This window comes from Dermacentor andersoni, chromosome 2 (genome assembly GCF_023375885.2).
Source record: "Dermacentor andersoni chromosome 2, qqDerAnde1_hic_scaffold, whole genome shotgun sequence".
In the NCBI taxonomy this organism is placed as follows: domain Eukaryota; kingdom Metazoa; phylum Arthropoda; class Arachnida; order Ixodida; family Ixodidae; genus Dermacentor; species Dermacentor andersoni.
The window spans coordinates 114,372,800-114,661,157 of NC_092815.1; the positions used below are offsets into that span (position 1 = coordinate 114,372,800).

A 288,358-nucleotide genomic window follows, 5' to 3' on the forward strand; every position below is an offset into this window, starting at 1 on the left:
AGTCATCAGGAGCTGAAGGAGCTACTACTGGACGACTGCAAGAAAACCAGAGGGTCACCATTCGTGTGGTGAAAAGGCACCTGAAGTGTTTCAAAAGGAAGCTCGCCGAGAGGTGGCTATTGTAGTGGGTTACAGGTGACCATAAGGAGGGTTGGGCCCCCACGCTGGAACATAAACTGCCATGGTTTGCACAATATAAAATGTGTGGCAGTCTGGGTGAACATTCGACGACCTTGCATAAAATGTGATAACAGCAGATCATACATGAAACTCCGAGACAAAACACGTTTGGCCAATAACTGAAACTCCTAATTAAACTGCATATTTTTGACATATTTTTGTCTGTCTTTCAATTTTATCAGTGGTGCCTTAGTTTCTTCCAGATTCCTCAGTTTGTGGACGTCATCACGAAAACAATATTCGCTGCGATGACGGCTAGGTGAGGCTTCGGTGCCTTTTCAATCAGCCTTCTGAGGTGCAGCGTGATGGTTGTATCTAGCATGTGCAGCTCAATTGAAACGCCAAGTCGGAGCAGGGCACTGAGATCTACTATGTCGTGCAAATGAACGCGCAGGTTTGAGACGCGATGTAGCAACTAGCCATTTGGAATTGTGTTGTGCGTTATGAGATAAACGACAATATTTTGTGGTAGAATTGTCTTTAGAGATTCTGGGTGAGTTAGAAGTATTTTTAAAACGAAAGGAGTTATTTTCCAAGCTCCGGGGTAAATGTCTTCCACGTACAGTGCTCAGCAAATGAAACGCTATGCTCGGACCACGTGGCTGCCGGTACTTCTCGCGCGATTGGTGGGTGCTGATGCATTTTGGTATCACAATGAAAGCGAGAGCCTTCGTGATTCATTCTGGCTCTATTTGGCCTCTTCAGCGATCAACCAACGCTCACCGGTTGCACAAGAAACGCTGGCTGCCACGCGGTCGTAGTATATTCTTTTGATCGCTGAACAGTGTACCTACGTCATGCAATGATAGTCCCACAAATTTCCTGGCCTTGCCGCGACTTCGCGCTTCTTTTCCGTTTTGTAATATTGTGAAATCAGAGTTAACGTTATCAATAAGGACAAATAAATGTGTAAGGAGAAGGCGAGCGAACCACAAAATTAGTCTTGTCAAAGTGGGTGCAGTTGAAACACGACTTATCGAAGTGATGACCACGCTCGAATTATTTCGTTAACTTGGGAAGTTCGGAAAATTGAGTAAGGAATTTTTCGGTCCTTCTATATATGTAAAATTGTAACGTAGCGACATCCAAAAGCTACGGCGGCATTGTATTTGTCGCTAACCCCCGCCTGTGAGTGTAAAGGCACATTCACACCGAAAGCGGAGCGTCCAAGCGGCCAAGCGGATTTTCAACGCGGCGAAGCGGTGAGCGCGCGCGCCTGTTCAGACCGGACGGCTTGCCTGGCGGCCCGCGTCGCAGGAAAGGCGGAGCATCGAGCATGTTCGTGGCACACGTGTCGCCATCTCTTGGCACCGGTCGTCCGTCCTCAATGCGCGCGCGCGAGCATCGTCACCGCGCCACCGTCTTCTGGCCAGCCGCTCTCGCTTGCTAACCACTTGTGAAGAATGATCAGCTCGGACGAAGAAGACGAAATAGTTGGTATACTACTCGCCGCTTCTTTAGCAACTTTTCAAGACGAGAAGCAGAAAGCTCGAAGGAAAACAGCCCGCCAACGCCACTGGTGGGTTCGCCCCGCCTTGCAAGAACGAGAGAGAATGGGTCATGCTAGTGCTTTGATTCTTGTGTTCAGCGTCCTTGTATACGTCGTGTCTCTTGTCATGTAGCATCGGGCAACATTTGATTGTATCGAGCTGTCGAGATTGTGTCGATCCAGCTGTCTCGGTGGATGCCATTTTGAGTCGGCTTGTCTCCTCGAACCCTAGTTGGCTGCGGGAAAGCGGGAAGCTCCGGCGGGGCGGAAAAAATCGGTCCGAGAGCGATCGGGCTGCCCGCCGCGTTTTCCGCCTCTTTTGCCCGCTCGGCGAGGAGGTTTTCGCCGCTTTCCGCTTTCCGCCTGCCCGCTTTGCCCGCCCCGCCTTCGGTGTGAATGCGCCTTAAAGAGTCCGCGAGGGCGGCCCAACTACCACTGCCCCTAGCGCCATCTGGTTCATAAGAACGCTAGCGACTGTTTAGTCGGTTGTTCCATGCATGGGCGCGGCGTGAATCCTCGTCAAAATAAAGCCAGGACCGTGACTAGGATGGCTAGATATTTTAACGCGATAGCGCTATAGCGCACGCTCGAAGAAAAACCAGTCTGCGTCAAAATTAGAAAGGAATCGTGGCTTTTTTTACTAATTTATTTCTGTAGAAGCTTCGTTAAACGGGTTTTAATGCAAGCTAATTTCGTTGATTCGGGTTGCTAACAATATTGAACCTTACGGGTACTTGCCGGGAAATAGAAATTTTTTCGTTTCGTTAGGTTAAGTTTAACTGTGCAAAAACCTATTATATTGGACGAACATGGAGTCAGACCACGAAGACGCTTACATGATAATATTTTTGGGCCGACTGAGTGCACAGAGCTTTCACTAGCTGAGAATACACCTTTATGGATAGGTTTTGTAGTTATAAAGTGAACATTCAACTGCGGTGGCAGGAAGTTCCTAAGGAATATTCTCAAGCACGAGGCCATAAGTACAGGACAACCTTGTGAAACTGCTGAGGGACATATTTATAAATATATATAGGTAAAGACAATCGAGTACAAAGTGTATGGAGCTGTCGGAAATGCAGTTATGTTGTGGAAATTCTCCAAGGACCTCCTCTCTGTTCATTGCTGATGTGTTAAGTTAATGACGGGGAAACACGATTGGAAAACAGTGAACGAGGTTTTGACTCAGCTTATGCGTAGTGGCCAAAGGATGTGAAGGAAAGTCTTTAGCCAGACGACAAAGTGCTACTTGCCGATGATCAAACTTAGAGAGACTTGCTGAAAAGTGGGAAAATTCAGCGACAAATCTAGGCCTCACGCTAAGAACAAGGAGTTTGCGATTAACGCTCTTTCATGAAGCGACGAGTAATTAGGCTGCATCAATTCAACTGATATTCATACCGAGAGCCAACCAATATAAATACCACGTTGCATACATAGACAAAGCTAATACCTACTGAAGCATCCACCAATGCAATATAAGAATAAAAGGGTAACGGAATGCATCTACAACGACATATCGAGATCTTTCAAGCTACAATATATATAAGTTGGTGTGAGGCATCTGGAAAGGAATAATGGTGCCAGGGCTCAGACGGAATCTGTTACAGGCATACGTAACCATAAGAGTTAGATATAAAGTTCTTGAAGAAGAGAGAAAATATTAAGAATGTATCGGCAAAACGTTACACTGAAATTCATACTTAGAAGGCCTGATTAGCTCAACCAGGCTAGGTGACGATTGTGCACCACGTCATGTTGAAGAGGATGCCAAAAAAATATTATCATCATCATCATTACTAGGCAATGGGAGCTGAAAAGGGGCGGTGAAAGAAGGGGTGGACGAAATGAAGGGGACACCCGAGGAAGGCACGGGAGAACTGGATGACATAGCACACTAAACATTTTAACACTCTTAAGGGCGTAAATCCGTTTGTCGCCAGACCAACAACCTAAGGGTGCTGTTGTCTACGCCCTACAGTTATAGGGGTGCAATTATAGCACCCTAGAGGGGTGCACCCTAAAGGGGTGCAATTATAGCACCCTAGAGGAAGGGTGTCCAGCAAAATAAATTTAGGGTGTAAGGGTGCTAGTCCACATTAACACCCATCTATGAGGATGTTGGAAGAGTGTACACCTTTTTATTTCTGCTGTGTATGGAAGGCAGGTTCGGCAGTGCACGCCTTCAATTACTACTATGTACAGCGATCCAGGCGTAACTCTCACGTGTGCCAGAAGGTTCAAGTTCGGCTACCAAACGCATCGTCCATCAGCCGGCCTTGAAACTTCGATGGGCGCACACAACACCTATACGTGTGGATCACATTATATATTAGTCATTCATGGTGTATATTGCAAAACGCGTCTTCACTGCACAAATACAACCTAGCAAATTTGACACTTTTGATCATGTATATCAACACCAACGGTTACCACGATTACCAGATCCACGTAACGTGCAGCACAGACTGGTAAGATATATGCTGCATTTTCAAGAAAAATGTAAATATATTTATTGCAAGCTACAATATATATAGAGAGCACAAGATATACATAAATCACATGAAATCTGAACATGCACAATCACCAAACACAACGGTAAGTAGAAGAATATGTGCATTTCCCACAAAGGTATTTAAAATATATGTATTGATGAAATCTGTTCTTATTAGAGAAGAAACTATGTATAGTGGCACTGAAAGAGCCTGAGTTGACCTCGCAGTGTTTTGGGCCCCATACAGGAATAAATTTTAAGCATTAAGCGCCTATGAACAAAAATTCAAGTTTTTATGCCTTGAAAAAAAAAGGGATATTGCAAAGGTGAATTAGGGAAGTAAATGAAATGCAGAGCAAACGCACAAGAAAGACACCTGTAATTTTGTACACTAATGTAGTCGCAAAGCATTATGAAAAGTTTGGATGTCGATGTAAAGCATAACTGGCCAACATTTTTCAGACTGAAACTGTACTTTCCAAGCATAGACGTGCTTTAAGTTAGGTTTAAGCCAGGAGCATTATTGCTAATCTTCTCTTTCCAACAAGATTACTTGAGCATGAAAAACATGTAGAATTTTTGAGTGCCAACATAGTTTTTCCTCTTTTGTGAAACGAGAGTTCTCTGGGCTAAAGGTGCTGTGTAGCAGATTTTCTAACTACAATGCCAGTTTCTATAAATTTTTGTTTTGTAACCGAAGGCACAGGTCTGTTATAAAATATTGTCACGTGGTTGTGACGTCAAAGAACACAGTAGCAATACTATAGAACACAAAACTAACTTTTATTGGGCGAACCTGTGCCCACAAAAGAGGCTACACTTATAGCACAACGATAGCGGCGAACACGGTCGGCGATCGTCGAAATCTGATCAGCGGGTCAAGCGCGTCGGCTTTTATAGAGCAGTCATCGAATGTTCCAGACTAAACGTTGGGACCCGCATGCCTTCTACAAAGATCTACACCATTCGTGTCAAGCGATGAAATTAGATATCACAAGGTTCGGCAACACAGACAGCGGATAGAAGCATCGATAACTTTCCAGAAACTTCGGATACATGCATGCGCGTCCCGCGCTGTGCGATAACATTTGTTAGGCGGCAAAACGTGTCGCCCGATAAAGACAAGTACACGTGTCAATACCCCCCTCTTAAACAGCATCGACCCGATGCTGCAAACAAACGAAAGTAATAAATAAGCACTCGTAGCAAAGAAAAAAAAACAAAACAAGGAAAGTTCGTTAGCGTCCGTAAAACGGTTTAAGACGCACCACGTGGACCACTTCAGGTCGTGCGCGACGTCGCTGCGAATGCGAAATGCCGTCTGGCACGACCTCATAGTCCAGTGCGCCAATACGTCGGATGATCTTGTAGGGTCCGAAATAGCGTCGCAGTAGTTTCTCACTGAGTCCTCGTCGGCGTATCGGGGTCCATACCCAAGCACGGTCGCCGGGCTGGTACTCGACGAAGCGTCGTCGGAGGTTGTAGTGTCGGCTGTCGGTCCTCTGCTGGTTCTTGATTCGCAGGCGGGCGAGCTGTCGGGCTTCTTCGGCGTGCTGGAGATAGGTAGCGACGTCAAGATTCTCTTCGTCAGTTACGTGCGGCAGCATGGCGTCGAGCGTCGTCGTCGGGTTCCTGCCGTAAACCAACTTGAACGGCGTCATCTGTGTTGTTTCTTGCACCGCCGTGTTGTAAGCGAATGTTACGTACGGCAGGACGGCATCCCAGGTCTTGTGTTCGACGTCGACGTACATTGCTAGCATGTCGGCGAGGGTCTTATTCAGCCGCTCCGCTCCGTAAGACCATTCGTCTGTGGGTGGTAGGCAGTTGTCCTCCTGTGCCTTGTCTGACTGTATTGCAGAATGGCCTGGGTGAGCTCCGCTGTAAAGGCCGTTCCTCTGTCGGTGATGAGGACTTCTGGGGCGCCATGTCGCAGCAGGATATTTTCGACAAAGAATTTCGCTACTTCGGCGGCGCTACCTTTCGGCAGTGCTTTAGTTTCAGCGAAGCGGGTGAGGTAGTCCGTCGCCATGACGATCCACTTATTTCCGGTTGTTGACGTCGGAAAGGGTCCCAAGAGGTCCATCCCGATCTGCTGGAATGGCCGGCAAGGAGGCTCGATTGGCTGTAGTAATCCGGCTGGTCTTGTCGGTGGTGTCTTGCGTCGCTGACAGTCTCGGCATGTTCTGACATAACGGGCGACGTCGGCGGTCAGGCGCGGCCAATAATACCTTTCCTGTATCCTCGACAGCGTCCGGGAGAATCCAAGGTGCCCAGCGGTTGGATCGTCGTGTAGGGCGTGCAATACTTCTGGACGCAGTCCTGACGGGACAACAAGAAGGTAGTTGGCGCGCACTGGTGAGAAGTTATTCTTTACGAGTAGGTTGTTTTGAAGCGAGAAGGAAGATAATCCTCGCTTAAATGCCCTAGGGACAACGTCGGTGTGCCCTTCCAAATACTCGATGAGGTTTTTCAACTCCGGGTCTGCTCGCTGCTGTTCAGCGAAGTCTTCTGCGCTTAAAATGCCGAGGAAGGCGTCGTCATCTTCGTCATCTTGCGGCGGCGAGTCAATGGGGGCGCGTGATAGGCAATCGACATCAGAGTGTTTTCGTCCGGACTTATAGGTTACAGTGATATCATATTCTTGCAGTCTTAGGCTCCACCGCGCCAGGCGTCCTGAAGGATCCTTTAAATTCGCTAGCCAACACAAAGCGTGATGGTCGCTGACGACTTTGAATGGCCTGCCATATAGGTACGGGCGAAATTTCGCTGTAGCCCAAACAATGGCGAGGCATTCCTTTTCGGTTGTAGAATAATTGCCTTCCGCTTTTGACAACGACCGGCTAGCGTAAGCTATCACGTGTTCATGACCATCTTTTCTCTGGACTAGCACGGCACCGAGGCCTAGGCTACTGGCGTCAGTGTGGATTTCGATATCGGCGTGCTCGTCGAAGTGCGCAAGTACGGGCGGCGACTGCATGCGTCGTTTGAGTTCTTGAAATGCGTCGGCCTGCGGCTTTTCCCACTTGAACTCGACGTCACATTTAGTTAGCTGTGTCAGCGGCTCAGCGATACGTGAAAAGTCCTTGACAAATCGCCTGTAGTAGGCACACATGCCAAGAAATCTACGCACTGCCTTCTTGTCGATGGGCTGCGGGAACTTTGCAATGGCAGCTGTCTTCTGCGGGTCGGGGCGAACTCCAGACTTGCTGATGACGTGGCCTAGGAACAGAAGCTCATCGTAAGCGAAGCGGCACTTTTCTGGCTTCAGAGTGAGCCCTGATGACGTGATGGCCTCTAGTACTGTCGCAAGCCGCCTAAGGTGATCGTCGAAATTTTCGGCGAAGACGACGACGTCATCCAAGTAAACAAGACAGGTTTGCCACTTCAATCCTGCTAACACCGTGTCCATGACGCGCTGGAATGTTGCAGGCGCCGAGCAGAGCCCGAATGGCATGACCTTGAACTGGCGTCTGGCGTGATGAAGGCGGTCTTTTCGCGATCTCTCTCGTCGACTTCTATTTGCCAGTAGCCAGACTTGAGATCCATCGACGAGAAGTATTTTGCGTTGCAGAGCCGATCTAATGCGTCGTCTATCCGTGGTAGGGGGTATACATCCTTCTTTGTGATTTTGTTCAGTCGACGATAATCGACGCAGAAACGTAAGGTGCCGTCCTTTTTCTTCACCAAGACAACAGGGGATGCCCACGGGCTTTTCGACGGCTGGATGATGTCGTCGCGCAGCATTTCTTCGACTTGTTGTCTTATAGCTTCACGTTCTCGAGGCGAAAATCGGTAAGGGCTCTGGCGGAGTGGTCGAGCGCTCTCCTCGGTTATTATGCGATGTTTGGCGACTGGTGTTTGTCGAATCCTCGATGACGTCGAAAAGCAGCCTTTGTATCGTTGGAGTAGACTTTTGGGCTGCTGTTGCTTAATCACGGAGAGACTTGGATTAATGTCGTAGTCTGGTTCGGGAACCATGGTCGTCGGGGTAGATGCGGCGGAATCCGAGAGGACAAACGCATTACTGGTTTCCAGAATTTCCTCGATGTACGCGATCGTCGTGCCCTTGTTGATGTGCTTGAACTCCTGGCTGAAGTTTGTCAGCAACACTTCAGTTTTTCCTCCATGCAGTCGAGCGATCCCTCTTGCAACGCAAATTTCACGGTCTAGCAGTAGACGTTGGTCACCCTCGATGACGCCTTCTACGTCGGCAGGCGTTTTGGTGCCTACGGAAATGACAATGCTGGAGCGAGGCGGGATGCTGACTTGACTTTCGAGCACACTTAAGGCACGGTGACTACTAGAGCTCTCCGACGATATCGCTCGATCTTCCGACAGCGTTATGGACTTCGACTTAAGGTCAATGATTGCGCCGTGTTGGTTCAGGAAGTCCATGCCGAGAATGACGTCTCGCGAACACTGTTGGAGGATAACGAAGGTGGCAGGGTAAGTCCGGTCATGAACGGTAATTCTTGCCGTGCAGATTCCAGTTGGCGTAATGAGGTGTCCTCCAGCGGTCCGAATTTGGGGACCCTCCCATGCAGTCTTAACCTTCTTCAACTGGGCGGCGATGTGTCCACTCATTACGGAGTAATCGGCCCCTGTGTCGACTAAGGCGGTGACTGCGTGGCCGTCGAGAAGCACGTCGAGGTCGGTGGTTCTTTGTCTGGCGTTGCAGTTGGGTCTTGGCGTCGGATCACGGCTGCGTCGTGTTGAACTGAAGCTGGAACGTCGCGTCGTCAAGTCGTCGTTCGTCGGTGTAGTCTTGGATTCCCGACTTCTTCGGTACGGCGGCGTGTCGTCATTAGGTCGTCGAGATGGTTTCTTTGTCGTCTTCGTGGGCGGCGGAGGATCTTCGTCAGTTCGACAAACAGCAACCGCACCTCCATCGGTTGCTGCTTTTAGTTTTCCGGATATGGGCTCGCAGAGCGGCCCCGGGCTGGGCCGGTGTATGGTCGGCGCTGCGGCGACAGGTAGCGGCCTGGTGACGGCGAACGGGACGGTCGTCGAGGGCTCCATTGAGTAGCGGCGAGGTAGTCGGCGATGTCACGTGGGCGCTCTCCAAGCTGTGGACGCGGCGCGTTGACGGCGAACCCTCTCAGTCCCAAGTCGCGGTATGGGCATCGGCGATACACATGGCCGGCTTCTCCGCAGTGATAGCAGAGCGGGCGGTGGTCGGGGGCTCGCCAAATGTCTGTCTTTCTCGGGTAGCTGCGCTGGGCGACGGGTGGGCGCGCTGGCGGCGGCGGCGGTGGTCGACGGAATTGCGGCGTTGCAGGGCCCTGCCGCGGTCGTGGAGGGGGACCTTGACGGCGGGCGACAGCGGCGTAGGTCATCGCTTCTGGCTGGGGCTGCGATGATTGTGGTTGTAACTCGGGAACTCCGAGCGATCGCTGAACTTCTTCTTTGACAATTTCGGCGACTGTGGCCACTTGAGGTTGCGATGAAGGGAAGATCTTTTGAAGCTCCTCTCGTACGACTGCCCTGATGGTCTCGCGCAGGTCGTCGGTGGCCAGTGACTGAACTCCGGCGTAGTTTGTCGAGCTCGTGCGGCGGTTGAATTGCCGGTTCCGCATTTCGAGTGTCTTCTCAATGCTCGTGGCCTCGCGAAGGAACTCTTCTACGGTCGTCGGTGGGCTTCGTATCATTGCGCCGAAAAGTTCCTCCTTTACACCACGCATCAGCAGGCGGACTTTCTTCTCCTCGGACATTTCCGGGTCGGCGTGGCGGAACAGACGGTTCATTTCCTCAGTGAAGATCGCGATCGTCTCATTCGCCAGCTGCGCTCTGGTCTCCAGTAGAGATTGGGCTCGCTCTTTTCGCACGACGCTTGTAAATGTTTGCAGAAAGCCGCTTCGGAACAGGTCCCACGTCGTCAGGGTGGCTTCTCGATTCTCGAACCACGTCCTGGCGGCGTCCTCCAATGCGAAATAAACATGTCGCAGCTTGTCCTCATTTGCCCAGCTGTTAAATTTAGCGACCCTCTCATACGTTTCCAGCCAGCTTTCCGGGTCCTCAAATGTGGAACCGCGGAACGTCGGTGTTTCCCTGGGCTGCTGCAGCACGATGGGGGACGCTGGGGCTGCCATTGGAGTTGCCTTGGGCACAATCTTCTTGGTCTCAGGTAACAGTCCGTGCTCCGGGGGCAGCTGTTGAAGGCGGCGGCTTGCTCGATGTTCCGGGACGGCGCTGGTGTTGTCTTTGCGGTCCGGGCTTGAGTTACGGCTTGTCGGGGGCGTCCGGTACATGAAGGTAAAGCACCTCCACCAGATGTCACGTGGTTGTGACGTCAAAGAACACAGTAGCAATACTGTGGAACACAAAACTAACTTTTATTGGGCGAACCTGTGCCCACAAAAGAGGCTACACTTATAGCGCAACGATAGCGGCGAACACGGTCGGCGATCGTCGAAATCTGATCAGCGGGTCAAGCGCGTCGGCTTTTATAGAGCAGTCATCGAATGTTCCAGACTAAACGTTGGGACCCGCATGCCTTCTACAAAGATCTACACCATTCGTGTCAAGCGATGAAATTAGATAACACAAGGTTCGGCGAGAACAGACAGCGGATAGAAGCATCAATAACTTTCCAGAAACTTCGGATACATGCATGCGCGTCCCGCGCTGTGCGATAACATTTGTTAGGCGGCAAAACGTGTCGCCCGATAAAGACAAGTACACGTGTCAATATGTAGTGTGAAAATGGGCTCTTTTCTCGCTATAATTCAGAAGACTGAATGTTCCACTGTTACTACTGTTTGGGTGAAAGTGCAATAGGAGGCCTGGTAAAAACAAACCACTGTTGATTAAACGATTTCGCTGAGCACAAAAGGTGAACAGCGTTTTAAAATACATAGCAAAGTTCAAGATTATTTGCACTTAGATGCGGCAATACAAGATTAGTGCTTGATGTAGCATGTGAGTATGCAAATTAGCAAATATGGTTTAATAAATCAGCCATACTCTCGTTACTAAAAGAACACAGCACAGGCAGTCGTGTATAAGTTCAAGTTAAATATCACACTGTTAACATCTGTCAGTAAGAAATGGTCGTATGAAACATTATAGATATACTGAACTAGGGTGGTTTCTTGGGATAGTTGGCAATTCATGATAAAAAATGGCGTACAGCGAGAAGGACAAGGAATGCGAGAGACGACATACACTGCGCTGACTTCCAACAATATTTTATTGCGTTGCCACATTATGTGTATATATACAAGAGCGGGCATGCGCAGAAAATGGAACAGTCACAAGGGGTGTCTAACAGCAAGTCATTGTACTAAGAACATGGTCACGTGAAAAAAAAAGAAAACGTTATGTTAAACGTTATTAACGTTATGATTTCTATCTGTTGAGATACAAGAGTTCACTAGGGATCAGCGCGATAGGGGGCACTAACGCACACACACTACCCAGTTTTCTGGTGAAATCAGCTTTTATAATTTCCCGGGTGAGCTGTGCCTCGCTAGAACTTCTGTATCTTCAAAGAGGGGAACGTGGCCGCAGTCCGGGTAATGGATGCCCAAGTTGCCTTGAGCAGTGTTACGGACGTTGTTATAGTGCTCTCTTAAACGATCTTTTAAGCCCCTGCCTGTCTGTCCAACAAATTTACTGCCGCAAAACAGGGGAATTTGGTAAACCACATTCATTGCGCATGTCACAAAACGTTTTCTGCGCCTGACAGAGCAACAACTCTGACGCGATTTAGGTGCGTTTACACATTTACAGAGCCTTGCCTGCTTTTCCGTGGGCTTAGAAAACGACCGTGATTCCTGCATGCTGCCCAATATTTTTTAGCCTATGGGAGACATCATGCACATATGATAGCACTGCAAACTTGTGTCTTTCAACTGACTGGTTCCTTGACTGAGCGGGCTCATCACGTTTTGTGCGCCTTAGAAACTGTTCCGCTATGGCTTAAATTAAGGTCAAAGGTTAGCCAGCCCAAGAAAGGCAATCAAACTGTGCAGCAAGACTATGTTGCATCTCGTGTGAGCAAGATTTATTCAGGCTGTTAACGAGGCAACAACTTTAATACCTCGTTTAACGAGCTTTGAGTGTGAGGATTTAAAGGGCAAGAGTGACCTCTTACTTCTCGGTTCGAAGCACCAGCATACGTTTGTTTGCAAGTCACAGCCTGATATCTAGAAAGCGCAAGGAATCATCAATTGGGACCTCATGCGTTAGTTCTAGAGGCTGCAACTGTTTGTTAAAGATCTCCAAGACTCCCGAAGCAGCAGGCTCGAAAGCGTGATCAGTGCAATCAATAAATACCAGGTAGTCGTCCACAAACCTGCACACTTTGACAACAAAAGACGCATCTAGGTGACCTTGAATATCGCGATCATGATGAGCTCGATAAATATCACTTAGAGGAGGCGCCAGGCATGATCCTATACCATTCGATTGTATATTGTATAGGATCATTGCTTGATCGTGCATGTTTTTTTTTTCTCGTTTGTAATGGCTAGGTTCAACAGGGTCAAGTTGTCTGAAAACTCTCAAGCCCCAAACCAATACTTTGTGTCGTTTCAAAATTATGAAACTTCATTTTTCAGGACTTGTCCCAAATTAAGCAACAGACAGATTTTCATGATGCAAATGAGGAAAGGTTGTGCTTAGAGACAATAATAGGCCTGCTATATCCTGCAAAACTGTGTGAAATGAAATATGCTTGCAATTTTCATGACCAGCTAGCTCAGTACAAGAAATAGGCGCGTGGCCTGCGGAAATGTTTCTTTAACGCCCACGGGAGGTCCTGGTTTCTTGTAATTTCTTCAAATTCCATTCAGTTTAGATTGCAATCCTGCGCGTTTTGATATTGTATTGAAAATAAAAACAGCTCAAATTTTAAGGTTTTGAGAATTATATGGGAATAAATTAAAGGTAGAAGAGTGTAATGCAATGAGCAAATAACAAGCTAATTGAAGAGAGTAAACAAATATTTCTTTCCTGCAAATAAATTGGTAGCAGGAAGGTCATACGAAATTAGCACTGAATGCATAATAAAGAATATGATGCTGCAATGCCCCATTCTGTGAAATTCTTGCACAAAGGAAATCCTCATTATGAAAGGCCATCAAGAAAATGCAAGTGCATACTGTGAATCAGCAGTCATACCTGCAGTATGCACTGTATCATCGGCAATATTTAAAACCACACACAACTGCACATGATATCAAGCTTAGGCGGCCAAGTAGCCTCAGAGATTTATATTATAATTTGACTTATTATATTACACTACACACCTATATCTACTTACAATGTTCTCTTCCCAACTGCTTCCAAGAAGACATCAACCATCTGTCTGAAGGCGAACGCAAGTGGCTTGCTCTTGATGGAGGGCACCAAGGCTGGGCATTGTGAAACTGCTGCTATCATCTGCATGACCTGCGAGAAATGACGCTCTAAGTTCAAGATAAACAAATACTATTAGAACAAAAGACAAGGCCACTGGCAATGAGCCTTGTTTGGTTTGCACGAGAAAAGCCAAAAATATGGGCTTTGTGCTGCTTACTGAAAAAGAAGCAAGCCTCCTTCCAGATGTTGCAGTCATGCATTAAGATTGTCACACAGCTGCATGTTTGTATGCTCATATGCTGCTGTCGCTACTGTGCAAGCATGCTTTGCATAGTTACTAATTAAGTTATATTGATTATTGTGCTTTTTCCCAATTCTTGGCACACAGCACCAACAACGAAGTAGCTCGCTGTCACACATACTCCCTTTTGAGGAGCGAATTCACACACACACACGCACGCATGCACGCGCTTACACACACACAAGACTCTACCACATGAGCAGCTTCCCACGCTTGACACACTGCACATTTTATCCTTTGACACTCCTACTGCTAAGGCCTAAAAAAAACATTTGTGTGACCAACCCCACGCTCCTCAACCTGCACTTCCAGCTTAAACACTTTCTCGAGAGAGAGAGAGCAAATGATAAATGAAAGGTAGGGAGGTTAACCAGGACTGAGCCCGGTTGGCTACCCTACACTGGGGAAAGGGAAACGGGGACGGAAAGATTAAAGAAAGAAGAGAAAGTCCACCGGGGATATCGTTCAGTCACTCAGTCCGGATCACAGACGCTGACTCAACCCTGTATCTTTCAAATATCGCAGCACACTTTCTCGAGAGCCAGGACAAGCCTTCTAGCTGCCCCAGTGCTCCAAACTGTAGTTACGAATTTGAATAGGGCTATAGGCGACAGCTCTCGAAGGGCATGGAAACTACCCGGAGAGACCTAAAGCTTGTATATAATACCTCTAAAGCACACCTTAAAATTTTAAAATTAATTAAAGCTCCTGAAGACAATTGCTAAATACGTAAAACGGTCTCGAGTAACCTGCCATTCACAATTTCAGCGGTTGACTGCATCAACGGAAATGTGGGCTAATGGGAAATTCACGTCTTTAATATCAGAATTAGTGTAATGTCAAAACGCACTACCAGATTTCTTAATAATTTATTTATGCTCTGTATGTAACGTTCCCTTCACAATAACAATCAAGGATATCGATTCATCAGGGCATGGGAGGGAAAAAGAAGGAAGCGTATACCTGACGCCTTCCCACTTGTCCTCCCGAGAAACGGCGCCTCATTCAGGAGTTGTCCAGGGTGGGTTCAAACCAAACTCGGCTTTCAGGTGGGAACACTCGCTGCACCAAATCTGAAGAGATTTATTGGGAGTAAAACTCTACCGACCTTACGCAATACATACGCGCGCGCACAAAATGCACTCGCACGCACGCACAAATATATGCACTTTCAAAGCGCACGAGGGTTGCAATGTGGGCTTGTTGGTAATGCATCTTAAAGGGGAGTACGGTAGCGCGATTCAAAGACGGGACAAAAGAAGACACAAAGGGACACACACATTGCTAACACAGCGCTGTGTGTGTCCCTTTGTGTCTTCTTTTGTCCCGTCTTTGAATCGCGCTACCGTACTCCCCTTCAAAGCGCAGACACAAAAGCGCGCACGCGTACATTGATAAACACAAACAAGCACACATACATGCCGCTTGACACGCTAACACGTGGACGCACACACACGACATACGCAGAAACATGCGTGCGTACACAAACACGCTCACAAAACATGTAGTACGCACTAGATACACGCAAACACCCCGGCAGATACAAACCGGCATGTACACGCGCGCGCGCGTGCGCAAGCATGCACGCACGCACGCACGCACACGCACACACACACACACACAGAAAGCGAGCCGAGTGGGCGCACACACAAAGCGAGCCGAAAACCTGCTGAAGGAGTCCGGCAAGCAGCAACAGCAGCGCGCGACCACGTCAGGTAGAACCAATACCGCGCTGGTTCTTTCGAAAGGTGGCAAAGCCAGTTGTCGTTTTTTTAAGCTAAGCAAAAATGGCCGACCACATTTCACTTAAGTTCGAACGACTGTATTACAACAAGCCGCGCTGAACGTGCAAGAGGATCACATCTGTGAACGTTCAAGCACTGAGAAACAAAGCGGGGCTATGCAGGGGCACCACGCCCGATGTAGGTTTGACAAACAGTCACAGGGGGTGCGATCGAGGTAGTTAACTTGCCCTACTACGAGCGCCGCTACTCTTGCCCTTACATGAGTGAATTATGCTGCGGGATCACAGTAAGATACTTCTAGAGCGAACAGAAACACGTAACCCACCAAACAAATACAAAATAAACGGCACTTGCCTGAAAATTTCCATTATGGCAGTACTACCAACAGCTTACAGCGGGCACGTTGCAACTGCTCATTTCAGCCTTCCTGGATCCATCATCCAGTGCGATCGAACGCTTTGCTTTGAAGTGGGGCACGAGTAATACACCAAGCACGGGCCACATATTTTTCTACACCACGCACAAAACTAATCACACGTTTAAAATTATTTCGCACAGCGCGAGACGCGAACACAGGCGAAATCGAGACAATACATTTCATGTAGCAAGAGCAGTGAATGCAATGATGGCGCGGCTTCCACCTTCCCATCCTGCCGCGCGCCCGCACAAATTGCACACCACACTGTTGGCCATTGCTAGCAGGAATGAATAGGAATTTGTAAATGCGACGCCCAACCACATGCGATACAACAAAGTTGTTTCGTGACGGGAGAGTCCAGGTGGCAGGCGAAGTCGCAAGTTTGGGTTGCGATAGTGCAAACGTCAGGTGATGAAACCCGGCGAATTCCATAGTAGAAGTGTGATGTGGCGAGCAAGTGATTAAAGTCGTCGCGCAGCATCAGTTAATAAATGTGGTATAGGAACCCTCTGATATTTTTGGTGAGCCGAACACGCAGCTTCATCTGCGCTGTTGTTGATGTCAATTTCGCAATGGTTTGGCAACCATTGCAATACATTGTCGTGGCCTTTCTGGAGCGCGTGATTATGAGCGTGCCTTATTTCGTACACTAGCTGCTCGTGTAACCCATGATGTAGGGCAAACTGCAGAGTTTGTAGGGCTGTTTTGGAATCGTAGAAAATGGCCTAACGAGTTGGTCGCTGCTGGAACGCGTACTTGAGTGCACCTTGAAGAGGCACAAGTTCTGCTGCTGTCGACGTTGCACTGTGCGGATATTTAAACTGCAGAAAGGCGGCGTCTGATGGAAGTACTGCTCCGGTAGAGGTGCTTGAATTGGTGGAACTCTCCGTGTAAATGTGTATGCGGTCAAAATAAGACTTGTTGAGGAGAAGGAGAGACACTGCTTCAAGACTAGTAGGGACAAGTATGCCTTCTTAGCGATCCCAAGAATTAAATGGCACACGTGAAGTTGCCGGAGGCACCACAATGGCCATGTTGTGCGTTTCGCAGGCTTAAAGCCAGATGGTGTCGATTCATGGTGTCTTGCCGGAATACCACAGAATGTAGCCTGTGGTCTTCGCACTGGCAAATCGGCTAAATGGAGGTATGGTAGCCGAGAAAGATGTCGAATGTGCGCTCTTAGCGTCTCACCGAAAATATGAGTGGTTATTGGGTGCTCCTGTGCAATGACAAGCGTTGGAGCTGTCGAAGAACACCTCGGGACCCCAAGACATGTCCGAAGTGCTTAGGCTTGTACGCTTTGTAGGGCAAGGAGATTAGTCTTGCATGTGTTGGACAAAACAGGAAGACTGTATCGCAAGAATCCGAGAAAAAGTGCCGTGTATAGCGGCAACATGGACAATTTTCCAGTTACCAATTTGAACATATTCTCAATACAGATAAGCTTTTTCTTCATGCATGAGACATGCGGACTCCATGTGAGGTCACGATCCGCCATATCGCCTAAGAACCTGCGAGATTTCTTGTACACGATGGACTAGCCCTCGATACACACCATGTATCGTGAGACGAAACCGTCAGACGTTGTCGGCGAAGGTATGCTTCTATCAGATTGGCCGCTTTCTGTGTTCGGACGCGCACTTGTGGCTTTGTGACGCCGCACGCCCAGGGGCAAATATCGTCAGCGGAAAGCCCGTCAGTGTCAGCGTAGAGCTATCGTAAGCGTACCACATTAGCAGTCTGTGGTAGGGCTTCAGCAAGCCCCACTAGAACGAGAGTGAAGACACTACGCCTTGTGGGACACCACGAATGGAGATATCCACCATGAAGCTGTTTGGTGCTTGGCGGTGGTGGCGGTGGTGGCGGCGTAACGTATCACTCTGGAGGCAAAACAACACTTTTTTCTCGGGGCCATCCTCCGTAACGACAAACACAGATCTCCGTGAGAGATAGCTCCTAATCCACCTACAGACGTGGCCTCCAAGTTTTGCAGCCTCAAGAGCTTGGAGAATGGCTTTATGGGTTACGTTGTCGCAGGCACCTTTTAAATCTAAGAAGAGTGCTACAGAGAGGCGCTTCATAGCTTTTTGTTGCTGCACGGAGGTCACGACATCAATGAAGCTTTCAATGGAAGACCGTCCATGTCGAAAACCAGTCATAGCCTCAGGGTAAATGTTATAGTATTCATGGTACCATTCCATACGTGTCAGCAACTTCCTCTCCATGACCTTACCGATGCAATTCGCAATTGCGATCGGCCTGTAAGATGTCAGGTCCAGCGGAGACTTCCCAGGCTTCAGTAGAGGCCGCAGTCGGCTACACTTCTAACCGTCGGGGACTAGGCCGTCACGCCAAAATTTATTGAATATATCCAGAAGACAACGTTGTGCTGTTGAACCTAGATGCCTTAAGGCAGCGTAGGTCACCCCATCGGGACCGGAATTATGACAATTTCCTGTACGCAGCCGAGGCCACTTGCAGTTCTTCCACAGAGAAAGGCACTTCCATGATTTGATCTCTCGCGATGGAAACGTCATGTAGCGAGAAGTCAGCCAGAAGGACGAAGTCGGCAGTGACTTTCGCACAAGATCCTTCAGCGACCTCAAGCTCTGGACGACTTTGATGTAGAGCCAGCGCTGTGAAGGGACGACGTTGTTGTTGAGGTAAGTGAAGACCCTGAAGAGTTCTCCACACGGGGGATAACGGCTTGCAAGGGTCCAGCAATTCGCAGAAGCTCTTCCATCATTGGTCCTGAAGTTTGTTTATCTGACGCTAGATTTTCTTCTGAATGTGTCGGGCTTCACTCAGGACATAAATGGACTTAGTACGCCTTTGTCGCCTCTCGGCCAGCCGGCGGATCACCCGAAGCGTCTCCAGTTCTTGGTCGAAATCTGTGGTCTTGTAGATGCTGTACACATCTGTTTTACACGTCCGTACACGTTGTGGATGGCAAGCAATCTTGTTACTGTAGACCTGCAAGTACTGGTTGAAGGGAATCCAGGACTTGCAGTGCGCATTTAGCGCATGGCGTTTGCATATTATTGAGGAGTGCTCGGATAACACTCACCAGCGACCTCAGCACAGCAACCACCTGGACATCTTGCGCATGTTGAGTATCTGTTGTTGAAGTAGCGCTTGGCGGTAGTCCATTCCGTCACTCGGCGGCGAAGTTTGTGTGGTAGCGCAGGCCAAGCAACCCTATCTAGTAACGTTGGGCCAAGCAGCGTCAGATTCTTTTTTCTGCGTCTTCGTATTCTTCTAACATGAAGCTGTTTGGTGCTTGGCGGTGGTGGCGGTGGTGGCGGCGTAACATATCACTCTGGAGGCAAAACAACACTTCTTTCTTTCTTGGAAGCGCGCCGTCGACGTGAGCGGCGCCTTTTAACTGTCCTTATCGCTTCCTTCCGTGACAAGCCATCCTTCACTGCTTGTCTCAAAATTACTTTCTCCTTCTTTATTAAGGGGCATTTGTTTGATGAGGCTTAATGACTTCCATTGCAGTTCCTGCATTTCAGGGTAGTCGCCTTGCCAGACTCTGCTGTGTGGGGTTCGATGCAGCGCGGGCAGGCTGGCTTGTTGCACACGCCACTCACGTGGCCCATTCTCGGACACTTGTGGCATTGAAGGGGCCTCGAATATAGGCTCCAACGACATGACGAAAAAAGCCAACTTTTATATGTAATGGAAGGCAGTAGCCCTTGAAGATCATCTTGACACAACGGGAGTTGCTTATTCGCCAAACTTGCAGTATTTCCGTATCGTCAGTAGCTAGTTTGACCAGGACAGGAAGGTCAGCATTCGGTATAGAGACGTCGACATCATATATGACGCCCGTCGCCGCGCCTCGGTCCTTCGGGATGTAAGTGCGGACTCTGATGTCGTGAAGCTCCGTCACAGTCCACAATGTACTTAAAGCAGCCGGGTGCTCGGCGTCTATGGCGAGGACGCTTTTACGTGGGTTAAGTCGAATGTCTTTTATCTCATTCGGCACGAGAGCCTCAAGTCGTGCCGAGATGACTTGCCGATGCATGCTTCTCAGGTTGACCGAAGAATAAACGCGAACAAATAGTTTAGCGTGGCGCGGCGGACAACAGGAAGCCTTCAATACTGACGTACTTCCTGGCGAAGACTTGCCGAGCATCCTCCTCTTCGCCTTGCGCTTCGCCACAGGGACGAAGTCGTCGTCGCTGTCATCACTACTCGCCATGTACAGTTCAGTGCCGTCACTGGTGGTGTCATCTTCCCGGCTGTTCCGCTTCTTTGAGGCCGACGTTGAAAGCAATGCCATGTCGGCACTACGTACAACGGGGTCAGGATCCATTACTACCCGCAGGAGAGTGATGATCCTGGGAATACACAAAAATCACAAAAACTCAGGAGACAGAAAGAGGAGCGTCTTCCACATATATAAAATACGCTCTAAGATGCCTTCCCGCGAAAGTTCCAACTTCGTCAATCACGAAACTAAAAATTATCCCAAATTAGTTAGCTTTATGGCCTTAACTAAAAAGGAGTTATTCCCGGCACTACACCATTAAATCACAATTGTGTGCCATGCTCTATAGAAATTCAGGTACAGACAATCCTGCATCACTATTTCGGTAAGCACCTCCGGTCGCCTGCCTTTGGATTTCAGTTCGTTATTTCGGGCCTTCGGAATTCAAACTATAGGAAGCACGTGGCTGCTTGAACTGCCCAATATTCCGTGCGAGAGCGGTCAACAAACGCTTCCCTAATGAATTCAACTCGCGCATCGTCTGCGACTCTGCCCGAGTTTCTGTTGCGTCACAATCACCGTTTCCAGAAATGTGGCGACAATTGCGCGCCTGAAGTTCAGCGCTACTTTAATTGCTCGTGCTTATCGATCCATGTTACGGGGTTTCCTCGGGTGTTCTCTCTCGGAATTCAAGAGAGGAACGAAAGCGGCGGAAAAGGGGTAGCCTCTATTCACGTGTGCGTAAGGCAGGCTTCGGTAATGAGCACAGTTCGCACTCTCGAACCCCCAAATTCCAGTGACAAATTTGCGAAGGCGATGCGAAAACGACGTTTGGAGCACCATTTCGGAAAGTGCGGCTTCCTCATTACAAAATACGAAGCCTAAAGAGAAAAAGTTGGCTTCGAACTAAGGTCACGTCTCACTAAGAATTATTGGTGGCTGCATTATGTATTGTTCTTTTTCAAAAAGTATTGACATCAAGCCTTCTTCTACCACAATAACTGAAAATAATGGCACCGATAACCGTTTAGATGTTACTGAGGACAAATATTACTATAGCGATAAAAATCCAAGCCGTATGAAATGCATTGTAATTCCGTAGTGGTAGACAGCCGAGGATATTTAAGTAGGTGTGCTGTGCGTTTGTCGGCATACATTTACGCTGAATTCGAGTGAGCTTCTTGATGACATATTGATTTTTTCAGTCTAAGCAGCCGTCCATTGTTTCAGTCATGACGTTCCAAATGTGGTGACAATGTTGGCGTAGTACGTAGTTGTTGCACAATTACTCAAATTCGCAACTTCATATATATGTAGGGGTAAAAAGCTTGTAGCAGGGCTGAATGATTTTTGACCGTAAATAAATACTTGCTATAGCATAGTTCCTTTCCTTCCTTCCTTCCTTCCTTCCTTTCCTTCCTTCTTCTCCGCCCTTAAACTGGCTCTCTTAACTACTACACGCAGAGACAAAGCAACAGCGCGCGCATGCGATCCCATAGATGAGATGAATATATATATATATATATATATAGAAAATTATCAGTCATAGCTCTCGTAGTATAGCCATCTGGACCGTTTCCTTTTTTTTTCTTCTTTCGAAAGTAGTCCTATTAGGGTTATTATAATTACACGCAGGTATTTCGCCCTCGTCAGCAGCAGTCCTTGAGATAGTTATTCTGGCGGCTAGCTTCCCACGCTATGCGTGCCGCCATCGCACCTGGTTAAGCTTTTCCTAGACGCTAGAGTTATACTATGTCCGCGCAACCTTGAGCGATCGGAAAGCGCGTTTTCCCCTCTTGGCCGGCGGAGACGGGAGGCTTTGTTCGGGCCGCAGAGCCGTCCACGTCTCAGTAAGGTGCCTGGTGGTGGTCTCGCAAGGACGATGCCCTCTCGGTGAGCGCATATTCCCCCTCATCTTTTAAGAGGTTCAATACTTACAAGCATTTGTCTCGCAAACCATATTTATTTCAAGGGAATTTTCCACGTCTCAATAATTTCTCTCGTCGTATTCGAGTGCTGATTGCCGTGTTATAGTTTGTTAACGAAGCTTTCCCTCAAGTCTAAATATTTTAAGGCAGTTTGTCGGGTGCGTACCATGGCCACGTACGCTTATATCGCCTTCTGTTTCTCTACCACGGGTGCGCTTTAAAACCACGGCGCTGCAATTTTGTTTCAGAGACTTTCCTTTCCTTCCTTCTTCTCCTCCCTTAAACTGGCTCTCTTAACTACTACACACAGAGACAAAGCAACAGCGCGCGCATTAGATCCCATAGATGAGATGAATATTTACAATTATTATTAGGGTTATAATTATATTCGAGTGCTGATTGCTGTGCTATCGTTTGTTAACGAAGCTTTCCCTCAAGTCTAAATATTTTAAGGCAGTTTGTCGTGTGCGTATCATGGCCACGCACGCTTATATCGCCTTCCGTTTCTCTACCACGGGTGCGCTTTAAAACCACGGCGCTGCAGTTTTGCTTTCCTTTCCTTCTTCTCTGCCCTTAAACTGGCTCTCTTAACTACTACACGCAGAGACAAAGCAGTCCTAGTCTCTAAAGCCGCTCGAGTTCGCTCTTCTCCTCGGGCAGCCATTTTTCCAAAAAAGTATGTCTTCCAACCAGTCGGAGCCGAGTGCCATCCGTGCGGTATAACCGAGCTGAGATTGGTCCACCTTGACTGATCAAATAGGGCACCACTGTAGGTTAAATGAGGCGTACAACTCCTGCGGGAGCCCGCCGTGGTTACTCAGTAGCTATGGTGGTAGACTGCTAAGCACGAGGTCGCGGGATCGGATCCCGGCCACGACGGCCGCATTTCGATGGGGGCGAAATGCGAAAACACCCGTGTACTTAGATTTAGGTGCACGTTAAGGAACCCGAGGTGGTCGAAATTTCCGGAGTCCTCCACTACGGCGTGCCTCATAATCAGAAAGTGGTTTTGTCACGTCAAATCCCATAATTTAATTTTTAATTTAACTCCTGCGGGGACGGTAGACTATCCGCCTCCCGTGCAAGAGGACCGTGATTCAAATCCCGGGCCGCACAATCCTCCACCGGAAAATACCAAAAAAAAAACGTGTGTTGAGAAAATTGCACAAACAGGCCTAGAGTTCAGCCCGATCCCGGTGACCAGAACCGGTAACACACTCTCTCACCAGAGCAGGATTGGCCACCCTGGTGCAGTACTTGGCCACAACCTCCTATGTGAACACAACAATCAAACCCCGGCCCTCAGTCCCCAGCAGCTGCGAAGCAACTGACCACGGCGGCGGTCAGACCTGCGACGCTGCAGAGGGTGCTAAGAATCCCTGGCTCCGGACAGGCCGCCATTGGAATATGAACCTGGCAACGTTTAGTGCTAGAACATTATCTAGTGAGGCGAATCTAGCAGTGCTATTGGAGGAATTAGAGGGCAGTAAATGGGATATAATAGGGCTCAGTGAAGTTAGGAGGTCAACAGAAGCATATACAGTGCTAAAAAGCGGGCACGTCCTGTGCTACCGGGGCTTAGCAGAGAGACGAGAACTAGGAGTCGGATTCCTGATTAATAAGAACATAGCTGGTAACATACAGGAATTCTATAGCATTAACGCGAGGGTGGCATGTCTTGTTGTGAAACATAATAAGAGGTACAAAATGAAGGCTGTACAGGTCTACGCCCCTACATCTAGTCATGATGACCAGGAAGTCGAAAGCTTCTATGAAGACGTGGAATCGGCGATGGGTAAAGTCAAAACAAAATACAGTATACTGATGGGCGATTTCAATGCCAGGGTAGGCAAGAAGCAGGCCGGAGACAAGTCAGTGGGGGAATATGGCATAGGCTCTAGGAATAGCAGAGGAGAGTTATTAGTAGAGTTTGCAGAACAGAATAATATGCGGATAATTAATACCTTTTTCCGCAAGCGGGTTAGCCGAAATTGGACGTGGAGGAGCCCGAATGGTGAGACTAGAAATGAAATCGACTTCATACTCTGCGCGAACCCTGGCATCATACAAGATGTAGACGTGCTCGGCAGGGTGCGCTGCAGTGACCATAGGATGGTAAGAACTCGAATTAGCCTTGACTTGAGGAGGGAACGGAAGAAACTGGTACATAAGAAGCCAATCAATGAGTTAGCGGTAAGAGGGAAACTAGATGAATTCCGGATCAAGCTACAGAACAGGTATTCGGCTTTAACCCAGGAAGAGGACCATAGTGTTGAAGCAATGAACGACAATCTTATGGGCATCATTAAGGAGTGCGCAATAGAAGTCGGTGGTAACGCCGTTAAACAGGAAACCAGTAAGCTATCGCAGGAGACGAAAGATCTGATAAAGAAACGCCAATGTATGAAAGCCTCTAACCCTACAGCTAGAATAGAACTGGCAGAACTTTCTAAGTTAATCAACAAGAGTAAGACAGCGGACATAAGGAACTATAATATGGATAGAATTGAACAGGCTCTCAGGAACGGAGGAAGCCGTTCCTGAGAGCCCAGCGTGACCATATGGTAACGCGCAAGATAACGCGCTCGTTCATGGATAAATCAAACATTAATCTTTCACAAATGGTCATCGAAGGTCACACATTCAAAGAGCAATACGGAGGTAAGGATATCTGAGTATTGCTTAAACAAGTAGTAAAAAAAAAAACACACTTACCGCTTGGAGCGATGCATGGCAACGCTACTCGCAGAGCAACACTTATTCCTGCCTTTGCGAGGGGCTCCCACAAAACGACTGACATCTGCTGCCACTTCGTATCTATAAAGGGAACTCTAATCTGTCAAACGGCACGTCAAAGGCGATTTTGGTGCCGTTTTGTTAATCTTAATTAATTGAAATCCACTGTGCAGACTAACGTGACCATATGGTCACGCTGGTCTTTAATGGGTTAATCAACAAGCGTAAGACAGCGGACATAAGGAACTATAATATGGATAGAATTGAACAGGCTCTCAGGAACGGAGGAAGCCTAAAAGCAGTGAAGAAGAAACTAGGAATAGGCAAGAATCAGATGTGTGCGTTAAGAGACAAAGCCGGCAATATCGTTACTAATATGGATGAGATAGTTCAAGTGACTGAAGAGTTTTATTGAGATTTATACAGTACCAGTAACACCCACGACGATAAGGTGAGAGAGAATAGTCTAGAGGAACTTGAAATCCCACAAGTAACACCGGAAGAGGTAAAGAACGCCTTGGGAGCTATGCAAAGGGGGAAGGCCGCCGGGAAGGATCAGGCAACAGCAGATTTGTTGAAGGATGGTGGGAACACTGTCCTAGAAAGATTGGCCGCCCTATATACACAATGCCTCATGACCTCGAACGTACCGGAATCTTGGAAGAACGCTAACATAATCCTAATCCATAAGAAAGGGGACGCCAAAGACTTGAAAAATTATAGACCGATCAGCTTACTGTCCGTTGCCTACAAAGTATTTACTAAGGTAATCGCAAATAGAATCAGGAATACCTTAGACTTCTGTCAACCAAAGGACCAGGCAGGATTCCGTAAAGGCTACTCAACAATAGACCATATTCACACTATCAATAAGGTGATAGAGAAATGTGCGGAATATAACCAACCCTTATATATAGCCTTCATTGATTACGAAAAAAACATTTGATTCAGTCGAAACCTCAGCAGTCATGAAGGCACTACGGAATCAGGGTGTAGATGAGCCATATGTAAAAATACTTGAAGATATCTATAGCGGTTCCACAGCCACCGTAATCCTCCACAAAGAAAGCAACGAAGTCCCAATAAAGAAAGGCGTCAGACAGGGAGATACGATATCTCCAATGCTATTCACAGCATGTTTACAGGAGGCATTCAGAGACCTGGAGTGGGAAGAATTGGGGATAAAAGTTGATGGAGAATACCTTAGCAACTTGCGATTCGCTGATGATATTGGCTTGCTTAGTAACTCAGGAGACCAATTGCAATGCATGCTCACTGACCTGGAGAGGTAAAGCAGAACGGTGGGTCTGAAAATTAATCTACAAAAAACTAAAGTAATGTTTAACAGTCTCGGAAGAGAACAGCAGTTTACGATAAGTAGCGAGGTACTGGAAGTGGTAAGGGAATACATCTACTTAGGGCAGGTAGTGACCACGGATTCGGATCATGAGACTGAAATAACCAGAAGAATAAGAATGGGCTGGGGTGCGTTTGGCAGGCATTCTCAAATCATGAACAGCAGGCTGCCACTATCCCTCAAGAGGAAAGTGTATAACAGCTGTGCCTTACCAGTACTCACCTACGGGGCAGAAACTTGGAGGCTTACGAAAAGGGTTCTGCTGAAATTGAGGACGACGCAACGAGCTATGGAAAGAAGAATGATAGGTGTAACGTTAAGGGATAAGAAAAGAGCAGATTGGGTGAGGGAACAAACGCGGATAAATGACATCTTAGTTGAAATCAAGAAAAAGAAATGGGCATGGGCCGGACATGTAATAAGGAGGGAAGATAACCGATGGTCATTAAGGGTTACGGACTGGATTCCAAGGGAAGGGAAGCGTAGTAGGGGGCGGCAGAAAGTTAGGTGGGCGGATGACATTAAGACGTTTGCAAGGACAACATGGCCACAATTAGTACATGACCGGGGTAGTTGGAGAAGTATGGGAGAGGCCTTTGCCCTGCAGTGGGCGTAACTAGGCTGATGATGATGATGATAGCATGCTCAAAAGGCACCAAATGTGAGAATGCACTTCCCCTCAGGGATTAAGTGACGCGCTTTGGAATTTACTTACATACTGTGTTAGAAAAACACAGAAAAAAAGTTAAATAAAATGGACATGGAGAGACACAGACAACTCTGCGTTACGATAGAACGTTGCCTCTAAGATTGCTTATAGCACGATTGCGCTCCCTTAATAAATACATTGGCCTATTCATAATTGACCGCCCATGTGATGACCTTTCCATACACCACGCAATGAGACTCCCTTTTTGTTCTTGTCCTTTTAGAAGAAGCAAGCAGTATAAATGAAAGCCTAAAGTAATGGCTCTCTTCCCGAGATTTTCACGCTGTTCATTGCGGTGCGACATTTTTTTTATTATTTCAGTTTAGTACCTTATATAAACTCCGATATGGCATTACGACACAAGGTTTAGTCCTGTATTGACGGTTTGTACTTCAACCGGCTGGAGGCGGAATATATTTAAGAACAATACAAACCTAAATATCTTGAACTTTGTGTCGACGAACATTAAACAGCAAGAACGCTTAGCGATAAGTCTGTAGCCTTTGCGATAAAGGAGGCAAGCAAATTCCATCGTTGAGGTTGATGCTGCGTCTTTGAAATGTGGCGTGTGAACCAGAGCTCATGGGATCACCCACGCAGATGAAGAACATTCAATATTGGAAGCACCTCCACAATTAACCAAAAAAAAAAAAAAAAAAAAATAATAATCCCACACCTCCAGCGTCATGCATTGCGCTACTTCAGCAGTAAACATCATTCTCATTATGGCGCCACGTTACCGTACTCCAGAGCCGAATTCAAACAATAATACCAAAAGGGCAAGTTGCATTGAAGCGCCCTACGTGCGTTTCAGACGCGGGGTGACACAAGAACCTCGAACGTTTGAATGACGACGATAGCTGCGCCGGAAAGGTTATCAGGAAGCAGGTTCTCTCCCTTCTGAAATCTTTAATTGATGAGATAACAAAATCCAGTAGACAGACTGTGCGGTTCATGTGCAAAAACAGTTTGAACATGAAGCGCAGATAATGTCCACTGGATTGCATTGTCTTATCAAGTACTGCGGTAACCAGAAAGGTGTAACTTCAATTTGCTACCTCTGTATTGAGATAGCTGGCTCTGATGTAGATTACCTAATTGCTCGTCAATAATTATATTTAAGGAAGAAGTCGCGCTGTTTTCAGGTATAATCCCGCACGATGGCTATCTGACCCATTGCTAGGTGAGTACGTCGAGACTGTGAAAAACAGTGTACTGTCGGCCAAAAAAGTAAACGGACCATGGCTGAAGTGGCCGGAGCGGCTGCGGGGCCACGCCGGGGCGCTGCTATCGCGCTCCGCGCGCTGACGACGAGAGTGCCCCGAATGACGCCAGACTTGGCCCTCACTCTCATGCGGGGTCTCATCACGCTTGATAAATTTATAGTGCACCGTTTGGTTGCTCTGCTGCTCACGGTCGCGACGAAGGGGACCGCGCGTCGCCGGTAGTCCAGCTCATGGCGCTGTCGTGCAGTAGCGGGCAGCCGCAGCGCATCAAAGCGCGGCACTCAGAAGGAACTAAGCCCCGTTCTGATTGTTTTTTTACTTATAGTCACCTTGTGTTTCATATTAGTGCATGTCGCCGGCGTCTACCGCTGCTCGATTTTAGGCCGCATAACACAAGCACCTGCGACGGCGATTATACTGATGCGTGCTTTTTCCCGCCAGCCCGATAAGTTACAGGCGCAAAAATTTACTGAGGGCACGGCTTTACTGTCAAGATTACTTTTCCGGCAGTTTCTCCAGCAGTGGGTTTACTACTTACATGAGTGAAGCCTCTGAAAACTGCTTTAGTTAGCTACTACAATGCGTAGGCCGTTATGAAACTTTACAAAAGTACAGCCAGGAAGAGACAATTGGGAAGACGAATTGGAGAAACTAGTTAGTCGTGAAAGTTTATTCACGGAAGCATTCCATGGGTTTAAGGGGTCCTCAGTGCGATGAAAAGTGGCCGTCGACCGCGATGACTTGGCTTACTCGCCTTGGCATCGAGTCGTAGAGCGCCGCCGCTATAGCTTCGGGCGTCCGCACAGCGCTTCCCACTATCTTATTGCGCGGACGTGAAAGAGCGCGCGTCGCCGTAGCCGTCGCTGGAGCTACTTGCGTTATGCTGCCTAAAATCGAGCAGCGGTGGAGGCCGGCGACATGCACTAATATGAAACACAATGTGAGTATAAGCAAAACAACAATCACAACGGGTCTTCGTTCCTTCCGAGTGCCGCGCTTTGATGCGCTGCGGCCGCCCGCCACTGCACGACAGCGCCATGTGCTGGACTACCGGCGACTTACGGTCCCCTTCGTCGCGACCGTCTGCAGCAGAGCAACCGAACGGTGCACTAGAAATTTATCAAGCGTGACGAGACCCTACGTGACAGGGAGGGCGAAGTCTGGCGTCACTCGGGGCACTCTCGTCGTCAGCGCGCGTAGCGCGATAGGGGCGCCCCGCTGTGGCCCCACAGCCGCTCCGGCCCCTTGAGCCATGGTCCGTTTACTTTTTTGGCCGACAGTACATGTATAGCATGTTGAATGAGCATGTTGAATAAAGTTGACGTGGAGATCCTGCCCAGCAAGTAATGCTTATTCTTAAGCGACTTACAAACTAACACGAGCGTTTAGAAGTGAGCCAAGAGTTTCATAGCACGCGATAATGCTTCTGAGATAAGTTAGCGCGTACAAAAAATCATGAGTTGAAATAGTGGCTGTTGTATAAGAAACTACGACTGCATGTGTTTATGATGCTTCCTAGTATATTTTTTTCACTGCAGCAGCATGTTGAAGTGCTTGAAACAAGGTTACGTACATGCCTCTTTAACGACCACAGAGTAATGAATAATGACATGGTGTTACTGCGGATGAGTTAAGTCTAAAGTATTCAATTGCACTTAATCCTCAGGTACTCCGCAGCTGCGCGGCGCATATGCAGAGCATGGCCATGAGGCAAGCACCTCTCCGGACACCGACGACCATGACGACGACCGTGAGCTGAGCGCCGAAGACGCACTGCGATGCGGCAAAGTGTTTGTTCGGTGGTATGGGCCAACCGCTGACAACAAATAACTGACGTTTAGCGAGTATGGACTCCGTACGCGGCACTATCATCCAATTTGAACGGAAGTTTTGAAGACTCTTCAAAACCGCGTCGTCCTCTTTAGTGCCTAGGCAAATGCTCACTTTGAGCGCAATTGAGAGACAAGATTGCCCAGCAAAAACCCTGAAGTTTCTCTCAGAATTTTCGCATCAGGCAAACGCCAAAACCACAGCGTGCAGACCCGCCTCCTTTTTTTTTTTTTTTTTTTACGGCATTCCGCATTGCGCATCGAATGATTAGCTATGACGAGTGACGAAACATTCACTATGAAGAAGTAAGTTATTGTGTGACCGTGACTCTTTTGCTGGGAAAGGGGCTGCCTCAAGGGTGAAGGAGCGCGCGGTTTGGTTTGAAATTGCTGCTGTTTTCGGGGGGAGGCAACTTGTTGCCTCCCCCCTTGTTGCTAGTTGCCACCTTGGCAACCGGGTGCTCGGTATGGGTATGGGTCGCTCTTCAATGAACGTCTTTGACGTCAGCTTGGATATCTAGGTATGTGCAACTCTTCAATGAGCCTTTCTGACGCCAACTTGAATTACTCACCATGCGCAGCGAGCATGTGCCGTTTTTCGCTTACAACAACAACAACAAAAAGGCTTCGAAATTTATTCGTTGCAAGGCGGAGCCTAAAATCCTTGGTCATATGTATTGAGACCATTTTCTCTAAATATATCCTCACTCACGCGCCACGCACGTAATTCGTAGCAGTGCCGCATGACGGCACAGCGTGTCAAAAGAGGTGGTGCGAGACAAGAGCTAGGCTGCATACGCGCATAGCGCTTCACGCGTTTCAGCGGGGATACTACGGTGAGTCGCTTCAATGTTCGTCGCATTAACGTCGGCATCCACCGCGAGATGAGTCCTGAGATAATTTTTTGGTGCCAGGCCACCTTGTCGTCCTCAACTTCGGCATTTCCGCAGCGTTGAGAAAAATAAAATTTCTCCACAACAGCCTCCACTGTGTGTTGGTCCCGTTCCAGTGAAGAAATAAGCAATAGGGAAGCAAGCGCGCTGCCCATTGAGCTGTCGAGCAGCAACGGGGCTAGAAAATTAGTGGAAATCTTCGGGCTGCACACAGACTCCGATAGCGGTGGTGTCTGTACATGCGCTTTGAAGGCAAATATGAGCAGTACTCTAAAGGACAAGGGTTACAGTATGATGGCATAAGAATTGTTCTTGACAAGAGGCGTGTATGACAATGATGATGGTACGCCTCATATATGGTACATATCTACAATAGAAGACGGGCCATGAATAAGGTTCCTTCTGGAAAACAACGTAAAATCATTGTCAACGTTAATGCCAACAGTCACGTCGCACCCACAAAAGTAACGCACGTTCCACAATAGCTCATATTATTCACAGGCGCCAAGTGTCTTGCGTATATGGTAATGCTGTAAATGTAGAAATAAAATGAAATCCCTCATATCTCGTAGATGCGTGGCACTGTATCATTTCGTTGGTGACATCAGTTGTAGCAGAAGTACTAGCCTTAATGTCTATTTGAGGGTCTCAGGCGGAACCTTCAAAAGGAATCATCGAACCCTACAAAAATGAAGTTATATCACAGCAACTGCCTCTAAACCTGTGACCTAAATATTGATTTACAGAAAAAAAGTGGCAGTTTAGCCCAAAAGGCGAAGCATCCATGGTGGTAGCAAATTATTAGGCATCTGTACAAAGTAAGACTAGTCTTTCTATAGGCGGTATAAGCTTGTAAACATTCCCTCATTAACTAAATTAACAAGCCTGTTTCCACTTATGCCAAGGTAAATATGAGCACATCTCACTCGTTTAACGTGAACACTTGCTGTCAAAACATTTGCACGAGGGAGCATGGAAACAGCACCGAGCGAATTGACCTTGGTGCTACCTCTCGCTTCAATGCCGCAAAGCAACGAGAACACAGTGCACACGAAGCTAGCAGCCTTCGGGGCGCCTACACTGTCCTCATCGGAGATCTTTTCAAACTTGCACCCGCGTGACAGTGCTCAGCCGCTCCATACGCAGCGCCCGCCCGAGTTCGGGGTGGCGGAGGAGGAACTCCCAGCGGCGCGCAATGGAAGAAGGCGTGCTTACTCCCTGGCTTCTTGCCTTGCGCGCGCAATATCAAGCCATCATCTTCGGCTCACCATCGCACACTTTCACTCGCACACATAGCCTACTGCACGCGGCCATGATGTAATCGCACTTGGACTTTATACGAAACATCACGGCGGACACCGCTTGTGACAGAATGGAATGGAATGGAATGGAATGGGAAAGCTTTATTGCTCTATATCTCAGAGAGATTGGCGGTGGGTCGGTGTCTCCATGTCTTGAGTCCTGGCCGCTTCACAAGGTCGGCGCCCCTATTCCAGGGCACCGCTGAGTCTTGCTGCCTCGCAGGCGTGCTGCACAGTTGCCCGTTGGGCTGCGAGCTCGCTGCTGGTGAGAAGATCCTCCCATTGTTCCGCACCTGGGTCATTTACTTTATGGAATTAGAAATTACGCTTGCCTTCCCACGTGATCTGGTATAACGTGCACATGTGTGGGATGGGTATTACGGGCGCCTTTAGTGCCCGTGCATCTGCTATTGCAATAAAGCTGAATTCATAAACTGGTGCAAGGAGATATCACATCTAAAATGTCATTTCAATTTCACTATAGATACGTCAGCCAGGTAGGTGCTAGTAGGTTGTCCTGCTGAACAATGGGAACAAACAAATGCGACTGTTTTACCACTTTCAAGGTCACTCTCAGCCCAGTCGTCTGAAACGGTAATTCTTGCTGGGGATAGTAACATGCCAGATGTTGAATGGCGTGATCTATGTCCGGTGCAGAATAATAGGTCATTGATTCAGTCTGCATTTTGCGAGCTAATAATGACCTATGGGCTCTTCCAGTTCGTTGATTTTTCTACTTGTTTTGGATGTATGCAGACGGAAATGTGTTAGACTTGGTCTTTAGTAACAAGAGATATATCATAGACTTCATTGCACCAGTACCAGGGATTAGTGATCATGAAGTAGTTGCACGCACTATTCGTTGCAGAAAAATAGAATTGACCAAAATGCGGCCGAGAAAGGTATCTGTTTATGAACGGGGTAATTATGAGGCTATCTCTAATAAGTTAAATGAGTTCCGGCCTATATTTGCGCATTATTTTTCATTTAGTAGCATCGACAGTCTGTGGGTCATATTCAGGGATAAACTGCTTTCATTCACCCCAGATTTTGTTCCGTCTAAAGTGGTTTCGAGTAAGCGCCGCAAAGATAAACCTTGGATTAATAAGGCTTTACGTTCATCAATTCATAAAAAATCCCGAACTTGCAAAATATATTGCAAAAAAGAAACAAGCTTGTGCACAAAGCTAAGGGATATCAGCACAAAACTTACAAGCGAATTGAAGGTTACGAAGAATGCATATCTACAAGCTTTAGCAGATAAACTAAAAACGAATCCCAAAGAGGCCTGGCGGTATATCAAGAGCAGCAAGAAGGATGACACTGGCATCCCGGCCATCGCAAAAGGTGGTAACCTAATTAAAGAAGACAAAAGAAAAACAGAAGTATTTAACAGGTATTTTCATTCAGCTTTTATAAAGCCATGTAGCATTACTATTTCTGACACATCGACACGTTTACCGGAAATGGAAAACATAGCCGTGAGCAAGGAAGGAGTGGAGGCTTTGTTGTTTAATCTGAACCTGCGTTCAGCTCACGGACCCGATAGAACTTTTAATCATGTTTTGAAAGACTGTTCGAGAGAGCTAGCGCCTTTCTTGGTAATATTATTCAACAAGTCACTAGATATTCAAAAGCAGTCCGAAGATTGGAAGACAGCCAACGTGACTCAGATATTTAAAGAGGGTGATCGTACACACGTAGGCAATTACAGGCCGGTATCGTTAACTTCAGTTTGCTGTAAGACACTCGAACAAGTCCTGTACTCTAATCTGATGAAGCATTTTCAAGCAAATAACTTTTTCACCTCGGCTCAGCATGGCTCTGGCTTCTCGTGCGCAACAGAACTAACCAAATTCACGCATGACATTGCACTCGGCCTGGACCATGGTGAACAAATAGATGCCCTCTTCCTTGATCTGCGGAAAGCATTTGATGTCGTCTCGCGCAATCCGCTTTGATTAAAATTATCATTCCTAGGCATTCCTGAACATATTCTCGGCTGAATAAAGGATTATTTACACCTGCAAAAACACCAAGTTGTTCTTAATGGGGTGACATCGGCTCCAAGGCACGTGCTATCGGGAGGGCCTCAAAGCTCTGTGTTTGGGCCACTTTTGTTCCTTGTTTGTATTAATGATTTAGTAGTAGGCCTTAAATCAACGATTAGACTGCATGCCGACGACTGTGTCATGTATCGCACAGTGAAATGCCATGCCGATATGTCTGTCTTACAGGACGACCTTGAAAAAGTGTCTATCTGGTGCAACCGGCGGCAGATGACTCTGAATACCGGTAAATGCTACCACGTGCAGTTTACAAAGAAAAAGAAAAAAAGATTTCCCAGTTCCTAGTGCGTAAATAATATTGCACTCAATACCACTGAGCATGTTAAGTACCTCGGAGTTACGTTTTCTGAAGCGCTTGACTGGGCTAATCATGTTAACTCAATTAGCGCGAAAGCTTACCGCCTTCACTTTTTTCGACGAAATGTTAAGCATTCCCCTTCATCACTGAAGGCAACCTTGTATTTAAACAACGTCACGCCTATTCTAGGATATACATGCGTTACCTGAGATCCGTACACTAAAAACCTCTCAGACAAAATAGAACGCGTCCAGAAGCAAGCAGCACGCTTCGTAAAAGGAAATTATAATTTTAGTATCAGAGGATCCAAAATACTGGAAGGGTTGGGTTGGAAAACTCTTTCGTCACGCAGAAAAAATCCTAAGATTGAAATTCCTTTACAATATATACAAAAGTAAAACTGGTATTGACAAAACACTGTTCATTAAGGAGCCGCGTACGTTTCATCTAGGAGAGACCACGCTAACAAAATAAGAGCTTATCAGTGCCGTACAAACGTGTTTAAGTATTCATTTTTTCCTAACACGATTAACGATTGGAATGAGCTTCCTAATGAAGTGATGGCAGCGTCTAGTATTGAAAATGCTATTGAGAGCCATATTCTTTGATTGTTCTGTTATTCATCTCTGTACATACGCCACTGTTTCTTTTCTTGTTATTAACTTTGTTACTTACTTTATTTGATACTTCGTTAGTTTGTCTTCTGCTTTTGCGAATTTCAGGGCTTGAACAATGTTGCATTTACTGATGTATTCTTTTGATGTTGCTGAATATTTTTCAATTGTGACCACCTGTATTTTAACCCCCCTACGATAATACCGTGCAGGTGATGTAGGTATGCCGAATAAATAAATGAAAATAAATAAACAAGCAAACATAAATGCAGTGCACCAAAATTATCTGAACGAAATGTGGTTATATAGTCAATTCTTTAACGGACACAAATGAAGAAGATAGCGTAACTCTTTGGCTAAACAAATTCAAATAAATAGTTCAATAAAGATGTACAGTTTAACTATAGAGTTATATAGCCTACATAAACAAGGGGAGCCTGAAGGTGGTGAAGTCGATCCATATAAGCAGTTCGAATTCCACAACCTGCATTACTATGTCATACAGAAAGGAAGTTGCGTACATCACGACGAAAAAAAAGGTCAGAACTTGCCTAATCTACACTATTTCTTTTTCTGGACTATCACACAGTTACACTTACCTTTCAAAAAATATAATTATATTTTTATTCCTCTTTTAAACTGTATGTTTTATACGGTCACACCCTTCCCGTCAAAGAAACCGCCCAATAACCACTATGTTCTTGCCTAGCTCCCCATTGTGGGGGAATGCATTTATTTCAGGAAGACACAAGCAACCGAAACAAAAAAAAATGTCAGTCTTCACTCTGAGAGAATGCTACTGTCAAAGTAAATGAGTTCAGAGAGGAAGAAAGTGCAAAAGTCTGCTGTCTGTCTTTTTTTTTTTGTGCTTTGAACTAAAGTCCGTGTTCTTTTGTAAGCCTGCGAAGCACACGGCTATGGCGTAAAAATATTTGTCTCGAATAATGACTTGCTATCTGACCCGCCCAACGCTGTTTCAAGAACGGCCACGTTCGACTATATAATGATGGCAAAAACACAATACCTGTGTTGATACACTTTCCTTTCGAGTATTAAAGTAGCGCCGTCTGCTGCACGAGGCAGTGCACTGAAGTGAATAAGAAAGAGATGCCAAGAAGCTTGCATGCAAAGCATTATGTGCGGCATGCACTTGAGATAGAAAATAAATTTGGCGCTCACGCGCTGTCTCTGTGTTTACAAGGCTGTCCATCACCGACGACGAATCTAGCTCGTTCCGCAAAGGCGCTTGTATTTAGAACGTGCGCGATTCTCTCTTCAGAGGGGCACGAGTCTCAGAAAAGTGAGCATGACATACCAAAAAGAAACTATCATAACGACGGGCCTGAGTGATTGACTGTAGACGCGACGAACAGCCCCATGCGTTGCCATTGCCTACGCTTCCTTCCTTCTCCTTTCTGTTCATTATATAGCCCCCTTCTCCATGCGTAGTGTACAGCAAACAAGACGGGCGTCTGGTTCACCTGCCTTCATTCCCTCCACGTCATCCTCTTCCTTTTTATACCGAATAGCGTTCTTTGGCTCTTTCGCGCCTTTTCATGCACGGTCAGCAGTCGGGATTCCGATGCAACGGCGCCGAGGAAAAGGGCGCATGCTCTCGTGCATCCGACTTGCAGGGTGCAGCGGGAAGGAGGTGGAGCTGGCTCATTTGATCATTGGCTCGCTCATTTGCTCGCTCATTCGTTTGTTCGTTCTTTTATTAGTTCACTGCTTCATTCGCTCGAACGGTCACCGCTCTCATTGACAATTTTCGTCGATACTTTCGCAACATTTTCTTTTTCTTTAGGGGTACCAACTTCTCCTGTCTGTTGTTGTTTCTTATGTATAGATGTCACGCAAGTCAACGCATCAAAATATCTCCACAAATTTTGTTACGCCTTAGAAAAAGACATATGTAAATTGATGCTGTAGTCCCGTACTAAACGGAGCTAATAATTTACGTCTTCATTTTGTTTGTTGAAGTGAATTTGTTTACCTTGCCTATAGGAGTTCTTGAAGGAAACAACGCAATTGTAGTTCATGAAGCAAAGTGGGTGGGTGATCAACCCAACTTTTAATAACAGTAAAACAGCAATCGTGGGCATACCGTTCAATGGCTATTGCCACAGTGGCACTGCAATCATCACTTAATCAACTTAGCGTCTCCACCCAGCGGTCTCTGTGTGAAGCTATCGGTGCTTAGGCAAGCACCACACACCACAGTCAAAACAGAGAGCCAAGTGCATGCCCATAGCGTGTGGCTGCTTTCCGCCAGAAGCGCTTCGTTAGGGTTAGAGTGGCTGCGACCAGACATGCTATTTGCTTTAAGTGCAGATCTAGTGACAAACTGGCATCCCTTAACGACGCAACGCATTCGCAGGCTCACCTTCGTAATCATTGAGAAAGTTTTGTTCAGTGGCCTCCGATTGGGAATCAACTGTGCTGACTTCCGGTCCTTCTTTGCGAAATACTTCCACGCCAAAGACTGCATCTCACAAAAGTTGTACATGTGTTGCATTGATGGTGTAGTCCACTAAGATGCGCTAGTGTCTTGGTATTCTTGCAATGGGCTCGAAGGCACACTTCACAAAAGTGAAAGCTTGCTCAGACAGTGCATGTGCAATACTGATTGGTCTCTTCACAGGTTACGGTGTTGTTGTTGGTAGCAGAATGTACTCTTAAAGAAACAACGTAAGCGCAATATGCCCTCTACCGTAAGGCTATATGATCATATGGGACTCTGTATGAAAACTTCCATGTTCGCATATAGACAGTTTAAATCGTACGCGACTACACCAGGTGGCAGATGGGTAAATTTTAGTAATATGACGTTAATAAAAATGATGCATAGTGACCTAACTATGTCTGATGTCACTTTCATTCAGGCTTAGTAACTAGGAAAGCAAGAGTAAAAATGTAAAAAGGAGTACGAGAGAACATTCTGCAGAACACCTCAATAAGTATTAATTTCAGGAAGGAAAAGAATGTTTGAATATTATGATGCACGTAGTTCAATTTTCGGCATCCAGAATTTCTGAATTTTTAGGTTGTGCCATTCCATTGTTGCCAGTTTTATTTATACAACTTTCACCTGTAGTAGAAAGTTCAAGAGTAGAGAAATGGCTACAATCGTCTAAAAGCAGAATATCTGTGTTCCGCGCATCAATTTAAACGCTGTGAGAATTTCGGCAATGTGGCCCAGCATGCAAAGAAGTTCAAACGCAGGCTCGGATGCTCGAAACCGCTTCCTTCAAGCTGCCGTGCCTTGTGTGATGTAACAGAAGATTATAGTGCTAGGATTCAGTAGCCTTAATTCAGGTCACGAGGTCTCAGGCAGTAAGATCGAAGTAAAAAAAGCTATATCATTCACCGAGAGACTGTACAAAGTCGAAGGTAAACTAAGGCATCGCTCTGATGCGTGAAATGCCTATATAACTGAAGTTTCATTATTCTAAACTGTGATACGAATGACCTCGCTATTTCAATCCCTTGAAGGGCTAGTGTATGACAACTCTTATAAAGCCAGTGCGATTGTAGCCACTGCTTGTCATTTCCCGAATTCACATCGCACATTTCCCGAGGACCAGTTGATCTACAGCAAATAGCTGTCATTCAAACCAAGTTAATAAAACGGGCCATTCTCTGCTGTCTGCCAGCGAATGCCTTCTTATTTATGTTGTTTTCCTTTTTTATCATTTGCAGTGTTACTGGGAGACGCAACTTTCTCAGATAAGTGGTCTCTCACCCCCTTCTCTGACAGCCAGCTTCTTATCTGCCTGCCACGCCGAATCTTGTACGGAAACTGCTCGTTGACTCCACGCACTTCCATCTAGCCACTCACTCGTAGTGAGCAGCGCATATTAATCTCGTCATTATGTTTTCACAATCACTGAAACGCCTGTAACTTGTTCTCCAAGCAATTACAACTTGCTTCTGACGTTGTTTATAGAGAAGAGCTGAATAATACGCCCTCCACTTCGCCAAAAAGTAGATGAGGAACGTGACCATTTAAAGTGACTTCAATGAGGCTTCAACGGAGGTTTTCTATGTGTCTGCAGTGTGCTTGTTCTGCGGCTGAGTTCTGTTCCGAACGGAAGTTCTGTGCACTAAAAGAAGTTCAAAATATGAAGGCTGCAGTATACTTAGTTCAACCACTCGTGAAAGCCGGCGCATAGTCATATAAAGTGGTCGTTTTGCAAGTTTGTATAAATGATGTGCAAAAATGGCCAAAATAGCCTGACGAATGTAAGTGCCAGAAATCATAAAAAGCAACTATTGCCGTTGTCCGCGGTGCGTCTTATTTGACTTGCATTACAAAAAAATGACAAGTTTACTTGGTGGTCTTGAGGTGCGGAAGTTATGCTAGGAGATAACGCGTAAAGTAACATGATGCCAACTGGAGGAAAGTGGTGTGAATGTGGTACCAAGTATGATAAGTTTTGCTATTTAGCTGCTATTTTAATAAAGAAAAAAATTGAGCTGTCAAGACTTCAGTGCATTATTGAATACCCACGCTGAATACTCAGTTAGCTTTCTTCTGATTTATTTATTTTTTCCTCCGTGAAGCATCAGTGTAGGAGTGTGATATCAAGCAAGACAACAGATAATTTTAATATTCACTTCTTTATTAGACCTTGTTTGAGAGAACAACAGTTAAATTTTTCGCCACCTTCTTGCCGGCGACAGAGCATCTTAAACAACTCGCATCACTTGTCAATCACAATAAACAGTCCTGCAGAGCGTCCGGTAACAACATTCGTCATCAAACGTTCACACTGAAGCTCGATTCAAAATAACAACAAAACTAAGCACAAAAGAACAAGCTCTACTGTAATGGGTGGGCACAAAGGACACAAGCAAGTGGGTCTTTAGAAGCACACCAAAAATAACAGGCTATGTTCGCTACAAGACGGAGATGGGCAGTCGCATGCTCGCAGATTCTTTTTTATTCCCACACACACTACATAAACTGAGACATTGTTGGGAAATATTGTGTATACCGTTGTCAAAACAGCTTCATTCCATTGAAGCTGTCCAAAGAGCCATACTGATGAAATAAAAGAAACGTTGTTACTATATTCATGCTCCCTAGACAATTAGCCTTTTTCTGCACATTTAATCGGAATTCGGTAGTAATACTGCGAAGAAGATACTATAATAAAGCAAATATATATAACATAGAAAAGACAGGATTTTGTTATGTTGGTGCTTTGAAGGTAGATTGGTACGAGATTATAATTTCTCATCGAAGAAACAGAGAATTCGTAATAATTTCGCTAGATTTCCTAATGCTTTACTTTTTAAAAACATACAGTTTGGACGGTTTCTTGAGTAAACCTAATTGCTTGTTTGACGTTCTCCGTCTGTCGTCATCACCACGCCTCATGCTCTTCTCCTTTCCCTCTTTTTTTCCCTCTTTGTTGCTGTCCTTTTCCTCTTCCCTTTCGCTCAGCGCAGAATAGGTCGCTAGAAGAATGTACCTTTGATCGATCCCTGTGCATTTCGTATCATTAAACTCCTTTTTTTTCTCTCGCTCTCTCCGACATTTGAAAACAGACTTCGCGGTAAAAATGAAATGTTCTTGTTTAAAGAGTAGTATGAAAACGGTATAGGTATTTTACTGACATATGTATTACTTCAAGAGGTACTGAATTTTACAATGAGAGTAAACAATTTTTGGCGTTATCTTGAAGACCTATCAACCATGTTAATTCATATGCTTTCATGATCACACGGCATTGCTGCACGGTTTTATCAACCGGTCATACTTGCCTTACGAACAGCCAAAAAGCACTTGCAGTATTAAAATACTGCATATTTTTCATGTTCAGGCTTTGAAGTAAGCTTTAGATTGATGGCCTCCTTTCTAAATAACAAAAAATGAAGAAATACATTTTCTCGGCAACGACTACGCCAAATTTTATGACGTTTGTTGTATTTTAAAGAAAATTTTGAAATCCAGTTATTCGCTAAATACATCTTTTATAGAGGTTGACAATAGCTTTAGACAGACTAAATGTTTCAGATTTTTAGGAAATCAAACTATTAAGACTAAGTCAAATTAAGCAGTCAAAAAATGATATCACAATTCCGTAAAATGCCTCTAATAGTACATCTAAGGCTGACAAAATTGATTTATCACACATGGCTCTCAAATACAGAACTAATATGTCAGCATTGGCAAAAGCCTCCAATATGTTATCACAAATTCACGTAAGATATACATATTAACATCGATCATTTTTTTCTTCAGTTGCTCTAACGCATGCCGAATGCAAAACTGCGACATCTGTTTTGATCCAGACTTACGCATTGGTAAATATCGCGCTTCTATTTTTGAAAACTTCTCGATTTCTGGCAATATTTGTAAAAAAAATGCAAGGCCTAAATAAAAATTCTGCTTGCTATGGTCACTAAAATTGATCCCTCTCTCTTTAAAAATTCAACAAATTTCTCCGAAATTGGACCAGACAGTGTCTGATAAAAAGCATTTCTGCGTTCTACATCCATTTCAATAGGTGACATCGCAGCTGCTCCCAAGCTTAAGTTCCCGCTTAAAATTTGTTTCTTTCAACAGCTGGCCCATAACACAGTGTTCACGCCGCCATTGCTTTTGTTATTACCGTGGCACTAACATTGCCTCTAGCTACTTGACCAGCAACAATCCTTGCTTGACACGTATTGATGTGACGTGTCAGTTCTAGCCCATTAAGAAGCACAAACTCTATAAGTGTTTTAGGGAGGACTTAAAGTTTGCAGACGCGAATGCGTTAGTTAACCCATCTTTACTCAAAGGCAGCGTAAAGTATTTCAGACGTTTAGTATTTTACCCTCAACCAAGACAATTGGGTGGGCGGCAATTTTTTATTTTCAATGGCAACATTATGATAAAAGCAGCTTTGTTAAAATATCCAAGAATGTGTCATTTTGCGGATTTGAAGTGATAAAAAGCTGTTTCTCTTTCAATCCTCCTGGGGAAGAACTGAGTAAATATTTGTTGATGCTGAACATTTTCGCAGAAGTAGCCTTACCCTAACCTGTAAATAACTACGGATAAATAATTAATTTACTCGATTATATGGTCACAGCATGGAACCGCATTTGAGTGATAAGCCACAGATTGAAAAGAAGGCGACAGTGCATTCCCTCTAAATAAAGAAAAAAAGATTTGGAAGTTCGCTTCTTTTAAATTATGGCACAAGTAGCGCTATCAATAAAGAGCTCCCATACAAAGAGCAATTCTTCCATTGGGCAGTAATTCAGTTTCTGTGCAACCTATTTATTATTCACTATTTGTGTCAAATTTTCAGCTGTCATCGAGGGGGCCATACGAGAAACAAGCCATACATGGCTGATCCTTTATCTGTTCTAGATTTTTATGGAAGGTGTTACTTCCTACCTCGCAGCAGCTGCCTTGCTTTGTGCGTCTCTAAAGCTGGCCTAATTATAGAAACTTCTCATGTGTCCTTGATTTGACGCCTTTCCGACTGTTCAACTAGTATCATTTTTCCACCACACCGATGATCGCATAAGGAGACGTCTCTCATGTGACACAGGTAAAACATGGCGATAGAACTACGTACTGTTAGAGCAGAGAGTGATCAAATACTTCGCCCTAATTCCTACCGCAGAAACAGCCGAGGATATCGTTTTCTTTTCTCTGGCATTGGAAATGCCTTAAGAACGACTAGTGGACAAAGGCCAAGGGCAATGAAATTTCTCACCCACTAAATTTGTTTTAAATGGCACTATATATACACCCCGGAATGTTTGCCAAAGTCGCAGAGCTGGTAATTGTATATATATATATATATATATATATATATATATGTATGTATACATACATACATATATATATAAGTTACCTCAACCCGCCGTGGTTGTTCAGTGGCTATCGTGCTCGGCTGCTGAGCACGAGGTCGAGGTATCGAATCCCGGCCACGGCGGCCCCATTTAAAAAGGGGCGAAACGCGAAAACACCCGTGCACTTAGATTTAGGTGCACGTTAAAGAACCCCAGGTGGTCGAAATTTCCGGAGTCCTCTACTACGGCGTTCCTCATAATCAGAAAGTGGTTTCGCCACGTAAAGCCCAATAAATTAATTAATAAATTACCTCACTTTAAACAGCACGCACACAGACGATGCGTGTACCTTGTAGTGTCGATGTGACCTGAGACCTAACACACCATGCCCGATATTTCGAAGCTCGCCACGGGGGGCAGTGTGCTCGTGCGGGCTCGCGTAGCAACACTTAGTGAACCACATGGACCAATCAGAGCACGTGGCAGTCTCACGAGCCCTGTCACACGGGGAGAGGGCTCGTCGTTGCACCCCTTCGCGGTGGTGGCGCGTATGCGCAACGCAGCAGCGTGGCCTCCCAGTTTGCGCATGTCACGCCGAGGAGCTGCGCTTTCGGTCATACGCCACTTCCAGCGAGTGGTAAGGATGGAATTTTTGTCAGTTTCAGTATAGAAAACGGCTATGCTTTTGTGTTTTTAGGGCCGGTATCGCTCGTATTTAAAACGCTTTATTCGCAGGCTTCTTCCATATCAACACATTCTTAAACTAGGATTTTTACGCCGCCCCACAATTTGTCGCAGTTTGTCTTGAAGTCCGCGTTTTTACCAAGTGGGCTAAGTGTGTAGATTTAATGGCAGTATCCCTACGTCGCGGTTCCAGTCCAATAGAACAAGAGGCGCTATAGATGTCTTTCCGACGTAGCTGTGATACCTCAGCCACGTTATTTGTTCGAATAGAAAGCTTAAGAAAAGAAGAAAGCATATCTCGCGCACAGAGAAGTAAGGGTATTGAATATTCAATATTCCCCAGCTGAATTATGCACTTCTCTCATACCTTGGTTTACTAGTCACAACAAAAACATCTCGACGTAAAAGATGTACCGTACACAGTGTACTTAATTTTTCTAAAACTCAGTAAGGTGAAAGTTCGCCAAGTTGGTGGCCATTATTTTTGCTATATCTTAACGTGATATATGAGCCAAATGCCTTGAAATAGAAAAAAAATCTCGATATTTGCGAGGGAAGCCTGACAATGAACGTCGTTTATTCCAGTGCATAATTAACAATAGGCGACAACCTTCGACCCATGTTTAACGCTAGACGGCAGACTTGCATAAAACTCTGATATTTCAAGCTATCGCACACATTGGGTAGTGAAATATATCTTGAAACGTTTTGGTAATCGCAAAGGGGAATAATTGTGGGCCTATACCTAAATCCGTCCTACAACGCTTTAGGTTTATCGAACGAGTGCAGCCTCCTTATCCCGTGTGTTCAGATATATCCCTGCACCTATAGGTCACGCTAGTAACGCCTTGCAGAAAGTCGAATACATCTCGCGGCTGGAGACTTCGTTTGAAGCAACTGGGATAGCGTAACCTTTCTATATGCTTACCAGACTATTGCAATCGTGGTGGCCACTGCTCCAGATATTTACAATATTCACTCTATGATATCCTTGCAGAGAAAAAAAAAATGTTAGATCGGCACATTTGGTTTTTCGTTTAAGTCGTATCCTGTATGGTAACATCTTTTGTTAGATGGCTAGTCATCGTCATGTGACGATGACTAGCCATGAGTGCAGAATAAAATTTCACGTAACCGTCACCAACTGTTTTTTTTTTTTCATGTACACTTCACACAATCATATAAAGATGAACGGGACGCGTGGCTCAAGCTTGCGGGCATGTAGCGCTCCTTCCAAATGTAGCATGTGGGTGTTCATTCATCTCGTGCCTTGTGGCCGTGCTCTACTGTCGGCGAGAGCATAGAACACAGTAAAAAGGAGTATTTTGGACACTGATCAAGACACGCGTATACAGTTTTGTATCTTGATACTCCATTGATTACTGGTAAAGAAGCAGAAAATCCTGAAGCTGTGGTCTGACGTGATAACAGAAGATTACGCAAAAATAGTCCGTTTGAACTAGACGACTTGGGTGAACACAGCAGTGCACATGTACTTAACGACATATATAGTGAAATATTTTCCAATATTCTTCGAACTGAAAGTATTCGGCCTTGACTTTCTTCAGCTTCCGATCGTTAAACAATTATTCTACGTTGTACGTTTAAGATTTCCTTTTCTTCCAGCTGCGCCTCAAGATCCTGCGCTTTCTGAGGACGCGTAAGGTTTTCATTCGCTCCTAAAATATCAACAGATTCTTCGTTTAGTTTTCTGCTAACTTGTAAAATGGCATCATGGCAAAGCCTCATGCTGAACAACGATTCTCCATGTGCAAAAAGAGCGGGAAGGTATGGTTGCAACATGGTCATTCTGTTTAGCCCCTATCAGGCGCATACATGCACAATTGCCCATCACCGGCCACGAACCGTCGAGGTAAAACGTAGACACGCTTTTGCTGTATCATGTCAGGCACCAGTGTAAGTAGCGGCGGCTCCGGGAATCCACCTCGGGAGAAGATTCCACGAATGTATCGTCGTCTCAAAATCTGTACATGACATCGAGCTGCCAGAACTTACAGCAGGGGTTAATACAAGGGCACCACAGTAATAAAGTGGAATGCTAACAGTCGAAGCGGAGGCCTAGAATTTATAGCGTAATGGAGCAAGGAAGGGCTAGAGACAACGAGAGGAGGACAAAAGGTCCATGGTGAGAACATCATTCGAGCTGAAGTAGTATTTGTGTGTGTGCCTGTCTGTCTGTGTGTGTAAAATGTGTTATGAAATTTGATATTTATTTTTTATTGATCCCATTATAGGTTGTCCATTGTGTGTAAGAATCATGGGACATGTCGAATTTCACTGTATGAAAGGCACAGACCAAGTGATTGCGCACACAGTTTGAATAGAGTTCAAGTTGGAGTACTAATGGAAACGAAGATTTTGTGCATACAAACATTAACGTATGGTCTATGCTGAAATATTACATGCGGCTCCCAATTCAGTAATACCTAAATGTACATACCTTATCAGCCTACAAGCAAAATTTAGTCATACATAGGTTTATCACTTTACCTTTGACGTTTATTTCTGGTGGACAATACGTGTAATGGGCAGTATGTTTTGTATTTAATGGTCAGCGCAGCTAAACCAAATGGAGAGCCAGTGGTATTAGCAATGCCAAGCTGTTTGAACTTGAAAGCATACCAAGCCTCGGAATGCATTAAAGGAAGAAATGAGCAGTTAATTGGGGAAATAAGACGCCGGAATCCACTACACCTGGCGCGGTACGTTAGGCTAGTCATGTTAGGCGCTTAGAAAAGAAACTTGCAGAGAAATCACGCTTAGGAATGAAGCTCGAGCACAACGCTTTAACTAGAAACATTGCAATGCCTAAATTATATAAACATAGTGCGCTTTAGTGGGAGATAAGAACAACAGAATAAGAAGACGTCTCTTCCTTTCACACACACTCCAACATCGAGGCAGGTCATTTTCGACAAATTTTTTTTCGTTCACTCTGCTTTTCTGACAATAGCACATCTGGGCTTGTGGAGACCTGGAAAGGTAAGATGCCTCTCTCTGTTATGAATGGCTACACCGATACTTTTCCGATCACAACAGTAGAGATCAAATATAGTCCTGCTTTCGATATATCTACAACGGGGTACTTGCAGTGGGCGGCACCCAGCATTACCAACACCATCTGAATTCACAAGAAGGTGGCACACTTGATGCTGCCGAGACGGATTGCTAGTTTACACGCACAAGCTCGGTTTCCGCAACGACGCGCCATGTCGCAAAGGGCGACAGTAGCTAACCGTACGTATATAGAATGTACACACACACACAGATAATTAAGATTTCCATGCACACAAGTCCACACATGCTCAATTTTAGTAGTATAAGAGTAGGCAGACGAAAATTCAAGCAGCCTGTAATAATGCTCGTAAATATAGAAATATTTCATTTTGGAGCGCGAAAAAAAAAGTAAACGAAAAAGGGAAGGAGAAATGGGACGTCTCTCAGCGACGTATTCTGAGAGTATAAACATCCCTTAGAAGTTTGTAATCTTTCTACCTTTGACATATAGAGCAGCACATTTGAAAGAAATATAGTGAAGCAGTGACGCAAGATTCATATTGCATTTCTGCGCCGGGAAAGCGCCCAATGAGAGAACTTCATGAGGAACGCTTACAACCAAGTCGAAAACAATCGGCTAAATCACAGTTGAGGCCTGGCGACATATAGCACTTATGTAACTTTTGTCCGAGAAATTTGAAGACTGCGCTCCTGCGGATGAAGAAGAAACGCCACTGCAATTTAATATAGTTAGCTGTACAAGTGCACAAATGCACATGTGCTCTATTATACATCAATGACTCAGGATCATGAAGTTAAATCATAATTCTGAATTCCAAAATGCCATAAACTTACAACCTAGATGATGTTGCTAGAGAAACAAAGCAGGTGGCGTTGAAGCCATTTATGCGCCACTATAATTAGTTAAACTGGTTTTCTATAGGGCACATGCGCTCTGCTAGTGCTGCGCCATTCATCATTGTGTGCTCATTTCGTGCGTATTACAGAATTTTAAGCATTTTACGTTTTTAGACAGCGGTTTTAGACAGCGGAGTAGCCGTCACCATTTTAATGTGACTTCGTCTCTTTCTTTTATTTTCATTTCAATAAAAAAAGGCAGCGGTTCATTAGCCTAATTCACACTCAGAAATGGCCTACAATATGGTCTGAAGTTACGTAGCCCCTATGGAGCTTCGGTGACTAAAAGTACCATTATCCATCATGATACAGTAGGTGTGCCATCAGTACGAGAACACAGTAGTAAAGGAAAAGCTCGATCATTTGCACCATTCACAAATCCTTTTGGTACAACTACTCTCGACAGTTATATGGTTCAACAACAAACATTTACAGGGCGATAATCAAAATATGACAGAAGTTCACAATCTGGAAGCATGAAGTGGTCAACAGTGGTTGAAGACGAATTGTAACTTTAGCCAGCGTTTTCGCTAAGCGACTGTCTTCGTCAGGCTAAGCTGGCAATGACACACTCGCTCGTTGATACGTTGGAAACAGCGACATTCTTCGTTGAACTGATGTCGATCACGAAATTACGATAAGAAATTTAAGATGCGACAATCATAGCTTTCGCTATTTGCATTTTTTGACGTCTTCACACTGCAACGGATTGCACAGAGGGCCCACAGGACTGCAATGGTGGTTGCACTAGACAAGAACAACGTCTGAAAATAGTCATTTGTCTCATAGGTAAAATAAGTCACAGCATTTCCTTTACGAGTTGTAGGCTCAAAGATGTGGCCTAAGGTTTGTTGAGTCACAAATAGACACAAAGGAAGAAGCCATAAGCCTTATCCACACACCCAAGAAATATAAGCAAGTGATTACTGCCAATACGAAACCCGTGGCAAGTCACAAATGTCACTCTTCCACAACACGCAGACACACTGGGCTTTTCTCGTTTTCTTCGTGGTAAAGTTTGCAGATGGCATGACGGCACATATTCGTCCACTGGCGCCAAGGAGTTTGAAACGTGTTCACCGAGTGCACAAGTAACAGGCGTCAGCACAGAAAAGTATGCATGCACGAGAGCATTCTTTCGCAGGAAGTTGCCAACAGGTGTCTTGGTTTCACGTGGCGCTAGTCTTTCGCTCAGTGCACTAGAAATTGGTGCTCTTAAAACTGCAAGGTTTAATGCGCATACTGCAAGGGATCACGATCCTAGCCTAACGTGACCGCTAATGTAATAACTAAGAGTTGTTTGGTCCTTGTCATAGGCTACACAGCGAATGTCGGTGCTGTCTTTGAGCAGCCTTATCAGTATGTCTCATCGATTCCGCCTAGAGTCCAGAGCAGGTCATCGGCTATCGTTATGTTTTGACTCCAAAGCAATTTAATACGCCCTTGTCATCGTTTACCAGAATATTTGCTTTAGCGTTCTTAATTTAAGTAAGAGCTGCACATGTTGTGGACTTTTCGACGACGATATTAGTCAGAACAATTGTGCAAGGCACGTAACTTGGTGCTTTCAGGATGCTTCAACACTCTGACAGAATTAAAGTATTCGTATGTGCCATTTCAAAAGCACTACTCTTCAAACCTATTTCCTGTTACTAAGCACCAGTTATCTACTTTTTTATAGAATAATAGAGTTCCAACTGTAAACATACACGGTTTTGTTCCTTTGATATAGATGTGCATTACAAAGAAGCAACCTTTGTTACGAAAAGCTGAGGTTCATTTTTATGCTGATAGAAATATCCCAAAACAATATGCTTACATGTTTATTTAGACATTTTTTTTCAAAACTGCCGAATCGACAAACAACAAAAATACATGTGCATTCAACTTGTGAAATCTATAGGTACAGGGCATTGCCGAACATTTCATTAGTGATAATTTATTCTTAGCAAAACAGAAATGTTTTCTCTATGCTGCATAATTTGGAGGTAAGTGACCACCTGAATTTTGGTCGTCATGTAGACGACGGACTGACAGGTGCACAATATAATCAGTTTAGTCACTGCAAGCATATGCGCCCACTTACATTCAGTTATTGTCAATTTATAATAATCGTTTATTCGATGTCACTTTGCATTTGAATTTTAATTTGTAGTCGCTGAAAAGGTAACATGCTGGATTGTAACGAATGTAATAACGTAACAAGGCTATACATTCTTGTCCATTGGCTTTGCATGGAACCGGCTTTTTCTCAACGCTGTCAAGATATAAATATATCCTCAACTGATGAGCAACAAGGTGGACCCAAGCAACTTGAAAGGTCGTGATCTCTTGGTTGTGGAGCGCATGACCCATAAAAACTGAGGCAGGGAGGGGGAAGAACAAAATTAGGCTGATGCATTCTCCAACGATAGCGCCTTAGCCAGTGAATAAACTGAGTGTCAGTAATTTGAACAAAGGGTTTCTCAGTCTCAACAGAAGCTATCGGAGGGGCGCCGATACAACATCCCCATCCCTGCGGTTGACAACGCATCTCGGTCTTCCCATTGCCTCAGCCACAACGATCAACGTTTTGATACTCTAGGCAACGTCGCATCCAGTGCTCTTTAGTCTTTGAAGTCGGATGCACGTTGCCATGTTGCCTGCCTTCTCGTATATTTCTGCAAGCTGACTTTTCACATGACTCACCGCACTACTGGCGGTTACCGCTTGAATTCGTATGTTGGTTTCCTGTTGCACAGAAGCTTTCTGAAGGCGTTTCTGAAATCGGGGCTGAATATGGTGTATATGATCGGGTTGAGCATGGAGTTCACGTAGCCAAGCCACAGAAAGACGCTGAACGCGTAACCGCTGGACGAGCACGACGTGCAGAGAGTCATGAGGAGCACGTTGACGAAGAAGGGCATCCAACAGACGACGAACACGCCCGTGATTATGGCCAGAGTCTTCGCGGCCTTGCGCTCGCGCTTGGACTCAAGCGACTCGCGGGAGAAGTGCGGCTGCTTCTGTTGTTGCTTGCGGTCTTTGTTGGGATGCAGCGCTGGTCGCAGCGGCGCCCCGTCGTTGTTACGTGAGACGTCAGACTCCTGCGTGGTGGTCCCGCCGCTACACGAGTTCGGACTGTGATTTTCCCCGGCCACGATTACAGAGATTTCAACGTTTGATGATGGGCTCTTAGCCATCGCAATCGGAATTTTGCTGCCCGGTTTGTGGCGTATTCTGCGGCGCGCCACCTGGTAGATGCGCCAGTACAACAGCAGAATCAGTATTAGAGGCACGTAGAATGTGGCACACGTGGCAAATATCTGGTAGCCTACGTCCTGGCTTACCAGGCAGATACGGTTGACCTGGACCCTATGCTGAAAATCCGGGTCCTTCCATCCGAATACAGGCGCCACCGACACGGCGACGGCAACAGCCCAGACCAGAAGAATCATGAGCCCGACCTGGCGTGCGTTCCGTTGGCGCACGTAGTCCACCTGAGCCACCGTCCTGTAACGGTCCATGGCTATGGCGAGAAGGTGCAGGATGGACGCTGTGCAGCAGAGGACGTCACAGCAAGTCCACACGTCACACAAAGCGGGCCCAAGCGCCCATTCACGGCTCACTTCCGCTACGGCCGCGAGGGGCATCACAAGGCAAGCAACCATCAGGTCGGCGACACCAAGCGACAGCACCAGATAGTTCCCGACGCTTCGCAGATTTCGCTCCATGAAAATGGCTGCGATGACGAACACATTGCCCACCACGGTGGCGATAATGATGAGGCCCAGAATACACGAGACCAGCACAACTACGACGAGCCGTAGCTCGCGCGGCACAGTGGCCGGTGAAAGCGCATCATCATCCTCGGCAGCTATCGCTGCGGCCGCGTTGTAAGACGACGCGTTTTGACCCGTCATTGACAGGTTCAGCGCTGCCGCGTCGCCGCCGCCGATCGCGCTTTCGAACATTGTGAGCCACGGGCGTGTATCGTTGCTGTCAGTGCCCGTCCTATTCGCAACGTCCGTCGTCCAGTTGCTGCTCAAGTGTGGAGAGATAGTAGCTCTCACTGTGGTTCGAATCGCTGTCTCAAGAAAGATGGTCCCGGTGCGCCAAGCGTTTTCAAGAACGCCCGGCGGTGTTTGGTTCATCTTTGCCTGCAGCCGTGGCACTGCATTCAGGATGAATTGGCGCTTCCCACGTCCAGGGTTAGAGCGCTGGTCACGCGGCGATCGCTACCTGCGCATGGGAACAAAAAGTGAATTTTTTTAGCGCTACAGAGGATGGTAGCATCGAAAATAAATCTTGACACTTAAATTGGGTTGAGTTGTTTACCTCTCTGTAACGAACCCAATGTACGGCGCCCTCTAATATATGCAGGGCGTAAAATGCGCGGTAAGGGAATGCAACAAACTCTGCATTGTTCATTGACCTACTGTGATTGTATTTATTTTGTGGGCTTTCGTGTCCTAAACTGAAAAGTGGGTTATTAGAAACACCATGGCGGGATTAAATAAAATGCAAAAAAATGAAAGTAAAACATAACACGACTCTGATCATAAGGTTATTGTGCTTTTATAAGATTTGAAAACAGGAAGGAAACAAACGCTACAAAAATTGACTCGTCCTACCGGCTCTGTGCAAGCGGATGTCCAGCGAAGCTGTTCCAAAAGCACTACACCTACTGATGAAATGTTTCATTACTTTAGTCTGATGGTAGTGGTAATCGCTTTGTGGTAGCTGTGGTAGACCATGATTGGTTCCGCGACAATTTCAATACATTCTTGGCAAATATCCAAAGACGATCTGTACCACATGGTTGGTTGAGTGGAGTCGTTGTAGCATGCGAGTCCAAAGTTGTCCTTGACAAAAGAGAGTAACCGGTCCTTCTGGTAGGATTTCGCAATGTCAACATTAAAGTCGCCGACGATAACAAATGGTGTGTCTCGCTCTAGTCTCACCCACGCAAAAGTGCTTTCTCATGACGTTCTCAATGCCTGTCTTGAATGTTCCATGGTTTCAGTACTGTTTAATGAATAAAGAAGCATTATTGGAACTGTCTGACGAGCGAGAGAGAGAGACAAAAGAAAAGGAAAGACAGGGAGGTTAGCCAGTGTAAATACCGGCTGGCTACCCTGTGCTGGGAAAAGGGGTAAAGGGAATAAAAGGAGAAGGAAGAGAGCAAAAACAAAAAAGAAGTCAGAAGCGCGATATGGGAACCATTACTCTACGTACGCATGTATGCAGAATCGGGATATAATGTCCTTATATATATTTCATGGCCTAGTCATCAAGTATGTCGTTCGAATGCGTGTTTTGTGCTTATTCAGGAGTGAAACGGGTGCCGCTCTGTATGTCGTGAGCGTGATTCCAAATAAGGCATGCCTGCTTCAGCTCCGCCGCCGGACGGGCCAAGTTTCTGCCCATGGGCGCGGACAAGAAAAATGCCGACCAACAAGAGGCAAACAGCTTCTCTATAAAAGAGAGAACGATCAAGCTAGGAAATAGCAACAAAGAAGAAAGCCACACAGTATTCCCAACGCATTTACATTAGGCTAAACTGCCCAAGTGCTAATCATATGGCGATAAATACTAATGACCCTTGTTTACTTTCTTTGCCTGAAAATATAATCACGTTTTCGCGGTTAATTGCTCAGGCATCTGCGAAGCCTACGTGAATTCGGGGTCTACACCACTGATGTGTAAGCCACTATAAGACCAGTTGCTTGCATAACAAAGACCCATGTCCCTCTGAGCATTTGCCTCCCACGCGCACTTTCTTTCTACCGCACGGCCACCGTCGCGTGACCTCTATTTTGGTGATTACGTAACGAATAAACGGATGCATGCAGTCTTGGCACCTGCGCTCATAGGCAAACAATACTGCATGCAAGGTTCATGGAGTGCCGATGTTTTGTTCAATTGCCACAGAGGAGAAAGAAAGGCGCAAACCGTGGGGCGTCTTGCGGCATAGGATCTGGCATATAAAACTCAACAAAGAGAGGCGTATCCAAACAAAAACGAAACGCGAATGACAATGATTCCCGATATTTATCCGCGATTTGGGAAGTAAGCCCCTGTGCACACCATGGCCTCGCCACTGCAGCTTCCCCGGCGCTCTTGCTTTCGTTCCACTGGGTCTTTTTACCCGATAGATAGGAGGCTCTCAGCATAATCGGCACAAAGAGGCCTGAACATTCACAGCAGCACACACAGTGAAGAAAGCCAAATCCGCTGAGTGTGGCACTTTCTTATTGTGCGCAGTGTGAGAGGCTTGGAAATGGTCATCCTTTCTCTCCTTCCCATACTGCTCTCGCCTGACCTTTAGGGCCTGACTGATGCCTCGTTGGTTCCCCCACGTTCTGGCTGGATGATTACCAGAAATTATGTCTTATAGCTCTATCTGGTGGCAGGAACTCTATATAACTGATACCATGGTACAAGAATAATGTTAAAAAGGAAGCCAGTCGGGGCTCTTTTCCAAGCACCGCCTTCTTTGGCACCATATTAGACGGTTACGCATTCAAAAAATCAAGCGCAGAGAAAAAATAACAAGCTGGCGCTGGAAATTTAACTCAAGTTCCTTATATGAAGTGCCTGAGGCAATATAAGATCCTCCATTTGACGCGCAATTTCTCGGCTGTTCATCATGTGCCATATACTTTGTGCCATGACATGTACGAGCTTATATACATTTATTACTTCCGCAAAGGTATTCGTGAAAAAGGAGGTCTTGTGAAAGAGGTCAAATCAAAGAGGTCAAAATCCTTGTTTTGCGGTGATCTTCTTCATGCACAACACGTGTGGGGCAAGAACTTGGCGCTTTCTTTCCGTGCCTCACATGAGCAGTTATCTATTTCACTCTGCTTACCAAACCTGAATCTAGAAAGAGCCACAGTTACCTTGATGTAATGGGATTACAAAAGTGACATTCCAGCATTTAGCTTACGTTTCTTCATAACAAGAAGTATACGATACGCCTGCACACAATGAATAAAAGATGAAAAAAAGGTTACTAGTGAAGGTTTAAGCAACAAAAATAACAAGCTTTGCTCTTTCTGAAAAGCATCCTGCAACGTATTTTATTCACATGTATTGTTTGAACCTGATTTGCAACGGTAATCAGTATAGTTGATTGTTACAGTGGGCCCAAAGCTTATATTACCAGTTGAATGTGCCAGCTGGCCGTAAGGTTGAAGTTATTGCTCTAACTTTATGTTCACCGCTCCAGATATCACCTTTTTTTATGATACTTTCTTATAATCCTGACGCGTGAATTTCCTGAAGCAGCCATCCTTAGGCAGAAATTCAGCACGCTCGCCTCGCTTCAGCATGTTTAATATAAAGCCGGCTCAACTTTTAGTGCGCACTTGGATTTATTTAACTTCAATTTTCGCCACTTTATTACAGTCAAATCACTTCAAAGCTAATCTGCAGTGCATTTATTAGATGTTGCATAGTTGGTAGAACACCAAGACCATTCTGTTTTTCAGGTACCTCTCTGGCAATGTAGCTGGATCCATTTTCTCTATTGTCGAACTATTTCATCTAAATCTGTCACATTTATGTACATATTGATCTGGACCGTAAAAGTGAAAGGATGTTCTCGTGCGCAAAGGGAGTTTACAAATAAGCCAGTGTTGATCATCAGGGAAGCATTAGCAGAATTAGCAGACTGAGTGACCGACTGATATCTCCAGTGGACTTTCTCTTTTCTTTTAATCTTTCCGTCCCCCTTTCCCTCTCCCCAGTGTAGGGTAGCCAACCGGGCTCAGTCCTGGTTAACCTCCCTACCTTTCATTTATCATTTTCTCTCTCTCTCTCTCCTGATGGAAAATCCAGAAAAAGGGAAACTTTTTAAATTTTAGGAATGGAAGCTGATAGAAAACAACAGAGCAGTCAAATCTGCCTCTCATGTTTTTTTTTCTTTATCTTCGTTTCTTCCCGTCAGGAAAAGCTCACCAATTGCGTACTGAACATCAAAAGCAAGCGAACTATTTGGCCACTCTTTGTTGAGGACCTGCGAAGAAACAGTATTGTTGCACTGCAATTTCGCAGTGTTTTAAGCAGGTAGCATGCACACAAAACCGAAATATGTGAAAACAACAGTTTTGAGCTTTTGACACTGCAATGAACTACTTTATTTTAACCTACTCCATGAAATTGCGGAGCCTTTAAAGTTGCACAGTCGCACTGACTTCCTGTATTCTCTCTTTTCTTTTTTTTTGCTTGGAAAACAAGGCAGAAGAAATATAATGCGCAGTTGCTGCGGCCATCCTAATGCGTCGCAGGAAAAGATACAAAAGAACAAGCCCAAAGTTGTGCAAATAAAAGGCGTTATTTGATCAGCGGCTTCTGCATGCTCTTGTTAAACTCTTCACCCCAGCTTTTGGTTTTGCCTTTGTACAACTCGCTCTATAGTCTGTCTCCCATTTTTTTTCAGGGCATCAGATTTTGAAAACAACGTAAATCTACGCTTCCTCGGGCCTGTCATTTCCCACATTCGAGAAGCGGTTGACTGAATGAAGGCAAACAAAGTTGTTTTTCGATCAATTCGTACCCTCAAGCCACATGTTCAAAGATGTCTCTTTTTTTTTCGGCGGGTTCTCCAGACGTGCCTACCGTGGTGTCTTCCCAAATGGACGTGTTCACCCGCAGCGGTGCCGCTTCTTTTTGCGATCCCGGGGTGACATTGATGTAGAAGGTGGTAGTCAGTGTTTCCTTGCAGCCAGCACTTTAAGAACACTCCTGTCCTGCGGAGGAGACCTAGGAAAAGACTCGAACGCGGATGGCCCGCCTTGCGGGACCGGGCTGCTGTGGCGTGGCCCGGTCTGGAACGTTTTCAAGTCAGCAGCAGGCAGTTGAGTATGACGCGCTCTTGTTGCATGCGCCTCAATCCTTGCTGCTTGAGTGCGCAATTCTGCGAGAGGTAAGAAAAGACCGGTATAGGCGTGAGGTGATTAGATCTATCTATCCTTCCATTTACTAAGTTGCTAGCATTAGGAGCGTCAAATGGAAAAAAATGCATGTTTTTCTAGTCTGGGAAGCCGATAACATCGTACAAATATACATGCAATGAACTAGAAGAAAGGACCCCGAGGGACCCGATATTTATTAGTTAAATCATTAGAAGGCAACAAAGGATAGCAGAAAGGAAACCGTACAGGAAATATTTCGTAGTTTCTAATTGAAACAAAGAAATAAACATAAATGGAGATGAAAGTGTATGAAAAAGCAACTCGTCACTGGTGGGATACAAACCCACGTCTTCGCATTTCTGGTTAACATCTGCTTTCGCTCTTTATTTCCTTCTCTTCCTCCCCGTCTTCGAATTACGCTTGCGACGCTCTTACCAGTTGAGCTACCATGGAACCGTTTTCCCATCCACTTTCTGGGGTATTTCTGTCATTTTACCATGTCATGTTTTCCTATGTTACTATCTGATAACCCTGATAGTGTTAGCCAGCGCCTCTACTGAAGGCTATGGCAGTGGATGTAGAACATGCTACCTACCGCAGGCGTCATGTAGTACGTGAAAAGTTTTGGTTAAGGCAACTGGTCAATAAATCCGCGCATGGTACCTGAACGCATCAAAGCTTCCGGATTCGACGCCATAGCTACGTAATGAACGAGAAGAAAAAAAACTGAGGGCGCCATATTTTATTACTCAAACTGTAAGAAGCCACAAACAATTACACGAAGGACAGCATAGGATAAATTATTTGCAGTTCCTAATTTAGATAAAGAAACGATAAAGATAAATGGAAGTAAATGAAAAACAACTCGCCGCTGGTGGAACTGAGATTCTGTAATCAGATTTAGGTATACATTAAAGAATCCCAAGTGAATGAAACTCAAGCGAAGTCCACCCCTGCGGCGTGCCTCATAATCATATTGTGCGCTTGATAAATAAAGCCCCATATTAGGATATAACCCTTCTGCCAGGATGCGTTGTGCCGCGTGAAGCAATGACAGTGTTGACCTTCTCGGAGGCTATGAACAAATGCGAACAAGAACACCTGAAGCAAACACGTCTCTCTGTGTTCTGTGTACTGCCTAGACAAAAAAGATAGGTTACGCAAGTAACGTTAAATGTAAACTCACCAGTCTAGCGTTGAAATAAGTACTGATAAACTTCATCATTTGAAGTATGCATCACCGCGAATTATCGTCACTCAAAGCATCAACACAAACATCTTCGCTTAAATCGATTGCCAGAGGGCGTGGGATCTGCATAATCTTTTATACATACATACATACATACCTACATACATACATACATACATACATACATACATACATACATACATACATACATACATACATACATACATACATACATACATACATACATACATACATACATACATACATAAATACATACATACATACATACATACATACATACATACATACATACATACTTAAATCTACCTAATGTGTAGACGAAGTGTACTTGGCCTCGGGCGATCGCACAGCGAGCGCAAGAACAAAGACGGAATTAGGGCCTTTACAGTCCCGTTCTTTACAATTGCGCATTCGATAACAACACAGCCCAAAGCTTCCCAGCCTTAAGTACACTCCTTGTGGGGCCACGCCGTCCTGGGTGCCTCCTTTCGGCCACGAGAAGCATACCACGCTTCTCTTTACATTTATCGCTTCCCAAGAAAATCTTCGATTTCTTAGCCGCCAAAGGATGCTGCTTGTGTTCCATTGGCCATTGTTCTCGCTGGCGTGAGTACTGTGGCCACTGCCACAACCTCATTGTGCATGGCTTCCGACACTGGATCAAAGGGCTGCTCAGCCGGCAGATTAACGGACGTCATGCAAGCCATCTCGTTGCTGTCGTATCCACTGGACTACATTGTTTCGGGCACCTCCGGTTTTCCGCTTGCACCCTTAGCGTCACTGGCTGCCTCTGAACTACAGGAGTTCCATGGATTCTAGAATTACTTCATTCTGTGAGCGCAAACAGCAAATACACTTGGCGCTCGCCCTGCCTGGTCAGACAACAAACTATGGCTGGTTGCAGTGGGGACGCTTCGAGCTGGCGCCGAGGCTTCGCACAACTACGAAGGCCACCAGCACCGGTCCTTGGCAGAATTGATAAAGGCTTTGATGGCTGTTTTCTGCCCACCCGCACATGACTGCGACAAGCCCGACCAGCATGACTCCGCAGCAGGAGCTTGTGAGGGACACCACCCTGACCCAGAAGTCGCGCCCAGCAACGCGTCGACAGAGAGTTTCGCAGGCTGCTCCCGCGCAAACGCCGGCTCACAAGATGTTGCCATCGGCTCCGTCCCAGATGGTGGGAAGCCCATGACGACCGTTGCACCCGCGTTGATCCACCACTAGATGCCTCATGACACACCACCACCTCCACTATAACCCCTAAACACGCCGCCGACCACCTCTGCTACTTCTACATGTCAGACTACGCCAGCTCAGCTGATGCGACGAAAACCTTTCGAAGCCCAGGAGCGGCCCACCTGCACCCAGAAAGGTTCTGGCAGGTGGCCTTGCCACATCCTCTTTGTAGACCCCAGATGCAAACAATTTTTTCCCCCACGGGCCCAGCACTATGCATCCGAAATCATCCATCATGTCCACAGACAGAGACCATTTGCCGTCTACAGCAGTCGGCGAAGCGGCTCCCGAGCTTATCAACGCCGCGGCGCATGGAGGCACCAACGCTACGACTCAAGAAAGCCAACTGGTTCACGGATCACAGCAGGGCGGTGCTTCCTGACCTGTCGGAACCACACCCTTGGCTGTCAACGTAGTCGCCGGTTGAATTCGCGGCCGTTCACCCCATGTTTAGGGAAGCCTCGCTGACGGAAGCGAAGGCGTCCAACGCAGCTGAGGTCGTCATCATCATGAGAGACCTGTCCGTGCGCGAAAGACACGCAAGAGACCACCACAAAATGACCAGTATATCGCCGAAAGGACCATCACGAGAGACCTCAAGGGACTGCGAGCCACATAAGGCACGTGAAACGTCACTGAGCTCGACAGATTAAAGCGCATCGGCGAGTCGCCAGCAGTAAGCGGCAACGTTGCAAAGAAGCACGCGAGGGCTGCGCAGAGCGGCTTTTCACAGCACGAAATTTCCTGGTCTACGTCTCCAATGGCGAGGCGTTAACCGGCGGCGAGACCTGCGACCAGTGCGCAACAGCCAGTGCCGCCCGCCAAAAAGGCTGCTTGTGCGTTAGATGGCTCACTATCATCGACCTCACTCCCTGGACAAGCTTCCTCCACACTAAGTTGGGTGGTTGCAAGTTGGGCTGAAATCGCAGCGTGACCGAGTTTGAAGTGAAAGTGCAACTGGCTTCGGGTGCTAGCACCGAGAAGACGAAGAGGAAGTTTGAGTAGTACAAGCGTTCTGATCGACGGCCGGCTGTCTGTTTCTTGGCAAGATATAAATATATATTTATAAATATATATATATATATATATATATATATATATATATATATATATATATATATGTATATATATATATATATATATATATATATATATATGTATATATATATATATATATATATATATGTAAACATAGACAGAGAGAGAGAGAGGACGTGATCACACGACCGAACAAAAACGCAAGTTTCACTTAGCAGCGTTTCGGACAAAGCAAGGCCTTCGTCAGGATATGAACACGCAAGGAATATCCCGCATTTAAGGGACATTAGATCGGCACTATTGAATCGCTATATGGCAATAAAAAACCCTAATTCGGTGCAAGAAATTAGAGATAAATCCTATTTTGAAGCATTTACATTAACCAGCAAGCTCAGAATTGTCAGCAGTGCAATTGAGAATACCTTGCGTGTGCAAAGAAAACGCAATTGATGATGATAAATAGCGTGTCGCAGCGATTTATTCTAGGCACATGTCGTGGACAGAGTAAGATGTCCGAAAAGATGGCGCGAAAGTATCAATCAGTCATTAAGGATGGTAGCCTGAAAATGAAGTTAAAGAATAACAGCAATTTGTGAAAGAACCATGTAAACGCAAAAAAAAAAAACGTTGTGCAGTTAATGTTATTGCACAGAAAAAAAAAACTAACTTTTTCCGCGCTTTTATTTATGGCAGAATAGAAGATGTTGAACTTATTAATCGTAAATGATTCATGAACTTCTCTGTCATGATGTGTTTTAAAGCCACATTGCAGTGTCGTGGCATTTATTATTTCTTTCTTCAGAAGAGTGATCTGTCATACGGCTGTTGAATATCTGTGCACATACGACCAGTTCACAGGCTACCGTCAGTTTTGTGTCGAACATTTCGCTAAGGATCAACAGAGACTTCACTTGCTACAACACAAATGCAATCTGCATGCTTGAGTTCTCAACTTGTCCTAAGCAATGCACTGGTCAAACATAAACATCCCTTAGATTCCGTTTCAACGACGAAAGGGCTCAAGCTTCTAGCCTCCCTCAGCTTCCATTCTCAAAACACGTCCATGTGCCAGGTAAGTTGTTCAAATAAAAAAAAAACAAAGCCACGACACTGTAATATGGCTTTAAAGCTCATCAATAGAGAGAAGTTCGTGAATTATTCCTTATTAATCGGTTCAACGGCCTTTAATCTGCCAAAAACGAAAGCGCAGGAAAATTTACTTTACTTTCTGTGCAGAAACATTAACTGAGTAACATTTTTTTTTAGTTTGCATTTGCATTGTTCCTTCACATATTGCTGTCACTCTACAACTTCGTTTTCTGTATACAGTCCCTAGTGACTTGTTGACGGTTTTACTCAATCTTTTACTCATCTTGCTGTGTGCACGACCTGTACCCGCAGTGTCCGCTGTGATCTGCATTTATCATGATCAGTTTGTTTAATTTGCGTGCGCCACGTGTCCTCAATCAAATAACTGATAATTTTAGCATGCTATCTAATGTAAACGCTTCGAAATGTGTTTTGTCTATCCTCTTGTAAAACGATTTTATGTTTTTATTTGTCATTTAGCGGTTCGATAGTGTAAATATGATGGCTCCTATAGGCGGCCGGCTCCTTGTATGTTCTTTCATTGACGACTGCCGATCCACGGCCGAAACGTTGCGTTGTAAGTGAAAGTTGCGTTTTCGTAAGTGTCACCACTTCTTCCCTTGAATATACACCACGCCCAATAAACTATCCCTTTTGAATGCCAGCTGCCGCTTACAGACGTGGCAGAAGTGTATACTAACAAAGGCCAGATCGTTGAGTGTATGAAGTGCACATAGCCATATGGTTTGGAAACCGAAGAGAATAACTAATAACTTCAAAAAGGAATTACGGATGCACTCCGTGTACAGGCACAACATGAAGTCGAAGTGCTTCTAAATAATATGTGAACAAACCGACAGATGTGTCGTGCAAGGCAAATGTTCGACATTGAAACGCGTCCCAGCGTAGAACACGTAACTTGCTCGTTATCTAATGACCGGTGGAAGGCATCTATTTTTCTTTGGCTGAATATGTTGTTACTGATATTATATCGTTATTTATTAAAATAAAAGGTAGCCCATAATGCTTTTGTAGAGGTTGGAAGAACTGCACCAGTCTGAAATGTGAGTTGTTATTCTGACTGCAGAAGCTACAACTTTTGTATTTTCTTCTCCATCCAATTTACGTTACAATAAGCAAAAAAAAAGGCTGTGAAACAAAAGAGTGTCTTCTTGTAATACCTGTCGTATCACAAGCAGTTTTTGCTATGTCAACTGAGTGCTTTTTAATTACTGACGCTTGGAATATTGCAAGGCGCGTCCGTTAACAACCTAGGCTTTCTGTTTCCTTCCATTTTCTTTGTCTCAGCACAACTATAGCAGGCAGCCTTGCAATTCAGTAACCACTCTGCCAAGGCAGAATCCACAGTGTATAGAGCCCCGGTAGAGTATAGGTAACTTGTTTTATTTTTCTACCCGCCATCTAGGAACTATCATTATGCGCGTCTTTGATGCCTGCACCACGACTGCTAGTTTTATCACCACAGGCACCGCGAAATGGCGCCCTCGTAGGCGTGCTTCGTTCGGAACCAAGAAGCAAGACGGCAACCGCTGTGGCTACGTCAGGATAATGCGCATCGTGCAGCGTCAACATGTGGCACAAGGTCGCGATAGTGTCGGTCGTTTCCTGGCCATATAGCGAAAGAAGCAAACACGGCTTGGCCATTTCTCAGACCATTCTTTCCGAATCTAGAGAGGCAATCCCCAAAGGGAGTGCGTCGATAACACGGAGCTGTCGATGATGGTCATTGGTTCTCGGCATCCCATGGGAGAGCAGCCCTCCTTCTGTGTAAGGGTAAAAACCAAAAGGAACGTAGTGCGCGACGCCACTTTGCGTTGGCTTATAGGCTGGAAACGGCAGTTCCGGAGCGACTGCAACCTTCTCCAAAGAAAATTGCTCCGACAGCACACGGAAGACCGCCCCACTCTTTGTGGGAATGTACTCAAAAACTAGGCAGGCACAGCAGCCACCCACCTTCAAATGGCTACTTTCAAGCGGCAAGAAAAACCTAGTTTTCTAGAATCAAGTATTTATATGCACCTCATGTGTCATATATGTGCCTCACTCTCTATATTAAAGTGGGGTTACGTGAAACAATCTGGTAAAATGTTTGAGAAACATTTCACGAAAAGATGTCCACTAGTAAATTCTGGTTGGGTTGAAGGAAACCGAAGAACTGCTGAAAAGACTAGTGTCTCTTGTGCGAGTCCCTTCTCTGCATGAATGTCCCCCGTACAGCACTTTTACGAACACATAATGACGCAAACCGCGAGTGCTCTTCTGGACATAGAGAAATTCTGCCATATTGTCAAATTCATCATCATCGTCAGCTCTGAATGGTCCAGAACAGGCCCAGAGGGTGGCTTAAGCCTCTCTGTTTCGCTCAAAATTTCGCCATTACCAAATTTGTCAATGTGACCGATTTTCGAAAAGACCAAAACAGCACCCGGGATTTGCTATCGTCTCTGATCGCAACCGCGTTTTATACAAGTAGAGTTCCGCGATCAATATTACCGTGAGGACAGCACGTGGCTTTCCTAGCTCGGCTGACCCACTTGATGTCTTCCGTTATATATGTTTCTGTTCTCGATCATCACAGCTTCAAACAGGAAACTACGATACTTTCAAAAATACGGTATGTGCCTATCTACAACGACCTATGTACAGATTCCTATATTCGTCACAGCAGTCGCCATAGGTGTTATGTAATCAGCATAAATTCTTTGATATAAAAAAAGCTAATTGGATGAAGAACTGTCTACACTGCAGTGAGGCACTGAGGTTTTCTCACGTCACGGGTGGTTTGTGTGTTATTTTTCTCAAGTGACCATGCATGTGCTACTGCGTCATCCAAGCAAGAGCATCTAGGCAACCTCGTCTTGTTGCCCAGCTCCTATTATTGACGCCGACGTTATAACGTTGAGCCGCTAAGAGAAACAACTCCGAATGACCGGCATACACTAGTGCTTCACTCCAACTATACCCAGCTTTTGCCATTAACTTCATAGCGTGCATGTCCGCAGATGTTGCCTAACTAATAGGAAGCAGACGGATTCAGCAAACACGGCACAAAAGAAACGACGACTCTGTTCTGTGCAAACTTGATTACAGACAAAGGAGCAACAGTGTATGGTGACGAGTGACGAATGCAATGTTCCGTTACTCAAACACACGCAGTCTCCTGGGTGCCGAGGAAGTGCTGCTGAGATCTGTCATAATAATGTCAAAGAACAATAAGCGCAAGCATTCTGGACGGAGCCTTGCCTTCTGGAATGTTGCGGACATATCCTGTGGAACATTTTATTCATTGAAGGGCAGTACGTTTTTTACAGTTCAGGTTATTATAAGAATAAGGCGATGTTGTTATGATAAGACTGGCAAAATTTGAGCTGTGTATGAAACTCTATGAAAATCGTGTGCATGCGTAAAGACCGGCACCATAATATAAAGGAATACTGACCGTCAAATCCAACCAAAATAATGTAGTGGGCTGCTCTTACGCATCTTATCAGCGTATTATTTAATTGCACATCTGGTGTGCTGATTACTTTATTGTTCAGTATACGTTTAGTAAGATTTACTACAGGGCACTGTAAAGATGCCTGAAAAATTGTTTTGATTGTAACCAGCGCCCACATCAAGAGAACAGCAAGTGAAGCACACATAAGGCCGAACAACCGTGTAAGTAATATTCGTTTCATTGGGATTATGAATGCGTAGTAAGAAACGAAGTTAAATAATAAAATGTCCATCGGTGCACACTGCTTGTCTTTAACAGACCACCAACATATTTCTTTCGCAGGGATGGTTCGCGGTCATTTATATTAATTTCTTATTTTAGGCTGGCGAGTTAATCATATCAGGCAGTTTCTCTCTCGGACGACGTTCTGTGTAACCATTAAAAATTTCGTATGACTTCATACTTCACTGTTTTGCATTGGGCTTTGAGGTGTAAGGTCAAGTAAGTAATAGGCTAATGTGGCTAAATTAATGCTGCATTAATTAATGTTACTGAGCTAATGTGGCTAAATGTGAGTACATGAGCGTTCTTACATCCCACCCCAATGGGAACGTGGTGGCTGCGGTAAGAAATTGAAAACAAGGGCTTATTTTCCGCACTGGAAAAAAAAAAATGACTTGCCAGTTTATCCTCCTTTTCGTACGGTTTTCTATCCTTTCGGTAGAGCTTCGCGCACTTACTGACTAATTGAATGCGATGTACGATTACGCCTTCTAGCAGATTATGTGATAAACATGGACTGCGCGTGTTAATACAAAATAGATCAAACTACGTGTAAATATTGGTAATTGAGAGGTATATACGAACAGTGAGGAATATTTGTTCCTGCTTATAATGTTCTTATGACTCATACTAACTTGTTAATTCTCCCAGAAACAGTAAATGTCACTTGGGTCTTTTGTGTGACACTTGATATATAAAAGGACTTTCAGAGGGCCTAATTGGTGCATGCTTCGTCGCATGATTTACTGCACCACTGTTTGCTCTACACCACCGGACATCCGTCATCATTTCCCGGCTCCAAAGTAGCAGGCCGGCTTACATTAGCCAGGACCAATAGTGTCTTGATTTCTCTATGCAATATTTCGATGTCTTTAAACAATAGTCGCATATTATTGCTATAATAAAGTTGCTTGTACGATAAAATATTAGTGGCTGCATGTCAGCGCAATATGAGGCGTAATTCTGAAAACGGTGTTGTGCCGCATTTACACGGGGCCGCGATACGTTTTGTAGTCTCTCTCATATTTATAAATGATTTCAGCAAACCTTGTGAAGTCTTGAAGTACAAGGCGATGCTTTCTGGTTTTCCTTGTAGAATATTCTTATAGGCTAAAGTGTTCCCAGGCCAACGGGCACACTTTACTACTATGCAGTTCCAGATCTGAGTTTTTTATTTACTATGGAAGAAAGTGTAGGATGTCTGTGAACGCCAGCATCTCCCGCTGTGTTTTAGAAGGCAGTAAACTTTTGCGAGAAACGAAAACCAATTATGTCGTTATTCACATAGCCCCATAGATGGGCCAAGCCAATCTCGCGGTTTCTTCATTAACCTTCAAACGTCGAGAAACAATGTAAAACCACGGAAACGCGGGATAACTTCGTAGTCAGCACAAATATACCTATTTGACGTTAGCCGCCATTGTATGGATTTCGTCAAGAGGGAGGTTTACATATAGAAGTTGCAAATTACGAGCGGCGTTCGCACTCACTACTTATCTTGAAAGCTGAAGATAGCGTTAAGGTGTGGTGGAACCCTATCAACTATATGGCTGATAAAGTCTGCCTGGGATCGTGTGCTTTTTTTTTTGTTGTTTCACTGATGGTCACGCAGCCCGCTTGCAGCGGGAAGCCATCAGTAAATTATTCGGCTGTTCTCCTCCACGTAGAAACGAGGGGCGAAAAATGCGCGCGCAGCAATATGCGCCTTCTACCAGAGTAAAGAAACCCGTTGCATAAGAAAAAAGTGTGTTCGTATTTAGAATGTTTTTTTTTCTATTGGCAATATGGCTTGCGAGGACAGCAACGAAAGAAATAATAAACAAGAACCTGTCTTGAAGGGATAGGGCAAACAGTTTTCTCGCGGGAACTGCTTGGTACACCGCCAGCTCCTGTGACTGCATACCTGTTGCGATGAAAGCACCAGCGAACAAGTGCCCGCTGGTGCTTAAATTGCTCATTTCGACCTCTGAGTCACCTATTCCGACATTCTGCCACGTGCAGTACGTGCATCGGTAATTAGGCAAAAAGACACAATTAAAATTGGGATTTTTCCCCTTGTATATTTAATGCAAGAAACAGACGTGTTTCGGTGTGTGATGCGCAGTATTTGCGGACATTTCATCAAATTCCGGCCTCTGCTATTTAATATGGAGCATCGCCATGTTCCCTGCAGCAGGAATTGAGACTTTGCGTTCGAGATAAGAAGTGATGGTTCTCTCGGCACCCGCGGTGGTGGCTAACTGATTAAAGCGTTCTGCTCTAAATGGTCGAAATAAATTCTGAGCTCATCTGTGCTCAGTCTGAAAACACCCTACGCCGTCTTAAACGTATCTCTAACCGAAGAGGGGGGCTCAAAGAAGAAAGCCTTCTCCACCTCGTGCAGTCCTTTGTCATATGTCACATTACCTACGTTGCTGCGTACCTCAACTGGTACCGGGCTGAGCAAAACAAGCTCGAAACCCTCATACGAGGGGTCTACAAGCAAGCACTTGGCCACCCGCAATTACCCAGCACTGAACTCTTCAACCAACTGCGGGTTCTCAACACCCTTGCCGAACTCACTGAAGCCCAACAACGCTCTCAGCTTGAACGGCTCACTCTTACTGAAACGGGACGCTTTATTGTATACACGCTTGGCTTCACCTACCATCAGCAACAGGACCCCAAACAACCAATCCCGACTGACATACGTAGCTGGATCTAAATAAACCCTATCCATTGAAACATGCACCCTGACTTTAACAGGGCCCGGCGCCAAGCTCGGGCCGGCGCTATCATAAAAGCCCTTGCTCACGTACCTGGCGTCACATTTGTTGATGCAACCCAATATTGCCATGATACACGATTTGTAGCTGTCGCCACACGCCATGGAGTCCTACAGCACGCCTCCAGCGTCACTACCCCCACTGCCGAAACGGCTGAAGAAGTGGCCATCACTCTGGCTACTCTAGATATCACCTGTCACACCATCGTGTGTGACTCTCACTGAGCCATCACTAACTTCAGCAAAAGCCGTATTTCTCCCCAAGCTCTTCGCCTCCTCTGCCAGGCACCACACTCTAAAGAAAGCATGACCTCCCTGACATAGATCCCGGCCCATGCGAGCCCTGCCCACCCCCACCTCTCCAATCTTAACGAGGTCACCCACTCCATTGCGCGAGCCCTAGTCAACCGCGCCGGAGTCACTGGAGACGAGTTGGACACCAGGGACAATCTGACCACTTATTACGATCTCGTTAAGGCCTTTTACCTCAGTCCGCGGGGCTTCCGCCCACCTCACCACACGTTCAGCCGGGCGCAGGCTACCACCCTGCGTCTGCTACAAACAAACACGTACCCTTTACCCGCCAGCCTCCACCTTGTATTCCCAGACATTTACACTACCCCCTACTGCCGGTGCTGTGGCATTCACCCGGCTACGCTTCCGCATAGGCTGTGGGAGTGCCCAGCACAGTACACACACATTAACACCAAGACCCTCTCGTCGAGGCTGCATGAGGCTCTGCAGAGCTCCGCCCTCGACGACCAAACCTGGGCGACCCAGAACGTCCGTGAGGCGGCGCCGAGGCAAGCCCTCGACGTCCCCTCATGGGAGGCTTAGGCCCGGCCATCATAAAGTGCTGGTTCTACAACAAAAGTTTATCACCCCCCCCCCTATATATACAGCGGCGTCTTTCATCAGACTATGTGAAAACTTAGGACGTTAAACAGCACGATGCGATATTTTTGAAGCTCTCGCTGTTTCATTTTTTATGTAATTAGTGACACCGTGACAAATATAACAAATTTGGAGAGACACCGTTTTAAAGAACTGAAGGCCTAGACTATAACCTATAGGCATAGAGCCACTGGTACATCGACATTCGAACATTCGAACAAAACACCTCCTGATGCAGACAGGAATATACGCGGCAATTTGCAAAGAATTAATTATTTTTAAAAATGGTATGCGATTCACAAATAAAAAAAAGAAGACAGTTGAGTCGGGAAATGCTGCGCAACTTAATGAATGATACAGATGAGGCATGTTCAAAAAATGCGAAAAAAAGTTTTCATCCCTCATTTTCTGAAATTCTTCTACCTATTATTTATCGCCACTACTGGGCCAGCAGTAATTTTATTATACCAGCGCAGATACCGGGGCTTAATCTTAATTTACGTTATTATTTTGCTTAGAAGGCAACCTCTATTCTAGCGCGCAAGCTAATCCAGAGTTTGGTCTAAGCTTTATCCAGTGCACTTTATCGCTCATAAAGGCTCAGCTTACCTGATGCGCTTATTTCTGTGAAATGAAGCAAGCAGAAGCGTAATAAATATTCGAGTTACACTGAGGCTCAGTAGCCTATTTACAGAACAGTTTCTCAACGCTGACAAAAGTCAGTCTGAAGATAAGATAAATGCTTACGCGGAGCAAAGAGGAATTCACATATAGCAATAAAGATCAAAAAGTCAGTGTGCACAATGCCTAGCTTTGTTTCCTGCATGTTGGCGTCTATGCCCGATAGAATACGAAAAGAACGCCCAAAAGCCGCCTCAGTCAAAGCGCGGCAGTGGAATGTAGGGGAATAAGAAATTATTCATTTAATCAACCATTAATTAAATTTCTACAAAGAGGGAACATCAAAACAAATATTGTTGTGGCAGTGCTGGTGAGCTGCAGCACCTCTGAAACTTGAAACTCGAAATGAAACCCTCCGTCTTCCGTGTTACGCCAGCTCATCCATTCCTATTTCGTGGGAAAGCGAAGTAATTGGTTCATACATGTTTCTGTACGTCTACCACCGCCATCAACGACAAGGCACGCCCACACACAAGACGCAAAGTCCCAACTTACTGACCCGCTGAGACAAACGAGGTTGCCGGGTCTCACATTTGCGTTCGCCACGTCCTCAACGTGCACGCGGTTACACACGGGAGAAGCACTGCACAATGCGAGGAACGAAAATGATGCGCAAGCGTGAGCTGGTTTGTGTTCCCGTCATACTAGGAACTCAGATTCATCGCAGAAGTTGGGAACCACCTCCCTCGGAAAGCGAACAGGTTACGGAAGCTGATCATAGCTTTCTTCGCGCCACTCCACAGAGATATTTGCGTTCTCGTGTTCTGCATGTCTATTGTGTTTTATTTTCCTTCGCGACAACCGTCATACTTCCCCAGCGAAGCGGCGCTGTGAAGGCGATAAATAACGGTTAATATCAAAGTATACACATACAAATGAACATAGCGATACTTGGGGAGATGTGTGTTTTACCAGATGTATCTGCTGCACGTGCTATTCACCTTGAATTGTGCAAAGCTTGAGCAGTGCAATAAAAACGGAGACACGAAGGAAACACAGAAACAACATGGACTGACGTTGTTTCCAATTATTTAATTTGAAAAGATGAAGAATGAGAAACATCTTTTATACATGTGAATATGTTATCACAAACGTAAAGTATTATGAGTGACCAAAGAGAAACTACCTTTCCTTATCAGTAACATTCAATCTAGGAGCACTCACACAGGTAACACCAGTTTCCTAATGTATAGGCTGCCACTATTACCTCCCTTTCTGTTTTACTTTGGCAGGCTTAGGGAAAGTCGTCTGATCCAAGTGTGGCGTGCATCTGCACCTGTTGCGCAAGATGCCCGCTGGCTTTGCTGTTATTTTTTCTTTTTTTCTTTTAGGTAATGCTCGCGTGCCCTCATATAGCACCGTTTGTTCGCCTGGCTGATGTACACTCGAACACAACTTAGTGGGACCTTGTGCACCGCTTGCGTTACACAATCAATGTAACGATGTGGATGCTAGGTTGCACACAAACTTTCTCATTTTCTTTGGTCAGAAAAAGGCATGTTTGTGCTCACTCACATGCTATTCGTAATAATCAATCATTTCCGAAAACATTCAGCACAGCTTCGACATCACAGTGTGTAGACCTATCACGTGACGCTCACTACCCGTCCGCACAGTGCCAGGGAGTGGTCCTGATAGTTGCGCCATGCATGCCTCACTTACTACGCTTGAATGCTCAAAAATTCGAGCTGGAAGAGCAGTTCATAAGCATGCGAAAGTACTGAGTAACCTGACATAAAAAAAATCTGACATCACTTTTGGGTTTGACAAGTTCGCTTTACTATGCTGCTTGGTCGTACCTGAAAACGTATAGAAGCATTTCTGGCAACCCCGTCGACTTTTCATGCATGTGCCAAAGCTGTGACAACTTCTAAATGCGAAGCACTCTTTTCCTTAATCGTAGCCAATGTCGAAAGCGATGCCGCCCAAGGCCGCAGAGCTTGTCGCCGTTGCGCGCGCACCTCCGTTTCGCCTGCTTGCTGGCTTTTACTGACTTGGCCCCGCCTTGATCCACGCGCATGCATGTGTGCTTCCTGCTTGGCTTGGTTTTGCTAGGCTTACTGATTGGCTTGCGCCTCTTCTCCTCGCTCCACTCGGTAGTAAAGGTGTGCGTGCCACAACTAGACTTGCATCGGTTGCGCTAGCTGTGCTACGGTGCGCATAGGCCTCCAGTTGCAGATATCTCAATGGGGCCTTGAAAATATCAAGCAGAAAAGGAGTGCAAGAATGCCAAGGCTCCGCAGGGACTTCAGAGGCACGCGATGCGTACCGAACTGGCCAGGTAAAACGCGAATGCGACGGGCAGACGAGATACGCGCGGACGTGCAGGGCGAGCAACAAGAGAAGCGACGCGCGTCCGAAAAACAGCGCCACGCCAAGCGAGAGGCTGGTGAACAGACCGCTGAGGCAAAGCGTCGCTGATTGGAGGACCACTCCTTGCGGGACGCAGACGCGTACTTTGAAAAGAACTTTATGGAAGACGAATTTAGTGTGGCGGGTAGGCTCTGCGGGCCGCCTCAGTTTCCAAACGTACGTCGTGAGAATGTCACAGCCGGTGCATGCTGCCATCTTCGACCGAGCGTTTCCCCTGAAGGAAATCCGTTATTTCGGGCTTTGTGTCACGTACTACAGAGGAGAAATACACCGCACTGACTTAGCTAATTATCGAGGATGGTTCCTGCCGTATTTTTTCCACTTTCTCTTCTAACCTCACTAGTACGATGCTCTTGTCTACAGCTTCGAAGATATAAAGAGATGCATTAGGCTCTTTGTTTCCCTGAAAAAAAAAGGCGTAACGCTGCCCTACGTTGCACGAATAGAGAAATACTACAGCTATCACGCCGTAGAAGATTTAGACGCTCACAAATGTTTTCCAACCACGAAAAACCTCGCCCTATTTAATGCAGCAAAGGAATATAGCTTCGCCTCAAATCAAATGCGGCCAAAGATCTTTACTTTCATGCGCAACTTCCAAGCTTGCTAAAGGAAACCCAGCAAAATTTTGACAGTATGTTTCACCTGCCGTGTTCATCTCATATTCATTTATAAAAGATAAGCAAAGGGTAAGCGACAAAGGAATTTCTAACGCTTTTAATTCGTATATACATTCCATATTCATTACTGACATCGCACCGATAACCTTGTTGGACGCTTTCTCTTGCTATTTTTCCGATATCGCAATCTCAGCAGTAGGTGTACTGAACCTCATCCTTCAATTAGACATCAAGAAATTTCCATTCCCAACTACTCCTTATTGCGATATCCTTTATAAACTACTAAATACCTGTCAATTTCGTTTGCAAAATTATTAAGTGCAGATTCCGTCTTCGTGGAAGCTATCAAAAGTTCTGCCTCTCTATAAATCGGGCGACAAACACGTACTCTGCAACTACAGGCCATATTAGCTAACGTTCCACTCTCCTAAAATGCTTGATCACATTCTCCAGAAGCACATCATTCATTTCTTTTAGGAACTTAGAACCTTCTTAAAAAGGATCAACATGTTTTCCGGCGTGGATTCAGCGCCGTAACTCGACGGTCAAAATTCTCAGACGACATTTATTTTTAACTAGATTTAGGAAAACAGATCGGCTGAATTTTTATAAGTTCTTCTAAGGCTTTTGACGACGTTTCTTTCTAAACTATTGTTTATACTAAGGGCTATCCTAAACAACAAAAAATTATTGACTGGCTAGCCAGCTATATTTCTAATCGCTCAGGATTTGTCAGCTTTATTTCCGCAAGATCTGCAAAAATGTGAGTTTCATCCGGTGTCCCCCAGAGTTCAGTTTTAGGCCCTCTGCTATTCCTCATTTGTATAAATGACTTACCAAATAACTTGTCCTCTAAAATCCGCCTATCCACCAGAAACTGGGTCCTTTACGATGTAATTGAATCTTCCGAGGACCAAGTACGCCTTCACAATTTATTCGCCCTATTTGGCGCATGGTGTGAGTCATGGGAAATAAAGATCAACTTTCCGGAAACCACTGTTAGACTACACCTTCATTTTTTTTAAATATTCACACAATAACGCGCTTTTGCACAGGGTATCAAACTATAAATACCTATAGGTGTCACCTTCACAAGTACTCTATCTTGGTCTAATCATGTTCCGTGTGTAGCTAAAAAAGCACTAAAAAACTAGGATATGGAGCATTCTAGGAGCATTCTATCTGCCTCAAAAGAGACTAAGCTCTTATACTACAAAACGCTAATCAGGCCCCTACTAGAATGTGCCCCGCTTTCGGGTGCCCGTACCGTCTATGTCATATCGAAAGAAGTTGAGGCGGTACCAGAAAATGGCTTTGCACTTTATATACCGCCGATTCAACAGATATTTCTCCCCGTCATCTGCCCTTCCTTCATTGAACTTAGCTCCCGTCTTTATTCGTTGTGAAACCGATTCACTGAAATTAATGTACAATACCATTAACTCTTCTTACCGACTATAAGATTGAAAATACTTGTCTGTTGCTAAATAGTGTTCGACTCGCAGTTCTCATGTACTTCACATGAAACCATTTTTTGCTTGCACTAACTCATTTGAACATTGATTTTTCTCCACGCACCATTGAACAATGAAATTTTTTGCCTGGCAATATCCTTTCCCTTCCATCGAAGAAATTTGTCGCCGGAAGAATCCTTAGAAACGTAGAGTAGTAGAATTTTCTCTATTTTTGCATAATTTCAAATTTGTTGATACAGACTTGCTTGCACTGTACGTTAGACTTGTACCCACCCCTAACAGCCTTTTCAGGGATGCAGTATGTTCAAATAAATAAATAAATAAATAAATAAATAAATAAATAAATAAATAAACTGGGCTCAGCTGGCTCAGAGATAACACTGTGAAGCCTCATTGTTCAAAGCTCCACTCTTCGGGGCACTAAATTTGCACTTCACAGGACCGGAGGACGAATGAGTAGTCATTGCCGACTCCGCCAGAGACTCCGCCAGAGATTCTGAGAAGGTTTTATAGCTGCTGCATGTAATTCTTGTGAACTAGTGGGGAGCATGACCTTGGCGGATGCAGCGGCCACCCTTTTGTCCTCTAACCTCATAAACCTCGTTAGCTTTTCGTTCCCTCCTCTCTCTCCCTGTCATCTTTGTTTTCCCCTTTCCCATTCCCCGGTGTAGTGTAGCCACCCGGACGTTATTCTGGTTAACCTCCCTGCCTTCTGCTTTTCTCTTTCCTTCCTTACATCTAACACTCATCAAGTAATTCGATACGGCGACATTTTCGGGACACTTCATCACAATGGGCAGCGGCTTTTGAATAGAAGGAGTGGAGCTCCCGTAATAAACCATCCCCATCCTTTTTAAATCGGAGGAATGCTCACAATATGCGCACGGTAATAACGGCGCTGAGCAGCCTTCAGAAAGCAACACTGCTCAAAGTGAATGATGAAATATCGTGGCACCGCTCTCCTTCCAGGATTACAATTATGGTTACTTCTCTCTTTAGGTCCCATAAGACTGACGATGGTGCGCAAAGGCACACGAATGGTCCGTGGAAGACAGAGAAAAAGGAGAAGGACAAGGGTAATGGCTGCTGTATTTCTTAGAATGCATTATTATCGCGCTTCTCTGCGTGTGTCATGTATGGAACAATTTACTGAGGTACCAACCATCTAACGTCTCGGGCATTATCTCGGACGCCAGTCATAACATCCAAAGAAACCGCTATGTATCATCTGTCGCGGTAGCGAACATCACATCTTAGATTACGGGACAATTGAGGTCATGAAGTCTTTGTTGTTGAGGCATCACTAAAGTAAAGAAAAGCTTTTGATAGAAAGGAACGTCCCTTACCAAGAAGAGCCTTCGCTTGAAATGGGAGCACTGAACCGTGAAAATGGCAAAGCCCAGCGAGGCAGCTAGTGTAAATGTAGGAGGATTGGATTTTCGCAAAGTGAAAGTCTCGTCTTCCTAATTTCCGTGGATTTGTCAGCAACGAAGGAAAATGCCACATAAGGTCTGAATCTAAGGAATGCACCATGCTGGGACGCTTTTTGAGCGTGCGCTTACGACAGTGGAAACCCGCGAGATAGACCACCGGCACTTTGTCATTCTTTGCTATTGGCCCCGTTATAGCAGAAGTAGAAATGCAAAGACCACGAAGAAAACTTTTCTTTCGAGTGTCACGGGCGTGCATTTTGAGCTATATAGCACACTAGCCAACGGGAGCAATCGTAAGTCGTACGCATTTTGCCGCTATTCGAGCTCATACATTTGCCTCGTTTTCTAAACCTCCGTTCTTATACTATAAGGCACTGAAGTAACTGTGACCTACACTCCTTGCCCAGGAGAGCTCCCGTTAAGCAGGCCTAACTTTCGACTTCGCACGAGATGGCGCACATCCGTGGCCCGGCCGCTAGCATAAAGTCCGTTAGGATGCGTATGTGTTTCTGGTAAAATGCGTCCGTAGGAGGATGTTAAAGACGCAAAGGAGCTATTTCATTCTCGTGGCACACAAACGACAGTCGAGTGACAACCTTCGTCTTGGGCTTTGCTGTGTTCTTGGTGATGTCCTGAGGAAAGCCGACATTGGCGATGGTGCCCAAATTCATTGCACTCGTGATGATGGCTTGGGAGCAGAATTGAAGTGGGCCATGCATATAATTTTCTTTCACTTGTTCCTGCAGCTGTATAGAATTTGAAACACTGAAATAGATTTTTTTTTTCGCGGAACGCTAAAGTAACTCAGACTTTGCAATATTGTTGATGGGTTCGCTATACCCCTGAAGCAATGTATTCACGTATACTGTTGCACATATATCTAGAGCTTGATGGAGTAACCGAATATTTTGATTTCTGCTTGATTATGGAGTCAACCATAATGTATATAAGTAAACTGATAAGGCAAGTAATATCCACAGCGATGTTCATGAGTAGCCGTGTTACTTTTGGCACATACTAGGCTGACGATTTTCGCAAATTCAAATAAAGTGCGAGCTCATGATAAATGCTAATAATCACATCAGCTATTGTTTTTAACTCGAAGCTAGGATAATATTATTATGAAACTGTGTAATGTATGGTTGTTGCCTATTAGGTATTGAGGGCTGCAGTAAAACGAGTTGTTTTTATTGTAAATAAGCTGGTACACTTGAAACGAGCGCCATATTTAGCTAGACATTCTGTACAGATTTTGGCACTTCTGCATGACCTATATAGTGTTTCGAACAAAATCAGGTGCTTGCACGCAAATTAATTGTAGTTACATCAGCTTGTCGCATGCTCACAATTTGTAGATCAATTATTTATGGAAAATAATAAACCTGTCCTGACTGATTTTGATTCTGAGCGTGACTGGTTAAACATAAAAGACGTGCATTCATGGCAGTGATATGCGTAAAGCAGTCGCATGATATTGTAGGAAAAAAATAAAGTGAGCAATGACGTTTGGTATATGAAAGCAAATGAGTTAGGTTAATCGTATTCGCTGAGCGCCTTATCAGCTATGGAAAAACGACGCTTTTGATAAAAGGAGCACGGCCACGTAATAACAGATAATTTTTTTTTTGAATTGATGTGGTAATGAAGGGCTACAGCTCTGATAATGAAGAGGATTAAGGTATCAGTGAACGAATAAAGCTGTGATCCAAAGCATTGGATAGGTTATTTCAGCGATAACTCCATCGCCATTTTTTGATAGCCATCTCAACCTCTCCCTATCCAAGCGAGATTGCGCAAGCCTGAAAAGGAAGTTATTGCTTAGGCTCCACTCACATATGCTTGATTGCATAAGTGCGACACGTAGTAGGGCACTTGATGTTGGAATGTTTCCGTATATATTTTGTGGAGGGAGCCCATCGGTCTGTTTATGCCACGACCAGTATTTGCAGTGATCAATGCAGTGCAATGTGCAGTGATCGTCAACAGTGTCCGGCTGACAAATTTTGTCCGAAGCCGGCTTTTTTTTTAGTCTTACTTGAAGCAGAACGGTTAGCGGACGAGTTAACAACGCGTCTTTACTGATACATTATTAGTTGACGAGCGTATCCGGTTTTCGGCTAAATAGTTTTTTTATTTTTCGAACTTCAAGGTTGCTTGTATGAGCGGTGCAGCAGAGGCACAAACCGAATAAAAGTGTAGTGCTGCCGCTATGGATCGCGTGTGCTCCATAGAATGAGATCAAATGGTAGAAATTTACCAGTACATATATATGTATAGCTTTTCAATCGACGCTCATTTCCAGGCCTCCCGTACTGCGTTTGATGCCGATGTCGAGGAAAACTATGTAGCCGTGAAGCACTTCTGCCTTCAAGTTTTCCTGCTTTCTATTATATTGCGTATTTTCTTCGCCTGTACAATACATGCTTGTCGTGTTGTACCGAGTGTCCTCCAATGACCATTACACTGATCATATATTCAAGCACCAAACGTTAAATACTCTTCATTGCATGCATGTGTACATGTCTTTGTTTCCTAATTTCCATGCCATTTGTCTATCTTCATTTGCCAATCAAATACTGCGGAAAGGCAGGTCGGCGACAAAAACTGCCAAGGAAGGAGGGAGGAGGAAAGAGAAAAGTAGAAGGCAGGGAGGTTAACCAGAATAACGTCCGGTTGGCTACCCTACACCGGGGGAATGGGAAAGGGGAGAACAAAGATCACAAAGAGAGAGAGGAGGGAAGGAAAGGAGGAAATTGCGGCGAGTTCGCTGACGCGTGTGGTCTTACAGAAATCGCGTTAATGGTCACAGATGGTCGCACAAACCCGTCGTCCTTAAGAAACACAAAAGCGCCTTCACCGCTTTATGGGCCGACGGGCGATGGGGGCGGTGTTCTAGCAGCACCTGCACAGAAAGCGGCCGATTGTCCAGTTTTTGGAAAGCTTTGGCAAGTTCTTGTCTCTCTGAGGCATATCTTGGACAGTGGCACAGCAGGTGGTCGATGTTTTCTTCGGTGCCACAGACCTCGCAAGCTGCACTGTCAGTCATTCCAATTAATGTAGAGTATGCCTTTGTGAAGGCCACTCCTAACCAAAGGCGGCAGAGAAGTGCAGCTTCACGTCGAGGAAGTCCGAGTGGAGGTCGGAGTTGCAGGGAGGGGTTTAGTCGATGCAGTCGCGTGAGTCGTAAGTTTGGTGAGTTCCACTCGGTCACTGTGAGACTGCGTGCCAGGTGTCGAAGCTGCTTTGCAGCGTCAGTCCTCGAAAGCGGAATTGAAACCATTTTTATTATAATAATATAGCTGAGGCAATGAGCCATAAAACTATCTGAACCTCTGGTCATCTTCATGGGATTGTATTGTAAGGCTTCAGTAAAATATTCACAAAAGAATTAGTATCGGCATGCTGAGTATTTAACTCAAAGAGCACGTCAGAAATCACGTGCCTCTGTTCTGTTAGCATGGTGGGCATTTGCCTCGTTCGTTGGACATTAATACCCAACAAGCTAAGGCAGAAAGCGCACAAAGGTAGAACGTACTGTGTACGCCCCTGTCCTGTTTTCTTTTTTTTTTTTATTTAAGGTCCTACGCAAATTTTTGCTCATAGAACCTTCGTGCGCTGTTAAGGTAACTCTCTTCAGAGCCTGATATCCTAATCTTGTGCAACTTTTACCTCTTGCTTAACGCGAAAAGTTCATTGAAGGTGTTTAAATGGTTTGAAGTATGCTATATGAAAAGCTTCATAAAAGAGACGCATCAATAGTGGTTGCTAGGCTAGTTGTTGCATCCTATTACGCAAGGAAGGAAGAAAGGAAAAAGTGGAGAAGGAAAGGAAGGGAGGTTAACCAGTTTAGCATAACCGGTTTGCTACCCTACGCAATGTTAACATGCAACCAAGGGTGGAAGAAAGTTCAGGACAGGAAAGAGCGTCACTTGCAATTAAGTTCATTGGAAGCAGACGATATCACATTTATAAGAGAACGTGGCAAGGTGCGCAATGGCGTTCGCGAACGTTAATAAGAAACAAATTTGCATCTATCTCCATTCATACAGTCCAGGAACTGGCGTTCTGTGCGGCGTAAAGCCACAGGCGTATCGCTGACGCAGACGTCGTGTTTCATATCGACAAAACAAGCTGCCATTATTTCCCTTGCGAAGGAACCTTTAAAAAAAAATTATGGGGTTTTACGTGCCAAAACCACTTTCTGATTATGAGGCACGTCGTAGTGGAGGACTCCGGAAATTTCGACCACCTGGGGTTCTTTAACGTGCACCTAAATCTAAGTACACGGGTGTTTTCGCATTTCGCCCCCATCGAAATGCCGCCGCCGTGGCCGCCAAGCAACCTTTGTTTCTACCCAATAGGCGAGTATTTGAAAGATCTGGCCCAGCTATGTACTGCGATTCCTGCATGCGTTGGCCAGATCTTTCCGATATCCGCATACTTGGTTGCAGCAAAGATTCCTTGGCACAGGGAATTATTAGAGGCCTATTTTATCTGTATGGAACGTGACATCTGTGTTAGGGATACGCCTGTGGCTTTACGCCGCACAGAACGCCAGTTTCGGGCAGTATGATTGGATAACGTCGGAAATTCCATTCTGATTACTGTGCCACAACGTACTGGCGCACCTTGCCCCCTTCTCCTGTAAATGTGATAAACGTGATCCCGTCTGCTAACAATAAACTTAGTTGTAATTGGCGCTTTATCCTGTCCAGAACATTTTTCCGCACTTGGTTGTCTCTTGTCGTTGCGCAATAACAGTATAAAAGAAATTACGAGCCTTCACTCTTAAAAGGGGATGGAACGTAAGGCGCGAAAAGTAGAAAACTAATGACACTTTTCGTGACTGATATGCGGCACCCGCTATAGCGGTAACTACCCTAAATTAAGACACCGTTAAATAAACGTATTAATGTCCGACCTCATTTAAACCCTAAGTATACGTACTGAGTAATGTATATCCCGAGTGAACATCGCAAGGAACAAAAGGAAGCAGGTAAAGTGCGCTTTCGCGAGAAGAATCGCGTCAGTAGGAATCAATGCCGAAACTGTTTAGCCAGTCAACTTAAAAATAAATGATGGCGGGTTAAACTTCTACAGTCTGTCGTAATGGCCCTGGTAAAAAAAAAAATCTACGTTGAGATCTGCCGCTCCCTGTCCTCGCCGTTGTCTTGTACGAGTGCGGGCTGATAATTAACTGGGTAAATATTGCTTGGCTTGATAGGGAGAGGATGCGTCATGTGGTGCGGACGTCGCCGGCTTGCCAAACGCTCTGGCGCTCTAATTGATTTCACATTATGCGGATATTGTCTTACGCAAAGAGGGAACAGAGCTCTTTGACCCAGATCGTTAATTTGGCTTTGCCGCCTTTATTTTTTGTTTGGTGTTGGTTAGTGGCACTGCGCATTGAAATCGCGATGCAGAGGTCAATGGAGAACTCGAGAGCGTGGCTCACAATGCGATCGTAATTTGACAGCGCATAATGTTTTAGCAGAGCTCGCAAGTGAGCGTCCACAAGGCCTAACTAGAGATAAAAAAATATAAAGTTGAGCTCGGAATGCCGAACTACAAGCGGACGAAGCGATGTTACACCATTCAGCTAAGCAACATTTATCCAGAAACGTTTTACATTTTCTCATCATTGTTAACACTCTAATAAAAAAACGAAAATGCACTGAAGTGCAAAAATAAAGTGAGCGTACATTTAAAAACTAACCTTTCTATTACAAAAAAAGGCAGTAGAAAGTAGGTAATAGAAAACGGAGGTGTGGTAATCTATAGAATCGACAAAAAGAGCTGAGATATTCGCGGTGGCGTTTTCAACTTCCTGCATCACTTCCCCGTTGCTTCACATTGCTTCACGTTTAATTGGGGCTGGAATCCTAAAATGGTGAAAAGCGAAGAATGCGGGCTACCTTGAAGTGTCCTGTTATGAACATTTACTTGTGATAGTAGAAGAATAGCACTGAAATTTCGCTTTTCGAGAGACTTGGTGAAGAGTTCAAGCAAGTCCGTCACCGTAGAGGATACGTGTACTAATTAAATATATCCTGATGAAATAACAGGCGCTTAGGTAAGAGATGAGCCACCTTTGTCTGCCACAAGAAACCAAACGTCAACTGATGCCGTGCATTTCGCAGTCATTTAACTCGTTTTGTTGACGAGTGATAATTATTTAGTTTATGGCACGAATTGAAATCAATGGGCATTGCCTACTCATTTTCGAGGCGATATGGAACCCTCCCTTCATCCACCAAGTATTCAATGCGAAAGTTTCCATTTACCGAACTATATAATCACATGCGCTGTGATATCAGCAAGGAAACGCAGGCAGAACACCGTTCGGTGAAAAGGATGAAAAGGATGAAAAGGGCGAAAAGGAAAACTATTTTATTAAAATATTTGCATTACGCTGACACAGTTACATTATAAAAAACCTTAACCGCTTGACCTTAACGGGTGCGATGACTGCGCCGGTCAAACTATTGACATATTCGACACAGGTCGTCTTCACGCAGTTCCCGTCGTGCAGTCGTCATCACGCCAAGCCACGCCATTGTAATCATATAGTCGTCGTCATGCAGTCGCCTGCATGCGAATCTCGTTATACTGTCGTCGTCGCACCAATAAACGCCTTCATCGCCATATAAGCATCGTCCGTTCAGCTTCATAATATCAATTTCATGATGCTGTCGTCGTCACAATGGCGTCGTCATGCACTCGTTCTCATCCTATTGTTCTCAGGCCATCATCGTCACGTTGACATCGTTATACCATCGTCATTCTTTCAGAGATATTGCGAATTGTCATTGCACCGTCGTCATGCAGTCGTCACAGTCGTCGTCATGCATTCGCTGTCATACCGTTATTGTGAAGCCGCCGTGGTCGTTCCATCGTCGTCATTGGAGCTTCATCATTTCATTCTCATCCTACGGACATCATCACGCCATCTTCATCATTTCATCGTCGCCATGCACTCGTCCTCAATACATTGTTGTCATGCCACCGCCATCATATTACTTTTGTCGTTCCGTCGACATAATTCCTTCTACATCACTGCATTGTAATCATTCGGTCATTTACCAGTGATTACATCACTGTCACGTCATTGTCATCAGGGCGTAGTCAAACAGCCGTCACCATGCATTCCTTGTGATAACATTGTCGTGGTACAGGCGGTGTCGTACCATCGTAGCCATTCGAGATTCGTCATCCGATTCTGGTTATGTTGTCATCGTCATGCAGTCGTTGTTAGGGACGCCGGAACCGGGGTGCAGAAAGGGGGGGGGGAGGGCATTCCCTCTGTCTTTCATCCCCACTTCCCCTTATCTCTCATAGTCGCGTCTACTGTTTGTTGCCAGCATATCGAAACAGTTGACAGTCACTTTAGCCTGCGCTAAAGAGTATGACGGCGAGAGCCTGCGCACTCACGAGGCATTCATTATTTTACTTAACATTTTTATTCGAATTAGTGGCTCCTTCCTATAACTTGTTTTCTCTCCCCAAAGGTCGAGGGTTCGACTCCTATCAAAGTTCGAAGGTTCGCCTCCCACCATAGATCGTGTGTAAGAGTGACTTAACCCTATTCTAAGTAGCTGTGCCTTAATTAACTTTGCCCTAATTCACAGCAAATTTAGAGTGTTCCACTCTCGACCTTTACGACTCCAATGGGAATCCTGCTTGGAGATATGACAGGTTCGCCCAAATGTCCATGCTGGGTCTACGGTTCGAGCGCCTTCATCATCATCATCATCATCATCATCATCATCATCATCATCATCATCATCGTCATCGTCGTCGTCGTCATCATCATCACCATCATCCTCATCTGCCTATTTTATGTGCACTGCAGGGTGAAGGCCACTTCCTGCGATCTAGAATTACCCCTGTTCTGCGCCAACCGTTTCCAACTAGCACCTGCGAATTTCCTAATTTCATCGCACCACTTAATCTTCTGCCTTCCACTACTGCGTTTCCCCTCTCTTGGTACCCATTCTATAGCCCTAACGGTCCAACGGTTATTTAACCTGCGCATTACATGACCTGCCAAGCTCAATTTCTTTCTCCATGTCAATTAGAATATCGGCTATGCCCATTTGCTCTCTAATCCAAACCGCACTCTTTTTGTCACTTAACCTTCTGCCTAGCATTATTCGTTCCATCGCTCTTTGCGCTGCGCTTAACTTGTCTCAAGCTTCTTTGTGAGTCTCCAAGTGTCTGCCCCATATGTCAGCATCGGTAAAATGCACTGATGGTACACCTTCCTTTTCAATGATAAAGGTAAGCTTTACGTCAGGAGCTGACAATATCTGCCCTATGCGATGCAACCCATTTTTATTCTTTTATGAATTTCCTTCTCATGATTAGGGTTCCCTGTGATTAATTTACCTAGGTAAACGTACTCCTTTACAGACTCTAGAGGCTCACTGGCGATCCTGACCTGTTGTTTCCTTGCCCCGCTGTTCATAATTATCTTTGTCTTTTGCATATTAATATTCAACCTCACTCTTGCGCTTTTTATGTTAAGGTCCTCAATCATTAACTGTTACTCGTCTACAGTGTTGCTGAATAGAACTATGTGATCGGGAAACCGAAGGTTGCTGAGATATTTGCCGTCGATTCTTACTCCTAAGCCTTCTCAGTTTAAGAGTTTGAATACTTCCAAACCCGCAGTTAATTACATTGGAGAGATTGTGTCTCCTTGTCTGACCCCTTTCTTTATAGGTATATTCCTACTTTCCTTGTGTAGAACTAGAGTAGCTGTGGAATGTCCGTAGATATTTTCCAAGATATCTACGTAAGCGGTCTGTACCCCTTGATTACGCAATGCCTCTATGACTGCTGGTATCCTTACTGAATGAAATGCTTTTTCGTAATCTATTAAAGCTATATGGAGAGACTGACTGTACTTTGCGGATTTGTCGATTACCTTATTAATGACATAGATGTGAGCCATTGTAGAGTATCCTTTGCTGAAGCCAGCCTGTTCCCTTGGTTGGTTAAAGTCCAGCGTTGCCTTTATTCTATTTCAAGTTATCTTGGTGAATATTTCATATAATACTAAGAGTGAGCTAATGGGTATAAAATTTTCATTTAATTAACGTCTCCCTTCTTGTGGATTAGTATAATGTTCGCATCCTTCGCGTTTTCTGGGACCCTTGCAGTCGATATACATTTCGTATACAGAACCACCAGTTTTGCAAGCATTTTGTCTCCTCTATCTTTGATTAAATTGACTGTTATTCCATCTTCTCCAGCCGATCTTCCCTGTTTCTTGTCGTGTAAGGCCCTATTGACCTCATCGCTTGTTATAAGCAAAGTTTCTATATCCTGTTCACTACTGTTTCGAATGGAGGTATCCTGAGGCATCTGGGTAGTGTGCAGGTAAGTAAAGAAATCTTGCGCTGCTTTTACTATACATTCGAAATTGCTGATGATATTGCCCTGCTTACCTTACAGTGCATACATCTTGGTTTCTTCTATGCCAAGTTTCCTTCTCATTGATTTCAGGCTGCGTCCATTTTTTACGGCTTCATCAGCCTTTCTCACGTTATAATTTTGAGTATCACTTACTTTCGCCTTCTCGATCAGTTTTTATAGTTATGCGAATTCTATCTTATCTCTTGAGTTGGGAACTTTCATTTTTGTCGTTTGTGTATTAGTTCCTTTGTTACTTGGGAGATTTTGCCTACTGGTTGCCTTGATGCCTTGCCTTGATGCTTGTTTATCCGGTCAAGTTAAAAATAAATAATGGCGGGTTAACCTTCTACAGTCTGTCGTAATGGCCCCGGTAAAAAAAAATCTGCATTGCGATCTGCCGCACCATCTCCTGGCCTTTGTCTTGTACGAGTGCGGGCTGATAATTAAGTGAGTAAATATTGCTCGGCTTGATAGGGAGAGGATGCGTCATGTGGTGCGGACGTCGCCTTCTTGCCAAATGGTCTGGCGCTCTAATTGATTTCACATTATGCGGTTATCGTCTTACGCAAAGAGGGAACAGAGCTCTTTGACCCGGATCGTTAATTTGGCTTTGCCGCCTTTATTTTTTGTTTGGTGTTGGTTAGTGGCACTGCGCATTGAAATCGCGATGCAGAGGTCAATGGAGAACTCGAGAGCGTGGCTCACAATGCGATCGTAATTTGACAGCGCAGAATATTTTAGCAGAGCTCGCAAGTGAGCGTCCACAAGGCCTAACTAGAGATAAAAAAATATAAAGTTGAGCTCGGAATTCTGGAATATAAGTGAACGAAGCGATGTTACAATATTTAGCTACGCAACATTTACCCATAAACGTTTACATTCTCTCACCATTTTTAACACTTTCACAAAAAAAAAAAAAACGGTAATGCACTGAAGCCGGAAAGAAAGTGAGCCTAGATTTGAAAACTAACCTTTCTATTACAAAAAAAGGCAATAGAACGTAGGTAATAGAAAACGGATGCCTGGTAATCTATACAATCGACAAAAAGAGCAAAGATATTTGCAGTGGCTTGTTCAGCTTCCCGAAGCAGTTCCCCATTGCTTCACATTGCTTCACGTTTAATTGGGGCTGGAATCCTAAAATGGCGAAAAGCGAGGAATGTGGGCTACCTTGAAGTGTCCTGTTATGAATATTTACGTCTGATAGTGGAAGAAAAGCACCAAGCGTCATGGGTTCGTCTCCCAACGAAAGCCGATGGTTCCACTCCCACCGGAGGTAGTGGGTGAACGATCGACTTTCACGATGTCAATTGGAATCTATAACTGGAGATATGTCCGAGTTCGCCTATATCTCAAAGTGAGTTAGAGTCCCACCACATATCGCGGGTTCGAGTGCCCTAATTAACTCTGTATTATTCAACTGCGCCTTAATTCACTTCTACTTAACACTAAAGGTAGTGTGTTCGATCCTCGACCTTCACGATGTCAATTGGAATCGAGCTTGGAGAGGCCGGTTCGTCCACACATGCATGTTGGTTCGTGGAGTACGAGTGCCTTAATTAACACCAAAGGTCCTCGGTTCGACTCCCACCAAATGTCGTGAGTTCGAGGGCTTGATTGAACTCTACCTTAATTAACTGTGCCTTAATTAACACCACTGGTCGTGCTCACGCTTCTTCTGCTCCTCGGCTTCACGCTTTCTTATAAAGGAATTGACGGCCTAATTCTCCCTAATTAACACCAAAGCTCCTGGGTTCCACTACCACCAAGGGTCATGGGTCCTAATTAACTTTGCCCTAATTAACACCACAGGTCATGAGTTCGACTCCCACCAAAGGTCTCACATTCAACTCCCTATGAATTTTGGTTCCATGAATTTGGTTGCCCTGAATTTTGGCACCAACAAGAAGTTGGTCATCGGTACATCCCGCCCCGTGTATAGTGTGAACTGCCCCTACTTTGTGGTGATGCCGGCGGCTCAAATTGGTAAAAAGCGGTGTTTAATCTGCCTTAAGATATGTCGAGGACAATATTTGCAAGGACCGCACTAGCGGCGCGGGCTAACTTGAAGCAAACATTTTCAATGAGCAGCACCTGTCGGTTCCGTAAGCTTTTCTTCAAATAACTTTCTTCTCGCTGTGTCTGGGCTGCCAAGAACGCGTGGGACACGTTTGCAGAAGTAGCGCTAAACCTAGACGCATGAAAGTATCAAGCCAAGTATCCTGCAACAACCACACAGCACGCAACTCCACACTTGAGTAATACTGACGGGCAACTGTCTTATATCATTCATCTGCCATGTGCCGCCGACAAGGCCTGCAAATAACAATAATAGATCTGCAGACTGAAAGCATCCTTTTGCTCGGCGCAGTTTGGAACATCATACTGGCGTCGATACGACCGTCTACGTGATCAAGCGTCCACCGCAACGAGCAACCATCATTACTGTAGAGAAACGTGATGTCACGAAGATTACCTTCCTTCTTTTATATGATTCGCACTCTTTTGCGATTGCGAACGCATACTATACTTATGTGCGCACCACGTGCTCCGCGAAGCACCGTGCCTATACACACCTATCACGTCACCTGCATGTCAATAGTTGGACCGGTGCAGTCGTCGCACGCCTAAAGGTCACTCAGTTAAGATACGCCGGCGAAAAAAGTATTGCATAATCTTGCGTCACTCGGACACTTGCATTCGGCGCGCTCGACCCCAGCTGGCCCGTACAGTTGTTGCCATCGCACAGTTGACTAATAGCACCTATGTTAAAATGAGTAGCCGGCGTCAACTAAAGGCGACATCTCCTAAGTACCATAAATAAAAAAAAAAAAAAACTCTGCGCCGCGTTATCTTTGCTGCGATGTAAAAAAAAGAAATAACGCGTGAACGGATAAAGTTGTGAGGTGACAATATTGTGTAAACGCTTATGAAGAATACAACTTTTCTTAACCAGTCATCTTTACATAATTTATTCGCAGCGACAACCGAGGAAAGTCCTGTCAGGCCTTCTAGCGCCTAGTTTGTATTAATCGGTAATGCCCCGTCTCACTCTTGGAGGAACCGTGGCCACGCAAATCGTATGTGCGGCACGATGCCGGCTTCCCTACAGAAGATAGGCAGTTTCTTTCAGCCAGCACCAAAACGCTTATATGCGAGAACCGAAACTCCACAAGGTATTACATCTCACCCGTGTACGTGTTTTTTTCTACTTCTTGACCCGCCGTGGTTGCTCAGTGGCTATGGTGTTGGGCTACTGAGCACGAGGTCGCGGGATTGAATCCCGGCCACGGCGGCCACATTTCGATGGGGGCGAAAACACCCGTGTGCTTAGATTTAGGTGCACGTTGAAGAACCCCAGGTGGTAGAAATTTCCGGAGTCCCCCACTACGGCGTGCCTCATAGTCAGAAAGTTATTTTGGCGCGTAAAACCGCATAATTTAATTTTTTTATACTTCTTGAGCTCACATGTAAATTTATTATTTTATTCGCTTCCTTATTTTGCGTCGTTAGTGGTAGGTTACAGTCCTGAGTGTCCGTCCCAACATTGCAGCCATATTACGAAAGAAACATGTTCTGACGGTAAGGCTTGTCGAAAAATGTGTTTTCAATATCGGCCACTGGAAGCAACTTAAATATCCTGACATTAACAGGAACGCTGTCTTCACTTGGGACTGCCCCAGATATCGCCGACGGTCATACGGTAACCAAGTACAGCCAGATTGCATCCAGTCTTCCCAGTGATCTCCCACTGTCGCCCACAGACTGTTACACAGGTAAATTGTCTTCAGTGTTGAGGCTATAATGCGTGCCCCACAACATTAAAAGGAGGTTGGCTCTCAGTGTGCGGATAGTTCCATTACAGATCTCCGGAGATGACCACACAGGAGAAATAAAAAGAAAACTTATTTAATTCTCTTCGTAGAAATCCCTCCGACTTCGTGGCCACTTGACCAAACCGGAAGAGTGGACTTGAGCTATGCAAGCAGCACGCACTCGCTATGTGGCGGGAGTTTACCGTGGATCACACCGAGTGAGGACGAATCAGTTCCACTCGGCCTTGCTACACATTTCCGAACAACAACAATAAAAGATCCTGCCATCAGGACTGGCTTGAAAAATTCGCGGGGGTATCCTGCGACACCAAAAGCGACGTAGTGTTTGGTCACTAGTGGGTGTCATTTTCCAAGGGAATGTGTTGCAGGCCTGGAGCAGTAAAACCAGCTTTAGTGAATACTGTTTTTAATAACTGGACAAAATCTATGCAGAGGTTGCTATGGCATGAAAAAAGCTAGTTCCACTTAGATTCTTCGAACCACAGCGTGCCGAGGTGGAAGGATATCCGTGTGACACAGCTCCTAACACAGCAGTGTAGCAAACAGGAAGAAGAAGAAAGGACGCCCCTACGTGTCATTGTATAAACTCCGTCCGCCACATAGGTTGCACGGGCCAATCTCTAATTCGGCGCACTAAATACGATGGAAATCTACTCGATTTGTTTGATGAAAGGTCACGAGATGCACCAGCACTGAGGAAGTGAAGGGCAAGAAGGGACAGATGGATGAGCAGTGACTTGCAGAACGAGTTCACTGAGATCATAGCTCACACGATACAGCGGAATCAGAGACGCGTTATATAGTTCCTTCTACAGCATAATTGCCGACGTAAGAACTGACGTGACACGTGAACAGCAGTTTGCCGTCTGCGTGCGTTGGGCTGTCAGGGTACTCAAAGTCCACGAAAATTATACTGGCCTGTTAACGAGCCAGACAACAGGGCTGCCACGCTGTACATGACCATGAAATAGAAGATTTCTCGCCTTGGCTTTTATTTCCACAGCATTTCAACAGCGAAACCGTTTTAAAGGGAAACCAAACAATTCATTTATGAGAAAATTTGAGACGTTGTTAGGAATAAATATTTCCATAGCTATGTTTGGGCCATGGGAGTGACCAGCAAGGGTCCTCCAACTCTCAACGTTTCATGCTGCAGGGGGGAAAGAAAACGAATCTGCAGAGACTCTGTGTGAGGCAATGTCTCGCTTAAGTTTTGAAACTGCCTTTCTGGAGTTGTGGGGTCGCACGAGCACTGTTACAACTCATCTACGTCTAAGGGAGCTTTGCAGTGGAAGGTCTACAAAGATGCCGAGGAGGATGTTTGAGATGTCGAACACGTCTCTCCCGTTAGTTGCGCTCGATCCCAAAGAAGCATTGCGCAAGGAATACTTTGAGGCAATAGAACGTATTACGAGCGAAATCCGGCGGCGCTTTGATCAGCCTAGCATGGATCAGCTAGTGAAATTAGAAGGCACGTTGAATCACGCTGTCAAAAGAAAACAATTCTCGGCTGACGACCTAAACGCGGCGTTAGACGGGCACGCAGCTGATATTGATCTAGGCCACCTCTCGGCGAAGTTCTTACTTCTGCCTTTTAATTTATCCAATGACGAGTTTCTACCAAAAGAAAGTATTTCGAAGTGACTGCAAGCAGCATCTGAACAAGTAAATGAGCTGCTAGACCAAGCCATCAAACACATGCAACTTCTTTCTATACCTGCGTCTGCAGCTTGGACAGAAGGCTCATTCAGGGCTTTATGCCGAATGAAAACTTATTTTCGGAGGCGCACGACGTAGAGGAGGCTAGCACATCTTCGCGCTTTGCCCGTTCACAAAGAAAGTACCGCCGCGCTCAACATAGAAGACGTTATCAGAGAATTTGCCCCCAGGACTGCCTAACGCAAGGCGACTTTTAGTCTTTGAGGCGATCAATAAGGCACGTGTCCATCATCATAACTTTGAAATCTGGAGCTGACTGCGTACAGTAAGTATATGCAGCTATCCATCTCTCGTCTTTTCTCTCTCTCCGCTCGTTACCTGTGCCTTGAAATATCGGACGTGAGTGCACGGGTAGGCCGTTTAGAGCCGTATGATTAATGGGCACTTCCTTGAATAAGCTCGTGCGCATAAACAATCATTCTGCTGCAAGCAGTATATATATATATATATATATATATATATATATATATATACTACGCTGTTCCGCGCACAGCTCTTCCCTGTCGCCCTTCAAGCGCTGTTTGTTTTCGCGGAAAGAGCTGATCGGAACGCGTGTTGTAAGCGCACTCTGAGGAGAAAATTAAAACACTGGGTATTTCACTGAGTCTCGCGCGATGAAAAGGCAGATTGACAACACAAAGTTTTCGTTGTAAACAGATGCACTGCTTCATCATTACTTGTATATATCATCAATTGCCGAGCATTGATCATCGTAGCTCTCAGAATTAAAAGTATAAAGCTCTTCATATGTATTTAAACTGTGCATGCGTCTGGTATAAAATAAGAAGTATGTATTAACTTCTTTTTCCTTGTGTGCGTATGCATTTCGTGTGCTTATGTTTGTGCGATTCCTGTTAGGTTTGTTTCCATCTTCCTTCTACACTGAATCTGCGGGTTAAGGTAATAAAGATGGAAAGACTGAAGGTGCCATTGTTTTGTTTGATGCTATATTCTAATCATGTAGTTTTTTGTTTGGCCACGCTTTTAGAAAGAACTTGCAGCATGGATAGCTTTGTGAATAAAAATGTGCAAATCTGGAGAGTAATACCTTTTTCTAAAAGTTACCAGATGAATCGCGCACTTAAACAGTGCTTTTATAAGCTACTTATAGCCATTAGCTGCAGTAGCCACGTAGGCTAAATGTACTCTACTTCAAGAAATGCACGGCAACAATATATTGCATGAATATTATAGGCGTAACATCTGATAAATTTTTTAGGACTAAAATATAGAAAGCACATGTTTTCTTTTTTTTCAACAACAATAAAAAAAGAAAAAAAAAAAACAATGATACTGCCGTTTCATAGAATATTGCCGGAGTCACTGGTCATCGTACCCATTGTCACTCGTACCCGTTGTCGCCATGCTTGCGTCATCACACTGTTGTTTAACTATCACTGTCATTCCAAGCTTTGCCATACAGTCGTCCCTCCATCGTCGTCATACAGCGTTCATCGTTCTGTCGACGTCAATTATTCTTCGTCCTTTCATATTTACTTTTTAATAATCACCGTTATTCCAACGTATGTAAAGGGTGGTCTTGTCTTCACAAGCTGTTCGATCAGCTTTTTGCCTTATCTACCCCAACAATGTTGCATATAAATTGGACTTAATTTAATTGTATTCAGCTTGTCATTTATTCATTTTTGCGGCGCCGTTGTCGTGTCATCGTCTTCTGTGCGTAGGCGTACAGCCGTCGCCGTGTGTTCGTTGTCATACCATCGTCGTCATGCCGTCGTGGTCGAGCCAACGTGGTCATCCATTTCTTGCGTCATGTCATCCTCGTGGTGCAGCCCTCGTTACGTCATCGCCATTCCACACTAGTCTTCATTCCACCGTCATCATGCTGTCGTCGCCACCCTGTAGTTGTCATACCATACTGATCTTTGCCGAATCCTGATTCTATCATTGTCATACTACCTTTGGCTGCGCCAGTTCACGCCAATATTGACACGCGTACATGCTTTTATCGAGTAACCATTCTTTCGCGGGAAAACAAAGCTTAAGTGTTATCGCTCAGGATAGGACGCGCATGCTTGTATTCGAAGTCTCTAGAATGTTAGCGACGGTTCTAACCAGTGTTTGTTGTCGTCGGACCTTGTGTGATCTGATTGTATGCCCGACGCGAATTGTGTATACCCGCGGAAAACATTCTGTGGCTATGAAGGGAAAGCTACGGGCGCGGAGCTTCTGCACATATGTTGCCGCACCAAGTAGTCCGCCAGCGTTTAACAGTGGTTTTTGTTGCTCGGAACAGACGCTGAATCTGCGCAGCTTCCCCATGCGACAGTTTCGCGTTTTCCTAGACGCGGAAGGGAAAAGCCGCAATATAGGTAAGCTGTTACGTTCAGTTCTGTGTTTTGTCTTATTTGACTGTTGTTAGTAATGTGTTTATGTCCTCCCTGCCCCAGTATAAGCTAACGTGGATGAAAACGCCGGTCTCTTTTCGGAAGCGCTCTCACTTGGGCGCGCCTTGCTTCCGTAGCATTTCCTTCATAGTCGCAGAATGTTGTCCGTGAGTATAGTACTTTCTGGAAGACACGCGGGCACCAGCGGTTACTTTGGAACCGTCGATGACTGTTGTATAAAAGCCGACCCGCTTGCCCACAGATCAGACTTCGACAATCGCCGACTGTGTTTGCCGCCATCGTTGTGCGTCAAGTGCAGCCTGTTTTTGAAGGCACAGGTTCACCAAAGAAAAGTTAGTTTCATCAGTCACAGTTGTGTGACCGTTTTTTTCATCGTCACTACGAGGTGACATCGGGTGGAGGTGCTTTTATGTTTATGTATCAGACGCCCACGTCTGTCAAACACACCGAAGACTACACCAGCGTCGAAGGTTACAAAACCTGCCTCCGGAACACGGACTTCTACCAGAGACGACCGAAACCATGGCCAAAACAATAACCACAATGGCAGTCCCAGCGTCGCCCATCTCGCTGCAACAGCCCAGGGAACCACCGAACTTGCGCGGATCATCGCTTGAACTCATGGAAAACTGGCTGGAAACGTATGAACGTGTTGCTGGATTTAACCAATGGAACTGGAACAGCGACGACAAGCTGTGCCACGTTTTTTTCTCATTGGAAGACGCCACCAGGACGTGGTTCAAGAATCGAGCAACCATGTTAGCAACGTGGGACATATTTCACCACGACTTCCTACATACCTTCACACACCTCGTGAATGTCTTGTTCCCCGGCGGAAGCGAAATGGCTCTGATTGGTTGCGCGCGTGGCGTGAGCGCGCAACCAATCAAACTGCCGTACTGTGTGCGATTTTCCGCAGCTGCTCTGCTCTGGCAGCATCTGGGTCTTTTTGCGTGACTACAACGCCATCGAAACTTGTGAGCCAGCAAAACGTTCGCTTGACAACTTTTCGCCGGGCTGAACCATAACCCCCGAAGTCTGTACCTCACATTTGACAGAGGCAACAACGATTGAGAAGACAGTGGAAATGCGCACCCGCCAATACAACCCCCAAGTGCTTTCGCCAAAGAGCAAAATTTAAGCACTAGATTCCGACGCGCTCCGAGAGACCATTAGAACCATCGTACGTGAAGAACTGCACAGGATGTTCCCTTCGACGCAGGCTAAAGTAGCATCCATAGCTGACATCGTCGGAGGGGATATTCAGCAGTTACTTGGAGTCCCCGAATCGCAGCGGCCTCTGCTGGAAGCGACGACCTAGCTGGTGAACATTCTGGCATCATATTCTAGCCTAGCAAAGAGTCTGGCGAATTGCTGCTTCATCGTCGTGGCTTGTCTCGAAAGCTAGGACAGCATCACCTTTCTGCGAGCCTCCCACTCAACCCTTCCAGTCATCGAGTGGTCACGTTGTGCTCACCAGTGTTTCAACAGGCTTGCAGTTTAAGCTGTAGGAGTTCAAATGAGAACGCTGTAAAACATCCCTTAAACAACAATGTCATGGTGGAAGCAGAACCTTCTGACCACCTAAATAAATGGCGAAAATTATTCCGCACCTCAGGTAACGCGCAATCTATCTATCTATCTATCTATCTATCTATCTATCTATCTATCTATCTATCTATCTATCTATCTATCTATCTATCTATCTATCTATCTATCTATCTATCTATCTATCTATCGATCCGCCCATCCGCCTATCTATCTATCTATCTATCTATCTATCTATCTATCTATCTATCTATCTATCTATCTATCTATCTATCTATCTATCTATCTATCTATCTATCTATCTATCTATCTATCTATCTATCTATCTATCTATCTATCTATCTATCTATCTATCTATCGATCCGCCCATCCGCCTATCTATCTATCTATCTATCTATCTATCTATCTATCTATCTATCTATCTATCTATCTATCACAGAACATTAGGGTTAGACACTCGTAACCGTCTTGTATTTTTCTCTCGTTTTTCTTATTAGCCATAAACGTAAGTTCGCTGAACAGGCTTCTGCAAGCAAATGTAAACACATGTATCGCCCTTGAAGCTTTCCGCAATTATTTAGCCGTGTGTGAGTAGCTTAAGCCGAATAAGAGGATAGAGCTGCATAAATTGAACGGTCATATGCAGTGCGTTTGATCTATTTAGGCGCGGAAACCTGCTTTAGTTAACAGGAAGACAGCCGGGAAGCCCCTCATGAACTTCCTAAGGCAGTTTTTAGGGGTCTTTCGCTTTCTATAAAGTGAAGTTTATTCAAAATGAACCTGGTTGATATTTATATACATCAGGCTTTTTACAGGAAAAGCTGGTGTGCGTTAAATACTGTTGTGTACTTGTACTTGATGTTGTACTATTTCTTCCATACAGAAGCGCCCACTCCAGTGGCCGTACTGAAAACGAACCTCCTATAATTTAAAGGTATGTTTTACATAGATTAGGCGCCCAGCAGCTCTTGCTCGGTTAGAGAGCTCACGGGTGTGCGTTAAGTTGAGAATAAGTTAGGCTCAAGATAACTTAGATAAAAGGTGTTCGCTAACTTTCCTGGAAACGTCGCACTTCACATGCGCTGTAGCAAATGCACGGCCACTTTAACGCTGCGAGCCAGATTACTCGCACCTCGCTGCATTTGGCACGAAGTTCCTTAGGGCGGTAAAGCAGAACAATTGAGCTTTACGACGGCCTCTGAGAGTTTGTTCCTTGATAGTGGGCTAAAATAATATGTGGCATACAGACTTAGTGTGAGGCTTAAGAAATCGCGGACGCTTCTGCCTTGCTCTATACAATCGTTTAACGAGTAGAAAATGCGTTTATGAGCAGGCGAAAAGTGGTTCCTACTTTGTGCATCATCCGCAACGCACTATTTTTATCGGTGACTGTGGGACGCTGTGCACTGGGACGCTGCCGGACCGTAGTAATCTAAAATATTTTCCGGGCTTCAGGCACTTTCGTTGTGATAGAATTTAGTGATACGATCTGTCAACTAAACCAAAATTTGCCCCGAGAAGAAGAGATCATGTATTGTATGTTCACTACAATTGCCGTTTTTTTTTAATTCTGGGGTTTTACGTGCCAAAACCACTTTCTGATTATGAGGCACGCCGTAGTGGAGGACTCCGGAAATTTCGACCTCCCGGGGTTCTTTAACGTGCACCTAAATCTAAGTACACGGGTGTTTTCGCATTTCGCCCCCATCGAAATGCGGCTGCCGCGACCGGGATTCGATCCCGCGACCTTGTGCTCAGCAGCCCAACACCATAGCCACTGAGAAACCACGGCGGGTAACAATTCCCGTTCCCCTTCATAGACTGCATATCTGTTCCCTTGCAATCCTGTCAAACATTAGTGTCACCGCAATCTTTGTTCGTATACAGACCCCAGTTCAGGGCAAAAGAAAAATAGAAAAAAGGCCAGATAAAAATGTGTGGTTAATGAGTTTCAGAGGCTTTGGATTTCATAGAAACGTCTTGTTCGACAAGCTCAAGCTGGTCGAAATGCCGAGCTTTGGTTTGGTTCGGTGTAGTCCATGTACAGACACCTTGCGTATGAAGGCGGAAGATTCAGGTCGGGGTTATTATGCATTTGCAGTACAATGTTATGGGCATTTCCATCCAAAGTTTGAACTTCTCTCCTCTTTCCCATCTTTCAGTCCTCTTTTCCTCTTCCCAACCACCGTGTGAGGAAGGGAGATGGGTCTGTGTAGACTCTGTAGTCTGTGTAGACTCGAGACTATGATGGTCAATCCAGTTTTATTTCTTGGCCAATACGTAATCCTTGCTCACGATAAGATATTACTGCCTCTTTTGCAAGTGCACTGTAGGCGCCATTGCTTTTTTTATGACGGTATTTGTGTGGTTCAGGTGCCTTGAGAAATTTCCGTTTATGTCAAAAAAGTTGCCGTCGTTCGTGCATGGAATTTCGCATACTTCCACTGGAAGCTTTCGCTTTTTTTAGCAATTATTTTTCACATTTACCGGACTTCAGGCCGCGAACTGTGGACAATACGATAGGTCCCGTGTACGTCATAGGTTCGCACAACACGTTAGAAAGCTTCGCTCTCTTTGGACGAACACGTACCAACCCTTGCCAAACAAGCCAGTCCACACTCCGTAACCATAGAAGAAATTTGACCGGAACAAACTAATTTTAATTATGAACCTTGAATTTATCGATTGTGCTTTAATTCGACGTTCATAGGTGGGGTAACATTTCGCAGAAAAAATAATTCACGTATCTACCATTTCTCATCGTTAATCTCAACCACGTTAAGCCTTGAAATGTTTCAGGCAGATATTGCGCTCCTCACGTAACGAGGAATCACAAATTTGGATTTCTTATAAGCGTCTTGCCTGCAAAAGAAGTTGACTATCCGTTCTCAGAAAAAATCTCATTGATCTTTTTTGTTCCTTATTTCCTAATGGCACGGAAAAGGCTGAAAAGCCTTGACAGGCAATCTTTCAGATGGTGTCTACTACATTGCTATTAGTGCTGCTGCTACTAAGGAAACATTACAATAATGATAATAGGAGAACATTTGAACTGATGATTCGGGAGTCTTTCATGATATCTAATGCTCGCACTGAAGGAGATCTTATTTAACATACCTTGGTTTTCGATGAAGTTCTACTGTCAGTCTGTTATACGTCCCATAATGGTATGGAGCTGCAAAGTGGATTAAAAACAATTGTTTGAAAGCCTATTTCTAGAGGAATCAGCTTTGTAAGACACGATAAAAATTATATATATATATATATATATATATATATATATATATATATATGTGTGTGTGTGTGTGTTATATATAAGTACTACAGCCTGTACTTGGTCAATCGTGTGGAGTGGGTATACAGTACAAAGAAACTGTCCTCTACAACATAAACGTTTAAAATGATGCAGTTGTCGGCAAAAATGGAACATGACATTGTAAGACATTCACATACTTGAACGGCTAATAAAGTAGTAATTGTCATGTTGCACAATACCATATACAAACAGAATCAAGAAGGCGGCTGACAGACGCAGGAGCACAATCTGGTATAAAAAATTAGAAAGAGGGCTAAGGTGCCTCAGAAAGGCTTGCGACTGTTACGATAGGAAGACCAACCTTCCTCAAAGGCGTCCTCGCCATCCTCGGCATGATAGCATAAACAGTCAGCGCTTTCAAGCAGTAGGCCAACATGACACTTTAGTTTCTGCTTCTTACTTGGCTTTTTGAGCGTTGTTGTTTACTACAGTTTTCATAGTTTACAAAAAGATAACCTAAACTAGCGCTACAGCCAGAAGAACGGGTTATTATTGGTGATGTCAATTCGCCATGTCATGCAAAAGTTTCATCTCTCACTTTGCGTACCAAGAACATGCAAATGCTGGAATCACTGCAGCAGCACTGAAAGTCTCCTGCACTTTGGCTGCAAGAAACTTTACCAAACATTTATTCAAAATTCTCTCTTCAATATGGATACAATGCAATGATCATTAGCATAAACTCATAATGTGAGTATGTGGCTATGTTCGTGTTCTTATCTGATGCATCGATTATATCTCCAGCAGCGCAGTGTCCATCTTTACTGAATGCCCAGCGGAGAGGAACGTTGAAATACTTACCTTTAAAACAATATATATTTCTTGTCTTACGGTTTGGAGCATTACAGAACTGAAGTCTAATTCACAAAGTTTCTCTTTCGTAAGTGCTCTTTACTTTCAGCAGGCCACCTTCGCGAACATCATGTCCGCCATCACGAACAGCTCACTCATGCTCTTAAGAAAAGTTTCAGTGTATTTTTTTTTCTTTGAATACGAGCTCCGATTGTTTTTACATCTTGCTGCTAATGGTAGGACTTCGTAACTGCTTTAGCCTAGTTTTTCCTTCAAACTCTAAATAATTTGGAAGGTCTCCAACCGGTATCACTAGCAAAAAAAATATTTAGGTGCATGGCTATAAGAAGAATTACAACACACAGCTGCAAGCGCAAACATACAGTTCTTGGAGAAAGGGTACTGTAATGTTACTAAATCATTCATTCGTTCCTTCCATGTAAACAATCAAATTCTTTTTTATACTGCTGGCTGTGTCTTAGTTGCTTTTTTTTATGCCATACGTTCTTATCTACGTATTTCCTTGTGTTTCTGTGGCTCATGTGTCCTAGTATGTGAGTGTTGTGCTAGGAATGTGACACTCGAAAGAGGCAAAATTGGAAACTGCCCAAAAAACACTTATATTTTCTGAACAATAGTGTTGGATGAGCATTTATGCGGTGTGTACATACCCAAGAATTTTGGACATTGCCCCTTCTGTAATTTGTTGAACTTCCCCGAAGTACACCAGCGTATTATCATGTGCAGTGTTTAAAAAAATCACATATATTTACATATATATGTGTATATATATATATATACATAGACAGACAGAGAGATAGAGATCTGAAAAGATCAGAGTTTCAACAGGGTACAAATAGCAACTTCATGAGGCTAGTTCCATTTAATAAGATGCGCATTTACGGCACTTAATGCGAGGTTATAGCAGGTTTTCGATCCTGACAAGTTCACTGCCATAACGCAGCACTAACTACCAAGTAAGGACCATAAACGCGAATGATATTAGGAGGAAATACCCTCTCGACGTTTCTAACAAGTACATGTTGCAATTCAGTCGTCGTTCTGGAATATTTTTTTTAAATGGTACCTATTTATTTACGATGGTCTATTGAGATCAAGTTCAATAAATTGTGTAGCAGGCAATTTAAAACATTATGGCACATAACTAATATTATGGGAACATTTACACCTTGTGACCATATATATTTTTGTACGCCCCCCATGTCTGTATAGTATAATATCCCTCTTTTATTTTCATAATTGTTTTTTTTATGAACATTATGACCACAACCGACATGCATTTGCATTAATGAGCAGACTACTGCCGTTTCCTTTCTATGTAAAGCTTATGCAAAAAAACCTCATCTTGCATTTACGAATTCTGAATTATTACTGCAATAAATACCATACTCAATAGAAACAAATATTGTATATAATAAATGCGAAAAGTGCAAATGAACTGCGAAAATAGTATCTCTATTTTGAGCAATACATAAATAAGCAAGAATATGGGCAGTGTGCTTGAGAAAGGTTACCTTTAAGTAACTGGAATTCATAATCTTGGGCTTGATGGCGTACCCTCCAGCGGTCATAGCAAAAATTAAAGCGGACATTCTCGCGCTGTAGTAATGCTTACTGCGACTGCAACGCGAACAATATCTTTTTTAAATAAGTATGTGACTAAGTTTCCTGTATACGTACTGAACTCTCAAAGAACAAAACAATATAGACACTGGTTGAAGCATCTGCCGTGAACACGAAAGTGCTAACAACTACAACGGCTTTATAGACGCTGTTAGAGAAAAACAGGAAAAGGTTATTGATCTTTCTCCTCAGTCAATGCGGCTTAGCTACGGCACCTCCCCCCCTCCTTATTTTTTCTTAACGGCGTTAAAAAGGTCACTGAACTTGTTGTGGCTTCCGGGTGGTCAGCGAATATCTTCCTTACACTGTAACCCCTAAGCACCACTCAAACTTACAGTAATATCACATGCTCGCTCTTAAGAGTAAGCAATACGATTAATTCGATGCATAAGCAGGATTATGTGTTTGAATGGTGTGATGAAGTATTTGGCCATCAGTTGTATGTCCTTTGAAAATAGTTAAAACATAGATCGTGCCTCAAAACGTGTTGGAAATTAGAAGTTGAAGTAAATGATGTACTGAAAAGGAAATGTTATTTACAAAGTCAGGGGACATTAGAGTGGTCGTAATATTATCCAAACGCAGTATTTTTCAAGAAAATGACATTTTCAGCCGTAAGGCAATTTATTCTTTCTGAGCTATCAAAATAAAGATAGGGCAACTTCGAACAATATAGCAATGAAGCTTCACAAAAAACAAGACAGAAAAACAATGCATCTATGCTGGAACGGGAGGGCTACTGCTTTGTACTTTTACTTGGAACAATAAATGTTGCCCTCAGAACAATAGCGCAGCTCTTTCAGTTTTTTTATTTCTCCTTTACCCTTCCAGTAAAAACGAACGATAATTTAGCCTGAGGTTTCATCGCGTACTAAACGGAATTGGCAACGCCACTTATGCGCACCAGAGCAGACCAGAACATCCCGTATTTTCACCGTCATAGAACTGCAGAACGACGCTATAAAGTTGCCGAACTGGGTGGGGCTGAAGTGCTCAATTTCTGACTGAAAGTAAAGCAACAACACATAAGCATCGCCCCCGAAAGCGTCCTCGTGCGTTTACTGGACACTTGCATGCTCGATGAAATGTTTACATGCAATTGAGGGGGGGGGGGGGGGGGGGGGGGTCATTTACACACAAGTGCTGCTCTGGAAAAATATCCTGAGATGGGGAAGCAAGGATCTAGCGAAGCGAGGTCACGAAAACGTGTAGCTCCGATTCTTCGAATAAGCCCGACAGCATCGGCAAACGTGGACATAATATTGAATTGAAATTATGCAAATAACGTTGTCTGGTTTTCTTTTTCGCCACCCACCACTGACCACTGTTCTTTCATCAGTTCGGGTATCGTCAAAGTGAGCAGTGTTCGTTTTCAGGCACTCCATTTACAAAAGAAGGAGTTGTCATTCTGCTGCTGTGATGTTTGTTCCTATGTCGGTTTTATTGTATATTCCGAATTTATATAAATACATGGCGCTAAAATACAAACACAGATGGAATAAATACCAGGACGGAGCGTGACGTACTCTCACTCTTTCCTGTCATTTCTTTCCTTCGAGTTTGTTTTTTTTTTTTTGCTCTAATTCAGCGTACCCCTAATCCAGCTAGTAACCCAGCTGTCCTTTTTTATTCAAACAGAACGACGCCAGAATTCTGAAGCGTAAGTTCGTCCTGACTTCTAGTTACCCACCTTACTCAGTTCCACGTTGTATCAGACTTCGACATTGTAATTCGCTGGATTACGCTAACAATACAGCACATTCTGTGCTTACTGCCCCACCTACCACGCTCAACAATAAACTCTGTGCGCTAGTTCCGTTTCTCTGAACCCTCCCCCTCCCCCCCCCACCCGGTGTGGCATAGCCAACCGGGAATGACCGTCGTGAACCTCCCCGCCTAACTTCTTTCTATATACAAACAGGGTATTTCACGTAACTTGAACCAATGGTATTGAAAAAAAAATGGCTTGCTGCAGCTCATAAGACCAACGGCATATGGTTTGCCGTCATGTGCCGCTCCTTAGAATATTTCTATATACTGTTTAATTTGTCAATTAACTAAGATCAATTATTCAAACATTTTATTATTCACTCTAGGGCCAAGTGAGTTTTGTTGCGTGGTAGAGCGCTGCAACACGATAGCGCATGAGCGCAGTCACGTGGTTTTATTTGATATTTCGCGGGCTTTCTTCAGAGGCCGAAAAAAATCATCACGCAGCATGGACGTTGCCATAAAACTTGGGTCGGTCATTTGTGAATCCCCTCTACAACACAATGGAACACACTTGACCCTAAAGTAAACATTAAAATTTTAGATTATTAATCATAGTTACTTAACTAATTAAGCGGAATATAAAAATTCCCTGAGGAGTGCGACATGATGGAAAACCATATGCCGTTTGTTTCATTCAACTTCGGCTAACCACTTTCTTTTAGTTCCTTCGTTCAAGTTACGTGAAACACCGTGTATATCAGCTGTAACTCCTCTCACACACTCATTGACCGGACGAGCATTGTGCGAATGCTTGTCAATTAAAACAGGCAAATTAAATGGGACAAATAGTTGAACGAGTGGGGAAGCTGTGTTGTCGTTATTCATTAATGATAACTGTATGATTGGCCATTCAATCGCTTTCGTAATAGCATATTGCTATTTAACTCATGAGCTGACTGAAGACGAGATGCTAAGGTCATTGTACATCAATAACCTTTTTTTTTTACAACTTACATAGACCACTGTTTTATGAGGTATAGAATGCAATTGCGGCCGTATTTGTTTATGTTATCAGCAGTAATAACGCAGACACGTACAGCTATTGTGGGTCATGTATCGAAGCATAAGTTCCCATACTATGTACTCAGTGATCTCAAGGAATATTAAAGAGTTCAGAACATAAACCAGCCGTATCCTGACTTTCTTTCCATTTTTCTTAGTTTGTTCTTTTCTGATTTTCTTTCATACATACCTTTTATCACTCTGCTAAACATCCAAAATTCTAAGAGTAGAAATAAAAGTCTAACGAGTAGCTGAAGAATTTCTGTAGTCCCTGAAGTCGTATGTGATGCTGTATGTGCATAGCTTATTCGTATTTTCTTTGATTGTGCCTGCTATTTTCGCCTGTGAAATATTATTATTATTATTATTATTATTATTATTATTATTATTATTATTATTATTATTATTATTATTATTATTTCAGGTGCTATTACCTCGTAGATGCTCTGGCTACTAATACGCTCCAACCAGTCATATTATGGCGTTTCTCTTACCAATAATCTAAGCATCCAGTAATATATCCTGCTGGCAAATGTGTTATTTTCAGTCATATACAAACTATAAATTCAGCTATGCATTGTCAAAACAAACCATTCGCACATGAATATTCAACTTCCGGGTGCCACGAATATTAGGAAGCAAAAATAGTCGTTACTGTATAATTCTCGTTTCAAATAAAACACTTGTTCTCCAAGTTGAGTATAGTTGTTTCGGACTTTCCTGAAAAATTAACAGACGCAGTGTACTTTGTGAGATCAGTTTGATAGTCTAGCACTGTTTTTAATTTACAGCTTGAAACAGCTGCTTTTGCTTGCTTCGTACGTTGGCATATCGCTCAACGTTTGCCCGTTTATTCGTTTAAAAGAGGGGCTTTTGCCATTTTTACTGCACTTTGTTCCCCAGTTGTTTTCTTTCCTGTCAACGTTAAACACCACGGAACAGATCGCTTACTTTGAGGAGGACCTGTCTTGATACAGTGACAAAGGCGACTTTTTTTTTAGATTGCGCCCGAGTCACTGACCGGTTCTATATATCTCTTTATGTCAGAGGCACTGCATTATTTGACATGCCAAGCATAGTATTTTGTTTTCTTAGATAGGGGGTGATGTTTGCTTGTCGGTGACTAACACTACGGAAAAAGAAATTGTGGCACAATGAATGTCGACGTCGATGTGACAAGCGATGAAGTATCGACACAGTTCATTGTCCCCACGGAGATGCGTCACGTATGAGGCGTGTGCGCAGCCGCGCTTCTCTTTTCGCTTCCCTCTGCACACGCTGCGTCATCCAGATGCACCGCAGCGAAGTTCGCGCGTGGTGTTTTTTGGGAATATACATTCAGCGAATTTTGACTGAATATATGCGACGTGGGTACGATTCCGCCCAAGCACCTGAGAAATCTTGAAAGACATTTTTTTTCACAGTGAGCGATACGTATTAGTTGGTACACGGTTCGCCAGTTGGTGCCAAAGACATTTCATCGAAGTGCGACGCATACCCATTGGCACATGCCCAGTGACCGAAGTTGGCGTGAAACAGGTTAACTGATGAGCGGCATATACACAGTGTCACACACCCAGTAAGCCAAGGTGGTCCTCAGGTTGGTTTCGAACCTGGTTTCGAACCTGGAAAACACGCACACACACACACACACACACACGCACACGCACACGCACACACACACACGCACACACACACACACACACGCGGAGAGATAGATAGATAGATAGATAGATAGATAGATAGATAGATAGATAGATAGATAGATAGATAGATAGATAGATAGATAGATAGATAGATAGATAGAAAGATAGATAGATAGATAGATAGATAGATAGATAGATAGATAGATAGATAGATAGATAGATAGATAGATAGATAGATAGATAGATAGATAGATAGATAGATAGATAGATAGATAGATAGATAGATAGATAGATAGATAGATAGATAGATAGATAGATAGATAGATAGATAGATAGATAGGAACAAAGGAACTCCATTTGTCCACCAGATTTCCTTAAAGTACGAGTACTTAGGAATCGATACTTGAAGAAGTAAGCCTTCATCTCAAAGACGCATTGTTTGTATGCCTTTCGAGAAGTACCGTGACACTTCTTTATCGACTGCGCCACAAAATATCTGGCACAACACATTTTCTCTGTCTCCTAAAACAGGCCCTGTTACAGACTTTCTTCTGCAGCAAAGAAAAAGAGGATGTCCGCCGTCCACTCCTAGGTTCCCCGGTGAAGGTATACATAGGTGGCAACCCGCATTGATTATTTGTATTTATGTGCGTTTGCGCACTATGTGCGTCATGCAAATTGTTTCCCTCTTGTTGTCTGATGATGCTCGCTGCTGACTGTCGTATCTTTATGCGCGCATTATTTCTTGTGTATATCTTTCTCATCTGTGCACCAGCTCATTTCGAACTGCATCGCATCGTTGTGTATGTGTTCGGAACACCCCATGCACGCTTATACGTAGGGTGTCGCTGGGTGCAAGTTGTCCTTGACTTTTATCCCTATATGTTTGTAGGTGTATATGACTGCATGGTCTAGAATTCTCGAACCCATGACGCTCTTATTATTGTTAGTATTGCCACATGTAGGTTGTGGGTCGAGGGCAAAAGTGGGTCGAGCCCATGAGAACAAAGAAGACCGCGCGCCTTCCCTGCTCGCGAGCCAACCCAGACGGACGCGCTTTCCAAGGGCCAGCTGCTCTGCGGTTTATTAAAACCCCAAGAGTACTTCTGAAGGCTCGTGACACTATTATAGCAAAAGGAGTAGCCGTTATCATTATACAGGGCGTCCCTGCTGGACACGTAGCTGGGCAGAACGAAGATCCCGCTTGTGGGACAAGTGGTGACGTATTTGAAAGAATATAGGCTCTTGTTGCTTAGTTCTAATAAGGAGGGGGGCTCCGCTATGTTGCCAAAACACGTCTGCCAATATAATGCGTTAGATGCCATCAGTTTCGTTTTTAACACTTCGCAGTTGGTTCTGCGAATAGCTAAGTCAGCTGCAAAGAAGATATGCGGAAACCTCTAGCTTGACCGCCTATTGTCTAGCATCGAAACTAGCAAAAAATCCTCCCTTGACATGTTTTTCACTGTAAGAACGCATAAACCTGAGTGACCCCTGCAGGTAACAGTATCCGAGAAGGGCACATGGCAGAAAACGATTGCCCTGTTCTTGCAGGAACAACTAAAACTACTAACTGTTGACGAACCTTTCCAGGTGAAATCCTCAAACGATGTTATAAGGTATTTAAGAGACAATTCTAGCACTGACTTTGCAGCATGCTCTGTAATGCTTAAAGGTCTATATTATTCGTTTCCCCAAGATGAGATGCTGGAGTGCGTGGAAAAATGTATGGATGCAAATGGTGCTGTCGCTTTTCAAAATTCCGGTGGGGTTTCGACTGGTGGGTTCCTGGAACTCTTTTCTGTATATTCGAAGTCCACTCATGGTATTTGGGGGGGGGAATGTGTACCTGCAGAAACGCGGCGTGTGTATAGGGTCATGAATTGCGCCAGCACTTAGTGATTTGTATCTTGCCCAGAAAGATAGATTACTTCAGAATGCCCTAACCAGAACAAGCGTCCGAAAAGTATTTCCTTATGTTGATGATTACTTAGTTCTCTGTGATGGCCGTGGCACGAATTCAGAAGACGCAGTTTTGGAGGCAGTAACGCGCTTTATTCATGCGCTTCAGCCCCTTGCTGTTACCCGCAAGGTCCCACACAAATGTCTTTGAGATTCTCTGATTTCAGATTTGAGCTCCCTAGGGGGAAGATCTGCTGGGTCTATGAACCCAGAGGCGACAAGGCACCACTGCCATTCCAATCAGCGCATTCAAAACCTTTTGTCTAGCAAATGCGCTTCAAAGTCGTGCATCCACGCGATGGAACAAAGTTTTCGTCGACAGGTTGACCGCCTTACTGGGACTGGTTACCCGTCGCACCTTCTTGTGCCTGTTGCGGAACAAATGAGCAAGTACCTAAAACTCGAGCTTGTCAATGGCGAGCAAGGTGGCGAGAACACAAAAGTGAAAGAAAAGCGAAGGAACGTGGCGCTGCCTTACGTGCACAACATATCTCACCGCTTGAAAAAGATAGGGCGCAAAGCTGGAGTTAATTTTGTGCTTTTTTGCCCCGCAAAAACTGAAAAGCCTCTGTTGACGCGTCAATGCAGAAGAGCCGATAAAGCAATAAGCGCGCACGATAAATCGCCAGAGCCGTTTAGTGGATTGCTCAGAAACCATGCGGTATTCAATATCTTCGAAATGTCGGAAAAAGCATGTAGGGCAAATTGGAAGATGCACGAACGAAACACTAAAGGAACATAAACTGAGCGTCGAGCAGGCGAGCAAGAATCTAGGTATCCACGTCAGGGATTGCCCCTCTAAAGCTTGTGCCGCAGGATTGGGACGCTGTGAAGTGCTGACAAAACACCATCACCAGCTGGTTCAGGAGATAATTGAGGCAGCCGAGATTGCCAGATTTCGTAACGAATGTGTTAGCACGCCCTCCTTGTTACTAACAGAAAGAGAACTTGAACTTTTGCAGGTACAGTTATTATCTTGAGTGCAAGAAAGTGCGTGTTTCACATGATGTGCAATGACTTGTCTGTGACACGTGCGGGCAAAGGTATAAAAAGCCGTGTTTCTTTCAAATAAGCGTTGTTGAAATTAGGCGCTTGCGGTGTCGTCTTGTCGCCGCGTGTCCCGCCTACGTTTTGCGCTGTTAACACCCGGATGAAAACCCAACAAGCCCAAGCTGCTATTCTAACGCAAAGTGCCTCGAGCAGCCAGTCGCGGGGCAATTTCGTCTGCATTTGCGGGCTTCTTTCAAGCTCGGAAAAACACTTTTATGTAGCACGTATTGAGCGAGAGAAAGCTGTGTCGGGAGTTTTTCATGTCACTCTACAATTTTTTCATTGACACTTTTTATCTAAACATAATTTTTGAGAAGCTGATTAAATTATGAGGACTAATTATCTAATTAGGCGGAATGAAAAATAAAATTTGAGTATCTCCAAGCGACGGCAAACACCATAACCTTGGTTCTGTCTAGCTACGTGGCGTTCGCATATTTTTAAGCTTTGGCTAAAGTTAGCTGGGACAACCTGTACAGTTGCTACATCTCTTTCTGTTATTTTCATTTCAATTAAAAAAAATAATACAGAAAAAGACAGCTGACGCATTATGACATGTGTTTCCTAATAGCACGTGTAAAGGTGTTTTGTACAACATTTACCAAATTTATTGCGAGCCAAGTCGGCGGTTTCGCTTGAAGCTTCATCTGACATGCATTTTTAACGGGCCAGGGCTGATGTTGCCTCTTTAGTGCAATTATCTTCTCCTGAGCCTTTCCATCAACAGTGCAGGCTAGTTCGAGCAATAATTAGCATGGCTCATCGCCAAGCCTGTCGCACGATAAAGCGTTAATAGGCAATTTGTCGGACCCGTTCTGCGTCACTGCCAATTATTGTAAGCGCGTCAAGCCGATGACTCTAATTTAGACGGCTGCGTACACCGATCTCCCTGGGATCCTTATTGCACGTGATAGCTTACTACGGCACTTACCACCGGCACTGACATGAAGCATACCTTCAGGTGGCATGATGGCGCAATTAAAGCTGTTGCCCGAATTTGTTGCTGCGCCACAGCGCACAGAGATAATGTGCGCTGGACGAGTAAACACGTCCGGAGGTTTCAGACAGATAAGAATATTCATACCACTGAAACTATGCACGGTTAATTTCAGAAAACAAAATACAGATGCGACAAGAAACACTATCGTGCGGTCATGGTTCAGCACCTTAGAACGCCGGTCGTCACTTGGAATGGGAACGTCTAAGAATAATTGGTTAGATGCCAAGCTGCATACGTTGGTAAAGTGTCCGCTTAAGACAACCGAGGCCCGAAAACAACAAACGTTCCCGCAAGCTAACCTACTTCTTTCTATTTTGTTCATTGTTTTCACCCTTGTCGGCTTTCAGCAGCCTCGTCAGACGAGTATATAAGCAAAGTAAGCACCGTCTTTGGCAGCCCCTAATGATATTGCTGGCAATTACTTCACCCCGTTGAAGCAGCTCGTGCACAACGCTCTTGCGGTTGTATTAATTGCCCCGAGGGTCACTGACGCATTTCGCGTCTGTTTGCAGCGTACGAGGCGCAAGCGCAAACGCTCTTCGTGAAAGCCCGGTCGCAGCCTTCAAACAAATATCTCGAGTCACGAACGTCAAAGGTGCACAGCTGGTTGCTGAACGGAAAGGACGAAAGCCGGCCCCCGCCAGTTCGGGGTCACATGCTAACGATGTTAAAGGACGAATGCGGGTAATTAATACGTGCTGCGTTACAACCGTCCCAGTTGCGACATAACATTTCGTTGCTCGAGGTCTTTGCCCTGAGTCGCACCGTGCCGCGACTCGCACTGCGGCAGAATGGGCGTGATGTGCCTCCATTCTCTGGGGCGACACTTGCTGTTTACAAGGTGTTACAAGGCAATTACCTATCTTAGAAAAAAATACAGTCGCTCGTGTCGGCTACCTGCATTACGCTATCTTTTTCGATGTGTAATAAATAATTTCTTCTCGAGGATGCCCTCTCACCCAAACCTTGATTTCCTATCACTGCTCGATTAAATAGTTCCAGCGAGATATTGAACAAAGAATTAAATCACTGACAAAGTGTGAAAACTCTTTGAGCGTAAAGCTCAATTAACACTGTAACACATTAACACACGACGATGCATCTACAGTAACAGTAAGGTCAGAGAAGGCCATGTCATGGACTATCGTCGCTACATCGTATTCATGCAGAAACTGAACATGCTCCATGGCCTGTTGCAATAGTCGCAAGTGCCACACGAATATAAGCCATGCTGTGTATGTATTTTTAAGCGATATTTCAAAATAGAAGAGAGTCATTCTTGTAGAAGACGCAACAGAACACCTCAAAACCCCCAATCTCGTGTTTCGATGATTCGTCCTCATATAGTAGGTTAGTACTATATGAGCGATTCATATACTAGCAATCAATCAAACATATAGGCATCAATCAAGGTTGCTTCAAAGCAATGAAGTGCTCTTTGTATGAACCGCAAAAGCGTAATTGCACTTTCATGGTCCGGAGTAAGATATGTTGCCGATGAGAAATGACACGATGAAGCATCGCTGTGACGCTATTGTCCAGGAAAAAGCGGGATACGATCAGTTGTCGTAAAGAATCCCTGCACTGTGTGCCATTTTCTTATCCAGTTGATGTTATTCGCCATAGCGTTCAGCCATGGCGTACTCGTGTTAGTCCCGTGGCGCTCGCCAGATTCGACGTCATCGCGTGCACTTCTTTTGAAATAGTCGAATAGATTACGATGTTGAGTTTCCGCGTAATATTTCTGACTTGTTCTAATTCAAATCAAATGTGAGGGCTCTGCTACCGAGTCGTTACGTTTCGCTGCTCGAGAGTATGCCTCAAAGCGATAACTTCGGCCTTAAGATCGAAGAGAAAAGCTACTCACTATCGCTCGCTATAATTGAAGCTAAATAGTTGGTGTGGAAGATAATCAATTCATCTTTTTATGATCTTCAAATTTGTATACTTATTGTAAACAATCACTCTTAACATTTTGTCTGTGAATATGGAATATGGGGTTATGGGAAATGACCACAGGGCAGACAACACACTGCCGGGCTGGAGTTCCGTTGTCTACGAAAATAACATTACAAGCGAAAAATGATGACGGACATCAAAGAACATAGCAGGTATAAGGCGTCTTAAGCAACCTTTCTGCTAATGAATTTGGTGGGACCTATGTTATTGTTGCTCGCAGCGGCGGAAAGTTCCGCTAAATAACATAAAAAATGACTACGTGGCGATGTGCGATAAGAAGTAGGTACTACATGCTGTGGTTGCCTTGAGCATCGTTCTCTTGTAGAGAACATGTTTGTCAGCGCGTAAACGCGGCCCCTTTTGCGTCACATCAGTTCCACGTAATAGGACACGCTGTTTTGAATGTTGGAAACCTAATTTTTCCTTACAAGCTGTATTACTTGTCTCTATGCACGCCATAACGTGGCAACCATTCATTTCGACAATATAAACCGGATGGATCGTGATAAGAAAAGCTATGGCCGCTCCTTCTCGAGTGCTAAAAAAGGAACATTCGGCAGAGACACTTAAGACTGCCCACGTTTGGAAATGTGAAAGCATTATGGTCCCTTTGGTGAAATGTTTCTCTTTTTTTCTGTGCGTTCTTTGTCCACCCAAGCTCTCCCCTGCGTCTTCACTGCGCCTCGGTAGGGCCGAATAATAACGCACCAAGCGTCTCAACGCGCTCGTTTGTCCACGAGGAGTTCATGCTTCGAAGGAACGCTCAGCGGCGTTCAGTTGGGCATTAACGCATTTTATTTCATACACTCATGGGGGACGTGGCGCCGCCTCCTATGCAACGACTGCGCCGCCACGTGCCCAACGATGCACGCGCTAGGCCACACGTTCCGTCGGCCAGATAGCTGCGACGTGACGTGCGCAACGATGCAACAAACATTTAGTCGATGACAACCGTGGAGCCGCCGTGGTGTAGTGGAAGCGCGCTCGCCTTGCACTTCGGAGGCCCGGCTTCGATTCCCACCGAGAGCAAAATTTATCGAATGTACTTTTCAAAGGTATTAGTTTCTATTGTTTACAGGAACCCCCCTGAGAAATTTGACGCAAACCCAAGGATTTTTTTGTGTGTGTTTTTACTCTTTGCCATAGATCATTTTTGATACCATCATTCGGTCACGCCGGCGACTGCAACGCCATATTTTCGCGTAATGGGAAATATGATGCTTTCACATTCAAAAGCAGCAGAGCCATGTGCTAGCAATGCACGCAGAATAAACGAGCGCAAACAAACAATGCTTGGCCTATGTAAGCAAAGAATAGCCTTCGCCTTTCTTAGGCGGGAGGCTTCTGGAGCTTCTAACCGTCAGGTATCGATCGCATACTAGAGCAGTCTGGCCATTCTAGGTTAGCGTTGGTAATCAAAGCCTCAGCGGGAACCGCGCCGAGAGTCTTCACGGCTCATCCTCGGTGCTTGTTTACCGACGCGTGGCTCTGCATGCGAACACGCTAGTGTTTGTACTAGATCCGCGGTAGCTTCGAGGCGGGTAATAGCCCGCTGCTGCCTCTATAACAATGCGCCGGTATTGCTTTCCTGCCGGTTTCCTCTCGGGGAAATCACGTGGGGCGTGAAACTGTCTGCCTCTAAAGACAGAAATAGGGCCCGTGGCTGTGGGAAGGGATTCCCTCTCTCGCGTCTTGGTTTCTTTTTGTATACCTTTTGGGTACTTGCGTGGAGAGATTGCAGCTTGACTTCGACAAGGCCGTGGTGCGTTGGACGTGAAAGCTGGCATTTTGCATGGTAATAATTTTTCCATCGATCATCTTCTTTTGCGTTTGAACGTGGAAATTGGAAAGCCCCTTATGCATCCAGTTAAAAGTACATTCAGGTGAATTTTAATTTTTATTATATTTTATATGCTGTTTACATATATGGCGTTATTGTACCATTATTGTACCAGCTGAAATCCATTTGCAGGAAAGAGTGGTTTGCCGAGAACTTCGTCTACGTGTGCCTCATCGTTGACCTCCGTTTGTGGCAGCTCCATGTCGCATTACAATGAAGCCAATCAAGGTCGAAGGTACCTCATGGCAGAATAAATCAAGGTGTTAGAATAGCCATTGTTGTTAAATAGTGCTTAATTGAATTTTTTAACAACTTTATTTGATGCCCATGTGGAAGGGCATGTTATTATATATATATTGATTCGACGGTTTGTACACAAGTTGAAAAAAAAAGCTTATTTCATACCCCATTTCCGAAATTCACCCACAGGAAGAGGAACTTAAGGACCAAAGGCATATTCAGACGAATTATCCTAACGGCACACTTCACGTATGTATGTGGGAACCTCCGGCTAAGAAAACAAACGCAGACCAAGGCACTCCTTGTAAATATCTTCACGCCTCAGCATTTTGTCCTAATACATTGACTTGTAGAACCTAGCACAATTACGAATGTGAGCAATTTCTTCCTTACTATTGCATTGCTATACGTTAAGGGGCATTCTGTGATATTCGCTGCTTACGTTTCTGAATATTCCCACTGAACAGCAGCGCAGCATAAATTCTACGAAAAACGTGAATGGATAACTATTGATACGAGAATTCGCTAGGATACACAGTCGTCGAACAATGAATGCCTCTAGAGTCAACGTGCTCGTCAAGGGGACTTGTCCCTTTAAGGACAGCAAACTCTTTCGTTAGCAGCGTTTATCCACGCGCAGCTCAGTCTGCTCCAATCCTAATGGTGGAGAAGGTGAAGAATGAAGCAAGTGTCACAACCGGGGATCCTCGCAAAGAAGTAGCATTCAATATAATATTTCCTTTCAGTGATGCCACCCGAGTCCAAGGACTTGGAGCCGCCACCTGAGGCCACCACAACGAAACTGCCGGCCATTCATTAATAAAGTTTCTTCTCTCTCTCTCTCTTTCAGTGACCAGCTGTGGGCCATCCGGCAAGCCGAAGATGCCGCCCGACTCCAAGGACTTCGAGCCGCCACCTGAGGCCACCACAACAAAAACCGCCGGACCACTCTTTAATAAAGTTTCTTCTTCTTTCAGAGAAACGTCGTTAAAGCTTGCATTGAAACTACTTAGTACAGAGTCCGGCCACATTGGTGGCGACCCCGGCGAGAACTGCTGCCATTTTGTTTTCGCTCTTTCCACTTTTTACAGAGTAGGATTGTGGAGAGAAATATGCTCTGTCTTCTGAAACCCTATAGAGAGGACGACTCTGCGCACCAAGAACGAGACAGAAAGAAAGGTTCAGTCGCCCAGAGCATAAACACGAAGTCATAGATTCGCCTCATTGCCAATAGGCTCTATAATGTATGCGGAAAGGAAATGTTCGTGCAATGCAGGAGCAGAAGCAAAAGAGGAAACCATGCCGCAGTGTAAACTACCTCTGCTGGATACCGTGTGTTCCCTATGCAATACTCCTGTGGCTCACACTATCAAACATCAAATCGCGAGTAGACAATGCAAAGGGCGCATTCATCTCTGCGTTGACGGCGATATTCAGGCTGTGGGAAAACCTGTATTTTGTAGTAAATTCAAATTTTTGGCGTGATACTATATGCTGTTTTCTACTGCTCTCATCTTACGAGTATTTATGCGTGTTTTCGGGTTCCACGGTTCCCGTGACCTTCCGAGATGGAAGCGGAATCAGCTAGACGTCTGTGCGAGACAGGCGTCACAGTGGCAATCACTCCGAAGAAGCGCAATCACCTCATAAACGACACAGGCAGTGAGGACACCCTGCTGTACTACTCTGCTCCGAAAGATGTGTCGGATGACGGTGACTACTTGACAGTTGTAAGGCAAAAAAGAAAGAGGAAAATCATCACTGATGCCTCGTCTTCAGCAAGAACGACGTCTATGGCAAAGAAAAATGACACGGCTCATACCATTTTATTTGTCCGAGACGCCGGCCGACGCCCTGAATCGGCTAAACAGGCAAGCCATATCTGTCACCCTAGTTTATCTTGTTCTGAATGAGATCAGGGATGTGAGAATCAACACCCGTTAAAACATTCTCGCGGTCGATGTCAAGAACAGAGCGGCACTAGATATCTTGAGTACAATCAAAATGCTGGGCAAGATAAATGTTCGAAACATAAAACCACAGGACAGCGATAATTCGTCAGGTGTGATTTATGATGTCGATGAGTCAATCAACAACGATTGCCTATTTCGATTAGACCCGCCACATCAGATGTAACTATTATTGAAATCCGTTGCCTATGAGAATCACGTTGTGGGAAGTTAATCTTCAAAGGAGGAAGCTTGCTATCACAAGTGAAAGTTGGTTTTTTTCGTCAGCCAGTGTGACCATTCGTTCCAAGACCACTTATGTGCCGTAATTGTTTTAAGGTTGGCCATGTCAGCGGTATATGGAAAAATTCGACCGTGTGCGCAGCCCATATTTGCTCTGAGCAGCACAGCGCTGATGCTTGCCGTGCGACTCACTTCAAGTGCACCAATTTCTCTGGTCCACATGAAGCATCGTCGAAAGACTGCCCGAGACACAAGACAGCTGAAATTCCTGAAACAAATGGTGAGGGACAACTCAACGCACAGAGAGGCCACTGCTAAATTACGACGGGGTCGTGCCTGCTGCAGACAACCTTCCTCTACTAGAAATATTGATACCGTCATAAGGAAGACGCTAATTCCTGCAGATGGTGCTCCCATGGCGATCAACCACACTGACAACACGGTGTCTGGTAACGCAGTGAATACGTCTACTGCAAACGCCTGGCCTGCACTTCCGATATTAAGTCTTCCAGCAAAACAAAGGCCGACAGTAGATTACCGACGCACCAATAACGGCCCAGATTTCGGGCGAGGTCAAGGCAAGCAAGTAATCAAAATAGGCGAGTCTCTAATGAAAGTAATTCGCGCGTTGATAAATGACATGCAGACGCCATCTTCTCGGGGTGCACTGCAATTGCTGGACGGTCTCGATTCGTTTCTTATGAGCCTCGAATAGCAAGCACAATGACTGTACCACCTCAGCCGTTCTTCAGACAAGTTAAAGAAGTGTCTATTATGCAATACAATGCCCGTGGACTGAAATCTCGCATTGCTGATTTTCGCCATTACCTTTTCGCCAATCGATTCCCCATTATTATCGTCTGTGAACCGAACCTACAGAAACCCGTCCGGCTCTCAGGCTACGAACCTTGTGTGTCATCGACTTGTAATGACATTAGCAAGGTGATCGTCTACGTACGGTGTTAGCTGACTTGTCTTGTTCATCCAGTGTGACCAAATGACAGTAATCAGTTTGTCTGTTTCACCGCGAAAAAACACAAACTTGTCTTCCCTCTAATAGGTGCTTACCTTTCTCCATAAAGTAGTTTCGACAGGCAGAGACTGAGGGACATTTAAATCCGACTCCTGGTCCATGGATTGTTGTAGGGGACTTTAACGCACATGGTTCAATTTGGGGAAGTAACAAGGTGATTTCCGAAGGAAGAAATTTCGTTTCCTTTGCCTGCGACCATGAACTTTGCTGTCTAAACGTTGGCAGTCCTATGTTTTTGCGCTGCCGGACGTTCAGTCGTTGGTTAGACTTAGCTTTTGTTTGGCGATGCTTCACTCGCTGCGTCCATTTATTCACAGTTATAGAAACCCACAGGAGCGACCACATTCCTACTTACCTGAAGATAAAAGGCCTAATCAAATCCATTCCATCAAATTTTAAACAAACAATAGATTGGCCCGTGTTTAAAACACTTATGGAAGACGCATGCCACGAAGGCTTTTCGTCCACACTGGAAATTCAGATATCCAGGCCCATGCACGATGCTACGCTTTCATTTCGGCCGTCGGAGAAATGCGCGGATTTTGATGTGGAAATACGGAGCCTCAGCGCAATCCGCCAGCGAGCGCAGCGATGGTACAGACGGACTAAATCGGTTTACGATCTTAGAGAGGCAAGACGTATTCAAAAGAAAATTCAGCGTTGCCTTGCTGTACTGGAAGATCAACGCTGGAAATCGTTTTGTGAGTCTCTTGATCCGCGTAAACCTCTGTCGGTTGTCTGGAGATACAGTCAGGGTACTTTGAACAGCTACTCAACAGAGCCGTTCATTCAAATCTCTAGTCCTCCATCAAGAACGCATGAAGTCGATGTAGCCGGAGATTACTGCGCAAGACTTGCGGGTCCGACGTTTCAGCCTTGCACACCTATTCCTATTGCCACCCCCTTGCTCCCGAAATCCTTGTATGGACGATTCTTTCCCCAACGAAGAACTAGTGGACGAACTTGTTGGGTGCAGGCGATCTTCGTCACCAGGACCCGATGACATCACATACTCTGCGCTCGCAAACGTTGGTCAAGAGGCCAGATATACACTTCTTGGCCTACACAACGCATCGTGGCGAGACGGCTTGGTCCCAACCACGTGGAAATCCAGTCGCCTTCTTCCACTCCTCAAGCCTGGCAAATCTACATCGGAATTGTCATCTTACCGTGAAACAGCACTGGCCAGCTCTGTCGGCAAAGTATTGGAGATAATGATGCTTACACGGTTACAATAGTATTCGGAATTTTACAACGTCTATCCAGAGGTAATGGCTGGCTTTCGACACGGACGCTTGTCAAGAGGTAGCATTATTTACCTTATAACGTGTGTGTAGCACCAGAAACATCTGAAACAAATCACTGCGGCCTTATTCCTTGATGTTGAAGGTACGTACGACAATGTAGATCTTTATGCAATTCTGAACTCCTTAGAAGTTGTAGGGATTGGTAGACACGCGTTTCTCTGGATACGCAGCTATTTGAATGGTAGATCTTTCTTTATTTTCACTGTCAACCGCTGTTGACTCGCCTTTCTGAAAGGTATAAGCGGCATGTCAAATATATTTTATTTCTAGCGCCCGTCATGCTCAAGGATAATTGTAATCTGTTGGTTGTACGAGCTTACCCAGCCTAGTTAGATGAGTAGAAACTCAAAACTTCGGGGACGGCATGCACCTTTCTATTTACGTCTCTTTTCTTTTGCAGGTAATTCCCGTCAAGATAGTAGCGTCCATTGAATTTGCACTTATGAGGCCGTGCAGTTTTCAACTCAACGAATGTTGTTGGCCCAACATGGTATCCCTTAGGATCGCACATGTCTTTTCTTCTTTTTTTTGTATTTTTAGCTTCTGTAAAACAGAAGGCTTTCGCCGTATGGAAGTCATACATGGAGACGCTGTATGGGAGGTGTGCGTCATCATGGCACAGTTATTTCTTTCTTTTTTTTTCCAATGAATTGTCCCAAGTACGATAGAAAGAGAGTAAGTGGGTGCGATGTAGTAGCCTTTGTTATATATTCTGCGAGAGATCCGAAGAAAGGGGGTTAACCGAGTGGTCCAATTTTTATTAGTCTTATCATAAGAAGCCAACAAACACTGACACCAAGGACAACATAGGGAAGTTACTTGTGCTTAATAAACGCAATAAAGAAACGATAAATTAATGGAAATTAAAGTGGATGAAAAAGAAGCTTGCCGCCGGTGGGGACCAAACCCACAACCTTCGCATTTCGCGAAATGCGAAGGCTGTGTCACTGTCATAAAGATCGTTCTCGCAGGAGCAGTTAATCATAAAAGACTGTGAGGATTCATCTCCAACTGTCGTTTCCTTCTGACCACCCACCCATGCGTCACGCAGGTGCCAGAAGGCGTATATTTGTCGTCGTTTCTCTTTTTCACCAAGCGTACCCTGCCCCAGGAGCAATGACATGGATGACAGCCACCCTTAATAACCGCAAGTGGCACTACAAGCATGTGGAACAGTTGCCCGGCCTAGAATGAACAGTTTTTTGTCTGTTTTTGTGTTTCTGATTGAGCCTGATGACATCAAATTTGCTCCAAAACACTCGACAACCAATCTGGTGCATAATTTTTGCCTGTTCCATTTAATAATATTCATAAATCTCACTGAACATGGGCAGCCTTTTTACTTGCGATAGCTCTTACTTGTTAGGAAGCAACACGTTGGATTTATTTATTAGCTCCGATGTTGTTCAAACATGGCGCGCCGGGACGTACAGATGACTGACAAGGAGGTCGCGAATCAATGGCACATGGTTTTGTGATTGTATGAAGGAACCAATACATTGGATTGAAGCAACGATTGCATGGCCCAATGCTAAGCGTTCTAACCTCTACGTGAGAACGCTATAGACAAGCGAACACAGTATTTGCACGGTTACATCGTGTTCTGACATCGCAAAATGGTGATGTTGAGTAAAATAGAGAAATGGTGAGCATTGTATCTGTGGACACGTGTGCAAAAGAAAAAGTGTGTATATGGTACAGCTATCAATTATGTTTGGATTCAGTGCCAGTCCCTTTTATCTCGCATAACGTTGCTTTAAGACATTAGTCAATAAAGCAAAGACAATGTTCACTCAAATACTTTTTTGGAAACGTTTTACGCGTATATTTCTATGACGAGCAAACCGCTCACCACTGAGCTTATTTTGGGAGTTGCGCAGAACGATCTCCGGCAGCAGCTGAAGAAAAGGCTTTGCTTCATTGCAATTATGGCGTCCGTGCAGTAGTATGTGATACAACTTGATCGCCACTGATCTATACCATTTAGTTCAAAGCAGCAAGGCGTCAATAAAGCTGAGCAAGCTCGGTTTGATCCGCGTCTAGTTCAGCCAGCAGGGCCACAGCAGCTTTCTTTTAATATTATGTGGAAGACTATGTAGGGGACAAAAGCACCAAAAAGCTGTTCTCAAAAATTTAGTGAAGCAAACCAGAGAGGCGACAGCAGTAACTCTCTCTCTCTCTTTCTCTCTCTCTCTCTCTCTCTCATTTTTTTTTTAGCAATGCATAAATGTGAAACGTTATGGGCCACCACCTTTCCCGTAGAGCAGTGCTCTAGTCATTTTGCAAACTGCAGCCAGGAAAGTTAGTGCCCTATCAGAACACGCAAATAAAACACTTCTAGCGGCCAATTTCAAAGCACAACGTTAAAGCCAGACCCAAAATAACCTGAGCAAGGGGCGAAAACAATCTTGTCTATGCGTGGTTGAACAAATCTGGGCTCCATCACGACGTCACCAGCCAAATATCCGTCGCCTCGTGCCCCCTCTTCCTAGCCTCATTACCTTTTGCCTTCGACGGCCGTGATACAGTCCCTCACAATGAATAGCGGTCATCTTTAGCAGGCATATTTGGAACACGTGGAACACGTGAAATCTGTGGGCTGACTTCTTCAGTTGTGTATGCACAAATCTCTCTTCAAGACCCTGCGGCGAAAGGAGAATATATTTATTCTCTCTCTTCTTGGCAGTATTTCATTCGCGAACTGTCAAACTTCTCTGCAGCAATCTCTGCTCGTTTTCAAACGTATGCGTAAATAGATTTCTTTTCTCCGTCGACAGAGGGCACACGGCTACCGTCGCCGCATAATTTTTTTCCTGTTTCAAACTACGCTTGGCTTCACCCACAACGGCCGCCGCCAGAAACTTCGCGTTGCTCCGTTTTCTTCTCTCTCTCTCTCTCTTTTTCTTTTTTGACAGTCAGTGGCCTCACTGTGTTTGCGAAGTAATGCAAAGAAGGCGGGGGTCGAAGGAAGACGGCGATTCATTTCCAGGAAAAGAAGCCCGGGCATCAAAGAGCGGCAGCCATGCGCGACTCTGTCATTCGTCGGCTGCTGACAAATGGGACAAAGGGAGCTCGGCGAAGACGGCCGTGCTTTGGCTTACAGAAGCTGCTTCCAAGACTTAGGAGAACGAGAGACCAAGAGCACTCTTTCTATTACACCACTGGCCACGAAACCTTTATTTTTTCACTTTTTCGTGCGCTTGGCGATTTCAGAAGCCTCGGTATGCACAACGGTCCTTGGAATGAATGGGCCAATTTGAGACTGGGCGTGAAATTGCGAGCAAGGCAGGCGGCTGTTCGATCGCGAGCAGAAAGAAGGAAAGTTTGGATATGGAAATTTCTCGGACGCGTACAAGACGTCCGGCCTTTGTACATAGGAAAAGCGAGATTCCTCTTGACTTTTCTTTTGGCGTCGGGTGCGCTCGCTTGTAGCAGTCAGACATTTTCGCGCCGCGGTCCGTGTCGTTCCGTCCAATGCAGCGCCGTCCCCGAGCGCTAATGGGCTCACAATGCCACGAATACCAGGGGAATCACCTTTTTTGTTGTTGTTCGTGAGCGATCAGCTTCTAAAGCCTTTTCGAGCGCAAGTGGAAAACCCAGTGAGAGATTTGGCAAGAGCTGGGTGGCATTATGATAAACGTCGCGCCGTGAACGCTTCCATTTTTGCTTCCCCTGATTTGGCGCTAATGATCTAAACACATATACGGCTTCGTATTAGAATCTAGTTGCGGCTACTTCCATTACTTTTTTGTTCGATTGAGACACGCGCATCGTTATGGCGTATTGAGTCTTAACGAGACCTTCGGCTTCTTTAGTCTGATATCAATGTAATGCTCAGTGGTGTATTAATAACCATGTGGAGATGACCTTTCGCCCGTGAAACATACACGCAGCCAACGGTCACTGTGTGAAACTTATAAAAAAAGGTTTGTGAGCTAGCAGATCTTATGATTTCTTCGTATTAGCGAAAATTCATTCTAAATCTGATGGTGGCTTTTTGCATGACATCTGGGGAGTATTCTGTAAGAGTCCACCGAGTGGACTGTCTATTTTCGCCGCTGCTGATTTGATGCAGCTGTACGAGCTATAAATGTACGAGCGGCCCTAGCCAATCAGGAACTGCCGAAATGGACAGTGTACTAGGTGGACTCTTGCAGAATACTTCCCCTGCTGCGCATCGACGTCATTTGAGCTCGCATTCTTTGACACATATTGTTACAGGGTTAAAACAGTCAGACGTATATCTACAGGATATTTACAATAATTGTAGCGGCTGACAAGATGGTAGACAGCGCGCGAAGTCCAGAGCGTCGTCTTCTTTCCAACAAGATAAAAATAACTTCGTGAGCGTGTCACATGACCCCCGGCAGCTGAAGCACCAGCTCGGTGCTGGTTAGGAGGCGGGCGAGTGATACAACTTAAGACGCGGGACGTGGACCACGTCATTGCGATGCTGAGCCACGGTTGGCTCAAGAGGGGCGATTTCGTACGTGACGTCAGTTACTTGACGGAAGACATGGTAAGGGCCAGAGTAGCGTGAAAGTAACTTCTCCGAGAGAGGCCAACGCGTCGCGACGGCGACCAAAGGTGTACCAGGGCGCCCGGTGTGTAACGGACGTTACGATGGCGGGCGTCATATACGCGCCGCTGATTGTCCTGCGACTTCACAAGTCGACGTCGAGCAATATGGCATGCTTCTTGTGCTTTGAGTATGGATTCACGTGCGTACTCGCATGTGGAATTCAGACTAGCAGGCAGACCGGTGTCGAAAGGTAGTGTAGGGTCGCGGCCAAACAAGAGGAAGAATGGAGAGAAACCTGCGGTATCATGGCGAGACGAATTATAGGCGAAAGTAATGAACGGCAGCGCAGCGTCCCAGTCTCGACGGTCAGCGCAGACATATATGGACGGCATGTCAGTAAGGGTGCGGTTAAGGCTCTCGGTTAGACCGTTCGTTTGTGGATGGCAAGCAGTAGCAAGTTAGTGTTTAGTCGCGCACGAGTGTAGAATGTCATGGACAACTTTAGAAAGATAGTAGCGGCCTCGGTCGGTGAGGAGCTGTCGAGGGGGCCGTGGTGAAGGATGACGTTCTCTAGGAGGAAGTGGGCGACATCGATTGCACAGCTTGTCGCAAGAGCCCGTGTGATTGCATATCGGGTGGCGTAGTCTGTTGCTACAGCAATCCACTTGTTTCACGAAGCAAACGTAGAAAAAGGGCCTAAAAGATCAACACCTACACCGAAGAAGGGTTCTGATGGTACGTCAAGTGGTTGAAGGCGACCAGCAGGGAGTGTGGTCCGCTTTTTTCATCGTTTACAAATGTCACACGCAGCGACATAACGGTAGACGTCACGGTATAGACCAGGCCTGAGAAGCGCGACGAACGTGGTCATAAGTCCGTGACACGTCAAGGTGCCCGGCAGTCGGTACATCATGAAACTGTGCGAGAACAGTCTGACGCAGATGCTCAGGCACAACGAAGATTCGGCCAAGGCGCTCCGGGCGCATGTTAGAGCGGTACAATGTACCATGTTGAAGTTCAAACATACGAAGGGAAGGATCGGGCATCGTTGAAGTGAGCCGTTGAATAAGGTGTTGCAAGGAGGCGTCCCGACTCTGTTCGGCTCCAATATCGCGAAAAGCGGCCAGAGAGAGAACGGTGACAAGTATGCCGGCCGCGGAAATGTCAGGATGGCCGACAGGGTGGCGCGACAAGCAGTCCGCATTTTGATGTAACCGTCCGGTCTTGTATACGCCTGAATATTTGTATTCTTGAAGGCGCAGAGCCCAGCGGTCAAGGCGCCCTGAAGGATCTTTGAGGGACGAAAGCCAACACAGAGTGTGGTGATCAATGATGACTCTGAATTGGTGGCCATACATATACCCACTTTTACATACATATACCCATAATTTACCCACTTCAAAGGAGAGCCAGACACTCGCGTTCGGTGATATAATAATTGTGCTCAGCAGAGGGAAGAAGGCGGCTGGGGTAGGCAATAACACGTTCTCGCCCTTGTTGTTTTTGTGCCAAGATAGATCCAATACCGTGGCCACTGGCATCGGTACCGACTTCTATTGAAGCTGACGCATCAAAGTGAGCGAGAATGGGTGGGGACGTAAGCAGCCCAATCATCTCGGCGAAAGCACCAGATTGCTCAGGGCCCCAAATGAATGCAGCGTCTTTCTTGAGGAGCTGATTGAGAGGGCGCGCAACGTTCGCAAAACTTCGTGCAACCCGACAGAAGTAGGAGCAAAGGCCCAAGAAGCTGCGAACATCCTTGGCACATATTGGCACGGGAAAGTCTTTCGCTGACCGTATTTTATCAGTATCAGGGTGTACACTAGGAGAATTGACGAGATGCCCGAGCACAGAAATTTCACGACGACCGAAGTGGCACTTGGACGAATTTAGTTGTAGCCCCGCCTGACGGAAAACAGATAGGATCGTCGACAGGCGTTCGAGGTGTGTCGCGAAATCCGGAGAAAAAACGATCACGTCGTCCAGGTAACAATGGCAGATGGACCACTTGAAACCGTGAAGGAGGGCGTCCATCATTTGTTCAAATGTTGTCGGGGCGTTAAATGAACCGAAAGGCATCACTTTGAACTAATACAGGCCATCGGGAGTAATAAAAGCTGTCTTCTCGCGGTCCATGTCATCGACGGCAATTTGCCAGTAGCCGGAGAAAAGGTCAATGGACGAAAAATATTGTGCTCCATGCAGGCCATCCAGGGCATCGTCAATGAATAGTAGCGCATAGACGTCTTTCTTTTTTACCTTGTGGAGGTGTCGATAATCGACGCAAAATCGCCGACTTTTGTCCTTCTTTTTAACTAGTACAATAGGGGATGCCCATGGGCTGCAAGAAGGTTCGATGATGTCTCGAGAAAGCATCTTGTCAACTTCAGGTTGGATGATATGTCGCTCAGTAGGCGAGACGCGGTAGGGTCGCCGATGGATCGGGCTCACATCACCGGTGTTTATTCGATCTTTTAGGACAAATGTTTGTCCTAGAGGGCACTCTCCGAGGTCGAATATGTCCCAGTATGAGGCAAGGAGGCAACGTAGTTCTTGAGCACGCTGGGGCGGAAGATCGGCCGGAATAATTTTCGTTAGGGCATTCAAGTCTGAAGGGACAGGGGCGGAAGCAAGAGTTGAACACGAGGAGTTGTTACAAGTTAAAGCCAAAATGTGGTAGTCTCTGGCTGGCGTTATTTCCTCTAGGGATATTCCGCGCGGGAGTAGTTGTGTACAAAGTCCAAAGTTCACAAGTGGAAGGCAGGACGTGTTGTCCGAAATGGTAATGACGGTGTGAGGAAAATCGACGTTATGCGAGAGCAGGACATCCGGATTAGGGGATACGATGTAGTCATCGTCTGGTACAAATGGAATGGGGGAGACGTTTATGTAGGTAACGGTACGGTGAGGGAGGCGATTATGCTCTGTGGAACATAGCAGTATCGGAGCACTATCGGGAGGGTCAATAGCAGCAGGCAGAGCGAGTTGCACAATAGCAGCAGAACAGTCTATCACAGCGCACTGTGTAGACATAAACTCAAGACCCAGGATGAGGTCGTGATGGCAGTGCTCTAGAACATAATAATAAAACAGAAGTATGATGCCCGGCGACACTCACGTGAGCCGGACACATGCCAATAACGGCTGGTGTTCCACCGTCGGCGACTTGGACCACAGGCGATGGGCCAGGAGTCAGGATTTTCTTGAGACGATTCCGAAGCTGAGAATTCATCGCAGATATGTGCGCGCCCGTGTCAATCAGAGCCGTAACAGGTACACCATCCACGTTCACTGTAATGAGGTTCTGATATGTGGGCAAGGTCAGAAGAGGATTTTTGCGTCGGGTTGGTTTGGCAGCATCACCTCCAGGTGCTGCACCCGTTTGTTTTCCGGAAGTGTGCGCCGGAAGGAGCTAGGCGACGGTGATCGACGAGATGGGGCGATCTGGAGAAGCGGCGACGTGGCGAAGGGTAGCGGCTAGAGAGGGTAGGAAGAGAAGTGTCGCCAGAATTTACTGTCTGCGTTTGCGGGGGGGAACCGAGGAGCAGCATGAGGGCGGTGGCATTGGAGATAGGACCAGGGGGTCGAATTCCACGAAGACCGGCAGTGACGTGAAATATGGCCGATACGACCACAAGTGAAGCATATAGGCCTGTCGTCTGGAGTACGCCATTCGGCCGGGTTGCGACACCGCGTTGGGGCATTCAGTGCTGGACGGAGTGCAGTCAGGCCGATTAACTGAGCAAAGGTTGGTCAATCCAATGTTGGCCAATTCTTGGCGCACGACGTACTGGATCCATTAGGCGGTCGCCTAGCAGTTGTCGGGTTGGGGTCGTGACAGAAGATGCGTCTTCTATTTCACGTCGGATGACATCTAGGATGTCATCAGAGCAATTGGGCGTAGGCGGACTGCGGAGGTCTTCGCAGGTGGACGTAGCAGCCGTGTTGGGAAGGCGGGGAAATGGCTGGGCAATGCGGCGACTCTTGGCTTCTTCAAGCCACCGGCATTCGGTAATGATGGCTTGCACAGTGAAAGAATTCTTGAACACAAAGAGATGGAAGGCATCATCTGCTATGCCCGTAATGACATGTGCAACTTTATCAGTTTCGGACATCTTCGGATTCACTTAGCGGCCCAGAGCGAGCACGTCCTGGATGTATGTGGGATAGGATTCCGTGTAAAATATCAAATTAGCGAGCATGATGTCTGGTCCTAGTGGTTGCTGGCGCTCACCCGCTCATATAGATGAAGCCAGTCTTCAATATCAGTGTCGTCGGTGCCAGAAAAGGTTCCTGGGTCGCGGGGTTGTGCTAGAATGAAGGTGGGCGTGGGTGCCGACGGGCCCCAAGCATCCTCGCCTTGAGCTGGCATTGTAGATACAGCCAAGGAGCGCCCGCTGCGTAAATCTGTCTTGATATTGATCCCGCAACCTCCACCAAAAATGTTACGGGGTTAAAAACAGTCAGACGTATATTTAAAGGATATATACAATAATTGTAGCAGCTGACGAGATTGTAGAGAGCGCGCGAAATCCAGAATGTCGTCTTCTTCCCACGAAGATGAAAACATTTTCTTCATCAGCGTGTCACAATATGATTTTTACCAGAAAATGGTACGCTCGAGAAGAACAGACAGTTGCCTCGGCGAATATTGCCTGCATTTAATAGCACGCGGGGAATGAGTTAAAATCGAGAAATCACAGATGACATCCACGCAGTCATCGGTTAGGCGTGGTTAAGTACCAATTTCGCAAACTGCGAACCATAAGCTGAATTTTTATTTCCCCTAATACCTTGCATCCCCCCATATATATATATATATATATATATATATATATATATATATATATATATAGAGAGAGAGAGAGAGAGAGAGAGAGAGAGAGAGAGAGACAGCAAGTATGACGATTTATTTTGAACTAACGCAGTGTAACGTTAGTACGAATAGGAAATACAGAAGTTTGTCCTATTTATATGCACGCGCACACATACGGACACACACAGACACACTCACAGGCATATATATATATGCAGAATACTTTGTACACATTGACTACGTGGCAACGTTTAAGAAAAGTTACAGTCCTGACGCATCTAAACGAAAAAAATTGGGTGTATCCATGTTTATCACTTAGCCTTTTGATGAATTACTAGAGGTGATGACAAGCCAAGCAGCCTCCAAGGTCGAGCAGACGCTACTCGGTGGTGCTCCTCATTGTGCCACATGACTCTATCGCTCAATGAACCATTCGTCATCGCTGCAACACAAATTAGGGCTGAAACTGCCCATTGGGGAATTGCCATATAGTGCGTAGCATTCCTTGTAATCTTTACTTGTGGAGCTTATGGTCTACCTTTGAAACCAAGACTGCCGTATTTTAACATATAAGCAACTTTAAGAATAATACCACGCACACTATGACGATCTCCCCAGTAAACTCCTGTTTAACGTAAAACTTTATCGTATGTCTTTAACGTAAGTAAAACCACCATCCATACGACCATCTCGATCTACTATATGTGTATGTGTATGTTGAAAATTACTATTGCATTAAGAGAACGAACCTCGAAGTGCGTTTGTCAGATCATTTTCAATTACCAGCGATGTAAGTGATTATCAATCACACAAGGGGAACAATCCCGGAGCAAAGAATTACTCGAATATTTCCCCTATGTGTGTATATATATATATATATATATATATATATATATATATATATATATATTATATATATCTGTATGTATATGTATATAATCTCAAGATCATGCAGTGACAAAAGGAGCAATGAGTGCCTGACAGAAGCCCTTACCCCGCATAGTAGCAGCGGCACAGTGCATCTAAAGCTATACATTTGCCAGAATGTTCGCAGTTGAGCAAATGATACTACCCGGTGTATAAGTATACAGCCCATCTGCATCGCTAGTTGCGGCAATATTGTTGGCGAGGTTAGAGCAAGAAGGTACAGTCAACAAAAAAAAAAACATACAACCATTCACGGGAGCGAAAAAAATAAAACTTCATCAGATGCTTGCGACCATGTAGAATTACGAAACTATTTCTAGCAAATTTGTTTCCTTATAGCCGTTAAAATAAGAGTTTCACTTTCCTGTAACTACATTTTAAGAAGTTGCCGGTATATGTTGGTTGCGTTTGAAACCTTGCCTGCTTGTAATGTTTTCGACTACTTATTATTAGGTATTTCTGAAAGTTAGTAAAACATCAAGATACATTTTACTTCGCGCAAAAACTCCATTAACTCCATTAACTCCAGCGTTCCATCCATTTTTGATCAATTTGATCGCAGTGGCATTTCTAGTTCTGCTAGAGCAACGGAATAAATTCGGCCTCGTTCGTTAGACACACATCCTAATGCTCTAGAGCACTTGTATGCGTAATTTATTACCACAGCCGCCATTACAGACCGACTTTGAAGTTTGCCTACACATAAACTATCGAATTGGCCTTTGTCTCGCGAAACGTATACAAGCTCCCTCATTTAATTCACTGAGAATACCAGGTGAATCGAATATACGTACAAGCATAAAACGCCTTATACAACCACGGTTCGTGATTAGTCATAACGCCTTCAAATGAGCCAGAAACGTTCAAACCTCGCTACGCACTGCACTTAAGGCGCGGCCATCCCTTTTAAGTATAAATTATGCGAAATGGCGAGTTCGCTTGAAAATTGGGCAAACGTAGCTGAAAACAGCAGTTTGACTCTTTCAAACGCTTGCTTAAGAATAAATAACTTTTATTTTATTTGAGAAACTGTATTTGATCAACAGGGGATTAACATGGCCCACAAACTTGGCGCAGCATTGCCCGTATGTCCGCAAAATTTAACCACGGTGGCATTTATAATTATGCCATGGCAGCGTTGTACACTGATGACGCCCAGGACCCCTCCAGTGTAGAAAGGCACATTTTGCCGACATATTTGAGACGTTGCCTACACATCACCCATATGGTACCCCTAATGTTTCGCAAGTATCAAGAAGATGCCTTCTTTGGCTCACCGAAGGCACTAGAGAAACAAATTGCGGGCCTCGTATGTGACGAACAAAATTGGCGAGAAGCGAGAGTTCATTAGTTATTTACAACGTAACATTTAAAGCAAGTACGTGTTGTTTGGAAACACATTACACTAAAAATTCTCCCTGTTTACACAGAACTTGAAGTCTGTACTTCGTACGGTTGTTTTAGTAGTCTGGGAACATTTTGAATAACGGCTGTGCGACTCCTTCGAACGCTTCAATAAGTAACCTTCTACAAAGACCGCAATTTACGCACACAGTTTAAACCTTTATGCCTTGGCACTGATGGCACGCTTCCTATTTAAACGAAACATAAACGCCGTACCTGGCATAGTTTACCGAGGAAACTGGGGAAAGCAAGCATATGACCTTTGTAACGCCTACAAGTTGGAAAAAAGCAAGTATTTAGTAAATATCTTCAAAGCACATAAGCAACCGGCAAGGTTAAAACTTTGGTATATGCCACCAAAAAGAGTGGCCCCCCCTTTTCTCAAAATATGCAATCTCAATTTCTTTTGCTTCTGCCATGGAACGCAAGGTAGTATAACTCTAATCATGAAAGAGCCAAAAAATGGACAGACAACGTCAGATATGAAACATGCCGAGAGAAAATTAAAGTTTACGCAGTGTTACAATGGTATTTTAATGGCTCTACACAATTCGGCAATGTCTTTTCTTACGTTTGACGACAAAGACAAAAACACGACACAAGATACAGAGAGATCGCAAAGAACGGCCATTGCCAAAGTGATTGGTCACCAACTTGGCCAACTTTCGACATTCCTCAAGAAGGTCTACACGATCGTATGTAGGATAAGTGGTCACTACAGCATTAAACTCGATAGCTTGTCGGTATATATATATATATATATATATATATATATATATATATATATATATATATATATATATATATATATACTACCTGCATTTGCTAGCCCATCACTTTTATACCGTAAGGCACGCCATCGTTCGTCCCAGCTGGTTGTATTAATTTATTCATCTTCATTGGATGAATTACAGCAAGCTAAGGGTGTGTTTTCAGATAAGATAACGCGGTCCCCCCAAGATACTGTGCATGATCGTAGAAGCGCCGCATGAAACTAGCTGTGGGGGGAACTGCCCAGTGCCAGCCTTCTCCGCAATGCCGGCGTGTATGGCGCACGCCACACATGTGGCCCTGTTCGTCGCCTGCTACACCTCTTCGTGGCTAGGCACGAAAGACAATCCTCGATATCCAAACAGCGGATTGTAAATAAAGGCAAGACTTACTCAGATGGCTAATGCATTCCAGAAATGAATTTTGGCCTCAGCTGTTTTGTTGGATTTTCCAGCTCACCGCGTCTTTTATCCCCCTCCACTTCTTCTCTCTGTCTCATCTTTCTATTCACCCTTTCCCCTCCCTCAGAGTAAGGTAGCCAAAAGGATAGAAAGCTGGGCGAGTTGGGCGAGCGATCGTCCTGTCTGCTTCTAGTCTGTGTCCGTGTCCCTTCGCGCTACAATCCAAGATCGTGTTATGGTAGCCAACCAGACGTATTTCTGGTTAACATCCCTGTCTTCTCTCTTTATTTCCTCTTCCTCCTCCAGCGTGCAGCCCAAAGCATCCGCTTTCAAGAAAAAAATATATAGAAAGGAGGGGGAGCAAATTGTATACTTAGCTCATCTACTGAACACCCTCTCCTCTGACACCCCTGCCACCCCACACTTCCGGTAAATACGCCTATGTCAGCTACATGCCTCTGCCAATCTATGGGCGAGCGTACTCGGGTTTTGTGAGCAGAACGTTATCTTTCATTAGCACGGCTGATGTCGCGTGTGACAACGTCTCCAGATTTTTGCCAACAGGGCAATAGCGTCAGCGAAAGCTCTGGCACTCAATATACTGGTGTTTCCATCGTAATGATATTATAGCCCGCACACTGTTTGTTTCAAATATACGTTTCCATACGAGGCGTGTTTCCTGTCAACTGACTACAGGCTGTTTAAATGAGTTTCTCTGGTATGCCGTAAGTTCCACTGCACCGGGAAATAAAAATAACACTAATATTCAGTATGCAGAGGCCAGGAGTGTCAGAACTGCCATGGTAACCGCATCTCACAGCCGCACAATATGTATGGTGAAGGCGAGAAGTAGCCTAAATACGTTTGGCTAAGGTTGTACTCTTAAATGCATAAAATGACGCCGAACATAAAGAAAGCAGAGGACACAACGAAATAACTGCAACGGTGGCAAGGTAAAAAATCGTGGAATTGGGTGGAGGCAGTCAGCTGAAATATGGTTAGGCGGTGGTCATTTGTAGCTTTAGAACAGTATAGCTCTGTATTGCAGAACTACTATTGCTACTACCGAGGTCCTCTTTCAGTGTGATCGGATAATGTTACCACAATAATTCGCAGATGTAGAATGCACTTTTATTTAGTAGTGAGACATATACCCTCCCTCGGGTCATTGATCAGCATTATCGTTTTGAAATCATCCGTTTGCTTCCGCCTCTCTAGTCCTTCCGCGCCTTTACTGCCTTCTTAGAAGTTCTCTGCGCGGTAATTCCAGTGCAACCGTACCTTACTCAAAATGCAAGCGCAAATCCCTCGTGCCAGCAATAAATTATTTCCTGTTAGAACACCTGTGGCGGCGAACAACGTCGGCACATTTGCAGTGATTGTTCTGCGATAACTGAGTCATTCGCCATAGGTTTGTAAAGTCCATCAACTGGTTCCGCTATTTCCGCGAAGCTGAGTTACAGGGCCTCTTCCGTTGCTACTGAACTGACAGCACTGCGAGCAGCTTTCACTTACCTCTCGAAGTAACCAGTGAACTCCTAGGTCACATTTACAAGCTCACGGGGTGCCCTGTTATCGCTGAAACCGCTAAGTGCTACCGATGGGCTCATCTACGACATTAACTGTTTACAAAGAGAAGCCTGTGGTGTGTGACACAGCGTCGCTCACCAGTGGCTGCCTTCCTGACTGCAGTGTAACGGGCAATGTACATGAATCCTGAGCTGTTGATTCAGCACTGAGATCCACAGCGATACTCCCGATATCTTTTTCCAGAGCTTGTGTCCTGTCTACATTCACACAGATGTCTTGAGAGCACAAATCCGACACCTGACTCGAATTCCCTCCCGCCATCTTGCTTGCTTGTCAGCACAAAGGCCACATGCAACTTTTGCCAAAAGTATCGTAAGACATCAGTCCTACTTGCCATCATAATTTACGCCTGCTACACGATTATCCGACCCGTTGTGGTGTTTGCAGCGGCCGCAAGTGCAGTTGACAATTCCAGGAATCAGAAACAAGACCGGAACACCTTTTCCCCTTTTAAAACAAGCAAATTTGGAACACATTCACAACGTGCTCAGATTCCGGCAACATGTCTACACAGATGGTCCGGTAAAACTCAAGACCTCTGCTGCTGCAGTCATCATTCCGACAAAATCTGAAGAAATCAAATTAAAAACTTTATATGTGACCACATCTACGGGTGCAGTACTCGTGGCACTCCGTGCTGCACTTGATTTCATTAAGCAGGAACCACAGTAACAACGCACAGTCTTTAGTGATTCCAAGGCATACGAAGACAATGCACCACGGACCCAATGAACAACTGGTGAACTGAAGAACAACAAACACAAGTGATGTGCTGAGCACTGGACCAGTTGGACAATCGTCCACTATGAGAACTCAAAGCTTTAGGTCAGTGCTCTGAAAGAACATCCGCGTTGAAGGCCTTACTCGCGTTATTAAGGCTGCGGTCTACGGGGCTTCAGGATAGACTTTAAGGACGCCACCCCCTACCGCTCTATAGTGCACGCGCTGTGTTAGTGCTCGTCTCGTTTCGGCTCTATCTCCCCCTTCCGCTCTCTTTCTCTTTTTATTCACCTTAACCCTTCCCCCCGTGCAGGGTAGCCAACCGGAACTATCTCTGGTTAACCTCCGTGCCTTTCTCTGTATTATTTTCTCTCTCTCTTGTGTCCTGTCTCGCTTGTGCACCGTGTAGCCTGGACGGGTTCAGGGTAATACTGACCTACTTACATTTACGATCCCATATGCCAGCTCCCAAAGGCACGTGGTCTTATGCGCCATCGGGTATGTTTACACCGAACTCAGCGAAAGATGGCAAACACAATATATTTCTTATTTAACATCAAACCAATAAGGTCCTCACTGTGTCATGCATGCAAAGTGCGGGAAGACTCTGCGCACTTTTCCTCTACTTGCAGGCTATTTACAAAACAAATAGCTGCCTCAATGACCGAACTTATCATTCAAAGAAGACTGTCATCCATTTAGCTCAGGTACGTGCCTGGCCCATGAACTAGCTCTTACTGTGCATCCGGCGCAACACATGTATTCTTCGCGTTTCTTTAAAGAGAGTGGTCTTAATAAGACACTATTGTCGAGTCCTAAGTGTTGTATTTAATTTATTATTGTATATCATTGTTGCGAACTGAGCACATCGTTTAATTTTGCATCCTATCCAGGTGTGGGAGCATACTAGGCATGGCGCCAGGCAAACCTCTCCAGCATCCATTCAAGAGTCACTGTCTCTTGACCAGCAGTAGAGCAGCGGAAATGTGGTAAACCGTACATAAAAAAAAATCGGCGCAGGTTAAATGTCGCCAGGTAGAAACAAAGACAACAATATGTTTGGTAAAATAAAATTGATGATAGGAAACGATCATGCTTTTTCGGAAGAATAAATTTTCCATCTTTTCATTCACACACGGCGATAGCGTGCAGTGGTATGCCCTCGCTACCTCCCACCGGTTTCCACCACCTCATTTCCTTTACAGGGACAGATAGTTATACCGAGGGTGCTCCTGCGCAGGGTAAATACGAGCATCGCTTCAAACACAAGATTCTGTAAAAGCAGGCACACTACATAGCTCGAAGAAGTTAAAGCATAAGTGAGTCGGCGCGTGGTGGCTTCTTACGCCTGATGTTTATTTCTATGACGTCGTTACAAAAGAAATGAAGTCATGGAAACGCGTTCAGCTTTTCGTACTTTGAACAATTGTATGCAGACCTATATGTTGGACATCGTACACTTACTACTCATTTCTTGTGGCTTTCCCGGGCTTTTTATGGGTCCAGCGTGGTTTGCTCTGTTTTCCTGTTGCTATGGCAAAGGGGTCGCAATATAATATACAGGGTGAGGATAAACCTTCTAGCCGAAAATTCAGCCTTACAGGCTATTCTTACCGCAGCCATGAATGTCGTGTTGACTGACAAGCATAACGCAGAGTGCAACATGGCAAATAATTTACCATTGAAGTGTGACAGAACACGAGCATGACAAGGCAAACTGCCGCACAGGCAAGCTGTCCATTAATGTAATCGTATGGGAACTCTTACCAATAATGAAATTTCTGTGGCATCAGCCGCTGCTATATGAAATTAGCATCGCAAATAAGCTTCCTTTCTCTTTGAGCTTATCATTTTCTATTGGATGTTCTTTTCTATTCCGCGATCCCGGATGGTTTAGTTTTCTTAGCCAAAACACTAGCTATGCGCTGGCGTGTTCGCGCATGAGCGAGTATATGCACCCTGCAGATTGCCTTATAAGCAGTTGAGATTGACAGGCTAGAAGCAAGTCAGAAAAAAAGCTGTAAGATTTATGTGTCACTGTTATGACCGTGACTTTCCACGCTTTCGTGCACTTCATTCCATGAATTTAACTTCGCTTTATTCACGTCGTCACATATCATTATTACATTTATTGCCCAGCATCGTCAAGTCTTGCGTTAGACTACCGAAAAAACAAACTATACTAACCTCGTGCCAGTGTCATTGACGAGACGACAACAAAACCTAACTTGATGTCCTACTTTTGAAGCACTAATATGTTTAAATTCAGCTCTTTCCGTCGTTCCATAGAAGATATACAATTCCTTAGCTGCGTCTATTCGCTCATGCCTAACCCGAAGTTTTGTATCTGCCATCCAAGATGTATGGTCTTAGCATATCACCCTCATCGGTTTCTCGTATTTTGCTGTATATAATTTCCCTCTGTTAAACCACTCCTCCTGTAGTGCTTATTGCGCTGTATAGTATGCACAAATAAAGAAATGCCTACGGCCCCCAGCAGCGAATGCAGAAAACACAATTTGAAGTAGCCACAAAAAGCTAAGTGTAGTGCTGAACGTGCATAGAAAAAATACGACGAACCAAAATAGTATATTTAGCAGGACACCTCAAGAACTGAACCAAGGGTAACAACAGCGACTACAGAAGATTCCTTTTCTTGCCCTGAGGTACGAGTTCCTAGGTTCCTCCATGAAAGACGGTCTCCTCTGCCTTAGGGACCGCATTCGTTGATCGACGCCTGGGCTCAAAACGCAGTTTGGGGCCATTGCTCTATGTGTTCACTTATTTTGGGAACTAGACGAAATGGCTGGAAAAGGAAGTGGGCTGGGCGAAGCGTAAGAATTGTTAAGTTCTTTCGACAAACAGCGACTGGGTCAACAAACACATGACGCCTACGGCAACGCCGTGAGCGAGAAAGAATGCCGTGCGTCGAAACTCTTCACTGGTAACGTCTGGACCCGATTTCCTCTTTTGGAAGATCTGGGGCTGTCTCGACGCTCTTCTTTTGACACTCAAGCAAGAGCTTTTGTGTATTCGGCTGTTTTCTTCTAGGCGTATCCTGGTCGCTAAGAATGTACGTACTTACAACCTGCATACCGTGCTTATTTTAGGGTATCTGGGCACCCTTGTGTGTCCCTATATATGTTTAAGTTTGTGATCGGCCGCCACCACAGTGCGTCCCGTCGTTTATGTCTGCCAACAATGTGCCGATCTTGAAGCTGTTGTCTCTTTATTTTTTCTTACTGCGAACAAAGCCGGCTTCACTTTATCAGTTTCTAATACCCCAGTTAGACGAGCGAATTTGGCGACACCTCGATCTAGTGCACTTCGTCTATCTGTGTGTCGTTTCGGCGGCCTGGTGCTGGATGGCAAACCGAAGTGTCATATGGGATTGCGGACGATTGCTCTCTGTGAAGCCGCAGCTGTTAACGTGATTCTTGGCATTCTGAAGTTTATAACCGGTCGCAGTTTTACTACGAAATAAATACTTACATCAAAGAACCTTCGCAATCAGTACCGTACCGTACGGTAATCCGTACCGTAATCCGTACCGTAATCAGTACCGTAATCCGATTAACACGTCTGTTTGTTTTGAGCCAATATACAAGCAAAGAGCTTATCCGAAATTCACACGGACAGAGTGGCAGAACATGCCGGAAATAAATTTTTGAAGCTTGTCATAGCTTCAGTGATGTCGCAAAGATGCCAAACACACGTGAAATCACGAAAAAGTGTTACTAGAATTAGTACCGGCTCTGTTGTGGACATTATTTAAATATTCTTGAAGGACTGCTATCGAGGTTGCACACTTCAGTGGATCGAAGCGATTTCATCGAACACCGTCGCTGGCGAGTGCATTCCACAGCAAGCGACACTGAACTTTTCTGTCTCGCAGCCTGCAAGTGATACTAATGACGAAAGGCACTCGCTTGAAGTGTCACTAACTTAGCTCGTCTGGCTGGGGTCTAAATGTAAGAAAAGGCTGCGCAACACATTAGACCAACATCATACACTCGCTCACTAGCGGAGGACGAGGTCATCGCTCTGAGAAACATTGCGCCCCTATGAGTTCAGCTTAGAACAGAAGACGTCGAGGGTAAATGTCACAAGAGCACAAACATCATTTATGAATTAGGTTTCTAAGGAATCAGACAAAAAAAAAAAACATCACGCAGTGAAAAGGGCTTCCTCGCGTTCTGCAATATTTCTAAACGGAGCGACTACGAAGTGCCAGAGTGTATGGCGTGCTTCCTACCTGTGTCAATCGGCGAGCCACTATTTCCGTCTGAACGCCTTCGCAGAGAGGAGGAGAAATTCCGGGCGGAATACCGGATGCAATCTACGGCACACTCCAGCGTACCTGTTACAAAGAGGGGAGAGGTGAAGTAGGAAAGAAGGAAATATAGGCGCAAGTAATTCACGACCAGGAAGCAGTCCGTGCCTAAATGGTTGTTATCAGTAATCATAACTTCATCGTAACTGTACCACTGATGAAACGCTATAGTACACCTCAACTCCATCTTGCATGTGTCACCGGAACCACCAAGAGTGTCAAGTTCCACACCCACGATCATGAGAACCGATATTTTCAGCCTGATTGTTAACTCGAGCTGCGACAGAGTGAAACGGTTTTCCTTCTGATGCTGTTGCTATCACCCGCGCGTCTTTATTTTGACAACGACTTGCAAACTACTTTAAGCACAGTTTTCTTTAATAACTTTTTGCTTTTGCACCGGTTTATTTGTGCACCACTCCTTATGTAATACCCCGAAAAGCGGGTCGTTGAAGCAAATAAAATTAAATGAACTAAAACAGCCATTGCGAAGTGTTCACATCCTCCCCACTTTAGAAAAGCACATGTTCTGAATGAATACATAAATATACGTGTAAAAAACAGCTTTTACCTGCGCGTTATTTGTGCGTCCGTATGTCTAGCAGTTCAAGAAAGAGCTTCGAAGCATAAACCTCCGAATTACGCACATGAGGTGATAATAAAAACACTCCATTATAAAAGTTGTATAGATTATTGAGTTATTATGTGTGCTCTATGACTTGAATATCCCATAGAATTCCGAAGAACACAAAGGCAATATTATGGAACCTGGACGCAAGGAAAAACTTTAGAAAATTCGAACGCAGAAGCCGCATCAAGGGCTTAGTTGCTTAGATGATCGACCACGCATTCCTTTTTTTATCAGGGCTGTCATGTTTTATGCCTAATTTTCAGCGTCAGCGGTCGGGCAAGAAATGAACAGGAGCGTGTTAGTTTCTTCTCCATCTTCCTCATGAACGTTCGTCGATTATTCCATTTAAGTGCTTTCTTTTAGGAAATTTATCACTAACTCATGGCTTGAAGTGCCTCGCGAGAAAACGGGATGCTTCGAAACTTTAGAGATTTAATATTTTGCAGTGCCTGTTCATTAGAGTTAAAATACTGCACTTACATCACACAATAGCTTTTCATAATTCAGGCGCTGTATTAGCGGACACTTGCTGTCAAATAAGTGCCATATCGTTTAAAATCAATAATGGGGTTTTCAGTGCAAAAACCACTTTCTGATTATGAAGCATGCCGTAGTGGAGGACTCCGGAAATTTAGTTCCGCGACATACAACTAAATTAGCACAGAAATCTCCGTTCTGGCGAATTCAGCCTTCAACTTTTCCTGCACAAGTTGAAGTAGCCGCCCTGAAGTGCCAGGAAATTCAAGATTCATTTCCGAAAAGCCCAACGTGTCCTTCTTGATACGCTGCGTTTGATGACTCAAGATTCTGATTTAAGCGCATAAAACGGGATTCCAACCAGTAACGTGTTATAGTAAAATTGGTACCGTTTGCATTGAAGCTTGAGAGAGGGATATTTCAGAAGACCACCTATTTATTGTCTCATTGCTGTAATCCTTAATATTCCACTGAAACAACACATTGTTTTTACAAGTGCACTACCCATGGCTTGAAATAATGAAATGCCTACAATAGCTTCCAATTTCCCTTGACATCGAATGGTATTTTGGGCCTTTCGGCTTTGATAACGCGAATGTGACTAAGTCACAGGACACGAAAACGTTAGAAGACATGGAGTTATACTAGAACGTTCACTTGCCCAGTGCCTTTCTCACAGACTTGATCTGGTAAAGAAAAACACGTACAAGAGCACGGAAAGGCCTTAAGATGGTAGAATATTCTTTAGGCTTATTGAAAGAAGACACGCCGCCGTTCGTCGGTGCTTTCAGTGTCCGCGACGAAAATTGTCTCACTGGTGATCGTTGCCCGAAGAAAGCTAGCTGAACGGCTTCCATGCGCGCGGCAATGGAATGGGAAAGATAGCGGTGAAACGATTTGGCGTAGGTGAGGGGCGCGTGGTGTTATAAAGGCGTGCCTCACTATAGTTCACGGTGTTCACGTTCATTGTGAGGTACTCGACGCCGGCCTGATTGGAGGACTGGTTGAACCGCGGTCATGCTTCCGGCCCTGTTCTGGAGCCGTTTCTAGGCTGGCTTTATTAGCGAGCGAACGACGAATGCTGGCGAGGGTGAGATAATCTTGTTTCGTGTGGACACGCCTGAGATCAGAAAAAAAAACGCCAGAAAGATCGAAAGAAGATTTCTTCTAAATATATATTTGCGGCGAAGAGAAGACGACGAATTCATTCCTTTTATCGTAGCTTCTTTACCGAAGGATTAGGTGCCTCTTTTAAATAATGCAAACTAAAGCTGCACACATACAGCCGAAACCAAAGTAGAAACTTTTCTTGCAGTGTCCTCTTTTTTTGGACGTAGTATATGGTGATCGAGGAGCGGCGAAAGGCACGGCGAAAGTAGGGCGAAAGCAAAGTATTAATTTTTTTTATTTCGCAACCTCGTATATCGTGCTCGAGGGGTGGCGAAAGGCGCAGGTCACTGCAGACAACTAGAATAAAGCTCAATTCACAAATCGTAATGAGAAAACAACATAAAGTCACCGGCTCAGACTTTACGTGAAATAGCAAAAGCAGCATAGTTGTATCATTAGTAGGACGGGGATTATCCAGGGCAAACTTCCCGCAGAGATCCTATCCCAAAGTGCAAACTAGGCTACGGACAATGATACGCAAGCCACTTAATCCGTGCAGGGGATAAATCACACAGGCGTTAGAAGGTTACAACTCGCAACAGTCACAAAGAACTTCCAAAATAATTAGCGAGCATCGATGCAGAAGACCTTTGATGCAATCTATATATAGCAAAGCAATTACTGCTCCTGATGGAGCTTCGGACGAAAAACAATATAAACAATGAGTCTTAGTTAGCTCAGCAAGATACTAAAATATGCAATTCGTACTTTATTCCTGGTCTCGCGCGTGAAACAACGTTCAAAGCCAATGTTGTTAAGCCAGGGAGAAGAAAACAGTAAATAGGATACATGTACGCGTCATAAAGTTTTTCACATTCTACGTAGAATCCTCAATCCGCGCTAGTGGGGCTTCGAAATTACTTGCACAGCGTGGTTTACAGTCCGCCGTACATCTGCAGGAGAAACATATCTGCAGTGCCATGTAAATTTTCAAAGGAGCTAACAGCCGTCTAAATCGAGATTTCCAAAGTGCGGTTTGTGGCGCCCCCTATGGTATCATGGTTGATACGAGGCGCTGACGAGCAGCTCCTCAGACAAAGAATTCCGTTTTAGGTATAGCGTCCACCTCTTCGAAATGCATAAAACAGGCTACGCGGCCAGCCGATTAAGGAAGTGAACACCACCCGATGCACATAATCTTTCACCAGATTTGATTTCCTGGTTATAGACAAGCTGTGCTTTCTAACACGACCCTGATTAAATTATCTGTCGCTTCAAATCTTCCTCAGTTCGCCTTACCTACGTCCCGTTCGACCTCACCCAACGTATATTTGTGCCCGGTTCCGCTTTTTTTTTTTTTCAAAGCTACATGCACCTGTAGGGCGAGGCAAACGCATGCTTGCTTGCAAAGATGCTAAATGGACGCAGTAATCCATCAAAGAGGAAGACTTAGTAGAAGTTGTTCGTTCTGCTACCGGTCCGTAGCGATAGCAAAGCCGTTTTTCACTCGGTGATATATTTAAATGCGTATAAAGATGTGCGTCCACGAGTTGTTAGCGTTGGCAGAGTGCATGGCGCTTGAGGAAGCGGATTTGAAGGCAGGGTATGAAGAGCGAGTGGCGCCAGTACCTGAGGAGTGGGCTGCAGGATAAGGTGCAAGAGAGTTGCGTAAGCTGAAATGGAGCGTATTGACAAAAGGGCACGCGAGCATGAGTCCTACGTAAGCTCCGTTGAGCAAACCTTTTGACGCGCGTTTCAAAAGCAGGTTCTGCCAGAGGTCTTTCGTTAACTACGGCCTTGAAGCTCATCAAAGCCTTTCATTAGAGCTAGGTGCACAGACAGAGCGCGACAGAGAAATGGGTGGCAAACCGGTCGGTAGTAGTTCCACGATGAACTACAGTAAGGAGACAGCCAGCTCAGGAAAAAAAGAACTGGATAGTTCCGCCGAAAACGAGGCACGCTTGCGAACTTGCGCAAGTAAAAGCACACTGAATAAAGAAGCGCATATTTCACTAGGAAGCTCCACGGTGCAGTAATATCGAATCAGCAATAACATCGAAGAGTGCGTTGCCCATGGGAAAGTTGCCCATTTTTCCTATGTACTGCTTACAGCGCCAACCAGTGGCCTAGTCAGGCTTGAGGAGCGCTTGGTTGACTCACCTCAAGAGAGGGATAGTTTACTACCGCTCTGTCTAGAAGAGCGGCTAGGTCAATCTGGAGTGAATACGAGCACAGAGGTACTCGGCGAAGAACCAGTACAAGTCAGACCGCCGCTCTCAGAGCAGGGTATTTTCCAGGTCAGCATTTAATAAAGATGTCTGCATTCAAGGTGTGCATGATGGTCATCGAGAAATTGAGCTGTTACTCTTCTAATGCACACATGGTGAAATTAGAGAAAATGATGTACACAATGGTAGCGCACGGCCTACGCACTCCTGTTTGAACGATGAGGAAGCAGGTGAGTCTTATCCGGCGTCCCGTGAGGCAGGAAGTAGTTCAGCTGAGCTGTTAGTGGCAAATGTTCTGACGATGGGTTGAAGCGACGGCGCGCATGCTTAAGGTGGGCATTGGAATGTTTTTTTTTTTTTTGCCTCAGTGTACCCGGTCGCGGTGCCTTTTGTTAGCGCTTACAACTCCCACATTGAGGCTTCCTACTCAGCTAGATGCCTGAATCAGGTCATGCAGGGACACGAATCCGCACGTCTTCGAAGTCGCGTCAGGGAGGCTCCAGTGTTGTCATTCAATGGGCAGAAGAGACATGCCATTCGTTTGATTTGGGACGGAATAACCAGACAGCAGATGAATAGCTGGTTGTCATTTGGACATCATGACCTTGGACGGAAGAACTCTTCGTTGTGGATAGTGAACCCGGTCTCTCGCCTCTTCCTCCTCAGGTTCCTGTTGCGACGCCCGCGTGTTTTCAGCCGGCTGGAGGCAACAGCTCTTCAGCCGTCATCAAACTGCCGCTTCGCCTCATCACTGGTTTTGTGAGATTCTCACCACTACCATCGTCGCCTCGCCCCATCCTGCCTGTTACGGTGAACTGCTTAGTTTTACAGCACCGCATTCCCCGCAATAGCTTTGCTTCGTACGGTTTTGTCTTCTAGTCCCTGGTTAATGTCTGCTCAAGACATGATACGCTGTTAGTGGTTGGTTAAATTTTTTTCTCTCGTGTTTTCGTGTACCGTGTTATTTAAAATCTCTTGTGTGTGCCAGCATCAATAGACGACTTTGTCCTTGACTGGTTGACCTGAGGTACTGCCCCAGTGCACCGATGCAAAAACTAAAGATAACCTACATCACAGTTTTACAAAACAAAGAGAAAGAAACAGGTGATTGGCTACTTCATGGTATAACCCATTCAATCAGATTATTCAGCAATGCAGGATACTTGTTTTTGGGTGGTTATTGACGCTATCAACAAAATCTATTTTTTTTCAGGCTGCAAATACTTATCCCAGATACATAACTTGTTTTTGCGTTGGTCTAGAATCTTGCAATATAGAAATAGAAAACTTACAACGAAGGACAATATTTTTTTTGCGTGGTTCATCGCGTACGCAGTAATCTGTAAAGAATTTCAATAGAACATAGAAAAAACAACTACTGAGGTACCTAAAAAGATTGCCAGATATAAGTGATTTGTTTGAAAAGCAGCTGATCATGAAAATAACTCACCTGCCCGCATATGCACCGCAAGAAACCACGCTGCGGCTTTTCTTCCGTGTTTTTTTGTAAATCTTGCGCCCATTATCTCATTCTCAATGTAGCTTTAATGCAAAGTCCTTGAAATGTTCGCAGTCAGGTTGAACTTTTATTATTTATTTAAATATTTATTTCAAATTCATTCATTTTTAAATACCTTACAGGCATTCAGGAAGCGCAGTGGAGGTCAAATGACAGAACGTCCACCTCGTAAGCAGGAGGTGCTAGCTTCAAACTGCAGCGCTGCCGTAAACTCAGAACTTTTGATGCAAAAGCATCAGATGGCCCATTGACCGAAGAAGCAGGCATCCGTAGCAATGAAATGATATCGAAATTTCGGTTGGCTGCGGCGCCACGTCATGGGCGCGCCTCGACATAGCAGAGTGAGTGAAAGGGGACACCTGCTGGGGCCGCGCTGGCGCATCAGGTTTTGCATGAGGGGAGTGGGCACCTCCGCGATGCCATGGCACCCTCTCTCTCTCGGAAGGCTGTGTTATCCACGCGTTCCTTACATATATATATATATATATATATATATATTGTAACGAAGAAGAGTAGCCTGCCTGCGCCACAGCACCATTGCTACCGGCATGAGCTCGTGGTTGCTGTCTTTCGCCGAACGCTTGTGACGGCTACCCGTTCGCGCCCGTTGCTAATAAATCTCTTAGCAAGTGGTGCACGTGCTGGGTTTCGACCACCCTGGAACTTCGGAGTCGCACTTTACCCCCCATCATGCCCGACGACGCACGCGCTCCTCCAGCTGCTCCAACGGCGCCGGCTACCTTGGTTTGTGCCGGTGCCTTGCGTCAGCGAGATCCCCTTATCTTCTCCGGCCCAGATAACAAAGACGTTGAAGATTGGATCTCGTCTTATGAGCGAGTGAGTGCCCATAACCAGTGGGACAACGTTACCAAGTTAAGAAACGTCGCATTCTATCTTACGGACGTTGCGAAACTATAGTTTCTAAACCATGAAGCCGACCTAACTTCGTGGTTGGTCTTCAAGACCAACTTTACCCAAGTTTGCGGTCGGCCTGCAGTAAGAAAGCTTCGTGCAGAACAGCGTTTGCGCACACGATCCCAAGAGGCCGGAGTGAACTTCCCGAGCTACATTGAGGGCATTGTCGACCTTTGCAAACGGGTGAATGCGTCGATGCCAGAGGAGGAGAAGATCAAACATATAATGAAGGGTATTCAGGACGACGCGTTTCAAATGTTATTATCGAAGAGTCCTCACATTGTCGCTGAAGTGATAGAATTGGGCCAGGGTTACGACGAGTGGCGCAGGCAGGCTACTCTTCGTCGTCACGATATATATATATATATATATAACTGAATAAGCTCGGACCGGTAAATTTGCTGGCGCTCCCATAATTTAGAGTTGAGGTAAGCATAACATAGCAACAGGCGAAGCAGATTGGCTGGAGATGATACTAGCCACAAGAAAATGGGTGTAGTGCATGTTCTCAGCGGCACACCCCACCACATCACACCGCCCCACACCGCACTGTGCCATGCTGTGCACTGGTCTATGTGGACGCGGCCCAGCTAGACGAAGAAAACCGGCTGAATGCGGGACGACAGGCAGCGAAAAATGCCAGGGAGACTGGGCGCACTGCCCAGCGGGAAGAAGAAAATCGCCTGAAGGAGGCGCCACGCAGCGCGGCGCCAACAATCTAGGCGATGCAAAACCCCGCCGCAGAACTTATGAACCGCTGGCGTTCAAAAGAGCAAAGTCAATGCCGTCTCAGCGCCAAAACATGACAATAGAGTGTGTGGTGCTCTGTATATGCCTTTTGAACGTTGCTTTGGAAATGACAAAAAACTTCAGTGTACTAGAAGTTACAGCTTGAGTGATATTGTGGACAAACATTAGGAAGAACTCGGAAGAAAGATTTTTGTAACTAGCTTGGGTAGTAACTTGCATATGTAATGCGGTCTTGTACAAAGTATTGGGGGCCATAGACCATATTTTGTGAAGTTTCGAGTGGTTGACCGGATGATCTCGGTTTGACACAGTGTTCGTATCGTCTTTTGTTGAAATAAACTTTTTCTAAACACAGTCGCAACTTGGCCGGATGCTCTTGTTTGAGTGCCCGTTAACGGCTCTGGCTTTTCGCTCAAAGTCACTTTAAGGTCACCGAGAACGGGCGCTAAAAGCATTTCATGCTTGAAACGATGGCAACAGCGAGCCGTGACGAAAGCGGTGCCGTCAAAATCACCGCGGCTTCCTTGGGAGCGTCCCCATTAGGTTCTATGGCAGTCGGGCAAGGTAGAATGACGTCACGGATCGAAGTGCACCGGCCTTGTTCTATAGAGGAGGTGTAGGTCAAGCGTCTCAACGCACTCACTAGGCCGCGAGGAGTTAACTCGAAGGACCGTTCAGCGGCGCTTAATCGGACATAAATTCTTTCTCATTCGCAACTCATAAGAACTGCTTAGGTGTCCTCAGATTTTTACAGCGTAAGTCTTTATTGGATCATTCCAACAACCATTTCGGTTGGCGATGTTGCCCGCCGCCGCTGCAGCTATCGCCAGGAATGAGAATAAAATACGCAATTCCTGTCAGGATTGAGCCCGACCCCACTGCGTGGGAGTCAATTATTCTACCACTGAACCAAGCCAGCGCTTCCTAGCTTGCAGCAAAAACATGCCTTATAAACGTGTCCTAGCGCGCGAGAAGACACGGTGATGATGATGATTTACAGACATCCTCTTTGAAATGGGGCGGTGACAAATAGTCATCTGACCGGCTTGATTGATTAAAGTATCCTATACATGTTTTTAACCAGTATTATTGTTTACATCTTCTTAATCTTATTTTTTTTCTTCAAAATATACCTTGTACAGTTAGCTATGGCTGTAAGAGATTCAACACTCTATACGTCCGGTAAGGTGTGACACGCGATGTGACATGCGCGCCGCGTAGCGTCGGTACGTGCAAATTTTGCGTTGCAGTTGCATATTATTAAACCAGAACGGACTCCATGTAGCAGTTCGATGGGTAGCTGTACAAGGTAGGTAGACAAGGTATGAGGTATGAAAGTAAAGCCAGTTCCATCCAGTCAAACCTGTCCAAACAGCGAAGCTGATGGTCGTTTTCTCATGTTTGAACTCGTGTTCAGCGCACTTTTCATGAAAGCGTTTTGTCTTGTTGTCGTCGTTTTGCTACATTCGAGCCTGCGTTCCGGATCGTGCACACTCTTCAGTTGTGTGAGGTTGTGATAAGACCACAGTCTATCACACACCTTGCAGCTGTGGCTGCATTCACTGTCGAGGAATTCTTTCTTGAACCGTCCGTTGGCACTCTGCGTTGGAGGAATCTCTCTGCGTCGAGGTCTCTGCTCGGCCTACTACTCTCGAAGTTGGAGGTTAGCGCTCCTCCGCTGGCGCTTGACTTAGGTTGCGTTCTCTTGAAATGGTGATTGGCTTGCCTCCCCCTGCACTTGGCTTGCGCTTCGGCAGTAGCAGCTTGCCTCCGCTGGCGCTTTACTTGCGCTTGAGGCTGTCAAAGCTCGGGATTTGCGCGACGTCGGCATTGGCGCTCTCGCACGAGCTCCCGCTTCCGCTCGCACCTAGCGTAATATATGAAGAGAAAGGGCGCGCAACGGCAAAACACTGCTCGTGCACTACTCCCCCCCCCCCTCCCCCGGCGCATGCTCTGATTGGTGTCCGCTCCCATCTCGGTGGGGCCACGTACGGATGGAAGGATGGGTGGATGGTATGAGCGTCCCCTTTGGAACGGGCCAGTGGGTTGCGCTACCAAGCTCTTGCTATCATACTATGTAATGTCCTGTCTAGGCTAAGAAAAAAAAAAAAACGCACGATGCGTTCCCATAACAAAAATTTCTGACCTGCTATTGTGAACTTAGTTTTTGTACGTCGCCGCTTTTTGTCGTTTCCCTACTTTTCTTCCACCAATCTTCCAATCGCCTCTTACTAATCTAAATCACCTAAATCGACCACTGGACAAATACCTTCACATTCTAATAAAACGTGCTCCATCGTTTCCCTAGCTTTACCACAGCAAGCACATGCTTCTTCTTCATTCTTATATCTCGCTTTATAGGTGCATGTTCTAAGGCATCCTCATCTCGCTTCGAAAAGTAATGAGCTTCCCTTTGAGTTATCATAAAATGTTTCTTTCCTGATTTCGTTTGTTTTTTCTTCTTAAGTAGTTACTCTTGACAGATTTCTTTTCCATTGCCGCCACCGATCCGGTTACTTCAGCCTCTCTGACTTTTCGCTTGACGTTCTTTGTTGCTGTGTTGCTCACCTTACAGGCCACATACTTGTTGGTAAGCTTCGTAGTTCTTTTCCTACACTGTGAATCAATGTTTTTCCTGTACAAATAGCTCAACACTCTCCCAGCCCATTAACTTTCTTCCATATTCCTCAATCGTTCTTCGTAATCAATTTTACTGTGATCTTCCCTAACTTCAAAACTTGTCCAGCCTATATCACCCTGCACAGCTTCATTTGTAGTCTTCCCGTAAGCGCCCAATGCGACACGTCTTACCTTTGGTTGTCATCAAGTCCTGATTGTATCCCTGATTTCAAGCAAACAATGGCATTTCCAAAAGTAAGTCCTGGAACCATTACACTTTACCAAATCTTCAGCCCGAAGGGAACGGAAGAATGGGCCTCCTTAACAAACATGCCTAATTATTTTCACATGAGGGACGAAAATAAAACTCTAGTTCGAAGCTACCCGAAGCTGAAGAAGTTCGTGAAGACCAGGTGTCCGGTATGAGCGAGAGAACGAGAATAAACAAGGTAGGACATGGCGCCATGAGAGATATTTGGTCTGTTCATTATATGCGGGCCCATTTCACATATCTTACAAAGTCCTAATAGTCCTCTAGTTCAAATTGGTTCCCTTTCGCAAGATTCCAAGCCTGCGTCTAGCCTTGAGATACGTACACGTACGCCTCTACGATAAACGTGATGTTCTCTTAAATAGAGGCACAGAGCTCGCAGCAGAAGCATAGTCGCATCACGAACAAGTCATGCATTTAAGAGATGCATTTGGCGGGTTTGGTTATGGAGCGCTTGATTGTTCCAGTTGCATTTCTGCATGTAAAAAAACCTCCACCAGACTAGATACAACTGTGATAACGTAACGATATATCAGACACTATTCTTGCTTCTGGTGTTATGCAGTTCAGAAAACGTGACTAAATGTTACTATGAGCCAAAACTTGGCGTCCATGTTTAGTGGCAACGCTTTGCCGAAAAACGCATATCTGACAAGCAAATTCATGTATTATGAATAACATAAGCAGAAGAGAACGAGAAGAAAGGGGGTTAGCACTTTACCATCCACGTTAGCCTGCACTTTACCACTTTAGCTTTCACCCAAAAAATATCGCGTTCTCGTGACGCCTGCGGCAGAAAGGATGTTCCATATCTGCCTCCAAGGCTGAGCGGTGGCACTGGCTAACACTCCCAGGGTTATTTCTAGTAGTAACACATAAATACCCCAGAAAGTGGATGGGAAGACGACGCCGGCGGTAGCTGGATTGGTAGAGCATCGCACGCATAATTTCGAAGACGTGGAATAGTTCCCCACTTCTGGCAACTTGTTTTTTTATCCACATTAAGTTCCATTAATTAGAAATTTATTTATTTTCAATTAGTAAGCGCAAGTAATTTCGCTTGTGTTGTCCTTGTTATCTTTGTTTGTTGTCTTCTTATGATATCGTTAATAAGCAGAAGCAAGTGCTATATTCTTTTATTTTATTTTTGAGCGGCTTGAACCATCCATAAATGCCAAAACAAACTTACGAAGAGAGAGAGAGAGAGAAATAGACAGAAGAAAGGGGAAATGTGGGGAGGTTAACCAGAAGGGAAGACCCGATTTGCTACCCTATGCTTGGGAGAGAGGGGAGGGGAAGGTAAACTGAGAACAAGGAAGAGCTATGGGCACACGTGCATAGTAGAAGCATGCTACCGAAAGCGACCAGCAGAAACAGGTGCGGGTTCCACGTTGACATTGCGCACATGATGGTATATACAGGGTACCTGAGCTAATTTTAGCCAGAGTTTAAAAATAAGCAAATGGCCACGTAGCTCGACAGAACCAAGGTAATGTTGTTTGCCATCGCTTGGGGATACTCAAATTATTTTTTACGTGTCAATAAATAAATATATAGCCCTAATTAATTATTCAACTTCTCAAATATTAAAATTAGATGAAAATTGTCAATGAGCAAATTGTAGAGCGACATGAAAAACTCCAGATACAGCTATCTGCGGCTCAATACGTGCACATAAAAGTATTTTTTCTGAGCTTGAAAGAAGCCCACGAATGCACGCAAAGTGCCTCCAGCGGCCAGTCGCACGGTAATTTTGCATGCATTTGCAGTCTCCTTTCACGCTCGGAAAAACACTTTTATCTAGCACGTATTGAGCAACAGATAGATGTATCGGGACCTTCTTATGCCACTCTACAATTTTCTCATTGACACTTTTCACCTAATTATATTTAGGAAGTTGATTAAAGAATTAAGAATAATAATCCAATTAGGCGGAATGAAAAAAAAAGACAGTTTGAGTATTTCCATGCAAATGCAAACAGCATTACCTTGCTTCTGTCCGGCTACGTGGCATTCGCATATTTTTAAACTCTGGATAAAGCTAGCTAGCACACCCTGCATACACTGACGCTTTTATCAACAAGAAGACTTCGTTTATTAGCAACTTAGCTTTAAATTTAATATGACTGTTCTAGCGAGTAACGTGAAAAACTCTCATCAAACGTACAGGAGAAATCTACGCCATAGCCCGGTACGCATAACTTGTGTCCTTGCTGAAGTCGCGAACTGATTTGCAGGTATCCTTATCCTGCTTCCTCTTTCTCAGGCAATGAAGCGATGCGACACAAATTCGTAGCAACGTAGTATAAATATGTTACACAGAAAATATGGCTGATATTATGTCAATATTAATGATCTGACTGCAATAAAACGTCGCACTTTCTTATAAGTAGCCGTGTGTGCCCTTAGATTCATGCTCTCATTTCTTGAGAGAATGACTATCATGGGAAAATGTTAACAAGGAAGTCAATTCAAGCGCCCAGTAGTTTTAGGCTTTCAAAAACTAAACTTTAATGTGCGGCCATGAAAGGACAAGTTAAGTTATAGTCTTGAACGTGTGGTATTGATCTGTCGTTTGGACAAGGTCTCTCTGGGGAAAAGCAAGGCAATGATGGCCCTAGTTGCTAATGCTGTTTGGAAGATAGAGTCACGAAGAAAAAAGAGAAAGACGAACAAAGAACGTGAGCTTGAAATGCTGGATGATGATAAAGGACCGGGCAAGTAATAAAGAAACACACTAATTGCAGAGTCTTCAACCTCTAGGCACTCGTTCTCTAGCGCCCATGGTTTCCTTATTCCTGAAGTATTGGTGTATGACTGCGGTGCAAAAACCTTTTCTTATATACAATTTTCCAAAACGGAAAGAATGCAACCAAGAGCATCAGAGCCAAAACGCAACAAAATATTTTATTCCTCATCGTGGGAAAAAGCAGCACATCGATACGGCTGCCATGGATGGCAAACATAATCGCCCTCTAGCCTGCGGCGGCCCGATTTGCCGGATTCTGTGCTGAAAAGAAGACGGCAAATCTTATTAGGAAAAAATTACAGACTGCCAGATGGAATCGGAATGTTCCCTGTAATTACTTTTCACTGAACACTGAAGCAAAACACGATTTCTGGTAGTACGTGAATGTCTGCCGTTCAATTTCACATTCCCGTCAGCACTAACAATGTAGAGGGCTTAAGTGCGCTGAATAAAGCACACAGCCGAAAAGAAATTGAAGTCACGTAGAGCCAAATTGATGAGTGAGGGATGTTTCGACCGCCGTCCATGCCGAAGACAGGCCTCCGCCTTCACGGTTATCCTCTACGATATGGAAGTATTCGCTCATTGCCATAGATGAAGTTTTCGCACTTTTCACCAACCCGCAAATATCCAGCAACGAAATTTAAACCGGAAATAGAGTGCGAAGCACCGGCCCACAATATGCGACAGCTAACTGCGAAAGAAGAAAATATGTTTAAGCTTAGAAAAGTTGTCCAGCATTTTATGCGGCGCTGAAAGCTCAATATCGTAAACTACGTAGGCCTGCACGGTAGCGTAGAGCGGCTTCAACAAAGTTCGTTTCTGATGTTGTCCGTAAGCACCATCCGAATGAAATGCCATTTCAGATTCAGAAACTCTCTAAACATGTCTCAACTGTCCAACTAAACATGTCTCAATCAGTAGCCACTATGAAAAGTTTGGGACTGTAGAAGGATAGAAAGCTATTAGATTTATTCAATCTAGAGACTGGTATGATGGCGAACATTATACTTACTTCGCTCAGAACATTCATGTCAATGGCAGAAATTAATAATGGTACTGCAGCCTACATACAACAAACGAAGGCACAAGTCACAGGCAACACAAAACGCTTGTTTGTTACCTTTGCTTTGTGCCCTCGTTTCTTGCGTGCGCAGTGCAGTACCATAATGAATAGCTACCAACTAGGCCAATTTTCATTACTCTCACACTGGCAGAAAATGCATCAAAGCATGTTGTGACCGTCGAAGATAGATGTAGTGGTTTATTTTGTTGACAAATAACGAACACCTAGCGGATAGTGTTTAGGCAATAATTTTCGGATACACGCACATGATCAAAATTTGCATCCTCGTGACGGCTAGATGTGTGTCGGTTTCACAATGACTGTTGTCTCTTCTGATTCATTGCCATTTCCTCCTCTTCCAGTAAAAATTTTGCAAACATTCATAATGGCTGCTCGTGCGGCAGCTTGACAATAAGGTCAAACTCAGTACAGACTCAGTCTTTCATAAAATCTGCGTCTGTTCACTTTAACAACATTTAAAGTACCTAAAGTAAATGGCATAGCACCGCATAGGTATCGGTACGTTAGTTAAAAACATATTATTATTCATATTACTGCAGTAAGAAGGGACATGTAGTAAATTTCTTTCGTTTCTTGGCATTCACTTTTGAACACTCCAAGTATATGAAACCACTTCTAACCAAAGTAGGCACCATTATTCAGTTTTTTTTTTTTTTACAACAGGCAAAATATATTAATTTCTGGTTATACAAAATTGAAAAAAATGTTCAATGATCTGACAGTCGTGCCATATTCGTCAAGTTCCCCCTTCAGTTCAATTTTTCTATGTAACGACGAATTATAAAAACCTGAGTCGCTTAGAGGCAGAATTCTCTCGGGAAAAGTGCACCTCTCGCCCCGTTTCACGTTAACCTCTGTACGTCAATCATCAATAAAATAGACTAGTGATCAAGTTTATGAAACTTTTGATAAGTGACCACCTGAAGTTGTGTTAGCCACCCGTCCACAATCACACAAGGGATTCTTTTTTCAGAACAGCCATCAAAAGTAATGACACCATTTATTCTGAGCTTGCCCTGCCTCGTCTAGAAGAGCAAGAAAAAAAGCTTGTGTGCTTCCATTTGTTAAAGAACAATTGTGGCAATCCTAATGTCGGCCTTGAATTGGATGGAGCGTTGTCGTGCCGTTACAAGGTTGCGAGCATTAACAACCTAGAACCTAAACGTAGGGGGACAAGTAGCAGCTTGATTTATATTGCAAAAAGCAACGGTCCGATATTGTTGAAAGCGAGTTCCGACTACTGCTGATAGTTGCGAGAAATCGATTAGCAGTGGCTTGAAAGAAACCATTTTCGCTCATTGTTCGTCCTGCGACCATCATCGATGTACGCCGCTTTATTACAGCGAAGCTACCGGTATGTGTGTAGGAGACGAGGAAAAAAATGTGAAATTTGGACCTACCTCTCGTAGATGCGTTTGAAACAGCTGACAACTTTAAACATCAGCTAAGTTTTTAGAACCAAGACATTTTGTAACTAATCGGCTCACTCCCTTGTCACAAGCATTCGTCTGGTTCGATGGACACCTACTATAGAGCAATGGCCACGGCCATCGGATCATTGCTGCCTCACTCATCAACTCTGTCGCTCACTCATGTGCAATGTCTACTTTGTTTCACAATCATGCCAACTTTACCCAGCAACAGAACGACTGACCAGCCAATAAACCGGCCTTTTGAACGACCACCGATCACTCGCTCAAACGTGAAGCCAAGATTTCTCTGTCTCAATCAAAGACTGGTTCACTCGCTCAATACATCGTCACACTGTGAACCGTCTAAGAAACCGTTCGCGTAGTTTCGCCATGCAAGTGCAAAGTTCAGCAAAGCAGATTATGCGTAATGTTTTACAAATCTTTATTGATAACTATAGGTTTGAATATTCAGCGCTTGCAGGTGAAGGCCAGATTTTTCTGGAGACTGGGGAAACACGCGGTATGAATGAATGAATAAATGAATTCTGGGCGTTTACGTGCCAATGCCATGATTTTACTATGAGGCAGTCCGTAGCGAGGAACTCCGGATTAATTTTCACTACCAGGGGACATTTAACGTGCCCCCACTCACGGGACACGGGCGTTTTCGCATATCGCCCCCATCGAAATGCGGCCGCCGCGCCCGGTATTTCATCCCGCGAACTCGTGCTTAGCAGCTCAACAGACGGTAAGAATGGCCACGATAGCGCTTAACCTGCTTTTTTTTCTCATGCTTGCCGCCAGTGTTCGCCAGCCATGAATTTGCCGTAGCTGGCACTTTGCTTGCACGTTGTTGGCTCTTTGCTTGTACAGGTTTTGTATTGAATGCGGGTAAACGTGCGGCATGAAGCAGGTTCTTACACTAAATTTGCTTTGATGTTGTTCGGGATGCCCTTTATTTAGAGTTTGCTGATTGGCACCAAAAGTCAAGGCTCCAAAGCCATGGTTTGGCGCCGTCATTAAGAGGAGCGAAATCATCATATTGTGGTTATATATGCAGAAGAAATCATTCACACCGAGTATTTTATCATAATGACTAGCAGAATGGTTAAATAACAAAGCTGCGCTTAACATTCCGCTTCCTTACTTTGTGGCACATGTTCAAGCTGCGAGATTCAAGCGCGTCACTACTAAACCGATATCTGTTTATCAAGTGTCCTGAAAACACCACCACTTTCTAGATTTCTGCAGCTGAAAGACTGATGAGATACATTTGTGTTCTATGCAGTTGTGCCCGCACTTATTATAAACGAAATGCCGTAAGTGAAGTATTATAAACGAAATGCCGAAATGAAGTAAGCGAATAAGTGAATTTGATCAAGTCATTAAACATGCTTTACTCGGGATCACAATACGAATAAGTCCGCAAAATGAACATTGAAGAAAGAAAAACGCCAGCCTGTAGTAAAATGGTGTGAGCACTCAAAGAAAGAAGTGCTCCTCTATCACTAGATGTTATTTTTAAACCACATTATGGCGTCAGGTTGGGCATCAGCTTGAGAATGTTGGTATCTTTTCTTTTGAAGAATTTCCCAGTGTGCACCGTGTGATCGCCCGTGTCTTCATGCGTGTGGTTCTTTTACCTGTTTGTGCGTGTTGTTTTTGCGGCAGCAGTATAACTCAACAAGAACCAACCAGGTCAAGAGCAAGTTCCACTGATACACCTGGGTGTTCGTTCTGAAATCATATTTTCTCCTTTAGCCAACAGAAGCCGACGTTGCTGCTGCAGCTGCTGTTTTGGAGACATACGACTTTCGGAAAGATCTGTCAACATAACCATTATTTCTGTGCAAGTGTGGTTTGGCAACTACCCTGTTTGGTTCGATTTGTTGGAGCAGATACAATAATGGCCACTTCATAGGTCCCAGAAATTTGTGGCATCAAATTGCTTTTGAGCGCACGATTCCGAAGACATTGTATTAGGGAATCGCTGACTTTCACGGATATTACTGGTAGCATGCGCCATATACTTACGCCAACATGCGCTATGAAATAAATGGCTGAACGTTTCATAGTATACACCTAAGGAAGTTCTCAGCGTAGAAGCAGAATGCGGTTGAAGCATGCCCATTACCATTAAACAGCACTCTTCGCATGCAGAGAACTACAGCGACACCAGTGAAGGCAGGGCATGACATATGCAAAGCACGGGAAAGCACAGAGCGTTCCGAGAACAGCCTATAGGTAGCACCGCGTGGGCAACGTGCAGATCTGCAAAGAAAACAGAAAAGCTTTACGAGTGGTTCCTGCTCCTTAGAGGTGCACACTTCGTTAACTGCCTTCCTTGCTCCAACCAGCGAGACGACGTTAGCGGCACTCGTGCGGCGCGAAATGCGCATTGAATTGAGGCATTCTTCGCATCACGAATTATGCGCCCACGCCATAATGAGAACAGCGGCCTCATTTGAATGTACAATGTGGAGGCACTTTGAGCCTTGTAGCACCGTCGCGACAACCATGCAACCCAGCCGCAAGCGTCTGGTGACGACCGCAAAAGAAAGAACCCCTGGAAGACCTCTAACCTTTTTCCGCTCTTTGTTTGTGTGCCTATAAAGGTCGTCTTGGGAAAGACATTAGCGTTTGATTAAGTTGACGGAGAAGTTACCATGGCAGCGTCTTGCAGAGAATGGCGTGGCTGCTGCTTAGAAGTAAGGGTTCAGCTGTCCTTGTTGATGATGAAAACGCCATTAAATTCTGGCGCTTAAGCGAAATCTATATTTATTTATGTTTTCAGCAAAACAGAGCAGGCCATATATGCGCAATAAGATAGGGTAAATAGTTTGACGAACTTTCTTGCGCAATGTAGCTCGGCCAGCTCATGCGTCAACATATACTTACAACTGATAGTATAAATATAACGATCAAGATTAAGAAACAAATTATCGGTGGTGTGTTGTCGCTTCCCTTAGAAAGGGCATTTTAGAAAGCCGTCTTAACAATTGCCTCCTTCGTGCTAAGACTAATAAAAGAAACCTAGTTCTGCATGATACTTATGATTGATATGTTCACATAATCTTCAGGGGCCAAATTCACGAAACATTTACTTCGTAAATGCTTTATGCCGTTGATCAATCGCATTTGCCAATAATGTACCCAGAATCAGAACTGGCGTGAATTTACACTTACTAACAATTAATGCGTAAGATATTCTTGTGAACATGGATCTAGGTGTTCAGGTTTACTGAGCTAGTTCGGTTTTCTGCCAGCGGTTAGTATTCCAGGGTGTGAAAAAGAATATCTTTATTGCTTCTGCAGTGCCAATAAATGTAGCCATGGTGGTGTCTGGAATTTGACGTGATGAATTCTTTGTGGAACTTGGAACGTAATGCTTGTTAAATCAAATGTAGTGACACGCCATGTTAGGAATAAAGTCCGAAATTATTTCAAAATTTGACGGAATCCCTAAAAGCACCATCCCCAGTTTTTCTGTGGAGTGAACGTACAACCACTAACAGGCTGCAGTGGAGAATGTTCGGAGTCAAGATCGAATACATTGGCAGCTCCTGGCAGTCTGTCGCTTTATTAACCACAAGAATAGCCAACATTAGTCCAACATTGGTCACGACATTTGCCCAAGGAAAACACGGGCGTCTAGTGTGGAAGATGAAGATGGGTAGAAAAACGCAGTTTTAATAAATATTTACAATATCATAAATGAGCTAAAGCTTTGAGATTTTGTCGCACTTTGCAGTTGCATGCCCTACATATTCAATAGCTGTAAGCTCTACGTGACATGGGGTTCTCTTTGGGCCATGGGGAAAAAAAGCTACTAAAAGTGGTTTAGCTCTTTTGAGCACTTCCAAAATTATTTTCTTACAAAGGGTGCCATTCATCCGCGTACAATAAATTCGCACGCTCTTTCACTATATTGCGCCTCTTCCATTTCCACTCAGTTTCATTTTGACGGCAATCAACTCTATACAGCCCTTCCCAGACAGCGGTGTAAATTTTTCGGCTTTGGTAAACACGCCTGTGTCAGTTTGGAACACTTGCTTACGTAAATCACCAGAAATGCCATAATTAACCTACGTAGTTCGGACTTCGCGCACACATCACACGTAGTTTACGCTATACTTTTCAGAAATTTAAAGAAGGTGACTCAATCAGGGGACAAAAACCAGCGCGGTTGCCATTTACAACACATGAAGATATGGAGAATGCAAGATGTTCCGTTATAACTTGTAAAGCTCATAATTCAGCTATATCCACCGCAGTTTTACCACACATTACAATTATTGCGTTCCGCACTTGGACCAAATATGAATGGACGCTCGTCTGAACCACCCTATTGCTATGATAGAGTGTACAAGTGCGACTGAACGAGGACATAGAAAGAAACAGATAAACAGAGACAGCGCTGTCTCTGTGTATCTGTTTCTTTCTGTGTATCTGTGTATCTGTTTCTGTTAGCGTTTATCTAGACTTACAGTGCGAGAGAGAAAAAAACTTTTATTGTCAAGGTTAAGTGGAGTTTTCTTTCCCAGCGGTGTGGGCTAGCGTGGCGTCTGCTTCGCCGCGACGCTATCAGCCCGTTCCGCCAACCGTATCTGGTCTTCCCGGTTGGAAGTTTTCGTCTTCATCTCTCCCTCTTCGTGTGAAGGAGCTCGACTAAAGAGTTCTCTCGTGAGAGTGTTCTTTTGGCATCCCCACAAGATGTGAGCTCAGTCCGCCAGGGGGCAATTACAATGTTTGCACTTAGGTGGATATTCAGCACCGGTCATTGCAGGTAGTCTTTTTGGACTAAGTACAGACCTAGTCTGTACTCTCCAGAGGTTATCGGCCTGTATTCTTGTCAGTGTGTCGTGCGGGGATGGATATAATCTCCTCGATTCACGGTAATAAACGGTCATTTCGTTAATGGTGTGGATACGTTCATGTCGGTCCACCCCGTCTGGCAAGCCCACCTCCCGGTTACTTGCTGCTCGGGCGGCTAGGTGGGCGTCCTCATTGCCAGAGTTGCCCGCATGAGCGGGTTGCCACACGAACTGCAATTGATTGAGTTCTTTGTTAATGATTCTGAATGCTCGAGGGGAAATGAAACCCGAGGTGTAGTTGCGAATCCCTGTTTTCGAGTCGGATAAAATAATCTTGGTGCCCGGGATGGAAACTCACAGTACTATTTTCTGCTCGTCTTTTATTGAGTATTTAGCCGATATAAATTAACTAACTTTTTAAATATAGCTTGAAACGTGCCAGCGTCAATAGGAAAGCTGTGGAGCTTCAGAAATATTGCCCAACCCAGGTACTTCCAACAAGATAGACTTAGCGTGGCAGTTATTATTCGGGAAAAATGAAAGCCCGTGGAGTTTATAAAATACCACGTGACAGCGCGCTCTGTGCGCCCGAATGCGCCGCGATTACAGCGCTTTCAAGAGTGATTTGCAAAAAGATCGTTAGCGCCGCGCCCTCCCTTCACTTACAAGAAAGGGCTTCAACCTTTGCTCGGCTCTGACATTACCGGCAGCGGCTGGCGACGGCGCTCCGAAAAAGCGCTTCGTCATCAGCCGTTTATTCCGATATGACGAGGAGAGAAATTTTTTTTCCAGCGTTCACGTCGATGCGGAATAGAAATAAATAGAGACAAAACATGCATCATAAATCTGGAACCTGGTCTAGAGAGAGCATAATTTGTTACAACGGACGCTTTTCTTCCAAACTGTGTCAACGGCTAGATGCATGTGAGATCGACTGTCTATTACTGTCGCGCCAAGCAACCGTTTCGAAGAATTTGTTTGCAATGCCTACAGCATGCCGTACTGAAGCGAGCAGAAGGCCAACATGGTCTTAGCCTTGGGAGCGGCACGGGGCGACAAGAGGAAAGCTGCCAAGGTATACCGAAATTGGCAATTTGGGGGAAGACCTAGGGCGAACACAATTATGAGGAGTTACTTGACGCTAAAGAAACAGGTAGCTTCAAGAAGTCTCGGCACGGAAAGGGGACCATCAGTGAAGAGGCTGAAGGAGACATTGTGGCTTTCATGACTACAAACCTTCATTCCAGCGTGCGTGATGTGAGTGGTGAGGTCGCCATTTCAAAGTCTTCAGTGTCAAGAGTTCTTAGGAAGGCTGAAATGCATCAGTATCACCTCCAACTGCATCAAAAGCTGCAAGAAAGAGAATTTCAATGGCGGCTTGATTTGTCAAATTGGATCCTTGTGAACAGTGACGAAACACCAGATCTTGTTAAAAAAGTGCTGTGGACAGATGAGGCAACCTTCTCCAGAAATTCTCAAGTCAAGATCTATTATGCGCATTACTGGAGCGATACGAACCAGCATTGGGTGGCGCAGACCAGACACCAGTACCAGTGGTCATTCAGTGTGTGGTGCGGTATCTTTGAGGGAAAAATAATTAGCCCCAAGTTTTTGACCACATGCTCACTGCTCAGCGGTGCCTGAACGATATCTTGGAAGGCCTAGTCGAAGTTTTTCGCTGTGATTTTCCTCTTGCGTTTTTTAAGCGAACTTGATATCAGCACGATGGTGCACCAGCTCAAAGCAGCAGCCTTGCCCGAGCCTGGCTTTACGAAGCCTTCAAACGCCAGTGGGTCGGGCGGCATGGACCAGTGGCATGGCCTGCAAGGTCACCGGACTTGACACCTCTTGAATTATTATTCTCGGGACATGTAAAAGACCGAGTCTACTGCAAATCTACGACTACACGAGAAGCGCTAAAGGCAGATATTGCTGGGTCCTGTAGCGAGATGCCGTCTTGCGTCATCAAGAGAGAGAGAGAGAATGAAGAGGAAAGGAAGGGAGGTTAACCAGATATGAGTCTCCGGTTTGCTACCCTACACTGGGGATGGGGGATAGGGGTTAGAAAGATGACAGAGAGGAAAACGCAAAAAAAGGAAAAAAAAAACACGCACACATGGAGGCACACACACACAAAAGGCGTTCCAGTTAAAGTCGTTCACACAGGCCGGTAGATCGCAAAAAGCGCAATAGCGCTTGCACGGCCTTCTTCTGTGACGGTAGGTCCTTTCGATGTTGTAGAATTCTTTTTTCGGATAGCGCTTGGTCGTCCAGTTGGTCAAGTTCGTGGCGAAGGCATGCCCTCTGTGTACTGTACTGCGGGCAGGCACACAAAATATGGCCAATTGATTCTTCATGGCCGCAGTGGTCACAGGTTGGGCTGTCGGTCATCCCTATGCGGAATGCATTGGCTTTAGTAAAGGCAACGCCCAACCAACTTTGCGTCATCAAAAAAGCTACATCGGACGTGCTGAGAGGTGCCAATACTGCATTATGGCCGAGAGCGGCTTGTTTGAACACATTATTTAGGCAGATATCATGGCGAATAAATCTCTACAACCGTTATCCATGAAAAGAGCCCCCCATCTGTGTGAAACTTTTGTACAACGTGAAAAAGGCACGTATGTAATATGAAATTACAATTTCTCTGCCGACAAGCAATGGACAGGAAGCTAAAAAGCAACATTCTGTGTCAGTTTACAATTCTTCCTTTTGTGCTAACCAGCGTAATTCATACGACGTTATAAAGCCTGTTATAATGCGTGTTTGCTTGTTGGAGTCTTGCTCCCAAATTCGAACTCATGACCTTGTCATTTTTCCTCCACATGCATTCTGCTAGCATGAGAGCGCAATTATCGCCACAGAAACGGGAGCCGCGCTGTATTTCAACCGCCGCCCGAACCCACTGGCGTTTATCTCGGAACCAAGCAGAATGCGAAATTTCGTCGTGAGCAGCACGAAAGGCGCGAAGCGAGCGATGTTTTTTACAAAACATGGTTGACAGCGCTGTAATCGTGGTGCATTCGGGCGCACAGAGCGCGCTGTCACGTGGTAGTTTTAAAACTCCGCGGGCTTTCGTTTTTCCCAAATAAAAACGGCCACCCTAAGTCCATCTCGTTGGAAGTGACTGGGTTGGTCAATATTTGTGGAGCTCCACAACTTTCATATTGACGCCTCAACGTTTCAAGCTATATTTAAAAGTTCGGCTAACTAATAAAAAAGTACGATCAAGAACTGGTACTGTAAATTTATATGGATGGATGCATGAGTGAATAACATTTTCGAGGTCCCTCAGTGCGCGCAATTAGTGCGAAGATGTCGGGACAGAGAGGCCATGCCCCTCAGCCGCGTCGCGGGTCCGATGGACCGCCCAGAGATGTGCTTCAAGGTCCAAACTGCGTAGAGCTCGGTCCTACTTTTCCTTGTTGGTCCTGGCCCCCGGCGCGGGGGCAACTTGTGAATATGTGAGCAAGGCTAGCTATATCCTTACAGTAGCGACAAGCATTGTGAGGGTGCGCGTCTGGAAAGTTTATGTGCAGGAAGGCAGGCCGGGCATGGGTATGTACCCGTCTGAAGCTGCCTGTACGTGACTTCTTGTGCTTTATTGAGTGCTTTGTGTGGTAGCGGCATGGCTCTCTTGACTAACTTATAACGCTGGATGAGATCGTTGTAAGTTTAGATAAACGCTAACAACATCCACGCGATTACTGTTCTGAAGAACGCATAGGTTTTTTCAAAATCATGGTCCTAGTTAGCTGGCACACCCAGCATATATATATATATATATATATATATATATATATATATATATATATATATATATATATATATATATATATATATATATATATATATATATATATATATATATATATATATATTGCCATCCAAGAACACCGTTTTTTTATCATGCAGAAAGATAGAAGTCAAGCTGACGCATGCGCCTGACTTGACATGCATGAAGTAGGCTTCCAGAATCCCGCGGGTGATTTGATTGCAATTTTTATACAATATTTCGGTTTTTTCGAAGAAAGGTTCGCATGGACAATATTGACAATGTGGGCCAGATTCGAGCCTGTTGCATTTCTGATCGCACCTTGGTGCTCCCTAAGGCTGATGTTAAGGCAGCGTCCAGTCTACGCAAAGTACTTTTTGCCGCACGAACGTGGAATAACGTAGACCACTCCCACCAAGGATGCCACGAGCTGCATCGTGCGTTTGACGCGGCACATGGCCTTGGACGCCTGTATAGGTCTGTTGACACGATTGCAAATCTTGTTTAACTAGTTTTTAGCTGAAAAGACGACTTGAACACCATAGTTCATGGCTGCATTTTTTAAACACATGCCCCATCTGGACCTACATAAGGGATGACTGCAAATGTTTTACTGTTTTGATCTGCTTTGGGGTGCTTCCCTTTTTTTATTTTCTTCACTACACCTACACATATTGATATGACAATAGATTTAGGGAAACCGGCCTTCTCTAGACAATGAAGCTATTGCAAAAAGCTCAGATTGACGAGGTCGTGGCATGACTTTCTAAGTGCAGAACCTAAACAGGTCACAGCAATGCCTCTTTTCACTAGTTTTGAGTGTGCCGAAGCGTAGTTTAAAATAGGTTTGCTTGTCCTGGGGTTATATTGCCAACAATTAATATTCTTAACTCTAAATTATTCTTATCTATTATTATTCTCTTATTCTTAACTATAAATAAAAAAATGAATTTTTATTATTGATCGGCAGTTCATGAGTAAATCTGAAAGACATTCCTTCTTTATCAAAGGCTATAAAAATAACGCCAATATCTTTGGAACATGTTTGAGAGCGGATACCTACCAAGTAGGGATCAACAAGCCTAAAGCCCTTAATTATTGTTCCTGCCAAGACGCTCTCGAGTGAGCGCCCGTCAACACTGCCGAGAAACATCTCGCTAAGAATTGGTGTGACCTCAGAGACAATGCTGAGCCCCTGCTTCTGTATCATAACTTGATTAACGCATATAACAGATGTGGAATCTAAATAACAAATAAACAGTTCGAGAAATGACTGAACTGGGACGCCACTTTCATTCCTAAGCTTTAAGTGATCCTTATCCATAATGCAATCTTTGATTGTCTTCATCAGCTGATTTCCAGGAAGGGAATTATGTAAATCTGTGACGTCAACGGTGAAGGGTGTGCATGCTGAATAAACCCCTTCTCGTAAAAAACCTAACGACTTCTTCGGAGTTTTTTACTTTTTATCTCTGATTTGCTCATGAACGGCTGATTAATAATAAAATTCAATTTTTGGATTTACAGTTAAGATTAACAGCACAACTTTTGTTGGCAATATAACTCCAGGACAAGCAAACAAATTATAATACTACGCGTCGGCACACTCAAAACTAGTGAAAAGAGGCATTGCTATGACGTGTTTACGTTCCGCACTTAGAAAGTCTTGCCACCACTTCGCCAATCTGAGCGATTCGCTACAGCTTATTCGTGTAGAGAAGGCCAGTTTTCCAAAATGTATTGTATCAATATGTGAAGGGCTAGTGAAGAAAATGAAAAAAAGAGGGAGTACGCCGGGAGCAGATGGAAACGGTAAACAAGTTAGCAGTCATCGCTTATCTACATCAGATGGGGCATGGGTTAAAAAAGACAGCCATGAAATATGGTGTTCAAGTCGTCTTTTCAGCCAAACACTCGTTATACAAGATTTGCAATCGCGTCAATCGACCTAAACAGGGGTCCAAGGCCATGAGCCGCGTCAAACACACGGGGCCACTCGTGCCAACCTCGGTCGGAGTGGTCTACGTTATTCCATTTTCGTGCGGCCAAAACTACTTTGGGTAGACGGGACGCTGCCTTAACATCCGCCTCAGGGAGCACCAAGGTGCGATTAGTAAAACGACAGGCTCGAATCTGGCCGCGCATTGTCGAAACTTCCTATGCAAACCTTTGTTCAAAAAAACAAAATGTCGTATTTAAATTGAAATATAAATCAACGGCGAGATTTCGGAAGCCTACTTCATGCATTTCAACTGCAGGCGCATGCGTCAGCTAGACTTCGATCTCTCTGCATAATAAGGAAACGGAGTTTTTCAATGGCAAGATAGGCTGACACCCTTTCACCACTTCTAAGCGTCACTTCATCATATGATCACATTCTCTGTATATTTAATCCCTTGTTTGACAAAATAAACCAGTTGTTACTCTGCACTCGTATCGTGCACTTCCTTTTGTTCATCGTCCGGGTTGCGCTACCCATTCCTAGGAATACGTTCAGTGACCAACTCGCCCAGCTTGCTGTGTTAATTCAGTTTATAAGTCAGCTTGGTGTCCTATGGACACGGCAAAAAATCTAACACAAATCTAGTGCAATGCTTGAAAAAGCGAAGGAAACGTTGGTTAAATAACCATTTCCAATGCTCTGATCTCATGGAGAAATGGAAATCTATCACTGCACTTTACCCTAACATGTCCCAGATTTTAGAAATTTGTGAACACATTGCCTCATACAATTGGCTTAGGACCCTGAGAAACAATATTTATACTGGTCTTGTAACACTTTCATTCACTTCCATAAGAATACTTTCACAAAAGACGCAATTGCCGAACGGTTTCGAAACACTTACACTTCTCCCTTAAGATGCCTCCTATTTCCTAAAAACGTAAACTTCATGGCATGTTGAGCTCTTTAGTTACCTTGGGCCCACTTTCAACGCGGTTTGGAAGAAACTCCTTTAAAGTTCTCGAGCGCTTGTATGCGTAATTTTCTACAAAGTATAGAAATACCTGCACCATTAACATTTTTGTACAAGCTCAGAACATGCCTCCCATTTTATTCCAACGAACTATAAACAACATCTCGTTTAGTGCACTGAGGAGCTCGAGAATACCAAATACGTGGATCGTATAATGCATGCGATACAAGAGGTAACGAGCATTCAGTAATTATTTTTCGAGCTAATAACTATAGCACGCGCGCTGAATTTCCGTGCCTATCACCGATATTGCCGACTTTATTTTGTTAAAATATGAAATTGATGGCATGTTTATTTCGTGCATGTCCATTGCGCAACTTTGTGAGCATTTTGGAGCAAGCCTGAAATGGATGGAAAAAGAATGTTTAGCAGTTCTTGCACAGCTCATGCACATAACCTCCAAAATGCTCCCATTTAACGCAAATTTAAACTTTGTGAATATTCTTCTTTTTCAGGATTCCATGAAAACACGCGTACGTTGTTTTCGAGCTCTTCTACTTGGACAAACTGCTTCTCAGTAACATAGCTGCCGGTCTGCCCGTTAAATAACATGCTGTAGCACGCGCAGAAGCCAGTGATTAGGTACGTAGTTACCTTTGCATGTGTCTTCTTCAAAAAGCCTGAGACAAAACGGCAACTGTGAACAGGCAAAAGCTCAAGTGTCAACTTCGCAAACAACGACGGACTATAACACACTCTCCTCGAAGAACGCCCAGTGAGAGGCGACCATAAATAGACTAGAAGGATACATTTTACTGTGAGCTGTCATGACCTAACCGGCATGGCTCTTCAAGTTCAACAGAAATAATGGATGTGCAGACTCGAACTCTAGATCGCGTGTCGACGTTCGCGCACTTCGTGTCAGCAAGAAAAAAAGAGTTATAGGATTTCTCGAGGGAGCTCCAGGCACAGTTCTTCATGGTTGTCATCCTCAGACGAAAAAAAAAGAGTTGATTGTACGCATCCGACAACATCCCGTTGCCCCAAGGGAACATCAGAAAGGAAAAGTGGAACTGTGCAGAGGAAAACACGAAAAAAAACTGCGATAAACTAATAGTCACGTCCACGTCGCGTCCTCAGTGATAGACGTGCCATGCTTGCTCTGAGGAGAATGAATATGCCTCTCTGTTTGGCACTTTCCCTTGGGCACTTTCCGCCGGCGCTCAGTGTTCTGAAAGGCGCCTCGCCGTCTCTTTCAGCCACTTTGTTTACATTTCTGTCGCCTTACTTCGACAACGGATGAGTAAGAGCTGATACAGCTCCCCGAGATGAGCGTTGAGGCTGGTTCGTTCGCTAAGAATGCAGGGAGGGGGGGAAAGAAAGGCAGGTTCTTTGTGGAAGTGACCTCACAGACCACCGGGAAGCGAGAAAAGTTTCGAAGCAACACAAGAAAGGAAAATATGAGACGCACACAAATGCAGATAGGACGAAGTTAAACGCAATACTATATATTACGCTTCGCAAGAACTGAGCCCTCGGTGTGGGGAAGATAGGAAAAAGAACGCAACAACCAGAACCAACGATTCTTTCCAAGGCACAACGGGGCATGCCTTGGAGAGAAAGACGTTGCCCCGGTTCGCCGGTAGGTTGCCGCAAGCGCACGTTAACGACAAGCTGCCTCGAGGACCCTACGCCCGTAATCTGCGACAGCTGGGCCCTGCCACAAGCGCCAAAACATTTTTTTTTGTGTATGTTCGCACTGCGTCTTTCAACTCCTTCCTTTGAGCACGCGCTTTAACTTTCTCTCTCGCTTCTTCATTTCTTTTGGCAACCCCAGCTTGTTCACTGCCACCATCTCTTCCAATGTCGTGCTTGGCTTTGCGGGTGCTTCCGCGTCTCTTTCTATGAAAGAGTTTGAGCCGGCGTTTTCGCCGCCGTGCTGCCCCTTGAACTCGGGGCGCAGCCCTTCAGGCACATAAGAGTTTCAGTCAAGACACCGAAACAGCTCCTGTGTGGATGGCGGGTGAAGGTAATGGCACCAGCATAAAGCATCGCCTGTCGCTTTTACTGTTCTTCATGTACGCCATCGAGAAGTATCCGCCATTGATAGAGGGGAAAAATGCTTTGCCTTCTGCTGCATTGTCTTAGCTTCCCACTGAAGCTAATTACTTATGTGACAGAAAAGTTAGCAGAATTCGACGGCTTTCTGTTTCCTTAGCAGAGATATTTTTATTGGATGCTTGCTGGAAAAATATTTTCTCTGCCCGTTTCTCGACGTTTCGCAAAATAGGATTTTAAAAGTGACAAAGAGCAAAGAGCAAAAAAGAGGGTTCCTATTTTTTTTTCTGGCACACTATAAAGCTATGATTGAAAGCTTGGAACTGATGATGTTATGGAAATTGAAGGTTGCGGCTCTGAGACAATTCAAAATCGTCGCTAAGTTCATTCGAAGATGTGTGGTCGTGTCCTTTCTCACACATCTTTTTTTTTCATCACGATTACCCATCCTCTCTATGAATGGGGCAATAAAATTTGTCTGAGGCATTACTAAGCACCTAATGTTTTATATAGGTGCACCAAAGTTGTAGGTGTCTTCCCGAGTAGGGGAATTTGGCGTAACAATAGTTGCATTCTTTCTTTTTTTTTCATTCAGGTTCTGTGTAAGGCGGGGGTCCTCTAATAAATTGGAAAATCTTCCGAAAAACGTTAAAATAAAGAACGAGTCACTGCAAAATTTGAAATGAACATGAAATAGTGATTCTTTATTATAGTAAAATACCTCTCAGGCACGCAATCGAAGAGGCACTTTTCTTAGCATATGTTCGTCTGTTGTCGCATCCTGTAGTATCGCATGACATTGCCTACACAGTTGAGAAATTCATTCATTTTTCTGTTAGAAGTAGCGAAACATCTTGTGAGACAGATTCGGGAACGCTCATTTATTCCACTTTCTTCCTAACTCTCAAACTAATATCATGCTTTTGAAGAAAGTCAGAACACAAGCGGAAGGACGCGAACATTCTGAGAGCAGCAAATATTACAGATTGAAAAATATTTTACTTCTGTGTAGCGTCTACTTCAGAACCACGCCCTGTAGTAGAGAGTGTGTTAGAAGGGAGGCAACGCACATGACAAGGCATACGTCTTCCTGAAGCACTGTCATCGACACTTATTGGGGTTCATTTATGCAGAAAAAAAAAACGACGTTCATGTGTATAATGAAAAAATACAGAAATCTGCTTTAAGAATTATTTGAGCAACGTACTCATCTGATGTAGTCTGTTATCGTCAGAAAGCCTGATAGTGCAGAGTAACAGACGGCCCTAGGCCAATTCTGCTTGCACCTGTGCTAGGGATGTGACATGCCAGAACATTAGTCACTGCAAAAAAAACTGTGCTGTATGTTAAGTATGAGTACGAACCCGTTAGTAACAAGCGAGTACGGCTAGTCGTCGAATACGAACATGATGCTTGTCTGATTGTACCTTTGTACAAGCTATGTTACTTCTATCTTGTCCATACCCGCACACTCCAGCATCAACAAGTTAATTCGTCGAATTTCACCATGCTGTCCAATTCTGTCACCTTAGAATTTTCAGCGAATCACGAAGCCGTAGCCGCCATATGAGCGAATCAAAACTCAGACTGTCGAATTTGACCATATTGCGGAATGTTAGTGTCCAGAACCACACCTGTGCAGTTAAAATAGGCTGACGACACAGATAATAACAATGAATATGAAACTGACATAGAAGCAGCTTGCCGTCTCCACTATTGAGCGGAGTCAATTGTCACTGCGGCCTAAGTAGAGCGCCACGCTTCTTCTAGAGCTGACCGACGAAGTAAAGGGCACTCGCCCTCCTCTCCTCCTAACCTCGAGAAATGAAACTCGTCTCGCTTCAGCACGACATACGAGGAACGATCAGCATTAGGTGGCGTTTATTTCTGTAATTATTTGCGCAGACGAGGCCCGAGGGAAAACAAAACTGCGCAGCTATGTACTTCTGGACATTTAAGTACATAGTTCGACAATAGAGGTCGAAAAGTTTCCTTCACATTAAAACCACAGCTTGCAGGGTGATTTGCAATTCTACTTGAAGTACTCTTCATAAAAATTTCACTCTTTCAAAGAGTTCCTTTTTTGGTGTCTACAAATAAATTTTGAACAACTTGGTTTTGAACTGCCAATGAAGCTATTGTGTTTGTTTTGTCATATCTATCGCTGATGACAGTGGCCGCACACACCCACGTACGAACAACTTAGTTTAACCTACGCTCGAAACCCATAACTAATTCATGCTTGGTCGTGTCCTTTGTTAGTTGGCTGCCGAAGATAGATTCTCTCAAAAATATTTGCTGTGCTGTGGCATATGGTCGCGGCTGCTGGACGATGCAGAATACGTCAACAATCAGGAGAATGTCAGGGTTTCTATAGGAAACTGCGCAATATCCCTTGCAGCGACTACCAGTTAGGAGTCGGACACCTTAACCTGTGCGCGTATACCGTGGCAACTCTGGCAAATTTTGGCGCTCGGCAACTTTTCGTACGAACTACCCGGTCTGGCACTCGGAAAATTGTGTGGTGGTTTTGTGCGCCACGCACAACGCGAGAATGCTTGTGTTTCTGCCTGTCATACATAGTGATTAGCTGTATTGTACGTAGTAGGCCCAATGTGACAGTCGCGCACGCTATTGGCTACAGCGCAGGTGCATTAGTCGGCTCATGACTTGCTTGCGCTGTCTATCCTGCCTGCATTTACACCAGAAAAATAATTGCAGTGAACAGCTAACTGATTTCTTCTATCCATTGAAGAAAAGCCGGCACCATGAACCTATGATGCGAAAATCTGCCTTACGCATTAATAACACCAGAACGACGCGGAAGGTGCAGAAGTCGCCATGAGCACTCCTCAAAGTCTTTTCTCGTTTTCCGCCGTGGTGAATAGGAGGAATAAAAGCTATCACATACGTGGATATGGGTACATTCATTTACAAATTAACCTTCTTTGGGTGTTAGCAAATGTCTGATTTGCTTCTCTCTTCTCTAGTAACTTGGACAGAACCAGGAAGATATGGCCACTTTGCAGAAATGCGAAATCGCGGCGTATCCTAAACAGAAAAAAAATAAGGCAGATAATTTTCTGCTTTCAGATAGTAGAACATGAACAGGCACAGCGCTGTCACAGCACGCTCGACACTCCGCACCGACGAAGTGCGAAATCTGTCTGGAACGCTGGAGCGATGTGCGTAGAGGTGTGTCACCGCGGTCTACTGCGAGTCGCCGATTCGAGACAACTCGGTATCTACATGTGTGCCAGATGCATTGGTTTCCTCTAGTCGCCCTTCTCGCATTGCAGACAGCAGACAATCGTCTAGGCGCTTATACGTGCTGGAGGACAATTGTCTTTACAAATCATATTGAGGAAAGTGCAACAGTAAACGCTCTATTCCCTGCCGCAGACATCGCAAGCATTCCCGTTGTCCCTTCTAATCGGTGTTGCGTAAGCTTTCTTGAAGGTCATTAGCAACCACAGCCTAGCCTAGCCTAGCCTAGCCTAGCCTAGCCAAGCCGGAAGCAATGTCTCACGTCGCTGATATCCGAGTGGAGGCCACAGTTGCCCCGAAAAGTTTAGCTTGTGTAGTCAAGCGCGCTTTGCATTTGGGATAGTCTGCTATGACAATGACAGTGCAAAGGCCCAGTGGCACTACGTGATACTGATAGTTCTGGTTAATGGATCACGTTTTGCAACTGAATGTCGGCTTTACAATTAAGGCAGCTGTTGCCCGGGCATAAAGGCGACGACAAGCTGATGTACGAGTTCGCTGAACTTCGTCTTCGCGTAAAATAAAAAGAAAAAGACAACAATATTTGTTTCCACTGATTACGTAGCCACTGCCGGGTAACTGAAAATGATGGCGCAGTCAAGACTCGCTGCAGTGCCATATGAAGTAGACCACAGAGTTCCGATTCCACGACCGAAGCTGCCAGCTCAACACACGGCGCGAGAAGCTCCAGTTACCATCTGCCTATATTCATTGAATATGATTGCAGATTTGTGACCACAATGCAACGATTGGGTAGCATACAACATAGCACTGTTTCTTCTACGAGCATTTTACTGTTCGTCCACGAAGACAAGATAAGCTACACTATCTCGTAGGTACACTTCCAGAGGCGCGCAGAAGCTAACTTAGTGAAGGACAGACACATTTGGCCCACTCTCTGACACTTCCGTTCTATAAGTATGCCCACATTTAGAAAACAGAATATTCCAACGTCCACCCGTAAACACAGCACACGCACGAACATACACACAAAAGCCGACAGCCACTACAGTAAGAAAAAATACATCAGCAAGAACCTCATTAACAGGCCCCGAAATCATGTAAACTAACTCGCGTTCTGGGGTGCTAGAGGAAGGCAAAACAGTACTGGAAACTTTCTGAAGGCATCGAAAACTCATTCGAAGGCAGCCGGTTTGCAGCAACGGGAAGAGAAAACGTCGGAGCCTAATGAACGTGCGACCCTCACGGTCTTCGAATTCTTTCGGTGGCTCCGTGCGTGATTGGAATGGCATGGGCACCGCACCCAATGCACTGCGTGAAAAAAACATTACGGCAGATTGCCGCTCGTCTGCTGATTGCTACTTCAACGTTTTTCTTTTGTTTCAGTGGTTATTTTTTCGTAGCCAAAAAACGATTTGCGTGTTAACAGTGCCAGAAGCCTGTACGCGTATGCAAACATCCTACCCGTACGGGCCAGTCGATTTCAATATAACGACACCTGTGCCATCAAAGTTGCTTCCGCAGTGCATCAGGTTGTGTTACCTGCCTACCGATTTACAACGTGTCCATTGAGTCACTTCACGGCACGTTATTTGCTTAAAAAACTCTACGTTCATGCAGCCGCGTGAATTTAAACTTTGCACCGCAATGCCTTCTAAAATAGTGCCACAGCGAGAGGCAGGAATTACGGAAGCTTACATACTTGCAAGTAAACAACATTCAGAAGGTATTTGTCTTTGTTAATAGGATTTAGTAATACCAGAAAAACTTTAAATAGCGTACTTACCTTTTTCTCCGTAAAGACCGTTTTCAATATGATGAAAGGCACGCTGGTGCTAGAAGTGAAAATTCGCAGTAATTTACTGCCCGTATGTTAGGATGCGTCCGATAACACAGTGAAGTTGCAAAAAGCTACTTCTTTAAATAGCTCGTCACCAGGCCACATAGCAAATTTCGGTTATACGTTGGAAGTTGTGACGTGCTTCCTAGTCAGCGTTGCGCCGCAAGAACTTTTTAAATTGGTTCATTAATAGGCGAGCTAGAAATATTTCAATGCAGTGAATTCATGACTTCAGGAGGCGAGCGCCACTGCCAAGAAAGACACTCTCTCCCCTTCTTCCGTCTAGCCTCCGCAAGCGAAATTCGTTGCCTGTATTCTCCCGTACCGGAGCTCGAGGATCACGTGACGCATACGTCACGGGCGCCTCCTTCGTTTTTCTTTTTTCGCTGTTTTGTTGAGCGGCGCACTTCCGTTAACGGAGTCGCACCCGAGCTGTTGAGGTTGTCTCGTTTCGCGCAGCGCACCATTTGGGGGGTTTTGCACGAGAAGAAAAGTTAATGCTACACGAATACTGAGGCAGAGACAAGCGGATCACAGAGCATGATGGCGTGCTGGAACATGGTAGAAAACTGCATAGTTTCGTTGTCTACGCGCGCAACTGCACGACGTGGGAGCAAGTAGACGAAACAGAAGCACGCAGATATTCGCTGTGTGTGTTTCATGGTTTCTGTAAACTTTAGTTCTACTGAAGCAACAGATTGCGCAGATAACAAATATTACTTAGAATAATTCTCGAAATCACGTGCCACTATGAGCGACGTCGCAGCACTGCCATTTACGCAAGCGCATTTGTGCGATATGAGCCGACTCTACGGCTAGGAGTGCGGCACCCGCGAGGAGAATGTCAAAGCGGGCTTTGATTTTAAAGTTCAGCTGCTCACGCGGCGCGTAGCTATGTAATACTTAGCAGACCCGATGGTTGGCGTGCAATGTATGCACGGTGTTTGTCAGCTTAAAATGGCCAGACCTGGTGAGGGGCTCTTCAAAACGTAAGGTGTGCTTTACTCAAAATTTAACGTCACCAAAAGCACTCATTTTATAGCACTGCAAGAGGGGCACAAATGACTGCTGGCTGGGGAATTTAATTAAGTTGATCGAGAACAGTTCCAGATGGTCTAACAGTAGTTGTGCTTAATAGTATAAACGTTACGTTCGTCTCACTTTTAGTCTGTACGAGATCTGAGAGTGTGTTACGCTTTTTAACACGCCAACGTCGTAGAAAATTTATACGCGAATCCCTGATTCACAGTGCAGGAATGACCCAGCCTGCTATTGAGGGCACTCGTAATCGAAGTGCGCTGTTTTCTGCTCATCAAGTGCACAAAAATGCATTGGTGCTCTTCTTCGTTCTCTTCTTTTTGGCAGGTGCTGCCATGAAAAGTTGCTGTCCAGTGTGCCTAAAGCAATGAAGTGATTCCGATTATGTTAAAACTCTGAAATGCTATTTCGCACTAAGAATAAAAAACTTTCTAATTTCTTGGAAACGACCCGAGAGATATATATCGAATGTTTCGTCTGACCCGCAACGCAACTATCTCGCGACCTAATATTGCAGTGTTTCAAACATCTAGAATTTTGCAATGTTTCACTTGCAAAATTAAACAATATTTCTCTTGAGCATATTTTTCAAATACAGCCTTGATCCCAAGTATATCATCCATTACAATATTTTTCACCTCAGCGCTTATACCGTCCATTGTAAAAAGATATTCACAGAAATATCCCATGCAGGCTATACATTTTTATGCCATTATAGTTCGATATGCCTGGAGACCTGAAAGCAAGCAAGCAATCACGTTTAAATGTAATAACTCGTGGTTAGTTGGGAGAAACACACGAACGAGTAGTTCGTACTCTTTTGGTTAAAAGTATGCTATAATTGATAGTGAACTCACTTCCTATACGGTGCTAGCGGAAAAAAGAGCAGCATATTTCAGATTAGTTCTCATGCCTAGCACCAGCGACACTCTCCAAATTAGTCGAACTGGATTCTGAACAATGGCGCCTTCTGTATATTCGTGAGAGCTGGTTTTAAATTACCCATGCCCTCTGTTCTCCCAAGGGACACGCGCAACAAAGAAAGCAGTTCGGAATGACGAGGGAGAACTTAACGGTTTCCAATGTTCTGGGTAATTGGAGTCCATTTCTGCGGGGACTGCTCGTGCCGAAAGTTTGGACAAGATCTTCGATTAAAAAACAATAATGGCAATTGGCGACTGCCGAGTGTTTCGCCCGCCCGGACAGATTACTGCGCGGCCGCTGCTTTTTGATCGTTTTCTTCTGTTCGGCAACTCGTACCTCGGCCGCCATTTTCTTCTCGTGCTTTATTTTTTACTCCCGTTTGCTTATACCGCTGCGTTATTGCACGCTGATGGCAGCAATGGGTTCGGTGTTTTTCATTCTGGATATGTTCCGTAAAGCTACCTAACAACTTGGGAACATTTTTTAAGCGGAAAAGTGGAATACCAAGACTGACGCCGCCGACTGAAGTTATCCCATTCTTGGGCACCGTTCGATCTTGTGGTCTCGATGTCGTTAGGGCTGCGCTTTTCGCTATACGCTCTGTCGCCGTGCCCTTGGAAACTGATATGTGTTCTGCGCCGGTTCACTCGATAGCAGCAACGGTCACGCGAACTCCTTATTCTCGTTTAGCTCTCAAACTGACCATGCTGCCCACAATGAGGTGCCTGCTAAGGTTACTCATGGCCTTTGGCGGCCCTCTGTTAAGCACAAGGTCGCGGATACGACTCCTGCTTGAGAGGGCCTCACTGTAGATGGAGAGGGAATGCAAGGTCGCCCACGTACTTTATCTAGCTGGAGCTTAAAGGGCCCCAGGTGGTCAAAATTATTCTGCGGCCCTACAGAGTACAGAAGTCCCAAAATTGATTTATTTGAAAGCAGAGTATAGTAGTTGCCTTCTTGACCTCTCTTACCTGCTCAGGTAAAGCGACCAACTTCAACAATTTACACAAGCAGAATAGGTATCCACACGATGGTGGTTGATGAATTTGCGTTAGGTTTAATATATAAATAAAATAGCCATTGTTTATGACGGGAACAATCGCCCTATGTTGGGATATGTGATTATTCTTTACGATACGCTCCTACTGTCAGTTTTGTATTTTACTTAAAAAATAAACGCAGCAGCTCGATTAGGGCCGATAACTACGTGACATGCCATAACATGTCAATATCCGGGGAGTTCCTTCATTTGAAAGCATGTTTCACCGATATAATCACAATGAAGAATATCATGACCGAATTCACAAAGCTTTTGGTTCGGAAGTTGGGTTCGCTATTGGTCGGATTACTTCAGAAATAATGTTTGTAAACAGTTGTACAGCATAATTTTTTTGTGCGCGGGAATATGTGCCTGGCGTCCGTATTCACGAAGCTTTTTGTCCTTAGGTACCGTTCGCTACTGACCGGCCGTTTTCTATAATATTCTTTTCCTAATTTTCATGACTGGATGACATTTGCAAGTACAAACAGTCCTGGAAAAAGTACATCTGTACGATTACGGGCCCATGGCCCGTATTCTCAGGAAGTTCTTCCAATTCCTTTAAGCAAAGCAGGCTGCCGGGACCTTACGTCATATATTTCGGCGTCTGCATGGAAACAGTTCTCAAGACAATAAAAGAAACCAATCTATTTCTTACCGGAGTAACTATTGGTCTAAGTACTTGTGTAAAAAGAAAAAAAGACAAGGCTCTTTTTCGACTATCTTTGTAACTAAAGAAGCTAACATACCTTTTTCTACGGGTTCCCGACAGCAGCGTAGAATAGTTATATATTGAGAATATATTGGTGATCTGACAATGTATTATTTCATGGCTTACGTTCATGCTCCAATTAACTCCTCTAGACAATTTCCTATACTCAGTAGCTATGCCACAACCGCTTGACCTAAACTCACTAGACAATATCGTGCTTTGAATATCACTGCTTATGTTTCCCATACTGATATCTCAAATTACAGTTATTCGACCTGAAATGCCCTTGTGGCTTGCGCAGTTGTTTCTATGCCATTAAACTTGATTTAACTGGCTAAATAACAATTTGGTCTGCATGCATTAGAAGACTGGTACGTTTTACTTGGTCGCATTCTTTCTTTATCACCTCATGATTACCTTTTACATATTGCGAACAATTTTTTTTTATCCTGTGCTCCCCGGTTCTGTGATAGCCCCTACGGGCTCCATAAGGTTTAAGTAAATAACAGACGTATATAAATATAATTTCCAATCCGTTGTTCACTACACTGACACAGTAGAAATTTGCAACAACGAGTGCTGACAAGAGCGAGGGTATCGGCTCGAGCGAAAGGCCAGAGTTTGAAAATGACCGGCTGATGCGCCTTTCCTCAAATGTTAATGGAAACGTTACGCATCGCTTCTCCACCATTAAGCTCACACGACAGTCCTACGGGTACACCCGCTTCTCGCTCCTGGTAGATTCTGCATCGCAGGTTTTGACTGAGTGGCAGTAGAGAGGAATAGCATCGAAGTGAAAAAAAAATATTGACCCACCATGTCCAAGGAAACGATAACCAGAATGTTGATTAGTGAAACTGTCGGTGACACCACGTGTCCCAGCTAGTGTTAGGTAAGCAGCTCAACACAAAAATGGAAGGATTTAAAAAAGCACGGTGCAAGATAAATTTATAAAACATGCGGTGTTCGGTTGTTACAGGTCCGACGACAGAACGCCGTAAGTCTTATGGTTCAATCTGCATGCTTTCTCATCTTTTTCTTTCTTTCAACAGCTTCGCTAACATTAGTTGATACGCCCTATGTAAAAAGGTGCTTTTCAATTACTCGTAAAAGTAATATCTGTGTCTTGTTATGTAAGTAACTGTGTGCATACCATTTACGTAAAATTCTGTTTCTCGAAGCACAACTAGCCAATATAACGAAATAAAGCTGGTACTTTATCCTACGCTTACAAACAACTGGAGCTTTTCTTTTTTTTTCTTTTTGCGGACATTGAACATTACAATTTTCCATCGTTTTTCATCCGTGAATTGCAGCTAAACGTGTTTTTGTACAAGTTTAGCCATTATTACATCAATTTGGAAACAGTCCTGAAATTATTTCACTCTGCCAGTTTGCATTTCGTTTGTTTCTGTCCGTCTGCAAATGCTATTGGGCAGCTGATTAATTTGCTTTTTCGATTGTCAGTGCGTGTAATGCCATTCCTGATGTAGCCCATTCAAGGCTGCAGTACGTAAAGATGAAATAACAAGACAACTAATTCAGCTAAATGAGTAGGATTGGGTTGCCTATCACAGGATATTAGGAAATATTGCGTTGAGATGAAAAGTCGGAGTTTAGCCAGAAAGGCGAGGCATTGTGGGTGATAGCAAATTAGTGGATAGCTACACGGAGTATAGGGATAGTAGTTTTATCGGCCGTATAGACTTGGAAAAATTCACTTACAAACCAAATTAGTAAGCATGGTGTGAGCGCATGCAGGCAAACATAAACGCATCACACTCGATGACCGTGGACACTCGCTGTCAGATAGCTGGCCTGGGCAAGCGCGGCAGGAGCGAGCAAAGTGACCTTCGCGCCATAAATCGCTTCAACGCAAAGTGAGCGGAGAGAACACAGCACGCACAAAGGTATGAGCCCTCAGCAGAAAGAGGAGGAGGAGGAACTTTATTATTACAGAAGTCGTTGCGCGGTTTATTCCTGAGTGGTTCCCTCTGACAGGGCTCCACTGGCGATCGCGGCGCCAGTCCCTTGCCTGGAGTTTATTGAGAGCTTTGTGTGGAGGAGCGCATTATCTTCTTTCGAGACGTTGCCCCTGTAGTATTTGTTGACTTGTGGTTAAATTGTGGCTCGCTCGTCGGTCTGTCGGGGGCTGAAGAACGGTGTGGTCGGCCGCTCGGCTAGCGAGACCTCGAGCTGCGCAGTCCGCCTCTTCGTTGCCCCGCAGGCCTTCGTGCCCGGGGCACCAGACGATACCGCGGGTCCATTCTAGTGAACGGCCCAGGATTCGAATGGCTTGTATAGGGAGTGTTCCATTCATGTATAAGCGACACGCCGCTTGTGAGTCCGTAAGGACGCGGGCAAACCTTCGCTTTCTCTCGGCGTCGCGAAGTGCGAGAGCGATCGCTGCTGCTGCTGCTGCTGCGCTGCATGTGGCGCGGGTGGAGGCAGAGGCTACCAGGTTCCCCTGATTGACGACGGTGATTGTGTATTTGGGCCCACGACGTGGCGACGAGGGATACGGGCTAGCGTCCGTGTAGTATGTATCTGGGTGTCTGAAACAGCGTTTGTGCAACATGCGTGCACGCGCTGCTCTCCTCTCTTGATTCTGGGTGGGGTGCATGTTCTTGGGTATAGGGTCCACTACAATGTAAATCGCCTTCAAGATAGGGGCGCGCAACCCCGCACGACCACGCAATGCACGCATTTGCTGCCGGAAAGTAGAACACCACCCCCTTCTCCTCCCTTGCGCGCGAGATGAAGCCGCGATCATAGGTTCCCCTTCCGCGCGGTCGCGAAATACGCAGAAGCTGCTGGAGAACAACACCACCTCCTCCATCTCTCCCCTCCGCCCACGGCCTTTCGCGCGACTAAAGACAGCGAGTTTCCTCTCAGTTTTCCTCTCTTGCGAGCGCTAGATGGAGGCACAATCGCCGTCCCCCCCCCCCCCCCTCTCCACGCGCTTTCACTCGCACATAAAGCAAACAGCGCGCTACGACGGCGTTATCGCCCTTGGACTTTATACGGAACGTCAGGACGACGACGACGACGACAAAAATGCGCCTGGAGTGTCTATATAATTTCTATCGCAACAAAATAAAAGATACAAAGCCCCCGATATACGGAAAGCAATGTAGGATACGGAGCTACAAAAAAGAAGTATTAATAAAGTGAAGCACTTAGGCCACCAGGGAAAAGAAAAGAAGCGAGAAAAAAAAAGCTGGTTATTCCGATATATTTCACCTCGCGCCAATCTCCTCTTTCCGCACCGCAGCCAGGGCGAGAGAGCGCTTCGGGCACCGGTTAGAGCCAGTGGCATCCACATACTGCAGGCGTTTGTGCAGCAGGGCGAGAAAGCGCAATCGAAGCGTTCAGACGAGAGTTCCGCTCTCCAGTGGCGTCTGCGAACCGTTATCTCCCGTAATGGAGCGCGGAGGCCCCCCGCACACAGTAGCCACAGTCGCCGCCGCCGCTGCAGTCAAGGGAGTGATAAATCCGCGGCGAGCCTCCTTCTGCTGTTGGTGGAAGCGCCGCCAACCACACACCCGCTGCTTATACAAGAGGGAGGCCATGATGCCGTTGCTAACATCGCCGAAGACAATTCTGTTTCTGCGGCACGGGAAAACTATAAGCGTGGTAGGTAGCAAGTTTTGGCTCCATTTTTGTTAGTCATGACAACTCAATGTTTTGATGGCTCATCCCATCTTCTCTTCTTTGGAAGGCATGCTTCTTCTAATAGGACTAACTTCACGAAGTTAACATCACATCCAAGTAAAGCCAGCGTGATGAGGTAGGAAAAAAGAGCTAGCTGACAGTGCTTGCCACTTTTGTGTCGCATGCAAAAGCAAAACGCGAAGTAGAAATGTGGCTGTCGGTAAACTCCTAATATCGTTTCCCTTAGTCTCCAGCTATGAGAACAAATATGTGGAACAATGTTCCGGATAACAGTTACAGGTATGTAGAATGCTATTCCGGGCAGTAGCGGTTTTTTAGTGGAAAGCAGATCGACATATTTATTATGTGACTAAATGTTTCTATATTTGAACGCTGTTTCATATATTAGTCAATCTTATGTTGAACATTGTTCCATATAATTTATCATTTTATGTCGAGCGGGACTAATTTTAGAAGAATCGAAAATATTTAGAAAGATTTTCCGCCTATTGCTGGTGCCACAGCTGCAGAGAGGCTTCACCGCAGGACTCGTAATGAAAAGAAGAACTGTAAGCGCGGAAACCACACCTTAATCTAAGTGCATGAAGTGAAACTCAATTTATAGAGTGCGTTCTGTATTTCAAGCCAAAATATTTTATCACTCACAGGATGCCTTATAATCAATTGGTTCTACAGGTGCCATCTGAACTTCATTTGGTAGTCTCTATTCAGTGAGACAAACAGAACCGCCAGCGTGCGCATCATGTAAGTCAGAGGCTTATCAATCCACGCCTCTGGCACGCCACTCTACACGAATTTTTTTTTTGCGTCTGTTTTATGTATATATATTTCATATGTCTGCTTTGGTTTTACAACCAAATTACGTTACCGCGCTGTCCCTCACCTGTCTCACTGTCCCATGTAAAGATTGCGCTTATTATTCCATAAAAAGTTACCGCAGGAGGTTCGGCTGCCGAGTGCCATAGGATCAGTGAAAGCAGTGACAAATAGGTTTGCATGTATAATATGACACATAAATGTGTATTAGCGATGGAAAAAGAGCACATTTCGGCAAGAGACGCGCAGAGCAATTCCTCGAGAAATGTGCCTCACAACCTTCAGCTCAAGCGGTGGAGAAACGCGACACAGAGCTACCATCGACCACACGACCTAAACCATCAGACGCTGCAAAGCCCTCGCGCGACATTACTTGCATCTCAGCCAGATGGTTCGCGATGCGTGAGAGCAGGTGTTCTTAGTGGAGAAAACCAGAGAAGGAAACCAGCTAGGCGAATGAGCTAATAAAATTTTACTATTCTTTCAAAAATAAGATTAGGTGTAAAGATAATCAATTCGGCTCATTAAGGGATGATGTGCTTGACGCGTATATTTCTTACAGTGACGATATCTAGGTAGCGCTTGTTCCGTTCGGCTTATTACCGGGAGAACAAAGCCGGGGGCCGGCGCATCTGTGGCTTTACAACGGATGCCTGTGTACGTATATACGTATAAGCCGACTTATTATATGTGTGAAGTCATATGTTGATCCATATCAGGTGAGGGCACAGCTTCCGTGAAAAAAAAAAAAAAAACTGTGCCGGCATATGTCAAGAAAAACTACTCCCTGCGGTAAAAAGAACGTATTTAGGTCGTCAGAAAAAGTAAATTAACAGAGGTGCAGCGCGTTACTGTGAAACACCAATTTGATTATCAGCATATAGGTGATTAGAGAGTTCACCGCTTCCGATGAACCACTATATCACGAAAAAAATTGTACTTCGAAGCAGCGTCAAGATTTAAGACTTCTTTTCGTATTCCTTTAAGACATTCGCTCAATCGACAAGCTGAACCTGTTTACATCAACTCCATCACGTTTGTCCCAACTGCACCTACCATGATCAGATGTTTTCTTATCTTTTTTTACCTTTCCGCCCTCCTTCTCCTATGGTCTTTCTTTCGCCGCTACCCTTGCCTATGCAGGGTAGCATGCAGTTACCTATGTACACGCCGACAGAATTCCTTGCCACTTCAATGCAGCGTTCTGTCTCTCTCCCTCTCTCTCTCTCTCTCTGGGTGATATAATTTACGCCAAAGCATGGATCCGCTGCGTACTACGTGATGCTTGTGACACATGTGGCGTTGTCATAGCATGCCTCGTAGCTTTCGCTACAGCGCGAATTGACTTTCAGAGGGAGCATAGCTTCAAAAAAAAAAAAAAAAAGCAGAAGACGGGTGGTGTTAACGCTGTTTGCGCTTATGTTGCAACCAATTAATTTATTTGAGCCTCTAGAGCCATGGTACTCATTTTGCCAGTGATAAGCGGCGGAACCTTCGGCACAGCGTGAGGCTGCATGTGGCCTAATATCCGCTTTGTGAAGAGTGGTAGCCAAGTTGAGCAAATGGATATCGGTGCCTAACTGCAGAGACTAGAAGGTATAATAGCTTGGTACAGTGCAATAAATAATGAAGCAATTTATTTTATTGTTATTTCGCGCATACGTAGCAGCTAATGCCTCGTAATAAGAAATATATCTATACGACAGCCATCTTTTTTTTTTATATTTTAGCAAATCGATTCGCGCTGTGCTGTGTCGGAAAAACACAGCGGCGGGTACCTTCTCAGCACTTCAAATGCTTGACATTTCTAATTCTCTGGCGATTAACAGCGCCGCTAGGTCTTCTACTTATGTAACCTACTTTATTTTTTTCAACCACAAGTATGTATTTTACATGTGCTATGGCAGGGAATTACGTGTATACGCATCTCGTCTTTGCTGTAACATTCTCACCTGGCTCTGTCGAGAATCTGCAATTTCGAGGAGCCTTGAAACCCGATTCCGCAGTTCCCCAAAATGCCTCGCCATCTTACAGCGGGTTGTTTGGCAGAGACCAGTAACCCTCTTAGCCTTTATTTTTGTGCGGTTTCCTTCGGTTCTGCAATGCAACAGGCGCCGACAGTGGCAACAAATGACACCGGTCAATGCACGTTGCTGCGCATGCGCAACCAAGAACAGACGGCTTTAAGATGGTGAAATAGTATTTCCGCTCGCTGAGCCAAAGTATTTCGTGAGACGCAGAGCCCACAGGAAACAGCGAAAATGAAGGCACTCAGTATACCACCAAGCGCAAGCGACGCGCACTCTGCCCGGATGGAGGATGCGAAGCTAATCACTGCACAAAGTGCCCGACGTGACACAGTAATTACTGTGTCACGCGATAAAGGCAACAGTTCAGACTCGCTTCTGTCAGGTGATTGGAGGGAGCACCAACATCGATGGCACAAACAAGACAATGATTTCACGAAGACAGAGGGAAGATTTCGGAGCCCTCCGGGGCGACGTAAAGAAATCAGGCAAAAATGTTCCACGCTGAGATTTTGCTGGCTCCGGTTACGCTCTATCGACTTGCAAGGAAACAGTGAGGTGAAATCGCAAGGGAACTGCTGCAATAACAGCGGGTTCTCGCGTGCTTTTAGAAGTGAAAGAAGTTATACATGATATCAGATTCGTCGGACGATCCTACCGCTGTCAACCAGATGTAGGAGTCGTCGGACTAATCTCGCCGCTGCCGCCATTTGAAGGAGATGAAGGTCGTAGACAGGAACTCGGTGAACAGGATTTATTTACATATTAACAGTTTAAGCAAGATACATTGGCAGACTAGCGCGACTCCCATATGGAGCCCGCAAAACTAACATACAGCAAACAGTTTACGAGCACACAGCTCACTAGTACATTTCTAGTATGACAGAGCACTCAGCTCCCGACAACGAGCAAGACACGAGCACTACCCAGCAGCCGGCAAACGCTGCTTATAAGCCCTTGCTCGACGTCATAGTTCGACGGGGACGGAGCAGGAAGGGTCGGGAAGGTTCGCCCAAGTATTGTAAACTTGCCGCCGCCTCGCACTATCGTTTACGCCCAAACACACGCAAACACACAGGTGCGAACCCATACACACAAAGGCTCCAGAGTCGACGACCGAGGGCTTCGTAGAACTGCTCCGTCTCGGGTGGTGCGGCCAAGTACCAATTTCCTGAGTTGATCGCGCGCCACGTGGCTGTCGGTCATCCGCAGTTCTCGGTACCGCCCAGCTTTCAGTGCCGACGTCAGAGGGTTTCGTAGAACTGCTTTGTCCCGGGTGGCTCGGCCAAGTACCAATTTCCGGAGTTGACCGCGCGCCACGTGGCTGCCGGCCGTCCGCAGTTCTCGGAAGGCGCCACGACTGGTGGGCTTGGAACACGTGCAGCGGGCTAAAAGCTGGCACGTTGCCACCCCGTACGGCCATTCTTAACAATGATCGATCAGTTTTGAAGGATGGACACTATCGCATCGGTATTTAGCAAGCATGCGCCAGTACACGCAGCATTGAAGCGAACAAGTTGCGTCGTAAACCAATTGCATCGTGTGTGACGGCTCAGTGAAAAGCTATGCGGCGGTACGCGTTGCAAAACCCTACATCTATTATGACGGAAACAGCGGCAGTATGTCGCTTCCGTTGGAAAGAACTGGTGTTAAATGCTTCCATTAAGTTTCTTCTTATAAAAAGTGCACCAGGTTTCCTTTGTATATTTGGGGTTCTTTGTTTCCGGGTAAAACCCAATAATTCCGGATTATTGGACGGGCGACAACATTGACGAAAATCTAGTTAGGCTCAATTTATACCCAAACTTGGCCCTTCGCAAATGACAATTATAAATGAAGGTGTTACAAAAATAACTAACACTGCCCACGAGCAAGTGCTAAGCATATATACTATTTGAATAGTAGTGATATTTAAATATTTAAATATGCTATTATGCTAAAGTTGGATGTATGAACATGTATTCAGCACATGGCGGCCTTGAGTGAAAAAATGCTTATTGCGTTTTAGTAGCCGCGTTTACATGAACAGGACAATGACGCAAGTCATCGTATTTCCCGAACGTCGCTTACACGTAAACGGCGTTGTGCGCTGTTGTGTTGCAAAAGCGTATGACAGAAACCAGTAAAAAAAAGGCAGATGACAAACAAGAATGAAATGCGCAGCATCCCCCCCCCCCCCCTCGGACCCCAGCTTAGAGTGGGCACAAAAATCCTCCAAATGATAATGTAAGTACGTCTACAATAGCTGGTAAGATAAGGAAAAGCATCACACTTCCTGCAAAATATGTGACCGTGGAATAGTTTTGTACTTTTTCTATGTTAAAAAAGCACACAATACCAAGTAACGAAGGAATCAAAAATCCCGTCTCAAGTTGTGGTAATGGGGTTCGTTTTAAGCATGTTATTCATGTATGAAAACGAGTATTGTACAGATCTATTCATCAGATAATTTGCGAGCAAGATAGTTTTGTCATTTCATGTTCAGGTGAGTTATTTCACTTGTTTTAATAGAACGTTTGTCTCCAAAGAGGCATGATTCCATGTCTTAATTGTTTGTAGATGTTGATTAGAACATTCCCCGATATGACGGCGGCCGCACATGAAAACCCGGGATTTCTTCTCGGTTTCACGCACAGGACAGCAAACCGCAGTATTTACCCCTGAATTTCTGGCAACTCCCAAACTTTATCCCCGAATTTCCGAAAATACAAACCTGAAAATGACCAACCGTAAGTATATCGTAGAAAACAGTGCAATATCTCTGCATTACAATCGAGCTATATGGAAGATGCCGACTGCGAAAGAAAAAAAAATATAACAGTTTCGCCCGAAAGGAGAAGCATTGATTGTAATAACCAATTACTAGATAGATATACGAAGTAAGGATAGTAGCTTTATCAGCTGGAAAAACTTGTAAACATTTGCTTATAACTAAATTAACAAATCTGGTGTCACGCACGCACCGGTGAACATGAACACATCTTGCTCGACAACTTCGGAAACTTGCTATCAAAACGCTGAAGTGAGGAAGCGTGGCAGCAGCAGCGAGTGAATTGACCTTCGTGCTGCGTCTCGGTTCATTGCGAAATAAGCTTTTAAAGCACAGCGCATACAAAGTTAGCAGCATTCGGCACACTTTGTCCATTTCGCAGATCGCTTTCAAGATAGGGCGCACACACGGCCGCATCGTACGCAGCGCCCGCCAGAGTAGAACACCCCCCCCCCCCCCCCCCCCCATGTCCTCCCCTAGTGCCTCCCGCGTGACCGACAATGGCTTCTCTTCTGCGCGCGCAAGATTGAGCCGCGATCATCGTCCCACGATCGCAACGTTTCACTAGGACACACAACATACTAAAAATTAAATTATGGTGCTGTACGTGCCAAAACCACTTAGTGATTATGAGGCGCGCCGTAGTGGAGGACTCCGGAAATTTCGACCACCTGGGGGTCTTTAACGTGCACCTAAATCTAAGTACACGGGTGTTTTCGCATTTCGCCCCCATCGAAATGTGGCCGTCGTGGCCGTGATTCGATCCCGCGACCTCGTGCTCAGCAGCCCAACACCATAGCCACTGAGCAACCACGGCGGGTCCACAACATACTACGCGCGGCGACAATTATGTCGTTCTTGGACTTCATACGGAACATCATGGAGGCGGCGACGGTAGAAATCCGCCTGTAGTGTCCATGTAATTGCTATCGCAGTAACAAAACGTCTTATTTTTTGGTACTTATCTTCGCCAACTGCGAGAATTATGTGCCTTCAAAGCATTTTTCAGCAAGCGAGGTCCATCTTTGAGATACCAAATTGCATAGCCTTCCGTGTCCTCAATGGACGAAGGGATAGTTCACGAAGTGGCGCTGCATCCGAGTGAGCGAAAAGTTATGAACTATCTCAAAAGAGAGAATTATCATGCTTTTTCTGTGAAGTCCGTGACACGAAATATAAAACAGTTTTTTGTGCCGAAATATTTACGACACTCAAGATATGGTTTGTTGTTTTAGAACTTCAGCATTTAACTTCACATAGCACAGAGCTCTTGGCTCGTTATTTTAATGCTCCATTTTGTCCTCAGCAACACGTATTTGAAATCAGCCCACCTGATGATAGTGTGCCAATTCTTATCCATATGGTATAAATACACCTAGCAAAATATATCACTATGATTCCATCATGATAATATGCCGTCTCTAATATTTTTAAGGTTTTTCTTTTCGAGTTATAACGCTTAGGAATACTTCATTTTCATAATTATAATCGTTCTGATTGCCAATAAATCTATCGCCTGTTTCGAAAGAGATTTCTTCCCTGTTACATTCATCGTATTTTCTTTTTGTAAATTCGGCCCATTTCGCGCTTAAGTTGACAATGCACTTTTTGTTAGTGCGAGGAAAAAGGCAGCACACAGTTTTAAACTGGATTATTCCCAAAGTGACAAAGCATGTTTCGACAAACGTGAATAAATGGAGTTCGCAGAGAAGAAAAGCGATGTTGTAGGTGAACTCAAAATTACGTAGGTCTAATTTTGGTAATAATTCATTGATTACTTCGCCTTATTTAGTTTCCTATCGGCGTGACACGTGGTGGCCCTGAGGAAGAATGTGTCGTCCTGACTGGACCCGGCAACCAAGTGCAACCGCTTATGTCAACAACCGTTTGCCGCTGCGTAGCGCAAGCTGCGACATGTGAGACTCTTTAATAGTAATGGTTTGCTGGCGTCCCTGTTTAATGTTGCAAAAAAAGTTACACAAAAAATAATGCGAGATATTGCTACCGACTCTATCAGACCTTATCTTTGTGAGTAAAGAAGAATATCGGAGAAATCTTATACCTAGAAATAAAGTTTTCAGCAATTGTTGTTTCACAAGTAATTGTCTGCAAACGATCTTATGGTCAACAATTTTTAAAAATGGAATAAGCAAATAAATGATGTTATTCCAAACCAACCTCGTTTAAGAAGCATGAGAGCGGACGTGACATCCACTTCTATCGTTGGTTTGGGCACCATACTCTAGATTTGCGTCCTACAAATGTCTAACACTTGATTCATACATAACGATGTTCTCGAAACATAGGTACACTTGGAATAATGTCTTATCAGCCGTCGTTTCACGCTGTGTTTATTCTTGGCGAACTTGTAGGAACCAAAATGACTAAAGCTTTTCTGGAGTATTTTTGGTATCGCTGTAATGTAATGCACGCATGTAACGTATATGTGTGCATATAACGTATATGCACTCGCGCCAAATAATAACCGGCATCCGAGGCGTGTTCAGTAAACCTAAATTTCATGCACACGTAGCATAGAGAAAAAAAAAAAACTAATCGCGTTCGTATTTCAAGTGCCCTAACGAATTTCATACTTATCGTCTCTGCAAGCGCTAATCGCAAAAGGTATTCGCAAAGCAACTTGCAACCACAAAGACACATACACGTCTGAAAGCAAACCTCACTTTGAATATACAATAAGAAAATCTGATTTGAATGTCCCCAACTGCGAGAGTCCAGTGTTAGTGCTGATATATTCTGCAACAAAACTATAGCAGCTTTCAGCTTGAGGTAGTTGCGAAAAGGTAAGATCGAGTGCAGGGCATGGATATTGGCGAATGACAAATTGAAAGGATGATTGGAGATTGCTGCGCGCTCAGTGATTAATGACGCTACTCACTAGAGACCACCCGCTAGCCGATCGAGTGTCGCTGCACTATTGTACCACACCCCCTGCTGAGTTACGCCATCCCACACGATCGATAACAAACGTCGTTGGACAAACCGAATCAGCTGTACGGTGCTGTACCATGGCTCGGAATACGCTTCTCGTATACTTGTCATGGTTTCGTCTGCAGAAAACAAAAGTAATGTTAAAGAACTGCAGTTCACGATAGGTAGCGAGGCACTAGAAGTGGTAAGGGAATACATCTACTTAGGAGAGGTAGTGACCGTGGATCCGGATCATGAGACTGAAATAATTAGAAGAATAAGAATGGGCAGGGGTGCGTTTGGCAGGCATTCTCCGATCATGAACAGCAGGTTGCCATTACCCCTGAAGAGAAAAGTGTATAACAGCTGTGTCTTACCAGTACTCACGTACGGGGCAGAAACCTGGAGGCTTACGAAAATGGTTCTACTTAAAGTGAGGACGACGCAACGAGCTATGGAAAGAAGAATGATAGCTGTAACGTTAAGCGATAAGAAAAGAGCAGATTGGGTGAGGGAGCAAACGCCAGGTAATGACATCTTAGTTGAAATCAAGAAAAAGAAATGGGTATGGGCAGGACATGTACTGAGGAGGGAAGATAACCGATGGTCATTAAGGGTTACGGACGGCATTCCAAGGGAAAGGAAGCGTAGCAGGGGGCGGCAGAAAGTGAGGTGCCCGGATGAGATTAAGAAGTTTGCAGGGAAAACATGGCCACAATAATACATGGCCAGGATAGCTGGAGAAGTATGACAGATGCTTTTGTCCTGCAGTGGGCGTAAACAGTCTGGTCGTTATATATATATATGTATCATCTAACAACATCTGAAGAAAACGATTTACAGCTAGTTCGAGATGCGCGTGCCACCACCACTTCCTAAATACACACCGGGAAAATACTGGGTCACAGGTGTTGTTTTCGTGTCATAAATAGCACTTGCAGTAGTGTTGAAGAATGCGCACAGTTAATATATTAGAAAAGACACCAAAACACAATAGCGGAGCAAATATAAAGTGATACATCGAACTGGTGTCAGACCACGAAGTGTACATTAGTTCATTATCGCTAATAATGGCTCTGTTGACATATGAACAAAATCTTTTTTTCATGCAACGTGCCTTATTATGTTCTCAGCAGGTCATTCAGGCTACGTTCAAGTTACGGGGCCAAAGCGCCAGGTGACGCTTTCAGCCTTACTTCTATAGGCACAAAACTTCATTCCCGCACTAATTGCTTTGGGCCGCTATTGTGGAGACTGCGCAAGCTTCGTAGCCGGAACGGCCAGCCCCTTTGTTAGCGAAAGTTCAATATATCTTCAGTGCGCAGCCTTCTAGGAAGAATTATCTGCCCAGCTGACTCAGGTGGCGCTTGGAGAGCCCAAGCTGAGACCCCTAACTAACCAAGCGGTTGGTTGAAACGGGGTTCAGATAAGGTTTGAAAAACCATGGCAACCACAAAGTAAGGTAATCTTTAGGGCGCACTTGCGAAGACGCACTACGAAAGCACAGTTCAGTCTACCTTGGACAGAGCGGCGTAAAGCGTTCAAAGCGGAAATGTCAGTGCCCGCCTTCTCGTCAGTGTGCCTACATGAATGCTAGTGTGTACGTATGTGTGTGTGTGTGCGCGCTCGCGCATGTGCGTGTGCGTGGGAAAGAGAGATAGAGTTATAGTGCTATTGAGTATACATACGTATGCAGTGCACTGTTTAAAACTGCGTTTATGGGCCAGGAGCTCGTTTTCGTCAAAGGGAGTTTGAATGGGCTTTCCTGCAGTCCCACAGGATCGTGTACGCATGTTGTGTGTAAATAGAAGTTGCCTAATTACATAGGCTATAAATATATTGTTCACTACATATAAGTTACAAATAGCGTTGTGTCTATAAGGTAGCCATGCCAAAGCAATTTCGACCGTCTGGTTTTCTTGACCTTTAAGTAATATCACTGAGAATTAGTCATCCGGAAACACCAATCATCTGAAAATTGTAGTAGTATTCACAAAGATTACACGAGCACGTCAGAGATAGTAACATTAACAAACAAATTACGAAAAGTGAGAATGGGCTCCAAGCCGCCCTGTGAAGGTGGTTGGCCAGCCATTCTGTGGTCTCACCCGATACGATAGACCAATGTGACGTAGCCTTGAACTTGGTCCTGCTGAGCCTGAGCAATACGCTGTTGTGCATATTATCGTTGTTCATTGCGTCGCTCACCGTATGCGTGCTGCTCTTCAGGCGTCTTAACTGTGCGTTGCTTGGTTTGGGAAGGAACCGTTGCGTCCTACCTAGCCTGAACAGAGCACCGTTATGCATATTGACGTTGCTGCTCCCGTCGCCGGTGCTCGTGTTAACGCTGCTCTTCGGGAGTCCTAACTATACGTGGCCTTTTCATAGCGCTATCGGAACACAAGTGAAATCAGTTGCTAGGCAGGTTCTTTTTTTACATATGAAAGTATACTCCCGTCACTCCTTGCTTCGCATGCGACAATTTCCGCTTCCCGGCAACTGCAGCTTTACCGGCGAATGCTCTGCTCGAATGCGAGCTTTCTGGTTCTTTTTTTTCCGCACGGCTGGCGCCTCAGCCGCAGCGGGTGCCCGTAGGCGAGCGCCATCTAATGGTGCTGCAATCAACCCAGCTGCGGGCGCGGCGCGCGCATCCCACTGTGATTGGTTGAGTGTTTGCCCATGGACACGATAAATGCATTGGTGGTAATGGTATATAGCGTCACTGTAAAAATGCAATAACATAAACATTGCGCGAAAATAAAGTTGTAGCTTTTGGCTTCTGTTACTTATAAAAATAAACATTGCGTGAGGTCACACTGTGCGTAGGATAAAAGTAAGCACATTTTCACGCACCGCCGGTAGTTGTACAGGGTACTTAACGCACCCCTTGTCAGAAACTTCGCTTTGCATAGGCTCCAACATGTGTGCTGCGTCTACATAGTTTCACTGCGAACGCTGGTAAGTGCAGGAAATTGGGTTTGCATCGCCCCGCTCGTTCGTTTGCGCACGCTGACAACAAAACTGAACACTCATCGGCAACAGCCACCGCTGGGATTTGGGCCCATGCTAGTGTATGAGTACGCATTTATGAGTTGGGCGCGCGTACCACCGCGCTGTCCCACCCCCCACGCGCTGGCCCAATAGTGCACGGTTTTGCGCTTAAAGGAGACTGAGAGCTATGGCACCTGTGTGGAGGCACAACGAGCAATAGGGTAGTGAACGAGGATGGCAGTTTCTGCATTGCATAGCAACTGTTCTTGACAAAATGGCGGTGTGTTGAAGTAAAATTGCTTGTTGTCACGTTCGGGAAAACCGCATCGGCGGTACAAATGAGCCTACACGTGACGATAATCACTAAAAGCCTCAAACATGGCACAAACCCATCATAGAGCATGTGGCGAGAATAAGGCGGCCGGTGTAAAACAACAAATGTAAGCCTCTCCGGTGTCACTGGCAGCAATTACATTGCAGGAAGAGCGCCACGTAGTTAACACATTAGCTCGCAGGGTTTACATCCGGCAATGAAGCAGCACGGCCCAAATGTACAGAGAAAAAAATTGGCAAATCTCATAGGTGGCACTATGTCCTTTCGTTCGTGTAATCAGTTGTAGTCGAAGTTATAGCCTCAAATTTGATTGGTTCTCAGGTGAAGCCTTCAGAACTACTCTTGGAGTCTTTAATACAGCCCCTTCCTTGTCTTCGACGTTTCAAGCATTGATTTACACAAGCAACTTAAGGAATGAAATATGGGTCCATGATGGAAGGCAGAGCGAAATTCACGGCGGCACGGGCACGCAGGAAAAACGAAACACTAAACACAAGCGCCAACTTCAACGGAATTTAATGCAAGAACTGGTTAAATATATATGTAAAATGAAAGAAGAAAGCCCGCAAATTTTACAACGACAGGCTTCATGCGCTAAACACCATTCAGCCAATAATATTGTGCGCACCTTATAAATATCCTAATTCATTTTTGTAAGCGGTCTATAGGGTGTACTCACAAACATTAGAGTTAAAAAAATAGTAAAGTTACAGGAACATTCTACGGGGCCGCAGCCGCACGAAAGCCGTACCTGAAGTGCCCTGCAACATGCTTCTGTGGCTCCGAACCCGTTTCACAATGGAATCTTATTTTGGGGTATGATATGTAGTTACGCTTAGTGTAAAGGATGTAGTGAGTACCGCTATTCTCTGCGATTGCCAGGAATCCCACCCTAAATCCGTTTCGCTAGTGCAGCATTAACACTTCAATCGAACTAACTTTTTGCTCGGAACTTGCGCGACGAGGCTACCGCGCGGAAGAACACGGACAGGTACACGCAGGCCTGCAGTTTCTGTGGTAGTTTCGGATGTGCGAGCAGCGGCGGCTTCGTCCCGGCTTTCATCATTTCCCGCGTGTTTCGCTGCTGGCAGATCAAACCTTGCAGCCTTGTGCATTCTCCGGGTCCTGTCAAAGGATTGCACGGTAAGTTCGAATGAACTTGAATTTTTTTGTTATGTGAGAAAGCTATTCATGTATGAATCACTGACCCACCGCCTGACTCTGCGCCTGCCTTTCTGTATGGCACGCTTCCTTGCTATACGTTAATATTCTAGACCTCATGCGACCGCTTTTATGACGTGCCGCCGTCGCCATCCTTTCTGGGCATACAGTTGAACGGCATAGCTTGCTCCAACGCCCCGGGTCGCTTAAAATTTGTCGCCGAATCGCCGGCCAGTGCTTGCTTGTCACTTCGTCTCGCCGCTCACGGAGCCGATATGCGTAGTTGATGTGTCTGTGCGGTGGTGATTTGCAAAGTGTATCGTTGCTCGAGTTTGTATCTGCATCGATCGCCTTCTCCTGCGTATACCTCCCAACTGCTCTTAAGAAAGCGTGAATGCGCGGCCAGAGATGCCAACCGCACCTTACACTGGCACACCGGCGTTAGATTACGCGCCGCTGCTCAGGACGTGTTCGACTGACGCTGGAAAGAACTTCGCAAGTCAGCTGTGGTTATCACAGCAAGATTATCCTTTGTTGGAGTATCGCACATCGTTTCCAAGGCTGGCGGAAAACGAGGCGCTGGTAACACTGCGCTACATCGACAAAAACACCACTCGCGTCGCCGCGCGACTGTCCGCTCGCGGCACTGTGCTTATATTCGCGGGCTTCTTTCACGCTTAGAAAAATCGTTTATGTAGGACGTACTGGGCAATAGAAAGCTGGATTGGGAGTTTTTCGTGCTGCTCTATAATTTTCTCATTGGCACTTTGCATCTAATTATAATATTTCAGAAGTTTATGAATTATTAGGACTAGCTATGTAATTAGGTAGAATTAAAAGTATAATCAGAGTATCTGCAAGCGATGGCAAACAACATTACCTTGGTTCTGTCCAGCTATATGGCATTCGAATAGTTTTAAAATCTGGCAAAAGTTAGCTGGCACACCCTGTAAAACCGTTTACCCGTAGTACGGCACTGACAATGTCGGTAGGGAACTACGACTTTAAAAGTTTTCGTTAGTGGTATGACTTTGGCAATGTTGGGAATTACTACGGCTTAAATGGTAGTGTGTTGTGCTGCTGCATCAAAAAAATTAAAATAATTTATGGAGTTTTACGCGCCACAAGCACGATCTGATTGTGAGGCACGCCGTAGTGGAGGAATGCGGAAATTTGGACCACCTGGGGTTCTTGTAACGTGCACCTAAATCTAAGCACACGGGTGTTTTCGCATTTCGCCCTCATCGAAATGCGGCCGCCGTGGCCGGGATTCAATCATGCTCCCTCGTGCTTAGCAGCACAACGCCATAGGAACTAAGCAACCACGGCGGGTGGTATTGCCTTTATAATGTTGGTAAATAAGTAGGCTTCAGAGGTGGTTGCTTGTGGTACGGCATTGGTAATTAGATTAAGGAGGTCTATGGGCTCAAAAGTAGTTTCTTGAGTCACGCCATTCCTAATGTTGGTTGGTAACTACGGCTCCAGCAGTATTCAAGCATTATTATGGGAACTTTGTGGCATCAAGAGTTCGCAGGTTGTTATAGAGTAATATGACGGGAATCGTTTTAACATTGTAAGACGTCGCGCTGAACTTACATGGCCTCTACTATCAAGCGACAAGACTGCTCAACGTTACAATATAACTATACAAGCGTATACAATTATGGTATGGAGAAACATGCTGTAAGAAAATAAAAATATTCAAAGGGCATCTCCAATGCCACGCTGCCGAAACAGTCACCGTGTAGCTTTCAGAGCTAACACTGAGCTTCCAGTTTCACGCAGAAATACCTCTACGAGTTCTCTGAGGATGCGTAGTTTATTTATTTCAGAATACTGCAGGCCATTGCTTAGCCTAAGCAGCAATGAATTTACATTGTTACATAACCAAGAGTCAGTCAGTCAGTCAAGAACTTCAGTGAGGTCCTGAGGAGTTTCAAGCCGTTAGAGATCCCATACGGGGAGCTCCTCGGGCCGAAACCGTAGGCGACGCCCAAGTCGGGACGGGAACGTGGTGACGCTCCGCCAGTTCTTGGGCCCTCTGGACGGCCTTGAGCTGGAGTGTGAGGTCCGGGCTTTTGAGGGCTTCTTCCCATTCGGGCTCACTAGAGAGAGGGCCCTCTGGTAACGCGGTACATTGCCAAAGCATGTGCGAAAGTGAGCAATAGAGTTCTGGGCAGTCTGGGCAATTTGCCGGGATTTCTGAGTTGTAGTGGCTTAGTAGGCCTCGTGACGGATACGAGTCCGTTTGTAGCATTCGAAACGCGGCCGCCTGCGCGCGTTCGAGTTTGGAGTGCGGGAGCGGATATTTCATTCTGCCTTTTCGATAGTATGAGGTGATTTCGTGATAAGTGAGTAGCGGGTCATTAAACTGAATGTCCAGCCCCTCGGACGCCGTGGGACCGTCGCGGCGGGCAAGTTCTCGCGCACGGTCGTGGGCCGTCTCATTGAGGTTTGGTTTCCGCGTGTGAATGTCTTTCCCCATGTGAGCGGGGAACCAGGAGAGGCGTCGTTTGCTCTCCTTTGAGCTCGCTAGTAGTATGTGCGCCACTTCTTTACATACGTTGCCGCTTTCGTAGGCCCGAATTGCGGCACGCGAGTCCGTGAGGACATGAGTAAATGTGGGGTCTGCCATGGCGATGGCTACGGCTATCTGTTCTGCTTTAGCGCTGGTGGTCGTTTTAACCGATGCTGATGATCGTAAGGTTCCGTTACCGTCCACGACTGCTATCGCGAAAGTGGATGTGTTGCCGTACTGGGCCGCGTCCACAAATGCGGTGGCTTCGCGATCCGCGTCGGTGCGATCGAGAATCGCGCGGGCGCGGGCCCGGCGCCTGCCCACGTTGTGTTGTGGGTGGACGTTTCTAGGAAATGGTGAGACCTTGTAGTTGCCTCTAATTTCACTCGGTAGGGTAATCGCATGCTCGAAATAGAGGGATGGGGAGATATTAGCTTCGTTTAGGATTAGTCTACCGGCTTTGGACGAGGATAGGCGTAGTATTTGCGCCATAGTCTGAGCCTCGATCACTTCGTCGATGTTGTTGTGCATGCCTAGCTGGTCAACCTTTGATGTACTTGCTCTTTGTGGAATGCCCAAGACCTGTTTGATGCTCTTGCGAATGAGTGTGTTAAGTTTCGTCTTTTCTGTTTTCGTCCAGTTGTGGGCAGAGGCGACGTAATTAATGTGGCTCATAAGGAATGCGTGGTATACACGCAAAAGGTTGTCTTCGCAGAGACCCTTTCTGCGCCCCGAGACTCTGTGGATGAGTCTGATCATGTTTTCAGTTTTGGCGGTTAAATGTTTGATAGTGTGTCCGTGGCATCCGGTGGCTTCGATTAGGAGCCCAAGAATGCGTATGTGGTCGGCTCGCGGAATCTGTTGTCCGTCTCTTGTGTGGAGTGCGATCGGAAGTTCGTCTAGAGGTGTTAGGTAGCGGACTCCTTGGCAAGACTTGCGAAATAGTAAGAGTTCCGATTTCTTGGAGGATAGTTTCATGCCTGTGTCTAGTAGGTAGTCTTCCGTGGCATCTAGGGCAGACTGTAATGCCTGCTCCATGTCTGCCACAAATACCAAAAGAATGAAATATACAATATTATACAATATTAGCAGCACACGGATACGAGCACTGTGCTTGCTCATGTCCAAGCAGCTTGGTGTCATTATCAATGTTATGGAACTTTATCCGACGAATATAAACCCTTTTCAACTCTTATGGGTCGCTGTCAACCTTACCGGAATAGATCTGATCTTTATCAACCATCATTGGTTGTTATCAACCTTATCGAACTCCATCCGAGCCTTATCAACTCTTATCAGTCGGTATCATATCAATCTTATCACAATCGATCCGATCCTTATGAACCCTTATATGTCTTTACCATCCTAATCGGACATTATCTGCTGCTTGTCAAGTTTATCGAACCTTATCAACATTATCGCACTATGTACGACGCTTATCGACTTTAATTGGTCCTTGTCAAGCTTAGAAGAATTGTTCCGATAATTATAATCCCTTTTCACTTTTTAGTACATCATTCATCCATGTCGAACAGCTATCAACCGTGATGAGACCAGTATAACCCTCATCATTCCTTATCGTCGTTATAAACTCACTGACTCCTTATCTTTCTGTGTTGCGGGATGTGAAGCTCATGAGCCCTCATATATTTATTTATTTATTTATTTATTTATTTATTTATTCATTCAGGTACTCTCAAGGCCGGGAGGCGTTATAGAGAGGACTGCTTGTGTGAATTAACACAGAATATCCCACCAATTCCAGCCGGGATATTCTGTGTTCCGATTTCACAAATCCTGTCGGTGAGTGAACTATACACGTAATATCGTTTGTTTATGTAGAGCTTCTTGTATCTTACAGCAAATTTCTGTCCGCTTTTCTTACCGAAATCAGTTAGTTTGCTGCGCGAAAGCCTAGTAGCTTTGCAGAAGTCCTCGTAATCAGTAATTCGGGTACCCTTGAGTTTGTATTTCTGAGAAAATACTGAAAGTTTAAGCTTGAAAGAAGTAAATATTGCGATTAGCGGGTGGTTTTTCTTTGAAAACTAATTGACTAAACGATGAGCGATAGCTTCTAGGGGAAGTGGCAGTGAAAAAGTTTCCTAAAGAACTTTACGCAGTATTTCTTCCGATCTCGCCCTCGTTCCATTCGGACTTTCTGCGATACCATAGAAAACCAAGTTACTTCTACGTGACTGATCTTCATAGTTGTCTAAACGTGACTGGAAGGCTGCATTTTCGCCTTTGATGACGTCTAAAACAAAACGGTGTATGTCGACATCGTCACGAAGTGCCTCTATCGCGCTTACGTTATCCTCTACGGCTGACAGTGTAACACTCAGATCGGTAACACGATCTTCTAGAATCTTTTGGTTAGCTTTGACCTCGTTAAACGAGGCGATTATTTCGGCGTGACTAGATTTCATAGTGTTAGTGAGAGTGGCTATTGCAGCTATCGCATCTCCGTTGTGGTTAGGGTCTAATTTAGGAGGCCCGGGATTAAGTTTGGCGTCACCGGAACAAATTAGCAACTTTGCTACAGAAAAGCAGTCAGTAACAATCGTGAACAAAACTTGTGGGCATGGAACGAGCAGCAAACATCGATTGCAGGTTTGTTTGGAATAAAGAGAACATGAACCAACCTGTACAGAGAAGCAAACCGGATTGAGCGGCCTCATCGTTGTTGCCGCTCGACCTTGCCCACTGAAGTGCGTCTCAAATGGCGCGCTGCTTATAATCCATAGGTACAGTGGAGTCAGTGTCGATGCGGTTGTCCCTAAAGAACGGAGTTTCGTCATGGCCATAGCATCAAAATATTAAGCCAGATCCGGGAAACAGAGAAGCGCCGGTGGCAGTGAAAGGTTTGAAGATGCTCCTGGTCGTAACCACGGGGGTTTTCTGGCCCCACCAATGGTGTAGATCATGCACCAGAGGCTCACAGCATCTGTACAATGATGCAAACTGGATTTAGCGACCTCATTGCTGTTGCCCTCTGACCACGCCCACTCTGGTGATGAAATTTCGGTCGGTGAAGGAACGCCCCAATGGAAGGTGCATCCGACGACCACCGAAATGCATAGAGAATGTTGCGTTTTCGCCATTAAATTTTCGCAATATCGAAATTTTCCTGATATCTCCCACGCGTCAAGTCGGCTTTACATTTGGTTGTAGAGATGGCTTTTATTACACCATAACCAAATCTTTCAACAAATCCTTCATCGAAATGAGGTGCATTAGCGCAAGCTCTGGGCCAGTTGTTACATGCATGAATTTACAAAAGGGGGGTGCCAGCGAGACACAGAGGACGCGTACACAAGAAAAAGGCGTTAGACACATCAACTTTACTGGAATTCACATTGCCACACACAACCTCCGACGTATGCGCATCTTCAACTCCTCCCAAGATATGTACATTGATAACACATCGAAAAGTACATGGCCGCATGAAACAGCCGACGTATGCGAAATTTCTACTCCTCTCAAGACCAGCGCATCAACATCACTTCATCAACAAGTACGTTCCTTGTTGGTTAAACACAAAGATGCATTTTCATATTCAAATAAAGTAGAGTTGAAAGTCCAGCGTCCATCCATGTCTAATGCCTTTTCCTTGTGTACGTGTGCTTTGTGTCTCGCTGGTACCCCCTTTTTCAAGTTTCTTCCTAGAGACCTTTCTCCTTTGACGTTTCTTTTGTCCTGCTGGTACTCTGCATTCATATGGTTGATATACGCGTATATTCCCCTTCTGCTAGCGCGGGTGTTTAGCCCAGTGGGTAAGACACTCGGATTCTGAGTGTGGGGTCGTTCGTTCTAAACTCATCGCCACAAACGCTTCTTCCTTTCGATTTTATTTGGTTTTATAGATCAATTTCTTTATAGCGATTTCCTTGCGTGACTGAAGGACAGACAGATGGAAGGGTTTCCTTGTTGGGTAGGCATAAGAATGTTTACGTACTAAAAAAAAGAAATGAAACCAGATTGGCACAATTAACACATGGCAACAATCTGTCAGCTTTGGTGCACTTGTCAGATGTGGCCAATCTCTCTCCTGGGTATGTGCCTCGTTTAAAGTTAAACTCAGCATCGTGCTTACCAGAGGCAGGAAGACAGGACATATGTTACGTGTTCTAGAAAAGCCACAGTTACTCTAGGAGAGAGTGTACTCTCGGGTGTCGGATGTCATCACGGCCTGCTTGATTATTTATAACACAGCTACTTCAAGCAGTTTGTTTTGTGCTTCCGCCTCTCTTTGATCCTCAGCGCGTTTCTTATTTTTTTCTTGCAACAGCTAGAAACTAGGTGCTCCCAAGGCGCTCACCCACACTAACAACACGGTGTCTGATGACGCAGTGAATACCTCTACTGCAAACGACTGGCCTGCACTTCCGACATTAAGTCCTCCAGCCCAACAAAGGTCGACGGTGGACTACCGACGAACCAATGAGGGCACAGATCACGTGCGAGGTCAAGACAAGCAAGTCATCGCCATAATAAATCTCTAATGAATGTCATTCGCGTGTTGTTAAACGACATGCAGACGCCATCTGCTCGAGGTGCACTACAAGTGCTGGACGGCCTGGATCCGGTTCTTGCGAGCCTCGAGTAGCAAGCACAATGGCTCTACCGCATCAGCCGTTCTTCAGACAAGTCAAGGAAGCATCTATTATGCAATGGAATGCCCGTGGCCTGAAATCCCGCAGTGATTTTCGCCATTACGTTTTCACCAATCGATTCCCCATTGTTGTTGTCTGTGAACCGAAGCTACAGACACCCGTCCGGATCTCAGGCTATGAACCTCATGTGTCATCGACTTGTACTGACATTAGCAAAGTGACCATCTACATACGGTGTGAATTGACTTATGTTGTTCATCCAGTGCGGCCACATGACACTAATCAGTATGTGTGTTTGACCGTGAAACAACAAAACTTTGCGTTTACTTTAGTGGGCGCTTACCTTTCTCCATGAAGTCGTTTTGATAGGCAGAGACTGAGTGACATTATAGATGCGACACCTGGTCCATGGATTGTTGTTGGGGACTTCAACGCGCATCATTCACTTTGGGGAAGCAACAAGATAAATTCGAAAGGAAGAAACCTCGTGTCCTTTGCTTGCGACCATGAACTTTGTTGTCTGAATGATGGCAGTCCCACGTTTCTGCGCGGCCGGACATACAGTAGTTGTTTAGACTTAGCATTTGTTTCGCGATGCCTCACTCGCTGCGTCCATTGGTTCGCAGATATAGAAACCCACGGAAGCGACCACATTCCTACCTACCTGCAGATAAAAGGCCTCACCAAATCCGTTCCATCAAATTTTAAACAAACAATAGATTGGCCCGTGTTTAGATCCCTTATGGAAGACGCATGCCACGAAGGCATTTCGTCCACACTAGAATTTGAGATCGCCAAGGCTATGCAGGATGCTATGTGCTCATTTCGGCCATTAGAAAAATACACAGATTTTGATTCGGAAATACAGAGCCTCCGTGCAGTCCGCCGGCGAGCGGAGCGACGGTACCGACGGACTAAATCACTCTACGACCTTAGAGAGGCCAGACGCATTCAAAAGAAAATTCAGCGTCGTCTTGCTGTACTGCACAATCAACGCTGGAAGTCGTTTTGTGAGTCTCTCGACCCACGTAAACCTCTGTCGGTTGTCTGGAGAACAATCCGTGGTCTTCGAACAGCTCCTCAACAGCGTCGTCCATTTAAGTCTCTAGCCCTACATCAAGGACGCCGAGAAGTCGAGGTGGCCGAAGATTACTGCGCAAGGATCGCGGGTCCGGCGCTCACGTATTCGCCTTGCGCACCTATTCCCATTGTGCCCCCTTGCTCCCGGGATCCTCGTATGGACGCTGCTTTCTCCATCGAAGAACTGGAGGCCGCACTTGCTGGTTGCAGGCGATCTTCGTCACCAGGACACGATGGCATCACATACTCTGCGCTTGTAAACCTTGGTCAAGAGGCCAGAGATGCCCTCCTTGGCCTATACAACGCATCATGGCGTGACGGCTTGGTCCCTACAACGTGGAAATCCAGCCGGCTTGTTCCACTCCTCAAGGCTGGCAAATCCCCGTTGGAATTGTCATCTTACCGTCCAATAGCACTGGCCAGCTGTGTCGGCAAGGTAATGGAAAGAATGATACTTGCACGGCTAGAATGGTACTTGGAATTCTACAACGTCTATCCAGAGGTAATGGCTGGTTTTCGACGTGGCCGCTCGTCAATAGATAGCGTTATCGACCTGGTAACATACGTACAACACCAGAAACATCTGCAACGAATCACTGCGGCCCTATTCCTTGATGTTAAAGGTGCGTACGACAATGTAGATCATCAGGCAATTCTGGACGCCTTAGAAGCTGTAGGGATTGGTGGACGCACCTTTCGCTGGATATGCAACTATTTGCATGGAAGATCTTTCTTTATTTTGACTGAAGACGGACCAACGCCATCTAGCTATACCAGTCGTGGTGTACCGCAAGGCGGAGTACTCAGCCCTACCCTTTTCAACCTGGTGCTCGTTGGTCTCGCTGATTCGTTACCGCAAACTGTACAGCTCTCCGTATATGCAGACGACATTTGCATATGGGCTTCAGGCGTGACACGTGTACAAGTCCGCGCACGACTTCAGAAAGCCTCAACGGCTGTGTCAAGATACCTAAGAAGACAAGGCCTGGAGCTTTCTGCTGAGAAATGTGCAGTTGTTGCTTTTACTCGTAAATCGATGTCCCCGTATGTTTTGCGGATTAAGGACCAAATCATAGGATATAGACGAACGCACCGATTTCTTGGCGTCATCATTGATAGAGACTTGTCTTGGAGCCCTCACATCTCGTACATGACAAAGCGTTTGGCCGCCATTGTGGACCTTCTTGCGTTTCTCGGCGGGAAGTCCTGGGGCGCAACAGTACAGTCAATGTTGCAACTGTATCAAGCACTGTTTTTGGGCTTCCTGCGGTACAGCCTACCTGTAATAGGTAATACTTGTACTACGAATATTCGCAAACTCCAGAGCGTGCAAGCCCAAGCACTCAGGACTTGTCTCGGTCTTCCCAAAACAACGTCATCGATTGCTACAGTGGCCATAGCCAGAGACGCGCCTTTGACAGTCTACATTGATACAGGTGTCCTGAGAGCGCACATCCGACACCTGACTAGGATTCCCTCACACCATCTTGCTTGCTTGCCAGCAAAAAGGCCACTTTCAACTTTTGCTAAAACTATTGTAAGACATCAGTCGTACTTGCCATCAGAATTTACGCCCGCTTCACGATTGTCAGATCCATTGTGGTGTCTGCACCGGCCGCAAGTGCAACTGACAATTCCAGGAGTCAGAAAGAAAGCTGGAGCGCCATTACAAGCTTTGAAGCAAGCAACTTTGGAGCACATTCACAACGTGCACAGATTCCGGAAACATATATACACAGATGGCTCAGTAAAACTCAACAGCGCTGCTGCTGCAGTCATCATCCCGGCACAATCTGAGGAAATCAAATTAAGAACTTCATGTGTGACCACATCGACGGGTGCAGAACTCGCGGCGCTCCGTGCTGCACTTGATTTCATTAAGCAGAAACCACCGCAACAATGGACAGTCTTCAGTGACTCCAAGGCAGCCCTTCAGTGCATACGAAGCCCAATGCGCCACGGACCCAATGAACAACTGGCCTCAGAAATTCGGCACATGTATAATCAAAGCTATGATAAGGGTCACAACATAATCTTTCAGTGGCTTCCAGGACATTGTAACATCAGCGGGAATGACCAAGCCGACGAAGCCGCCCGATCGGCACATGAAAGTGGTCAACGAGTTTTCATTCCGCTTTCGCGAACAGACGCTGCGGCTGGGCTGCGATTGATGTCCCGTGAGTGTACTTTGCCCCTGTGGGACTCAAATGTTTTCACCATGTGTCGGTTGCGTTCGTTGTCTCCGGACATACGGATGCACCTCCCGCCTGGATTGCCACGACGTGAACAGACCATGCTTTACCGTCTGTGGCTAGGCGTTGCCTTTACAAACGCCTATGCTTTCCTCATAGGAATGGCCAACAGCCCCACGTGCGACACATGTAACATCGACGAGACGCTCGCACACATTATCTGTGTCTGCCCGCGATACAGTGCTGAGAGACAAGTGATGTGCAGGGTACTGGACCAGCTGGACAATCGTCCACTTTCAGAACTAAAAGCTTTAGGCCAATGCTCCGAAAGAACATCCGCGTTGAAGGCCTTACTCGCGCTATTAACGTTCTTGCGGTCTACGGGGCTTCACGACAGACTCTAAGAATGCCGCCCCCTACCGTTCTGTAGTGTACGCGCTTTGTTCGTGCTTGTCTCCCTTTCTTTCTATCTCCCCCTTCCACTCTATTTCTCTTTTTACCCCTCTTAACCCTTCCCCCTGCGCAGGGTAGCCAACCGGAACTACCTCTGGTTAACCTCCCTGCCTTTCTCTGCATTATTTTCTCTCTCTCTCTCTTGCACGGTTCGTCCCGTCAAAACCACCCTTTTTCTTACTCTTTCTTCGATTCACCTCTTAATCTTCTGCTTCAACGTTGCAATACGATGAATAGAAAAAAAAAACATTCGCCCTCCACCGCAACTGGAATTGGCAGTGACGCTCCTCCAGCAATGTGCAGTCGAAAGCCAGATGCACGAACCACTGAGTTGTCAGACAACAATCGCGCAATGGTCGCTCTGGGCTATGTTTGCCGGGAAATTTCTGTGTGCCAGGATGAATGAGCGTGGCAACATCTTTGCGCGCATTCGGGGAGCCGCAGCTAGCAATAACATATTTGACAAAAACAACATTCTGCACAAAAATGAAGTCAGCAATTTTGTAGAGCCTTGATGAATAAAGTATTTAGAAGTTCCGTTTCACCAAATTCTCTTACAGCAAACTTCGCGAGCCGTTCTCTCCCTCGGGGTGATTTCTCTCTGCCTCAGTCACAGGGACGCCTGAATTGCATTTAACGTCTGTATGAGAGACACAAAATGACTTCCTCAGTAAATTGCCAAAATTGTGCACTGCATCTTTCCTTTTGTTTCGTTGTAGTAAATTATAGTATCTCAAGGCTCAATTTAGCTTTACAATGCTCTAATCTGCATTCTTTCTTATCTTCAAACTAATCAGCGCAGACGAAAAGAAAGCGACTAATGCAAGCAAACAGATAACGTTACATGTCTCCCAAAGCAATATTACGGCTACCGACAGAATAATATGAACCCCGGAAGCACAGTATTCCAGATGGAGCACGCCCCAGAAATGGATCCCGCCTCCGAAACGAAAATATAGACTGATGTTGCACATGGTTCGGTGAATATCAAACAAGTATGGCGGAGCACGTCAGAAAGCGCGCCAAACACTTGCGATAGCAGTCGCTGATAGAAAGATTCTTTACGACACGCCCATGTGCGACTTCAGCGACTTCTAAAAACTACACAGGGTGATCCTCCGTAAGATCATTGGGGCATTGAAGCATCGGAGGCAACAGAAGCTACTCGAACTCGTAGCGATACCACCCGTACGGAGCGCAGTTGAAGCACGAATTCAAATGAGATCCTAATTGCGAAACACGGTAGGAGGCAAGCAGATCATGGGATGGCATAACCAAGTCCACGCGAGGCCGGAGCCGGTGTAAGCAACGCCAACGCCGCCGTAGGAAGCATTGCTGAGCATGCGGAAACAACAACACCCTACCACCACGCGAAACACGGCAGCTAAATAAATTTTTGGAAAGATACTGAAGCTGAGGGGCAGCAGAACACCACTGACGTCTGCATGTGCGTTGCAATAGGAGACAAAAGAGACGGCATGGCCTAGCTTAGCACATCTGCAGCCCAACACATTGGCTATCGCAAATGTCAGCTCTCAGGTGGCGCAAGCTTACATGCAGAATTGTTAGCCATATGGGGAGCGTTCGATACCATTGCCGTTCGCATGCGACACATTGTAGACCACAGTGTTCAAAAGAACTATCGGATCGATAAGTACTCGTAAGAAAGGGTGGCTGAATGTAAAGCCTCAACGAGTGAAGGTGTTGGGACCAACAACACTGGGATAAGATCAACCAGAATACAATACCAAGGCACAAATGTTGAAAGCTGAAGGACACCTGGGAACACCGGCACGCACAGGGGAAACGCAGACACTCACACAGTCGCAGTGCGAGTAGGTGGGCTTTACTACCGTACAGCACCCCACACCCCAGTTTTTCGTGGAACCCGGCGCACCGAAATTCTTATGTGGCCCCAAGATGCGGTCCGAAGGCTCAGAGCACTGATTCATTACGTTGGATCCAAAATTAAAGTACATATCAAGCAAGGACTACTAGAACCTACACCAATGCAAGTGTTTGACGGCAAGTCCATGCGAGAGTGACCGAGCTGAAGATGCACCTGGAAGTAGAAGAGGCCAGATAAGCCAGAAGACCAATGACAAATGAAGAGGCAAGTAAGCCAACAACCGGCAAACTCAGATTTCGTTCTCACTTAATTACCAACAGCGGCCGAAAGCGGTCTCTTTTCTAGAAAGAGAAGTTTTATTCATTTATTGATTGTCTCCACCATCCATACCATAATATTCAAAGTCTTAATTTGGTTAGGATTTCATTCCAAACGCACATTTGTAGAAGTGTCTGCTTCTTGACCGATCTCCCGTAATGAGAAAGCGACATTGTTTGGAAACGAAACAAAGAAGCTATTGCGAAAATGGCGCTTCATAAAGTGACAGCCTACTGCTGTGACTGTAAATGAGTTTGGAGTCGCAGAAATCATTGAAGTCAGTAGATTTCTTTTTTCCATGTTACGACAAAATGCTTGATTCTTAAACTGCGAGATAGCTAAAACGCTTCACAATGCTTATCATCAGTCTTCTTTTATTTAAAAATCACACGTTTAGGCGACTGTACCAGCTGACGTCATGTTAAATTCAAAATAAATAAATAGCTGAATAAACAAGGCAGTGCCGAAATTCCTCCTTTATACGAAAGCACTTACCACAAAACAAAAACAAAAATGAGCAATGAGCAGCAAGCCCATTTGCTGTTCAAATACCTGCCAGAAATTGCAGTCCTCGCAAATTTCTGAAATTCAATATTTCATACAAAAATTAATAAAGTTGCCTGTCATATATCTCACCTATAAATATTTGTATCTGGTTCACGTGCGCGTTTCATGTTTATTGTTATTCTTTTTTTTCGCCATACTGTGGAATATTTTAATCACATTCCCCATCCCTATACAGAGTAGCATGCCCGTGGTTGTATACGCACCGGCAAAAAATTTGTTTTTCTAGTAAAGAGCCTCTATTTGTCTCTCTCTCTCTCTCCGCCGAACTACCTCGTTCGATCGATTACGCTCGTGACCCGAAGGTTTGCGCTTTCTCAACAGTCGCAAATCTATTTGGCAAAGAGAACGACGTGTCCTCCTTTTTAAGCAATGGTGAACCGAAGAGGAAAACAGGGCAAGGAAAAGGAATACAAAGTGCTTCAATGCGTGCAGACGAATCGTCACGGCTCGCCAGATGCGCTAAGATGAATGGTGCGCCACGTGCTGGAGCAGGCATGTCGTAAGTCAGCCGGACCCTGATGCTTCCCGTTCGTATCGCGACGTCAGCAGTGGGCGCTGCGTGTCCCATGCTCACAGGGCTGCGGTCTCGAAGATAAATATAAAACATGGCAAATAGAAATCTAAACGGGAAGTATCGATTATATCTTCGGGCAGGGCTTGCAGAGTAGAGAGAGAGAAAGGATGCTCGCCCATCAACAATATGTTCCCGCATAGCAGCGTCATGTGGCTTTCATGCGGATAAGGCTTCGGGCGATTCGTCAAAGAGCCTTCCAGAAATTAGTACACAATTAGTATCGCGCATATATCGAATCGCACAAGGTTGGGGGGCAACAGACAACGGATAGAACCAGCGATAACATTGCACAAACTTCAGGTACAGGAAGGCGCATCTGGCGCTGTGCGATAACATTTGTTACCAGCTGAAACGCGGTCACCGGTGAAAGATAAGTATGCGTGTCAATGTGCGTCGAAGTCTGGCTTCTACAGTCAGACTTGAGCTATTAATGCGAATACGATGCTTTGCCTACTAGAGCTGTTTTGAGTCCGTCCGTCCGTCCGTCCGTGCGTCCGTCCGTCCGTCCGTCCGTCCATCCGTCAGTCCGTCCGTCCGTCCGTCAGTCCGTCCGTCCGTCCGTCCGTCAGTCCGTCCGTCCGTCCGTCCGTCCGTCCGTCCGTCCGTCCGTCCGTCCGTCCGTCCGTCCGTCCGTCCGTCCGTCCGTCCGTCCGTCCGTCTGTCTGTCTGTCTGTCTGTCTGTCTGTCTGTCTGTCTGTCTGTCTGTCTGTCTGTCTGTCTGTCTGTCTGTCTGTCTGTCTGTCTGTCTGTCTGTCTGTCTGTCTGTCTGTCTGTCTGTCTGTCTGTCTGTCTGTCTGTCTGTCTGTCTGTCTGTCTGTCTGTCTGTCTGTCTGTCTGTCTGTCTGTCTGTCTGTCTGTCTGTCTGTCTGTCTGTCTGTCTGTCTGTCTGTCTGTCTGTCTGTCTGTCTGTCTGTCTGTCTGTCTGTCTGTCTGTCTGTCTGTCTGTCTGTCTGTCTGTCTGTCTGTCTGTCTGTCTGTCTGTCTGTCTGTCTGTCTGTCTGTCTGTCTGTCTGTCTGTCTGTCTGTCTGTCTGTCTGTCTGTCTGTCTGTCTGTCTGTCTGTCTGTCTGTCTGTCTGTCTGTCTGTCTGTCTGTCTGTCTGTCTGTCTGTCTGTCTGTCTGTCTGTCTGTCTGTCTGTCTGTCTGTCTGTCTGTCTGTCTGTCTGTCTGTCTGTCTGTCTGTCTGTCTGTCTGTCTGTCTGTCTGTCTGTCTGTCTGTCTGTCTGTCTGTCTGTCTGTCTGTCTGTCTGTCTGTCTGTCTGTCTGTCTGTCTGTCTGTCTGTCTGTCTGTCTGTCTGTCTGTCTGTCTGTCTGTCTGTCTGTCTGTCTGTCTGTCTGTCTGTCTGTCTGTCTGTCTGTCTGTCTGTCTGTCTGTCTGTCTGTCTGTCTGTCTGTCTGTCTGTCTGTCTGTCTGTCTGTCTGTCTGTCTGTCTGTCTGTCTGTCTGTCTGTCTGTCTGTCTGTCTGTCTGTCTGTCTGTCTGTCTGTCTGTCTGTCTGTCTGTCTGTCTGTCTGTCTGTCTGTCTGTCTGTCTGTCTGTCTGTCTGTCTGTCTGTCTGTCTGTCTGTCTGTCTGTCTGTCTGTCTGTCTGTCTGTCTGTCTGTCTGTCTGTCTGTCTGTCTGTCTGTCTGTCTGTCTGTCTGTCTGTCTGTCTGTCTGTCTGTCTGTCTGTCTGTCTGTCTGTCTGTCTGTCTGTCTGTCTGTCTGTCTGTCTGTCTGTCTGTCTGTCTGTCTGTCTGTCTGTCTGTCTGTCTGTCTGTCTGTCTGTCTGTCTGTCTGTCTGTCTGTCTGTCTGTCTGTCTGTCTGTCTGTCTGTCTGTCTGTCTGTCTGTCTGTCTGTCTGTCTGTCTGTCTGTCTGTCTGTCTGTCTGTCTGTCTGTCTGTCTGTCTGTCTGTCTGTCTGTCTGTCTGTCTGTCTGTCTGTCTGTCTGTCTGTCTGTCTGTACATGCATCCATCCATCCTCTTATGCCGACCCAGTATTTAAAGTTGTTGACCAAGCTATTACAAAACTTAGGTCATTAGCTCTGGACTTGTGGTCGGTATGCCGTCGTGGTCATTGCATTGCGTTATTCCGGCTTGTTTATTCGACACTCGCGGACAAAGCCTGTCAAGCCACCAGCGACTTCGAAAAGTTACACAGGTTGATACTCAGTAAGATTACTGATCTGTCGAAGCACCGAAGGACGTCATGCCGTCGTCGTCACACCATCGTCGTCATACAGTCATATACTCTTTGTGACGCCGCCATAGCACTGCTGTCATGGTTTTTCGATCGTCGTTATTTCAGCTTCGTCATCTGACTGTCATCATGCTGTCGTCACCACGCCTTCTCCTCTGACCCAGTGGTTCAAGTTATCTGGTAATTTGGGCTACTTGTTATGTATTTCAAGTCGTGGTACCATCATGCATGGTCATTGCAATGTCGGTAATTCAGCTTTGTTATCCGACTCTGGTCATGCCGTCATCATCCCGCCATCGCGGTCAGCTGGGTCGTTGTCATGCCGCCGTTGTCACGTCGTTGATTGATTGTGATCACTTGGGTAACATCATCCCATTGTCATCATACCAACTTTGTTGCTCCATAGATGTCAATCTCTCTTCGTCATTGTGCTGCGATCATACTTTAGTAGTTCATGCGTACATATGCCGTTCTTTGGATGTCGCCGCCATCATACAGTCGCTCTCATGCTTTCGGTCGCTGACCTTCGTCGTAATGCCCTCGTGGTCGTGTCACCATTGTCATTCCGGCTTCAACATGTGACTCTCACCAAGCCATTGTCGTCACGCCATCGTCATCACACAGCTTTTGCCATACATTCATCGCCACTCCATTGTCATGATGCACTCGTCACGCGATTATCGCGCCATCGTCGACACTGCATCGTCTCATACAATTGTCGTAAGACATAGGTTGTGGCAGCACCGCCGGGATACCATCGCTGTCCTTCTGGACATGTGACTCTCGTCATGCCGTCGTCGTCACATTATTCTTGTTATGCCATCCTTGTCACACTGTCGCTTTACCATCGTCTTTACTTAAGTATCATCATCACATTGTCATGTGTCGTCATCATACCACTTTTCTAAATCGACAGGCGTCAATCCTTGATGATTATTCTTTGGTAACCATGGTCTCCATCTTCAATTCTGATTACGCCGCCGTTGTCATGCCATCGGCGTCATTGTGTCGTCATCATACAGATGCTATCATGCATTCGTTGTCATACCTCGTCGTCATGCCGTCTTGGTTGGGCAATCGTCGTCATTCATGCTTCATTCGGTTGTCGTCAGGCCATCGTCGCCGTACAGTCATCGTATATTAGTCTATTCATGTCATCGTCGTCACATTGGCGTCCTTACACCCCCGTCATAATTTATCACAATCTCATTGTCGTCGAACGTCGTTGTTATGCGCCTTTATCATTCCATTGATGTCATTCTTTCTTCGTAATTTCATTGTCACTGCGTCGGCGTCATACAGTCGTCATCATGCGTCTAATGTTCCTGGGAAATCTTGGCAAGCGTGTGCCATAGCAAAGTTGGACAATAGCAACGCATGTGGCATATAGCCGAAGCAACGAAAGTCTTAGAGTTACCATTATGCGCGTTAAATGAACGTGGCTACAGCAATACAGGTATTGTATGTCGTGACATTGCTCGACTGCTATTCTCCATTATCATCGACATTCAATGTAAGATGATTTCTACCGTAATTTTTGTTCGTAAGAGCTGCTTATCAATCACCGGCCGCTTTGGCTGATCATATGTTTGGGTGACAGTTACTGCTACAAAAAATTGTGCTTAACGTAGTAGTTCTGCGGAAATCCGCAAGATGGAGAGAAGTAATTAATAAAGGGAAAATCAGTGGATGTCTGATTTCCCCTTTATTAAAAAATTCTGCCGTAAGAATTTCTTTTCTTTTTAGATGTCGTCTCGGCTCCACAGCAACTCAATACAGCCGGTATTCGGTAAGTTCTGAAGGCAAAACCGAAGCCTACATGGACCGCGTAACTCCTGTGGTGCCAGCTTAAATAAAAGCCCTACGATCGAAATCAAATATGTCAAATGTAATACCAGTTGCTGCTACTCCAACCGCCGCCCTACCCACCCCTCATTTATACTCAATTTGGTATATAGTAACACGCCAAGTTGTCACAACGAATACGACACGTGCAGCATTCAGATGAGTATCAAAAATGGCAAATTGTGATATTTTATTTCCTTGAACTCTCTCACTCTTAATTTGGCGCAATAAATGACCACCTTGCCTCGTATTGAGCGATACAGCCGCACAGCGCTTGCCGTCTGCTTGGAACATGACGCGTTCTCGGGAATCGAAATTTTCTCGCAGCTGCAGGCGTCATAACAGCGTGCGACAATTTTTCTATTAAAGAAAAAGAAAACGTTAAATTTTCGAATTCCATGTGCCATCTAGTAATAATGAAATAGGCTTGACAGCATCTACTTATACGAGCATATAAAAAGGCGCTAGCGTTGGCGAAGAAAATACAGGTTCACGCGCAACACTGCTCGCGTTTCGAATGAGGCGGTCAATTTCCAGTTGTGCGACTTGCTTTTCTCTTCGTATCTGTCGTGGGCAGGCACACACTATATGCGCTGCAGATTGGAGCTTGACTGGTTTTGTAACGTAAACTTCATTCTTGAACAAAACGAAAACAAGGTAAAAGCGGGAACCAACGTTTAGACAAGTGGACTTGTCTTTCTCAGGAGCCAACGTTTCGACAAGTGTAAATCTATTTTCAAGAAAAAGATGAGTCCATTCATCGGAACGTTGGTTCCCGCTTTTACCTTGTTTTCGTTTTGCTGATCGCCTTGAATTTCCATCTCCCGTCTTCCCTCTGTTTTCCCTCCATTTAATTCTTGCATCTAAGTAGAATAACTTATCTTTCTTGTAGTAGAACACATCAAGTAACTGGCTGCACCAAGGGCAGTGTGGTCTTAGAAGTATTGTTCATTTGGAAGCCAAAATAGGGCATTGCAATGGACGCTGCTAACGCACAATTAGTCCAAAAGCAAGCCGTTATTCCTCTGCATTCAAGATATAGAAGTCTATCTTGATTTCATTCTTTTTTTTTTTTGCAAACTTCTTTTTTCGAAATGAATATTAGTTCGAAGCCTAATATCAGCTGAACAGTACATCTCCTCTACTTAAGCCTTGGCGATTCCAGTCTAAAAAATAGTTTGCACCGTTTCGGTCAAATCTTGTCACCAAACAAATATTTTTATTTGTCTCGCTTGCTTTCTTTTATTGCGATGGCAATTATATGGACACTCCAGGTGCATTTCAGCCGTTCGAGATGATGTTCTGTATAAAGCCCATGGGCCATTACATCGTTGCCGCGCGCTGCATGTTTTATGTGCGAGTGAAAGCGTGCTAGGCGGCACAGGCGATGGTCGCGCGCGCAAGGGAGAAAAGCAGTGAGGAAGAGCGTTGCCTGCCATGCATAGCGCGCAAGGCAAGGTTCTGCTCCGGTAACGGCTACTTATGGCGCAGCCGCAAGTGCGCTATATTGAAAGCGATCTGCGATGCATTGGACAGAGTGCGATCTAGCATGTGGAAAGGAGGAAAGCGGGGAGAAAGCACGCTGTCTTCCACCACGCGCAAGGCACGGAGGGGACTAAATGATAGTGAGGGGGCGTTCTACTCCAGCGGTGGCTGCTCATGGCCCAACCGTGCGCGCCCTATCTTGAAAACGATCTGACATACATTTGACAGCGTGCGTCGACTGCTGATAGCTTCCTGTGCCCTGCGTTCTTGCAGCTTAGTTCGCGTCTAAGCGAGAGGCAGCACGAAGATGAATTCGTTCTTTGGTGCTGCCCTGCTTTCTAACTCCAGAGCCTTAGGATGAAGTGCGCGTGGTCATCGAGTGAGATGTGTTCATGTTTGCCTCTGCGCGCGTGAAACCATACTTCATAATTTAATTAATAAGCGAATGCTTGCGACTTTATACGGCCGATAAAACTGTACTTGGTTCGTACAGCTGTCTGCTAAATTGCTATCCCAATCGACGCTTCACCTTTCGGGTGAAACTACGACTATCTTTAACACAAAAGTGTGTTGTGCCGGGGTTCACCGTCTACTTCCTGTAATGGATGTGATGCCGGTGCGAATGCGTAAAATGTGCCATCCCTAGATAGGGATGGAACCGTCATCTGGAGCGGTTAAGCGATGCACTGCAGCATGACACTAACGAGCGTCGACAGGGAGCGCTTCAGTTGGCTCCGTGCAGCGGAGGCTCCAAGGTGGTGTAGCCTGGTGTAGACAGTGTAGTCCTTACGTGACGACGCAGCTGTCGCACATAGTTTTTCTTTAGCGTCCAATTAGCCTGTGACACCTCGTCACCTAAAGAGTTTAGCTTCAACATGCATCAGCAGTCCTTACATGCCACCTACTGCTTTGCTTGCGACGCCACATACTAAGGAAACTGCTGCGTTAAGCGGCGCAGAAAGGCGCCGACGTCGACGGGCGACTCCCGTTTGGGACCGGCGAGAGACAGGCCAGCGTTAAGCAGAGCGCCTTCCCGCGTTCGCGTTGCACGAGGTGAACTCTCCCATTCGCGTTCCTGAAGCTGAGCGCGATACAACTGGCTACCCAAGGCATCACGGAGCCCGACCAAAATGCTCGTACCTTCGCCGAACCTTCGCGGAACCTTCGTACGAACCTTCATAGGAACCTTCTCCAAGATGTTCGTACATTCGCCGCTCGCCAACAAGACGCCGCACGCCGAGCAAACTTGCAGCACGGTCGCCGACCCGGATATCGTGCGCCGTTCGCTGCAGCGGACCGTGAGTTCACGAAGCAAACATACAACAGCTTATGTGAACACATGTTTAAATTTCGTGTTGTACCGATTCCTACGAAAGAGGCATCAACTGCATCTTTAAATACTCGGTAAAAGTTACATTTACTTCCAGGAATGCTATTTAAGGCTGATAAATCGCATGTCTTTCGTGGCTTGGATGTACGGGGTCCGCAATCCTGTACACCTTCCTCATTCCCTCGATATCATTTTGCTTCGTTATTTCATTATCACTGCGTCGGCGTCATACAGTCGTCGTCATTCATCTATGCTATTACCTTGGCAAGCTAGTGTCATAAGAAAGTTGGACAATATCCAAGTACGTGGCTATGGCCGAAGAAATGAATGTTTTAGATTTACCACTACACGTGTTAAATACACGTGACTCCAGTAATATGGTCTATCGTGACATTTCTTAATTTCAATTAGCATTGCCGTTGACATTGGTCGTGAGATGAGTTGTGGTGTCATTTTTGTTTGTCAGAGGTCCTTATTATTAACCAGCCACATTGGCTAATCTTATATTCAACCGCCTGATTGGGTGACACCCGCTGTTGTAAAGAATTCTACTGTAAAAGCTTTTTCTTTCGTTTTAGATGAGGGCCTCGCTCTACAGCAACTCGAAACATGTATTCGGAAACTTCTGACGGCAAATCCTAAACCTACTAGGACCTCGTAACTCCGGCGTCGGCTAAAATGAAAGAAGTTGTGCATCGCCAATAAAATTACCGTGTAATCACCATCTATCGGTTCATTGAAGCTCACCAAGAGTTGTGTGAGAAGAAACAATACCAAAGCTTCTTTACTTATGCTTGTCCACGAAGTTGACCACAAAAAAGTAACATGCGACTTCAGAGGTATTGAAGTTCTTAGAACAACAGCTAATCGTGCGTAAACCGCTGGGAGTTTCAATTAGGCGCAATGCGGTATATTTGACGATGTAATATTTATGCAAATGGGTGTATTTTCAAGTTTTTTATCGGTGCTGTTCAGTTGAAATTTTCTGGTTAGAGCCCTCAAAGAGGGAATTGCCTTTCAAGTTCCTCACTTGCACAAGATAGGGCCTGTATGACCTGTACCACGATGAAAGAAAAAATGATTTCTTCCAGTTGACCACTGTCACGAAAAACGTACTCCATGTAAAAACACTTGTACTTTGAGAACAGCCCGAAGAACTATTTTCAACAATGAAATTAAAGATTCCTGTGTCAAATACTTTGTCCCAACAGGTGATTCTTTAGTAGAAGCGGGACTGGTTTGGCACCTCTGCAAATAATTTTAGCGTGATACAGTCATACAGAATACACGCCCAGACACGATGCACAAAAATGCGCTCAGCTTTCAAGGCAACTAAAATGCCTCGTTCAACCTATTGTCTCGGAGGAAGAAGAGCACCTTCGTCGCGCAACACACAACCAGCACTGCCTCAGGTTTTACGTACGTACTGTGTGGTTCTATTACCCTGCACTCAGTACAATTATTGTAACAACGTGTTGCTTATTATTCTGGGGCATAAGGATCTACACCTGCAATGCAAATATTGGCAACAAATGTACACAGCGTAGAAGGCAAGCACAGGAAAAGCTAAGACAAATACGCAGCGCTGTTCTTTTATTTCACATGTTCTGCACTATGCCCATCTAGTTCTGCAAATTACGCACTTGCCCATGCTTCCATTTATGTGTATAAACGCGACAGCGGGAAGGAGCTCGTGTAGCAGAAAAGCCGGTGTCGACGGTGTCGGTGGCGTTGGCCGTGAGCGATAAATCCCTGGAGGCACTTTATGAATAAAAACAACTTGGGCTGGGTGGGAATCGCGCCAGGGTATCCGGAGTGTGAGACGGAGATGCTACCACTCAGCCACGACTTCGATGCTTCAAAGCGGTACAAAGGCACCTCTAGTGAATGCGGTATTGCCTTAGAAACGAGCCGTACAAAGTTATACTGCGGTGTATATCGGTAATTAAGAACATGTAACTTACAGAAGTCGCAGTTAAGTAGCGAAGTGCGTTTCCGCTACATTTCTTCTGCGCTTTCCGCACACGCAGAGCCATCTTGCGGCAAACACAAAGACCCCCTCCTCTCAATGTACGGCGCTGCGCCGACAGGTGGCGCGCCACGCGTGCATTGGGACTGTGCGGGGACTGGTGCGAGGCGCGTCGTGGCCCGGACTCCCTCTTCCCTGACGACGCTTCGCCGTGCTCCCTCACGGGTTGCAGAATCAAGCGTCCTTCCGTTCTTTAGATCACTATCTGTCTATCTCTCTGCCCGTGCCGATCACGACGTTTGGCTGGCGTACACCGTTTCCCCCTCCGAGACACAGAGTTCTTTGGTTCGTTCCGCTTGCTCAGGCACACGTTTCGTTGCCGCGCCGTACGCTGCGTTGCTCGACGCTCACCGCGTGATTGGTGGGTGAAAAGTCCGGTGCGGGGCGCCTCGTAAGTGATCGCTGCGCCGTAGCGCATTGTCTTACAGCCCTTGGCGGGTCGGCGGGAACGCTGTCGCGTTCCACTCTTGAAGGCGAAGCTTAAGAGTCCTCCAATTTTTTTCTTAACTTATGCAGCAAAATGAGCGCTGTTATGCAGAAAAGTCGAAATGGTCCTACTTTGCTATGTTGTGGATGGCGTATGATGGTTTTAGTAAATCTACAATTGCGTTTTTTCAAAGCCAGAACTTCGCCTTTTAAAGGAAAGAAGGCGAAAATGCGCGTGCAAGAAAAATTGCACTAAACATGTGTCACAAAGAAAACTGTTATGTTCAAAGTCAAATGCAAAAATGAAATTAGTTCAGACAGTGTCTAGCGGATGCATGATCACTGTGAAACTTCATAACCGCTCGAAGCATTTCAAGGTCAATACCAGGGTTTTTCGTAGGGCTCCTTTATGGAAGCTCAATAGAGTAAAATGCAGTGATCAACGTGTGAAATTTACGATATTTGGTCATAAGAGGACTGACGACCAAATATTTTATATCTTATAATAGAACATTGAACCGTGTTCCCCTAATCATATTCTTTTTCATTGAACAGCTTGGCTAACGGTACCTGGGATATCATATATATATATATATATATATATATATATATATACATATATATATACGGCATTGTTTTAGAACTCAAGCATTTCAATTACGAACACTAGTGAAGCCGAAATCTACGTGCCGATTGCAAAACATATAATAATCCTCATAAATAACAAGGCACCGAACTTCCATCTAGCTGAAATCAAGTGAAAGCACTAAAGAAGAATTTAGGCAATGACGCAAAAGTCCTCCTGAGAAGGCCTGCCGTGTTATGAGTTAGTGTCGTTCCTATTTCCTGCTTTCAAAACGCTGATGCTGCCAGAGAGTTTTCTCGTAAAACAACTAGATGGAGCTCATCCGTTGCCATATTTCAGCCACCATAATTGGAATATTGGTTACTACACTGATGTCTTTGATTTTTGTGCTTGCAGCTTCAGATGTCCATCTAGCTCGCTTACAAGCCTTCATTGGCCCGAATTTAAAAGCAAAATGTTCATACAGACAAAAGGCAACAGCGCACTACGCTAACGCGCAATCATTCGTAAATGTTGAACTTGTAATACATTTTTTTTTTGAGAATACAGTCAATTTGCAAATTCACAAAGCCGTATGAAGGCAGAAGGATGCAGAATAGAAAAATTCATGTAATAACCATTATAGCCATTCTGGCTAAACCTCCATGCTAGCAGCTCTCATGGGTGGTGCAGCGCCAGACTTCTCTCGAGTAATTATTAATATATAACTCTGAATACAGCAATGTTGAAGGCAAATATCAGGAATTCGCTAACATGGTATTTATCCCTACGCACATGGCAATTTTCGCCCGTATCTTGTTAAAATATCATAACGCTGCGTTTTCAGCGATAAAGTTCTGGGCCGAAGTCCATAAACACTTCGTTCGTAAGAGCTGTTTGCCATATCTCAGTCTGGAAGCTTTGTCTGCTTCCGTGCTCGTGCTTTCACCGTGGACTCTCCTCGTCTACCTGTAGAGCACGCAATTTGTGATCGCAAAGTTTGAAGCATAGACAAAAATCAAACCACTAAAACCATTATACATAATTCCAATTTTGCCGTAATGGAAAAGCGCCCGATCAAAAGAAATTAAAGGAAAAATTTATCTGAAGATCAGGCCCGCAGATGGTAGAGATTTCGCTATGCCTGTAGTGGGCGTGAACGGAGAACGGAGTGAATTATGAGTGCTTGTGACGGCAAGCACACCGTCGGGAACCGGAGATGGGGGTGGCAGTGAGCTGGAAATATTTTGCCGTGAGTGCCTATGAAGCATGCTAGCGTGCAAAAAAGTAAGGCTGAATTGTTGCCGGCTTTTTATTAGAGCATTGCACATCGAATTCTGTACGGCCAAATTTAGCACCCGCCGATTGACGACAGCTGCTGTAAAAAGAGAAAGGAAGGCGTCTCGTATCTATTTCTTGACTGTATTTATGTCATTTTTTGTACCCGTCATTCGTGTTATAGGAAATTTCACCCCCAATAGTTGCTTAAGTGAACGCACAGAAGAAATGGAAAAGAAAACCTTTGGGTCGAAGCATCCCATATCAAAAATATTTAAAGAAAATGTTTCCTCTAAGAGCTCTTCAACAAGGACAACTTTCACTATGTCTCCACTTCTTCACTGTACTTGTCACCCTGGTAACAATACCATCATCAATTCAAGATCAGTTCAAAGACTCATAATTATCGTTACATTTTTTTGTTGTTTCTTAACTTTTCTCCTTCTTCTCCACGAGCAACTCCTTGAGCACAGCAGTACAGATAAGTATTGCTAGTTATAGTTATGTACGCGTATTCTCAAAGCCGTTCTTATGTTAGAGTTATTTAAAAGAGCAGTTACTAGAAACGCGGACATTGGCGAGATTTGATTAGCAATGACGGCCGTCCAACTGCGAACAGCATTTATGAACTAAAACCTCTGTGAATACAGCCCACGTTGCTTGCAATATTGATTCCCGATAGAAATCATGCTATAATAAAATGTAGACAATAATATAAAGGCACACCCAACAATAAGATACTGCGGAAAGTTAAAAAGGAGAGCACTTGTTTTTTGTTTTATTACCAAGTTTTACAAGTTTTAATACAAAGATCAATAAAATAAGCATTACCAAAAGATACCACCTGTCACAATAAACAGACAGCCATGTTGAGAATCTTACAGGAAACGCAGAAAAACGACTTCTTCAAAGGGGTGGCGTTGATGATTGTACAACAAACAATATACAAGAGCAGCTGTAATAACACACCTTCTACGTAAATGCCTTGCGCATCTTGGTAATGCCTCATGAAAAACCAAGATTAGGTGTAAATTGGAAAGCTACCCCCTTTTTTCTTTGCAAATAATAAAATATCAGCATGCCGGAAAGCGCCCTTGTGTGCTCTCATAAAAAGACTTCGTCATCAGCCGATGTCGCGTGCCCCTCAATAATCCGAAAGTCTCGCCCAGGGTTGTCCAGTCAAATCTATCTCGCAAGAACTGCGACCATTCATCCCAAGGCCACTGCAATGCCGCAATTGTATGAGGCTGGGACACGTGAGTGCCGTGTGCGAAAACACGAGAGTTTGCTCACGCTGCAGCGAGCCCCACGCTGCAGACTCTTGTGCAGCCACGGTTTTCAAATGCACCAATTGCCTTGGGTCCCATGATGCTTCCTCGAAGGAATGCCCCAAAATTAAGAAGGAAAAGGCGATCTTGAAGCAGATGGCGAGAGACGATTCGTCTCGCCGGGAAGCTGTTGCGGCCGTTAGAAAGCGACGCTCCCGACGCAGCCGGACTTCAAAGAACGCTGATACCTCTATGAAGAGTACGCCCCATCTGACATCACCTCCTCCTCTGCCCCGTAGGCCTGGGACAATTCAATCTAAATCGGACAAGGCCATGGCGGAGAACAATACAACTTGGTCCTCACTACTAAAGCAACAGCCAAAGGCAGAACAACAGCGGAAGTCACAACCGAAGCCGCAGCTGATGCCGCAGCCGATGCCACAGTCGGTGCTACGGCCGATGCCACAACCGCAGGAGATGCCACAGCCGGAGGCGATACCGCAGCCGATGCCACAACCGGAGGCGATGCCGCAGCTGATGCCACAACCAGAGCCGGAACCACGTCAAGTGATACAGCTGCGCACGACTGTATAGCGAACAGCGCGAGTTCCTGACAAATTGCCCGAAGAAGACCGGCAAGTCGTTATGATGCTCCGGTCTCTGATGAATACCCTTCGAATACTCTTAAATAACCTGCACACTCCGTCAGCGCGAAGTGCAATGCAAGTGCTAGATGCTCTCAGTTCAGTACTTGCAACTCTTGAGTAAGCATCATGGCTTACCCGCATCATTATATTCGCACTGAAGTCAGAACGGCTGGGGTTTAGCTTAAAGATATACTGCCACGCACTGCAACGTACTGCTGACGCCCACCGGATCCTTGGTCTTCACTGGTACCTTCACCTTGCATCACCAGCTATGAACGTATCGACGGAGCACTTGCTTTGACTTGACTGATTTCCAAGCACTTTGCTGCGTGCACAGACAGTGTTCCCTCTATCCCGCTTTCCTCTTTCTGTTCCCCCTTTCCCTTCCCCCAGTGTAGGGTAGCAAACCGGACGCTCGTCTGGTTGACCTCCCTGCCTTTCCTCTCTTTGCTATCTCTCTCTCTCTCTGCAACTTAAAGGAAAGCTTGCTTAAACAGGACAATGCCTGCTGCTGCCAGGACGTCTGATAATGTTTTTGAGCTTTAGGTTGCTGCCTGTATAAATGTACTCTTTCTGAATGTTCGCAACCGGGAGATATATTTATTTCAAGTACACTAAAAAAACAACTAAATCTTGTCAAATGTAAGAACTTCAGCACAAAAGTGCGCTTTCTACGCCATGAATTTACTATCTAGTTAAGCTGAGAATTACAATAGTATATTGTCGATGTGATCAGCAAAGAGATGATGCGATGTGATAGTGCTGTGTAGATTACGGAGGCTGCACATCTCACTAAGAAACTAACAGGCTATTTTACGCGATTAAGCGAAACATTTATAGGGTGCCTGTCTGTTATTTTGTGCTTTCTTTGAACGCAATATAAACGTAGAATAGCACAACTTCCGTTGTGTAATACACGTCTACAAACACATCAAGCACATCGCAACAAGTGAAAATTAAGCTGTATTAATTAAAAAACCGTGTCCGTAATCTTAGAATACAGCTGATGCAGTGAAAACAGAGATATAGGACAGATATGTAAGCTGTATACCTTTGAAGCAATAAAATATAAGCGGATGACCTCAGAATTTGTTTTACGCTCTTTGGCGGCATGAAAAAATAAATCCGATTGTGTGACATATCCTGGATAGAAAGCTAAAAAGAAAGTGGCTGAGCTTGCCTTATGCGACTTTCTTGTTTTCACGACAGGTGTAAGGCGGGCACCAAAATACGTTAACTAACTGCCCTTGATTACAGAAAGGATACGCTAGTTTTCAGCAGAACTTGCAAAGGCCTATGTCTCGAGCTGCTAATAATAAAAAAAAAGGTTAAGAGAGCTAAATGCGCGCAGAAGCTCTTGCAAATCGAAACTTTACAAGCGATTCTCTTTTAGCACTTTCGGCGTCATCGCTTGAAAAAACAAAGAATTTGAGCCAAAATTCCCCAAGAAACGCTCACATTATGCTAAAGCCAGAGTTCCTGCAAACAGCGCATGACTTTTCAAAACCTTAGCCGACCTTAACCAGCATCTTAATTTTTTCAACCCCCTCCCCCCCTCATTTAGAATGGTAAGTTTCGATTCCAATTAAGGAAAAGAAAATGACGGATATTGCGTCACTAAACCTGCCTCAGATGTATGCAATTTCAAAGCCATTGAATAGCCTTCTGCACATATGGACCTATAGGAGCGAATATACATCCGTATGTCCACGAAAACACTGATTGCTCCCTCAGAAAATATCTTTGCAGAAATTGATGAATTAAAAAAGAAGAAAGCGGGTAGAGAGCGGCTCGGAATATAGAATAATAACAATTGTGGGTTCACCACGCCATCATATTAAAATTGAGCTCTCTCAGCATTTATACATGGTGTGTCTGACGGTGCCGATAGCTGATATTTTGAGGCTTCCTGGTGTTTGAGGTTTGAGTGCGCTGAGCGGACGAAAACATATAGTGACCTGAAGCCACTGAGAGCTGGTTTCGTCAGTGATTTCAATGCAACGATTGCTGATAATTTAAAAGGTCCAACGAGAGATATTTCCCTTGCTGTATGTGAAATGCTTGATGTCGAACCTTGAGGCTCAAATGTTTTTCTGTATCCCGAAGGCATCGCTGCTGAAAGAAAGCACGTATAGAGTGCAATACCTCTATATTCAAAGAGACGTACCTTTGATCAAAGAACCGTTGGCTACAACTCAAAGCCACGGATGTGAGAATGTTGTGCATTCCCACGTTACCGTATTCTCATTTCCGTAACTCTATCAAGTAACGGAAGTAAGACGCAGTTACAAGATGGATCACAGCGACCAGTAGGTGTGCTTATTCACTGTTCTTTTCATTTTTGTTGCGTTATGCATGTGTTCCTCAACGGGAAAAGAAAGGGTCCCGACATCACAAATATGGTTTTTGGAGCATCACATTTCTCCCCGTAAAGGAAAATATTAGGAGGCTATATCAGCAAGCGGTAGCAAAAAGTGCTATTTAAAAAGAATAGTACTAATAGTAAGTCTCGATCACTCAGTCACACTATATTTGGTTCTAGATCTTCATTAAAAACCAAAAGGGATGCGCGGACCTAATGCAAGAAACATACCTAGGTGTAGAAGATGCGCACATGGTTACAACGACTTCGTTTATTTTGCTCACTTGTGTAAAAATGACACAGTTACGAACAGATGAACATGATTTGCATAAGAAATCCAAATGTTAATTTCAGTTTATTAACAAATATTTACAAATTCAAACATAATTTCCAACTTTTAGGGCACATTTTGCAAGCGTAGAAAATAAATCGGGTAATACTGAAGTGAGAAATACTCAGGAGGAATGTTTCGATTCGTTCTACACACGAGTCCAGCAAACTACAAAACATAAACGCATATAGTTGCATAAATTAATCAAGGTACTTTGAATTGTCTGAAGAATACCTACGGAAGTTAACAGGGTCGCAGGCGAGTGTGTGAACAGAAATTAGCATACTAAATAAATTAATAACAAGATACGGCCTCAAACTTGCATGTCACCTATATAATCTGTACATCCAGCATTGCAACTGCTCTGCTCAACATGCCCCGTTTGTCGCATGTGCTAGGAAAGACCGTTAACGATGAAAAAAAACAAAACAAAGTAGACATATTTCTTTTATATATAATATTCCTGCAGAAACGTTCACAGAGGGTTAACGCGTGCCTATATATAGGTCCTGAGTCCTTAAGATAGTCGCGGGACGGACGCATTCCAAGCTATACGAAGACGGTTCAAAGCCATGTGCGACGAGGAAACACGAATACATTAGTAAAGCAAACCAAATGTGATAACGAATAAGGAGCTGCAAAAGGCTTGAGCGGCCTTCTGTTACCTTTCATCCAGCGTAACACCCCATGTTCTCCTCCCTGTCAACCATGTCAAGCAGAATCTCACATGAACACAATTACGTGTCAAGGAAGACAGGTGTACGGCCATCCAGAGAAGCACCGTAGACCTCAAGCCGTGGTAACGCGCCCCGTACTCGCCTATACAGAAAAAACGGAGCCGCAGGGAACACGGACAGTAGAGGCTAAGATCACGAGTTAATTAAGAAACTAATTAGAAAGACAGGCAGCGGCATTGTCTGCTCAGCCGGCGACGGGCGACAGTGGTGGTGGGTGAAGAGCAATCTGACTTTGCGAACTTCATGACATTGAAAAGCTACGCATTGATGCTAGCTCGCGTAAGTGCATTTGTGATACAATAGGAATATGAGCATAAGTAATAAATGCGTTAGAGAGATTTCCTAGCCTTTTCTTGCTTCGTCGCAACAATGTTTTCCTCTCACAGAATTCGCTCTAGCGATATCGATAGGCGAAAGAAAAGTAAACAAAGTAGAAGAGATCACAGAGCTGAATCTAATTTACCGGTTTAATTGAAGAAAAGAAGTAGGAGCAGAACCGGCGCTTGCCAGCAAATCCTCTTACTGACAGCTGCGCGTTTCCGTGAAAAGAAACAAATTAGTTTTTCTCCGAGCACTACTTCTGTTGAAATAAAGGCAAGGAGCGAGATCGATGTCGAGAGTGAGTCACAATTTCAAAGCGTTTCGATTCCTCTGGTCACTGCGCTCAGTGGCGCACAGACGGCTTTCGTCACCACAAAGTATATTACATGTCAGATTGCAACAGAACACGTTCGAGAACAATAATTCCCTTTTTTCCGTACACAACCATCCCCAGTTTGTACTATGGGCGATCCAGGTCGGTATAGAGAGATTCCTAATAGTTTGCGGTTGGCTATTGCGCAAGAACGCATGCTGGTGACCCTAATTACATGTCTGGAGGCCTGTGCACTGCATCAGAGGCTGAGCGCAATCTCGAGAACGCTATGGTCTCTAGTCATTTGAGAACGGCCTAAATGTGGAGCAATATTAGGCTGATTAACGCGGATTTTGTTTATCAATGTTGACAAATAACACAGTTAAAGTAGGTCTGCCAGTACGAAAATACTATGAAAACGTATGAGCCGCTGGGTGAGTGCATTATTGGTGACACGCAACACCGGCCTCCGTTCTCTTTATGCCGTCCAGAGTTGGGTCTCTCTGAACAGCGTTAAACCAGCTGGACTCAATATCGCTTTCAGAAGTGGAGATTCTCTTGGACCATGGCCGTGCGCGGAAAAGAAATCAATGAGGGCTTTGCTGCAGCACTTCAACTGGAAAGGTCTTTGCGGCTGTTTACAGACCACGTGAGCACATTCAAGTGCGTGAACAATTGGCTCTCTCTCTCTCTCTATCTCTCTCTCTCTACACTTCTTTCTATCTTATCGCCCCATTATAGCCTTTGCCCAGTGCAGAGCACACAGTTTTCAAGCTCCTACCACCCGCAGTCGGACAGTGAAACAGTCTCCAGTGAAAAAAACTTCTAGCCTCAGAGTGTTGTGAAAGTAAGAGGCAGTGCAATCATCGGAGCGTGAGTAAACACAACCAGTAAGCGCGGTTAGCGTATCTCTTTAACAAAAATTGTCGCTATGGCCACTGATGTGGGCCTTTTTACGTGGGCCTTATGGCGCTAGTAAAGAGGTCCACGTGCTGTGGGTCAGTGACGCTGCAGAGAATCGGTGAACTGCAGTTCTTCAAAAGTGGCCTTTGTGAATTCCCGTGGAGTGCTTGCAACACCAATCCAGGAGACGTAATTTCGCGAACAGATTCCCAGCCGTAACAAAGGGATAATTATCTTCTCGCGTATTTAACGAACCTCCACTCGTGGCCTTCGGAAGTTCTTTGTGCGCGCTATAATTAATTAAGCTTCCCACAAAAGTGTGCGATGGCAGAAGCACCTGTACTTTTGCGATTGTATGTCTGGTTATACTTTGCCTTCGCGGCTATTTTGAAAACCGAAGCGAATGCCGCGTTTTTTCAGAATATCGCGTCTACAGTTGCACAGTTTTGGCGCCTTGGCTCACCGTGTCTGCACTGTGGTCTCTTTGGAGCCTCGCTGCGTTTAGACCGGCGGTGGCAACGCACTTTACAGAAGGATATGCAGCCGGTTTAAACTATGCCTGCTAATGAAGCACACGGACTGCAGCCCTTCACAATGCCTGCACCAAAGTGCATGGGTTCTCTAGAGCCTGGATAATGTAACAGTTTTACCTGGCACGTACTCAGGATATTCTTCGGGAGAGGGGTGGCAAGGTAACCTTACTATCCATATGAGAGACCGGTCTACTTTATATTAGTACAAACGTTAATAATTCCCACCGCTCGCTATAAAGGCGCGTAAACCCGCAAGACAGAAATGAGATAAGGTGTATCTCAGAAGTGCGCCTATGATATACACATCTGCTTCACTTGGCAAACCAGGAACCACATGAAACTGATTCGCGCAGGAATTAAACGCCGAAAGGACACAGTCACGAATAAATAAACAAGCGAAAGCGTAAAATGAATATTTCTGGTAGTGCTTTTTTTAATGAGCGTTGGAGGAATTATAGTCAAAGATATATTTCCGGAACAATCACTGTTTTTTTTTGGGGGGGGGGGGGGGGGGGGTCCCTCGTTTACTGCTCCACCAAGTGAGGTGCCAAGGCCCATAGAGTTTCATACAATAATTACTAGAGGGAACTCTGGCGGTAGAGCCTAAGGGAGCTGCAATGGGAGCCGTTGAGCCGGCTTGGTAATTGTTGCAAGTACATGGCTTTGCCTAAACTTCGTTCTTCCGGCTTCATACGGCTTGGTGACTTTGTAAACTCGTCCTTTTCAACAATGTATTGCGCAGTAAATAATTAAATTAACATTATTAAAATTCTCCGACCGAAGGATTCCAACACATGACCTCTAGGCACAGACTCCCAATATTGAATTCATTATACGCTAGGATTGCATTCATCGGCAAGTGACATATAACGCCCTTATGAATTTATCGCGGGCACGCCAGTATCTAGAGACGCTAGGGGCGTTTAGATTGGGCCACCTCGACAAGCTGAATCGTTGCAGTTAGTAGCGACTGTTAGTGTTCGCAGCGTCTTCTGCACTTAGGAAAGTATACATTGCTCTGAAATTTACGACAATGAACGCTTAGAAAGCGTAATAAACGAATCCACAAGGACGAAGATCAGACAAATCCTTGTACTTCCCATCATTCCCATTGTGGCTCAACGATTGAAGCGCCAAACTTCCCTTTAGTACATTGTAGGAAACTCTATGTGAAAACCGACTCGTTACTTGGGAATTTGTCTAATGATGCGTGGCCGCCACTCCCGTACAACCGCGTAGAGTGCTGCGGTTCTAGACGTACTGCGCCCACCGCAGAAAGTTAGAAAAACACCCACATAAGTACAGCAGAGAAGTTCCTACGTCGGGCGGCTCGAATGATAACTGTAGAAGCGGTATTCAAAACACACGGAATCATTCTCCACTCCTGGCGGCGTTTTGTCTACTTACTCTTTAAATAAAAGGATTTTAATCCATCAATATTTTCACAAACAGCGGCTAAATTTGTTCATTTTCGATGTTCCTTCCTGTTTGGCGGCTGCCTCGGCTCTCTCCCTTCTTAGTATATTGCTTATTTTTTTTCGATTTCTTGAGATTCTTGTTTCTCGTTGCCACTTTTCCGCGAGAAGTACTCCACAAATAGGGGAAAAACCAGACTAGGTAACGGGTAAAATTCATATTGCTTATGGGTTCAACGGTTATTGCAGGGTTTGATTCAAATTTTGAAATCTTTAGGGATGATTATGAAACATAGATCATTGAAAAGATATCAATGGGGCCTTTCTAGCGGCAGCACATCGAAATAATGAGAAACGGGAAACCATTGCGGCATTTTTTAGCTAGAAGAATATCAATCTGTTTAACGCCCTATGCTCAGTGTCATTTCCCTTGAACCGATCAGCGATCGCTTCTACACATCAGCCATAATAATACTGCAACAGCAGCCAGTGTTGACCGCCGAATAAGTGTCAAGCCTATTCAGCGGCGCTTTAGGAGTGGTGCCGTGCCCGGGGCAGAAACCAAATTTTTTCAAAACCAAATTTTCTACTGAGACGAAATTTCCAGAAAGATATAACAAAAAGTTCAATTTGTATATAATCTGCAAAATGTCAGTAAAGTAGTAAAAGTGCCTGCGTTAACGGTAACATGCTTTTTAAAATGCGGCAATGTTTGTTGCAAGGCAGCACACCTTATAAGCCTTTAAAGTAGTGCTCGCGCACCACTCGCTTTTTTGCTGAACGTTCTTGCATGTGCTACCAACATTTGTCGCAGTGCTGCCAAGTGCGAGAGATTACATAAAATCTGTTATTTTACCTATCCTGTCATCCTTGAAATCACAGCCGCCCCACAAAGGCCGAGAACGCAGTTAGAAAATGCCCGCCACTTGTCAAATAATACTCTAGAGAAACGCCTACAACCTAACCGACAAAACACTTTGTAGAAGAGCTACCATGTGCTCTGCTGTTTTTCTCTCTGGGAACTCGCAAGTCGATCAAAACAAATAATATATTAGCGCACCGAGAACGAGAGCCCGCACAAAGACGCATAGTATACACACCCGTACCCAATATCGTCTGTCCTGATTTACGATGGGCCATATACCGTTGACAATTAGGGCCCCTCGTTCGCGGAAGAGTTTCCGTTATACTGCGGCTATATAACCGTGGAATCCCGCATCCGCCAAGAGTGACGCCATTGCTCTGCAGGCTCATTTATTTCGGCCGTACCTTCGCTGCTGCTTTTTCTTTTTTTTTTTTACTGCCACGGCATGCGGCCACGTGTGCCTCGGCAACCTGACAGTCATCGATTAGGCGATCGTGGACCAACGCTGACGCTTTTTACGCGTTTCCTCCGCGGCACGTGTTACGGGCTGAGTGCCTGACACGCCAGGCCCACGGTACGCACGCGTTGGGCGCCGCGGTTTCGAAGCTGTGAGCTAAGCGAAAAGTTGGAGATTTATATGCGGCCATGGACAGAGGGACGCGGAGCCATAACAAGATGGCCGCCAATTCGCGGCGTCGCTAACGATGAGCGATTTTCTTCCGCTTTAAACAAATGAAAAGAGAGAGAGAAAAGAGAAACAGTAAATTTAGTGAGCCCGAACGCTGAAAGCCGAGTATGGCGGGCCGGTCTGATAAAGGCATAAGAAACGCATGAATAAATATTAAACAGTAAAAACAAATGTGCACTTTATATGTTTTTTTTTTTCTGCATTGGTATATAGAATAAGGAATTGCAAGCTTTTGCCGATTTAAGCTCCTTTCAGAGGAAATTGCAGCACAACATATTCAGTAAAAGGCAAACAATGGTGCACATAAAAACAGAGTGATGCATTCAGTAACTGTGTGGAAATGAAGCTCGATGTTCTTTTTTTTTTATATGTGGCGTGAAGACACACCATCGCGTCGCCTGCCGCCAGAGCCTTGACGGGCAAAGTTCAACCACGTGCCAGAGCCTCTGCTTCGATGCCTTCGGGCGGGCTTTTATTTGAGTGGCGCTACCGCGGAATTTCTTTTTGTTGTAGAAGATTTGCGCAGCAGTGATTCTTTTGTATTTTATTTTTGTTTTTAATCCTTTATAAGCTGCATGAGAATATCCGGAACTTCTCAATGTCACTTTGTGTCAAGTCTTCCTCTACTTAACAACGCAGAAATAGAATGCACTGTAGCATCTAGAGAAGTTGGAGGTAAATCATAGGGACAAATTTTAAAGCACCCACATATACATGTATGCAATAACAAGTTCCATTCACAAGAGTAAAGCATTGGAATACGTGAAAGGAGATGTACGCGTCTGTAATGCAGCCAGTCATGCACCTCGCAAAAAAAAAAAAAAAAAACATTTCCATGACTAGTTGGTTATCAGATGTGACAGTGACCTTGTCGTAGATGTTCGGGATTTATTTCGACGGGTCAATTTACTTATTGCTTACTTTTACGTGCGTAACATGGCCACATACCTGCGCCACATCGTTCGGTGCAGTCAGATTGTTATTTTTGGCCCTCTACGTACCATGAGATGCGGTTACGTTATCTCTCTACGCTGATACTGCGCGTATCCTCCTCACTAACGTTAACAGGAATATAGTTTAGAGGATACATCTCTGTACCTCTTTTATTACGTTGTATCACCCTTACAATGCAAGGCTTTCGGAATCAGCACCCGCCTTCATTAACCTACATACAATATGCACCGGGCCACGTAGCCGTACGCGGCTGGCTCGCATGCGCCCCAGTGCACGATAATAGTGGCGATGAAAGTTCCCGTATCTTTTTGTGCGTTTTTAGCGTAGCAAATATGTGAGCAGTATAAGAGAAAGAAAAAGCGGTAAACTGCGATAGGAAAATGGACGTAATCTTATCTGCTGTCGATATTGTGTAATAAATAAGGCCGCTATTATTTGTGCTGCTGAAGAAAAAAAAAAACAGAAAAGAAGCGAGACACCTCTTCTTTTTTTAATTTTTCATTCGAACAAGCACTATCACCAAATGTAACCTGGCCGCGTCTTGTATGATGACAAGTTTTGACAAGTTACGGATAAGAAAACTCCGAGAAAATATATTAAGCCCGTTCAGGCTGTCAAATATATTGAACTCGTTCACTAGTTTAGTTTTGCCTACACGAAGTCTTAATGCGCCGCTATATAAACCATATATCTGACCAAAATAAGAAAGAAGCCATGCCTCGGCTGTATATATTCCGCGATTGGTATATTAAAAAAAACATCTAGAAGACCCCGAGGAATTTTTCTATTCTAGCATGGTAGTCGTCCTATTCAAGAACCTTTATGAACGGACAAAATGAAATAAATCGTGGGTGTTAAGGGCATGACGCGTGGCGCAACGAATTTCCTACGATCCAATGAGCAGTGGGGGCACCAGCTGACCAGCACCCGCACCGGTGACCAGCGCAATTAAGGTGGTGGACCGGGAGAAGAGAACGGCTCTGTGCCAACGCTTCCTGGACTAAGGCAGGCCTGCTACCATCCTTGGATGAGCACACCCATCTGGTCAATAATACTTTATTCCATAAAATGTTAACTCGGGCTAGTTGGTTGATTTGCATCTCGAACGCATTTTAAGCGCAATGAAAGTCAGCGCACGAAGTAACAACTGAACAAGGCGCTTAGTCATAGCTTCATTATCATACTAATCACATGATAAAATCGCCGCGCGCGCTCTTGCCGCGGCGAAACGATGTCACGTGATCCGAATTTTGACGCAGTAGCGATTGAAGCGTCAGCACTCCCATTGGTGATCCACTCGCCTTGTACCCAACAAATCTAGTGGACAGCACTGTCACACAGTGGAATAAGGCAAATATTTTGAGCTCAGGGCAATTAGAAGGGTTGTCGTTGGTAGTAAAAGAATGGGTATCGCGACTTCGCGTTCTCATGACTTCAACTGTAAATATCTACATTACCAAATACTGTCAAGGTGCACAAATTTGTGGCGGAACGTGCCAAACTGGCATGTGAATATTTAGAGCACCCAATGCACGGTACATGCGCGATTTTGCATTCCGCTCAGTTTCAGTTTCAGTTTCAGTTTATTATTCATTCATAACAATTTGTTACAAAATATGGTATACAGACAAGGGTCCCAATGTCAGAGACTGCACCGGGACCCTTGGATCAGAAGTTATACAAAAAAATTAAGCGGAATACAGAGCAGAGAAACAAATAATGAAATAAGCAAAATATAACCAAGAAACTGAGTGACGAACTCATAAAAAACAAAAGGAAAAGGAAAGATGCACAATCAATGGTAATTCCACAGCTTCTAAATAGCAAATTAACATTGTAGAAAATTAATCAGACAGCAAATAATTCTTCAGTTCATATTTGAAAGAGTACAAGGTAGTTGGCAACTTAATGGAATATGGAAGACTGTTCCAAAGTTTAAGCGCGCAAGAAGAGGAAGCCATCTTCCCGTAATTAGTATGACATAAAGGCAACAAGAAATTTCCTTGTGCTGCAAACCTTGTGTTATTGGGATTAAAAAGGAGATCAGAACAAACAAAGTTGTAAGAAAGTTGTTGAGTTAGTAATTTGAAAAATAATATCGCCAAATGATAGTTAAACAAATCAGTAACTTGAAGAATGCGGTTTGTACGTAGTTGTGAAGAGGCGTTAGAGAAAAGATGGCTTCGTGTTATAATGCGGATAGCCTGATTTTGAATGTGCTGAATAGAGGAAAGATGACAATGATAAGTATTACCCCAAGAAATGATACCATAAATGATACGACTATGAATGAAAGCGAAGTATAACGATAATAATGCTTCTTTGGAAAAAAATGCACGTGATTTGAGTAGTGCTCTAATGCCAAATGCTGTTTTTTGTTTGATGTGTGCAATGTGGTTAGTAAACTTAAGGTGGGGATCTAATTTGATGCCGAGGAAAGAAACACAAGTGGAGGCAGGAATGTCATGCCCATTCAGAGTTATGGTCGGAGAGCAAGGTAAATGTCTCTGTGGTGACTTAAATAACATGAATTGCGTTTTCGTAGGGTTTATAACTAGAAAATTGGCGTTACACCATTCAGTAATTTTCGAAAGATCACTGTTTAGTTTCAAAGTTAGCGAAAGTAATGATTTATCAGAGAGGGCAACAGTCGTGTCGTCGGCGTATAATATAGGTAGGGTATAATTAAGGCAGTCAGGTAAATCATTTATATAAATGGAAAATAATAGTGGACCTAAAGTCGAGCCCTGAGGCACTCCTTGGTTAATAATTTTGCTTTCAGCGAAAGCCCCGCCTGCGTACACTGTTAATTCACGATTAAACAGATAACTTTTTAATAAATTAAGAGCTGGACCAGAAATGCCAGCAGACTCCAGTTTAGTAAACAAAACTTTGTGGTTTATTGTATCAAAGGCTTTAGTAAAGTCAAAAAAGACCGAGCCAACAAAGTATCCGAGATCAAGTGAATGTCGAATATAATCAGCTAATGCTAGCAAAGCCAAGTTAGTCGAGCTTCCTGAACGAAACCGAACTGACAGGGTTCCAGCAAGCTGAATTTCTTAAGGTAAATGTTAATACGACGAAGTATTAATTTTTCTACAACTTTACTAATTGAAGGTAAAATACATATAGGACGATAGTTCGCGACTTGAGCTTTGTCACCCTTTTTGTGACTAGGAATTACTTTAGCTTTCTTTAGGCAAAAAAAAATCATCATCAAAAAAATCAAAATGAAAATCATCATCAATCTCTCATCAAAATGCGGCAGCAGCGGCTGAAAACGAACCCGCAACCATGAGCTGTGCGCCTCAGCCACGATAGCCTACGGCGGCGGATTCCAAAGGGGGAGTTAAGGACTAATTTACAAATTTTGGCTTTATTCGCGTCTTAGCGAAGATAGCAAAAAGTTACTGTGGTATACAATACTACAGACTACCACAAACATGCCGCCCGTGAAGAAGAGGGCACGCCGCTACTTAGTCGCACTCATGGAGTAAGCGACTTGTTGCTTCAAAACGGATCTCATTGAGCGGTGCTACCATTAATGCTGGCGCTTTAAAAAAAATATCCTCTTTATTCCTGGACTACTGAGAACGCGAATGTAGAAAAAGCGCTTATCCACCGTGATCTAAAAAAAGGAAAGAAAGCGAGCTTCTACGCCCCGTTACTCAGTGTGCGCACATCAGTCCGGGTAAAAAGTCCACGCCTACATTTTTTTACCCGCTTCCTTTCCACCAGAATTTCGCCGTGCTAGGCGGCTTATACTTTACTCTCGACGATCAAGCAGGTCACGCTCCCCTCGGCAAAGTGTTGAGTGCAAAATGAATGCAAACGTGTGATCATTTTTTTTTATATTCGAAAAGCAAGTAGCAAGCACATTATTTGTTTCTGAAACGTGTGCATGCATTTACATGCGCGGACGCTGATTTTATATCTTGTTTCAATCGTTATAAAGTTCTTGTTAGGTTTTCCCGCTGTAAATACTGTAAAGCTTCGGTGGGTGTCAGGCAAGTGCCTGATTCACATCGTCGATTAACTAAAACAAGATTGCAACACAATGAACATTAGATAATGTTTATTTAATTTGTATTCCGCTCTTACGTACTATAAAGAATCGATAGCCTTCCGCCCATCAAAAGCAAAGTGAAACCCACCGAAGCATTTTTTAAGTGAGGATACAGCAGTAAAGAGCTTGATCAATAGACATCTTCCGCGCATTTTTTTATAGGGTATATTGCAGTTATCCTAATACCCTAACCTCTTCAGTACCCACTGTATCGCCCGTTATTTTTTCTGTGTCTCGATAAGGCGGAGCAGGCTGAATTCAAGAGCTACTGAATAAATAAAGGGACCGCGCTAAAGAGGTTAGCGCGAAAGCAAGCCTCCCATGGTCAGTGAAAAAGAAAGAAAGGTTGCGAGACTTAGAAAGAACAAGTATTTTTCGAAATGGCTCGCGGCTCTGCCCCCAACTGGGTTGCAACAGAAAAAAAAATATGGAAACATTGGATCCTAATATTTTCCTATATCGAGATGCACACGCATATCTTGTCTGAAGATTCTTCTCTTGTTATTTCTTGATATTTAGTCAGTAAGTGTACTGAAGCTCGCAAATATAACCATTTAGATACGGGCCACCGCAATTTACATTGCGCATGAAGATTGAACTCAGGTAGTTTTTTTGTTTTTTTAGGCAGACCACGTTGGTTTGGAATGCTTAGAGCACGTCGCCCACGCGGTTAACCCGCGATTTCAACGTTTTACGGTAGCAGCGCTGTCACTAATACAAAGGTAAACCATAAAAACAGTGACTGTTTCCAAGAATTATGATATTTTTGTAGCAAGGTGTGCCAGAAAATAAATGTGAGAGTCCCACGAGAAAAAAACGCTGCCCACTGTACACCGACGGCGTCAAACTATCGCAACGTGTGCAGTGCGTCTTAAAGTTGTGCGCCAAAGTTCGCGGTAGACCCTGTGCTGACTTATAGGGAACTGCTACTTTTCGTGAGGCAAGCTTCCTTCCTTGCTCCTGAATCTGAGTCTGCCTTTTGTAAAGCTGAAAGCATCGGTGTGTTAGAAAGGTCTAAAGCACAGAGAAGTAAGATGCCAGTCGGCGCGCTAGTGTCGGATCTAATAAGTGGGGAGTCTTTAGCTTTCTCAGCATCAAACAAGAAAGGAGGCCCTGCCGTTCGTTGTAAAAGCTGCTTTCCGACAAAGGCTTTCGACATGATCTTGTCGCTTTTTCGGGAGTGTCCAGATGTGTAATCGTAAGCGGTGAACAGAGACGCTTTGAAGCTTTGTACACAATATAAAGTAAAAGTACTTAGATATACTATCTATGCCGAGAGCAAGTTGAGTTCAGTGCTTGTGTAGTGTGTATCTGTTTTAATGTTCCACTTTGTCTCATAAATTTCGCTGCCGTTGTATCGGTAATGTACAAATAGCTAACCAATTTCTCCTGGACCAAAGAATAAATACATTGGCTAGTGGAAAATTTGTTAGCCGTGCTCCAGAAAGAAAGAGAAGCGGTTCCTGTTTACTGAAAGTGATGCTAGAAAAAAAAGTAATGGGAAGGAAATAAATAATCACATCCAAATTGAGCTGCGTGGATGGTATAACATCAGCACATGGAGTATTCTGAGGGGACCTAATAAGGAAACGCATCTCAATTAGGCAGATGTCAAGGTAGCGATTTATTTTGTGATCTTTCAACCGCCTTTACGAGTGGCATCCTTGTGTATGACTTGCATAAGAATGCCTTGCAGTAATGTCATAGATTTTCATGAAGTATATTTGTGTTTCAGTCCTGAATGTGTCCTTGCTATGGTGGAAAATATTTGTAGGAGTTGTTCTCAGTATTAGTATCGTCATTAAACATGTGTGAGGCTTAAAGACATAGTTACATGGCTGTTACAGAGTGATTCTCTACATTTATTAGAAACATTTTATTTTAATAAATGCATAGAAGAAATCTTATGTTAGTCCCTTTACTTAGTGCTAATGAAAATCTTTGCAAAAAAAAAAAAAAAACGGGGACTGATGCAGTGTTATTGTGGTGCCTTTTTAAATTCTCAATGTGTCACGCAGATAGCGATTAGCCTCACTCATGTTTTTGCACTGAACCTCGTAAATTAGTAATTTACGAACCTCGTAATTTTGCATAGTCAAAATTTAATTTTACGACATCGCGCACTCCCGTTTTTTATGCGCGTAATATTGTGTTAGAGTAAGCAATCATCGCCGTGAGTACAACCACCACCCGTTCTCTCCACTACTCAAGAAGTTCCCGAAACATGAGCACGGTTCACGTTCAAGCACAAACTAATCAGCGTTCTGTGGGTATAGCTTACACTAGACGATGAAATGACATAATTTTCTCGCGTTGCTTTTCATGAACAGAAATAAAAGAAATGCCACACACAACTAATGCAGGTACATGGACAGGAAAAAAATAATTCCCACCAATTCGTTCGGTGCTCCCCACTGTATATTGATCTCCGATGTGTTCTTTGAACAGCATAGTAGAATAGATTTTTTTATAACTGCGAAAACACAGTCTAGAGGCAGCCGCCCGAGAACATTGTGTTTTGTAAGGCTTCCAAAGACTCATTCGTTCTCTAAAGATAGCAAACAAACTTGTATCGCTGGAACAAGTAGTGTATTACGGTGGCGCAAACCCACAAACTGCCAAATTTCGAATATAGTCGGAGTCCAGGTTATTGTGCCTTGGCTAATTTGTATCACTTTGCCCTTCGTACGTCCTCGAGAAGTTAGCTTGACTTCTGAAAGAAGAGGTCCTAAATGCGCCTGTGTGCAGGTGTTTTGAGTATTCCTCTCCTAATATTCAGAACGACATACAGACTGAAAAGCTAGACACCCTGGCGTGTTTAAGGGTATTAAATTTATTCAGCTTTAAAAACCAACAATACAGAACCTCTGTCAATGCTGGTGACCTTGAACTTATGTTAACTCTAACCGCGACAACCAGAAACTGAACTTCCAGATATTAAGAAAAAAACGCGCAAAGTACTTTTAGCCTCATGAAATCATAGCAAACATTTGCTTAAATGTTTCTAATAAGCGTAACGCTAGAATATCGCATACCTATCATGTGCCCATGCAAGTCAAAATGCGACAGAAAAGGACTGGCGTACCTTGATGACTGCGATGAATCCAACAGGTGGGCTTCGGTACCGTCGTGGGATGCCCAAATTCAAAGCCAGAATTCAATCGGCGAGTGAACAGATGCGTCCTTTAGATTCTAAGATTCACCTAAAAGAAGCCTGGGTTTGTAGACGGCACACAGTGTGCGATTATCTATCTAAGTTTCTTGAACCACAACACAGCCTCGCAAAATAGCCGAGATAATACGTCCAGTGCTTCCCGGCAGTCACAGCTGGTGGAAAGCTCAGTAGGCCGGAGGCAAACGATCTACTAACGGCAATTCTTTGCAAGAGACGCTCAAAAGCAGACAGGCCACTCCAGTTGTTCACCAATGAGACAACGTGGCAACTCGAATGAAACAGTCAGCGCCTGTAAGGAGTCACAGATATCATAATGTCATTCGGGTCTCAAAAAATGCTGTTCGCCAAACAAGTTACTAATCTCCTTTTCTTGGGCTCACACTTCGCACAAAGCCCCGCAGAATGTCGCAAAGTAAATTATCTCGCCAAAAGCAGTAGCCCTATTCCAACTTGTACGACACCGACGCCAGTTCGCGTATCCACGCTGTCAGGCGCGAGAGCTGCGGGAGCGACGCGAAGTTCGTCGGTCGGCGGCCGATTGTGCCCAAAGCGGGCGCACGGAGGAGGTGGCACGCCTCGTCACCCTTTGCGCGCACCGCCCGACACAGGCTCCGCCGCTCTCGCCAGGTCGAGCCGCGTCGTCGGGAGCAGCGGGAGCACATGTGCGCGAGCCGAGCGAGAGTCTCGGACCCCGGTCGACCGACGCGCCGGGGAAATCGAGGAGGCGCTCCCGAACGCGGGACGGACGCCAGGCGTCACTGGCCGCGACTCGCTATCGGCCCGGCAGCACCGCTTCGCCTGCCTGGAGGAGGCGCTGGAGGAGGGCGAAGCGAACGCGCGCAGGCTCGCGAACGGGCATGCGCTCTTTTCCTTCTTTCTTCCGCGGGTTTCCTTTTCCCTCTTCTCCTCCTTTTTGATGTTTTCTTTCTTTCGCGTCACGATCTCGCATTTCTTTTTTTCCTTTCTGATAGTTGACTTAACCGAGTATTTAAGCTATACATTTATCTTTTGTATGCGCATTTATCGTGCGTCAAGAAAATTAATTGCAATAGAAAATGAGGCCGTGCTCGTTTATTCGCAGTCTTTTAATGAATAAACGTCCAAAGCGGAGCAATAAAAGCAATAGTGCGCCGGAAAATGTACGCATGGATACCAAGCATGTTAATTTTTGTGCGTATTAAAGGTCGGCGACCTCAGGTGTCACTGAAGAACGTTCTGACTTGTGATCCTGAAAGCTATCGAAACAGTCGGGTAAGACGTTAAACGAGGAACGCTTTTCATTTTAGGCCAACTGCTACGGTTTCTATATATTCCCTGGAGTTTTCATCGTCCATACATCTCAAAAGTATATATCCATACATTTCAAAAAGCTTTCGGAGTGGTGCCGAAGAATGTTGCGCAGTCTTTCAAACCCGGGCATGTGTTTCTTATGAAGCTTGTACGAGAGGTCGTAGCAGTTTACCGAGTGAATGCAAATCGTAATAGCAGTGGTTGGCACTGTTAGCAGTGCATTAAACTTAGCCGCAATCGCTGTGCAATGGCCCGTAACATAAGTATTGACCAAGACCTCTAGCGAGGGCGAGGTGCTGGTTCGCTGCATTGAATTCATCCATTCACAGAACACTAAAGGGTTTCTCGGATGCGTATGTTGTGGATACGGCCATTGTGTCCTAAAGGACGCTTATTGCAAACGACTGCTTTAAAAAAGAATGCGTTGATCGATGAAGTGTGTTGTGTCCTATAGTTGGCTTGCAACGTACATGCTAGCTGCAAAACTGCTTCTAGAATTTCGCAAGAGACAACAGACGAGGACCATATCTTGAGTTGCAATACCCAAATTTTTGTGCACTAAGCTATCACGAAAGTATTGTGGTTGTATTTGTTTTTAAAAAAATCCACCACTATTACCGTTACCTTAAGTCACTCGGGAAGGCATCTATACCCAGTGGCGTAGCAATAGGGGGGGCCGGGGGGCCGTGGGCCCCGGGTGCAAGGGGCCTGTGGAGGGGGGGGGGGTGTCATATACGTCTGAAGACACCCCTCTTTCCGCCGGCTACAACCGGGGGGGGGGGGGGGGGTGACAGCAGACCTATGGGCCCCGGGTGCCAGACGACCTAGCTACGCCACTGTCTAGACCTCATATCCCGCACAGTATAGACCATTGCCACGAGGGCGACATACCACATCGCAACCACTCATTTATGCCAGAAACGCGCCCGAATTGAAGTTATTTTTGACTGCTTGAAGATTGTAAGCATCACTAACGCAGGCAGCATCTGCAAAGCGCTTGTTAGTATTAGGTGATGCAACACGCTGCTCGTGTAGGTTATCTCGTTGTTACCATGTGGTGTTATAATATGCTTTATTGCTTGAATTCATGGGAGCGCGTGCTGAAATTTTTTTCTCATAGTTCATTTATCAGTGGCATATTTGGTGCTTGAGTTTCAGCGTATTACTGTAGCCATATACATTATTTTCTGTATCTCTAAAATATTTCCCGAAATCTTCTTTCTTTTTCGTTTTATTGCGATATTTTTCACTTTTACTTTCATGCTTGTAACGCTTCCTCTCTATAGCGCTTAACAGAGAACTCCCAAGTATATCGCAACTAAGAAATAAATAAACTGACAATTCTTGCTCATAGTTCCTTCGCTCCCCCCCCCCCCCCCCAAAAAAAAAAAAGACCCCTGTGCGCTCATTAGGCACGCGCCATCATTTGTGCGAATGAGTAGTGCTTTGTTAGTTTGCTGAATCCCTTTATGCAGAAATGTTTTTGTACTGTTGAAGAAAGACTCGTAACCCGCCGTGGTTAATCAGTGGCTATGGTGTTAGGCTGCTGAGCAAAAGGTCGCGGGATCAAACCCCGGCCACGGCGGCCGCATTTTGATGGGGGCGAATTTCGAAAACACCCGTGTACTTATATTTAGGTGCACGTTAAAAAACCCCAGGTGGTCGAAATTTCCGGAGTCCTCCACTACGGCGTGCCTTATAACCAGAAAGTGGTTTTAGCACGTAAAACCCCATTATTTAAGAAAGACTCGTACATGAAAATACACCAGAGCTTCGCTATAAGCGAAGATAACATGAGTCGGCGCCATCTGCTTTTGGTGTTTGACAGGAAAGCTTAGAACTGTGACTTGAATTGGTTGCGCAAGGGCTTTAATCATAGCTATGCTCTATCATCATTATATATGATGTTATCTCACATCTACCTCGCTGTGCCTGCTAAGATATGATCAGAAATGTGTATTTCTGCATGTCGCCGTATCGATAAGTCACTTGTTCAAAGTGGAAACATTGCCCTTGGAAACGACAATAGAATGATATTGCTCTAAACTTCATGTTCCGTATTTTTTGATATCCTACTACTATTTCTCAGACTTATGCATACCTTTGCAGGTGAGGAAAGTATGACTCGATAATTAACCATTTTCGGTTCAGTATCGTGGAGCAATTGCAAAGCGCTGGCTGTCATGGACTCGTCATATAGTGATAAAAAATTTTTAATAAAACGAAGAAAAGTTATGGGTTCGGCCGCAGTGGTCTCGTTGGAGGAAGTAATTAGTACTGTGTCCGTGAACAAAACCACATTACATCTGCTAAATATAAGGTTTTGCATACGTTGACAGAGCCAATTATCAGCGACTCACTTGCAAGCTGGTTCTGTAGGCGGTGCTAGTCTGAGAGGTTGCTCTTTCACAGTGTTCGAGTATCCCTAGCGTTTTCAGGGTAAATCTACTGAAATAATTAAATATGTGTGCGAAGAAAACTGTTTTAAAGAGCAGTAAATTGGAATATAGTATCCAAACTTATTCGTCGTTCTCCTTCTATTAGCATCACCACAATATTGTTCCATTAAATGTGCATGCTTGTCCACTGACCGCCTCTCATGTGTGGTCTTTCGTGGGCTTCGACGACATGGTGCCGTGAAACCCGGGGGCTGTACTAGTCATCGGCAGAACAGCCTCGAGGACTGACTGCAGGCGAAGCCACGCATAGTTTCGCCGGCAAGAGCGGAGTCCACGTAACTGACTTCCCTCGTCCAACCCCCGACAGCCTCCTGCTACAAGGAGGCCGCGCTGACCGAGGGCAAGCCACAACGCTTCATTTTCGCCTCGTTAGCTGTCGGCTCGAACTGCGTCATGACAGGGCTTGTTTCCTGGATGAAATATGGAAGAAGTAATTGTGGCGATGCTATATATGAGGAGTATGCCCTTCACCAAAGTGATAGAGATAAATTGACTATGCTGAACTCTGAAATCAAACTGTTAAAGGGACCCTTTAACAAATGTGTTTGGTCCGAAAAGTGTGTACTTTGCCATTGTATACGTTCATTATGTTAAATAAATTTCTAAACTTTAAAACTTGCTGATGAGATAAGGTAGAGTTTAAGCTTTGACCAGGTTTCACTTGTCTCTGAAAGTAAAGTGGCCAGCTTATCTCGCGTTTCCCGTAAAGCGTTGCAAGAAACAGAACTGGTAATAGATTTTGAGCCAGAAACTTCAAGCCATAACCGTATTGAAGGAGATACAAGAGCCGCATAAAGACAAAAATATTAAATAAAACAATAGTTCCTACTGAAGACAACATTGGGTCTAAAACAGGTAGTAACACTGTTATTGACACGAATGACGTAATTGAAGATAGCTATAAACTGATGTCATCATTTTGGACATTACAGACACGTAGAAAGCACAAGGAGGAACAAGAAGCACGTCTTGTAGCCATAAGAATAGATAAAGAGCGTTTGTGCAGTATGCAGTACATGTGATGCTACGAACAGCAACACGCGGTTAGACAACGTATCTGAAAAACAGTCAAGGAGCCTACGAAAATTTCTCTTCACCAAAGAATCATGCCACTGTGAACAGAAAACAGCCCTTCTCTTGACCGCGAGTTACCAGATTAGTTCTGGTCAGGAGAAGTTTCGATAGGAAGATGGCCTTCCATTTGCCCATCTTCAACGTAGTCCATGGATTGTCAAAATGTGTGACAACTGACTGTTTTACACCGACACAATCCTGCGAAAGCAAGACGCCAACAAATACCCAGTAAGCAACACGCGACGCTAAATTACTCAAGGACAATTCAGAAGTGCAGAAGAATCGGCTCTTGGTAAAGTTGGTAGTAGTAGAACATCTTGATGAGACGTTCTTTTTTTTTCAGTCCTTGCGTGTTTGTCGTTTGCGCTGCTCCGTCAAGATGTTCCACAGTTTGCTAAGGATGCGAACATGCCAAAGGCGGGAGAGTCACATAAGCCCTCCGCAGTACAGAGACAACATAAGGAATCCTTTTTTCTAGGATTCTTCACCAACGATGCAGGGTGCAACGCAGCCTAAATGTCATTGCCATAAAGATCAAGCACTGAACGCGGCATATCGACAGTCAGCGCCTGTGCTTAACGTTGACGCACATCCGCTGACTTTTGTTCGCATGAACACTAGAATTACCGTTTGTAATGGAATCCGAACACTCTTTCTAATAAGAAGACTATGACCGGGCGCCGATTGCCGCTCACTCGGATCACACGACCAATTATCTCGTGCTAGCTAACCGCATACAAGGCCTGTGCAGGAGGTCTGCGCTGGCCTACAGGAACATCTGGTCTTGCTGTGGTGCCACCAGACTCTTTTTCGAAAAGGCCACGAAAGTAGCCCTTTCTTCTAGGAGAAGGGGGGGGGGGGGGGATGGCGTTGAAACTTCTTCGCTCACCCACTATCATGTTAATCACTTTGTTGGTCCATTAAATAGCCATGTCTGTTCCTCGACCGCACTTCCTTTTGGTCCGTCTCCGGTTTCTACATTTATTGCTCCTCAGTGTATTGGCCTCAATATGCGATTACTGGGCGGCCGGCTAATTTATTATAATAACTAGAACTATGCTGATAAATGGCGCTTGCGTGCACTAGTGTGCTTAGGTTAAAAAACAACTCTAATCTTTCCTATATTAGCAGCAGTTCTGGCTGTTCATTCCCCTGGCTGCTAATTTATTCGAAGAACCCTCGACCTGAAGATTATCGGCACAACTTGGAGCAACTCAGCATGGAGGAGCGTCAAGACGTCGTCGCGCAACTGGGATAATCGCCCATAATAAGGTGTACGTGGGTCAGGTTGTTTAAGCGATAATCATTTCTCGCGAACCAGGCGGCATTCTTACCACGGTTAATCACGGTGCGTAGCGTTATTAGCGTTACATAACGATCACCGCGCGTACGGTTCATAATGTGCGTGCATTTGCTAATACAGACGTTCCGCAGTAGCCCTACAAGGTGATTGTACGGGAATATATACTGATGTGTAAGTATGGTATTTATTTGCAGAAGTAATTAGTCAGCAGTTTTATTATGAAAAAAGACATGATATACCGAGGGATCAGTCATAAGTTCTATGCACCTTTCGCGGCTGCTTAGTGGCTATGGTGTTGGGCGGCTGGGCACGAGTTCGCGAGGTCGAATCCCGGGCACGGCGACCGCATTTTCATAGGGTCGAAATGCGATAACACCCGTGTACTTAGATTTAAGTGTGCGTTAAAGAACCCTAGGCGGTCGAAATTTCCGGAGTCTCCCATTACGGCATGCCTCATAATAAAATCGTGGCTTTGGCACGTAAAACCGCATAATTTTTTTTTAAGTTCAATACAATATTCAAATACCCCCGGTTGTCGATAACACAATTCTAGTCCTTTAGCTGAGTTGATCACAGAGGCTGGCATTACTTGCATAAAAAATCGAAACCCATGTTCACCTAATTAACGAAAATTGACTAATTAGCTTTATATATAATGTGTTTACAGCAAATATTGTAATTTGCAAATTGTAGTCGCTGTGTTTATCAGGCGTTTTCACTTGGAAAGAGTTTACAGAATGATACAGTTTGGAGATATGCGCCATCAACCTCACCGTAAAAATGTACTTTTGGTGTATTTTTACAGCATACGCTCTTATGGGCTCATCTCCAATAACCCGCTGCCGTTCCTTAGTGACCATGGTGCTGGACTGCTAAGCACGAGACCGCGGGATCCAATTCCACCCATGGGAGCCGCATTTCGATAGGGGCAAAATGCGGAAACACCCATGTACTCAGATTAAAGTGCACGTTAAAGAACACCACGATGGTCGAAATTATTCCGGAGCCCCACACTATGGCATGCCTCATAAAGACATGATCCTTTTGAAACGCAAAACCAAACAATTTATTTTTTTATTCATTCCAATAGCCGTTTCTGTGGCGATGTTGTCTAAGCCGCCAACTGTGTGCGTCGCAGCTATCACAGAAAATAAAAAAAAAAAGATACCCATTTCCCGCCAGGAGCAAACCCGGACAGCTGCGCTGGAGTCTACCACTGAGCCAGCCAGAGCTTCCCAAGTTACCGCGGAAACATGCCCTATAAACGCGGCCTGGCGCGCGAGGAGACACGTGATCTTACATGCGTGCCGCGTAGCCTCGATACGTGAACACTTTACCTTGCAGTCGCATACTATTACACCAGGTGGCACACGATGTAGCAGTTGCATAGGTAGTGGTGCAAGGTCGATAGAGAAGGTTTGCGGAAATGAAAAAAAAAAAAGGTTAAGGAAATGTATATCAAAATGCTAGACTGAGAGACGTATGGCATATCTGATTAAAACAACCTGTCTAGGTGAATGTTTGTCACCGCTTCGTGTCAAAAGGGATGCCAATAAATCCGCATCAGCACCATCCTCTTCATCATCTCCATTAGCATTGTATCGGGGCATCTGCTTGCGCATCGCGTAGCGTCGATACGTGCACACTTTGTCTTGCAGTTGAAAAATATTACGCCAGGTCACACGCCATGTATCAATTGCATATGTAATGGCTGCGGAAGAAACTGAAGATTACGTAGACGTATGCAAAAATGCTAGAATGAAGAACATGTATAGTGGACCTGGTTAAATCAAGCAGACTAGGTGACTTTGTCATCGTCCCTTTTCAAAGGGAATGCTAATAAATCATCATCAGCCTAATTAGCATCGTACCATGCGATTTGTCACGCGATGTAAGATGCGCGCCGCGTAGCGCGGTTACGTGCAAACTTCGCATTGCAGTTGCGTTCTATTCCACCAAGTGTCCTGGCATGTAGCAGTTGCGTGTTGGATCTGGTAAATGTAGCTGGATCTAGTGAAATTAAGCAATTTAGCTGACTGTTTGTCACAGCCACGCTTTAAAGGATATGCCAGAAAATCATCGTAATCATCGACATCGTAACGTGCCACGGGCCAAGGGATGTGACATGCGCACTGCATAGTCTGGGTACCTGTGTTTGCTATTGGGTGCACGTAATGACGCCTTCTCGCAGAGTACGAACCACTGCTGATTAAGCGAATTGTAGAAGCTGTGCGCGCAGCGGCGACCACACAACGTCGGGCTCAGCAGACTGCTGTGCAGATAGCAGCGCAAGTTCTAGCTCGCCGGCAACGCCGGGCGGGCAGTTCAGACCGTTCTCGTGAGAACGACGCGAACAGACTTCGTCGCTAAGACAGTCAGTGTATGATGCCAAAAATGAAGCTCCTATTGATTCACTCCTCCAGCTAACGCTGTGACTGTGCTGCGTGTGCCGCGCAGGCCTGTAACTTTTCTTTATGAAGCGCTCTTTTATGCACAGAAGCACAAAAGTAACTCGAACGGCAATGTATTTTGTCGCCAAGTTCGGGGACTACTGCTTCGATATTGGTGTCATCCTCACAATTCACTTCAAGGGGATGCTCCTTGCAAGCTCACCGGCTAGATTTCGTAAATAGCAATATTTGTCGTTAACTAAATACTTCATAAGTCATTCAGTCATTTTTGTTACTTAGTTGAATATGTGTTTCAATTTCTCGTGCTAGTAATCTCCGCTTCTTTGAATAACCATGGAGCCCATGAATGATTCGCGACAAGAATTGTGCCGTCTGTTAAAGGGGACTTCTAAAAATTTCGTAAATCTTAATAAAGATACCCCTGTAGTCTTCTAAGCTGCACTGCAGCAACACAACCACAACAGAAACAAGAAGAATCCGAGCACAACTGCGCTTGCGTAAGAACACATGAGAATTCCATAAATTACAGTTGATGCATTGCAATGTAGCAAAATTATTTGCATAGGAGTTCTATTGCTGACTAAAACATAGGCGCCTACGTTCATGTACTTGTATAAGAATGCAGCCCCATGCAAAAAATGGAGTGTATATATATATATATATATATATATATATATATATATATATATATATATATATATAATATGTGTGTGTGTGTGTGTGTGCTTTAAGGAAATGGCTTCAGACCGTATGGTCCCGTCAAGGTCGAAGATACGCAAACAACTTCGTCGGTGAATATACTAATTTATGAATAAGGTCACCATTTCACACTGAATATAATATGCCGTGATTTTAAGACCACAGCTAACGCCGACTCGTTGCCTTACGTTTTGCTTTATTCAGTGGGGACTCTGAGAACGTTGCGCTGAAGTTGCTTGCAAGAAAGGTATGAGCATTCATGAAAGGGAGTGAACGCGGACGGGATGAGATCCAACCCACGGTATTCCAAGCGAGCCGCGAACAGAACTCCTTTTTGAGTAGTGTGCTGGAGCGGTGCATGCGAAAAATACTTAGATCTCCTCATAACTCTCAAAAACCATGGGCGCTGTTCTCCTGTGAAATAACTTTCACGAGTGCTACCGCAGCAGTTTTCGTGTGCCTTGTTGGGGATAAGACCAGCTCTTTAATTTCCCCGCCTACCCTATTCGTGAGGTCTCAGGGCTCCCGGAGGATACCAGAGAAGGTGGTCGTTTCCGTTGAAGTCAGGCTAGCTACTCGGGCAAGACACGCGTTTAAAGCCAACTCGTGCGCAATGTAGTTAGAGCGAGACTATTGAACTTCCAAGAATTTGAGGTTGTCAGCTAACATAACGGAAGAAACGCAGTATGTTTAATTAGAACGGTGCATTCTTTATAGCGTGTTTTCTGTGCTTACTTAGTTTCTTAAACCAGTGGAGTATTTAATTTGCGCATTTAGTCACCTTTGCCAGGCGCAAAACACGTGCGGAAGCAGTTTGGGCTTCGTGGAAGGCGGACTATAATCTGAGCTGCGTGGCAGGCTATACATCAATACTTCAAGCACTAGCACAGCCGCAGACGCCGACGAGATTCATGTCAATGTTATAAAATGTTTAGCCATATTGAATAATGGTGTTAGAACAACCAATTTCACCTAAACAAATGTTTTGAATAAGTCACCTTATCTTTTTCTATCACTGTTAATCATTCCAAGGATCTGCGTTCCTGTAAAGATGTCTCGTGTTTTAATAGCTACATTGAGGTGTTTATATACGTATTTGACACACTGGATCTTTTGCGCAGACCACTCACGCGCCTCCGGTAGATTCCTCCAGTATTCAAGGTAATAGTATGGAAGGTCTGCAGTATTGTGGTGATAATTTAAAGAATCCCCCACGAAAAGCACATCGAACATGGAAGTATACGACACACATTCCGCATTAACATTTACATAGCCTTGAAAGCGAAGGAGTAGCTTTGAACAAATTCACTAACTTAGAGAGTAGGAAGACGAAGGAAGCAGGGAAGAAGCATATGCTTCATAAAAAGCTTTATACTTACAGTGTTTAACAACACGTACACTGTGATCATGACCTACTATATATATACTGACCTGCCCGTTTGGAGCCGTTTATGCCAGTTCAAAGTTCCAGACATCACCGCTAAGGGAGTGTTCGAGTTGGTCTGCCCTAGGCTATGTGAATATTTGTGACCGCCCCAGTTCATAGGGCGTGCAGTAGTTCATTATTCTCTTCTTCGAGCATCGAGGGGTACATGGTTAAACCACAAACGCGCGCGCTGTACAAGTGTTTCACTAGGGCGACCTGCTTAAATTTTGGCGTATTTTGATTTATTGTAAAGTTTGCGAGAACTTGTATCTCCACTTCAGGCCACGTATACTAGCATTTATTTGCAAAAAAAGCAACTGTCTTAAACTTGGTGCATTATTTGGTTCCTCACCAATTCCTTTTTTTTTACCACACAAGTGCAAAATGGTCTGGTTTGTCAAGCACAGGCTTAGCGAACCCTTTTACGCGCTTTTTCATGGAGCTTTCGTGTGCAAAGAGTCTATTTCGAGCGGTCGCTTGAAGGGCAGTTAAAGTGTTTTAATGCGAAATAATGAAGTGGCCTATTGAGCGGAAAAAGCCGGCGTCTGTAGCAGCTAAACGCCAGCTAAATTTCCGTTGGCTGCGACGCCACGTCACGAGCCAGCCTCGACGGGGCAGAGTGGGCGAAAGGGAACACCTACGGCTGCTCCGGTGTGCAAGGAGTTGCATGAGGGAAGAGGGCTTCATTGCGACGCCACATCAACCTCGCTCTCGGAAGTCTGTGTTACTTGCGCTCTCCTAGACCATGCAGGCTATCGCTTGCCTTCTAAGCTGGCTTCGGTAATCGCTATAAAAAAATTATGATGTAAAAACAGAACTAATTCGAATGCAGAAACGTTCGTGGTGGTGAGTTTCAAACCTACAACCTTACCCTCAAAAACACCAAAATTTGTACCAAAATTTCCATTGTCAAGCCCAACCTGACGAATACGGTGATGTAAAAATCCCTGTGGATTGCCCAGGAGCGAGCCCATAAGATTGCATGGCAGTCGGGAAAGGTAGCATGACGTGACGAATTGAAGTGCAGCGGCCTTGCGCTGTCTACGAGGCGGTGGCCAAGCGTCTCAACGTGCTCGCTTGCCCGCGAGCACTGCATAACTCGTAACGTAGCTCAGTGATGTTCAGTTGGACATTAATGCTTTCGCATTCCCTACTCATAAAAAGTGCTGAGGCCTCTTGCAATTAACTTTTAATAGGAAATTCCTCTACAACTCGAGCGTCTATCCCAAGCATGTATACAAAGGAGAACTCCTGTCTCGGGTACGGCAGCCCACCTTTGCAAGTTAGTGAACACGGCAGTCACACCTCTGGCCCGTCCCTAGATATGTTCTGCGGCTCTTACTAGAAACACGGCGCCGAAATTTTTGTCATGCTGTTAAAATCACTCGTGACACTTTGCTAGTTCTGTTGGGTCCCAGAGAGTGTATAATCTTTTAAAGCGATAAGCTTAAAACGTCCAGCGTGCTAGTCAGCGCCATCAAATTCGCGATCTTCTAAACTATAATTAAAGATAGCGGTGGATACGTTTGTACTCATCGATTACGTGTCGTTCTGTGACAGGCTTTGTGACAGGGATAGTGTATAAGACAGGGGAACGTTTATTTAATGCCGCAAAATTATACACTATAACGGACGCCCATGTACCTCGTTCGAATTATTTTATTGTATGATTACCTGCGGCTCGCTTCTAGCAAAGCAGGCGTCGTACGTGTACCTTATATATGTAAAAAGTATCGAGTCATTCAACACAATGCATCTTTCCTTCAGTTCCTAATTTGAAATTTTGGCCTAAAATCATTTCTTGTAAAGTGAAGCGTACATGTATACTTCAAATCTGTGCTTATAAGGTACCGAAAATTGATTGTCGGGAGGCTGGTCATTGAAAGAGGGTCGTTGAAAAAGATCCACAAGTAAGGAAAAGGTACTCGATAGACCATGAACGGTAATCAAGTTCTTTTTTCTGCAGTTCAATTTGTTTGCACGAATGTTTGTTACAAGAATTTTTCATGCAACCCTTTCCAGGGAGGCTCGCAATGCAAATTTGACACCGGTGGCAATAGAATTCGGGAAATGCCAAGGAGTAAAAATAAATGTGCGCGTTCATATCGTTGCTCGAATAACACGTACGAATCACAATACGATGCATGTAGCTGCTTTTGCTGCATGCTAAATAAGACTGGGACAACCTCAGCTTTTCTGGAAACTCCACGCATTGATTCAGTTTTCACGCAGGTGCGTTGACTAGCAACTCATTATAAAGATATATCCAGGTGTCTTAATTACCTTGTTGGGAATTACATAATGGCACACACATGTGCGGCATTACTATTTATTTGCTCGATAAATGCACTTTTGCACATTTGCTTTGTCGTACAGAGTTAATATCCACGCAAACGTCACGGCTTCGCGTGAGCAGACGACAACGGAAGTGAGGCGCATATGGGGTAAATGGTAGCGGCACAGGACTCGTAGCGGCCGAAAGATGAGTTAACACGGGCGCCTTGGCGTTCTGCTCGTTGGGTAGGTCAGTAGTATATTAGGTTGTGACTGTGATGACTGAGCAGTCCCGCTTACAGACTCGACGCACTCGTCTAGAGCACAGAAACGATGCGCTTCGGTGCTCGTCGATGCATTCTACATGAGGGGCAGTTAGGCATAGAGACGTTCCTTCGCGCACGCCTCTAAGTGGTGGTGCCCCCATCACTCACACGTGTTTATATCTCATTGCTTCTCTTAGAGCGAGGTTATCAGTTAGCTTGTGCTACTGGAAGGGCGCCCCGTCACCATTGCGCTATTACATGAAGGCAGCGTAAGCCTTACCGGCTGGCTAAACTCATCATACAGCGCTGCCGCCAACATATTGCAGAGCTGCCTCGTTTAGCAGGATGAGCGCAGAAACGAAGCTGCAGAACACACCTGTGCACACCACTGCCACACTGTAGACAAGTGGGCCTGGGAGATGTGTTTCCTAGCTATGTAAATTGTCGCGTGAGTTGGAAAGTCGACATCAATACAAAAAAGACGAGCACGAAGTAGTGGGAAAGCAAAGTTGGCAACACCACCATCCTCTCTCTGGCGCATCGTGGCACTTGAGTTAGACGTTCCAATACGCCGACCAAATATAATCATTTGGCCTGAATTCACAAATGTGTTTGTAAGAACAAGCAACAGCGAATAATGCATTAGCCAAATTCAGAAATCTTTCCTTTCGGGAGGGTTTTTTGCGACTGACCACTCGCTTGCCCCCAAAAAATGTTCAGTGGTAGATTTTGCTAAACTTTTCTCCTTTGAACTGTTCTATAGCGTAAGCGCGTTTTTCTGAATACGGGCCGATATTATTAACAAAAGCAGACGGGCAATCATAAATTACGAAGGAAAGGTTATGTGAATTCGTAGTTCGTCTGAGTTGTCATAAATTTGGCGTTGTATGTGTGCGGCAACTTTTGGACCAAGAGAGGCAGCATTTCAAAGCGATTCTTTTTATTTTTCATTCTTTTTGCCCGTCTATCTGTTTGGCTCGCACGAAGCGTCACTCGCATTACCACCAGGACTCGATAGGATGGATGCTGATGAACGCATAGGCTCTAAGGAAGCAAATTCCCAATAGATGTGCCTCAGAACTGCCCTTGCGGCAAGTTCTTTAAGTGCCCTGGTTCCAGATCTCGCACTAAAATCTATAAAGGGCATGCGGTGTGTGGTTCTTGTCTAAACAGGGTGTCTAGTTTTTATTTTTAGGTGGATCGACAGTGCTCTTGGAGCATGTGTATTAGCCACAAGCATAACGAAAGCTGAAAACCGAACTGCATGCACCAGGTAGTCCTGACCAATCAAACTTCATGGCGGAGTAACTTTCATCCAGACATTTCCTTCATGATCAAAAAATGTTGACTCTGAGTATAGAAAGGCTACCTTCTTTTTTTTTTCTAGTTACCTTTCTGATGGAATTTTTCGGGCAGTTTACAGTGGAAAATATGTTGACACTGCCTAGCATGCCTGTCCATAAGTTCACATTATATTTTAGTTATCATCATGTACCATTCTTATCTTTAGCGTCCCAGAAAAAGGTTCATCCCTGCGTACAATATCATAAGAGGTGTGGAGTGGTTGAAATTCAAGGGTAAATGGAAAGAATAATTTTGAGAAATCCCAACTCAAGCAAGTAAGCCTCGACAACCTTCAAATCCAAAGCGATTGCCAGTGAATTTCGTGTTTTAGCAGTTCCGCCGTAGCAGCAAGACACACGAGCGTGATGTCGCATTTTTTTTTTTTATTGAAGTGAGTATTAGGAGAGGTTGGCGCCTTTATGGTGGCACCGGCTACTCCTTGTCACTTGGCAAAGGAAACAAATTTGCGTAAAAAGGGAGAATAGCGACACGAAATATGGCACTCAATAGAACACTGGATGAATAAAAAATATACAGTCCAACAGTACATCAGGCGCAAAGTTCTGTGCATTAGTTCAGTCCACGTACACATATATAAAGTCAGATATTTTGTACAGCCGAAACACACAGCACATGTAACGCACTGCAAGTACAGAACAGAATTATACATATTGCGTAAAAGTTGCGATCACCACATAAACCAATTATGAACCACAGACATCGCTTGTGCTACTCATTTAGCGTATTCGGATCATCTGATACCTAATATTTTCCCAAAATGCTGGTGTCCTCTAAAAACTTTTTCAGAGCAAGAAGCGCTCTTTTTTGAAGGCCCACAGTTGGCCATGGGCCAAGTATCTTTTTTAGAGTGAAAGGTCTTCTGTCTAGCATCAACAAATTTGCTTGCAGTACCCTTCTTTGTGGGTCGTATTTCGTGCACTCGAGAAGAAGATTATTCACATCTTCGTCCGGATGGCCACAAGAACACTGCGATGTCGCATTGATATTGTTGGTATTAAACATCACTGTAGTGCGCCTAAAGCCGTTAAATCTAAAATGTGATGCCAAAACTAGGATTCTACATGGCATCGAACTGCAAACGTAAGCTCTGACGCGTGGTATCGGTATCAATTATGCACGCAAAATTAGAAACGTAAGCGACATTAGACCGGTCTGCTTTTCTTGGGGAGCGTCATCACAACCATTCACTTTCAAGGCACCCATTTAAACTCCCTGTGTAGCAGGAATATCATTTCATAGACTATAAAGAACTCCTTATTTTGTGTAACTCGCCACTCGTCATTTGCCAAAGAAAGCAATGGTGATGAGAAACTTGACTCTAGGAGTAAACATATGAGTCCATCGCATTGCATGCAACCCACAAGGGCAAATGAAACGGTAATGTAGTCCCGGCGCTGTTTTCGGTTATTCCCTTTCGTTCTGGTTTGCTCTTTGAAACCCCATTTTGCGATGCCTAGACCTCAACTTTTCTCGCTACATTCACCAGCGCTACGTAGCTTTCATGCCCACGCGAGTTCTATTTGTAGACCTATACCTGGTCAGGTTATTTCGCCAACAAATGAATTCGGTATTGCGTGCAACCAAGCTCTCTTTCTTATCAAATGTGTCTCCCGCCGGCTTGGTTTCCAGTGGTTGGGGTCAGGTTAACCATTCCGGCGTTCTTTCCTTTGCAGGAGATGAATAATCACTTAGATGGGGAAAAAGTACTATGTATTTTGTGGTAACTGGAGAGCCTGCCTAGGGATACGCCATGAACAGAGTGTGTTCCAAAGAGTGTATTTGCTTTCGTTTCACCCGTCACCTCGTTAGTTTCCGCCCGGTGCTCGCTAGTACGTAGTCTCAAAAGAACCGCGAAATGCACTTTGCGTTCGAGCATTATCCTTTAGGTAAAAAAGAACGCTCTTGATGACACATGTATTTGTGAAATGTAATACCCTTACATAAACTTTCAGGCCTATTCTAGGCAGAATAAGGCCATCACAGAAGGCTTCACACATTCAGTGGAATACCCATCACGTAAGCACAGGCATGCGTGGAAACGAAATTTTATAATTTGGGGCGTTTATATTGTATATTTGCGAATTCTCGGGAAAGAATATGAATGTGCGCAAGAATATTTTAATAAGCAAACACGAACGACTTTCCTCACACACATAGAAAGAAGACTCACAAATATGTAGACAAAAACGGCCTACGTAGCGAAAACTGCAGATTAAACCGACTGTTGAATTGATACGGATAAGTCTAACATTGCTAAAGACCCGTGCAATTTCCTTCTACGACAATTTGTTGCACTTCGAGGAGCTGGACATCGTAGGAAACATTCTTGGAGAACACAGCGAATGCTTTTGTGGAAAGAAGGGGCTAAAGTGCTGCTGTTTTGTGCTGCAGGCGGAACAAAAGCAAGCAAATCAGCAGCCATTGGCTGAATGTTTCTACATTTCCAAAGCATTGCTGTTTTCAGAGGCTTACTGAAGACCGGTGGTGTAGATGCTGTTCGTGTCCACTCTCGCGTATTTGAGGCTCCTCGAAGGTTGATAGTGAATATCGTGGTTTCAAGGTGGCGAACGACTTTATGCTGGAGTTCTACATACACTCCCCCTGTCACGCGACAACCCCAAAGTGCTTACTGCAATGTAGAAGAAAGCATTAAAGGAACTCATACGGGTTTATTCATATTGTAGGTGAACAGGCTTTACATAATCTGAGTTGCACAAGTTGCTTGATAGAACGCTTAACGAGGAAGTGTCAACGGTACCTTCTGTCATCCTTCAATATAATATTATGAACGCAGTCTTGTCTATATCTTTTGCATTTTCTTTGCTTGTTTGTCTAGTTTTTGATAGATGAATATAGCAAAAGTGCTGATTAGCCGCGTGAGGTTTAACTTTTAGGCTGTGACTGACAGAATTTTCCCAAATGTATCTACCATTTATTGCGCATTTGAAACAGAATTTGTTATGTTGTTGTACAAGCTAGATAACAGAAATATAACTTAGATGAGTCTCACAAACTTCTTTTTGAAGATGAATCAGAGATAATAAGGTCATGCGTGGCGCGGCAGGCGGTGCGAACTTAGAGAAGCGTCGAAACGACCAAAAGTTTACGTCCTATCGAGCCATAATAGCGTACACTTGCAGGGTCGGGTCGAATAGAAACAACCACCTGTTATGAAAATAATAATAATACATTTTATTCAAAAATGCATGAACGTTCTACTTGACTATTTTGTTCCTCTGCAAGAATTTGCGGTGCGAATACCACATAGCCCGTGATATTATCAATATATCATGAGAGATGCGATCTGTTCGCGAATTTATTAACTATACCCTTATTTTTCATGATCACCAGGAGTCCATTCTATCCGGAAAAAAAGCGTGTACAAATGAAAAGCACCTTACTAGTCTCGACTTAGAAAGCTTGTCTCTTGCGCACCTTCAAAGATGGCGCCTTTGTTCGCTATGATGATTCGTGATATTTGTTTCAGTAACATATGATGGCCTCTGATCTCTAACCTTTTGAATGCAATACGCTGGCTGCTAGATGTAGGCGAAGGATATATTTACAAAATATTTACGAAGAAAGCTAAGCCAAGAGAAGATGTACGATCCGACCCGCATGCAAGCAAACTCATCGGTGTCTTCAGTGATCTGCCAAACCTCGCGTTCATCCGTGTATCGACTGCTCTCTAACATCACCCTCCGTTGGCGTAAGCGCCGTCCTGGGGCTTGCCACTAAGGCGAGGAGCTAGAAGGGTAATAGGGCTTCAGCCGGGAAACGTGAACAACATCAGATGGTGGCGAGGAGGTCGAAGAAGCAGGGGCAAAGTGTATAATCTCGTAATTGACGTCACCGAGTTGACGCAGCACATTTTAGGGCCTGGTGTAACGTGAGAGGTGCTTCTCTATAGGCCAACGCGGCGGCAGGGCGACCATAGGAGCACCAGAGAGCCAGGCGTGAAGTGCGCAATTTTGTGTCGGCTGTCGCAACGGGATTTTTGGGAGTCTTGGGAAGCACAAAGTCAGTCGTGGGCAAGTGGACCAGCTACACGAGATCGACCAACGACGTCACTGGTGTCTTCAGCAGGCGAGCGCGGAGACGACGGAAGGAAAGTCTTGAATGCTAACGCAGGATGTCGGCCAAACAGTTATTAAAACAGGTAATATCCAGCGGTGCCATGCCATGACGAATTGTACGCGGAGGTAACAATTGGTAACGTGCTGTCCCAGTCACGGTGATCAGGTGAAACATATATGGCCCTCATATCAATTATCATTTGGTTAAGGCACTCGGTCAGTCCATTCGTCTGTGGATGATAAGCGGTGGTGAGCTTATGTTCAGTGGAGTAGGCACGAAGGAGGTCAGCTACCAGTCGTAGGAAGTACCTCCCTCGATCGGTGAGGAGCTGCCGAGGGACTCCATGATGTAAAATTTTCTCGTGGAGTAGAAAGTCAGCGACATCTGCGGAACAGCTGTCGACAATGCCTGGGGGATTGTGAAGTGCGTGCGCTAACCTACCGCAATCGCAACATATTTATTTCCCGAGATGGACGCAGGGAAAGGGCCTAGAAGGTCAAGGCCGATGCGGAAGAATGGCTCTGCAGGGATGTCAATCGGTTGTAGCTGGCTTGCAGGTAGTGCTGAAAGACGCTTGCGGCGTTGGCAGCGTACACAAGCACCGATGTAGCGGCGCACGGAACGGTACATGCTGGCCAGAAAAACCGGCACGGGATGCGGGCATACGTACGCGAGACACCTAGGTGACCGGCACTTGGTACGTCCGGAAGCTGTTGAGGAACGCTGGAGCGTAGATGGCGATGTAGGACAAGCAGAAGCTCTGGGTCATCTGAGCTGAGATTACGACGGTAGAGAATGCTGTCGTGTAGGTGAAGCAGGTGAACAGAATTGTCTGGTGATGGAGCGGTTAAACAGTCGATGATGAGCCGTAAAGGCATCTCGTCGCGGTTTGGTCGAAATATCATCTTAAGCAAGCATGGACAGTACGCAGGCGTCTGAGTCAGGGTCAATTATGTCAGGAGCCCTGATAGGGTGGCGTGACAAGCAATCTGTGTCTTGGAGCAACTGTCCAGATTCGTAGTGCACAACAAACGAGTATACTTGGAGCCCTAGTGCCCAGCGGCCAAGAAGTCCAGACGGATCCTTGAGCGACAAGAGCCAGCAGAGGGTATGATGGCCTGTAATCACAGAAGTTCGGCCAAGCAAGTAAGATATCAATTGAGTGACAGCCCACACTGAAGCCAGCACTCGACTTCAGTGATGGAAAAGTTCCGCTCGGAGTTTGAAAGAAGGCGACTGGCGTAGGCCATGATACGTTCCTTGCCGTGTTGTTTTTGGTGAATGACAGCCAAACTTCTATGACCACTGGCATCGGTGCGAAGTTCTTTAGGCGATAACGGGTCGAAATGGGTCAGTATTATTGGTGTAGTCAGTAGCCGGATGAGGGAAGAAAACGAAGCTCCTTGTTCGGGTCCCCACACGAAAGGAACGTCATTCAAGAGTTCAGTGAGAGGGTGGGCGATGTCGGCGAAATTTAGGACAAAGCGACAAAAGTAAGTACATAATCCTACGAAACTCCGGACGTCTTCGGCTGAGCACGGCATGAGAAATTGTTGAACCGCTTGCACCTAGTCGGGGTCTAGTTGAACACCAGCAGCACTGGCAAGGTGACCGGGCATAGTTATTTGGCGTCGCCATGAACGTCACTTGGTAGAGTTCAGCGGAAGATTGGCTCGACGGAAAATGGGAAGAACGGCCAATAAATAGGTGAAGTTGCTGTCAAACGTAGGCGAGTAGACAATGACATCATCTAAATAGCATAGACAGATAGATCACTTATATCCCCGCAGCAGAGAGTGCACAGCAGAGAGTCTATCAAACGTTCAAAAGTTGCTGGGGCATTGCACCGTTCGAACGACATGACCTTCAATTAGAACAGGCCATATGGTGTAATAAACGCTGTTTTTTCGTGGTCCATAGGGTCGACCGAAATCTGCCAATAGCGGGACCGAAAGTCGATGGACCAAAAAAAAGGACTTCATGAAGGCAGTCGAGGGCGCCATGGATGCAACGCAAAGGGTAGACGTCTTTAGGGGCTACTTTGTTGAAACTCCAATAATCAACGCAGAAACGCCAGCTGCCATCCTTCTTTTTCACGAGAATAAGAGGGGAGGCCCACGGGATAAACGAAGGTTCGATGACGTCTGTTGTAATCATTTTGCCGCCCTCGTTCTCGACGACTTGACTTTCATATGGATGCCGGCGTGAAGGGTTGGCGTCACCAGTGTTGATTCGAACAGTCACGACCGATGTCCGGCCTAGAGGGCGATCACCGAAATAAAAAAATTGTCAAGCTAGGGCATCAAAACGCAGTAGAGATTTTGAGTGTTCGCCTGGGTCAGATCTGAACCGATCATGTTAAAAAAGTCGAGAGACGAAGGAGCCAAATCGGCAGAGCCAGGAAGTGGCGAAGCATCTGCATCCAAAGCGGCAATCTTGCAGGGATCAAGCGCGGAAATGGTAGCCAGCGACACGCCTTCGGGATAACCTTAGTCGTCAGGCTAACGTTGAGAAGGGGAACAACCACTGTTATTGTCAGCAATGGAAACATTGGTGTCAGCAAGGGCGACACCGCGGGCTAACAGTACGTCGATAATCGGAGTTAAGAAGTAGTCATCATCGGAAATATCACGTGAAGGCGTCAAAGCAACATAAGTAGCAGCTTGAGGCGGCAAGCGTACGTGATGGCGATAGCATAAGTGCGGTGGTACATCGGCTGGAATATGGGGAAGACGGGGCAGCTCAAGCTGAAGAGCACCGATCATACAGTCAACTAGGGTAGCGTGACTGGACAAAAAGTCTAAGCCGAGGAATAGGTCATGCGGGCACTTCTCAATGACGGCAAATTGAACTGAAGAGGGATGACCAGCAATGCAGACGCGGGCGGTGCTCACCCCAAGAATGGCAGGAGGCCCTCCATCAGTGACGCGGATGATGCGGGAAGCGGCAGTTGTGTGCACTATATAAGGCGATGACGAAGATCTGCACTCATCACAGAGATGTGCGCCCCAGTGTCGATGAGCGCAGAAATAGTGACGGCTTCATCATCAACGTCTAACAAGCTTCGTCTCGTAGCCAGCATCAAAAGAGGATTTGTGGTGGGAGTCGTCAATGCAGCGTCACCTCCGGACGCTTCACTGCTTAGGTCTCCTTGTAGGCACATGCAGGGCTAAAGGGGGACGGCGGCGGCGAGTCTGCGGTGAGTGAGACGACGGGCCACTGCTTGGAGGCGAGCGTGACTGGTGACCACGCGGCGACGGGGAGCGACAATGTATCCTTGTGGGAGCATCAAAGTTGGGGAAATATGACTGGGATGAAGGTGGGAAGCGGTTGCTGTCCGAACGGCGGTAAGGGGTAGACGGCGTTCGAGGCGGCGAGGACCAGTGGGTGGCGCAGTAACGGGCGACATGGCCGATACGGTGACCAGTAAAGCATATCGGTCGATCGCCAGTGGTTCTGCACGCTGTATGGTTTCGAGATCGCTCACCGAATTGCTGCTCTCGATAGTATGAGAGCGGGTGCCATGAATTTTGTGTTGGGCGGCCATGGTGCACGCAGAGCGAATGCCCATGTTGGCGTGCTCCTGCCGGACAATGGCTTGGACGAATGGAGTCGTGATCGAGGTCGAGTCACCGGTGTGAACTGGAGCAGGGATCATGGTCTCAAATTTGCTGCGCACAATCCGTATCACCTAATCTGGCGGAGCTGACGGCTGTGCTGCCGTGTGGTCTTTGCAAGAGGAAGTTGCCACTATGTTACGAAGACGGGAAAGCGCGTCGCAAATGCACCGGCTTTTAGCCTGCTGTGTGTCACCTTTAGCCCCCTTCACCTGGACAAGTGTATGTTGTCTAAATTTCAATGAAGTCAAAGTCAAAGCGCCGGCACTCCTTTGTAATAGCGTCGACTGTAGACATTTTTGCCCATTAAAAAGTTGAAAGCGTTGTCGGCGATCCCTTTTAAGACATGTTCAACCCTGTCGTCCTCCGGCATCTCGGCATTGGCCTTTCGACATACGGATAACACGTCTTCAATGTACGAGACGTAACATTCTGTAGACGTCTGTGCACGTGACGCGAGCATCTTTTTCGCGGTGATCTTCTGGCCAACGGGTGGCCCAAATAAGTCGCGTAATTTTTTTTGCAGGTGTCCCAGCTCCCGATCTCAATTTCGTGGTTATCGAACCGTACTTTTCCACTGGCTTTGTGGTAGAAAATAATATTTGTCAACATCAGGGTAGGGTCCCTTCAGTTGTTAGCACTCATCCATTTGTACTCCACGAGCCAGTCTTCAATGTCCGCTTCACTGGAACCGCAGAACATGCCAGGATCCCGGGGTTGCACCAGCACGACCGTTGAAGTGGCGGACGCCGATGTAGGTGTCGCGCCTTCCGCCATTGCAGACAGATATCCCACACGAGGGCCACTACAGAGTTCTGTTGCGAAGCGTGACGTACCCCGCACTTCCACCAAAGTGTGATGGAGGCGAGAGGTAGGCGAAGCATATATTTGCGAAATATTTAGAAAGAAAGCCAGGGCAAGAGAAGTATGATCTGGCCCACGTGCAAGCGATCTCATCGTCGTCTTGATCGCTCTGCCAACCCTCGCGTACATTTGTGTATCAATCGCTTCCTAACATTATTATATTAATCAATTTTAAAGCCATCAGATACACTCACCTAAGAAAGAAATTTGGCAATTTGAGCAGAGCTTTCTCCAATGACGCCACTGGCACTTCTAAATATTGTGTCGATTTGATTTCTTATATAATAACGTTTTTATTTACTTTATTGTGATCTGTATGAACATGATGTACCCACCACCTCTTTAATGCCTTTTGGGCACTGAGAGAACTGCGATAAGTAAGTGAGTGAGTTAGAGAGTGAGTGAGTGAGTGAGTGAGTGAGTGAGTGAGTGTGTAGAGAGAGAGAGAGAGAGCAAATGATAAATGAAAGGTAGGGAGGTTAACCAGGACTGAGCCCGGTTGGCCACCCTACACTGGGGAAAGGGTAACGGGGACGGAAAGATTAAAGAAAGAAGAGAAAGTCCACTGGGGATATCGTTCAGTCACTCAGTCCGGATCACAGACGCTGACTCAATCCTGTATCTTTCAAATATCGCAGCAGCGCTTTTGTGGCCTTTTGTAGCTGCGATATGCGAGGCCATGGTCCCAAGATCTTGTTCAAGGTGAACGGTTTTCTATCTAACTGGTTGAGAGCTGTGCAGAGTTCTTGTCTTTCATTTTCAAATGATGGGCAGTAGCACAGTAGATGGTCTATAATTTCTTCGACACCGCAGGCATTGCACTCGGCGCTATCAGCCATTCCAATTAAAAACGTATATGCATTCGTGAATGCGACGCCCAAGCGTAAGCGGCACAGCATTGTTTCCTCATTACGCGGAAGCCCTGGTAACAGCCGCAGTTGCATAGATGGATCGAGGGAATGCAATCGATGTTGAGTGAAATCAGGTGTGTGCCACTTCTCCAATGTCATACGGTGCGCTAGCTTGCCTAAGTGTTGGGCTGCGTCAGTCCACGATAAAGGTATAGTGTATATGTATGTAGGTAAGTATGTATGTATGTATGTATGTATGTATGTATGTATGTATGTATGTATGTATGTATGTATGTATGTATGTATGTATGTATGTATGTATGTATGTATGTATGTGTGTATGTAAGTGGGTAAGTAAGCAGGTATGTAAGTGAGCAAGTAAGTAAATAAATAAATAAATATATAAATGCAGCTGTAGTAGTTCAAACGCCCAATCATTTACCGCCTTACATGATGGCTTAGCTTTCTCCGTCACTATTGAATTGCACCAGAAACAAAAACGATTTGGTGAAGCACCTATAGTGAGTAAAAGTTGTTAATTTAAAGATGTCTTATTCTCTTGACGGTTATATGGAGGCAATTGATTCATGACCTCGCTTTTCTTGGAGTGAATCATGGCTTCAGAAGAGACCATCATGCCTGGAGTATGCTTTTTTTTTGTTCAGGCACAGCAGCATTTCCCTGTTTTCGCAGCTGCCGTACACCTTACCTTACCAACATTCGACGGACCTTGAAAGCAATGTTTTACAGAAGTCCACTAGGAATTACAGCTCCTAAATAAACACTTTTTAGTAAGAGTGGTAAGTATGCGAAACTTCGAATGCCAATCGATTACTGCCCACTAACTAATCGTAGTTGTATTCGGAAAGGCACTATTCGGTGTTTCAAATATGGAAAAGAAAAAAGAAATATGTCGCAACCACCGAATGTTCATGTCTCGTTACTGCCATTCGTCTGCGTATCAAAGTATATCAAATTATCAGGAGCAAACCGCAGTAAACGTTTCCGAAACAATGCTGAACTAAATCACCAAAGGAAGCATTGTTTTTAGTTTCGTGACGGAAGCCCATGTTAGAACCCCCGCCTTTTGCTTCTGGTGTGTCATGTCGTGTTATTACTGTAGCAGATTTATCCTTTTATGCTGCAACCTGTGATGTTTTCCAGGAAACCGGCACTTTTACATTGTGTCTACAACACAGAAGTCCTTCGGTACTCTTTCTTTTTCCGTAAGTTCTCACCTGTTATCGCAACTACATGTGTTCGTTTTCGCAATACTGGTCATACAGCAGCCATTTTTTTTTCTTGAAAGGATTATTTGCAACTTAAACAACATGTTAACGTTGTAGAGAAGGGACGTAATGAAGCTTTTTATGGATAATTATTGATCGTATGTTTAAAACTGGTACTTTGTTTCTGATAGTCGCCTTTTTTGCAGTAGTTAGTGTACTAGTGCTGCTTAATTACATGAAAATTTTTAACTTCTGTCAGTATATGCGTCGGCGCTTGAATATTCGATAATCGATACTTACTATTCGTATTCTATTTGCATTCAAAAAATATTATATTCGATGGCCTCTACTTGTGAGGCTAGAAATATGCTTTCAGTAGTTTCATACAGCTTTCACTGTCCCAATTTGCAGTTTGTAGTTCATGCCTTTTTAGAATATATACATTCCGGTGTATATGTGCACAATTTAAAGCAGATATTTTGATTTTCTCGCTTTCAGGAAAAACTTGAATATTTGTTTGAATGCTTCATGGCTCAAGGTTCGATGGCACTATCCGTTGTAAGCGCATTAGCGCACCGTCGCTCTATATAACATTTAGAATTTTCAAATTTCAAGATTCTCTTTACACAAATTTAATTTCCTCGGCAATCAATCTCGATCACTTCGTCTTCCGATATCGACTAACATTTTATTTCTCCCGCCAGAATCGACACTCTAAGTCGGCGCCAATTTCTTCATTTACTGCTGTAACCCTAGAGCACTCGCAGCTGTAATGTAGCAGATATGTTCTCGAAGCGACACACCTAACTGTTACCAAGGCTGCACTTGATATGCTTGAGTTGTCAACGAACACACTTTTGAGCACTCCAGGTGGCCTCAATGTGAGAACATTATAAACTCGGTAAATTTCCTTAACGCGCCTATCTAACACGTTTAACCATGCTTCCCATTGTTTCATTTCTTCAGTTGGGGTGTGCCCGGGTGTCCTTATGTCATGAAGAGACAACATCCTAGCCTACAAAGGAGCAGCACGAAACACGTCGGGCTGAACAATGGAAGCGACATGATGAAACAGGAGTTGATAAACATTCGTGGAGCAGCAAAATCTTGTCGACTATTTGCTCGATGGAGTCGCACATTTGGGCCACCTGCTCGACCGGGAAAGTGTGTTGACCATAGCGCGCGCCCTGCAACTCGCTGCGAATGACATTGTATGTGCTGCTTGCTTAACTTCTGCGTTAAGGAAATGAAAGGGACAAGTCTAGCAAGAACCACCTAGCAAATTTAGAACGAACACCATTCCTTTTTTTTTCACCTGTTCTTGTGGCCGGTGGTTGGTGGCCAGACATTCACCGTAAAGGCACCGATCCAGAGGCCGCATACTTCTTACTTCTACGCAACCGAGCTGCGAATCGCGTATTTTGCTCAACATCAAATGTAAATATATCAGATTTAAATACCTGTTGCGGATGCGGTTCTCAGAAATTTATGAGTTCTAGATATGACATTTCAACTGAGAAATAAAGTGTTCATGAAATTTTAGCGAAGATCTACCGCTACTACGATGGCTTTGAAAATAGGCAATTGGCTAAACGCGAACGTTCAAATCCTCTCTGTTGTTAACATGTCTTCGTAACATAGTGTTGTTAAACGTAGCACAGCTGTGCATGTACGCGAATATCCAGGTCTTCCGGCACATGCTGTCACGCAAAAAGGTCTGGGGGCTTCTCAGGGTGAAGATATAGAGGTGAAACGCTCTGGAAAGACAGCCCTCCTCTTCTCGCCCTCTTTGGTGACTGCAGGAGAGGGATGCAGCACTGGTACAGGGGCACTGGGTAGCGACTCTGTTCTCCATGGAATAACGAAAGGTAAAAATACTACCCAAATATTCTGACCTAAGCAAATATACGCCTTCGAGTGCATCATTGTTTAAGTAAAGCGAGTGGCTTTATGGAAGCGTTTGGCTATCCGTTTACAATGATAATCAACCTCGTTAGTTTTGTTTTGTCTGTATAGCACCGGCTAGGTACGCCAAAGGTAGTGTAGCAGACCAAGATTACGTCGCAGGCACGAAGCCGAACCTGCAAAACACACCTGCAACTGAAGTTTAAGGTAGTGGTGGCAAGTTTAATAGAGCACTAACCACGAGGTCAGAGAAATTGAGTCGTCTAAGGCCTGTAAACGTAAAGGTAGCGCTGGCAGAGCAATTCCATTTCCCCCTGTGTTTCACTGCCCTGAGGCTCACGCTGAATAAGTCCAGAGATAATCCACCTTACTTTCATACTTCTATGTAAAGCAACCGGCAGCATGTGATGTCCCACGTGTCATTGCGAACCCTTAACAAACTCGAGAGGTCGACCATCACATATTGTAGAGTTCTGCATGTTGTTTGTACAGTATGGGGACATAACGCGCGGTGAGTTCAGACTTCGCTGCCCCTCTGTATAACGTTGCAAATGTGGCACGTAGAATGCGCAGTTCCATATGCAGTGCAGGGCTCCTGGGAGTACATCGTAGAACATCAGCGCACGCGCGCATTTTACTCGCGAAGAAGCTCAGCGCTTCCCGCTCAAGGTGCACTTCGCGCAAGTTGTCATGCTGCAAAGGGAGCACTTTATCTGACAGCTCGTCGATATTGCGACAACGAGGTTGCGCAAGAAAGGATGTACGGCGTCCTTCCTGCATCCGGTTTCCTCCCGGTAGTCGATCAACCTACACACAGCCACTAAGAACGCCCCACTCAAGTGCCTGTCCATACTTCTTCGCGCTTTTCGGTTTTTAGTTTTTTTGTAGAATGCGCATTACCCCACCCCCGTGCATGGTAACGCAACTCTTCGCTGGAAGGTTTCGGTTCAGCCATGGACTTTGACGTATGCGGAGAGTGAGGAGTGAGCGCGTGCTTTTCTGGAAACCGATAAATCGCTGCTCTCCAGTTATCTCAACCACGCAGCTGCGGCCTCAAGTATATTCCCTTCTTCAGCTGTCATCTGAGGCAGCAATATATTCTTAATATACGAAACACGAAATTCGCCAAGCCTTGGGGAAGTGCCTGGTGCCACGGCGGGAAGCACCAAAAAGGCAAAGTCGCGAAAACAAGCTGCGGAAAGTATGCACGGCCAGAGAGTGATCTTGTTCTTTACTTCGGGGAGAGTCCGCGCGAAAAGGCAAAGATGGATGCGGAGATACTTCGCCGTAGCGCTCCTGAATTCGTTCGTGAAACCACGACGCCGCTGCGATGCGCAAGATTTCCTGCTCTGCCACACAGAAACGCTTCCGTGTAAGCTACCAGAAAGAATGCCCGGGAACGTCAAAGAAGGTAGTGCGTTAGAAAATTAAAGGGCAGAATCCTAATTGGCCTTGGTTCCTAGCATTGTCATAGTAGTCTCTATTTAGTCGCACAATATTTAGAATGGGGCACCATTAACTGAATACCGTGCCAAAATAAAGCGGGGAATTTGAATTTTTCTGGTGCGAAGCAACGTAGCGGCTGATTCCGTAGTTTTTTCCTGTGTCTAGAAGCCCATTCAGTTAAATTTCTTGGATTAAGGCAATCACCATTAATTTCATTAACCATTCAATTCATTAAAATGTGTTCCCGCTAAACGAACGAACACAGTACCTTTTTATGGAGCTGCCTTTAATTTCGATGCTAGTACTAACATTGTCGACCTAACGAGGCTTTGTGCGTGTAGTAATACTTAAATAGAAAAATTAGAGCGAACAGAAAGATAACGTAAAATTTATCGGTAAAAGAAACAACCAGCATGCGTTATCTCTTCTTCAAGCAAAGAAATGTTATCGCCTTAACTGTCATTAAGGGCGACAGCTATTTGGCGAGTGGTTAGGTGACTAATGAGAATTCATTATGTAAGAATGAGATATGCTTACAATATTGTTCTTCAAAGTAAAGTATTGTACTTTCATCGATGATCAAACGCGTACGCCATATCGAAGATATCATTAAATATGACGTATTTAATTGAACACTGATGCAACATTTTTGTCTTTTTTATAGGAGTGCCATCCACAACTAATGACGAAACTCATAAATCAGTTCATAGCAAGAAACAAGCCTTATAGAAGGGATTTGCTGTGCGTATCACATCTCCTGGAGCGGTTGTTTGGTTTTACCCACGTAAACATGATGATGATATATCGGAGGATTCCCCTGCTAAAATTTATAGTCACCTCTAAGTGAGCTTTTTCACGGGGGCTATATATAAGAAAGGAATCGCATTAGTAATGTACGTTTGAGCGATGTTCATTCAGAAGCAACGTACGCTCAAGAATACGCTTACAAGTGTGGTCAGATATTATGAAATATCTTGAAGCCCAATGAATGGAATATATTCGAAAGGAATATAGATGCACCCTAGTATATACGTTCTCACTGTGCTTTCCAGTGTAACCCTTCCGCTATTCAGGCAGTGAGCTGTAGCTCAAACGGGAAAGCCATCTTGTAGCGGCTTCCTTAATTACAGGCTTATTTCTTATTAAGATAAGGGCTGCTAAAAGCTGCGCAAAGGTAGCCATGGAGGCTTGGCTTAGCTTGAATTGGATGTCGAACCTTTACTGAGACAGCAGCAGCTAGACGGGTTAGAATGCTTCACATGCGTTTTCTTTGCGCATGAATGTTTTTTGGTACGCCGTAGCCACGGCAGTGCCGCCATCGTCCCCATCGTGTTGTCACTGTAAGGTCACCTACCCAAGGTCAGTTTCGCTTTCACAACAGCACGAAGAAAAATAACGTTAGCAATCCTTGCCACTGGGAGTGCAACTGATGCACCAGTCGCAACGGGCAGTTGCGAGCCGGACGCGCCAACCGCACAGTGATGAAGCAACAGGCGCGTTTCATAAAATGAGGCACATTTCGGGAACTGTGCTGATCCTCAGAATGGTGACATTTTATCATGTATTTCACAGGCTATGCAAGGCTTAGCTGCAGCTAGGGAATTTCGATTTCATGGACGATACATTCATAATGCTGCGGCTACAATTGCCGCGCGAGGAGGGCCTCCGAGCATAATTGAAGATAAACATCAATGTTACACGGCGAGCCTTACGAAAAATATTGCGGTAGGACACATGTCACGATGACGGTCGACGGGAATTCGATTAGCATTCAAGCAACGTGGCGTAGCAACACACCGTAATGACACGACGACGGCACGGGGACTATGGGATGACTACGCGTGATGACGACAACCAGATGATGGAGCTGGAAGGATGACGATGGTTTGAATCAGGATCGAATGACGACAGCGTGATAACGCTAGAATGACAGAGAAGTAATGCCGTCGATGGAGCGACGGAGGCACTTAAGCGACGACAGCTTGACAATATTGGGATGATGTTACCGAAGTAATGAAGATTGCAAAACAACAGCGCGACAACGACAGCATGAAGACAACGCTGTTATGACGACTACGTGACGACGATGGTATGACGAGAGTGGGATCAAAAAGTTAGAATCTCGATGACGACGTGTTTGCATATGCCCGTGTAAGAACGTGCTTGCTAATTCAGCCGGTACACGAACGCTTACAGCAGTTTATGCAGCTGATAAAACGACGCTTATTTCGAATAGCTATCTAAATATATTATATCGTAAGCAATGCTTCGCCTGTGAGACGAAACAGTTACTTTATTTGTTTAATAAATTATTTATTTATTCATTTATTTCAATGCTCGAAAGGCCCACAGGCTTTACACAGAAAAATGGGGTGGTCTTTTTTTCTTTAGACAAAGCTTCAAACGTGGCTTTCTTGAAAGCCGCAGCACATCAGCAATTGAAGCAAATGATACAGGGCAGTGGTTCTCGTCGTTGGTCGGGAGGGGTATGAAATAATTCGATAAAGAGTCGTAGTATCGCCCAAAAGGCTTGACATTGATTGCGTTAGGGAATTATTACACAGATATATATACGAAGTAGGGTGGCCGTATACACTGCTGTAAACATTCGCTTATATTATTATAAGAGTTATATTTTGGCCGAAAAAACTTATACCTCCGCGTCAAGATATTAAATGAAACTTGCGAAGTATTGAAATGGTAGAGAATTTCAACTGTTTGGGTGTTATCGTTTCCGCGAACCTGTCTTGGGGTAATCATGTCAAAAATGTTGTAAACAAATTGGGCCAAATAACAGGTGTAATGGGCGGCTTAAGGTATTTTGTTTCCACGCGCATCAAACTCTTGCTATATAATTCCCTTTTTTCTTCACACTTGAGCTATTTTTAGCTAGTGTGGGGAAACACGACATCCAACAATCTAGAGCATATATCTCAGACATACCTATAATGCTCCCTACAATGCATCGGCAATAACTTTCTTTATGAACACCGGTGTAATTCCAGCGTATAATCTGTACAAATATCGATTAACTCACGTCTATGAGGCGGAAGTCTATAAGAATATTTTTAATGTGCATAAACTCGCCCAATTGCAAACTAGAGCGCCAAATTATATCACAAGACACTTCGAAGACTGGACAGTACCGACACCACGGTCAAACTACGAGAAACAGTGCCTGAGGTATATATTACCCACACTCCTAAATTATTAGAATTCGGTTCGTTTAAATCTTTTCTCTTTGTCTCTCAGTGACCTCCGGCTGATGTGTGCGATTGCTTTTTAACACTTATGTGACCATTCGATGTGCATTCTTCCATTGATGCTCTTCGTGACTTTCGAGTAATGTATATGATGTGCAATATTATGTATGTACGGTATACATGTGTATATTTTGAATGAATGAAAGAATGTGATGCTGCCTCTGCCCAAATGAGGAATGGTGGACTTGTCAAGCTGTCCAATGGACAGCTTTTTTTTCCGCCACCCCCCATGTATACCTTACAAGGTAGAAATAAACTTTCACTTTCCCTTACTAATAAATTACCAAGCATGGTGTCACGCACGCAGAAGCAATCATGAACACATCTTACTCGATAACCGCGGACACTCACTGTCAGAACGCTGAAGTGATGAAGTGGTGGCAGCGGCGAGCGTATGGTCCTTCGTGGTGCCTCTCACTTCATTGCGAAGTATAGTCGGGTACAACTTTTGAAAAAAAAGAGGGTGCCTTGCCCAGATGACCGAAGTGCGACAGCCGATTACCTCCGCGACTAAAAGAGTCCCGCTCAAAGCAAGAAAAAAAACGTGCTTCTAAAATGCGTAATTCGCGGAATAAGCAAAGAATCTTGAATTCTGATGAATGGTTTGCTAGAGCTGTCGTGATTGGAATGGTACTGCACATGCCGGATCGCGAGAGAAAAATAACCCTGTGTCTTCTACAATGCTGTGCGTCATCTGCTGATTATAGCTTCATTGCAACAGACAAAAGTAGAAAGAGCAGCTCTGAATGGCTTTTACGCTGTTTTACATGTACACGGCACATTTACTACACGTTTTCCGAGCTTAAAATGAATCATTTGCTATTTAACAAGTACTTTAAAAAAGCAATGTACTTGCCGAAACCATTACAAACCTAGGGCGAGAAGACGATCGAGGCAGGAAAGGTACCAAAATGATTCATTCATCATTTTAAATAACTACTCTTGGTTTTAAATAGCATATGATTTATATTTGCTTGGTTTTGTGTTTTCAGAAACTTATTTTCAGGAATTTGATAGGTTTTCTTTCGTTCCTTTTCGCAGTTTCTTTTTTTGCAAGCCTGCAGTCTCACCAGTTCGCGTAGCGTATCTACAGCGATGCTCGCTGCAATCTTTCGTCGCCGGATCATGGCTCAGAATAAACGCACGTGACACAAATTGCGCACCGGCATGATAGGCAACCACAAGCAGTTTGGGAATTAACTCTGACGAGGACTTTTGGGGCACCATGTCGTAGCAGGATATTATCGATGAAGAATTTCGCCACTTGGGCTGCACTACCTTGGCGCACTGCTTTCGTTTCGACACAGTAGGTGAGGCTGTCGGTAGGCACGATGACAATGTATTTATCCATATATGGTGACGTCGGGAAATTCTCGAGCAAGTACATTTACATCTGCTAGAACAGTCGGCGAGGAGCTTTAAGATGCTCTAGCAATCCCGGTGTCCTTATTGGTGGTTTCTTCGGTTGTTGATAGTTTCGACATGGTTTAACGTAGTGGGGGACGTTGGCTGCGAGGCTTGGTCAGTAATACATTTCTTGTATCCTAGAAAGCGTGCGGGAAAACCCGAGGTTGCCAGCGGCTGCATGGTCATCTAGGCGTGCAGAACCTCGTGCCTTAATGCCGTGGGCGTGACGAGAAGGCATTTTGCATGTGCTGGTGAAACATTTTTGTTACGAGAATATCAGTTTGCAGCGAAAACGAACAAAATCCAAGCTTAAATGCGCTAAGGACACTATCGGTCTTGACTTCTGAGTACCCGACAAGGCTTAGTAACGGATGGTCTGCTTGTTGTTCGGCGAAGTCGTCTGTGCCTGTTGTTCCCAGGAAGGCGTTGTCGTTTTCATCTTGCAGCGGCGTGTGTATAGGGGCGCGGGATAGGCTGTCGGCATCAGAGTGTTTCCGTCTGGATTTATAGACCGTGGTGATGTCACACTTTTGGAGTATGGTGCTCCATTCCGCATGGTGACCTGAAGGGTGCCTTAAATTGACCAGCCAGCACAGCACGTGCTGATCGCGTACAACTTCGAAGTGCCTGCCGTAAAAGTAAGGCGGAAATTTCAACGTAGTCCAAGTATAGCATAGCACTTTTCTAGAGCCCAGCTCTTAGGCGCCCGTTCCTGCGACGAGTTTTGGCGTTGGCGTAACCGAGTTAACGAGCACAGCGCAGAAGAACCAGCGAACGCGAGAGCCGCGGGGGATGAAATGCGCGAGGAGAAAAGTGTGGGAGGAGGATGCAGCGGAATCACGAGGTGAATCACGAGGAGAGGTGGGTATGAGAAGCTTTAGTGCGGCGATGATGGCTTCGAGATGGAGCCAGATTAGGGCGCGTCGTCTGGGAGTCTGTCAGCAGCGGCTGCTGTCAATCGCGCCCACGCGTCACCCACACGCTACCTAACGCGATCTTCAGATTAGCGAGGCAGTCATGCCACACTTCGCTCCGTTTGCAACATGCCGAACGAGACATATTGCCCATTCGAGCCAATATATTGCGAAATTAAAACTCGCAAAGAGTTGCGCTCAAATTTCGCGTTAGGACGTTTCCTAATTGCCAGTGAATATTTCCCGTCGTAGAATAATTCGCTTCCGCTTTCTACAGGGACCTGCTAGCACAAACAATGACACTTTCAGCTGCGTCTTTCCTTTGAACCAGTAAGATACCGCGGACTACGGTACTTGCGTCGGTCTGAATTTCTATCTCGCCGTCGTCGGTGGTGACTTCAGGTGTCGTATCTGCTATTGAAATGCTTCAACTTGCCGTGTTTCCCACTTTAAGTTGACGTCCGACCTCGTGAGATCGGTCAATTGCTCGGCAATTCGTGAAAGGTCTCTCACAAAACATCAGTAATGGGCACAGAGGCCAAGAAATCTGCGCATTGCCGTCTTGTCGACGGGCGTCTGGAAGTTAGCGATGGCAGCTCTCTTCTTGGGGTGGGATGGACTCTGCACTTGCCGATGACGTGGACCAGCAGCGGTAGCTTTTCGTATCCGAAACAGCACTTTTTCAGCATGATCGGGTCCCGATTACTGTATCACGTCTGGCTCTGCCTGAGGCCACCTAAAGTGATCGTCGCAATTTGTAGCAAAAACTGCGATGTCATCTAAGTAGACGAGGCACTTCTGCTCCTCCAAGCGTGCCAAAACTATACCTATCACGCGCTGGAATGTTGCAGGTGCATGCGAAGTCCGAATGTCATCACCTTTAAGCTGAAGGCGCCCTCCGGTGAACTAAACGCGATCGTCTCTAGATCCTTTCTCGTGGACTTCAATTGGCCAGTAAACTATCTTGCGATCAATCAACGAAAATTAGTTAGCATTGCCAAGCTGGAAGAATGTGTCGTCTATCTGTAGAAGGGAAATAGAAAATAAAAAAGGAGGACTGACAGATGCAGTGGCACACGTGATATAAAGGTTTAAACAGGAATAAGATGCCTCAGAAAAGCTGGCCAACGTTTCGATAGCAAGACTTCTCTTCGTCAAAGGTGGCGTCGTCACCCTCGACAGGTTAGTTTTAACGGGTTAGTGCAGTGATTCTAGGAACGCTAGAGGAGAGATACTGATTGAATGTACAGAAAAGAATAAGCTGCAAATAATGAAGACCCTCTTCAGGAAGTGTAGCAACAGGAAGTTGACCTGGAAAATCCCTAATGGTGGAACAATAAAATAAATTGATTTCATACTTTCTGCCGATCACAGCATAGTGCAGGATGTAGAAGTGTTAGGTAGGGTAAAGTGCAGCATCATAGGTTAATGAAGGCTAGGATTCACCTCAATTTGAAGAAAGAAAGAGTAAAATTGGCCAAGCACAAACAGGCCAACCTAGATGCAGTAAGAGTACAAACAGACAAATTAAAGCTGTTACTTGCAAACAAATATGCAGCCTTACGACAGAGAGATGATGACATGGCGGTATTCAATGTAACCGTAACTAGGCTAGCTTCAGAGGCAGCAAATGCAGTGGGAGACAAGGCACCAATGCAACCAGTAGGCAACCTCTCCCAAGTAACAAAGGACCTAATAAAGAATTGACAGAGAATGAGAGTGTGCAACTCAAAAGGTAAGATAGAATTTGCGGAAGTTTCAAAACTTATCAACAAGGCAAAAATAAGGGATATTAGAAATTATAACATGAGAAAGACTGAGGAAGCCGTAAAAAATGGACGCAACCTGAAATCAGTGAGAAGGAAAATTGGCATAGGACAAGCCAAGATGTATGCACTGAAGGGTAAGCAGGGTAATGTCATCAGCAATCTCGAAGGTATAGTAAAAGCAGCGGAATAATTCTATACTGACCTCTACAGTACCAACAGGAGCCACCACGATACCTCCACTCGAAGCAATAAAGAACAGGTTACGGAGACTCCTCCAATAACTAGCGATGAGGTCACAAGGGCCTTGGAATACAGGAAACGGGGGAAAAGCGGCAGGAGAAGATGGAATAACAGTCGGTTTAATCAAAGATAGAGCAGACATAATGATTGAAAAACTGGCAACTCTCTATACGAAGTGTCTATCGAATTCAAGGGTCCCAGAAAGCTGCACAAATGCAAACATTATACTACTCCACAAAAAAGGAAACGTTAAAGAATTGATCATTTATAGGCCCATCAGCTTAATTCCAGTATAATATAAAATATTCACCGAGATAATCTCCAATAGAACAAGGGCAACACTGGACTTTAGACAACCAAGGGAACAGACAGGTTTCAGGAAGGCATAGTCTACAATAGATTATCTCCATGTCATCAATCAGGTAATCGAGAAATCCGCAGTGTACAATCAGCCTCTCTATATGGCTTTCATGGATTACGAAAATGCATTTGATTCAGTTGAGATACCAGCACTCATAAAGGCATTGCGTAATCAAGGAGTACAGGCCACTTAAGTAGATATCCTAGAAAAACGTACAGAGATGCGACACCGACCTTAATTCTACACAAGAAAAGTAGGAAGATACGTATAGATAAAGGGGCAGACAAGGAGACGCAATCTCTCCAATGGCATTCACTGCGTGCTTGGAAGAAGTAGTAAAGCTATTAAACATGGAAGGCTTAGGAGCAAGGATCGATGGCGAATATCTCAGCAACCTTCGGCTTGCAGATGACATTTTTCTGTTCAGCAACATTGGAGACGAGTTACAACCAATGATTGAGGACCTTAACAGAAAGAGCGTAAGAGTGGGGTTGAAGACTAATATGCAGAAGACAAAGGTAATCATGAATAGCCGGTCTAGAAAAGAAGAGTTCAGGATCGCCGGTGAGCCTCTAGAGTCTATGAAGGAGCACGTTTACCTAGCTAAAGTAATCACAAGGAACCCTGACCACGAGAAGTAAATTCACGGAAGAATCCAAATGGGTTCAAGTGCATACGGCCGACATTGTCAGCTCCTGACTGGAAGCTTACCGTTACTATTGAAAAAGAAGGTGTAGATCAGTACATTTTACCAGTGCTGACACATGGGGCAGAGACTTGCAGATTGGGAAAGAAGCTTGAGAACAAGTAAAGGACCGCGCAAAGAGCGATGGAACAAAGAATGCTAGGCATAACATTAAAACACTGAAAGAGAGCGGTTTGAATCACAGAGCAAACGGGTATAGCCGATAGTCTAATTGACATTAAGAGAATAAGTTGAGCTGGGCGGGTCATGTAATGCGCAGGTTAGATAACTGGTGGACGATTAGGGTGCGCAGTTTTCAGAACATGCATATTATCGAGCACAAGAGATCAAAAGCATTGCCCTTTATAATTTCCAATCACACCGTTTATAAGAGGTGATATAATTTATGGCTTTGCGAGTAGAGTCGGTGTGTATTCAAAAACCGCAGCATAACGCAAAGTGATGAAGTGTTAGCATACACAGAAACTTCCATCGCTACGAGTCTTGTATTTGATGTCTGGAAGTTTACCGAAGCGGTCCACCAGAGCTTACACTGAGCTCAGACTCAGGTTGCACCGCTTAGTAGGTGAGTCGTGAGACTTGAGTAGAGTGCGCCTTCTGTTTTTCTGTAGATCGCCTTTCCAACAGCACTCCCGGGATAAAGAGCATGGCGATTGAGAAAAAAAAATAAAAGCAGCGAAAAACTAACCAGACGTTAGGGGAGTCCGTGGTGAGATCCAGCACTACGTGGGAGCTTATCGTCGCCATTACGGAGAAGCGTGCGATGGCACCACAGTTTGCCGGTCAATGCGACGGCGAAGGAAGGTAGTGGGGAGAGGCCGGTGCACTCGTTCATGCGCATCGGCCATTACGAAATCGATAACGCCTTGTCACCACCGCCAGGAAACCGTCCGCCACGTCTTGCCCAGCGGTTTCAGGATTAAGGAGGGGACCCTCCGACGACAGAGACTTTGCGCTTGGCTTGATCCAGCCCGGCGCCATTCTCTGTTCTTGTTGAGTGCCTCCCGTGCTACCTGACGTTGCATCCGCACTAAAATTACCAGAGCTATGCTGCTATCCCAGTGTAAGCGTGGCTTTCTCGTATGTGCCTTTTCTTGCGAGAGTAGCTAGTGCATTAACGAAGGGCATGGGCTTACCAAGCGCAAGCAGCAAAGGATTAGTGCCAAGGGTAAGCAACTGTGCGTTTGCGTACTCCTACATCGTCTGATTGGTGCCTTAATTGGAAAACAAAGTCGTTCAAGCAGAGCATCCACGACGTGTAAAGGGCTAATGACTCTCTAAGCGTGTTGTCAGCTCGTTAGTGAAAAGGGTCAATGACTTAATTATATAGACGCGTGTACTTGTTCATCGGGTGACCGTGTTTCACCATCTGACAAATGCTATCGGTCAGCGCAAGACGCGCCTGCGTGTATCAAAAGTTTGTGGAATGCTATCGATGCTTGTATCCCCTGTCTGCTGTCACCACACCTTGCATAACCTGATTGCATGCATGCACGACGTGAATTGTGTGGTACTTACTCTGGAACTTTCGATGACCTATATATAAAAGCCGACGCGCTTGACCCTCAGATGAGATTTTCGGCGATCGCCGACTGTGTTCGTAGCTGTCGTTCTTTGAGTATAGCCTGTTTTTGAGGGCACAGGCTCGACCAATAAAATGCTAGTTTTGTCATTCAGTTTTGCTGCTTTCTTAGCCATCACTACGTGACAATATTTCTTGTATTTCTCTTGGTCAATCCACATTTATTTCTACAAGCCTCTGACTTACCTGTGGAGTTTTATGGATTATGACTTGTCTAACGGATTGGAAGTTTGGGGCCAAACAATGAAATCTTCCTTACCTCAGTAAGGAAGCCTTCATTGAGGTGAGGCTACCTTATGTCACTCTGAAAGCTTCCTTACTGAGGGGCCCTCGGTGAAGGCTTCCTTGATGCTTCCTTAGCATAAGGTAGCTCCAAAGCTACCTTCATGCGTCCTTACGCCGCTCCTGGCCCTGAACGAGCGCTTCACCTCACTGCTTAACCACGTGACGTTTGCTTGCGCATGCGCGGTGTCGCCCACCTGCGGAGAAGCGCGAGAACGGTACGTCTTGCCAGGCATGTTCGTTTCAGTCACACGTGCGGCATGAAAGCGTTGCTAAGCGTTGCTAGGCGTTGCACGGCGCCGGCGTGCCAGCATTGATGGAACACATCAAGTTTTGCACTGTTGTGCGCTACTTTTTTAAAGTTTAGTAATCAAAACTAGAAGAAAGCGTCCACGCTTCTCTATATTAGCTCTTCAATTTAAAGATTGTGCGACGATACAACATTTTTTTATTGAATAATGAGGTTCGCGTAAAGCTTTTAATACATCATCTCGAACCCAGGCATGCGGCAACCGCTCCTTACGTGAGGACGGGTGAAGGGAGCTTTCAGAGTACGCTTGCTTCCTCCATCGGTCCTTCGCTATAAGGAGGCCTCACGTAAGGTTAGGAAGCGCTCGAAGGAAAGGAACGTTTCATTGTTTGGGCCTTGGTGTATTTCTATATTTTGCTATAACATTGAAGTTACATGTTAATGTATTTCTGAATTCCAAGAAATACTGTGTCTGCTTCCAATATCCGTTAGCGTAAAGGTTGCTTCTAGGCCTAGATCAATTAAAATTGGCATGGAATCGCAGCGATATGTCTTGACTTACGATCCTTAATTATAGAAAAAAAACAGTGGCTTGTGCTAGGTCTTAAGGTCCAACTACATGTGGCATATCGTATGCGCCTGGCTACGCGTCACGCGTCTGCGAGGCCAACTGTGCTTGTAAACGCGTCTGAACTAGTGAATACGCGCAGGCTGCGCGCACGTTAGGCAGTGCTTAAGTTTAAGCGTCATTTTGAGCGCACGCGACGGAACTGACAGCCTGTGTGGTGTCGTCACAAAGCCGGCGTGTAAACTTCCTGCTCGCGAAACGGGTTGTTGTGATTTCGAAATTGCTCTGAGACGCCGGGAGTCACCGCTGGTTCCATATCGCACATATCAGATGGATGCCATAAATATTGGAACGTTTGTCGCCTGCGTTGAAGCTCGGCCTGCACTTTGGCCGGCGAATCACAGACAGCATCATAATAAGCACGTGAGGAGGTGCTATAGGGCCGAGGTGGCGAGAAACTTGGTGCCTAATGCTGCCATAACGCGCAAGTGCTCAAATCTTGATATGTGTGTCATCCGCGGCGCACTTTAAATCGCGATCGAGCCCCATCGGGATGAGATTTCTCGATCCCGATTCTTTCTTTTGCGCAACATAGGTATTTTTCTCAAACACAAACACGAGCGTGTTCCGCAAAGGTGGTGTTGTAGCACTGTGAAACGCGCAATTAAGGGCTCGCTTGTACGAGTATCAAGTGGCTGCTCGCCCTTCCCTTCATCACATGTGTTGGGGTTCAAAGACGCATATGTTTGCGCGTAGCGAGACGCGAGTCCCGTGTTCCGTGTGGTAGAGCCTTTAAGCAAAAGGTACAGGGCTCATCCGGACATCACGACACACCTTCTGCATCTGTTGTGTTTGAATATAATTAATTTGTGGCAAATCAGTTCTGCGCAACCTCGCGAGGTGGAAGGAAGTTCATGAAAGTGCATGTCATCTGCACGACTGTAGCACGAAGCAAAAAAGGACACCCACAGACGATTCTCAGAAAGCAAGCTTCAGAGTTGAAGAAACATTCGTCATGGTCCGTGATTCAAACCCGTAACCAACGCCTTACTGGGATGCCCACTCTGCTATCTCAGCCAAGCAGGAGCCTAGCAGATCGGCGAGTGAGGAAGAATTAATCGTAAGAATGTTGGTGAAAGAAAAAAAAACTACAGATTTAGAAATTATCTACTAAGGCGTGAAAATTAGCAGTTCAACTTCCTAACCTTCTAAACGGCTACCCCTTAGTATTGTACCTGCTAAATTCTGGAATTTCAACGCAAAGGCCGCTTACATAGATATGTCTACGTAAGCGACAATGTCTGCTTAAAATGTCTGCTTGCAGATAGACTAAGCTATATGAAATATCAGAAATAGCAGTATCTATAGCTTCGCAGAATATGTACGTTTTTGAAAGGCTTCTTCAGTTGCAAACACGGGACATCATATCCTGCGTACATTCCGCACAGCATTTACCAATCGTATCATGCCACGTGACGCCTACGTGATATTGGCGGTGCAGGAATTTATTCAGGGTCATAGGTCGCCAATCCGACATTATTGCTTGTTATTGGAGGACAAGACCCGTCGTGGTAGATGGAGCGTGCATTCACGACAGAGCATTATATCTATTTCGATGCTCGTTTTGCGACTCGTAAATGCTAGGGACGTCACAATAGCATTAAAGACGCTAACTTTCCTGTTAAAGTGTAATTAAAGCCTTTATTGAAGGCGAGAAGGGCCGACTAGATGAGATTTCACTCAGGTAATAACATCTACATATTTTGTCACCTAATTATGCGAGAAATATTTCCTTTAGCTTCTCTTACACAGCTCTGCCGTTTCAGAATTGTATTTTAGCATACCGAAAACCTACCGCTACTGCAACACGGTAATTTTAGAAGACACTCTGTGGGAAGGGAATGATTACAACTCAAGACACGATATAGCGTCTTGAGTTGCACTTGCCACTCGTGCCCCATTCGCGAGTGCTTGTCTGGCCAGAGTTAAACACGCTTTTATCGAACGAGGTCTCTTCATGTCTCCTTACGTCTACGTGCTGCTTTTTATAAGCAGAAGCTTTACTTCATTCGTGAAAGAGGGTGACGACGTGTCATTATGCAGCACTCGGGGAGGCAAATGCCGGCAATCTTCTGAAAATAAAGCCGCCTGCTAGAGTACCACGTTCAGAGACAAGCACGCGAAAAGACAGGCAAACGCTTTTTATTCGTCTACCTACCGGTTGTGTACTCGCCTTTTTCGTTCCTTAGTACTGCCACCACGAAGCAAATCCGCCCTGCCGATGGAACCTTACCAGGGAGAATGGACTAATTAGAGACTGCTATGGTGATGAGCAGCAGGGACGCTGCCGCTGGCCCAGAATGCTTCGAGTTACAGCTGGTCCACTTTTTGCCTTCTATGGTAAAACAGCTAAATAAGTACATCAGTGCATTTTTGCGATTGAGTGCATAAAAAAATATGTAACAATATTTGAATGCACCCTCCCATAACGGCTGTAGGCCGGACAATTGCAGATATTTCCCCCTATAAATATGCGATGACTTCCTTCAGCCCATCCTGAAGCTGTCGATTTTGCGCAAACCTGACCCATAAGGCGGCCCTTAGTTTCACCAAATTTCAACTTTTTGTTCTCTAGAGAAAGAAGTAAACACAGCCTAAAAGTTCACGTAAATGTTTTGAGCACATGCGAAAGATGATTTTATTAGGATGGAGCATTTATTCCACAGCAATATTTGGCAGCGCTATCCCTACATATTTGCTAATTGGGATTTGGTGGCGTTTGTAGTTAATGACAGCCCGTTATATTTAGCGCCACTCGTAAAATCCACTCATAATGCTTTAGACCGCTTGCATCAACAATGTATTGCAAAAGCCGCCATAAGCCGACCGACTTTGAGCTTTGCCTAGATATCACACATTATCTATCCCTTATATTAACTCAAAAGAAACAGGGCGCCTTGTTTAGCACAGCGAGGGCACCGAGAGAACGTCGTATAGCGCATGAAAATGTCGAAAAAATGAAGGGTAAAGATTTGTTTGTAACGGTCCGAAGTTGGCTAGTAACGTACTAATCCTGGGACACATCTAAATTAACATGGATCCTATTTCGGTTAAATATAAAGTTCATAACGCAGACCTATTTCTGCGCATTACAGAATTTAGCTAGCAACGGCAGCACGACATTCGAGAGGGCCGAAGTGTAATATTATTGAATTCTTTGAAACAACCTCGGCATTTGAAAAACACAATTTGCACATAGCTTCTGATTACAGTGCTCCTGCCAGGGGTTGCACTCGGCGAACTTCTTCAGGTCGGCGTTGGAACGGCTTCAACGGGGCAAGTGACATTCTGGTTTATGATTCTTTTAGGGGGGGGGGGGGGGAGGGCTTCGGATTCGACAAGTAATGGGCAAAGCTCCTGTGGTCGGTTGCAACGTTGCAAGCGACAGTGACAAACGCAAGACGTAGTATGCTCGTTTTTACAATATTAGTGTTCATGGTGGCAAATTAAACTTATAAATGCATGTTTATTTTTCTATTTTGTGCCCTAATATTGCTAACTTCAGAAGATTATGTCCTCAACATCACCGCGTCAAATGTAATTAAATTTGGAACATGTGGCACACGTAGAAATTTCTTTGAAAATTATGAGCGAACCATAGAGATCGCGAGATCAAAAAGGAGGAAAATGAAGCAGTTACTACCGTATCAATCATTCTTTTGGAACGTATTATTCAAGACAGAAGTGGGATTGAGGATAAACAGGTCGTCTTTGCGTGAATCATCATCTCTTTTGTTGCTTCTGCTCTTGCCTCGTCGCAATGACAAATCCCATTTTTCGTCAAAATTTGCGTATTTGCGATGGCTCCTAGTTCGCACTATTCATTCTAACTCCCACAAACACGCAAAGCAACTTGCAAAATCATTGAAAATATGAGCTCGAATTTATACCAATCTGCTAGAAACTATATATCTTGCTTGTTTCTTTCACACCACCACTCTCCATACAACTTGTGATTTGTCAGAGAAAATCTGACTTCTCTTTCCCTTGATTAAACTCGTATGGTACTTGAAGTTATAAATCCGTAACTACACGAAGCCCGTTGAAAATATTGAAGCTGTTCACATCCCTGTTTCCGCAAATATCTTCATATTGGTTCACGTACTGAGGAAATAAACAAAACACGAAGCATTGGCCCATTTATTTCTTTTCGTTTTCTTCATATCCGCGTTGGACGTGACGAATCGTTATCATAAAATGACTCATATTTGAAATATAATATCCCCTCTTCTCTCAGGTTCCTAGTGAAACTTTTCTGAGCTCGACGTTTCAATCGAACAAAAAAAGAATATCTGTCTTCAGGGCGCGTGCACACAGTCAGTTTTGTATGGCCTCCAACTTTCTTCTCTACTTCCTGTCTCTCTTTGGACTTCATACGTACTTTAGGAAAATTCCGAGCGGAGAACTGCTGCGGCGGTTTCCGGTTCGAAGCTCAACGAGTGAGACTGAAAACTTCAAACAGCGCTGAAGCCAGAGTTGGAAGAACAATCCTCCTTTAAGCTTGGAACCCGCCGCTAGTCGTCTCTGTGCCATCGAGGCCTCTTTTATTAAGAGGCGGAAGAAGTCACGCGGAAGCAGTGGGTCCTCGCTTTTAATGGGGAACCGTGGGCCAGACTCGCGCTGAATGTGACGAAGTAAGGAAGGCGTCTTTCAATGTTGACCGTGTCTACCGCAGTGCTATACTAAATCTTAGAATCACAAGTTTAGGCAAAGAGAGTGCGCGTGAGTGAGTCGCCTTCTGGACGTTTCCGCTGTCACGGTCTTCGAAAAATTTCTTACAATTATTTTTGTTCCTACACATTCCTGTCTTCCTGCATTGTTCCGCGGAGCTGCTAGTTTCTTTCTTGCGGGCCTTGGTGATGCGCAAAAAGAAAAAAAAAGGGAATTCTGGAAATTTACCGGTCGTACGAAAAAGTTTGAGGGGCGCATCCCGTAAGTTCTGGGAAAATAACATAATTTGCTTCTCACAGAAACTTCCTTTCTCGAGTTTAATTAGGAAGACAGCCCTGACTGTAAACCAGACTTGAATAGAAGCCTATAGCGAGTTCGTCCAGTTCGTGGTCGATGGCACATTTCCTGAGTGCGCTTTATTATCCCTTTCCAAAATAAAGAGGCCAGGAGAAGGCTGGGTTAGACTGAAGAAATTGAAAGCGCTCCGGAAAGGCGAAGGCCTCGTGAATTAAAAATATAAGTCAGGTAGAGAGCCCAAAGGAACACGGTTGACGCCTCCATTGTCCGTTCTTTCAATGCGGTTTCGAGAATTCCGGTATAGAAAACGGCGAGAGAGATGCACTGAACTCATCCGAGTAGTAGTTGATTCTAAGGAGTCGCTCTGTTGCCTCAAAAGCATACGGACGAATGAGTGATATGAATGCACCACGGTGCAAAGCCTTCTTGGCGTCTAGCGAGGACTTTCCTGCCTCGTGGTCCTACTTGATCCTCCTCTTACTACCCGGACTTTCTACTTGCCGTTCGTCAACAGCTGCTGTTCCGAAGCGTAGGTGTCCTTTCAAGGCATCAGCCTCACTGCGAACTTATGCAGTCACCTCTGATTTATTTTTTACCTCACAGAAGAGTGGCAGAGGAAGTGCAGTATAATTTCGGTACACAACAAACCAGCAAAAAGGATAGCGCCTACACAAATTCCCGCTACTGATTCTGTCAGCTAAATAATACCGCCAATAATTGATTGCGTCTCCTAAAAAGTATCCGTGCCAAAGTTGGAGAAAGGAAGCGACCGGTGCCCGCTTTGTCTTTATTACAGTACTACCACGGGGCACCTATGATACTTAGAGAAGGGAGCCTTTACCTTCCATAGTGCCACAGAAATAAGAAAAGCGGGGTCGTTTTGAACTAAGTGTAAGACCGAGAGACGGCGCAGTCAACATCAAAACTAATATCATCAACATTACATGGTGATCAATGTGGCCGCTACCATAGCGGCTGGAGGGAGGGAGGGAGGGAGGGAGGGAGGGGGGGGGCAGGTCGCGCTGCCCGCTTGGGGGTTTTGGGCGTTTTTTTACCGCTATCTGGCGGTATTCGCGTGTATGGTACTCTAACGTGGCAACAGATGTCTTTATGGTGTCGCCAGGGGACCGAGAGGCTTCATTTGGCGTAAATACTTCAAACAAGTAAGCTTACATTGTTTATTGTCGATGGTGAATGAAGCACTACATCCGGATAATTTTTGTGCAGGTGAGTCTGACTTAATGCTGTCGCTCACTGAGCTTTCAACATAGAGAAACGCAGATAGCCAGATGTTTAATGAAACTGATAGCTGAAATGGAGCGAGAAACCTGAAACCGAGAAGGGAGAAGGAAGCTACCGACAACGATATTCATGCTGGGCTACCCTCGTGCTGTAGTTGCGCACAATGCTGCTTGCTTTGTTTCACGCTATACGTATATTCGTTGCATTCGACGATTCATAAAATGATTCGACGAAACATAAAACGTGCTCCGCATAATACGTTCCTCGACACGGCAACGCATGTTATGTGGACAACAGTGCTTACAAAGACTACTCCAAGTGTTGTGTGAATAAACAAAGACATGAATAACCGTATAAGCAAGCCCAATTAAGCTCACAGATCCTTGAAAAACGGAATTTATGTTTTCATGATGAAAAGCACTTCGGCTTATGCATTCAAACAAAGCAAGGAGGTTACAAGGAGATGAACACTTGAGTAACAGAGGTGAGCAAGGAAAGCCTCAGCCTGGAGCCAACGTTTCAACAAGCAAACATAATTGTGAGGGCCGTGACGAAAACATATCGCGGGCTGAGGATTCCCTCGCTGTTGTATTGTTCATTGGCTGAATGTTAAACGGAACTTACTATTGTCCGAGTATATTTCAAAATATTTTCGGAACACAAAGGGCTCAGGTTTGTCATCTGCTGTTTAAAGAGGAAGAAAATTTCTTTTTAATGATTTGCAGTCTTCATGAAATATGGAGGCAACCGGTTGTGCGAGCTTGCCTTTCGTAGCTATCTCTTATCTTACTATGCAGGGCTAGCCTAGCTATTGTGGTCATGCTAACTGTTCATAAACCATGTAAGAATGACGGCCAGAGATTCAGTCACAATAAAGTATCATTTTTTCAAAACTGCATTAAGCGCTTTTGAGCGTCTTAATTTTTTTTTTTCATTTTGATATACAAGATTATATTTGTGAGGGAGAATGTGATACCTTGTAGTATTACTCACAAAGCTCATTTGCTAAAAGGAAATGGCAGAGTTTGTGCATTAGCAAGTACGACCTTGCTACGTTGTTTCTGTTCTTGTCTTCATGATTGTACTGACTAGAAAAAAAACACGCCGGGTCTCAACCTGTTACTTATCCGTTTGTGTTAAAACGGCTTTAAAAGCAAGTGAGCTTGTATGTCAACATTTAAAATTTCTGCTCGGTATGATACATAATTGTGGACTGTTGCTTTCCGGATAGGGTTCACACCACTCTATCTGGTAAGCTTGCAATAATTTCATCTTGAGGCACGGAGTTCAAGAGGAGCTTTTGTCATTAGATTGACTGTTGTGCTTTTAGGGCATGGCGTGGGCAGCTTGCAAACAAATAATCCCTTTTTTCCGTCTTCCTGAAAAGATAAATGATAAAGCCATCACCAACATGCAGGCAAAAATGGTGTAACAAAAGCTTGTCCACTAAATGAACAAATCACAGTTCTAATTGGAATACTCAGAAACATACTTTGTGAGCAATCTGGCATTTGTTACTTCTTGTTGTGACACATTCACTGTTGACGTGTGCTTCCAGAGACTATAATAGAATCCAAAGGGGTGAACAAACATGAGCAGCGTCTTGGGGGCTGGAGCCGAAAAGAAAATAGCTTCAATGGCTATGGTGGAAGCGTGGGTGAGTTTGTGATTCATGTCTAAAAGCCATGCACAAAACGCTCCATGACGGAAAAGTACACACATACAAGGCTGTCTTGCGTGTGCATTTTTTCTATTAGGTCTATCTGTGGGCTGTGCTTAGTCAAGCCTCAATCAGATGGCAAATGTCATGTTCAGATACAAATAATAAACACAGTCATTTTTATTGTGTGTGAAAGGCAAATAATCTCACTGTATCGCCGAAATATCATAAGAAGCCAACAAACATTGACACCAAGGACAACATAGGGGAAATTACTCGTGCTTAATAAATGAAATAAGGGAACGATAAATTAACGGAAATTAAAGTGGATGAAAAAACAACTTGCCGCAGGTGGGAACGGAATCCACAACCTTCGCCGCAGGTGGGTTCGGTTCCCACCTGCGGCAAGTTGTTTTTCATCCACTTTTTTTCCGTTAATTTATCCTTTATTTCATTTATTAAGCACAAGTAATTTCCCCTATGTTGTCATTGGTGTCAATGTTTGTTGGCTTCTTATGATATGACTAATAAAAATCGGCCCCCTCGGTTAACCCCATTCCTTTTCGTGTATCGCCGAAAGTAATTTTGTCATTAATGCGCGGAGAACTTATCCTGGTGGTTCATTTATGGAGAAACAGTAAAAACTATTAATTGTTATGCTGTACTCCATGTTAGAAATTTTATCAACGCTATAAAATATCAAGTGCACCACTTGAATCTTCTTTTAAACTTAATCACTATATATGTATTATTATGTCCAACTTTTAAACAATTGCTACAAGAATCTGTTTTATCCGTCTCACACGCAAAAAAATTCAAAGTTGAAAATGCGAAGCAGTGCTTTTTTGCTCACCGCTACATACACACAGAGTCTGCAAGGTTAATCCACTTTCTTGCGTAGTCTCCAAACAGGCTCTGCTCGGTTCCAGCAATTAATTGTCCTGCTAGCTAGGACATTTTTTTTTGAAGCAACACGTCATCACGAGGCAAGACGCGGCAGATAACTAACGATGGAAGCCGGGCCAGTGAAACACCGCAAGTCATAAAATTTGCCGTCTTTAAACTTCTTCACTTGGTGGCGGGTATCAAATGTTGGACACATAAACTTTCTGAGATTTTATGGTTATCCAAAGAAAACTGCTTTAAAACGATATTGCGTGATGGTGCTCAAAGAAAACGTCCACTCCGGTCACAAATATTACCGCCGTATAGTTTGAATAAAAAAAAAGAAGAACCGGGGCTGCAACCAATACCAATGGGCAGCTGCTTACCGCAAGTCACTGAGATCTCAGAAGCTTTCTTCAATAAGGCACTGACTTTCGTACCATCAATAAAAATAATCCCTGACTTATATTGTAAAAGATTACGCTAACTGTGTTTGTCCGTTATTATACATACATCTATCGATCAAATATTTAGCCGCCTTTAGGACCCCTAGCAGAAAAAAGAACAATATTATTTAGAGCATACGAGCAAATTACAGTAGCTCCCGGATTGACTATACGCCTCCCGAAGTTCAGGGAACAGGTTTTCAGGTGTCTCTTACATTCTTCTAGTAATTGCAGAGGTAGAATTGCTTTTTACGCTTCAACAATAGTTGTACCCATGTGCTGCGTGAACTTCTCTAGCCACCTGTGTATTATAGCTTTCAAAACACTTTTTTTTCTTTTAGGCGCAGTGAAACACAATGCGAGAGCAATTGACTTATGGGAAATGCCACATAAGAGCTTCAGATATAAAAATAGTAAAATATACAGTGCGCAGCTTTAGCACCGATGGTGTGAAGACGGTGTTTTTCACAATGCAAAATTTACGTCCCCATCTGTCTCAGTGGAAGAGCGAAGGCGCGTCGACTTTCTTGTTGCAATTAGAGGAATTAGATTAGCATTAAAATACGCGCATGCTGAAATATAAGTCACTATCCAAATCTGCATAACACATCGGTGTTATGCAAATTATGCATAAGTGTTATGCATAACTGTTATGAAAACAACGGAAGCAGTGCGTCAATAACAAATACACGTCCGTTAGGAGGCCCAAAAAAAGTTTGTGTTGAAATATATTCCGCTTGTGCCATTTAAAGAGTTTAAAAAGTAATTGGAGAACTTGCTTTTGTCAACAACCACTGCACCGATTTTGAGTAAATTGGTTCAAATAAAACAAAGGAAAAATTCAGTGACTGTAGCAAGTAGAATTTTTATGAAGGCTGTCAATATATATAAAAAAATATCAATAATAACTGAATTTTGAGAAAGGACTCAGCTACCAAGTTCACAAATTTAACTCGGCAATAGAATCTTTATCACAATTCTGAAAACTAAACCTAATACTACATCCAAAGCTAAGACAATTCATGTATTCTACACCATTCTAAATAGTGCTATTGATTTGTGACAAGACGCAAAATGCTCGTCAACATTGTAAAATTTTGATTTGCGCTTAAGCTTGTACATTAAAGTTATGGTCAGAACACCCTCTAAAACATCCAGTTTGTTGAACTCTGGTATTTGCTTTTGGTCTATATTTCAGTATTTGCACACAGCGCATTTGAATTTCGCTATTATTTTATTTTTCCGTGTTCTAATCAAAATTATTACTCCTAGAATCACTAGAATGCAACGTTTTCTTTCAGATGCATCCAATTTCATTGAAATCGGTTCAGCGGCTCGCTCACAAATGTATTTCTGGGTTTTGTACGTACGTGAACAGAGATGTTGTACTCAACCACGAGCTAAAGGGTTCCTCTTAACCCTTTTTGTGGTGATCCAATATTAACTGGATGGATAAAGGAAATAGAAAATAGACATCGTAAGCTTCATCATGAGTGCTTTTGAATGGTTAGGTTTCTTGCTTGCATATAAAAAGTCTACGGCGATTGTCAGCAAAGCGGCAGCAAGAAATCGCCAACAGAAGGTTACTACTGTATCAGCCTATCTGCTCTATAATGCATGTTCAAACTGTCGCGCTATAGAAAATAATACTTTTTATTCAAGCTTTTTGTAGAGAAAACTATTTTGATACGGGTTTAATTGAAGGGATTGAAACTGAAGTGTATTGAAAGGAATCACAAGTCATTGACAGTTTGCTAATTGGCAGACTCGCATAAAATGAATTTTTGTTTTCGGAAATGGGAGGCCAGAACGTAGTTAGTTAACTGGCAGGTAGAAACAAAATACTTCGCGAATATGAACTACAACAAAGTTGCATCCGGCGGCCCAGGTGGTTAAAAACCGCATCGGCTCAAGCTCGCTTCGGGTGGTCACGTATTAAGTACTTGCCGGCCGTCTTGTGGGAGCCGGTCGTAGCGCGACGATGTTAGAAGTCTCACGAATTCAATAATGGTCTGGCGCCTTTCAATCCCTTCAAAAAAGAGCAGCTCCTGAATTAAAGTACTGACCTTACTACCATTCTTGCTTAGCAGATGCTAGGGCGAATTGTCCATTATCTCCGTTCTGACATGAATGAAGTTGTGTTGGCATATAAGTGTGGATGCCCTGCATACGGGGAACAGTAAGTCTCAGTTGATGTTTGAGGATCACTGTGTATTTTTTTGCGTCACTCATCTTACCACAAGGCTTGCCGAACAAATTAAACATCCTTCAGGCATCCCTCCTTCACAATGCACCAGTTTCTTGTCATTGATCTTTCGATATATTCTTACTATCCTTTATAGACAAAATAGACGTTCGCTAGGAGGAGGAAGAGAGCAACCGATTATCCCTGCACGTACTTACGTTAGCAACAAGAAACAGTTTTACATCCCTTGAATTCTTCTTGGCTGACCTGCAAACTAATGTTTGTGCAATCAAAGGTTTATTATTAATCCAATCCTTTATGTTGCAGGTCTATGAGCGGTAAATTCAAGTCTAAAGCATCAACATGTAAACTAGTTAGTAACAAAACATGTGAGGGTATTTGTGTTATTCAGCTTGCCAGCTTCTTGTGCGTGTCCACTTTCCCTTTGAGATGCTAAATGTTAAGCAATTGCTACTCTAATAATAAGCTGTACTATTTACCGAAATGGGGGAGGCAGTGTTAAATAACTGCCGCCGATATGAACCGAGGGGACATAGATAACGGTATGGTCAAATCTTTGAGCCGTAACTTCATTTGCGAAGACCGAAGCGTCTTAATGATGGTGCATCACGGTTTATATACTGCACCGCTGAAAATGCAAATGCATTCTATTATTTGGGTTGTGTTTTCTCAACGTTTAACCAAAACAGAAACGTGCCCACCTTTCAACCCTCTATATTTGTATCAACTTTTCGTACACTAGCTTGCTAAAGCGCTCAGTTAAAGCGCCATGTATTCCGAATCTCTGGAACGTGAGTAAGGTATTAATCGAACTTCCTCATATTTTAATCCATGCCCCTCTTTCTTGAGTCTTTCTTGAGACGAAAAAGGTATAGAACTTAAACAGCCATGATTATGCGTCGATGCGTACGCCAGGACAGTCATACCAATACACGGAACAAGCTCTTATGACGCTAGCACAGAAAACATGCAAATGTCGGAGGGTCGTTCTCACTAGATTGATCAATGCAAAACAAGAAGGCACAGTTGTAAACATTCAGGCACAACACAAAAGGAAACAAAAAAGGTTTCCATCGACAAACAAAGCGACACTGTATTGCGGTGATAAAGATGGAGATCACCTGTGAGCGGTTGGAAAAATCAAGCAGAGTTCGCGAGGCATCTGGGCCGTATCGAGTCGCGAGAGTTTAACCTGGTTACCCGGACACTGCTGCGGCAGCCCCGTGTCAATCCAATTACGTGAAACGACGGCCAGAGATGCGGCGCCGGCCAACTTCCGCCGTTCTCTCTCTCTCTCTCTCTTTTATGTGATCAGCGCCGAGAGGCTTCTAGCGAAGCTCATCCGATAGGGTCACTTAAACGTGACTCGAACTGCCAACGAACCGGAAAGGATAAGGAGAAAGAAGTGCCAGAGCCCTCCATTCGGATACGCCGAGCATCGAGCTTTTCAGCCTGGTACTAGGGAACTCTTCGGAGCGATGCGGCGGTTGGCAACGCCTAAACACATTGTCCCTTGCCAAACCGGATGGATCCTTTCCCAGTTGGGTGATGGCGGCGAAGATATTGTACGGAAAGAGAAGAGAGGTGGTTAACCGAGGTGCCCAATTTTTATTAATCATATCATCAGAAGCCAACTAACAAAGACGCCAAACAAAACACAGGGGAAATTGCTTGTACTTACTAATTGAAATAAAGAAATAAAAAATAACCGAATGGAAAGTGGATGAAAAAACAACTTGCCGCAGGTGAGGAACCATTCCACGTCTTCGCATTACGCGTGCGATGCCCTACCAATCGAGCTACCACGGCGCAGTCTCCCCGTTCACTTTCTTGAGTATTTACGTGTTACTACTAGAGCTAACCCTGGGAGCGTTATCCAGCGCCACCACTCACAAACCTTGGCGGCAGATGTGGAACATCCTTTCTGTCGCAGGCCTCACAGCGTTCCCATCACAGAAAGCGGATGGGGAGACGGCGCCGCGGTAGCTCAATTGGTAGAGCATCGCACGCGTATTGCGAGTACGTGGGATCGTTCCCTACCTGCGACAAGTTGTTTTTTCATCCACTTTCAATTCCAGTAATTAATAATTTCAATATTTCAATTAGTAAGTACAAGTAAATTCCCCTGTGTTGTCCTTGGTGTCATTGTTGGCTTCATATATATATATATATATATATATATA

At 45.0% G+C, this 288,358-nt stretch overlaps 1 protein-coding gene and 1 long non-coding RNA gene across 2 annotated transcripts; both read right to left on the bottom strand.

Annotated features, from left to right (window-relative positions):
• Positions 1-39,710: 39,710 nt before the first annotated feature.
• LOC126541360 (5-hydroxytryptamine receptor-like) lies at positions 39,711-56,425 on the bottom strand. The gene is made up of 2 exons (XM_050188111.3): positions 56,131-56,425; positions 39,711-51,747 (listed from the first exon to the last, which is right to left on the bottom strand). Exon 2 carries the CDS (start codon positions 51,657-51,659, stop codon positions 50,229-50,231), a length of 1,431 nt encoding a protein of 476 aa, XP_050044068.1. The 5' UTR covers positions 51,660-51,747; positions 56,131-56,425; the 3' UTR covers positions 39,711-50,228.
• Positions 56,426-96,993: 40,568 nt separating this feature from the next.
• Positions 96,994-235,492, bottom strand: LOC129387544 (uncharacterized). The gene is made up of 3 exons (XR_008614708.1): positions 234,721-235,492; positions 136,039-136,143; positions 96,994-97,051 (listed from the first exon to the last, which is right to left on the bottom strand). It is a non-coding gene; the product is annotated as an uncharacterized lncRNA (long non-coding RNA).
• Between the last annotated feature and the right edge of the window lie 52,866 nt (positions 235,493-288,358).

What these genes read in the sequence shown, in the direction of transcription:
- LOC126541360 (XM_050188111.3), bottom strand. Translation starts at nt 51,659, where the DNA reads ATGAACCAAACACCGCCGGGCGTTCTTGAAAACGCTTGGCGCACCGGG.